Raw genomic sequence first — 288,358 nt, forward strand, 5'->3', positions numbered from 1 at the left:
TTTTACTTAGGTTTTATTAAAATGGTGTATTTTTGCCAACCTTTAGCAAACTGCAGATTTTTATGTAAGTGCTGACTTAAAGATTGTCGATTAAAAATGATCAATTTACTATTTTGTCATGTTTATGATCGTCAAATCATTTTCAGGGTCCACCTTATTTAGATTTGATGTTTTTTTCTGTGTTGCCATACACTACAAAAACAAACAAGACTCTGGAAGACCTCACCTTTTAAAACATCAACCATATGAAACATTACAACAGTTTTATAGGATATTGCTTTTGGTCTAGCCCTTAAAATACAGCCTTTAATGTGAAGGAGTAATATCTGGTGGTGGAGGCGGTAAAGGACACTGACACAGACTAGACGATCTCATAAATGCATTAACTGTGGTGGCCTTCAATCTGGTGACCCCTTCTGTTATCGGCCAATTACATTAACACGTTTCCTTAGGTGGAATCCTGTTTGTTGCAGATGGCAACTTCATGAAGTGTAGAAGAAAAGCATCTCAAATACATCAACTGAAACCCAGACAAGCTGCTACTTGTCTGGATGAAGTTCTGCTGATGCTCATGGCCAATGGCAGCAAATGAAGCCATCAAATCAAAAGTAAAAATGTGCTTGATCCAAAGAAACCTGGGCTTTTGTCCCATTTGGCTTCCGCATCACAAAATGATCCCATTAAAGGTGAGATTAGTGCAACTCACTCACATTACACGATCTAATGTCCAGACTTTGGCTTTGAAGCTGCTCTAAATGACTCAGTTCTCCTGCTCTTTGATTCAGGCTGTGACAGTTCCGCTCCCACGTCATCTGTTGCTGCCGTGACAAGACCCTCGATTCAATTTATAGACTCGTCAATAATTCAGGGTTTGTGAGACGGTGACAACTCCGACCCCGTGGTGAGTGCAGTTCAACCTATAAGTGAACAGACGACAAAAACTGAACTTGAACAGGTGTGAATTACAGTTTAGCCCTTTATCTAATCAAGGGGTCTGTCACTGACGGAGCAGGTGGGGGGGGGGGTGTTATATCCATCCCTCTCTCACGGATACTTCAGCTTGACACCTAAAGCATCTGCAGTGACCTTGGCTGTTGCAGCGGCTGAGCTCATGAACCTTCTTTCTTTCATCACCTAAAAAAAGACAATATAATCGTCCCTGCTTCAGACAGGAAGTCCCACTAAAGAGAAAAACCAGAGGGACGTTTTAGAGGCTTGGCCATGTGTACGGCCACGTGTTCAATACTTTATCTGCTGGTTGCTTCCACATATTTCCCTGCAAATCACATGACTAATATCTAATATTTAAACAAAACCTATGTTTAAGTAGCTACGCCCTGTTGCACCCGAACCCTATGCAGCTAACAACCTGACCTACCCTTGATTTGAAGGTCGCAGCAGCCATGGATAATCATTTCAACTCATTTCTTCTGATGCCAAACGATATCTTGAGATTCCTGAGAAATGAAGCAGAAGTTCACTCTCCTGAATCCTGCCTCCTGAGTGGCTGCGGCTCAGCGAGCGTAACAGAATCACTTTGGTGAGAAACATGAATATATTCTAAAATGAGAAGATTCCAAGTGGGACCTGATTTTTGGGGTTAAGGTTAACAACAAGTGTCTCATGTTTTACATCCACTTCTGCTGTTCCTCAGCTCACTCAAAATTGGTTTTACAGATGTTAAGACCAAAGGAGGAAAGAAAGGTCCAGTTTTAAAGATCAAAAATGTTTTTTTCTGAACTTCTCCAACGTCACATTTTTTAATTGTGTATTCTGACAGAAGTTTTCAGTTAAATCTCCTGCCGTTTGTAGCTTTTTGATTAATGCTGTCTTTTGTTCTCAAAAGACATTTTGATATGACTACGAAAGCTCATTGGGCTTTTCTATTCAGCAGCAGAGCAGCAGACCTCCACGTCCACGCCGGTGTGAAGCAGTCGCGGGCCTGCCAGACGTTTGATTCAGACGGGACTCTGATATCCTTTTGAGGGGTTTTCTGACAAAAGCAATTAAGCTTCCGTTCTGTGAGATTCCAGGAGGATAAGAGCAGCTATGCTAATCGATTATAGGGACGTAAGCATGTGGTGTGTGTGTGTACAAAAACAAGGAAATGCTCATTAATTTCTGAATAATTTATGCAGTGAAAATGCGACTCATTAACTAAAACCCTAAACGCACTCTCATGAACTCCATTTTCTTTGTGCTCTTGTGGGTTTGCAGAATTGGACGCCACTGAGCTTCTGAGAATTCTCCACAGGCGCTTGTGGGAAAACATGTTTTTACTGTGATAGTTAGTTGAATGATTGAGCTGACAAACAGTCGAGGGAAAACACGGTGGAGAGCGATGCCAGGCTTTTTGAAAGAGGACAAGAAAAAAACTCATCACTCCTTTCCAGCCCATTCTTAATGTGAAGCCCGGCACATCAAAGCAATAAAAGGCAGAAATAGATGATAGTCAAGATACAGAGATTAAAAATTATCCTCAGAAGAAGAGGGCACAACTTTTATCTCCAGAGCCACATTTATCACCGCATTTTTCATTAAATATTTGGTCAGGCTGTATAGTTTCCAAAGTAATGTTTGTTTATAATTCTTCGCTCGGTCCAAAATCAAACCCAGTGTATTCTAAACACGAAAACGCCAAATAAAGAAACATTATGTATTGATACTCAGTGGCTATTAATCTCTGAGAAGCCATGAGATGGTTAATGCACACTAACCATCTCATGCATATTCTTAATGCTCTGCTTAGTATTTTCTACCCACGGGCTACTGGTAGACTCCCGGGGAGAGGACGGCCTCAATTCAATTAAAACTGGGAGTTCGCTGACTCCTGATCCAATCAAGCTCTTGGCTCCGGTCCGTGACCATGACGTGAATGATAATGCCACTGAGGACAATCGCAGAGACAGACAGAGACATGGCAAATTGTGACCTGGCAGGAGGAGACTGTGATGGAGATTTATAGCGCTGGAATACATTAAAAGCACATGTCTACGAGTCGTTTCAGCGTGATGGTCAAACGGGAGTAGAGCAATGATGTTTGAACGGTGGAGGGGAAAAGGTTGGGGAGGAGGAAAAAGCTTCGCCCGGCGCTGCTCCGTCAGACTGATGGAGAAAAGAAACGCTACATTAGCTGATGGCAGAAAGAAAAATGTCACTGGAAATTTTTGTATTTATTGTGGAAAAAAACGTTACAGAAATGTATACAGAAAAACAGGGGGAACAAACACAACAGTTAGAGCACAGAGGCAGTGTGATCCATCAATTTATTATATTCTGTCAGGTTATTTGAGGTTTCTCCCTGGGTTCACGTTAGGTCCAGTTTAGAGGTTTGCCATCGTATTATCCGAAGTTGAAGTTTAAAAGTATCATCGACATAACATTGCACTCTTTTAACCCTGTTGGACTCACAATGGACATTTTAAATAAATATATGCAGCAGAACCAGAGAATATAGCAAATATGGACCAAATATCCCCAAAACAAATGTGCACCTGCAGAATGAGAGAAACTCCAACAGGTGTAGTAAGCTTTAAAGCTAAACGTTTATTTTACAGTCTTGGGCTCAAAGTTAGATGTGTGCAGTTAAACTAGTAAAAGGTTTTTGGTTTGAGGACATTAGTGAGATCACCTTGACTCAGGTGTGAGGGTCAAAGATGCCTCGACGTCTTTCTGAACTGACAAACCAATTAAAATTTAAAACTCAAACTATTTGCCCCGGCCACAAAATGGCTTTATTTTTTTTACTTTGCACACAAAACCCAGAGCATCTTTTAACCTTCAAGTCATCTCCTTTCTTTTATGCTCACAACTTCAATGATTATGGGTTGAAACCATTAAGAGTTACCATTCAGGTTACAGGTGGATATGATTGCGGTGTAGTTGTGGGAAACAGTTGTTTTTAAAGTTGCACACATAATACATGTAGTATCTCTATCCTTCGGTTTCGTGTGTGTGGCCACCTCCTGCAGCACGAAGACCCTGAGCCTGTTAATCTGAATTTGTGGGACATTGTCCGTCTCTGCAGCAGATCCCGCCTGCGTTGATGGTCACAGACAGGTCACGTCTCTGGGTGTTGTAATCCAGGTTATCCACATCGGAGGTATTACAGGCTGCTCATTAAATTGACCAACCATGAACTTTGACTTGTTGTGGCATTAAGCTTTCAATTAAGAGCTTTTGTAAAGGTGAAATTATTTAGTATCCGTCGAACTGGATCTCATTAGGTGTAAGAGCCTCTCAGCCTTTTGTGCAAATACAAAGTTACGGTGCCTCATGCACGACCAGTGGTGACATCATTTGACATTTTACCAACTCTTTCTGTAGAGTTTGCTGTGTACAGGCAGTGATTGGCATCATCTGTCTGGGTGGTTCATTTACACTTTGTCAGTTTAGAAGTTGATGAGGCTTGAGCAAAGATGGTTTCTTCAGTAGTTTCACCAATATTTTTGGTTTCCAAGGGAGACAAGTTTACAAACTTTACAAAGAGATTCTGAATCTAAAAACTACAACAAAGATGATTTTAAAAAAGTATTTCAAAACTGTAACAAGAGTTGGGTAAAGATTTGCCTAATTATGGCTGTGGCACCACTTTCAACAAACTTAATTCATAAATTTGAATTAGGTTTATGAACATGAAAATTGAACACTTTGAAATTTTGCCAGATGCCTTTTTTTTTAATTAAGAAATTCATCAAACATTGTTTACACAACAATTGTCTGTGTCCATTAAAATATTTTGAATTTTCCCTGATGGTGAAATTCTGTCAAATCTCAATAACATATCATTTGTAATCCCACTGCAAAGTCTCTACTGTCACATTATTGCAGAAAGACAGAAAACCCCAGAGCTCCTCTTCTTGTCACAAACATCAAATATCGTAAACAACCAAGGGAGAAAATAAAAACCCTCCGACAGCTGCCTTCAGTCCTGCGTCAGCAGCGAGTGCTCCATCTGCTCCCATCAAGTCCAGCGCTGATGACATGGAATGGGTCCCCGGCTCCTCTCTCGCACAAGCAAACTGGCCTTGACCCCGGGGTCGATTTGAATAGCACCTCCTCCTGGCAGGAAGTGTGACACTGTTTGATTTCCTGGAACTCTGTTGATTACTGTTCATCTCCTGAGCTGTGAACGTGCTGGACACGTCTCAGGGAGGGACGGGGTGCGGCGGTCCGAGCTGGACGGGGATGTTGGTCCAGCAATTGGTGATTAACCGTTGGTATTGCTTTCACCTTGTGAGTCTGTGTGTGAGTGGGTGTGTGCGTGTCCTTTTCCCTCTTACCTCGCTCTAAGTGCACACTCTAAACCTGCCTGTTTGGAATGAGCTGTTTTCTCGGCCTGTGGTTGATGCTGGTTGCAGCTTTTCTTTCTGAAACTGTTAAAGTGACCTGCAGTAATTGAGCTGCTGCTAGTAAAAGAAAAAAGAAATAAACGGCTGCTGCACAAAGAGCTTGGTGAAGCTCGACTCGGCACACAAACCCCGAACTGGAGAGTTAGTTGTTGTTGCAGTTGTCGAGATCAACAATGGCTCGTTGATGAGTCCCTGCCGCTGCCACTGCAGAGCCCTGGTTGCCTGTCTATTCAAACTCGACCGTATCATGTGTCCAAATCGCACCAGATTTAACACTGCACTTCCCTGGGTCCATAACAACACACATGACAAGTGTTAAGCAGACGTGATGAAGAGTCCTCGATATATGCGAGTGGCAGGCAGGCAGGTTTCTGGAATTATTAGATGCATTTGGTGCAACGATTTGGTAAATGTATTTGTTGGAGGTCTCAAGTATAGTCAAAGTATAGTGGATCTATTTTAGAGAGATGTGTATCTATTCGTGGTCCACGATGGGGGTTAATACAGCTGAACTTCCCTCAATAGCTTCAGTTATCTGCACCCTTTGTTTCATAATATAATGACTTCATTTTAAACGACTCAAACGCTGGACCCCGATGAAAGTTAAGATTCAAAGAATAAAACATTAATAACCTCAGATTCAAAGTTTCATCTATTTAGGCTAAACAGGCTCATCAGTAATGGATGAGTAGGTTTTTTTTCTTTCTTTCTACTTTCTGCTGTGAGCGTCGGTTCTTCAAATCGCTCTGTTGGAAATCTGCCCTGATGTGACTGCTAATGTCCCCGTTGAAAACACTGTGATCTGACGCTTGCAGATAAAAAACCTACAGTACAGCCACAGGAGAGACGGCTGCATGTCGTATAGATCACAGACGAGTCATCTGTATGCAGCCGGGGAGGTCCGACAAATGATGGTGATTGGCAAACACTCCAGACGGTCCCTTGACGATTAGCCTAGTTGGATAGTGCAAATGTGTTCAGCACCTCATTGAGAAATGATAATGATCTGATGTGCATCAGACGCCCGGGAGAGCGAGGAAGATTGAAGGAACCGACTGAGACGCGCGGACGTGCAACCTTTTTAATGCGGAGCTGGAGCCTCGCGTCGAACAATTACTTTGCAAACATTTGTGAGCACGTTCGCCGTGTGCACACAAACACACACTCTGCACCTGACTGGCGAACAATCAAGCAATTAGTAATTCAGCAATCAGTGATTTCCTGCTTGGTTACTTTCCTCCCATGTGAACATTTCTATCCCAATATGCTTTTTATGAATACAGAAAACGTATTTTGTTCTCTGATTCACTCCCGTACAAAAATGAATTTGATTACCACTGGTGTTTCAGCATATCGGCTTTGATCTGGTGCTTGTTTGAGTATGGCGGAGAGAAATCATGTTAAATTGCCCATTTTGTTTATGAAGCTCTGATGAGATCGACAAAACTTCCTTGAAGAGGGTTTTACGTTTTATCTCGGAGTATTTTTGGAACATGTTCTCATGTCCTTTCTTTCCGTCCTTTAGGCTCTCTGCCAACTAAGGGTCTTAAGTCACATTAGGGACCTTGTCAAACCTTTGCTTGTTCTCTTGAAGCAGCATCAAGATATATATTTTTCTTAATGAAAAGTCTTTAAGCTCCACCAAGGAGGAAGCTTGTCCCTGGATGTTCAAAGGCACCGTGGCGATCTGTAGAACGTCAGTGAAAAGCCGTTTACGGACTGATGCAATCGTTCTCTCTGTGAACCCTGCAGTTGAGTAATAACGTTGCAGTGAGTCACTGATCCCACTGAATCTGGGATAAATCTGGCTTCTCTCCTGAAAAAAAAAGAAACAAGACTCCACCGCCATGTAGAATCTGACAGGTGCCTCCTCCTCCTCTTCTTCTTCTTCCGCTATGATTCATGTTTTCATGTGCGACTTCATTTTCTGACCTCCATTGATCATCAGGTCAGCGTCACAGTTTGCCAGTCATTGGTGTCTGCTCAGTCATTTATTTTTCTTTTCTTTATTATATCTTCAAGGTTTTTACTCACACACACACACACACACACACAAATGATTGTCATGGCAGTTATTTCATTTCGGTGTTGACCTTGAGGCGTTCAGCAGCTGATTAATGTCGAGACAAAAGTAATGAAATACTTTTCCCATTTCCTCTCCCTCTGGGAATGACACAGCCGTTACTCATTCTGGCAACAGCCTGTTGACTTCAGTCAAGTTGGAAAGATGTGATGACACAAAAAACATCCACTCTCTTATTGTGACGTCTGTGCAATGGGTCAATACATGAAAATACAATTCTGCCTCAAGAAATATATACATTTTCAACATGTTTATTTACTTCTTTTTTTTCTGGGAATGAATCCTGTCAATTTATTTGAGGAAATCTGGCGTTTGCTCCATTTTCGTACATGTGTGTTTCAGGATTACGTAGATGCAGGTTCTGTCTTTAAGCTATTTTTACTCGAGGCCTCAGTAACATGCAACATGAATCATCACTGTTTTCTGATTCCAGGGCTTTGTTACAGAAGCTGTTTCTCTCAACAGTCTCAGTCCCTGTTCTAATTCTGTGGAAATTACTGAGAAACTCCAAAACAATGTTGTTGTTTTTCAACAATCAGTAGATCCTTTTTTTAATATGCCGTTTATTGTAGAAAATTTAAAGAAAATCAGGCTAACATATGACTCTATGTTTAAATGGGTGTAGTTTTTTTCATTGGTTTTACAGAATAGTATCATGGAAACACATAATCCTAAAAACATGTAGATCAATTCGTAGAGATGTTCATTAATGATAATAAACACAACATTGTATAGTTGGGCCGGTTGTGGCTCAGGAACTAGAGTCGACCCAACCAGTAGGTCGATGGTTTGATCCTTCAGCCCTTCCAGTCGAATCTAGATACTAGATATATCTAGAAATCTGTACATGTTGGTTGAAATGCAGTTCATTTAAAAAAAAAAAATACATTTTGGATCTTACTAAAAAAGATGAAGTAAGCCATGTCCTATAAAACAAACAGGGACCAAAAACTCTCTTAACTATTTCATCAAAGCAAAGTTGGGTTTGCATCATTCAGAGTTTGTTGTTTGGCTCAAACTCGATTCTGGGCCACAGACCCTCTATCTCCTGGCGAATAAGGACACTACGAATCTCCTCTCACCACCCACTTGCTTTTTTCAGCAGCTCACATGTAGCTGTGAGCAAGCGACAAGTGCTTCATCACGACATTTATTTCCAAAAATGTGAGTACAAAATAAAACACATGCAATGTTATAACAGCAGTGTTTGTGTGTCGGATGCAGCAGTGCGTCATTGGCCCATTCCTTAAGGGAATGGGAGCCTGTAATGGAAGTTTGAGCTTCTGTTAGTTACTGCACAAGTTTTAAGATAATTACATTTGCTGTACATGTAAACCAGCAGACATCCGCACGCTGTTGTTGGATGATCTGACCATCACAGGTGGACATGAGATATAAGAGGTGATTTTGTTGGGATAAATGTGACAGATCACAGGGCTCAAAATACTCTGCTAAGCCAAAAGGCATCTCAAACTGGAATAAAGCAATCAATGGATTCAGCCAAGCTGGGAAAATCCATTCTGTTCCATGGATTTCAATCTGAAATGTCAAGATGTCAATCAATACCGTGAAACTGATCCCCAGCATTTCATAGAGTCGTCCCCAGCCCCGTGATTGGGGATTTGACAATCGAAAATTATGCAGACACGCAACACGGTTGGCGTATGATTTTTATTCATGTGAAATACCATTCCACACACATAGAAGAACATCGGGTGGAGTCAATGAACAGATATCACGTGGTCAATAAACATTTTTGCAAGATCCAAAGACGAGTATCAAAGTACAGTTCAATGGAAATATAACATTCAGTAGACTATCAACAAGTTCATACTGGTATTTTCACCTGTAAAAAGAAAATGAATATTGGTTTGTATATTTTGCTCTGATGACAAACAATAAACCCATGACACATGTATGTTTATGTCTATGCACAAGTGTCTCAAAGAATAAGGCAACAAATCAAATTATGAATCTTTTATTCCGCATGAGAATGTTCCCTCAGTAATGCTCTGATAGAAAACTAATGAGACATTATCATTTGTCAGTAAATATTCTATACCGTCGCGCTCCTTTCACAAAAATATACATCTATGGTAAAGTAATTTTATGCCTAACTATATCTAAACATGGATGAATAATCATGGCGGTGAGTTGTTGTTGTGCGCTGAGGCACATCTTAAAGTGCAAAATGGAAACAAAGGTATTAGTTAATAAATAGAGCTTTCTTTTCTTTTCTTTTTTTAATCGGAGTGTTTTCCCCACAGACTCAACACTTTTGACAAATTGCCCGAGTGCATCACATAATCATTATCCGGCCTGGCTCTGGGCGAAAGGGTAAAGTCTAATTCACGTTGCGGCTCTTGTGCGAGATCCAAGTTTGAGGAGCTGCCAGTAGCCATCCTAAAGGGGGATATTTATGAGATGTGAGTTATTCAGCTCTCTGTATTTCACTGTCTTATTTTTGAAGGCGTTGTGAAGGGCTTTTTTTCTTTTGACTTTTCAAACACAATGCTGCCCTGTCAAAAATTCAAATTTGGCTTTGAGACATCCCCCCCCCACCACCCCCCTCCCTACCTTTCAGGTTAGTTTGAATCCTTTCTCGAGCGTCTCCTAAAATAGTGAGCATAGGTAACTGTGGGATTTCAGATATTTTAATCCTTCAAATGTTTTTTTTATTGTCTCTTATTACTAAGCTTGCTCTTGTTCAGCGGCCCAGTTGTGTTGATTCCCCAAAGCTTTGGTTGAAGTCGCTTCAAATGCACAAAACACATCAATTGTGACAGACCTGACCCAGATGCATGCACAACAATCTAAACTACATCCAAACAAATCTTTTAATGTGGTGCTTCACAGATATTAATGTTTTATTGCAACAGTTTACACGATTTGGCCCCAGTCTTACTTCAATGCAACGGGCAGCTTCTAACACACAGGTTGTCCACTCATCTGTGATCTTCACTGTTTGAACATCAAAGCCAGTGTCTGTTGTATTGCCAAAAACTCCAATTCGAAAAGTGCTATAAAATCTTTTTTGACCTCAACAGTTTGTAGGTCCGTCGGTACTGATGTTTTTGAAGAATCCTGTGATGACTATTTTACATACAGTTATTGCTCTATAGCAACACTTCCAGACGAAAAAGACACAAAAGAACAAAACACAGTCCTGCAGATTTACACCCCCAAACCTAGCTAGATCAGTTTGATGCATATTCTTTAAATGGTCGAGTGGCGAACATCTTGAAGGAGTTTGCTCTTCGGTTGCTGTAAGAGATGATCATCAGGTGCCCCGTGTGAGGCACAACGTCCATGGAGTAGCGATCCGGGAAATAGTTTTCACGAGCATGTACTAAAGCAGCCCTTCTTTTTCATGCAGTAGTATAATTTACTGTTGTTGTGATTGCTGATACCCTGCACCACAAACAATTGCTCACAGTTGTCATAAAGTATTGAGAACAGCTCTGTTACACAGTCATAATGAGTAATACATTGATAAGAACTTTTACAAATGTGTCAAGACGACTGTTTTTAAATCCATGCACTTCATGCATAGATGATGGTCACCCTCCGAGGCCTGCAAAGCCCCCCTGTGGAGACAGAGTTGAGTGTTTACTGCATGTCCAGCCACTTTCCAACCAGTTACCTTCGCATTCAGACCCAAACACCTTCCTCCTGAGAGGTGTTGACCCGCTTCGCCCTGCTCAGCCTGAAGCCCTGCAGCATGTGAATGAATGACACCATCCACACAGTCATGGGCACCTCCTCTGGAAACCTACACCTGCCTGTTTCTTACCACACTGTTGTTATTCCCTAGAGGTTATTTTTTATTTTGAACAATGTTGCACCACATGCACTGCCCCCACACATCGCTGTGCACACCAAACCTTACAAAAATCACTTTCCAGCCTCTGGAATACATTTTCTTCCATGTTCCCCACAATATTTCACAGATTTCTTTCTACTCTTTTATAATTAACCGTATGGTACACTGAAAAATACAAAACTGGACAGTCACTACACTTCTCTCTATAGCTGCCACCATAGTGAATGCAACACTGCTCAAATGCACATAGCTAATGAATACTAAATGCTGTATTACGAAGAGTGATATGTATTGTCAGCTGTAACACACGCCTCTGTCTCTTTATATGTGAGGTCCTGTTGTCCTTGGTATTCCATGAGCTGTTAGCTTGTCTCTGTCACCAAAGACAGATTCCTGCACATGTGGTGTCCTTGGTGCCTCCAGCAGTCATATGTTAGCCTGTTTTACAGCTGGGTGATTGTCCGTAGAATTCTTTTATTTTTTATTTTTCTAGCTTTATCTCTCAGTCATTTATCTGTAAGCCAGCCTTTAGGTGGTGGTCAAGGCTGAAAACGCCACAGCTCCTATTTCATGCCGCTCCGCAGCACCTGATTGGCTGCGATGAGCATGACGCTGATGATGAAAGCGATGGCGAAGGCGCATATCAGGCTCTTGCGCACACAAGTTTGCTTCACTTGCTGCGTCGGGCTGGAACCTGCACAGAGAAACGTTACAAAAAATGTGATGTGAGGGAAAGTGAGAAGGCGAATAATACCTGAAGGTCCATTGAATCAGGAGTTATTTAACGCTTTAAAGATTTCTGATAGTAATTTCCGAATGAAAGAGCTCATCACAGAACCTTACAATTACATGAACACAATTATACGGGATGAACACAGCCAAGAAATCGTTGTTTTCACACCTGTAACTGCATCTAGATTGAAATGTTGATTGGAGTTTTGGAACAACACACAAATGGACTGGCTCCTGACTGGCATATTAAACGACGCTCATCAAACCAGCAGCCCCCTGAGAAAAGGTGCAGCGTACCTGCAGCGTCATCCGAGGAAAGAGCCAAGGCAGTCGGACCGGAGCAAAGTGTATTATTGATTTTCTAGCTGCTTAAAATTAATTCTGCTTTTTGATTTATCTGTCTTTCCTCCAGAGGTAATTGCTGTTCTCAGAGAAAAACACCTCACAAAAGAGTTTCTTGGTGAAAACCACAGATTAGGTTTGTAAAGGCTCCAGCAGTCGTTGAATTTACACTTAAGAAAAATGACCATTTGAACCACGTAAAAGCAAAGAATCCTCAATTGCATCCCTCGGTAAATTCCCCATTAAAGGACGATTACAGCTGTTTTCTAATGAAGATGTATAATTTACTTTATTATAGTGCGGACACTTTTCCACTTCTGCTTCAGTTAGGGATTTCCTGCATTTCAATGGCTCCATGTATCTATCGTGTGCGGGCGGCGCTTGCACTATAGCGCAGTAATTTATAATATCATATATGGAGGCTTTCTGCTTCAGTAAGTTCACAGAGATCAAAGCCATGCAGATCATTTGATTCATTGAAAAATATAAAAATTTAGTTGTGGTGCCCAGAGCCAAGATAAAACTTTATTTGATTAATGCCAGATGCACATCCCTCTCTCTGTCTCCCTTGTTTCCTGTCTATCTTTGCTGTCACAATCAAAAGCAATCAGGGATTTTTGATTTGACAAACGATAAGCAGGGGGAAATGTCCAGTGTTTGTGTGCGATTTAGAAATGCGATTTAAAAATGGATGTGGCCCAAATTTCCCCCTAACAAAGGGGCCTTTAGTGGCAAATATGGCAAACAAGTGGCCCATGTGGTAAATGGTGACTGTGGCTCAAATAGCACTGGCCTGGATCTGGGAAACAGGAGCAGACTACCCAAGTGCCATAATTCCACGTGCTATGTGGGCCAGATTACAGTGTGTAATCTGGGCCGAACCAATTCTTTCAAACCACAACATTAACAGCATAGGTCTGTTATTAAAGGTTCTTCCTTACTGTCTATATCCACCTGGCACTGCCCAGGGTTCTCTATGTGGTTCTCCTCGGTCATGATGATGTTCTCGATGTCTTTCATAGAGAGGTGGTCGCAGAAGGTGTCGTACAGAAGCCTCTTCAGCTCCTCTACCGTCAGCTTCTGCATGTCACACTGGAGATACACACACACATACATGTAATCGGCAGCATGTTGGAAAACTTCATTAAGATATTGCTAATTTGTTTTCTCGCCCACATTTAAAAGTGCTAATAATGAACTACCTCTAATATAATAGCGAAACAGAAGGACGTGTGACATCTGAACAAAATGTGACGGAATTATTTACTAAAATGTAGATTTAAAAGAATTATAGCTAAAATGTAACTTAAGGTTAAAACTAAAACCTATATTTACCATATTATGAAAAATACTCGTGCATTATACAGTGGTGGAACCAAACTATCAGTACTACACTATAAAAACACGACAGTAGCCTTCAGTACGCATGGAGGCTACTGTCTTTGTCGTACTATTATACTGAATGTAATTGGATCATACTGCACATACCTTTTAGTAGTAGTGCCTAAAATAAATCAAATACCTGGTATACAGTAACAAAAAACTATATTTTTTGGAGTAAATGTCCCTGGTTGTATTCCAGCACTGGTATTATGTAAAATTGGAGTCAAATAAAATAAACGTGAATGACTAAGACCGAAAAAACCTAATCCTGGATCGGTGCCTGCTGGTAAAGACTGTTACTCAGAGAGCCGGAGCTGCAGTTCAGCAGAGTGACCGGAGGCTGGGAGTGATCAATCCAGCAGCACATGCTTGATACTACAACTCAGTTATATAATGTTATGTGAAGCTATGCAGCTTCTTCAACGATCCCTCGGGTTTCTTGGCTTTCCCAGCAGGAGGCTCGGGCTGCAGATCTTTTTTTTCCATTCTTTTCCTGCTTCTGACTGACGGCACCGAGAAATCCCATAAATCCCCCCTCGCTTTAACAATCAATTTGGAGCCGGTTTTCTCACAGCTTCTCCAGCTCTGTTATCACGTAACTGCAACAAGGCGGATCTGACACGAGCTCCGTCCCCTTCATTTCCATCCCGGTGTCAAAGCGAGTTGTTGATTCTATCAAGTATGATCTAATAAGGTGTCTGCAAATAAATCCTGGCTGTTTTACATAAAAACTGATGGTGGAGCCACACACAAAGACGTAGAAGTCCGAGTCTCGATGAAGGATACATTTCCTGAGGGAATCCGAACCTCTCCCTTTAAAGACAGTGAATGTAATAATTAATTTTGGTTTTCCTTTAAAGTCGTACAGTGGCAGAGGCTCTGTACTTGGGGGGGTTTTGCTACAGCCTGCGACTCTGCTGTCTGTCTTCTCTCTAATTGGCAGGAAATGAGTGACTGAATAATGAGCACCTTCCAAAAGACGGAGTCAAAGTCGCTGCCGTGGAACTTATCCGGCAACCCAGCTGCCGTCAGCTTCGGGCCCAGGAGAGTGACAAACTCCTCAAAGTCCACCTGGCCGTCGCCTGTAGAAAGGAGGAACAGTTGGTGTTTGTCGTTCACTGCTTTCACGACATACTACACTACACTACACAAATAGAGTCAAGTTTCTATACTATACTGTGATTTGAGATGATATCAATCTGTGGATGTGCCTCACCGTCCATGTCCAGTCTCTGGATGATGACCTCCAGCTCCACCTCGTTTGGCATGTAGCCGAGGGAGCGCATGGCCATCCCCAGCTCCTGCTTTGAGATGAATCCGTTTCCATCACGGTCGAACACTTTGAAGGCCTCGCGGATCTCTGCAGAGGAAACACACAAAGAAACACACACACATGAGCTCAAGTCTTCCAGCAGAGCGGCATATGAGAGCAGGAAACGGTCAACGCACCAAAGACACATTTGCTATGCTGCATCAAGGCTTGAGTCATAGTTATATGTGGGTTGGCAGCTTAGAGAACAGAATCCACCAGTTCAATGAGAAAAAAATGATGTATAATAAATAAAGAGAGCTGATTCTCTCTGGCTACACCTGAAACTTAAATTTCATGGGGATTAATAAAACTTAAAGGCTTTAACTGGACTGAGGAGTTCGACCTTCAGTCAAACCTGTAGCATCAGAAAACTTGACTTTGTGTTATCGCCTTTTATGTTGATTTAAACAAAAATGCTCACAGGACTCTACTTCTCACATCAGTCCAGTGAGATAAGTCTCACATCTGAGCAAAATGTGACAAAGTTTAAACTAAAATGTAGATTCTAAAACATCCTAAACTGTTTTACTACCTCATGTATAATACTAATGCATTATACAGTGGTGGAAGACACATTGAGTCTAATAATTATCAATACCACACCATAAAAATAATCAATTACAAGTTATGATCTGACAAAATCATTCACAAACTTTAGACCAAGGCCTGACATTCAATCAAGATGCAAAAAAGATTCACACACTCATAAACACAGTTCCCTGAATGTGCCTGTTTTTTCTCATCAAGATCCAATAATTATTCCCTGGTGAAAACAATATTAAAGTGAAAAACTAGTTCCTGGATCCGCTTCCTGATCCGGACCCGAACTAAAATCTAATGGATTCTTCCCTGACCAATACTGAATCCAAATTCAGAAAACCTGGTGGAAGGAAGTGTCCTTCCACCAGGTTTTGTAGAAATCAGTTCAGTAGTTTTTACGTAATCCTTCTACAAATAAACCAACCAACAAACATACCAAGAGAAAGGTGAAAAAAAACATATCCTCCTTGGTGGAGGCAATAATCAGCTAGTTCAACCTGTAGTGATGTGTTGTATTTATGAGCTGACAAACCACATGTGTAAAACCATATTCTGCAAAGAAACTGCGTCTGTCAGTTTAACACTGAAATAAAAAATAGGGCAGAACTCTCTGCCTTTTTATATTTTACATTTTATGGGGATGAATCAAACCTATGAAGTCTTATTCACACAGCTGCCAAACTCTGAACAGCTTTAATGCCAAAAATAACCTGCAGAGGAAATGTTCCGAGTGCACATGACAGGAAAGTGTAGCTTTCTGCTGTTTCCTAGATTCCATCAGCCCAGTATATTCTAAGACAAATGATTGACAGTGAAAGCTGAACCCAATATGCACAAGAGGTGACGTAGTGAAAGTAAAATAATGAGTCAACTAGAGAAAACTGACACTGCAGCACAAAAACATCTGCAACAACGTGGTCAAGGTGTGGATTTGTGAAATATTTAGTGAACCTCAGAGTTCTGGATGTTTGTGTCAAGGCTCAGTGGCTCAAGTCAAACTGAAAATGTATTGATCATTGTGTGTGTGTGTGTGTGTGTTAGTATCTGGTAGAAGTGGATCAGCTGCTGCTCTGGTGGTAATTGTTGGTATTTGGTAATTAGTGTGTGAAACAAAACACAAGGTCATCTCTACTAATTCATAATTTTAAGTCCAGAATCTTCCGTCTGCTTTCTGTTATGGAAACTTTACTTTTCTGACATGCAGTATATTGTGTTGTTGTGTATGAATTTAAGACACTTTAATATTTGTGAAGTTTCACGTGTTTATTTTAGTTTTTTATTGATCCTATAGCCAGGAAAAGCCCTTCATCTTTCTTTACAATATTTCTATTGGTTCTGGTTCACATTTTTTATTTGGTTTAAACGGAAATCTCCAAGTCTATTAAATTCTGTCTGTGATTTGTTCTCCCACTACAGTCAGTTTCCACCTGTAGTTGAGCAGGTATTGAATTTTAATTGCTGGTTGATCTGCATGTTACGTTTTCAGTCTATGCTTTGGTCTCATTTCCTTTTCCTGAACCCAGGTTGCATCAGAAAAGGCATCTGGCACAAAAACCTGAGCCACATCAAGATGATGATCTATTGCTGTGGCGACAAGTTTAACAACAACAGAAGACAAACTCGAGAGCCACCGTTCCCAAATAGACAAAACACCATGTTCTATATGAACCCAAAGCTCATCAACAACATGTCACAGTCCTAAACCACACTATTAGAAACACACTTTAACAGTGAGGCTGTGAAGGAAACAGTCAGGCAGGTAATTCCTCAACGCTGCTGCATATTCCGCCCTCATTCTCTGCTTGTTTACTCTTCACGAGGGACCGAATCCCCTCATTTACATGCAGGGGCATCCACCAACCACTCACCTACAATTCTGGAATTGTCACATCCTCGTGTCACACGCCTGATTAGCACACAAACGAGCAGAGCAGCAGGAGAATCTTAAGATGAGGATGATGCAGAGTGTGAATTCTCTGTAAATCATGTCTGTAAATCTCATTTAGACGTTTGCAGGATGTATGGAGAGGAAAACATCAGAGAAGCGAAAAGATACGATTACAGGAGTTTTCAATGAAGAATGAAAACAAAATAAAATGTGATCAGTGATGCAAAATAATGCAAAACATGTCTCTTGACTGAAAATGTTAAAAAAAAAGTTAACATTTCACACAACGGTTTGTAAAGTACTTAAGTGTGTTATTGAACAAACTTTATCGATAACCCCCCAAAAGCTCAGAGTCTTGTAAATGGGAAATGCTGTTGATTTATAGACGTGTCAGAACAAAAACAAACGTCCCCAGTCAGGGTGACAATATGTGACAAATATCTGAGTTGGAAAACAAAACGTGGAATATCAACGATGGCAGGAAACTGTGTGTGTGTGTCAGTCTGGGTTAAACATCCTACAGCAAGGCTTCGGGAAATGTGTTGTCGTAATCAAGTAAACCGAACAGAAACCGTGCCACAGGGACAGAGGTACTTGGCAGTCATGTATTACAGCGGATTACATCTGGCCGTGCAAGTCACTAAACCCAGCCGAGCGGCCGTCGCAGCAGCGGCAGCAGCAGCAGCAGCAGCTACTTTTCACGTGGCTTTTCCCTGCAAAATGTCTGACTGCAGGTTTGGGTTTGAATCGCCGAGGCCCCCTGGAGCCCTGTGCTGTTCTCCTTCCCTGATCTCATTGTTTAGAGAATTACAATACCTCCGTCTCCACCTGAGGTCCCCTGCTCCATCTGTTTACTTTAGGTAGAGGGGGGGGGGCTTTCCACTAGACACTTGAACATGTTGCCACGTCGCAGGAGGCAAACACACTCTCAAATAAGGTGCCAAAACAGTTTCTCCCCCTGAAAGCTTTATTTGTTGTATCAAAGGTCAAGGTGAGCGAAACAGCCCGACTCCTGAGTGGTGCACCGTGTATCTGATGTAGAAATAGAAATGTGAGCAATTTGTCGTGGGAGGATTTTTATACCCTATCATGAACCATTTATAGAATACAAAGGCCTCAGTCCTGAAATAAGATAATTTGCTTATCAACTCCAGTGAGATATGAAACTGTAAAGCTGGGATCTATAAATGTTTTATTGAAAGTGCTTGGCTCTGCTTGGAATCAGGACAGAGCTACTGGAATGAATACATGTCTACGGTAAAACAGACCAAGTAACAGAGGTTGACTAATCATCCCAAAAGAATTCATTTCTCTTTCTGAGATAGATCAACTCTCAAAGAGAAAGCCCTCTATCTTAATTACCCCCTGGAGAGACGACGATAATCTTCCATTTCCACTGTGTGAGCAAATTAACACATATGACCACATAGTAAAAAAAGAGGCGTAATTGGTTCAGAAGCTAAAATCACATTCATGTGATTTAAATCAAATCATAGAAGTAAAACAATGATCAGTGGCCCTTTTCTTTATGACTAATATTTCACACTGTTGGTGAATTCCTCATGTTGTATATAACATACAATGGTTTGACTTGACACAATATATTCTGGGATTTATCATCTCAGGAGCTGCAACTAAGAATTATTTTCATTCTACTCTAACAATAAAATATTGCAGTCACAACTTCCCCGCAGCCCAAGGTGACATTATCCGATCTTTAGTTTAGTCTGAGCCGCACTTCACAACCTGAGAATAATCAGTGAACAATAATAAACACAAATCCTGACATTTCAGAGGCCGAAACCCCAAAAGATGTTTGGCATTTTTCATTGACTAAAGATTTGAATGATTAATGGAGTATCACTGATTACTTGATTGTCACAATAGTGATATTTTTTTGTGCGAAAACAGTCAGCTTAGTTTAATTCCTTGTTAATATTCTACTGATTTATCTGAGCTGATCTTTACAACCTGACATCTTTACCAACTAAGTTGTGGTGTTAGTTAGGATGAGCCTATGCTCCCCACTCCCGTCGATGCGTGCAGTGGCGTGCAGCAGAAGGCACCGGCGTTGCTACAGCTGCTTGTGCACCTTGACACCTTCCACCTTTTTTAACTCGCCATGTGCGGCATGTCTAGCGCTCCTGGACAAAAAACCCTACTAGTGTTCACAAGCCGGCAGTGGTGCTGCTAGAAGAAACAAGTTGGAGCCAAAACTATTCCTCTTCTTCCTCTTTCTGGCTTTTTCCAGCAACGACGCCTATTGTTTTGGTGAAGACACCAAGTCGAGGTGTTGAGTTGACGTTACAGTAACCAATCCTTCCACCATAACCACAGCTTCAGGAGAAGTTAGGGGGAAGGATCTGTAATGAGGACTCTCCCCATGCAGACCAATGACTAAGAGAGCAACAGGTGAAGGACAGGCTCCCTAGGAAAGGAGAATGTTTCCTCTTTCACTCCCTCTCATCACCCTGAACGTCTGTTCTATGTAACTTTGGTGAGAAGGTTCGATCTCCTGTGAGAAGAACTGCCTGAGAGTCACAGCTTCAACTGTCAGAATCAGGTCCAACGAGTTGAAGAGTAAAGCTGAAGATCAGTTGAAAACCAGAGTTTATCTCCAATATTCAGCAGGAAACTTAAAATATGAAGAATTCAAAGCAGAGTTTGGTGGATTTGTTACAGCAGCAGCTCTTCTGGTTCAGGAAGCCGGGGATCATGGGTAATATCCACCGTTCAGTTGTGTTAAAGTTCATTGAGTGCAGTCAAAACATTAATAGAATTAGTTTTTTTCTTTTCATGAAAATTCAATATCGCTCGGACATGGAGCCAAACAGGATTAATCACCACATGTGGCTGCAGAGGGCGCTGTTGCTCAGTAAAAATGACATGGTGTTGCTTTAAGGCAGACCACTATCACCTTGGCCTGTTGAAGTTTAATGATGCTGTGGTCTTGGAAGAAAACTAATCTGTGAACATTTTACTGACACATTCAGAGTCAACATAATTGTAACTTTCCCATTAATGTAAATTAATTAAATTAAATTTCTTGATAAAACAAAAAATGATCCAGTAGCAATTATTTTCCTTCAAAACATCTTTACTGTTGCATGTTAGTGCTAGTTATTTAAACATGATTTCTGAAAGACTGTGTTTTCAAATAGATTGAGCTGAAAATAAATGACCTTCTAGTTGATTTAAAGCAGCGCCACCACTTTCAATTTCAATATCATTTTACTTTTACACCTTATTAATACACACATGAATTTTTTTTTTTAGATAGAGAAGTTGCTGTTGTTGCGTTGTACACTCGTTCTCCGGGACCTCAGCTCCTCACAGGAGGTGTGAATATTTTTGCTGAAAGTGGTATAACACTGGAATGTGCTATTTGCTTTGAAGTTAGCGAGGTGCTTGTTGGCCTTCAAAGATGCGACGCCACGCGCTCCCATGTGGTTCGCTCCGACAGAGGATGAAAAAGCCCAAGTTGGGATCGCGAGCTGCAAGAGACAAACATCTAACGCCGAACCCCCACAAGAGAAAGGTGCGGTGTACTCTCGCTGCATCGCTCTCTGCCGCACTGATATCAATGAGCTGCACTGGCTTAACGTCTGTGAAGACAACGGCAGGAATCACTTGGAAACGGATGTGATTCATGCAGACAAACACTTTGATATGTGACGGAGGTAAAAACATCAATGACGAGGAGCATGACATCCACCTTCTCTTTGCTATGAGTCTGCGGAAGATACAGCCCCCAAGTGAACACAGCTTTAATCTTTGTTTTATGCGAGAAGCAAAAGAAAACAGATTACATGGGAAATATTTCCGTGGATATTTGAGGCACGCTCGGAGCAAAGCTTTACCCCTTTTTCATGCTAAATTTAGCATCAGGCAAAGGTTTTTGCTAATTACACGCAGAACGGGCTAACTCTGGGGCTTTTTTTGCGATGGGGAAGTGTCCGTGAATATAATCCAGGCCCTGTTCTCTCAGCCAGAGATCCTCCTCGCCTCAGTGAGACCTGCATCTGCTTGGGGCTGCGTTGGATCGGTAATTGCAGCACTCCCACTCTTTATGTAAGACCTTATCAGTGTGAGGAACAACACAGCTCCGCTCTGCGTCTGTGTATGTGTGCGTGTGAATGTGTGTGAACCTTAGGCGACTATTTTTAAACAACCCTAGCAACATTAATCCATCTTTAGCTGGATTGGGCCAACTTGGGACCACAGAAGATTTAAATATTACCATAACGGGTTTCTAACAAGGCTCTGGGGTATTAATCGGGGTATATGGCAGAGTCTAAGGAGTCTGGGTCTTTAGGAAAAATCCCTCGTCTGGGTTTGGATAGAAACTCCCTCCCTGCTCTTTGAATCTCAGCGATTTAACCTCTCAAATTCAGCGGCGACAAAACCACAAGGAGGGACTGAAAAAGGTTGAGGTGCTTTATCCTCCTCACCAACGTCATCCCCTCCATTGGACCTTGAATGATTAAAGTCAGTGTAATTTCAGCCCTTTTCTCACCTTCTTTTGTTTTTCTATTCCTGCAGAAAAGGGGGATTTATCGATTCCGGCCTCAATATCTTTTCACTCCCTCTCGTATTTCCAAAGCCTCGAGTTTTCGTACCAAGCTGAGCTGGAGCCAATATCCACAAAGAGACAAAGCCGTGAGAAGAACCTCAAACAAAGGTCAGGGGAAAACGATCCGAAGCAGCCGCTGTGCAACAGCTCCCCCCCCCCCCACACACACACACTACGTCATCGCTTCGCCACGCACTCACTTACGGATGCAATTTTTCTGAGGCGGGATTTTGTTATTGTCTAATGTAGACTTTGAGGTATTGCTCATCAAAGGGAGGAAATATTACACGGGAGAGAAAAGCACTTCACCTTCCAGAACTCATCTCAGTTCATTTCACAGGTAATACACTCTGCTGGATCCACTCCTTCGTGGCAATCGATCATAATGGAAATAAATGACTTAACTTCATCCGACCCGACAGCCATAATCACAGCACTTCATGATATTCCTCGCTAATCCGCACCACATGTTTTCCAACAAAAACCCAATTTGGCCGGGTGGGCTGTCAGGGACCAGATTACAGCAGCTGATTAACTGGAGGTGTATGCAGCACTCTGTCTAATATGAGACTGTGACTGGTCACTGGGTTAAAGATTGTCTTAAAATATCAGCTTCTTTGCAGTTTCATGTAATAAAGTGATTTGAAGTAAAGAAATAAACGACTTGCTTCATTTTTAAGTTTGTGTTGAAGGATTAAATTGTGAATTTGGCTGTTGAATTTTGGCAGCGAGACGAAGATTAATAACACACATCATTAATTTGTGCAGAGTAAATTACCTGGAGAGCCCGACTGTGAAAAACTGAAATGTTAAAGTGTCAAATCGCCCTGAAATGACACATGACCAATCAGCCCAGCATGTCAGACTTTACACAGAGGTTTTTTGTATGTATTAAACATAGACTGTACATAAAGATGGACGACATGACAGCTCCCCAAAAAGTTGAGCCAGGATTTGCTGTTTTCCTCTTTCCAGTATTGATGCTATAAGCGAACAACCTGCCGACTAAATCCCCCAAGAACTCCACATTTTTAATCCCTTCCCGAGGCAGTTTCACTTCACTGATCCAACCTGTGGCTCGCCAGCTGCGGTGCCGGGTCACTCCACCCTCTGAGAAATGGCTCGTTTCATGCTCACATCTTTATCACCATCTATGTCAAGTAAGAGCTTTTTTTTTCATATGCCGCTCGTCTCATCCAGGCCGGGTAATACAAGCCAGAGAGCCATTTGCAGATCCATCCCTGCCCGTGCCTGTCTGTCTGGCAGATTGTGCGCGGTGACTCTCCATCATTTACGTGACGGGAAGCGACGGCGAGACGCACAAAGCGAGATTCATCATTCTCGGCCCTGATTGCGTACAGCGGGGACCGAAAGTCTGAGACCCGCTTTCCCATTAAGGAGAAGGATGCGAGCAGGATGCTTTTCGTGGGATTCAAGTTAATCTTCCTGTCCTGTATTTACTTTCTCACCCAGGTTTGTGTTGTGTTATTTTGCTACAGATCCACCACCTTCCCTTTCCCCTCGCACTGTACCTCACCTTCCTGTGATGGAGTGTGTTATCAGGTAGATTCTCACAAATCAAACATCACCAACGTCAAATTCTGACAACGGACTCTAAACATGACACAGGCTTTTAACTTTGGAGCAATTTAACAATTAGAGCAGTCGGCGCTGTTGATGCCGCCACGTCTTTTCTTCTTTGTTGATCACCATCAAAAGCCGTCTGGGTTCTAAACGGATGTTTCCCACACTTGTAACGATGTCAAAAGGATTTAAAAGAAGACAGGAAGTGGAGATTTGTGATGTGTTGGCATGCAGTGGGGGAAAAAAACAGCTTCTAGCTCGATTGTCTTTTTCAGAGAGAGAATCCTTAGTTGTTTTATTTCTGTCAACACGCTTCGAGGGCTCTTATCTTTGAAAGGCGAAACAAACAGTTTGTTCAGGGGATTTATTTGGGGGTAAATCAAGGTGTTTCTTTCAATAGGAAACCATAATTGGTCTAATTTCCTGGGAGAGAGCCTTCCTCTCAATAGCTGAAGTGAGCAGGGGAGATAAATATGTGTTTTGGTAAATGCATCGAGATCATTTGCACGTGTCATACTCCTGAAAATGAGCCAGCACATCCGCTGCCATCATGATTGGTCACTTTTTGTTATGTGTTGTTGTCCAAATCTTCCCTGAGCAGCTTACGTTTTTTAAAAATGGTCTCAGTTGACCCCTTGGAAGTACGCCCCCGCTACGCCCACGCATTCTGCACCAGCGATACGTTGTGTGCATAATTTCTGTCTTTGCCAGGCAGATGCCGATGTCTTTAAATATCTTCATTTGTATTCATGTAAGTATTTCCAAAGGAGTGGAAGTCAACCCTCCACCTCAGGGCAAAGAAATGAGTCAATGTTTCTCTGCCGCAGCTACAGTGGGAGTCGTGCAGAAACATCAAGATCGGCTCACAGGCGATTTATGCCATCAGGAACACAGGGATGTCAGTGGGGTTTTTGTGTTCTTATTTAATGCGCTGCTGTCAGTCAAATAAAAATCTGCAAAGACCCCAAAAACTGCTGAGGGAACAACTGACGAAAATGTCGGAAAAATAAGTCCCAGTAGCGTGTTCAACTTTTACTACTGAAAGCAAACTGCTCTGAAAGAAAACGACAAGTCTGAGCTTCTAATGAAAAGAGTGCGTGTTTGTGACTCAGGGAGACACACGAGAAAGAAAACAACCCAATTAGTGGGGTCCACAAGCAAATGGCAGCAACTTTCACAGTTTCATTCTCTGCAGTGAATATTTTACCAATTTGAGTTCACTTTACCGAAAAGACTTCACATCCAACTCAAACTCGTCTCTGCGACAAATCAAACTAAACTCTTATCGAGACGGAACAACCTCAGTTTAGGGAAAAGAATTTGTTAATGTAGACTTGAAGGCTGCGTTAAATGATCTAAGCACAGATACTCAGAGTTCCCTATGGTGAACTGGTTTCAGAATCTGCAGTGTTGTTAAAAAAATCGATTTATGATTGTGAATCTGGATCGCCCCCTGGTGGCTAGCTGCGGTAAAGGTCATAAACTCTGTCCCCTCCATGTTAGTAGATGGAACATATGGACCTAATCAAAAAGTCAAAGTACACGTCAAAAGGTCAGTTTCTGTCATTTTATGTAGTTCTTATTCCAATGTTTGTTCAAGTACTTATTGTAAGTACTGACTTTGGGTAAGTTGGGTTTTGACTCGTTATTTGATGCTATGAAAACGGGATGAATATAATGACTGACAGCTGAGACTGACTCGCGGTTTGTCGAGTGTGTGTATCGTCGGGACCTCGACTGCACGATCACTACTTCACGGACTCTGGCGTCACCAGTGCAAGATGGCAGCCCCCGTGTCCAGGATATTTTGGCTTCGTTTTTTGTAGAGTGGCAGAAAGTGGAGACGCTTCATCCGTCTTTATTTACAATCTAATCACCAACGTGGAAAACGTAACGACGAGGACTGATCAGCTCGTGTTTCCACTGTCGCTCTGTATCAATGAAAGAAGCTTCTAGGCCTCAGTGACTCTGTTCCCTTTATTCCAATTCCGCTTCCTGTTTTGTTACATCTCAGCTTCCTGTCTCTTGAGGGAGGGGGGGGTGACAGTCCAATCTGTGTTTGATCCCGAGACAAGGAAAGCCACGGAACAAATGCAGAGGGAACTTAGTCGTCTGCAGTGATTCTGATCAGTGCAGACAGTTGCTCTACGAGTGTAAAATCCTCCTCTGGAGATTCTGTCTTTGCTGCGGCACCTGTGGCAGTTTTGACTCTGGCTTCACTTTCATGTGTCTGTGGCAGCGATGAAGACGAGGCTTCCTGCACCGAACCAATCACATGGATGAAGTCGAGGTGGGAAAACACGTGTCGTTAAACATGCTTATGGATATATATTGTATAACTGTAATTTTAGTGACGCCTGTGAATGGTTTTTAGTTATAAAACTGTCCTGGCTGCCTTTCTCTCCCTTTAGATGTCTGCCAGTAAAAACAGCTTTAATTTGTGCTGTCAATTTACTTGCAAAAAGATTAAGTAGCATATTGACTGAGATTTCAACACAGTATTTACCACTGAGTTAATTGAGTCTTCTGCAGCTTTTGTAATAAATTTTCAGGTTTTTACACATAAAATTCAGCCGTTTGAAAACAGTCTCTTTTTATAGCAGCTTGCTCGTGTTTTTCAAATGGATTAATTTACCTTAATGTCAGTGTTTTCTGACTAGTTATGAATAAATTCTGTTTTCACACTTGGTTCTAAATGAATAAATGTGTTTTTTAGGTTTTTTAGGACAAATCTCAGGAGGAATAACCAATTCTACAATTGAATTAATCCCCTGAAGCTTTTATTTATCTACAAATTGACTGAAGGAAGCAATGGAAATGTGAATGATTCTATTTGTAAACATTTGTATCATTTATTGCCTCCATGATGGTGGGAGGAGGTTTTATGAACCAGGGAAGAAGCTCTTATTTTCTATTATACAAATTTTGGGGGGTTGGCATCTGGATCCAAGTAAAGATCTGGATCTATAGTGGATTTAAATGTGGGTTTCATTTGGGTGTTTTCTTCAGCTGCTGAAGTTGTGCACTGGTCACTAACTTGTCAGAAAGATGCAGACACTCTGCTCCAGTCCTGTGGTTTTGCTTGTGCCTACAGAAAACTGCTGGCGTCTGTTTACATGAGCCTCACTCAGGGACCTGTTACAAATACTTTAAGCTCAGCCCTGGGACTATTTTGAAGCTGCTTACAAATAGGACTGTTGTTGGGCAGTGTGGAAATGGGCTACCCACTTAATTCCACCTGGAGAGATATTGACACTGTGTGTGTGTGTGTGTTTTAGTGGTGGAGGAGGTCTAAACTATATTGAGCTCCTGTAATATGACCAACTGTTCTTCCCTCCCTCTTGTGTGGGAGGGGAAATGGAGAATATGGACTCCTATTCAATTTATGCTCACATCATCGTACATTAAGGTACTTGCTACCACCCCCCACCTACTACCACACATACACACACCTGCACACACACGTGCACACAAAGGCTTATCCAGCATCAGAAAAATAGGATTTTCTTCCAATTATAGCTTTGACAGCCTTGTGGTTCACAAAGTATGGTGCCATTGGTCCATTCCCTGAGGTGTCCACGCCAGTAATTGAAAACCACGTCCTTGGCTATGTGTGCCAATGGGGCTCCAGCTTCCTGTCCTCATACAAGCCCCCGCACACACACACACGTATACACTAATGTGCAATTTGGTTTTGTGACAAAGGCCTGTCTCCCTGGCAGCAGAGCTGATGCATGTGACACTCCAGACTTCCAGTTCTCATCCGTCTCTCAAGAGACGATGACAAGACGTGGAGTCTGTCGCTCGAGCTGCAGCGCGTCTCTCATCAACGTTTATGAAACGTCACAGCTTTTCAAATATGACTGACAGAACCTCCAGATTGCGTGAATGCGTATTATAATTTCCAGCTTATCGACCTTTGCAGCATCTGCAGGACTTAAAGTAACATTAATCCCTCTGTTTGCTGTAAATTCACCTCCTCGACCTTTGTGGTCGTACAGCAGCAACTCTTGCATATTTCAAAATAAGAATAATCATCACGAAATCGAGCAATCTTTGTTTCATCTTTTTTATTCTTCAGCCCTTATTTTGAAGCCTAAATTTGAAGTGGTATCTCTGTCTATTGCTGCATCACCAGATGAAGGTGAACCATGAAGGTATTGCCATTATATTATATCTTCTATATGTTTTATATATATATACTAGACTTCTTTCAGTATGTCATCCTGTTAAAGGGTTATAAAACTGTAATAGATCTATTAAGGAGTTCAGATGATATTGGTGTGTGAAAACTATGGCCGACACCAGCTGATGTCTCTAAAACAAACAAGAAATAACAGCGAACAAGTTTAAATTCACCTTTTTGGCATCTCTACTTCAATCTATTCTGTATCAAGCTTATAAAACAATGTTTAGTACAATGGACCAGGTGCTTTAAAGGCTCAGTGTGTAGGATTTAGTGACATCTAGTGGTGAAGGTGCTTATTGTAGTACCCCTCAAGTAAGTGTTTGTTTTGTCCATTCATGGCTACCGTAGAAACATGGTGGTGCAACATGGCGGCCTCCATAGAGGAAGAACCGCTCCCGTTATGAAAACACAACAATGTACACATTCAAGTCATAATACACAAATAAAACATTAGTATGATAATATTTGTTATATTACATGTTTGTCAACGATTCCCTTTAAACTGAATCTTACACATTTTACGTTTAAAGGATCTAGAAAGAAAATCAGAGCACAAATCCAAAATAAAAGTCCAATAAAATGGTAAATATGCCAAATGCAACATGTTGCTTGGAAGGAGAACGTCGCAGCTGTTCACTTGTTGCACTGCTCATCGTCTCTGAGCTGCTGAAAATACACAGAAGACAGCAGGTTTGTTTGCAGATGCGACAATGTGAGGTTTGAACGTCTGAATCTTGCCTTTAAAGTATTTATTCAGTCACTTTCGATGCTTTTCAACAGACCAATCAGCCCTGTCGTGTATTTGTGAGTCCAATCTCGTGCTTTCAGGCAGGAAAAGGTTGTGAATCTCTTGCTTGACAAGGACGACGACAGCAGCATTCGACCTCCTCTGTGACTCTGCCTTTCAAAGCTGCCTCTTTCGCAACCTGCGAGTCGTCCCTCACACGGGATCACTGCTCTGCTGCGGCTGAAAAGCCTCTGTCGCCGCTGTTAGCCGTGCATGACTGTGCTCCCCTGCTCCCCTGCTCTCCTGCTCTCCGCACAACACAACTTATCGCTTCTCCGGTCAAACTGACATTTATACGTGGAGCTGTAAAGCCCAGATGGCTCATGTTGAGAGCGACTGCAGCAAGAGAGTGCAAGTTGACTCGAGTAGTTAAAGTCAAAATTAAGTGTTGTCTGTTTATTGCACCCAAAGTGGACTGTGGATTTAAGTGGGAGGCTGAAGATTGAAACAGAGATTCCTCATGTCTCAACAACCTAAAGGCTTCCTCCGGCAATGAGTGACACCTCTGGTTCTTCCTGTGCAAAATAACGATGGGGTAGTGCAGAAATATTTGGTGCAAAAACATATTTCTGTCATGCAGTTTCTTTTTACACTGCAAATCATGTTGACAGGGAAGAGAACCGACTGATGCAAGGCCATGACAGAGGTATGGCATCATGCAAAGATCACTTTTGGCATTGTTGACACTTCTCTTTTATCGCAGGCTCAGTTCGTTGAGAGAAGAAAAAAGGGCAGAGCCGTATATAATGCAGGAGGCACATTGACACTCATTTGGCTTCTATTCTCGTCATTTCTGGATGTTTTTTTTTTAGCTGTGTGTGTTTTCTTTTCTTTGAACATCTTTTCAAAGGCAAAACCAATTCATGTTCAGCCCAAACCTCTTTGCATATGACACAAAGAAGCGCGTGTGGCTGTGTAATCTCAACTCGACTCCGGGTTCAGTTCATTCATTCCAGATTTCTCCCTGGGATTCTCTGCACCAGCACCCACTGACAGATCCCTCACAAGACCCAGCTTGTCTGCAATTTACACCTGTTGGTCGGAGCCTCATCGGGAAATGCAACACTTTTAAAGACACGTGTGCATCCGAGATAATCTCTCTGACTCTGACTCGGAAGAATTCAGATCTATCAGAACGCTGCAGATTAATAAGGACGGGAGATAAATACAAACAAATAATTCAGCAGGGACGCATCAGCCACTTTTCAGTGTCACCACACTGACAACATGACAACAATGCAAGAACCTAATGTCATCACGCACGCCGTGGGACTTGGAGCAATGTCCCAGGGGCTGCTGGGTGATAATGTGCATATGTCACAGGTTCACATTACAAAAGGGCTGCAGGCGTGAATATTCTCAGGATACTGGAAAAGGAAACAAACTGCTCAGAATAGTTGTCCTGTGTCATGGTTGTTGAGGAGGGGGTGATAGGCTACTTCATTTGGTATCAGCTGTGACTGCAGAGCTGTGGATGTGTATGATGCGGAGAGAAGAAAACATTTAACATGCATATTGTTTGAATAATTTAGCAGCTGTAGTTTTCACAGCTTCCCTTGAAAATATGTAGAAATAATATGGAATATCAAACTCTGTGAAATCCGACTTTCCATGATTCACATTTCCAACCAGGAGCTTCTACTTCTTCTCAGGCACAATGTTTCATCATCTCTGGGAGCAACACTTTATGGCAGAGAAGCTGCAGAGATGTTTTTTTCTTATCTTTCCCAACCAGCTCCAGAACTGAGAAGAGATGTGTGACCCTCTGACTCAGCTGCAAATCTATATCTCCAATCGATGAAACCCAATTAAACAAGTTATCTGATCTTTGAGTAACACAGGTAACAAAGTGGCTGATTATTTTTTGCAGATTCTGTCTCACATTGTAAGATGAGGAAAACATTAGGGGATGGAAAATCAATGAGGAACCACAAGCCAATTAAAAAAAAATCTCTGTGCGCTGTCCAAGGTGCTGAATGAGCTCCACCACAGCCACACACACAGAATGAGACAAAACAACCAGATCCTGTGTTGATCTGTGGCTGTGAACACACTCAGGTGAACACGAGCAGGTATCATCCTCCTCATCATCATCATCTTCATCATCATTATCATCATCTCACCTTCAACTTCGTCTTCGGGCAGGTTCACCGGCTGGCTGTACAGCATGTCCGGGATGGTGCAGATCCCCCGGTACATCAGCGTGGAGGTGACTGGATGCATCGGCATGGCTGCGACCTTTGGCTGCCACCTGCGCCCTCGACATGCAGAGGTGCCCACGGAGAGGATCCCAACTTCCCCCCACGATCACCGAGGGACCCGCAGCGCGTCAGTGGGTGATGGGGGCGAGCAGTGGATTCCGCAGCGTGTCCGCCGAAACCTCGCTTTGGGTTCAATGAATGAAAAAATAATAAAAATGCAGGCGGTGTCTTACCTCATTGCAGTTTCATTATTTGCGTGGAAAAGAAACAAATAACACTCAAGTCGCTGGAGAGAGAAACTACTTCGGAGCGAGACAATGCGCACACGCTCCACATCTGAGGCAGAGCGCAGGTGAGTTGAGTCTCAACTGAGAACCGATCGATCGATGGGGGGGGGATAAATTAGCAGGTGATCAATCAATCCACCGGGAGTTTGTGTTTCTAGTCAATTCGTGGGTCCACTTGTTGGACACGCGCTTCTCTCCGCCCGACGCACTCCGTCCTCCTCACGGTCCAGACGCCTTCATGTAATCCACAGGAACGACAACGGTGTGAATGAACCGAAAAATGTAAACGTGTGTCTCTCCGGTGCGCGCACAGGTGGCAGGTGAGCGCGCGTCCGGACCGCGTCGCGATCCAGTTGTTCCGTCCGTCCCAGTGTTTTGTGAAAGGAGGCTGCACCGTGCGCGCATCAGATATGTAGTCAGTCTCCTCTCGCCCCCCCACTGTCTCTCTCATATATATATCCACACACACTCACACACACACACACACCCTCCCCTCTGTGTGTGTGTCCCTCTCACCCTGAGCATTATGGTAAGTGTGATTGATGATCATGTGTATTGTATCTGAACCGTTGGTTTCCTGCCTCCCCACTGAAGTTATAAGACAATATTACAGCCATTTGCCTGAATGAGGATCCATAAGGTTGATGATCAGACACTTATTACGCGTCTTGCTGTAAAACTGCATGAACACTGATGGGACCGAATAGACTGAGGCTCCAGGACACGATAGCAGGAAGTATTTTATAGTTTGTGAAAGAGGAAAAACAAATAAGAGAAGAAAATGAGTTGAAATCTCTCCGGAGCTTTCTCTCTCTCTCCCTGTTTCATTATTTCCAGTTTAGCTGCAGGATTGGTGCAGAGTAAACCCAGTGACATTAACTGTTGTTTGGCTTCTCGGTTCCCCCTTTTCTAATCAGTTCCCTGATTGGATCCCACCTTTTGGCAGGAGCCTGCACATCAGGTGTTTCTCTCCTCCTTTCTTTCCTTTTTAAATCAATATACACATTCGACTTTTTAGGGCCCTGGGGTGAGATTTTGGTTTCAGAAGCCCCGAGTTTCTTCCATGATTTTTAAAATGCTCCTGCAGTTATTGGACCACAAACTGCAGTAATGACCTTGCTATATATTGGTGTATGACAGGTTTTGGGAGATGTTATATATTAATGCAAAGTGGTTATGGAAATGTTTAAAAGTCAATTTCGTGGCTCCACAGTCACCCTTGGATTGTATGTGATTGTTTAAAGTCTCACAGGATCTATTGGATATTAAATATGTAGAAAAGTATGAGGTGAAAGGAATGTGAATGGACTTATTTGGAATTTGGGAGGTTCGTGCAGCCTGAAAGTTCTTAATATCAATCACAGCGCAAAAAATAGGACATCAACACTAAGTGGAAAAAAACGTATTCAACCAAAATAGACCTAAATCATAAAAATGTCCTCTACTTGGATTTTCTTGTTAACCTATTCGCCACAGCCCGGCTCCGATTATAAATAATGTGTGAATGGTTTTATATCCCTCCTAGAAAAACTCCTCCAAACTTCCACCCTCATTGCTCACTGAGACGCAGCATTGACTGAGTCCGCACTTTGAAACGTCCACTGTGCTGGCTGGCATTTCCCAATGCTCGACGGACCGAAACTTCAGTCTGACAGTATCAGCAGTGTCCGGCAACCGCTGGCTGGACACAAAGGGCACCGCTAACTCTGTATCCTGGGGTAACGTGTGGTGCCTTGTTTTTATTTTTACAAAACCAGCCAAACCTAAAGCTCTCTCGACGGGAGGAAACTTTGAAGGTCAGACCTCTTTCCAAATCCAATAGGTTCAGTGTTTGGACTTCAGTGCATCACAGGGGCCCCTTTGTCCCTGAAAATGTTCAATGATTGTCCCCTGCTAGGTTACAGGCCTGAGGTCTGTCAGGTTGTTGTTATACACCTTCAGTGAGTGTGAGGAGGGCAGCTGCTGGAACTAGACGTCCAATGACCCCTCCACCCCAGAGACGGCTCGGACTTCAGTCAGGTCACCCAAAGCTGCAAATGATCTGATGTTTAAATGAGATCCACCATTAAATTAAATATGTACATATATAGGTCTTTATATATATTTATGGATGCTTATTAGAGTTGTATTTTAATTATTGAAAATGGCAGTAAAATAAGAGTAATAAACACAACAACAAAAATCACGTCTTCATTTTGTTCTCACCCTCATTTGAAGCCTTAATGGCCTCGTTAGCGCAGCAGGTGCGAGTCTGAAGCCGACATTTGTACACGTGTGAATTCCAGAAGAGCAAAAAAATGACCGACGATTTACTGCAAAACAGCCGAATGTTCCAAGTGTTCGGAAGCCAAATGATTCAACTGTGGATTCAAGAGTCCAATATTTCCCTCATTAAGGCCTGGATTCTGCTTCACCCTGCGGCAGTTTGGCGGAACAGTTTCTTCGCCTTCATCTGCTCGCGAGCTCCTCTTTACCAAGTTGCCACCATGAGACGAAAACTCATTATGTGTTCGAGTTCTTTCAGTTTCTGAATAATCACTAAAAACCAACTTGTGCATCATTTATTATCGGCGGAGAAGCGAGAGAGCGGCTGCAGAATGAATCAACTGGATCATAATGTAAGAGATTTCAAATAAAAGTGGAGTTTCGTTGATAAACAGGAAGCGAAGTCCAAGATGACGAGAAGACCTGTCATCCAAACTTTAGCCTTTTAACATGAGTAACATGTTAACATGATGGATGATGTTCTTACCTCCACAAAGGAGGTTATGTTCATTTGTTTGTCAGCAGGATTACGTAAAAACGACTGGACGGTAAACTGAGTGGAAGGATGGGACACAGGCAGAGAAATAACCCATTCAAAATTGGGGGTAGACGTGAACAAGAGACATTTACTGGTTTCCCAGAGAATAGTTAATGGATCTAGAGGAAATCTAGTAGATGTTAGAAAGTGGACTGAATTACTTCATAGATCTATAGAACATGGATTAATTTTAAACAAAGAGTCAAACATGTCCTTCATGAGTCAGTGCAGATTAAAATAAAGTACAAAAGGAGAGTGGATGTTGGATATGTACCTGGACAGTACAAACTAACAGTTATATGACAATATGACAGTTAACTTATTACTTATGTGATCAATGCTGTAAAGTTAGTTTGAATCAAATTAGGGGACAGGCCTGTACCTTTGGTTTCTAATGACAACTTGTCTTGAAGTGCAAACAATAGTCAGAAAAACATTAAACTCGTCACCCAGTTAATTCTTTTGTCCGTCCCCATTCACTCCTCCTCAGATAAAAAAAGTCTTGACGAGAGAGGAGCCCAATACGTTTGCCCACAAGCTGCCTGATTGAATTGTTGCAGATTAAAGGGAGAGGGAGTGAAAAACTGTGATTTCATGTCAGGCTACCTGCCAGAAGTTATTACTTCTGAGGATTTACCATAAAAATAAATAACAGCGCCCAGGCAGCTGGATGACGAGAAAAACTCACATTTGTAGAATATGTGGACACTTCCTCTTCGGTAAGGAGCCTGTGTAAGACGAGGGCTCGCTGTGATTCTGCCCCTGTGGACAGATCTGTCTGCCCCAGGGAAGCAAACAACCCTTTGCAATCCTGACTGTGGCTATTGGCCAGCGCAGAGAAAAACAAACAAACAGAGAATTGTAGTGAATAACGACTGGAACCCTGAGCCCATTGAGCTGCTCCAGGATTATGAGCATGGAGCCGGAGAGAGCTGCAGACTGAGAGGTTCTGGTTGGAGGAAAAAAGAAACAAAGACAGATGTGGTCATTTCACAAAGCCCTGAACTGACTCACGACATCAGAGCTCTGCATTACAACCAGTTAATGTCGTTAGGTGATGCATTTACCGAATGCCTGCACCACAAAATGCAAAAAGTCTGACTAAGCTCTACACCGGATCACTACGGCATCCCTCAAGTCCCACTACATGTCAGTTCCTCGGTTTGGGGGAATTGGCGTCATCCCTCTTTTCATATTAAGCCTCTCTCCTCGAACAAACACGACCGGTCTGGTGCTGCCATTCTTAAAAAGTTTCTGGCTGCAGGAAGAGGAGTTCCAGTCTATGAAGGGAATTATAAACCAGCCAGTGGGCGCCTGCGCTGAATCTGCCTGTGAATGAGGCTGCAGGATCAACATAAGCCGCACTGCAGCCGCAAACATGTATTCCCCAGGTGTTCTGGCTTGTGTTTATCTCCACGATGCGCCCTCCTCCCTTCCCTGCCTCCTCTCCTTGCTGGGCAGCCGGACCCCATCAATGCCTTTTCAGAGGATGTCGGTGCCTGTTTGAAGTGCTGCTTTGCTATTTGGGGAGCTTCCGCCGGGAGGAGGTGTAGGAGGAAAAAAGATTGGATTTGGAAGCAAAAAAAAAAAATGAAAGTCTTTATTGTGAAAGAAACAAAACAGCAACCTCTGGTGGAAAATGGAAGCAGACTGGTTCCTCCCTGTTGTGACAAGCTCTTGATTCTAACACACACACACACACACACAAATCATGCACTTCTTCGCAGGGGTTGAAACTTTGAGGGTATTTGAGGTAGGGAAGGAAAAAGAGAGCATGGAGTCTTGTGAGGTTGAACCAGGGAGAATATTTTATGCCATCTACTATATCTTGATATTAATGTCGGGATCTATTTTACACATCCATCGGTTTATGCTTAAATTTGCACCAAAGATGAACGACCCCTTATTTATTGAAAGTGAATAATGAATCTTTACAAAATAGAATATTTGCAGGTCGTTAATCCGGTGATTGTTCTCCGTTAGAAATGTGTTTAACAGTTCAGGCACAGTCATGAGCCCGTGTTCATTTGACAGGTTTGACTTGTGATTAAGGTCAATAACAGTCTCCAGATTCAACAGGAAGCAGGAAGGACAGAAAGAAATCTGACAGAATGAGCATCAGGCAAAACAAAATCACACAAACACTGGATGAAAATAGAAAAACAGAGCAGTCAAAGGAGCTCGGTGAATTCTGTACGTCACAGTTTACTTCTGTTCCCGACATTCAGCTTCAATTCAACACGTACCACGGTCTTTGTGTTGGGAAGCAGGAAGTAAAGGATTTCACAGGTCCGAGTCCTGACAGTGACTTAAAATATACTTTTTATGAGCTGTAACTCTGGAATCTTTCCCTAAACATTAACCTGTGTCCACAACAGGAAGTTGTCCATTGTTCCAGGAACCAGGTCAGAGTTTCTTAAACTTAATCTGCTTCACTGAAGAAACCATTCTTCTGAATTAGCTGGTCAAATACTGGTCAAAAAAACAAAAAACACTGCCACCCACTAACCTCTGGCTTTCTTCTGCAATGGGAATGGAGTCAAACGGCATTCACTCCGGTCCCGGGTCAAATGACTCTCAGCTCTGGCACTAATGGAAACACGAGTGAACACATGCCGATTTGGCACGACAGCGAGGTGAGAGAGCGCCTCAGTCGTCGGCGTGTTTGTGACATTGAACATGATGCTGTGGGGATTTAAAGCTCCTCTATACTGGAAATGGCAAAGGAGTCAATCGCCTTTTTAGCATGTTTACAAGTGCCTCGGAGGTTTTAGGGGTAAGTAAATGTGAAAAATAGCCGTATTCCCCACTGTGTAAAGCTGGGGGTGTTTCATGCAGCCTCTGTTTGGTTCAGTCCGACCACGAGTCCGGTTTCACAGCTTCGACACCAGCAACACTGAGAAAAATGGGTCAGACTCTGTTTTTACCAACAGGCAGGGGCAGCCCTTTGGAAAACAATCAATGTGGCTGGAAGGTTCAGTGATTGTAAGATTACATGTCGATGCCCGTTTGGCAGGTTCGAGTGTTATCACGTATCATGACGTCTGGGGAAGATGGATTTGTCGAACAAATGCGTACAGATAGAAAGCAAACTGTAGTGTGTATATATATATATGATGCAGTAACTGGCAAACCACTGATGATGCATCCTAGTTTTTATATACCAGGGGAGAGGCCATGTTAACGCTCCAGTGCGTCATTGAGCCATGATTTCAGGTCCAGACAAAAATAAATCCTGAACACAAAAATGAGTTTAACGCTCTAACCGCACAATTAACTGTAGAGGGTGTAAGTTGGTCAGACGTGCAATAATCACTGTATAAAGTGTGATTCAAGTGGGCGTCCATTCTATTTACAATTTACGAAAGTATCACTGTGCATTAATCACCCAGACGTCCAGCCGTGAAAACCAGGAACCTGGAGCTGACGGCCCGTGCAGGGTAATCTCCAGCCTGTTTGTGAAACTTAATGCTCCATTAAGAGTTCATCGGTCAGATTTAAATGATTCCGACGCCCGTTATTCTCCGCGGAGCTGAGACCACTTCCTGTTGTAACACAAGAGACAGAATCTTTTCACATTCAGCCCCCAGCTTCTGCCCTGAGATGTCAGACTGACCGCGTTTGCCAGAGGCGTAAAAAAAACTCGGTGAGAAACGCTCAGGAGAAAAATCCCTGGCAGAGTTCTTCGCCCTAAGCTCCGAGTCTGAGGGAGATCTGATGAGCACAAGCACACGGCGCTTCTTCCAGAATGTTAATGCCGTCGCTCCGAAACATCAAAGTTGTGGAAAGTAAGGTACGAACGCTGCGTCATGTTTACCTCCTGAGCGAGCCGCCGAGTGTTTACACACCTTTTTCTGCAGGAACCGCTTCGACACCGACAAGAAATGCCTGAGTCTCTTCTCCCCCTCGTGACCCAGAAATGAAAGACAACACTGGAGGCAGCGAGGAGAGAAACCACGAGGGACTTTCGTTTTTGATAAAAAGTCAAGCAGACTTCAAGTTCAGTCGGAGTGAGGTGACATCTCATTACATAACTGTGACACTGGTGGGAAAGTGTCTTTGTTGTCTACTTTGTGTTCCTGACGGCAGAAAGTCTCCCAGTGGACGTGCTTAAAAACGAAAATGCAGGCTTTTCCTTCAGGGTCCTGGTGTTTGTCATCACAGCACATTCACACCCGATTGAAGCTCCATTTTAAACATTGACATCCACGTCGACCTGTGGATGAAAAAGTCGAACAATTTTGCTCCGATTTCTAAATAAATCTCTTTATTATTCCCCAAAATCCTCTGGGACACATCCTGGACCTACAAATTCATGCTTCCTCAAACTTTCCCAAAGTGTTGCAAGTATCATTCAGCTATTGAATCACCTCCTCGAGACTCTCCTCGAAATGGAAATGGGTTAGGAGAAAAATGCAAACGTCTCCCTGGTTAAAATCAATTATTCACAGTCATCTCCAGGGATGTGCAGGCTCCGGCAGTATCCTAAGATGATTCCAACTGTGTGTGTGTGTGTAAAGCATAATGTGAATAACATTCCGGATGAGGAGAATATTCGGGTAAATGCTCCCCGCTGCCGCGGCCGTTTCCTCCTTGGCTGAACCCCGCTGAGAGAATGGGCCTCTTAGACTGGTCTGCTGGAGCAGATAGGGAGAGATTACAGTGTCTCTCCACCGCGGAGAAGTTGTGAATGTTTTATTAAGAAAGGCTGCACTGCTCCTCTGCAACCTCCAGTGTGTGTGTGCGTGTGTGTTTGTGTGTGTGTGTGTGTGTGTGTGTGTGCGTGCGTGCGTGCGTGCGTGCGTGTGTTTGCGTGCTCCCTCATCTGTTCACCTCCAAATTTATAGTTTATGACTAAATTCTGCATGTGACAAACACCCTGTCGGTAGAGGAGGAGGTTAAAGTCTGTGTGATTAATACACATGTTGTATTAAGGGTTTTACTTTAAAAGCTAATGTCACTCAGGTAGACTTGTAGTAGAATGAGCTGTGACAATATGACCAGTAGCTCATCATGGATATAAAATAATCAAAACTTAGAGTTCAGAGAAATCTGACACCCCAGTGTTTACTTTACCCACGTGACTGGTTGGATTATAAATTGAGGATCTGCAAAAGTTTGCCGTCTGATTTGTATTGTAAATGCAATAAATACATAGTTTGTACCATGCAGTTTGTTTGATTTGTAGTCTGTACTTTTATATGTTGTAGTTTACCTTGAAAATATTTTAATTATAATAAATAACTAAGTTGTTTCGTAAACAGATTTTATGTTTTTTCTGTGGTTTTGGGTCTAAAATGTCGATATGCAAAGTAAAAGTGAAAAGATCAATTGTCAGGTCATATATTTAATATTGTGCTTGGAAAAAGATTTGAAACATTGGCAGAGAAAACATTATTTCAAAATAATAAAAAATGAGCCAAGATTTAAAGGCTTAAATTATCTTGTCATTATTTTCAGATAACCACATTTACTTATAAACACTGTAACGTTATGTAACATGACAGAAAATAAGGAGAATCATAAAAGGTCCCCTTCAATAATAACCTCCCTCAATCTGCTCCCCTCACTCTGAGCCTCGCTGTCTCTATTTACAGTGTAAACCTGAGGTTGATCACAACAGTCAATGAGGTCTGACACTCACACTCTCTCACTTGTATTTGTTGGCTGTCAACAGCTCTTCTCCACTTCACACACTCCCGAATACCAAACGAGGTTCCGGCTTCCTGTGTCGGTATGTTAACGGTACATTACTAAATTGCTGTGTGACCGAGGAATAAATCTGAGGAAGAGCGGCGATTCCACGAGTTTCCTCTTTATCAGCCTTTTCCTCTCGTATGCTCCCCCTTCCCACATGGGTCTGCTCCATGAGGTGGAAGCACCAGACTGTGACCGAAGAAATGGAAAAGAAATAGTGGTTGATATGAATTATATATATAGATGAATATATTATATTATATTTACATGCAGTCCAACTTCTCAGTTTTGTCCGTCTCGTTATGAAACAGCAGGAATCTTGTGCATTGACGTTTTTACGCCATTCATTTTGAAATGTCATTTTACTCTCATTTCTCTCTTTGTGATTTTCATTATTTATTTAATTTAAACATCCGACTAATTAAAATGTTTAAATGTCATTTATTTCCAGCTTCTATAAATTGATTTGTGCACCTGCGGCTGTGAGAAATGTAAATATTGGAACGCGTTTAATTGAAAATGGATAAATTCTTCCTCTTTATGGTCTTAATTGGTCTAATTCGCTTTCAGACCTGCACTAATGACATGTACAGGATTCTCTGGGGAGTCCTGCACTGCAGCAGGCACATAGAAAGAGATTATTCTTTAAAATGTAAATGAGAAAACACACCTCATTTAACATCTTTCAAACCCAGGAAGGCATGAGTAATAATCCTCGCCTCCAACTGTCAAGAGCTTACTCTTATTCCAGCGATTTTCTATTATTAACATTCCGGAATTAGCTTTGTCCAATCGAAGTTGCACCGACGGAGACGTGTGCAGGTGAAATCACTGAGCACTGGTTTGTGGGGTCGCATCCTGTCAGAGGTGCTGTCAGAGGAAAACAGCTGGTGTCAGTCTGCGTTTCCCCGACAGCAGTGAAGAAGAACGTGGAGCCTTAGTCGTGGGTGGATGGACCCGGGGGGGGGGGGATGCTGCAGCGAGGTGTGACGGACAGACCGGTGTGGTGCCCCTCATTCCTGCTCCATTTTCAGGCAGCTCCCTCGTGCAGAAACACCCGCTGCTGATGGATGGACTTGTAACAAAGCAGTAATTCTGCGGAGCCACTCAATGGCTCCTGTCCATCAACCTGGATCCCTGTTATTTCCCCCCACTCCAAACTTTCCATCAGCAAACAGCCGTGTTTGTCCTGCAGGTAACAGCCCGTGGTCGATGCTCCCCCGCCGTCGAAGACTCCATTTCCCCGTGACACCATGACGACGTGTCTGCAGCCAAGAATCCTCGCAGATGGACCCAGTGTTATTTCCCCTTCCAGTCAAGCTGTGTTGGATGGTGACACGTTATATAACTGCGACACTGTAAAAAGCTCCACAGTCATTTGTTACATCAATGTCAAGATATCAGAGGCAAGGATGTTTCCCTGCCTGCATCAGGGAGGCTGCTGAATTAATCACATGAAACGAGGGCTGAGATATGGACACAAACTAACTTGCATAAAACGTGTTGAAAGAAAAATGTTGTTTCAGTACGGTGAAAAGAAAATGAATTTCTCCAGAGAAATAGATGAAGGATCAAAATCAACTTCACGCATCTCATTTTGACATTTTGAAAATTCCCGATCTGATCTGGGGCACGAGGTGAGGATGAGAAGAACACCCTGTTAGTCTAGGATGACAAAAGTGACATGTTGCAAAAGTGACACGTTGAAGATGTTCAGTCACTTGGAGTTTTGATGATGGCAGCAGCGTTTGCACAACTACAGACTTTGTAAAGTCAACAGCTATGAAGTCAAAGTCAAGTTGATGTTGGCTGATGACGTCGAGAATAAAACCACCAGGAGAAGAAGAATGTTTTTGGCAACTGGTGACAATCTGCATTCAGAGAGCAGAATGTATTGAGACAACACATCAAACACACAACGTAAACACAACGTATGCACAGAGCAGAGAGAAGTAAAAACAGCAACAGGTTGGAACTCGGCTGCAACATATGCAACAGTGACTTGCTTGACACATGAAACTCATGCACATTTCTTTATTTTTAATAACTAAATTGACCATAGCTGTGCATATTATAACATGTAATCAAAGGAAGATCATGTTTTTATTACTACAACCTGGAGAGTTCAATTGTTTTACAGTGATTTCTGATAGAGAAAGAACGTGTCTTTTGTACCTTCAAGCAAAAACACCAATGCAGTTGTTTTTATGCTGTGATGCCAAATACAGGTTTAAACTGGAATGTCACTGAGCAGAGCCAACGCCCCCCCACATTTCCTTTGGATTCAAGTTGCTGCAAATTGCTCACACTCAAAGATAGCAATCATTACCCTCTGATTTCATGATTTCATTCTTGGGTCGTGTCCGATCCCTTCACAGAATATCAGGGAAATCGGTTGAGTAGTTTTTTTGCGTAATCCTGCTCAACACCTACAATGTACCTTCAGAAGTACAAGACACGTCGAGGTCAATGTTTCTTGGGCATTAATAAAGATGTTTGATTGATTGAAACCTTGGACTAACCTTCTTCAAAATATCATAACAATCTATCAATCTTTATTTATTTATAAAACACCTGCAGGTTTGAGCAGTGTAAACTGCTTCACATGATAATGAGACATAAGAAAAAACATAGCAAAGCAAAGAAAGAAACATTTTACACAATTAAAAACTATTTCAGACTAATACATGCAGTAAAATGTAGATGAAAAAATAAAGTAATGAATAAATAGAATTTTTTTAAATAAATCACAATAAATAAAGGTAAGAGTGGTGAAAGGAATACAAACTAAATCTATCTATTTATCTTTGTTCATATCAATGATAAAAATGCACATTTTGTACTTTATCTTACACATTGTATACACACACACATTTGAGAACACACAAACTCGTCTTCTTCGAGGTGGATTAAGAGACTGGGGGGGGGTGAAGGGTCCTCCTGACCACAGAGCCTTATCTGCAGCAGCTTTACAGCAGCTGCGATGAGCCGGACAGATAACGGAGCAGCAACAGAGCCAGAGTCAGCAAGGTCAGCAGAAGACTGACGGACAGTCACGTCCGCCAAAGACAATCGGACGATCTGTCTCTGAAGAGTCCACAACTATCAAAGTCCTAGTCTAACTTTTTTCCTGTACAGTGTTTGACACCGATTATCAATGCACCCTACATGAGTGCAGTTCTGCTCTTAGCAGCAGGATGGATGTTTAACAGAGCAGGTCAGAGGAGCAGGCCGAGGAACCTGCTCTCGACTTCAGAAGAAAAACTGTGAATACACATATTAACAGAGATGTTCGACAGATACACACACTGCTACACACACACTGCCTCTCTCCTCTGGTGCTCTGCTGGCGGAGCTGCACGGCTCTAATAACCCAGCTCTGATTGTGACCATCGGACCAGAACTATTACACGGGCCGCATACCAATACGTTGCACTCGCTGGCTGAACGGTGAGCGTTCAACAAAACGACTCATAAATCATTTAGCTTTATCGGCAGCTGATTTTTTTTTAAAGTCATTGTTACACAAAGAAAAATTGTCCCCAGCATTTGATTTTCAGCAGCATCTGTGATTTATTGTTTGCTTTACCGACGGCGGAGACTCGAGCCGTCAGTCAGAGCCTCACAGGAGGAAGGAAGAAGTTCTGAGGCGGCCCCTCGGTGCGCTCGCTCTCCTGCCGCTGCCCGCCTGTGTAATGCTGTCAAATGGGAAGCGGACTGTCAGGGGGTAATTTATTTCTGCCTGTCGGGGAATATCAAACCGTGTGCGAGGAGCCTTCATTCGCTCTCCCCTCCTCCCCTCCCCCCACTCTATACTGTCTGAAATGGGATGCCCTCTCCATCCCCGAGTACAGATTAGGGATTCCATTGCTGCGGGATTCAGGTAGCTGATAAAGCCTGGATACTAAAGACTATTAAAGTTTTTTAATGCAGCTTTGCATCTACAGTAGCTTCCCATTAAAGCAGAGGGGGTAAGAGGTTTTTCCTATACGTCCACATGGGAAACTGCTTAATATGAACTGACAGTTTTAGATTTGAATCCTTGTTATGTCGAGCACGTATGCATGTGTATGTGTTTGATGTCTTTCATTGTTGTGGTCACACATCAGTTTTAATCCCTTGTCAGTTTCTACTGCGTTTACTTATTTGTTTATTTGATTTATCCGCCTTGTTTTATCTCTGTAATAACCTTTAATATTGTTTATTCCTTATCTGCCTTAGCGCCGCTGTTATTCCGTCCCTGCCTTTATTTAATCTGTTGTGTTGCATTGTAAAGCTCTTTGTCACATTTCTTCTGAAAAGTGGTGGCCTGTGGGTTGTGGGATAGATTAATATATTTTATATTCAAATGGTGTTTTAAAAAAATGGTTTCCAAGAACTGAATCATTTGAACTTGAAAAACCTGAGGCAAGAAAAGGTTTTACATTTTGTGGCAAAAATCCCTTTGTGAGATAGAAAGTGGTTTAAGTTCCACTATCAATGTCTTTTTACAAAACTGACAGCAAGTGTTGTCAAAGGGGGTCACTTCGGTAATGAGCCCAAGTTACCCCCCCGACAGCAGTGTTACAGACGCATCACTACATACTGGCCCCAAGGCTGTTTAAGTTTTAAAGTCCACAAGTGTTTTACTCAGTCTTACTAATCTTATCATTCTCTTTTCTAAGCAGAAAAGGTGTTTGCTAGTTGACAGATAAAGTTTTGCTATAAGCTGAAGTTGAACATCTCAGAAATATTCATATCAGCAGCTGTCAGGAACAAAAAAAATGAGAAGAACAACTGCTAATGTTGTAATTTACCTTGTTTAGTCACATCATCATCATCATCATCATCATCATCATCATCATCATCATCATCATCATCACCTGATACCAGACATCTGACCCCCTGCAAAAGGACGGTTCAAGCTGTTGTTAGGATTAAAATGAAATGAGTAACACTACAAGTAAGTAAACGTGCGTACTACTGTTCATGCCAACATGCTTCTATTCGTTTCCCTGCAACAACAAATAAAACTGAAACTTGGTTTTCACTCAACAACATTTGATCACAATCCTGACTCTGGCTGCTGCACTAAAACGTGGACGCTGTCAATGTTGCAGCTGTGGATGAAGTCATGTTAATAGTCTGTCCAGGAAAAACCCCACTGGCCCCCGACCGTGTTAACATAGGCCCTTCATCCTGCAGTCAAGTCAATTCTCCCTCTGACAAGTCACTTGACAACTATGGTTATGGAAAGACAGAATGAGCCGGTCATGCCTAAGTGATCTTGATTGATTTCGGATCCAGCCTTCAGTCAATGTTTCAGTGCTGGCGTCAGTGCCCACATGAGGCCGCGCTGTCAATCACAGCCGGAGACAAGGCCTCGGCTAGGTTTGGTGCCGCAAATCAATGCGACATCACCGACTGCCATCACGGGGGTAAATGAAGCCTTTGTGTGGAAGTGAATGAGACGGAAGGAAAATCTTTGTGATATCTTTCTGTCTCGAGTCGACAGTGACGACACCGACAGAAGCAAATACACATTTTAATATCGAAGGAGGAAAAGGAGCCAGCTGTGGAGATTGAGACGTATTTTATTTCAGTGACAAAGCCCGAACATGCATCATAAAATAAAAGACACACGCTGCACAATCATCTCTTCAAATTGTGACTATTACTTGAACTTATACATCAATGACATATTTACCAGCTGCAGTAAAATGCTGGTATAAACTTTATTGAGATTTAAAGAGATAAACAGAACAGACTGGGCTGATAATTAAAAAAACTAGAGCTCTATATTTCAGTAAGTCTTTGTTTTCATTGATCTAAGCTTCACGCATGGATTGGCAGAATTAACGACATGGAAGTTTCCGGTGAACTTATTAAAAGCTGCAGATGAGTAGGACTGGTCCGAGGTTTATAAAGACCCACTACGCACAGATGAGACCACTTCTGCAAATTACTAGGTTATATAAAGTGATGATGACGATGAATCTGTAACACAAACTATTAGATTTGAAAGCAGGTAAAAGTTTCCTCCCACACAAACCATACGGATGTGAGCACAGTGAGATGCATCCTCCTCCTCATGAGCTGATCCACTACAACTTAAAAGCAGCAGTCAAGTCAAGAGAGTCTTGTATAAAATGAAATGTAGCTTTTATCTAGCTACAGTATAACACATAAAATCATCTGTAAAATCTTCAGAATTAATTGAACTCCAACTGGCAACTTGTGGACAAACTCTCAACTTGGAGATATGAGCTTGTTTTAGCTGAGCACAGTTTCTAAAGCATGTGTAGCAGGGATACAGATGAGGACCACAACGACAACAGGATGAGAAAAGACACACATTTCCCCAGATGTGTGAAGGCTATGAAATGAGATTACCTCTGACGGACGAGGCATAACTGTCCAACCAAACCATCTGCCGGTGAGACGTAATCCTCTGTGAAACAAAATGTCCCTCCTGTCACAAACTATCTCTGGCATCTCTGGAGAGCGATGCACATCATGTTCTCGTAAAAGCTTTTCAAAACTTTGCTTTGATCTAGAATGACGTCTTTTCAATATGGTCCGAGCCGGCTGTTTTTACACAACACGTACAAACCGAAAGCTTGGATGCAGCCGTTCATTACATTCACACCGATCTTTCTTTTTCAGTGGAGCGTTCGCCAGCTGGATCAGGTCCACGCTCAGTCGGGAAAACGAGAAAGACGCCACTTCCAAACTCATTATGATTGGACAGCTGTTCCGGCGGGGACTCTCCAAAATCAACAATCACTTCCTGGGCAGTCGCTCATGGCTCATGAGTCTCGTCACGGCGCCAAAGACACTCTGGTGCTGCCGCTCTACGTTTTTAACACGTCTCAATTTGGCCCGGTGCCGTAGAACCTGACTGCTACAGCCACACATATCGAGCTGACACCTCTTACCACTGTTTTATGGCTATGACAGTCGCGGGGAAGGGAAAAGTCTCTGCAGCAAACTTGAACTGATGAGATTCTCAGCACGTGGTCCTGCAAACTAGAGCAGTTAGAGTTTGATTCCCTGGGGCCACTTCTGCTGAAATGAATGCACTTGACCACCTATCCACCAAATGGCACCTTTCATATTCTACTGAGAGTTAGCAGCCTCATGTTTATTCTATCACGTTGCTTTGGCATGTCATGAATCAACTAGCATTCCTTGACAAGTAAATCTCATTAGGGGTATATTTGTTTGTCTCTGTGTGTGTGTGTGTGTGTGTGTGTGTGTGTGTGTGTGTGTGTGTGTGTGTGTGAGGGTCGATGTTATTCATGTTGTGGGGACCTAAAACTGATTATACACTGACATTGTGGGGACTTATGGGGACATAAAGGTAAGTCCCCATAAATCATTAATTTATATAAATGAAAATATAACATAAACAATGTGAGGGCCTGTTTTTAATTAGGTTTGGTTTAAGGTTAGGGTTATGCATGTAGGAGTTATGGTACATGAATGTGTGTGTGTGTGTGAGTGTGTGTGTGTATGTGCGTGAGTGAGAGTAATGAGAAAGTCAGGGGAGGATGAAGAGCAGCAGGACTGAGTTTCATCCCGGCAGATGTTCAACATCTCAGCTGTCTAGTCCAACCACAGCACGGCCTTATGGGTAATGCCCAGGTGTGTGACGGGCTCTCTGGGGACACGCGTGTGGGAGAAAGTGTGCAGAGATGTCCAGCTCCTGTCTGGAGCTGATTTACAGCCCAGCCGGTGCAGGGGAAGAGGAGCTGATGTCAGGGCAGACACCCTTATTAGAGGGAGTCGTGATGCAGTGTCTGCGTGTTAATGACTTCAGGATTGCACTCTCATTTGTTTGTGTTGACGTGGCGCTGCTCGGGGGGAAGAGCAGTCCTCCTTGGAAGAGAGCGTGTTGAAGTGTCCTTGAGCAAGACACTGAACACCTCACTGCTCTGACTGTCCATGTATATGTGAATGGGTGAATAAGACGTCAACTTTGAGTCGTTGACGGATTAGAGAGAATTAAATAAATGCGGTAAAGTCAGCATGTTTATCTTTACATGCAGAGGCTGCTAAATGAAACAATAATTTCCAGTGATGCTTCACAGTGAGAACGACAGAGAATGGGTCAGAAATGTTTTTTAAAAGCTGAAACATTAGGCATCGCCGTCCTTTTTGCAGCCACAATCACAATTCACCTGCCAAACTGATTTAATTGTACTGACAGCAGGTGTGCACGGTGCTTCCCAGGTCTCCACAGGTTTAATTTGAGAAAGAAAACGACAAAGGAGCCACTGGTTGTATCCACCACTGAGGTAGGGAGTCAGCTCCGAGGCAGTTTTATTCATTCCTGTTCATTTTCAATTACTTCCTAATCAGTGCCTGCTGGGCAGTGGTTTTAACTCTTCAAAACAACGAGCAATGGGAAATAAAAGACTTGCCTGTTCAGATTTTGCTGCTCTACACAATCCAAGTGGACTAATGATACAGGACAAATAAATATTGGTTCTATGGTGTGAAGATGTATAATTTTTAATTATCTCTATTCTACATTCAGGAACCAGTATATACAGTGAAATTGGCAGCGGTCAAACCTGGAGTTGCAATATGCTTTAAACACTAAATTGAAAAAGCTTAGTGAATATAAAGTTCTTTTATTTTGAAAACACTAATGAATTTTTGTGTGTTAATATTTGTTTTTCTAAATGTGGCCTTACAGGAAGCCAAAGTTCCATCTGAATGTAACATACACACATTTGAATCTTTTCAATTCTCACTTGTGTTTAGTGTCATAATAACTTTTGTCTGTTATATCATCTGAACAGGTCCCTCTCCCTGCCAGCACTAATTATCACTTCCCTCTTTCGATGTAAACATCATAATATGCCATTATGCAAATGCTCAATAATGAATGCCTTTGCCCTGAGCCTCTGTCGGGGACTCAGCGAGGAGATGCCAGCAAATTCATCAGCAGATTCATCAGCAGATTCATCAGCAGATTCATCAGCAGATTCATCAGCAGATTCATCAGCAGATTCATCAGCATGCAGGAGCAGCGTCCGACTTCAGAGGGAGGGAAGTTGTGCTCGCTTTACTACGACCAGCGCTGCTTTATTTACAGGAAGCTGGATCCTTGCTCCTGGCTGCTTTAATGAGGGCATGGTGGGGCAGGTTTGCAACGATTGACATAGAACATCTTTTATAATTTATTTATAACATTTTTAATGCATTTATTGCTCAGTGCTCCACACCACACTGCTATTTGTTAAAGTTTATATCTAAATGAGAGCATCTATTACCTATGATGACAAAATTGTCCGTACTGAAAGTAAACTAATTCCTGCATATTTTTTAAGTTAATACTTTTTACATACACAAGCTTTATTAACCTTAGCTGATTGCAACAGACAATGTTAATAACAGACTTTTCCTATACTTGGAAATCACACAAAAACATTACCAGCCCTGTAACTGGAGGTTTCAAGGAGAGTAACAAAAATACAAATACCTGTGAGCGCGAGAAGAGAATATTGTTTGTCTGACAAGTTGTCTTTTATGGTCAATTTAACATTGAGGAGACGAGCAAATGTCAAAACAACTCTCTGAATTATGTATGTAGTCTTCCACACTTCACTCCCCGTCTCCACCATGTCAAACCACAGCTTATGCTTGTTATTCAAAGCTTTTGTCTGCTTTACGCTATTTGTGATATACGTCTGGGTTTTGAGTTTGCAATCGCAAATGTGTAAGAGGCCAATGTGGGTGCACCAACTCTTCTTCAAACTTACAGGAGTTAAAATGTTTTGTTGCAGGGGCCTTACGCTATGAGTATATTGTTAAATTGGGAATGAATTTTCTGTCTGTCTTTTTAAATTCATATTTGCAATGAACAAAAGTTATATATCTTTATAATCTAGTCTATCGTCACAACTATGTTTGAACCTTTTACCTCATTTGAGTGATCAAACTGACTTTATTCCTCAGGGGGAAATTCCACCTCAGACATTAATTGTTGGACCCTTACATTAAAAGCAATGATAATCTAAACCAGCTCTTCCTCCTACCACAATAAGTGTTCTGACCTTTTGCTCAATACTCAGTTAAGGTACCTTCAGCAGTGAGTATGGTTTGAGTCTTCTCGGCTTTGGCGCAACAAAGTTTGCACATATGGATTCGAGGATTTTCAGCCGTTCTTCTCTGCTCTGTCAGCTTGAATGGGCGTCGTGGATCGACAGCAATTTTCATTGCTCTGCAGAGATATTCAACTTTGGTTCAGGTCAGGTCATCGTCTGGCTGAATCCCTCAAGAACACTCAGAGGTTTTTACTTTGCCACCTCTGTGTTTTCCTGGCGGTGTGTTGAAGTTCAGTGCTGTGTTGCAAGATGAACCTTCTGAAGACTCTTTTGGTCAGTTGGTCTGATCCGTGGTCCGAGGAACCAAACATCCCTGTTATCATGGTTCAGAATAAACTGAAACTGAGTTGTGAAAGTGCCAGAAAATTTGAAACGGACAATTCAAATGTATATATATATATTTTTTAGATATAGTTGTCAGGATATTGTTATGTACCCAGATTTATATTATAAAGGAAGTATAAAGCCAAGTGTCAAATAAGATATAAGCCACATATGAGAAAAGGCAAATAAAAATCACAAATGAGTCTTCCAATATTTTATCGAGCAGAAAACCTCCCTTTTAATAACAGACATTTTTCACTACTACAACTGCTTTTCCTGAATAAAATATGCCACAAATAAGAAAAACAAACTGAAACCGCAAATTATTACATATTTATGCAGCTAAATCATCCTTATTCACGTTCTGTCTCCCCTCAGCCTCGCAGTGACGAACATTTAGAACAGAGTCGGCGTGTTTTTGTCAAACAGAGAGTTTATTTCCCCACTGTACCGCCCTTTGGCTCCTGCAAATATTGGAGGAGCGCCTCAGAAAAGACACTATTTGAGTTGAATGTTAGATCGTGGACGCTTACAATTCCCACACTGACTCACTCGCAAACGCACGTTTGTGTACGTGAACTTGAAGAGGTTGTTTATTTTTTTTCGAGGGGGGGGCTGGCCTCACACCAAACGTAATGGACAGTCTGTGGTAGGTAATAGAATAGTGACTGATAAAATGGCTCTCATCTTCTTCCCTGTTCGTATGTTCTGTTCACTTAAATACACAGCTTGCGGAATGCAGTATCTGCTTCATCTGCTTCGGGGTACTTTCCTTCTCTTACTCACTGTGTGTGTGTGTGTGTGTGTGTGTGTGTGTGTGTGTGTGTGTGTGTGTGTGTGTGTGTGTGTCCTTTATGTCTGGGGATTTGGATGGAAAATCCCCATATCTGACAGAAGAGTCCATTAAGATTCTGCACAACACGCCAGTTGAGGTTTCACTCGAGGGCGGAGGGGGGTATTCTCTCGCTTTAGTCTCTCTCTCTCTACCTCGCTGTTCTCACTCGTATGAGACACACACACTTGCACGTGCACACACACACACACACACACACTCTCGCCAGTCATCTTTTCGTCTCTCTGCTACAGCTTCCCCCCCCACCCAGAGGTGAACCGCGTTGCACCCCTGCCTTCTTTCTCTCCCTCTGCAACACTTTTGTTTCCAGACTCGAGCTGCGACGGTACTGCGGCACAGTCCACTTCGAAAAAAAGTCTGCCCACCTGGAGAGACCCCAGCAATAAAAAATAAAAAAAACCAGCATGACAGCAGTGAGCAGTAAGAATAGAGGAGACTAGACGCAGCTGGAATGGAATATAATACAGACCAGAGTAGATGAGAACGCAAGGATGAATCTCTTTGTCCTTTTTCTGTTTCATATCCAAGAAGGATGGTATCAGTGCATTTCAGAACCTTGTAGTTTTTAGTGGTATGAACAAAATCCAGGGTCCTGGCTATTAAAGTTTATATGTACGTTTATGCATTAATGCAATAACTTCTGTAGAGATTGCAGCTCTAAGGGAATGAAGTCACATTCCCCCTGTTATCCAAGCTTCACTTTGATTTGGTAGCTGGTCTGGTTGCGCTTTTGTTTTAGTGCATGTGTGTGTGTGTACGAGTTTATTTCTTCCCTGTAAGACTCCAGCTCTGATCTACAGTGACGTTAAACTTTGGATGCGCTAATTCTAACGATGCTATCCCAAGCTCACTCGCTGCTCACCACCATGCAGGCTCAGTGACCAAAGAATGGTGTAGGTACACATGTGGAGGTGTAGAGCCTTTCATGCTTCTTGGATGTTCTCATCATGACAGCAGTACATCAGTTCACACAAATGACTGTAGCCCACTTAAAACTGGACGACACTTACAGTCACTGTGCAAAAAGAAGCAGAAATATCCAGGATATGGGCGCTGCCATCTTGCACTGATGACATCATTTGGAGCCAGAGTCTGTGCAATTTGCCGAGCTGCGGTATCAAGGTCTCTGCTGTCAATCACGATGTTTCACCCCATTTTTATAGCATCGAACAACTAATTACAACCAAACTTATCAAAAAATGAACACTTCAACACACATGAGTGATAAGAACTACCCTAAAATGATGAATCATCTTTGGGAAGAACCTATTTCTAGTTTTTAGTTTGACCCATGTTCAATCTGTTAACATGAGGTGTTCGTACTTTCCATTTCCATTTGTTAATCTATATGCAAATAAACACGACCGTCATTTCTGTTTTCAAAGAGCGAACGCATTGTTGTTGTTTTGTTCTGCTATGACGGACGGGTCTATTGTCAATATGTGTGTGTGTGAGAGTGTGCGTGTGTGTGAGAGAGGCAAGAAGGGGCAAATCAATGTGCTGCAGCTGTAGTAGAAAATAAGATTTTCATCACAAGTGAAAAAAAAAACACATAGAAAATCCATATGTGGGGGTCAATGTTGATGTTGTGGTGATCTGCCACAAATAACTGTATGGGATGATGTATGGGGAACACAGATAACTGTAAATATATTCCCATTATAGAACTGCAGCAGAGCGGAGGACAGCAACATCTGTGTACTTTGTCATATTTACTTTTCTAAAAATGATAAATAACGTTTTTGTGTAATGTTTTATCAAAGTATTGGATCTAATTGAAATATTCAATCTTATTTTAGATTTAATATTTAGATGTAACATTACATTATATTACGTTATATTTTTACCGATACAGTAAAAATGAAACACACGTGATTTGTGCCTCCCAGATTTCCTCACCCTCAGTTTCAATGACTCACAGTTTCCACCTTGTTTTCCATGACCTTTAAATGTGCAGCCGACACGACGTCAGAATGGATGTTACCTGCCAGTGACTCACGATCGACACGGAGGTTATTACGTGCGTGTCAGAGTTCTCTCCGATCTGTGCAACACGACCTTAAAGTCGTATCCTGACCTCGACAGTAAGACTGTAACAGCTGTGACAAATCGAAACAGGACACAGACGTCGGGCAGATCAGGTAGAAAATGGCAGTTTACTTTTTGGTCTTCAGACACGTCGGGAACAGGCAGTCAGCAGGCGAACAAGGACATGAGATGGGGTCATTAAAGTTAGCAGAATGTCTTCACTTGTCATTTCAATCTCCAATAAACCTAACCTCAATCTGCATGTGGAGGCCGGAGTACCAGGAGAAAACCTCCAGGGATGGACAGACACGGGGAGAACATGTAAACTCCAACAGAAAGCCAAACCAGGATTCAAACTTAGTTGTAAGGGTGACAGAGCTAACCACCCTACCACCGTGCCGTACAACATGTGTGAATAAACCTAGAAATATTTAGCTGACAAGTAAAAGGGCACAGGGATAGCACTTACCCTCGCCAGGGCTAACATGCTATCTCAACATGTTCATGAAAGTGAAATAAATCATTTCTGTATAGGCCTTTTCATCCAAATTCACTCCAAAATGTCTTTCTTGCATTTTGAGCCACCCTTCCACAAAATGTCATGAAAATTGGTTCAGTTGTTTTTGAGTGATTCTGCTGAGAGACTAACAAAAACAATGAAAGCCTCCCGGGTGGAGATAACAATGATAAAAACTTGCATCTCTGACTTCTGCACAGATAAACACGGCCATGATGAATCATTGACATATCCACCTGACGCAACAAGTAACTGTATAGATTTAAAGTCTCTCTGTGTGATTTAAAATCCAGATGAGACCCTTTTAATTCAAATGTAACCACACACTGTCCCTGCATGTTGCACTCGAGGGACTCGGAGATGTCAATGGAGTCATAAAGCAGCAGAGTGAGGAAGGTGCACAGACGGGGAACGGTCAGGTGGGTCGGGAATGAGGCAGAGGCTGCAGACAAGTCACCGGTCTTGGGAAGGAATGACAGGGTGTGGAATAAGAGAAGATGTTAGAGCAGGCAGGTATGGATAATGGATAATGGATAATGGACAGGGAAACCATCATGACACAGTATGATGGAGCTGGAACAATGAGACCGGCTGAGCTGAACGGAAAAGTTGCCTCCTTGCTTCCTGCTGCATGTTCGTGACATAAACCTGTGCTGCACCATTTAACAGATCTTACCACCGATGATATGTAAAGCGACACATTTTCCAGACTGGCAGAGATTAGAAGAGATAATGGAGGAAACACTTAGAAACATCTCAGATTAATTAGGTGCATAAATAACGTGCACAGGGTGTGACACTTAATTGCCGGTTTTATGGAGGCACACGCAGGTTTTTATGCCACCTTGGTCAACAAGTAATATTTCATGTGGACCCCGAAGGTTCAAAGTGACGCAATCTTGTCTGTAGTTGTGTGTCGGAGGATGCAAACGTCTTTGTTACCAGACGAACTTACTGAGCATTCGTAAAAATAACACATTCCCAAACCACAGGAAGTCCTTCAAACGAAAACTCGTCTCATTGAGTTGTTCTCATCTCGATTCTCCTCATCCTGTAACTCATCCTCCTTATGGATAAATCTGAATTTCACACAGAAATAACCATCACAGACACAACATTCAATACTAATTCATTGAAATCTGATTCTGCTCCTTAAACACGGGGCTATAATTCCAACAATATTTCAATAACTGTCATGCATCAGTAACCTGAGAGAAAAAGTAATTTTTCCCACAAGCCCAACGTGACCTGGATCCCGTTCATTTAAATGTATCACCTGATCATAGAGGCTTATCTCCCTCTCCTTCCATGATGCCGCCTGCGGATGGAAAAAAAGTCTAATCTTCTAGCTTCAGCTTTGTTTTTCTGTCGAGCTCCTCTCTCACACGTCTCAAGCAAACTTGCACGAGAAGCAAATTCACGATCGTAAAGATATTAACGCCATCTCATTATTCTCAGAGGCAAAATCCTTTGATATGCATGTTTCAAGTGGGGCCCATTCCCTTGTTGCGCGAAGTTTCACGAAGAGAGATATTTATGACATTAGAAAAGCAGACAGAGCTCTGTAGGGGGCCCATAATTGCTACTGGTGGGTAATCCTGAGGATAATTTTGTCATTCTAATGTCAAAGGAAATCCACAAGGATATAAATGAGGTCTAGTAGTTTGGATAAATAAACAAGAAGCAGTAACTGAGGTGTCATAGTGAAATGACTTTGGATACAAACGTGTAACTGTCAAATATGTAAATATGCTTTGCCTCTGTGGCCACTTTACTCAATCAGTTCTCAATCGTTAAAAAACAAATTCAGTGGATTTTTATTACCTTCTGAAATAATAAGAGTTTCTGGATCCAATAGCGTGGAAACGTTTGTTAGTGTCTTACATACCAGGTACAAAAACTATTCAAATTTAGTTTAACTTTGGTTGGGTAGATACTTTAAATCAGTGGATTGTTTTAGGACTTTTCTCATTACATTGTGGTACCAACGTAATCACTGGAGAGATTATGTTGAGAGACAACGTTTTTTAGTTTAGTTTTTTAGTTTTTTTTAATTAACTATAGTGCAGTGTCCCCTCTAAACCTGCCTGTCTGGTTTGTTTGGCCTGTGGTGATGCTGGTTGCTGCTTTTCTTTCTGAAACTGTAACGGTGACCTGCAGTAATTGACCTGCTGCAGGACTGAGTCCTCAGAACCCTGGAGCTGCACCACCGCCGCAGCACAAAGAGCCGATCACCTGTTTATCCAAAGTTCAGTGAAGCTCGACTCTACGCAGAACCCAAACTGGAGATTCAGATGTTGTTGCCATTGTCGTGAACGAGCTGTTGTTGTGTTATATTTTGAGCCCCGGCCTCTTTAAGTCTCGAAGTATTGAGCCGATAAGATGAACAGTTCTGTAGATGTACGAGCGACATACAGACAGACAGAGATACCGGGAGTTGGATTCACATCAATGTTTAGGTTTAGGGACCAAAAGCATTTTGGTTGAGGTTCGGGAAAGATTGTGGTTTTGGTTGAATGCAAACAAACATGTTGAGTCTGAAGGGACATGAACATTTTCTAAATTAAACCAGACCATAATGTTCGCCTGACTTCAACCAAGAGAGTCTAAACATAAACATAAAAACATGTAATCAAAGCTTCAGTCACTACAAATGTAATATTTTGTGTCGGAGAAAGATTTAAGCTTCTACAATCCACACATGAGCCAAATGAATACGTTCGATGCAAATAGAGTAATTTATAGTGATGCACCCATAAAGTTATAACCATCCCTGCAGTTACTCTCAGTGTTTTAGGAGATAATGGTCTAGTGACTCACTTGCCACCTGCCTATCATCAATTTCACAGTTTATTGGCTGACATAGTGAAGCACTTGGGCTCCTGAGTTTATTTCCCTCCCGTGAAAAACAATGCAGTGCTTCACCACTGGGGAATTGAGCCGGTAATCAGGATCTAAAGCTTTCAGATAACCGTCCTCTCAAGGACGCCGTGTGTACGCAGGGTGACCTTCAGCATAAAACCAATTACACCTGTAATTAATCATGCTCGTGTGCACAACAGAGAACAAATGACAAGCGGCGATACGGGAGGGAGCCGCTCACCAGACGGCAGCAGATGTGATTTGCTTTAACTGGACACATACATCACGGTGAAAAACAAGAATGAGCTCACCCCCACCCTCTCTGGGCCGCCTGTTAGCAGTCAATGAAAATTTAGGACGCCCCGAGGCCACATCTGTCTCGCAGAGTGTCCACACTCCATTGTCTTCAAACAGAATCGTTAAGCTTTCTGTGCACATCTTCAGGTGCAAAGAGGGTTTGTTTTTTAAAATGATCTGAGGGCTCTCAGCAGTCTGAACCCTCTTTACTAGAGAAACCACGAAAGCCGTTCACATTATGGACAATATTATTCCAACAGATGGTGACAGCTTCTGCTGAGAGTGTCTCAAATGTGTAATTTTGCCCAATTAGGTTTTAAAAATCTGCAAATATTTCCACGTGTGTATTAAGGGAGACATATTCTGCTCATATTCAGGTTTATAGTTTTAATTTGTGTTATTGCTTGCAAAGGTTTACAGGCTACAGAAAACACATCACTGTCCTCAGACTGTCTGTTGCTGCAGCTCCTCTTTTCAGCCTCTGTCTGAAACAGAGATGATTGACGAGGTGTTTTCAGACGCAGTGATTTCTCCCTTTGAGTGTTTAACTTTAAAGAAGTTTTCACAAAAGATAAGAGAAGCTTTATTGCTGCAGGGAAATTCACTCGCAGCAGCAGAGAGTCAGAATCAGAGACAAGAGAACCTGTGGAAGTACATAAAACTAAAATAGGAGGGTATAAGAATATAGAAAATTGATTTCCTTATGGGCCAACAGCTGAAGAGTGAAATAGACTTGAACACATCTTGATTCCCATTTGATTTAATAACATGTTTTTGTCCCTTTCCCTGTGTGTGTTTGTGTATCCACCCAAGAAACACACAATCTGTGAAACCAGTCATGCGGCGTTTCACGTGCAACAGCTTCTTGTGTGGGGAGTGAAGTGTGGAAGGTCACAGAAGGACACGTCGAGCCTGGAGACGTCTCCGCACAAGTCTTCGAAGTGAGGGATCTCTTCACGAGCACGAGGCTGCACGTTTCAGTGGAGGCTGCGGAAAAAAAGAGGCGGGTTCGGTTGGAGTTATGTAAATCTCCCAGATGGTAATGACTGTGTTTGATCGATGACAGCGACGGAGGATTGTGGAAACAAAGTGATAAGGGTGGGGGGGGTTCATCACTGGAGGATGTCTTTATTGTCACGGCGAGGAGAACATGACACCGAGAGGTTACGTGTGTTTTTTTTCGACGTCTTTCTCAATCTGCTCACGAGGTTATCTCGAGGACATCTGCATAATCATGTAATTACTCCCCCGGATTCACATCACCTACATTAACACGAACATGCAAACACGGGCGTCAACACGGAGGAACTTTGCTCCCTTTCAAAAGAAATAAATAAATAAAAAAGGCCAACTTCACAGACCTTCTGCGAAAACACACGGCTCACTCAGCCGTAAGCGCCCGGCAGCAGGAACTCCTTATAACACACCTCCGGGGTTTTTTCACCACACTCTCTCATTCATTTCACCTTGTTTATTTTTCCGCTAGTTGTGAGGGTAATGGGAACAGGCAGGAAAGCCAATTGTAGACGAACCCAATGAAATTACCAGCAGCAGAACAAGGTGCGCATCGGCTCCCGAGCCGCGCCCGGCCTCGGTATCGATGGCCCCAACAACCAAACTGCCTCCCAATTAAACTCACTCGTGTGTTCAAAAGACAATAAAATGTGAGCTAATGCCGTTTCTTTTTGGCAGACCCACACGGGCCAGAGGGAGGCAGATGGAAGTTTCACCCACAGCACTTCTCTGCTTTCCTTGTCGAGTTTCACCGAAGGGGCTCGGGTGAAATAATTGGCTTTTTGGCAGCTGTGTTGCGAACACTAGGCGTGACTGCGGGAAAGTAATTTCCAGAGGACAGGCGCCTTAAACGTAATTTGCAACGTCTATTAATGATGCAATTAATTTGCAAGAAATTTGTCCTTTTTTTTGTAAATGCAGTTTGTAATGAGCTTTTTGAATCTGCAGCCATTTTTCTTCTTCTTTGTTTGTGAATTGCTTTATTTCTACTCCGCCTCCCTCACACGCTCTGTTTTGTGTTTCTTTAGTAAAACTGTCACGTTTTGTTTGTTGTTATTATCTTCTGAGAAAAATACTCACCAGATTTCCATCTAATGTTTTTGCAAATTGTGTCTTCGGCTCCACATCTACGTGTCGTGATGACAAAAGATCGAAACAAACAAAACATGATTTGCAATTATATCTTGATACTGCCGCAAATGCTGTGTATTTCCCAAACATAACTTATTGCAATGAGCCGTCCTCGCTGACGCGTGCCTCCGAAATGCTGCGAGAAATTAGTGAGATTAGTTTAATTTAGTTTATACAGCCATAAATCACAGCTGCTATGTAAAACAAATACCAAACTCTCGCAACTATAATTGCAAGTGCAAGGAATCATTAAAGTGATTTTTCTAGAGGCATTAAAAGTCCTGTAGCAACGATACACATACTGGTGGGATCTGATGGGGTCTGCCAACTGGTTAGGGACTTCCTGATGTGAGTATCTTGCCCAAGGACACTTTGGCACAAGGGGGGATATCGAACCCTTGACCTTCTGGTTAGCAGACAACCTGCACATCTCCTGAGCCGAGGATCAATCAATCTCATTATCATCAAAGATATATAACGGTATTTTTATTTCCTAGTTTTTTTTTTATTCTATCCAATAATGCACAATACAGCCAATACAAGAAATTTCACAAACTGTAGAAAAATTTGTCTTTTAAGGAATTTATGAGGACAAATGTTTTAAAAATTATAATATTTCCTCCTGCAATCGTATTATCTATTTATTATTATCATTTCCAAATGAATATTTGAACTATGAGCCAGATAAATTAGAGAGATCCACAGTCGCAGGTCTGAAGAAGATTTAAATTCACTCCCTCTCATCATCCACAGGGTTTGGGGGGGGTTTCACTCCCCTCTGCAGAGCGGGAAGAGCCTGGAAGGATTATGCAGTAATTTCCAAGTCATTCAGAAGCAGAGCACAAATATGCAATTGAAAATCCTTCACAGAGCTTATACCACTCCCCCCAGAATCAGGAAATAGACTCAGGTCCTGGCACGGGTGTGGACGAGCTGATTCATATGCTGTGGCGCTGCCCGGCAGTCGGGTCCTTTGGTCGGAAGTGTTTCACTGGATTTCAGGATTAATGAATATGAATCCCGGAGTTCTGTGGTGTTAGAGGAGACGGCTGCACCGCTGAGGTCAGACGGAAAAAACAATGATTTTATTACGATGAATGATTTGGAAGCCTAATTATTTCTCAATGGAATTCTGGTTTTGGTGTGAAACTAACGATGTGATCAAGAATGCGAGCAGAGTTTATTTATGAACCACCTTTCACAGATTCTGTCTCAAAGGGCCTCGCAGTCAGAGTGATAAAATCTAAAAAGACTCAGTTAAAGATAAACCAGAAACACAAGGGATGAGATAAAATAATACACGTTTCCTAAATGTCTGAACAGAACTTTTCAAAACAGAGTGTAGAATACCTGAAGCTTAGTGGGAGACTGTTCCAAAGCTTAGAGGCGACCGACTGGAAAGCTCGATCCCCGAGTCTTAAAGTGTGTCCAAGGTAGAATTGAAAAGTTCTGGGTAAAAGAACTGAGAGTTCGCCTTGAGGTGGTTATACTGCAGAACCTGGACTTGTAGGGCTCTATAGCAACATTTAAAATGGATTCAAGAAGCCAGTGTATAGAGGAGTGTCAGATGGGACCACCAGTTTGTATTAAGAGCGGGATTGTAAAAAAAACAACAGGCTCTCTTCACTCCTTTCTTTTCCACCCACATCTCCTCTCGTCCCCATTTTTCTGTTGTCCTCAAATGTTGAAAAACGCAATGTTAAAATGTTGCACCAAAATACAATGAGTTCTCTCCTGACTCATGTAATTAGAAGGCCACTCGGAGCTAAACCCATCGCTTCTGCTATCATCCTATATCGCCATGGAGAAGAAAGTGGCAAAAAAGATTCACAGATCAACCAGTTTATCCTCATCCCCTCCTCAACATTTCACAGAAATCAAACGAGCACTTTTTAAGTCGTCCGTTAACAGACAGACAAACAATTAAAACATAGGATCAGGAGCTCATTTTGTAATCCTTGGTTCTTACAGGACGTTGAAATCGGCCATGATCCATGTATGGGTAACAGACACGCTGTAAAAGAAGGTATTGGAACTCTAAGAAGCGTTGGAGCTGACAGAATCCCAGCAGACAGCTCTTTGCCCCGGGGTCTGTGTCGTCGGGGGTGGCTGAGGTCACCAGCAGGGTTGCTAGACACTCACACACAAGCCAAGAGGTAAACAGAATCCTGGACAGTCGCCCCTGGCGTCAACTACGCGGCTGGACTTGCGAGCACCTGCTTTCAGAGCTCGGTGGGCGTGAGGTTGAACGGAGCTGCGGTGACGCACGGTATCATCGAGCATCACTTTTCAAAAAAATGTTGTCCGCAGTCCTGCAAATGTGAATGAGGTACACTTTTGATAATGTGCCAGCCGTGCAGTGCCTTCTCGTTATTTGCACAAAATGCACCAGGAGACATGGGAATGGCCCGACGGTGTCGATTAGCCACGAATCTGAGCCTGTGATATGGAATTGTTGATCAGTACAAACGACTGCGCTGGCGTCACCAGGTGCACGAGGCCTTTCAGAGCGGATTCCCCTGGCCTCTGCGTTCGCTGGCATTTCAACACACAACAGCGTCTCCTCCACCTGCTCACACTCTGTCCGCAGACAGGAGGACAATTCAGCAGCAGGTGGCCGAGCACAATTCAGCTACACAGGAGGACGAGGCCCTTTCTCCAGCCAGAAATCAGATAGAGTTGTATTTTTGTACCAGTATTTTGTGGTGTGATAAGTGCTTCAGTACTTCATTTGAGATTTTATGGTAAATTTGAAGAGCCAAGCTACACAAGAATCAAGATACATTCTTTGACTGCACATAAAAACGGACGTGGACCCATATTCTCTTGAATGACCAGTAAAGGGCGACTCCACTGGTTGGGAAAAGAACAGAAGTGCACGACCCCACTTCTCACTTGATTTATAGCGCCATTTAAGATTCTCCTAAGCAGCTCGTGAGCACTGAGAGATGTAAATTCAGTCAATCTTCAATTTCAGGCTCCATTTTGCATTTCAAATATCGCTGGCTTATCCAATTTCTTTGGTCTTTCATGTCTTTCCAATATTAATAGCCGGAGGACCCCTGTATAAACGAACGACCTCCTTATTAATAAAACAACGGTGCTGAACTGAGATGACACTCACTCTCTTCGGGCTTCCTTGAAAGAATGTAAATACGAGCCACGGGGGTTAATGATTTTTTAGAACGTATCATTTTCTTGATTTCCATCATATCGCAGTTATTAGCACTCTGGTGATTCTTAAAGAGCAGCTCGGGGCCTTTGTGGCATTTTGCTGGATCCTGTGTTGTGACGGCCGTGTCAGTGCTGCATTCTGAGCCATTAAGACACAAAGGAACACTTAAAGTGACCATTACTGGCATAGTGCTTTCATTCTACACCTGCTGAAATAGTGTGCACGATGCTGTAGTAAGAGCAATACTCACTAAATCTAGCCTAAAGCCTCTATTCACATTGTTTATACAGTGTTTATAAGAATTCTTTTGTAACTAAATTTGATTTCAATAGTGCAGAATTTGTTGAATCACCTTTATATTGGCCCGTTAAAAAAAAAACTGTATAAATGAGAAGGTACCAAGTGTAAAGTGCAGAGTGTCAGTGGACTTTTGAAATAGATTGTCCAATCAATAAAGTTTGTATATTTCGTTTTAAATCTGTGTGTTACTCTTGGGTTAAAACTGTGCAAGAGTATTTGTGCCACTTCACAGGGTAGAAAAACAACAGAAGACCAACTTCCGCTGCAAGTGCGGAGATGTCTGTTTCATATTAACTGGTAAAAGTTACTTTTTACTGTGGACCAGTTAGCTTTAAACTTTGTCTTTAATATTTAAACTTAAATTTCAGTTAACAAAATCAGCTAGAAGTATATATTGTACATATATAGTACATATATTAGTACATATGCCACCATTATTGTAAACTACCTATACACAGTGTAAACGCAGTAAACTTGTGTACTGTAGCAACAGAAGCTAACAGGGGCCTGGTGTAGCAAACAGGAAATAGCAGTGACCCTCTGTATAGTTGACTGAAATGAAAATATTGTATCGTCTGCATATAGTGTCAGAATATGTTGTACATCCTCTACGACAGATCACACATCAGTGTTCATGCATCCTCAACAGCGAGCGTGTAGACCAGTCACCTCTGGATGAGGTTTTATATAGAAACCACACAGGCTGAATAACAAGGCGTCCTTTGTACTAAGTCAGCGGTGGCAGCGAATAGACGTCCATGCAAATCAACGACGCCCGTGAGATGCAAGGAGATGACAAGCCGGGGAAATGTTACGCTCCCCGAATGCCAACAAATAGGTCACCAAACCACAACCTCTCACAAGGAGGCGAGGAAGTGGGGGTGACGTGATTCATGCTGCAGACACACAGAGAGAAAACAAGGCAGAAAAATACGGGACGGACCGACAACCTCTGCTGAGAAACATCTGCGACAAGTTTCTAATCACGCTGCAGAGACAGATTCACAATGTGTTGTATGTTTTGTTGATGCTAAGTGAGTCACGTGACGATGAGCAGCGGAGAGAGAAGGAGAATCCAGGAGAGACAAACATGACAAGACTGAGGAAGAAGGGGAAGAAAAATGGATTCCTTGCACATGTATGGATTTCATGCAGGGGGAGAAAATGCATTAAGCAGAAACCAAATGTGCCGTTTCACCGCCGGACTAAAAATAGGGACGAGGCGGGAGCACTTCCAGGGCTGACAGTGCTTTGAGTGCTGTTTCTTCAGTTGTTAAGAAACAGAGAAAGAGGGACAGTGTGAGAACAGACGCCTCTGCCAAGTGTGTGCGTTTGGAATCCCTTACGCTCAACCAGGGATGTTGGGACGTCTGCCACCAGGATGTTGGAGGGATCGCAGCTCGGAGAGGAAGAGAAGCACATGAATGAACAATGCAACTGACATCGCTCCCCACAGCAAGACGTCCGTCTGTGCTGCATTCTGCTCCAATCTCTGCCGGTTACATAACATTATATTCCATCCAAATTTCCCCAGAGCAGGAATAATCCAAATCTGGCACACTTGGATTCAGTGCCACTTCCTTTTTTATTATAATTATCATAGTTTTGATTTCACAAAGAAGTAAAACCCAGTATTACGATACAAGGCTGCGCATATTTTATATTTTTCTCTCTCGGGCAATGGATCCAAAACGCCGGTTTGGATAACAATGGTTGTAAATGACACAAAAAGAATAGGATGGATCAGGATTTGGCTTCATAGACAATACTTGTTAGTGGGACATGTTGTTGGTTTTCATGTCTTTTATTTTCTTGTGTTAAAGATAAGAAAAACAAGTGTAGTGGAAACAGGCCGTGAACGTACCGTCACTTTTTAAGGTGGATATGACAAACTTAGCAAACAGTTACACCTTCAGCATTCGGATTCCTCTGAAATGTGTCTATTCTCTCTGTTTTCGGTCTCCACCAACTCTGGGGGGGTTATAAATGACTCTTTAGCTGCCAATGCTCCACCATGTCATCTGACTCTCATCCACCAGAACTGCTGCAAAACATCTACCTGCTGGTTTTGTTGTGTTGAGCTGCAAGAGGCCGTAGAACCACGTCGATACAGAGGCAAGCATTTTTCTCAGTGGTTTTCACATTTCATATTATTGTTAAAAGAAAAAGATCTTGTTTATGGCAGATTTGAGGGATTTGATTCTTGAGCGCATTTGGTAAACATTACAAATTTATTGCACATCGCAGCCTTATTGACATTTGTGGTGTATCAGACATTCTGCACACAAGTCTTGACAGCACCATCATCACAGAGTCGGACTTATTGACCTCATCTTCCTCTGCAATGTGCAAACAAGGGAGGTTGATTCCCCCAGCAGGTCTCTGATGGAATAAACTGTAAGGTTAGATGAGGTACTTTAAACATCGCAGCACACGGAGAGATTCACAGACATTCTGCAGCAAAACAAAAAGATCCTTTATGCAAATATCTTCTCCCCGAGCATCTCTGATCTACAAGATCTACAAAAACCTCAGCAGACCGGCAGGTAGCCAAGGAAGTGGGTCAGTTAAACAGGTGGAGCTGGATGAGCGTTCTTCTTACCATCTAATTAATACCTCCAAGACTTTTCATGGGCTATTTACCATTCTCTCTGCTAGTATTTGGGTTTAAAGCCAGACTGACACAAACAAGCCACCAGTGGCCCGGCAGTCAGACCATTAGCATGACTGGGAGAAAAGGCTGATGTCCCATCTGTCACGCCACCAGACGAGGAGATTGGGATGGAGGCTATGCAAAGAGAAACTCATTTGGAAATAACATGAGAGGAATTGGGAGGTAAAGGTGCAGTGAGCAGCCCCTCGGGGTGTGTGCATGCTGAATGAGGTTTTTGCAATCGAGGAGGAAAATTCAGTTTAATTCAGGACGCCGGCCTTAAATATTCACAAATACCGTTTGGCTCATTAATAATTCACAGCTGACTTCTCATCGTGTGTCTGAAAGTCAAAGAATGATTAACAGTCTCTGCATTGACGGTCCATACAATGCTTTTTGGCTTTATCCTCTGCTGCAGAGGAGGGTGTGAGGAGGGAAACCGGAGGACGACCACCGACTCCCACAGAAGCCCCCGAAGACAGAGAAGAAGAAGAAGAAGATATGAGGAGACATATTACTGAAGATCGATTCGTATATATATCACGATGAGAGACGCTATTTCTCATATTATCATTTATAAATGGACTGAGACAATTAAAACAGAGCTCGTCGTTATCTCAAGGTCACGAGAACATTTATTCACGGCCCCTCATCATGTGCTGTTGAGACAGGCAGCAGCGCTTCTTTCACTCTAACAAGCTGATGTAGTTAAAATACCAAACTCATCCCCCACCCCCCTCCCCCCCTTGCAGGAAACATAATGAACCCAATCATGGTGATTTTCCACAGGTATTTCGCTCAGAGACATCTGCATCCCCGGGTATGAAAGAGGATCCTAATTTGGCCGGAAGGGCCGGGGAGGATTTTGTGATTCTGTGCATGTGTGTGGGAAAGTGAACGTCTGTCAGGAGTGTGGGTGGATGAATTTTGAGAGAAATACAAATAAGCCGGGAACCTGATGCAGCACGGCATCGGCTTCCAAGTTTTGCAAATCCTATCCCCCCCTCCCCGGAGACCCTCTGTGTGGTGGTGGTGGGGAAATGTAATCACACTGAACACACGCGTGAGGGGAGGTGACGCACCATCAAATAAATAGCGTCATGAAGAGAAGCAGAAAGGAGCGATGTCAAGAGGATGGAATATTTTCGTGAATAAAATGCATTCCCACGGGAGCCGGCAGCCTGACGCACCTCACCCCCACACATGGAGGAGAGTGTGGGGGGGGGGATTCACCCCTTTGATTAAGTGTTTCATAATGAAGGAGTCAATGGATCCTCCTGGCAGGACAAATCTGCTCCAGATACCGATAAATGTGCTTATTGCTCACAGATGAGCGGCGGTACAGTGCACACTCGTACATTTAGATGAGGTTTCAAATTTGCCGTCTGTCTGTTCGCAAGCCAAAATCCTAATGTGCTTACACGACGACTAAAAACCCACGTTTTTGACGCCTCGTTCGGATTCTTGTGCAGGAAATGAAAAACCTCACTCCCACATCATATTTCCATGAATGAACATCTGTACATGCAGCTCAGATTACACTGGTTGTGTCCTTGTAGTGGTGATTTTGGTGCTGAGGCAGTCGATTGCCGCACCAGAGCAGATACCTGGAACATCAGGTGTCTTCAGATGCTTGGAGTGCACGAGCATGATCTGGCTTTAGAGTCAGTCAGTCAAGCTGGAGAAGTGAGATCAATGTGTGGCTGTGCAGCATCAACCATCATGGAAGGAAACAGATCTAGTCCAGGCTTTCAGTGTTTTGTCAGCGATGACTCACTGGAGAGGAGCGAGGTCCCGGCAGCACGTGGAGCATATTGAACTACTCTACTTTTCTACAAAGACATTGAAGGTTGCTCGCTGCTGGAGGATACGTTTTTATTTGTCTTGATTACACACACGCACACACACACACACACACACACACACACACACACACACACACACACACACACACACACACACACACACACACACACACACTGTAGTCATTATTTGGATTGTGGATCATAGAGGCAGCTGATCGTGGACTATGATTTCATCGAGACTGCTTCATATAAAATATTCTACCATTACTGACAATTACTCCTCAATCCCTTTGTCATTGCTGCTCCCTTCATCTCTATCATTAGATACGTTTTCTTATGTATAAATACTTTAACCATAGACAATTGTTGTATTTTTAAGAGTTGTTAATACTTTATTTTTGGAATTTGTTTTGAAGAGCCAAGAATTAAATCAAACTGAAAGATCGATTGACCATTCAATGCAGTTATAGGTTTTATTTGTAAATGACGAAATTCTGAACTGAACCAACACGTATATAAAGAGCAAGTGATCAAAATAAATAAAGTCCATTTGGGTCCTGGTTTTAAAAGTAAACTGTAAATATATATATCACATTATTAGTAACAACACACTGTATCTGCTTGAAAGTTTTCGATTGGACGATATATTGCTTTGCTTATTGATCCTGTCTGACGTTGCAGAGAAGATAAGACTGATGTTCCTGCATCTATTGACTTGAACACAGGCTCAGAGACACCAGTGTTGTTAGGGATTATTCTCAGACAGACTAATGAGACGAGGAAGGAGCAAGACGTCCTCACAAAAAAAAGGATTCATTTGCCGTTTCAAAAGTATCTCGTAGTTTTTTCTATCCCTCATCTCTGTACATTTACTTCTAAAACTACATGAGTAGATTTTCAACGACATTTAAGGCCGCGGGTGAGTAACAGTTAAGGTACCTGGTGGTGATAATCCAATGTTTTAAAGCCAGTGTGGCTCCTGACACAAAGACGGCTTATCACAAAGAAGTCACAGAGGATTGTGGACACTATCTCCATACTGTATCTGGAAGAGGTATTTAAGTCCATGCAGCTGAGCTTAGCGATAAGGTTCAGAAGACAAGTGCAGCTTTATCCTTCATATTAGGATGAAACAGGGCAAAGAGGAGGAACAGGGTTGAACGGGGGTGACGCACAGGGCAACCTTTACCGAGAATATTCCCCCGAGGGACAAGCAGGCTGGTGTTGGAGAGAGTGCGTCAGCAGGGAGAAGCAGACAGGTGAGTACGAGTCGTCCAAACAGTCAGTGGATGAATCGTGAACGTGAAGTGAAGGAAACTGGACTGAAGGGAGATTCGTGGTAGAAGGCAAACAAGATCAAATTCACGAGTTAGCTATGATTTTAGCACATTTCAGGTTACGTCCATTTACAAATCTCCTACTGTTCAAATCACTCAACTGAAAATGTCAGACTACAGATAAGTGAAGTCTCCTCCTGTCCTTTATGTTCAGTTTGTCCAAGCACGATAAGCCGGGCGAACACGAATTATCCAGCAGCAGCAACTGAGAGCACATAGAGTTTCATTTATCATCAGGGGAGAATGAATTGTAACATTTACCCAAAGTGCTGTTAAAGAAAACGACTTCAGCGCTGGCATATTTTAAAGAGCGGCATGGTCGGGAGGAGATTAGCTCACAGAGGTATATTTGAGGGAAGCGGTTGATAAGCCCACAGGAAATGGTGAGCCCTTCCATAGCTGCTGCAGATAAAACACACAATAGATGGTTTTAGTCTGTGCGGCTCACAATGTCACGGGAGGACACGGCCGATGTGGAGGAAAAATGCTTCGGTGCAACGAGGTGGGGACGGAGATGGAGCCATGTGGGTGAAAGGTTGGTCAGGAGCTGGTTTGGTAAATTACTACTTACAAAGAGTGGTCGTCCGGGGGCAGGAATAGACATTAGCCTTCGAATGCTGCATTTTAAGACCGATTGCGTCACAGCGGCGAGGCTTGGCCGTCTTTTTACCTTAGAATAAATGCTTCAAAATCATTTTGATGGTACACAAACCTATAGTGGGTAGATTGGCGCCTGCGTCGTTGCCACAGCTCTGCTGGAACGCCTGGTGTCGCCCTATGAAACTCTGCTGTACCCAGCATGCTTGAGGGAAAATGTCACATGGAAAATAACAGTGCTGGAGTTGGCAGCTATAGCTATAAGATGTCCTATATGGTAATGTGTGTGAGTGGTAGATTTCAGGCGTTGCCGAATTTGATGCAATACTATTTAAATTTGTTCCTGTTTGCAAACAGGGGTGAACAATGTGTGTGTGTGTGTGTGTGTGTGTGTGTGTGTGTGTGTGTGTGTGTGTGTGTGTGTGTGAAATGAATGCATATACCAGCAGAAGAGTGACGTAATTGAACTTCTATTTAAATTTGTAATTGAAAGGCAGATTGGCAGTTTAGATTTATTCAGGGGCTTTAATGAAGACACAGTGCCTTTTATAGTGTGAGTCACTTGGGTGTAAAGGTTCCTCCCCCTCGTGCAGTCACATGTAAAATGGCACGGGGAGATTTTATTGGCTACTGTACTAAGCCAATAACACTCTAACTACATCACTCTTTCTAAGCCTGAGTCGTGTCCCTGAATTAAGGCTCAGCCCAGATAACGACACGAGGGTTTTTCCCGCTTCTTGTGTGTTTGTGTGTTCTGTATTCAAGCCCTCGGCAGGTGCTGCTCCCGCTCGGCACTCAACTAAGAACCTTTTTCCAATCTGCTGCGAGACGAGTGTGTTCCTGTGTTCACGCCAGCGTGTGCAGGCGTGACGTCAACTGTGATCCCCTGAGAACGGACAAATGACAACAGATCCTTCCTATCTCGTCCCCTCTCAGTGTTTCAGAGGACAGGGTTGAGGGGGCGGCAGCCGGGAAGGAGATGTGCGTCTGTCATTTTTTTTCCTGATGCCCCTGCAGACCTCCCACCCCCACCCCCTCGAGGGAGGTGGCTCCTGAAGACGTCTTGTCTGTCACAACACAGACAAAGCCAAGGGTGGTCATTCTCCAGCTGAGCCCAGAGGTGACGGAGCCATGGAGAAGCCCCCCACACCACTCTCCAAGTCAGAGAGCTGTCAGTCCCAGGGACCTGAAGTCACCACGGGTAGAGCCTCACATCAAAGGGTTAATGTGGTGACACAAACACACACACACGTAAGCACACAAGCAGACACACAAAGCCCTTGTCACTCAAGCAAACAGGGTATGTGATCTGACACAAGATGGAGGGTGCTTACATAACACTTGATTCGTTTCAAAGGTGTAATTGGATGTCTGTTTGGGTCGGGGTGGGGGGGGGGAAGAGAGGCTCCTGGCACCGGCAGAATCAAAGCTGACATTCATCAAAGTCGGCAAAATAACTAACAGTGTTATTTCTGTACGGGAAAGAAACTCAAATACACACACAGATAACACCTGATATTCATTTATTTTACAGGAGGAACATACACATCTGTCACGTTGTTCACGTAGAAATATGTAACTTCACCACAGGTTGTATTTTAAATACTGCTTCCTCTTCGTGTGATAAATGTAGGCAAAGAAAAAATAAAATGTCTTCAGTTTACAATTCCCAAAAATAAATTGCTTTAAAAAGGGAGCGAGCACATTAATTCAAGAAAGACACATCAGATCAAAATAGATGCAAATTCATGTTTCGCAAAAAAAAGTGGTTTGTTCCACATAATAAAATGAGATCGATGATACATGTGACATAAGCTCACATCTACAAAATAAAATCCCAGTTCCTTCTTCCAGTTCAGATTCTAAGAAACAACAAATGATCGTCTCTTCACTTTTCGAGCGCGGAGCGTAGCTACTCAACTGCTGGAGGCAGCGACAGACATGAGGTTGTTAAGCAAAGACAGAATATCTGATGTATTATACGGAGGAAATCGTTGGCATTTTGAATTAATTGGAATACGATAAATGGTCAGTTTTTAAAGGAAGAAGGAAGTCAAGGAGTATTTATCTGTACATACTGCAATTGGGTCAGAGTCTCAGCCATAGGATCCCTCTCCTGTTCGACTTCATCCCTCCGTGGCTCGTTTTCTGTTTGAATTTCTAAAACCAGCGAATCAGTGAATGTAGGTCAGCCCGTTTGAGCACGATACAATAACCGCTCGACAAATACTGTCTCGTTAGGCCCACAGTGTAACGAGAGCCGCCAAAGATCATATCACACCACTTTTTCTTTTTTGTTCGTTCCCTTTTTCGCATTGTCTTCCTTTTTATTCTCCAACGCTAATAAAACCCTCAGCGGAGTTCACTTCAAAATTTATAGAAGGGAATGTTCTGTATTTCACACACTCGCTGAACACACGTTTAAAAATCCCAGATTTAGTACAAGAAATAATATGCAGGAACATATTCAAGGCAGTGGTCATGTTTTTGTTCATAGTGGTTCTCAGGAAGTAATGAGATATGAGGCCTCGTGGGGTCGTCAGTCATTTGCACTGAGCAGGAATGTAGAAACGAGAGGTTCAAGGCTGTTTGTGCATCCTTCACCTTCACGTCGTTTTAAAGCTCCTCGAAGAAGGCCACTCTGGTCTTGGTGCTCTGTAGTGTCAGCTGTGGAGGAGATAACAAGCCCACAGGGTTTATTCCATCAGGGGTGAAAGTAAACAAGAGGAGAAAAATACTGCAGTGGAGCAACATGTGTAAACAGGAAATCCTTATTGGAAACGAGAGTTAGTGAAATCGTTTCCATCAGCTTTTGCTGCCTGATCCGGCCCTTCCACTCCAACCACTCCCTGTCTGCTCAAACCTTCAACCTGAGAGACCATTAAAACCAGTGTGGATGGTCAACAAGCTGACTGGGTCAAAGCCTGTTAACAGAACTTAGCTTTTAGAATGTCCTGGTTGTCAACAGCCCTTTGGATTGTGTGAATCGGTTGCAGGTTGCTTGTTTTCCCTGATTACAGTCGTGTACAGTGTCAAAAAAAATAACCCTGTCCCAACACCCTTAATCTGAGTATCCACATCCAATTTCCACTGTAATTAAAGTACAGAAGTGATATTAGCAAATACTACTTACGAAGTAAAAGTACTCATTAAACAGAACCACCCCCGTAAGCGTCTAATGATTTTTATATTGAATTATTATTATTATTAGTGATGCATTAAGGTGTAAGAAATATTTAAATGTGCCTCCTCAACCACCAGTTGTGGTAAATTTACTTTAATTAATGATCATGTTTTGTTTGTTAAAGTGTTTTCTGTGTTGTACTTTGCTGTAAACACAAAGTTGAAAGTTAAACCTGCACTTAATAACAACAACGGCCTCAAAGATGCTTGATTTGACTGATGTTCGCGGAGCTTTGATATAAATGTACATTTATTCCTGTTTAATCCAGTCGTGCCTCCGCTGAACATCAGAGTAAATTCCACGAGGCTCCAGAAACAGCACATCCCGCCACAAGCCGTGATCTGAGTGGTTTCCCTTGACTAATCAAAAGACTAAGTGATCATAAGGAGAAGATAATTAGACAGTGTTTGTGCACTTTGCTGTGTTTACTGAGAACATACCCCCAAGGTTACTGTGTTTGTGATAAATCTCTGATGTGACGTGACGGCGTGCGGCGTTGTTGATACATCTTACACCGATTCTAATTTACATCAACTGAAAAGTAGAATCAGCCTCACTCCGGGTTTACAACTGGCTCTGATAGACAAAGAAATCTGTGACTTACTCCGACTCTCTACTCCGGCAGAGATAATGAAAGAGACGGGGGGGGCAGAGCAGGTAGGAGATCGATGCCAGTCAGAGAAGCACCGTTAACTGTTTTTCTCTCCAGGTTCAAATGAGCTGCTGACGGATTAATTCGGGCCACTGGCTGTGCTTTTACCCCCTCAGCAAACTTTACTATCAGCTCATCTAATGCAGCGTAACAGGGGGGGGACTTCAATCAGGAGGGGCAAACTTTCTCTCCTGTCCTCAACGTGAGCAGGGTGAGGGGAATTAGAGCAGCTGCCAAAGTAAATATTATATCAGGGATGAAGGAGGACAGTTAGTGAAATCCAGGTTATTTCTGGGAAGCGTGTATATCAGGGGACTTAAGCAAAATCCAAACAGAAAATTGTGTGGGCGAGGGAAGGATTTGCAGGGTAATGTTTACCAGTCACCTTCTATTGTCCCTGCTGACAGAAAGTATGAGCGGTGTGAGTTCATCTATGACTGTGGCTGTATCCACACTACTCTGGTGTTTTAGAGATGCTGAGACAAAGAAGTTTGGAAAAACTTCTGGCTCTGTTTGAGTTTGAAAACTCCGGGGGGGCAGCGTTTTAATCTGGACGAGCAGAAACTGAGATGTTTGTAAATGACGACGTAGACTTGGTGATTGGGTCTTTTCGGTCAAAACGTAGCCTTCGCTAATTCGTCAGGCTCCCGTCACATGACCTCCCTCTGGAAGAAAACAACTGGCATTTGCTTCGCCGACCAGTGTAGAGCGTGACATGGATGACCAAGGATGAGTGTTACTGACCCTGTTGTCTTTGTCTAAATCTCATTTGTCGCCTAGCTCGTTCTGCGAGTAACAACCACATGCTAACTGTGTCCAGCAGCACGTGCATGCCTTCCTGTTCACACCGGGTGGTCACGTGATATGGGGATGGAAACCGATACAGAGCTAAAACACTTTGGACACAGACTGTTTTAGTTTGAAAACAGCTTTGTGTGCCGCTCTGTTCACCCTCCACATGAAGAGCAACACCGCTAAATTCAACATCCCAGGTATGAACAGTTTGAACGGCACAACAGTGAGCTACTTCCAGAAAACCAATATTTCCGTAAATCGTTAAGCACAAATAGATACAAGCTCCCGATGGTTGAATTCCTTTGACTTCCTGAGACTTTACACAGCATCAGAGCAGTTGTTGTGTTGTGATTCAGTTGTTGAGACTAAGCTCTCCTGACAGGCCCGGGGCCAACGGAGCAGAACCTGCGGCCTGCTGGATGTGCCGAGGCGCTGGCCCATGTTCAGGGCCTGTTCATTAATCATCCAGAGGGCAGAGAGGGAATCTGGACAGGGACGACCTCGCTCCGGGGGGGTGCAGCCGGTCCTGACGCCTCTGGCTCAGAGATCTGTGCTTCATTCCAAATTCGATCTGACCTTCTTATTCCCCCCACCGTGTGTTCCCCCTTCCTCTCATCCTGCGCCCCCCCCCTCTCCGTGACTCTGCCTCTCTTAAAGTCCTCACCCTTTGAACATTTTCGGTCAACCTCAGCCTTTCGAAAAGTTCACATCTCTTTTGGCACGGCAGACTAAGTTTCCTCACTCTCGATTTTCTCCTCCCCTCTTCTCTGCAGTGCCGGGTGCACCCCCACCTCCCCCGCCCATCTCACCCTTTCCCCCTCACTAATCAGATGAATGCCAGGCGCCTCTGGTTCAATTAAACCAACACTTTTAACTTCGCTCCTTCTCCCCTCCTGCATGCTAGAAGTGCCCCCATCCATCCAAATGACTAATCACCATGCAGAAATCAATTAGTGCTCCCTTAACAAGTATATTTTACACTAGGAGACAAAATGGAAGGGGGGGGGGCTTTTTCTTACACAATGTGCTGAAAACAGTTCGAATTCTCAATGGATAATTTTACAGAAATTGGAGAGAGCGTGGGTAGATGGAGGGGAAATTTGTCTAATCTGCCAGTTCATCATAAGACGGGTGGAAATAGAATCCACTTTTTATAACAGTTTTAATTTTGCCTTTGACCAATCAATTAAAAAAATATCCCTCATGCCTCCAGCAAGTTTTACAATTTTTTCCTCTCTGTTAATATTTCTAGTACGTGTTTTCAATCCAAGTCTTTTATCACTTTTATTGATTTTATGACTTTTAAAATCTATTTTGTGGAATTTCATCATCAGCATTTTTATTTGTTTTGTCAATTATTGGCTTATGAACTGTACTAACCAGTATGAAAGGTGCTAGACAAATAAAGTTTGATGGATTGATTGATTGATTGATTGATGAAGACAGAATTGAGAAAAGCCCCAAAAGTTTTGTTCTCAGTGAACATTTGTGCTATATTTGAAAGGATTCTCTTTTTTGCAAGTTCACAGTGACCTTGACCAGCAAATTCTAATCAGATCATTACCAAATTCTCAGGAATTGCCCTGAGGCGTTCCTGAGAGATCGTGTTCTTCATAATGTGACGGACAGATGGGCCGACAACCTGAAAACATAATGTCTCCAGCCACCTGCTGCTGCCGGCACGGAGGCATAAAAAACACTAATTTCCCTCTCAGTTGTTTTTCTATTTCCTTCAATAAACATAAGAGCGGTAATCACTGTGCACTTGTAGAGGTCACGGTGGAGAATGAATAATCGCTGCCCCACCCCCTCCCCCTCTTGCATCATCCAAGAGAAAAACAGAAAAATGAACCCGGGCCCAAGTGGAGACTGTTGTTATTAGCTGATGCTCTGAATCAAATCCCAGCCTTAAAACAAGATGATGGCTGAGACGTGATCCTCTCTCGTGTTGTACGAGAGAGGATTATAATTTGATGGACAGTTTTCCTCAGTAGATGATGTAAAATCAGTTTAAAGACTCCAGTCACACTTCACCAGCTTCGTGTAACTGGAGCTGATCCGACATCTTTTTGACGAGATACAAACTAAGATGAATTAAGGACAAGTTGAGGTGTTGGTCTCTACCTCTTTCACATATCGACATAAACAGACACCGACATTCCCCAAGCTTTTCAAATTTTACAATACTGAATTGTAAAAAATCCCACAAATAGAGTTTCTCTGCTGCACCGACAGTAAGAAGCAGCTTCACTGTGTCTCTGTGGCTTCGTTTGCAGTCCGACTCCCAGGAGGAGGAACTTAAATGCTGCTGGCTGGTTGGTTTTTTTTCAACCTCAGCTCCTGAGTCAGTAATTTTCTTCAAATTTCGGTACTTAAATTCAATTCAAGAGGAGTGAGGACGTGTCCCTGTGAATGAAACACCACACGGCTGCAGTCACTGCAGGTTTGCCTGTAACCAGGAGAAGTTGAGGGACCAGCTGGAAGTGGCATTTCCTGCTGACAGTTGTCTCTTGGGTTCCTCTTCATAACTTTACTTTCAGCGGACATGTCAGACCCCAGCATATGTGAAATGTAAAGATTTCAAGGAAGAGTTGTACAGGATGTTCCCAAAATCTCAGGTTTCAGGTTTGTCGTACCCACGTGTATAGACAGATAGATAGAGATCATTTTTTTGACGGCTGCATCAGACTTTTTAGGAGAATTTGGATTAGATTTGTGGTTGTGTATGGATTTAATAAAATTTCAGGTTTTTATATCGATTTTCCAATGTCACTTTGAGGGGCAGATGTAATCAGATTTCTGTTCTGCGTGGATCAGGCACGACACGTGATTACAATGCGTGTTTTAGAGGATATGAGGGGTTATTTTGCTGCATGTGTGACAGTGTGTATTCATGTGTCTGCCACGCAAGCAGCGTGCTGGTAGCTACCTTTTTAAAGTTGCTCTGCTTGCTCGTCCCCTGCTCTGCGTTCTGGTTGTGGATGATGTCCAGAGGAGTCTCTCTCTCTTTCAGCTTCAGGCTTTCAATCTCCGTCTTCAGCTCGTTCAGCTGCTCCTGCAGGTGCTTGCTCTTCTCCATGTACTCGACCCTTGACACAGACAAGTTGTAGGTTGGGAGATTTAACTTTCTGCTTTTTTTTTTTTAAAGATACACACAAACAGATGAGAAATGTGCCATTTTTCAGGACCAGGTGCTAATTACAAAATGGTATGTAAATGACTCATTACATGGACTGATGGGTCTGTTTATGTCCTGGATGTTGCCATTCTGGAGAACTGGAGAGCTTTGTCGAATTAAAAAGGACAGTTGGTTGTGAAAGACACAAAATAATAGAAGGGGAACACATCAACAAGATTTTTCTGGTCAATTTATTTTCATAGTGAATGGACTGTATTTATTGAGCGTAGCATTTTTCTAGGTTTAATCACCACTCAAAGAGCTTTTACACCCATTCAAATGGGTGTACACCCTTTTCTATCACTCACACATCCAATTTACATAAGAGGACCTGGGGAAATCGAACCTCCAACTTTTCGATTAGTAGACAACCCGCCCTATCTCCTGAGCCACTGCCGCACCTTTTTCTATATCGGCCACTTCAATCCCAGTCTTTCTTTAAGTTTTACGACCAGTTAGTGGACCTGTCGTCTCTCTGCTCACTTGCTAACCTAATTACCTCATTAGATGACAATGAAGACCCAGGTAATTATTCGACTCCACAGCCCGGGTCACACTCGTTTAAACACTTTCCTGTCTGCAATCACTGACACAGCAAGAGGGGGGGGGGAAATAAAATGCGTGAAAGCGGGCAGCGACATCAGTGACAGCTGAAGGTCAATCGCTCACCTGAACTCCTGAATTAAAATGTACATATTTAAACGTTTTCCCAAGTAAAATACAGCACTAAGTTTGAATCTATCTCAAACACATTTTGAGGTAAAGAGATGTTCCTGCTAAACAATTCCCAATTAAAAGGACACAATCAAACCACTGGAATCAGGCTACACCACATAACCAGAAAGTGTCGAATTCAAACTTGCTGATGCCCCCAAAAAATATGATATCAGGCAGCATCAGCGAGGTACCAACGGCGACTCACTTCTCTTTTTCGATCTCCATGGAGAGGCGTTTCATGTCCGTGTCTTTAAAGTCGAAGCTGAGGTTCTCTCTGCTGAAGCTCAGATCGGGAGGCATGCTGTCGCCCGGGTGTCCAGGGGACTAGAGGACGGACGGAGAGATTAGACGGGAGAAACAGATGCAGACACACAGATACACAAAAAATAAAGTGTGAAATTGGAAAGAACAAAGACGAAACTTAATAAAAAATATTAACAAAAGGAAAAGTGAGGGGAAATATTGGAGAGGTTAAAGATAGAAATCAAGAAGAGGAAGAAAGAAAGTAGTAGCATATATCAAGGGAAGTACAGATGTACACCAGTATACCTCTAGGACACATAGATAGAGGGAGCAGTCAGAGGAAGAGAAAGAAAGATGACCAATTTGATGGTCACACACCATGAATTCAGAAATATATTCCCTTAGATCCAGGCCACATGTCTCAAATGTATTGGCCACACAGCACTTGAAAAAGAAATGGACCTGATACACAATATAAATGTAAATCCATTTGTTGGCACGTTAATCTAAACTACACGGAGGATATATCCGACATAAACGCGGTCTGGCAGAGCATGGAGGGCAATCAGAGGCTGACGGAAGTGGGAACAGAGAACATTGTGTACTGGTGTGATCGTGAGTGTGTATGTGTGTTTGTGTAGTTTTCACCAGGGGGCTGATAAGCGTACACTAGAGATCCCGTGGCAATCTGTCTTTAATATGTATGTGCACTAGTGTGTGTGTGTGTGTGTGTGTGTGTGTGGTGTGTGTGTGTGTGTGTGGTGTTTTTGGCTTTTCATTCATAAGCTTGCAGGAGAGTTCTCTATCGATGTCCAGCATCTCAATGTACATCTGTGTGTGTGTGTGTGTGTTCATGTTTGTGAGCAGATGAACATGTAGTGTGTGGGATTTTTGCATGTTGCATGCTCTTGCGTGGGCTGCCTCATGTGCAGCCCGTTCTTATGCAAGTATCTCTTGTTCAGTGTGGATTTTTGTGGCTACAATTGCACGTGTGAGTCTGTGTGTATTTGTGTGACTGTATGTGTTTGTGTATATATATATATATAGTGTGATTTTACCAGTCAAGATAAAACTGTCAAACCTGTACAGCTATGACATATTTTCATACAAGCAGCAGCAGCTCGTACTCCCAATGAGAAAGTGAACAATATTTATAAAACACGACTCCATGTACAGTTCCTCCCAACGGGCACATTGTGTTCATGTACTGCATAATATGTGTAGTATTTGCAATAGTTTATATGCATGTATTTACATGTAAACATATATTGTCTGGGGGTTTTCAACACACATATATATATATATATATATATATATTGTGTAATCTGTAAATCTTGTAGAGCAGCAACGATTAATTGATCAGTCCAAAGATAATTGGTCAGCAACTCTTGATTAATTTGTTAATCAATAAATCAATCAAGTTATTTTCTATCGAAAATGCCAAACATTTAATCATTCCATGTTCTCAAACTTGAGAAATGAGAGTTTTCTTTTTGTTCATCATAATTTTGGGGTTTCACGACCTTTAAAGACGACACCAAGATATTGTGAGCTGCAATTTTCACTGTTTTCAGGTGTTGAAGAGACCAAATTAATTGAGAAAAGAAAATAATTGTTAGTTGCAGCCCTCTCTCCTCATTGGATAAACTGGTAAATAAGCACATTTCTGTAATCAGTTAATATTTGGTTATTTCACTTGATAGAATTTTCATTGATTTAACTGTTCCCATAAACTAATCAGTTAATAGCTCTTGCCGACTTGTTTGTTCTCCAACATTTACATCAGACTTTGTACCAGTGTATGACTTGTGTGAGTCTTCCTGCCTGTTTCATATGTATGTGTGTGTAATGGTTACCGTGTACACAGCCTTGGTGGTAATCTCCAGCAGCTTGTGCTTTGCCCTGCGCTCCGACTCCCTGGCTTCCTGCAGGTCCTGTTTCAGCTGCTCAGCCTCCTTGGCCCTGAGGGACAAACACACACAGACAGATGCAGTTCATACTTTAATTCACCTCGCACTCCCTCAAAGAATCATCTAAATTAAAGCCCAAACGATCGCACGTAATCGACACATCAGCACTCGATGAACCAGGAATGTCACTCTGTTAATACCCAAGTGATCAAATGTATCAGACAATCATTCCTGACTCCATTACAGCGCCAACGAGCCTTTGCACATCTTGGTAAGAATTTTGATATGGCGATGATCATGTTTCTTTTGATTGTGTTCCTGAACACTCAGCAGTTCCTCGTTGATGTGGGGGAGCTCTGTGCCTCGAGGGTTTGAGTGGACCGAGTCATTTACATGTTGAGTGCCACAGGTTTAAATTTCTCTGGTGCTGAAAAGTGCTCATCCAGAAATTGCAGTTACTGGCAAGTGGTTAATGGTGCCCATTTGAAATGATTGCCTAATAAATTGTGGAGTAGGGGCTGTGAAGTGATATTCTATCTATATGTGGTCTTTTATTATGAAAATGACTTCAGCTCTTTTCTACAATGATTGGCAGAGCGCGGATTCTGATTGACGATCACTCATCGAGGCCTAATCTCCTTGTCCAGCTGACATCTAGAGACATTTTTTAAAAAAAGCATTTGATTTGAACAACTCAGGGAAGAACAAAAGTGAAAATAACAAACTTTCTTTTTCAAAAAACAAATCAAAAAGTCAGTGACAGCACAGTGGAGCTTCAGTGTGCAGTGAAAGAAACCGTTAGATAGGGTCTCCTACCTTCGATCGATACCACTGCTAACAATTAACTAACAAGAATTAACCTCTGTGCCTCAGACCTAAGGGGGAGGGCAGCTGAACAAAAGATCCCCCCCCCCCCCTCTTTGTGCAGCTGTAAGCGCTTGATTACCTGCTTTTCAGCTGCAGCGCAAGAACAAAGCCTTTGAAATGAAATGATTTGAAATAAGTTAGAAGTTCTCATTCTTTGATCAGTTTAAATGCGGCTGCGCTTCCGTGGCTCGGAGCATATCGACCGACTCCTGAGCTGCAGAGCAAACTGTGGTGCAGCTGCATGTTTGTGCATCTTGACATCGAACACTTCAGCAGCTCATAAACATGAGCTCACGAGATGAGGAAGTTATTTGTTGTATTTAACTGTTCCTCTAAAAACAACTTACTCTGTTTGAGGAGATTTGTATTTCAAATTTCAAAAAGTGTCTTGAAAAGTAAGAAAGATGTAAAAACAGAAGTGTGTGTGTGTGTGTGTGTGTGTGTGTGTGTGTGTGTGTCTGTGTGTGTGTGTGTGTGTAATGGATCCATAGAGAGAGATAGTGATAAACAAAGGCACTTAGTGGCCAAAGCTAAACAGATGTATATTGACTGCAGCACACATGGCTGTACTCTCAACATTCATCCTCCCGCTCCTCCTTCCTACGCTCCCCACCTCCTCTCCGACTCCTCAGCCATCTTGAGAGCCAGCATCTCCGCCTCCAGCATCTTCTGCTCCATGAGCCGGCGCTCCTCCTGACCGCGGATGGCACTGACTTTGATGCGCTGCATCTCTGTCACAGCCTCGGCAGCTTTCTGGGCCAGCAGCTTGGCCTCCTCCTCCGCGATCTGGGCCTTTTCAGCCAGCAGGTCGGCCGTCTGCTCCGAGCGCAGCTGGAGAGGAGCAGGGAGAAGGGGAGAAACACAAAAAGGTGAGACAAGCGACAAGAAAAGGGGAAGATTTGGGTTGAAGCTAACCAATCCAGTCTTACCAGGGCATCGTTGGCCATGTGAGCCTCATCCTGCAGCTGCATCAGTCTCCTCTCCAGCTCGTCCCTGGCTCTCTCTGCCTCCTCCCGCAGCTGCTTCTCCCTTTGCAGACGCTGCCTCTCCACCTGAGCAACACAGACAGGTGGCAAATGAAAACATGATTTATTGGGAAAGTACATGGAAAGTTAAAACCTTTGCAATCGACATGTTCAACCCTATCCCCACTGTTTCTCTGTTATCAGTACCTGTTTTCTGGCCCTCTCCTCTCTGGCCTGGGCCCTCATCTGCTGCACTTCAAGCGAGTCTACCCGTCGCCGGCGCATAAACAGGTCATGGTTCCCTATACACAGCTGAAGGATCTGCACACGAGAAACAAATAACAAGAATGTTTCCAAAAGCATTTGGCCACTGGACATCATCAAAAAACAGCTTTTACAGTTTCAGCTGAACTCACCAATTTGTTGACTCTCAGCCGTGAAGAGTTGAACTTGAAAACATTGGTCTTTTTGTCCAGAGGTTTGATGGTAAACTAAACAATGAGAAGACAAGTAAAATAAAAACGAGGTCAGGAACGCATCACAGGGCCAACATACACACGCTCACATTCACACCTATGGACAATTTACAGTCTCCAATGAACCTAATCTGCATATCTTTGACTCTTGGATCTCCCACCTCCTTGTCGCTGTAGGAGATGTTGCGGATCTCATTCCAGGGGAAGGAGCACTTGGGCGTCAGCCTGTTGTCCGGCTCGTAGATGTGCAGGCCCAGGGCGTCCACTCCCAGGAGGAGATCTGTTCCCTTTTTATTCTAAACCACATCCGCGGAGCACACAAAGGGCACTAGTGAGACGTTTTCAGACCAAACTTCCAGCCAACAGTTATCTGTTCTTGTGTTTGACAGAGGTGGCCTTACCGTGACTCTACCTGCGAGCTGAGCTTGAACAATGCCAGATGCGGTGTGTATACACGCCGTCTGGGCTTGTTTACTTGGAACAGTAGTGCTACAGTGAATCACTAAGGCTGAGGTTGACTTGGTGGTATTTTAAAATGTCTTGGCCTTTTAGAGAATGCCTCGATCAAGGCCAGCGTCACCTCCAGTGAATTTCTGTTTGTTAAGAGTTATTACTTTGTTTCTGTTATGACTCACCTGGAAAAAAATCCAGTGTCCAACAGAAAACATTGATAAAAAAAACAAAAAAAACACTAATTTGTTCATAAATTGCGAGAGATTCAAAACGAAAGATCAATTTAAAACAGGAGAGTGAGGGATGTGCCCCCCCCCCCGCCAATCCTTCATATTAGCTCACTTTGTAAAGATACAGCAAAACACTATTGACTCACCCTGATTAAAAAGTAATTGACGCCATACATGTCCAGGTCCTGAGCTATTTTTAAATACTCCATCTCGGCTTCATCCCTGGTTCAAAGACAGACAGAGAGAGAGAGGAAGAGATTGAGAGGGAGCCAAGGGAATTGAGAGGAGGAGGGAAGGAGGGAGGAAGGGAGGAAGGGAGGAGGTGCAGAAGAGGAGAGAAAAGGGAGATCAGACCTTGTTTCCTCTGATTTTGTGTGTAGCATCTGTCATGTTGTTGTGATCTCTGAAAAATGCCACACAGCTGAAAACATGAGCACAGTACTGACACAAAACACAACTATAAGTCTCTAATAGGATTTAGAGGTTATGCTTGATGGAAAAGACGACTTATTAAGATGCCTCAGAGTCTTTAAATACTGCGATAGAGAAAACAAATCCCTTAAAACTATTTCTTCCTCTCTCTCCCTCTCCCTCTCTCTCTCTGTAGCCTTGTTGGCAGATCTGTATTTTCAGGGTCAACTCAGAAAAAAAAATTAAATACATTAGCATACTTTGATGGCTGAGGAGAAATCAGGGCATCCTGGTTCCTAAACTTTTAATAAGTGCCTGTTTGATATGGGTGGTAGAAAAATTGATGATTCAAGCTTCATCAAAGTTTAAACAGGCAGGAGAGTGTTATGCCAAGTAAACAAATCTTAACTGGGTTGGACACCAAGTAGATTCTGAGGGTCGGGGGAAATTTAAATAAAAGTGAAAACCAATAGAGCTGTGTCCTATAAAAAGAAGAACATGCAGAGAAGGAGGAACAGTGCATTGAATGTCTTTCAAATAACTTTGAAGTTGTGCTGTGATCATGTTTGTATAAATTAAATTCCACAATAATATAGATCAAAATACAGATGAAACAAAACTTTTAACTGTAGGATGTCACCTGGAGCTGGATATTAAACCTGAATACTAATTTGACTACTGCTTTAAAAAAAACAGCTCCTAATGTCACGGCAGATTTGCAATTGTGTCTTTGACTAGATTGTTCCTGATTGGAGTCAAAATGTATTTCTATTTCATTTCCACAAAAGTCTTAGACGTTCAAACAAAGTTAAACACTTTTTTGTATTGTGGAAAATCCGTTAATGGAAAGAATTAAGAGTCTATAGACGAGCCTGTGGCTTTGGAATGCTGTACTTACACACATCAGCGTAATATCACAATAACAACGCTAATGCCAAGTTGAAATTTCACTGCACTGTGCAATTTCAGTATCTTCTATTTGCAATAACATTTTCAACAAAGTTACTACAATTCATTCTGAGGGAGAAACAGAAAATGTCTGCAGACAATTTCATGTCAACCCATTCAAGGATTGTGGAGATATATTTCAGTCTGGACCAAACATTCTTGGAGCCATGCAAGCATCGATAAAATCAAGTTTGTATTTGTCAAAGAAAAGTATCTCAAAAAAGATCAAATTGATTTGTAATTGATGCCAAACTCAGTTTATTCAGTAACACAACAGTGTCGGCATTAGGCCAGTGACCTCTCTCCTCCCGCTACACTACATGACATGCTAAACAATTAAAATGCTGAAGGTGTGAGGACCACCATCTGCGTTTCTTCTGCTGGGGTTGAAAAGGATTATTGATCAGCACCAGTGACTCAATTATTACTTTTTTTTTCAAAGTGCTGAGGCTTCTGTCTTTTCAACTTCAATTTCCAGCACAAAACACTCCACCCACGGGGGTTTTAAGAGACTTCACATCCCTCACACTTACTCTCAACCCACTTTTAACTTTGTTCAGCTCAACGGTGGAACACAGTGCAACGACAGAACCACAGATTTTCATTCACGTGTCATTTCTGTAGCCCTCTTCATGACGTTATGTTTGCTGCACATGAATCAAATAATCAAAGTCTCCCCTATGAATATAAATACAGTTAATTGATAGGATGTAAGCTGTGCCATTCGGTGCTGTGGAGTTCACATAGTCAGAGGTACATTTTGAAAAAGTTTTATGCTGTTCATTAATTCACCTTCAAATAACTTTCCCACAGACACAACTTGCATGTCTCTTTGCATCTCACTGCCAAAAGTGGACTGTGGTTTTGCATAAAACATTTCCTGCGGAACCGACTTTTAAACACACACTACGTGAACTCCAAACTCAAGATTGTGCTGATGACGGCGGAATTTCAGTGGTGCAGTTCAGTGCAGCAGTTCTTACCTTGTCCTGCCCCTGTGCTCCGCATAGCACGCTGTGATCCTCTCCTCCCACATTTCTGCAGTCATCTGGTACAAGTTAATCACCTGAAATGGAAAGAGACAGACATAAATATCCATTAATGCAGGCGGAAAATACAGTAGCTGCTGCAATGCTGCATACTGTATCCTACTGCAGGTGTAGGCCTGGGTGGGGAGACCAAGGTGTAAACATCATTCATGAATAATAATTAATAATAATAATAATAAGTAAAACCCAACTGTCACTCACTCTCTTTGGCAGAAGTTCCTCCTCAGCCAGGAAGCCGGGTTTGTGAACATTGGGCTCGTAGTCTCCGTACTGTGAAATAAAAATGGAGCAAAAGTGCCAAAAGGATTAAAAATCACTCCAAACGAATCACCACTATCCACCTTCCCACCAAAAACCGCCCAGACTACGTGTCCCCCGGGAGCCGTTCATAAGACAGCAGCAGTGAGGGAAGTGTCTCTCAGTGAACGAATGGCCGCTGCTCTGCCATCAGGCCATTAAACGTGCACCGCACACCCAGTGGCCCAGTTGTTGCGAGACAGTATAAATGACGCTATTAGAAATATCTCTGAGAGAACGGAGACGGATCGCTTATCATCTGAGGGCCGGGGCACAAATTATATCACCCATGTTTGAAGAGCGATTTGAATGGATTGGGCATGACTGAGTGGCTGCGGGGAAATTCCTCTCTCAGCTACTGCAAAACTGGAGGAAGAATATGAATTAAACATGTAGCTACAGTTTATGACTGTAGATTTATGCAAGTAGGTTAACACGGACATTTACCTGCTCCTCTGCATTGGTACATGTTTTAATCACAATCAAATCTAGTTGTTTCTTTCCTTTGTGATTTGTTCAGTTGGTTCATTTTATTGTTAAAGTCAGAGGAGGTGATCGAAGATAGAGCCTGACAGACAGGTGGCTGATAAAAACCAGCTGATATGAGCCTTTCACAGACATACATATGTTTGCCACTATGCTCTGATATGGAAATTCCTATTTTGCAGAATAAACAACGCAGAAAAGATGTGTTTTACGTTTTACGGTTGTGTTTGTGTTCTTAATTCTTCGTTATTCATTATCGAGTTCATGGTTAAACCGTAAAATGCCAGTGCGCCGGTGGAGAATCTGTAGAAAGAAAGACACTCTCTTTATTTTTGAGTCTGATGCCAAAGTCGGACGTCATCACGCAGACGAGCCTTCTGCTGGTGCTCAGGTGTTTTTGAAGTCAAATTTAATTGCTGTGTCATCTTCAATTGGACGACTACCTGGAGGAGCAGAAAATATTTCAAACATACAGAGTGAAAGGACCAACACCAAAACCCAAGGATTCTAATGCTTCATGACACGAAGTTTGATAGAAAAAACATCATTAAGTCCTTAAATGTTTTTATGGTGGACTTTTTGCACAGTGGCTCATTTGCACAGAATAAATTAGACACCCTGGACCATTTCTGTGGCTCTAACTAATATTTATATTGTGTTTATAGTGGTTCTTTTATGGGATTTGATTTGATTTTCCTTTTCTTTTTGTGCACACAAGTCTGAAAACAGTACTGAACAGGGCTGGATTTAATAAGCTCGACACAGACTGGAAACCCTGGAACTGGTGCAGTGGCCAACGTAGTGGAGAGGCAAAGGGGCATTTAATTAGATCTTTTCTCTTCAGTTTCCATCCGCGCAGCTTTAACTCCCTCATTTCCTCACCTGTTTGTTGGTAACTGCTATATAATTGATCATATATTTATATATATATATATACCGGGGGGGGGGGTATAACTCAGGGAGACAGGGTGACATTTTGACAGTGACGCTGCCTTCAGAAGCTTTCTGCTTACAGACCATTCTTCCAATTATTTTATAAGCCAGCCCAAACTCACAGCAACATTCGATCCTCTGAAGACAGCTATGTGTCAATATTTTCACTTAACATCATCACCAGCAGCACAACAGTGACCACCCCCCCCCTAATGGATTTATTCTGCTCGATAAATCCGCTTTTCTAAATCTAGGAAATGCATTTTCTCACACTCTCCAGGCACTTTGAGGAAAAATCCATTTTGCAGCACAATACTGAGAAATACAGGTTTTCTCATATCAAGCCATAAAATACAAAGCAATGAAAGGCTTTTGTGTTACGTAGATTAAAATGGGACTTTTTCTTAGTAGCACTGGTGAGGCTTCTCCCACAGAAGTTTAACACAATGACTCCCATCAGTGTCATTTACGCCTGTTTGTTTAATCCTCCTCACTTGGTTGGACAAAGATCCCGGTGGTGGAGAAGCTGAGGGAGTTCACCTCACTTTACCGAATCATTCTCTGCACCACAGTGACTCCCTCTGCATTTTTTTTTTCCAGAGCAGAGCAACTGTCTCTCGAAACTCCCCATCGAAGCCTCCTTGCAGCACGGCACCCGCTCAGAATACAAAGCAGGAGGTCGTGAAAAACCTCTGCAGAGGCTGAGCAGTTAGGATTATACACACAACACACACACACACACACACACACACACACACACACACACACACACACACACACACACACACACACACACACACACACACACACACACTGAAAAGTTACTGTGGTTCTTATATCTCATGATTTAGAACATTGGAGTGGTTTAAAGAAAAGGTAGAAACCAACATATCACCTGTAACTAACTGTGAATAGGACAATAGCATTAACATGCAAGTAAGCTGTGCCAGGTGTGTTCAAATTCCAAAAAGTAAATTCAGAAAATTGGATTATTTCTCTTCTCCTTACAGTCACCAGATGTCAGCCTGAACATTTAGACAGTGTTAGGGAGAAAAGCTCCATGAGGATTATGTTCAATTAATGACAACGAGGAAATAAAGTCTTTATCTTAGCAGGAAAAAACTTGTATTAAAAGACAGAGTACATGTTCAAACACACATTTCTCCATAATTTCCATTATCCCCTCGATTCACGCGCTCTCTGTAACTCATAGAAGATAATGGTAGCTTTTATTGCTCCCTACTGTATCTGTTGTGAATCATATGACAATCAACAACGTGTGCAACTGTCCGCACCTGAATCTGAACATCCCGTAGCTATGATTCACATTGTAGAAGAAAAATAAATCCCTTTTAGACATTAAAAGTCAAATTGAGAATACGCCTTTACTCTCTCCACGCTGCTATCTTTAGGCCGGCATAATAATGATTAAAGATGAGTCAGGATGCCGAAGTAGATCCCACTGTGGGATACACTCCACATCACAGGCTGCAGTGTAGTTCTGCACAATAACAAGTCCTGATGAGAAAAGGAGAAAGGAGCAATCTGCCAAAAACCTCTCAGCAGCTGCACTGCTAAACAAGAACCTGTCTTCTCTTTACAATTCCAATTTACGCACACTGGCTCTAATCAAAGTGGACTGACGGCTGATTAAATGAAAACAGATTGTGGCCACATATTATTTTCTTGCTGTTTCCAGATCGACGGGACTGACAGCAAGTCTCAAGCTGATTTGCTGATTTTGCTTGATCCACGTAGTCTCCTTTATCCCGGGCCTGTAAATTGGCATGGGAGAGGCGAGTCTCTGAGGGCACCAGGCCAAATCTTTGAGGTAGCGCGCCCGGTCTCACTAGACCCTGTCTGCCTGTCAGAAAAGTTGCACCTCGCTCACTCTCAGTATCTTTTTCTTGAGGATTTCAGAGAGATGGGATCCTTCAACCAAAACGACTGAGATCGCTGAAGGTTTATTAAGGGAACCTCTTCCTGTGGAGAGATTTGTATACACACCACATGTGGTTCGATCCTCGCCCAATAAACCGATGGACATGTTTATTCACTTCCTGTCCATTCAGGACGATGCAGTTTATAGTGCTCATAAAGTATGCATAACAAAATGCTAAATAATGAAAACACAAATGCGACAAATTGAAAGATAAGTGAAAAGAGCATTAAAGGAAATCAAACAATATTGATTAAATAATACAATTGTAGCACAAATATCATAAACACACATTTGGTAAAAGCCAGTGTAAAAAGGTCAGTTTGGAGCCGGGCTGCACGATATGACATAAAATCTTTATCTGAATGAACTGTCACATTTAGTTTCCCTGCATAGATCCCATTTACAATTCTCTGCCTCCACTTTGCTCACATCAGCCTCCAGGCCTGCCCACAAATCTGAACCATTACTGTGAGCAGTCACCTAAGGGGGTTGTTCTGATCGGACGTGTGAACTAACTTAACGTCAGCTGGTGTGGACTAGAGCATGTGTTGATATTCAGGGTTGGATTCGTGCTGGATTTCACCAGAGTAGGATCCTTTCGGACCGATACTGGCAAATCCTCTGTCCCTCTAAAAGTCTGTAAATAATCTGTACTGTCATTCTTTCATTTCCCATAGAAGATATTTGTTAATTCTTTGTTTTTCTTATTTTGGGTTTGTCTATTCTGGGCTCGAATGTCACATCAGATTCTAGCATTTGTTGTCTCCTCTGTTTAAGCTATGCATCTATAAAAAAAAATTAAAATTAAATTACTAGCAGAGATACATGCAGCCAGCTTCAGAACCATGGACAGCCCTGTGTAGGTGCCACACTGTTAAAATAACTTAAACTGTTTCTAAGTGTTTCCCGCTGCTGGTATAATTATGAGTTATAATTGTGGAGGCTGATTATTAAAGTAATCTTCAATGCTTTGTTTGTGATGACTGTTTACTTTTAACAACAAGCACTCGGGTTGTCACCAGTGCTCCAGGCACCGTGGATTTTCCGTGACTTTCTCTCCCCAGACCTGCTGGAGCAGCACCATCTATGTGTTCCCCAGCACGTCCTGACTTTCAAAATAAAGTAGTTTACCAGAACAGTCATGCTCTATCTAAGAAGACTCTAAAATACCCAACCTCCTTCACTTGGAGCAGCCACTTAATGTCTGAACCTCAGAATAAATAGATGAAAGCAGAGATGCAATCCTGAGGCCACTATCCTGACACTCTGCACCACTTGCAGCTCTTCAGCAGCTACTGGATCCTCAAGTTAATTAAATGAGATTGTGATATTTTATTAAGCTGTGATTTTCTACCTGCAGATCTGCTAAGTGCCTGCTCTGATGGGTCGCTGCTGCTTTGGCAGAGCTGCTTGTTCTGCATTTTAAAAACAGTTAAAAGTTAAAAGGCTACTTCCTGAGCACCCAGACTCCTGGTTTGTTTGTTTAGCACAAACATTTCCTGCAAGGCCCTGAAGCACTTTGGGAAACACAGAGAAATTTAAAAAATCAATACCAAGTGTATACGGTGAAGGTGTAATGTCTTCTGGTTCTTATCAGGACTCAGACGGCAGGTTTCTATATTAATTCTGCCTGAGGTTACACTAGTCAAACCCATAGGTGACAAAAACATGCAGTCTGTGCTGTTATATAGCAATGTGACATTTTTCAGATAACGAACAACTTCAATTTCAAAGTGGCCCACGAGCTAATCACGATTTTTGTTTTTACATAGTCTTCTACAGCCGCATGAAGTGTAGTTAATTAATTCAGTAGATGATGGTTCCAGATGGGCCAATATATTCTCTCAGTCAGTTCACACTGATTTGATGACCCACTTTGTCAGATACTGAAAAACTGCTGCGTCTTCACAGCTTTTCTTTAGAGCTGTAGTGAGTCACAACTTTTACCATCTCGGACCAGTAATTCAAAGATGCTGCCATTTGTTCACACAAATTTCAAAGGATGCATAAAAAGTTAAATGTTACCCAGACAGACAGATGGATGGATGGATGGATGTGAGGATCTCGTTTGAGTAAAAACTGAAATTCCAGTAAAAGCACGAACCTTGGCGTGGACAGCGTAGGACGCCAGGAGAACGGAGGCCTCGGGCGGACAGTGAATCTCCTCCTCCAGGATCCTCCTCTTTACCTGAGGAGACGCCAAATTTAATTAGCTTTGAGACACAACCAATTTTGTTATGCATGCAACCACCTGAAAAACAAAGCCCTCTTCATTCCGCCTAACACAAAAATCCATTCAGGATTAACCATGCAGCTAATGAATGTTCTCTGCCATTTAGTTGTTTGTTGAATTATAGAAGCTTTTCACTGTTAAATGTTGAAGCAGCATGGAAGACATTTACAGAAAGGCTGGGACTAATACCTGCATTATAAATCAGGAGAGGAAGTTTATGTCTTTATTTTAGTTTAAATATTACTCCTCCTTTTGTGTTGATTTTCACGAGAGGAACACAACGACTCCTGACTCAGACACAATGAAAACAGTCTTGATACCTCAGAGTGTGACTTTCTGACACAACTTCTGACATCCACGACTCTATTCCCTTAATTCTAATCTGTGAGTGTCACATGCAGCTGAAACACTGTGTTCAGGAGTGTTCAGGAGTCACAAAAGGAGTTTTTATGCGCCGCACACCAGGTAAATAAACATGCAGGTACCACAGCTACACAACACTGGCACTAGCTCAATTCAGAGAGGACTGGAAGGAGGACAAACTGTGCCAAATAAATTTTGTACGAGTTAAGTATCACACCCACATGGGGACCTATTAGAAACTAAGCCAGGAACTATGTACCTCAGCCAACAGTACTGCATATGATCTTAAAGCTGCTCCAGGAATATGGGCTTGCTAGTCAGCAGAGCACAATGACGTGACAGAGAGTCGGAGAAAAGCTCCAGATGATACTGTAAGGAGAACCGCCCGTTCTTACAAGAACTGTTATTCCTAAGCCCCCAGGATTTCTGACTTTATGTTTGTTTTGTTCTCCAATTTATATCTTAAGGAAAGAATGGCTCATGTTTACAGGGGATGCCTTCACTGTCATGGATCACTGTAATAATATGTTTTCCTATTAAGGGTGGAAATCCCCTTTAACAAGCTCCTTCCAGATTAAAGTGCCACTTCTCGCTGGGCGTCACATCCCGAGCTCCGTCACCTGTCAAACTAATTGAATCCCAAACTTGTGTAGCTACATGTATAGAGCACAGAGCTGGATTGTAAGGTTGCTCAATTAAAACTGTGCAGAGCTGTAGGTAGTGTGTGGATTGTTTGGTTGTTATCAGAATCTTGCCTTCAAGGTTACACGGGGCAAACACGCTTCTGCTGTAGTTATGCAAGTGAGCAATTTAATGCTTCAAGCCTTATCATTTGCAAAGCCAGTCATGCTGTCTTCTCGTGTTTCGAACTAACACAGGTGTGAAGCCAGAGGTGACAGCCCCTCAATCGGGGGGTGAGCGCTAAGTGGCTGAGCTGCAATCTGGTTGTTTACAAATGACACCATGTTGTTGCAAAGATTGCAGGTCCAGAAAAGTGTCTGTCAGTGTGTGAGGCGCGTGTGTGTGTGTAACAGGGTCAGTGATCATTTCTGATAAGCACTAATCCTGCTGTCGTGCCTGTGACACTATCTGAATGAAGGCCTGCTCCCGACATCATGGGAATTAATGACAGCAAAGTTATAAGGAGACGGGCGAAGCGAGGCGCTGCACATTTGTTTTCTTCGCCCCTTGTAGCTGTGAATGGATTTAACTGTTGAGTAATTTGTCAGCTGTAGTCGTTTTTTTAAGGACGGTTTCCCTCTGAAATAAATAAATTGCTCCGACTGCCTCTAAACAGATTAATGACACGGATACACCAGTTTTGAGAAGGCATGTGCCGCTATCCAAAATCCAACACCAATGCTCTGCTGTCTGAAGCCACAGCACAATGGGGTGAGTGTGAAGGGAGTGATATGGAAGACGAGGATCCCATGGAGAATATGTCATTAACTGGGCCAATAACTAAGCCCCTTAAAGCCTAATTGGTAATTGATAAATGTGGCTGGTAGTACTGGGCGACGGGAGCCCGGTTACAAATCTCATCTCTTGTGAGCAGAACGGTGTTGCAGGCTCCGCGGGAATTCCCCTGGAGAGTATTAAGTGGAGAGAAAGGGCAGCGGTAATATGTCGCACATTGATTCCACGCGGCTGCACACAATCGGACGGGGACAGAAAGTGAGGAAAGTGTAAGTCGGGGAGTGTGGACGCGTGCCCCCTGTTGGGACCGAGTCCGAACAGTAACGAAGCCACAGATACAAGAGCGTAAGCCAAATCCCCGGTGGGCAAGGGTGAAATGGAAAATGTGAAAATGGCCGAGCTCATGGGGGCTCGTGTTTTTATAAACTTATTTTCTAAAGTATTTATTTTCTAACTAATTAAGATCACACTCGCTTCTAAGGGTGTTTTCTTTTAAAGCCTCAAACACAGCAGACCCTCCAGGAAGATTACTATCAAAGAAAAAGAGATTTTTTTTGAAGTGTCTGCCCACTAGCCAGACAGTAATCCACAGCTTCCTCTGGGAGGCTCGGTGGATTTTAGGGTTAGCTGTACGCCCGTGGCAATTTCAATTTAGAGAGCAATAGAGAAAGAAGGGATGCTGTCGGTCAACGTACGGGTTAAGTCTACAAAGAACCTTCTTGTGGACTGATGAAGTGAAACAGATAGGAAGACGACAAGTAGTCACTTTTGATTTGATTCACCGACAAAAGAAGAATATAAAACTCTTCAATATGACCAGAATGAGAAAACAGGATGTGTGTACTATGTATAGTTACTTGTAAGAAGAAGAGATGCTGTGTAATATCTTGCACGAGCTCCTCCTCGGCATTTTCAGGGTAAAACTTTGCCAGGAAGTGGAGGGTAATCGGTTCCTCCTTTGGCACCTCCTGATCCAGAACCTGCGACGGTGAACCAAAACAAGCGTTAAGGGAAATCCATTTCCTTTTCATGGCTGCTACACCTACTGAATATCAACGACGGTTACATGGCTCAGGGCTGTTAACAAAACCAGTGTGATATTAGAATCACTTACCCTCTTTTCCATCTTCAGCCAAGCAACGGTGTCCTTGATGTTGTACTGGAGCCCAAAGAACCATGTCTCCCTCAGCCCCAGAGCTCGGCATACCATGTCGAAAAGGTCTTTTCCTTTCCACTTGGACTGAAATGTGCAAACGTTTTAGTCTCGGGACAGTAACTCAACGAACATACAAACGAAATTTCAGTCTGTTAGAGCAAAGTTTTGACAGTAAAATTCACATCATGCACCGACTTCCCCTGATGTTTTAAAATTTTCAAGAGGACAGAAACACATCATTCTTTTATAAGGTTGAAGATTGAAAACCCATTCATAAGATGCAACGTGTACTGAATCCAGACATCCCAGCATTTCTATCATTACCTCGGTCTCTGGTTCAAAGCTACGAGCAAAACATGGTCTCTACGAGGCAGCCATATGAGGCCCACATATCCAATTTAGAAAGCTTTCATCTGCAGCCTCGGAGATAAATCAGGGTACAAGCTACTGTCAGGAGTATTCACGGTTGGCGTGGGAAAAACGTTTGAAACTATGAGAAGTGTCGGCTCCACAATGCGGCAGCAGGGTTTGCAGCTGGGGCCAATCGAAAAAGTCCCACGCAGGGCAGAATGAATATTTGGTCTATATGAGCTACACCTTTTTTTTATAAATGCTATTTACAAAAACCCATAATTGATCAAATTATCACCCCGGGACAGAAAATAGAAACCCAAAACTAGCATCACGCTGCTCTTTGTAATTACAAACCGCACACTTCGGCGGGGTTCCTCCCTTTTTAAGTACAGAGACGGTGCCTGCAAGTCATTTTGATGGCTTTCCGCTCTGGTATATAATCAACCAAGTCATATACTCATCCAGGGACACAGATATAGGCAGAATATTCTGTATAAGGCACAAACATGACATGATGCTCATGTTAACACTGTAGGGGAAGTGATGCACACTTTCCTTTGCAGCATTTCGCCAAAGTCTTACACTGCATTGGGCTTCGCCACTGAATAATCTTCCTGATTCCATTGCTGCATACAACAGAGATAAATTATCAGAGATATGCAGAAGCTGCAGAGCACAGTTCAAAGTCACTTGCTGCCACCTAGTGTTGAAAAGAGAAACTCATATATCTTCATATGATACAAACTTTGTACTAAGGTTGGGAAATAAAACAATATCAATATTTAGTGCAATATCATTTACAGAAGATATTAAGTTAAGAGAAGTGTAAAAAATAAACAATGGACAGTATATACGAAGAGGGATGAATGGGAAATTAATACACTGACTCTAGTGTGTGTAATAGTAGTAACCAGGTTATATGTACATATGTATATTTGAGTGTTATTTACATTATACAGAATATGTATGTAAGAGTTTACATGTTAAAGACATTGTTTAGATGGTGAATGTGTGTATGTTACTGTGTGACTTATTAACTGTTTGGTAAAGTGTAGTTTAAAACCACAACCTTAACTCAGGAGCAAAAAACCTGAACAAAACAATAATGTGACATTTATCGTGATGACTAATGACATCGACTGATGTGAATATGTTTATCTACATCATTTACAATTGCAATAGAATAACGGGTACTTGTACTTGGTGCTGTGTTTACATGCATGTACTTTCTTTACAGTATGTCTGCTTGGATTAATATCTATCTATCTATCTATCTATCTATCTATCTATCTATCTATCTATCTATCTATCTATTTATCTCATTTACAGTTGCAATAGAAGAACAAGTGTGTGTGTGTGTGTACTTGTTGTTGCATTTACATGCACTATATATACTTTCTTTAAAGTATAGTAGCTTTGCTTAATATCCACTTATCTATCTACATCACTTGCAGTTTTAATAGAACAGGTGTGTACTCTGTGTTGTGTCTAGACTATAAATGTGGTATTTGGATGAATAGAGGTAGAATAAACCTCGGTTGCAGGACAGATCCTCACCTCGCAGCTGAACTCCATGTCTGACTCCATGGTGCAGATCCTCACGTTGAAGTTCCTGCTCTGTTTCCTCAGCAGCGAGTTGAATCCCAACTTGGCAGCCAAGGCACTCGCCATGACGACGACCCGTGCAGGTGTCTCCCAGGGACTCACACTCCTGCAGGCTGCACTTTACAGAGAAGTCATCTGATGGAGGCAGCAGCAGATCAACACCTCATAACTTGATGCTGGTAAACTTCTATTACACGTTTACCTTTCGCACATATTACTGGTTTGTTAATGTCTTACTCGCTTCACGTGCTTTTAAAGTAGTTTCTTTTGTGAAGTTCACTCAGGAAACTGTTTACAAAAGAGCTAATGATTCAACCAGACTTGCTGCTAACGCTAAAGCTAAATAAAAAAAACAAGTTAGCTAACTTTGTTTCCTGTCCACTGTTGGCTTTTGTCTTTCGCTGCAGTCGTTCTCATCTATACTGTGAAAAACTTCAGCGCTTCCGTGAAGTTATAAATCCAGCAGGTTCCCTGTGTGTGTGGGGGGGAGGGGGTGAAGACACTTTGGTTGTAGCATCGCATCGCCACAGGTTCTGGAGTGAAGCTAACTGCTAGCACTCATCTGCTAGCTAGGTTAGCCCCACAGGCAATGCTGCGTTCATGTGCCGTCCGGGAGTGTGTAATAACAGTGTAGCAACTAGTGAAATACTCTTTCAAGTTCAAAAGCTCATGATAAAAAAGTTTGATCAGATTTAATGTGTTTCAATAGCCTGGGTTGTGAGGCCTTAATAACAAAGATTTACCTGCAGTTTCTCTCTTGCATTTTGTCAGGATATTAGATACTTAAATAAATAAAAATACCAACAATATTCAGTAATTAATTTACTTAAAGGTGCAATATTAGGTTTACAGCTGTCATTGTTTGTTGGTTAATCTATTAGTGACATGACAGAAAATAATCAGCGAGTATTTCGAAAGTTAGTTAATTGTTTTAGGCATCGTTAAAGGAAAACAGGGTTTGACTTTGCAAAAGTTGCTGCTTCTCATTTGAGTGGATTACACACTTTATAACTTTGATCACATACTTCATACATTTATGTTCTGGACTGTTGGTAACAGAAAACAACAAAAACATGTATGTCACCTTGGACCTTTAAGGCATTGTGATGCTGTTGTTTTGTCACTATATAATAATAAAAGGTCCATATGAAAATGAAATAAAATAAATCAGTTTCAAAATGCAGCACAAAAATATTGATTACAACAGCTATCATAGGCTACACAGTGATTTAAAAACCATCCAGACTTCTGTTCCACTGTTTACAAAAGCAATGTTTATTATGATCATGTTTTTTTTTTTGGTAATTTAATTGAAACATAAAATTATGCATTTTCCCAATTTATCAAATGTTGGAGACATTGTCCATCGGCAAGCACAACAACAACACTAATAATAATAATGATTGGTTGCGCCACTAATTAATTAACAAAATGAATTACTATTAACTATTATATAAGGTTTTCAGCTCTTTGTAAAACCACACTTTAATTCTTCAAAATATTCTGGACAGGAAGTGACAGAGAAAAACATTTTAATGAATTTTCCAGCGAAGTCCAGTAAAGTTAAAGTATTCTTTCACTGCTATAACAATCTACAGCGCACCCTGCTTCATAAATTCCATGTATTGTATTTTTATTAACAAATAAAACAGAATCTATACAGTTTTAGTTTTGTATTGTATTTGACATGGTACCGTTCACCCTGTGTTAACTAGCATAATGACAAATAAAACTCGAAACTCGAAACTTGAAAATCCAACTTTCCGCGGTACCTGAAAGCAGCAACCCGTCCCCCTTTTTTCCCTCTGCCCAAATCAACCAATCACGGACCGCCTCACGCCGCACACCCCGCCTCTGGCCCGGCCCCCTGCGCCATAAGGGGGCGGGGCCGGCACAATGAGGTAATCGGGGGGTAAACAGAAAAGATGGCGACGTCTGTAGCCGGAGACGCGCAGCAGAGCCTCAATGGGATTATCTCCGAGCCCCGCGACAAGAAGCTCACCGACCTGCCGAGCGAGCTGCTGGAGCACATCCTCTGCTTCCCCGTCCTGCAGCACGGGGACATCTGCAACGTGTCCTGCTGCTGCAAGCGGCTGCACGACGTCTGCCACGGGAGGGGGACGGTCTGGGGACACCAGTACAAACTCAGGTGCTCGTGATCGTGTCGTGCTCGTCCCCCTCTCCCGGTTCCTGCTCGTGTGTGTGTGTTGTGTGTCAATTCCACTTTCACCCGGGAGTCGGACATGTGTGGTTTGTTGTGTGTGTGTGGGGTGGGGGTTGTTTCCCCTGCGAGCTCCCAGGCAGCTGTCAGCCATTGACGTGCTGCTGCTCATGCACCAAATCCAACCAGGGCCAGTGTGGAGCTGCAGGCTGGTAGTGGGTGAAGCGTGGGGGGAGCTTCGACAAATCCCAGTTTGAACCCAGTTTGACACCAGAAAGACAGAGAAGGGAAACTGCGTGACCTTGGATGCAGGAGATTACAGCTCCGGCCAGAAAGCTGAGCCCTCCTCCTGCCTCACTTGGCTCCACGCTGCTGTCCTCAAGAGAAATGTGCAATATCCAAGATTCAGGACTTCATTGCAACACAAGTCAGTTGTTTAGACATTTCCTCAGTTTGCCCACGAGGAGACATTGATACGCATAACACCCCCCACACCCCATTAAAAAAACACAACATACATCTGTGGCTGTGAAATACAGAAGAAATACAGGATAAACTCAAATACAGTAAAAACTAGTGCAAATAGAATAGGTGCTTTAAAAACACACTAAAATACAAGTAAACTATTGCTTTGTAAAGTGCTGATGCAGGATTGAGGATCCATTTGGTGATTTGATGATGTCATGTGTAACATCCCATATTACTTACTCATCTTGTCCTTTCTACTTACTGCCACTTGTGTTGAGTAGTAGTTTCCCTTTCACGTATCTTATTCTCAAATCTATTGTTATTTACTACCAGGCACTGGCTCTGAATTACTGGGTATAAACTTTATATTTCCATTTTTATTTGCATAGAATAAGCGTATTTTCCCTTATATTTTCCAACTGTATTCTATTATATAGCTAAACACCTAAACCCAAGTCTACAGCATTTAACAGACAAGTCTTGTTCTGCTTGAGGCCACAGGCTGCTGAAATGATTCTGTGTCCCCAGAGTTACTGACACACCAGTTTTACTGCCTCTGTCAACAGATGGCCGCGGCTGCAGAGGTTTTACCGTCAGAACGAGTGCTGCGACTGGCTCCGAGAGTACAAAACACGCCATCGAGTGGGAATACAGATCAGACGGACGGTGGAATCCATCTCGAAGAGATTCTTTACAGAAGTCGTAAGTAATTTATGATCTAGAATGGCTCTGAGTAGAGTGTTTACCTCCGCCAAGGCCCTACAGGCCCCGAATGAAACCACATTTATATTCACTGGATCCAGATCTTTATTTGGATCTGCACCAACTTGCACACACTCATAATTATCAGTCCCCTAAACATGCCTGATTAAAAGTGTTGCAATAGCCCAATCTATCTAGAAAATAAATCTGGATCAGCATCATAATTTAATGGGTTCTTCTGTGGGTCATACATTGGCCCCTCCTCTAAATTTCATGGAAGTCAATTAGGAAGAATAGTACTCAGTAGAACGCATACTTCTTCCAAACAGCTCCCTTAAATCCAAGCAAGCTGCTCCAAATTACACACAGAGATATCGCTCCTCTTAACATGTCAGATTGTTTTCATTGAGATCCATAAATGATTCCCTGGGAAATTGGTGAAATAGTCAAAATATCTCTCAGTGAAAATAAAAATCCCGGCCAAATTGTAATGGGTCCTTTCTTGGCCCCTGTCCCATCCTTTAACCAAGTTCCCTGAAAATCCATTCAGATGTTTTCACATAATCTTGATAAGCAAACAGACGTACAGGGGCTGAATCACAGCCTCCTTGGTGGAGGTAATCAGAAATACATCATTATTATCATGCTGTTCCATCAGACGATGTTTCAGATGCACCATTTGATTAAAACATACATGATGATGTTACGTGTCTCTGTGGATATGCTGGCATGTTGTTGATGTGACCACATGTTGGTGCAAATAAACCGTGAGCTTTTCCATTTTCCAAACTAACCCAGAGATCTGTAACTCAGCCTTGCGTTGGCCAGGTGCTCGGAGACAGCTTTGCAGAGATTGAGTCGCTCGGGATGCCAGAGCACTTTTGTGAAGACGAGCTCCTCTTCATACTCAACTCTGACAAGAGGTGAGAGCCACACTGAGCCCAACACACAACACAACACACATCACACCATACACACACAGACACTGCATTTTAGCATCATTAATGGACTTGGGTGTTGATCTCCTGTTAATCCTCCCTGAGACCTTCCTCCGTGACTATGAAAGCTGTTGTGTTGCACACGCTTGTCCTCAGACCTTGAATGTGTGTTTCTGCTGCTCTCTGCCCTTCATCAGAAAAAGCTTGACTTTGAAGTACTATGCAAAGAAAATCCTTTACTTCCTGAGACAGCAGAACATCCTGAGGAGTCTGAAGACGTTTCTGGAGCGGCCTGTGGAGCAGCAGTCGGCTGTAGAAGGTGAGAAATCATAAGCTGCTTTCAGACATGCACCGAACTCCGGATATCCTCTTTAAATTATCCAGAGGGGCTGTCTGTGAGAACACAAACCTCCATGTCAGTTCCTCCTGACATTTTCCAGAGTATTTCCTGCCAGCCCCCTTAGTAAGAAATCTGGAGAATCTCTGAGTGAGTCCATGTGAGAATACAGCAGAATCATGTCCGGGAAATTCACAGAGAGTGAGTTGGTGTGTTGACGTTTTTAACACGAGAAACCTGCAAAAGTGATAGAACAACATTTTAAAAATACAGAGAAAGAGAAAGAAAGAGCAGCCATACACGTACAAGACGTCAACTTTGAAAGACGACGAGATTCGAGGGATTATTCGAGAAGTTATACGTCATGTCCTTCCTCCTGCTGCTCCACCCAGACTCCTCCCCTCACCTTAATACTCCAGGAACTTTCCAGTTGTTGTTAACCTGCTGCATATTCTCATTGGATTTGTATCTTTGTCTCTGTGCATTAAGCAGCTTTACCTCATGCCTCCCCTCTCTGCTCCTCTCCTACCCCTCTAGGTGCTGTACTGGTGGATCAGTATTGTAACCCGCTGGCCGAGGTAACACTGGAGAGCATATCAGCCCAGGTGGACGAGATCGCAGAGAAAGTGAAGAAGATGCTGAGAATCAAGAACCCGTCTCACCCCAGCCTGCGAATCGCTCAAGGTGGGCACTTAAAAGTAGGATTGAAAAGATGTTGCGTCGATACAAGTCACGTAAAACTTGAGCCTCCACTTTCGCTGCGTAAATGTGATGTGCACAAGATCCATATTTCCCTCTCAGCCAAAGTCTAATGAAGTTCAATCTCTCGTGTGTGTTGTAGGTGACTGTTTGGTCGTAGAAGATTCTGACCTCCAGCGGCAGGTGGTGTCTGCCTTAAACTCCGTCTTGTATGAGCAACTTCAATACAAAGGCAACGAGTTCGACTACTACAACCCCCTCAACTCTTACATCCACCAGGTACCTGGTTGTCTGCTTTAAGTCACAAGCTTTTATTTTTTTGAATAATTTTCTTTTTAAATATTTCACTCAACTGACTAAACCTTCTTGGGTTAAATTCAGGTGCTAGTACGCCACACAGGAATCCCCATAAGCCTCTCTGTCCTCTACATGACTCTGTCCCGGAAGTTGGGTGTTCAGGTGGAACCGGTCAACTTTCCAAATCACTTCCTGCTGCGCTGGTGCCAAAAACCAAGAGGGTACAGTTTGACCTTAATATCTCTAAAAAGTCTAAAAGTTATTTTATAGTTTCAGTCATCTCATATCAGTTGGACCTGTTTGTGAAGAGCGTCTGGTAAATACATGTATTACACTGTTTTCCTGCAGGAGTGAGGACATCTACGACTTTGTCTACATCGATGCCTTCGGTAAAGGCAAGCAGTTGACAGCCAAGGAGTGCGAGTACCTCATCGGCCACCAGGTGACGGCAGACTACTACAGTGCCATCAGCACCACGGAGGTGCTGCTCAGGATGGTGGGAAACCTGCTCAACATCGGCAAGAGAGGGTGAGAGAAACCGAACAGCTGACTCCTGAATCTCCTCCGCTGGAGACATGAGGGGGGCTGAGGGAGGCATGACAGATAGTCAGTATATGTAGGATGATGATTATGGATTATTCACACATAAGAACAACTTATTCCTTAACTAAAACTATTTGATCTTTATCCCGTCATCTCACAAGACTAGAGAGCAAACACTTCAAAACTGAATTTATAATTAGTGTGCATTTAATTGGCTGCTTTTAATAAACCAATGCATTCTCCTGGTCGAATAACGTCACCTGCACTACGGTGTTTCTTTCAGCGAGGGCAACGAGAAATCCTACCAGCTGCTGAGAGACTCTCTGGACCTCTACCTCACTATCAACCCAGATAACGTGCAGTACCTGCTGCTGCAGGCGCGTCTCTACTTCCATCTGGGCATCTGGCCAGAAAAGGTCACTACACACAACCTGGAATCTGATTTTCTCCGTGACAGTGTTGTTAAAATCTATTATTGTGCTCTTGTAAAGTAGTCGCACAGTAGGTCACAGCTCTCAGCTGATAACAGTCCATTAATGTTTGTCCTTCATCCCAGGTGCTCGACATCCTGCAGCACATCCAGGCGTTGGACCCGTCCCAGCACGGGGCAGTGGGTTACCTGGTGCAACACACGCTGGAGCACATCCAGCACAAGAAACACCCCGTGAGCCCTGAGGTGAAGAGACGCAGCGCTGAGGAGCACCTGGAGGTCCAGTACTCAGTCGGCCTGATCATGAAACACAAGAGGTGGGCTCAGAGTAACATGTGGAGCAGCGATGCTCCTCCTCCTCTCTCTGTGGTCTTTTTATATATGAGATCATTCAAGCATCTTTCCCACCTCCTCCACCAGGTCGGGTTACAACTGTGTGATTTACGGCTGGGACCCCAAATGCACCATGAGTCAGGAGTGGATCACAACCATGAGGGTCCACCAGCTGTCCAACGGTGCCAACCAGCCCTTCTACAACGTCCTGGTGCAGGATGGGACATGCCGCTACGCAGCGCAGGGTATGGATTCTATACATCCAGGGATCAGTGCACAAAATCCTCTTTCATTTATTTTGCCTCAACTGTAAAAAATAGAACAAACTGATGTGTTTTTTACAAAATAAGCCAGTTCAATTGGAAAACGTCAAGTTCTCATAAATCTATACACAGAATGTTACACAGGCGTATCAAGACGATCTATTCCAGCTGCATGTGGGACAGATAAATCATCCACATACACTCGTGAAGCTGTAAAGCTGCTGTGTTGGACTTAATAGAAATGTCAACTGCAGGTCCCCCCCCTAAAGTGACAGGATTTATTAGAGCCGGACTAATTTATGGCTTATCAGATAAATATCGACCAATATGAGCCTTACACGGGCACTAGTATCAGTTTTTATGTCTGTAGATATAAGAAATGTTATTTTGCAGAATAAAAATGCCAAAAAGATGCACATTTATGTTTATTTTCTGAATTGGAGTTCTTTATATTTGGTTGTATTTAAGTTTTTGTTTAAGTTTAAGGTAAAATGTAGTTATTTATGGTTTATAAAGTATAAAAATACCAAACGTCAATTACATTTCTTTGTCGTAAGGGTGTGATAACAACATTTTAGGAATCATTGCCTATATTTTAAACATATATACATCAGCCAAAATATCGGTATTGACATCAGCCGACAAAAATCTATAGTGTTTGGGCTTTAGTGGTTATTAGATTGTGCAGCTTTCTGAACTTACAACTAACTTTAATGCTTGATAATATCATATTAATAATAATAATGAGAAGTTCATGCTGTGTATGTTGACACGGACCAGAATGTCCTATTGCTGCATTAATAAGATTGAACATTAATGCAAAGCTGCACTCTTGGTTTGAGGGAAGCTCCTCAGTCGTGCTGCATGTGCGACTTGTAGGTTTTCCCCACTGAGCAGAGCTGCTCTGGAACAGGCTGACTCATGCTGGATGTTCCCCTGTGCTCACCTGCTCACTCTGCTGATCACTCTGCTGACTCCGCTCTTACGCAGCTTCCCTTGTTTGTTCGTGTTATCTTTGCTCTCGCCACCACCTCAACATCCACCTGCAGGCTTTGTTCTCCACGGACCCTGAGGGGGGATTTGTATTGATCGATTCCCGGCTGCTCAGTCGGCCTCACAGGAAGTGGAAATAAAATGAATTTTTGATAAGCTTAAAATGTTGAAGTGTCAGTTGAACCTAGTTTTTTATGTATATAAGTCATTGTTTTTTCATTCATCAACAGTCTAGGTTACCTTAATTGAGTATGTATGATCTCTTATCAGTTTGTCTTCTCTGTTCTTTAGAAAACCTGGAGCCCCACTCAGCCCCCCTGGAGATCGGCCACCCGGAGGTGGGCCGCTATTTCTCCGAGTTCGCCGACACCCACTACGTTGCCAACGAGGAGCTGCAGACACGATACCCAGAGGACATGAGTGAAACCCTGGGCTCAGTGCAGGAGCTCTACCACAGACCGACGCCTGGCTCTGAGAACCAGGAGCCGGCCGCTGCCTCAGACCAAAACAACCACCAAGCCATGTCCATGTAGCAGAGCAGCTGTGACCCACATGGTGCTGACCCAGGCTGAGCCACCACTGGTCCCCCGGGCTCAATTTACTATCCATTTAGTTGTTGCTCAATTGCACAGACTCAAGGAAAAGAGCATATGTAATAGATGTGGAAACAATTCATAAATGTGGTTTTTGTATCGCGGACGGGCTCCTGTCGAGGACTGGACAGATATTCTCAACATATCCGAATCTGGGAAAAGATCCAAAAAGTCTGGAAAAGTCGTTGTTAAATATTGTTAATATTTCTGCTTCAATACTCGTCTCTGAAAGCTACAGTATATGTGTTGTGAAAACAAAGGCGTTGTTGACGAGTTCCATTTCTCACAACCCAAAAAACATCAATATCTTAAAATCCAGTTTTGGATAAAGAGTTTGGAAACTCGTCTCAGCCGCCCGCTTGAAGGATTAAAGAAAATGGGTTTGACGTCAACACCTAAGTGGATGTGTAAATTCAGGATGGGTGTCCAGGTGCTGTAAATCTACCTTTACCTAAAAACCACGGAATGCGCCTTTACCCAGAGAGCTCCTCCAGAACCCCCCTTTCTCCCTGCATCCAGCACCAGTCAAACAAGCCCCCCCCAGCGCAGAGCCTAAACCCACCAGTTACAGTGCCACAGAAAATAATATTATCAAGAAAAAGACTTTGTAAATTGACCTTTACTTTTTATTCCCTGTATTTTACTCAAGTTTGACGCACTTACAGAAAAGTTTAACTTTCTCATTTCTAGAGTAAAGTTTTTCTTTCTTTTTTTTGTTTGTTTGTTTTTTCTCCTGTATATTTACAAGTAATAGGCTTCGTGTCGAGTCTCATCTCTGTGGTGTGAGCTTGCGAAACAAAAGAGGAACCAAATAAAGACTCTCCTGTCTTAGAATAAGAGCCATGAGGAAATGAGCGAAAAAAATAAAAAGCATTTCAACTTTTACTTTCTCCTCTCTGGTTTGTTTCACCGAGCTGGAATCAATATTGTTCTTTACCTGTAATGCGCAATAAAGCAGGTTGTTTGCAGCAGGAGGAGGAGGAGGAGGAGGAAGCCACGCGGGACTTCTGTCCACAGGCTGTGTGGGTTTAGGACCTTGAGGACGCCAGATGTTTCCAGGAGCTGCACACTTCAGTTGCACTGTCCCGCCGATAGCAGCGCGATAAAGCAGGGGGAGCAGAGGAAAGTTGAGCCAGTCGAGCTGGATCGTTGTGCGTCCTGACGCACCGGCGGAGCAGCGACGATGGGAGCTTCACACACGCACACTGAGCCCATCGAGTTCCAGGACCTGATAGACAAAACTGGATGTAAGTAGGTGAAGACCCCCCTACGAGTAAAACCCACTTTATCTTGCTTTTACTTTGCTAAGTGTGTGTGCGTGTGTGCGTGTGATTGAGAGTGTGAGTGTGTGTGTGAGAGAGAGAGGTGTTTCTGTTCAATCGAACCGCGTCCGTGCGTAAAAAGTGTTGGCCACAGATGAAATCAAGGAAATGAACACGTTCAACGAGACAAGTGGAAACCTGATCACGAGCAGCAGCTCGTGATCCGAGTTCTCTTTACCAGTTTAACATTCAGATAATGACTCAACTTCACATCAGTAAACAAATGAAGTTATTTCTTAAATAAAACGCACAAGCAATCTGACGTTCTGCTTTGATTTTACTTCTGCATTTTCAGTTTCAATGATAGTTAACAGACAGTAAAACATAATCTGGCTTTATGGTTTTATCTGACTTCATGGATTAAGATTAATTGAATGGAAGCGTTTATTTAGCCAAAGAGCAACACGTAAAAACAGTTAAAAAGGAGAAGGATGTAGATGTTTCTGCAGGATGTTGATGCAGAAGCATGAAAACCCTCAGAGATGAAGTTTGGACCTCAGACCGAGCTCAACTTTATTGAAACTGAACATTTGAGACTTTGAACCTTTCTTTATTGCCTTTGTTTCCTCAGGGTGGAGCTTTGACCCTGTTTTTATCTCTGGGCTCAAGTGAAGGAGATAAATATCTATATAGATTTATTTGTTCTCCACTTTGACGATAACTAGAACAGTGACCGTTCTAAACCTTATTCACTTGTCCTTTGTTGAGGCTCTGGAGCTTCAGAATTATTCCTCGTCTTTAGTCCGTCCTCCTCAAACTGAAACAACACACTGTCCCTTTCATCCTTTGTTGTGCAGAGCTTTTTTATCAACGGTCTATGGTTCAGAGTGAAGTTAGAAAACTTTGCGTTCATCCTACCAGGTTTATCTGCAGTGAAGATTTGTTTGTCAATGTTTTTTCATAAAACAAAAGCCGAGTTTTGCTTTATTACTGTTCATGTGTGGTTTATATATGAGTTTAAATGATTTCTAACCCTAACCCAAGCGACACAATCTTCACACCAAACTCGACACTGCACTTTCTCGGGCAAATTTACAATACACATGCACGCGTGAGGAGGGTTAGAAGAACATCCAGATGGATGTTTGTAGATAATAATTATTAACACTTTTCAAAGCATGAGATGGATCTTAAGCTGCTTAAACATTGAACCGAACAATAGGAGCTTAAGAACCGATCATGAGGAAATGCTACTTTGGGACTGACAGGCTCACACTTGTCGCAGCGACCACAGATTCGTCATTGTTTTTGTATTTGCTGCAATAGTTGCGCACTTTATTGAGATCTACCTGTATCTTTTGATCTGTGCACATGTAATCGTGACACCTCCCATTCCAACCAGCAGACTTGTTTCTGCACGAGGCTGCAATCGGTCTAAGTGCACGTTCTTCACCCAGCACTCAGCAGCTACACTTGCTACTGCAAACATCTATTTAATAGCTTCTGTAAAAAAAAAAAATCAGGCCGAGGCAGAGCACGGTGTTTCAGTGTGTGGCCACGAGCGAGTTAATGATTCAGGGAAGCCTTTTGAAAAGGTATAAAAAGCAATATCAGTGCTGCACAGTGTGTTTGCTTTGTCATTAGAGTGATAGAGCAGCTGCACCTGAACGCAGCGGCCCCGGGATCGAATCCAGTCTGTGCCGCTTGCTGCTTGTTATCCCTCCTGTGTCTATGTACACTGAGAAAAGAAGAATAAATCATCTGTTTATTGCTGTTCGATTGCATGTGGAGTGACGGGTGACTCATTGTCATTCATTAGTGTTGTTTGTGTTTCTTCTCAGTTTCAGCGGAGCAGATCAAAAACCTCCAGAAACGCTTCCTGCAGCTGAGTGGAAACGAAGAGACAATAAGGTAAAATGGAAAGATCACAAAGTGAATAGCTTCCCCTGGTCAGCTGCGCGTGGTTCTGATGGAAACTATTCGGCCTCAGCCACAAAGGATGAAATACTACCTGCGTGGCTGTGGTGTTGAATTGTGGGTATTCCTGGTATCTGGCAGAGACGCAAACAAGCAGCACATGGTGAAAACAAGCAGGCACACTGGACAAATACAGTATGTGGATGCACCAGCCACACGGAGCTGACATGTCCTGTACACACACACACACACACACACACACACACACACACACACACACACACACACACACACACATATGCTGGTATGGTGATGAATCACTCCCCTCCCTTTAAAAAGAAGCAGATCACATGTTGCAGACAGCAGGTATTTTCTCCTCACAGTTTACCTTCAGACTGAGATCCTGTCACTTCCCATAAATAACGTTCAGTGTTATTTAAATGTGCAGGAACCGGCTGACTCTGTTCTGCAGTGTGTGTTTTACGATAATGGATCTTGTCTTGTCGCACTGCAGTCGAGAAAACCTGGACAGCATACCGGCCCTCGCCAACAATCCAATCAAAAGGGAAATCATCGGCGCATTCTTCGATAAAAGGTGGGTCACGTCAAATTATAGCATAGAGTAATAACTATTGTCCTAAATTAATATTATTATCATTATTACTAATAAGATTGAACATTAATTCAAAAGTCCAACACTTTTAACTCAACACCCTGTTATACAGCTGTATGCAAATGTTTGGACTAATCCCATATTTTGATTTTTGAAGTGATAAGAAGTAAAGATGGATAAAATGAAGTAAGATCTGTCAATAATGAATAATATCTTGAAATATCACTAGAGCACAAACCTCCTTCACATTTAAATTCACTAGATCCTGATATTTAGATCCCTAAATATGCCAGAATATTTTTTTCCATAAAGACCCATGAAATAATCTCTGAGAAATCAACGAAAGCAAAATAAATTCCTGGATCTTCACCAACATTATTTGAGCCTTTCTTGTATTATTGGTTCAGTAGGGTATATTTTTCACAATCCTGCTAACAAACAAACAAATGCGGACGAAAACATAAGTTAATAAACTTTATTTGTGAATTACTTCTCTTAACAAACTGACAAAACGCTTCACAAAAGGATGAAACCAACAATAAGATAAACAGTAAAAGTCTGATATAAAAGACTTGATCAAAGGTTAGTTTCTCTGAGCAATGACTGCCTGCAGCCTCTATAGTAAATATAAAAAAACTGTCCCCAGCCTTTATCATGTCATCAGTATGATGGAGGAATTTCTTCCTGGTTCTTAAATACAACCTGTAAAAGTTGATGATTCCTGGACTGTGAACTTAATATATAACAGTTTGACATTTTTAGAAATATGCTTGTTGGTTCTTCTGAGGAGCCTGAGATGAGAATATTGATATCACAAAATAAAATGTATTGTGAATGAGAAGGTTGTTATCTTATAAACACCGGAGGAAACCATGAGCTGTTCCTTTGTGCTTCGGTTTCTCTTTTACCGCTTCTTCTAATCTTTGTGATAAGATGGACAAAGGAGTGGTTCTGTTCCTTTATGCTGAATATCTGCAGTGACTCAGCTTCACTGTTACAGAATTGGATCAGATTTAAACGGAGGGTTTGATGATTACGACGGTTTCATCAAGCTCTAGAATGTTTAGTGCTTTATTTCCGTTTGTTTAGTTGAATAAAGTCGAACATCGCTCAGCAGAAAATACCTTTAATGCGCCGAGATGGCGGATAATGTTGGTTTCAGTCTCCATCCTGAGGAACTGTGCAGCAGTTAGTGAAAACAAAATGAGTGATTCATCCATTAACTGAAGGAAACAACACAAGGAATTTTATTGCTGTGCACAGACACTTGTTTGACATTTTAAATCCAGCAGTTTCCTCATGCTTTGGAAAGACGAGGCGAACAACATGGACTGTCCATTAAAAGCACAGGTTATTTAAACAGCGGTAACTTAATGGAACCAAATATAAATATACATCAGTAACAGCCTTAACAGAAAGGGACCTAATGCAAAAATAACTTATAAGTTAACTTATTTGTATCTTTTCTTTTGGTTCAGATTTTAGAAAAGAGGGTGTGAGAGCAACCACAGAATCAAACTATAGAAACAACCCCACACATGATTGTCTAGATCTCATTGAAATATATAAGGAAGTGGTTTGATGATCTAGATTATTTTATTGAGTCAGAAACAGTGAAAAATAAAGATCAGTGCCTTTATTAAAAGTTATTAAAAATAATCCTCGATCCGCCCCTTAAACAGTGTTCGCCCCAGAATGTGCTGCGTCACCAAGCTGCTGATATCAGCTCAGTAGATTTTATGTAATGACAGATGAAAACATAACCTCTGTAGCAGAGGTAATAATAATCGAAGTTTCACATTTTCCAGATTTTTCAACAGACAAAAATGTTCAAAAAAACTGAAAATGCAGAATAACAGAAACTGGTCTGTTAGGAAGGTATTAAAGTTGGTGTAGACCTTCAAAACAACATAATGGTTGAACTGTAAACTGTGATTTCTCCCCTATGGGACCAGGAACCAGCATGACAGCGAGGTGGGTTCCTTCCAGGAGATTGGCTTCGAGCAGTTCCTCATGGTCATGTCTCACTTCCGCCCTCCGACCCTGAAGACCACGGTGGAGGAGAAGGAAGCCTTGAGAAAGGAGAAGCTTCGCTGTAAGTACCTTCCCTCTATTTTTAATAACAGTTCTACGAGTGCAGCTGTCTGGGACCTTCATGTGTGGCTCGGTTTCCAAATGCCGAGAAGAAAAGTGCAGCGCCGATCGTAGATAACAAACCAGCGATGTGGATCTCTTATTTCAGGAGTGTGTCCATGCATAGCTGCATGTGTGGGCACCGGATTCCTCGCTGCCCGACGGGTATCCCACTGGAGAGGCGTGTTGGTATTCACGGCTCGACCGGGCACGTGGCCAGAGCGAGTAGAGCAGGAACAACTTGATTCTGTTCCAACATATCTTTTATAACCTCACACTATTTTGTTTTTTTCCATCTTTGCCAGGAGTCATTGTAGTTTAATCTGTTTCTCCTCAACATGCCTTGTGTGGTTTGTGACTTTTTTCTTCATCATGCTCTCTCCTGGTATGAAACGAGGTGGTCACACTGTTGGTACAGTTTCCTTTTGGCATAAAAACCCCAAAACACAAAGGTTTTGATTCAGGAGAATCCACAAGCGTCACTGTCACGGCCACTAAAGCTGCTGTCAGACATGCACTGAACTCCGGAGAACCTCTGGACCTTCTCCGGAGGGATGTGAGAACGCAGATGTCAGAGCCCCGAGTTAAAAACACCAGAGGAGGTCTGGAGGAGTGGAAAACTCGTGTGTCTCAGTTGTCTCTTGTTGTGTCACAATATTTATTTCCCTTCATATTTTTAATAGATTTTAATGTATTTTGGTGAAACCATCAGTTCTCTGCTCTCATGGTGATGAGCTCATTTGACATTAAGATGAACATTTGATGGAGGAACGCTGCACAGTGAAAATGTCATTAGAAGTTGCCTCAGGAAACAATATTGCTGTTTATTTCGTTGTCACATCACAAGACTTCAAGACATGAAGTTTTGCCACAGGCCTGAATCTTGTAAATGTCACTGTAAGTTAAAGCAGAACCATTTTAAAGGTGCTTCTTTCATGTGAGTGTTTACAGCAACATTCTCTCTTCTTATCGCTGCATCTTCAGAAACTTTCCTCTCATCACAGATTCCTCAGATCCTGGGATTAGATGATGGAAATCTGCTTTCAGACCTTGAACTAAATATGTTTTCCCCGTCTTTCTTCCCAGTTCTGTTCAACATGCACGACACAGACAACGACGGCACCATCACCCTGGATGAGTACAGGAAGGTGAGACCACTTTAAAACACTTTGACTGAGGTCAATGAGTCGTGTGCAGAAGACTGGGAAGATGTCTCTGCAAATGATAGAATTACAATCTAAACCTTAAATTCATCATATGATAAGTGACGTCATGAAGGAGTGAGAACATTTCCCAGGTATCTCTGACATCATGATGTCATAACTATTGAAGTTGTGTCGTAAACTTTTACAATCAATAAGATTAGATACCACAGCTTGTTTAGATTCACCAATCATTTGTCATTATATGGTATTAATCCCATCACGATGAGAGAAACACTTTCAATTGCAACTTAAGTGAAGTTTTGGAAGAAAGCTGGTGAGCAAACATGAATTCAATTTGATCCACATCACACTTTCATGTCATACTTTACCTTTTTCAAATGCCTCCTACAACATGCAGGTCTGTACGGTGCTCAATGCACTGCAGCTTAAGAAACAAACACAAATACACGCAACACAAGCAAATACACAAACGTGCTGCAAGGGAAGTGTCTCCAGGAGCTGATCTGCAGCACCTTTGTTTTGTTTTGACTTTCACACTGATGCGTTTGCAGTTTTTGAGCTGATAACATTATTCACGGTGGAGCTGTTGTGGACAAAACTACATGTTTTTTCCTAATCATAAGCTTCAGGTTGTCCAGCAGCTACAGATCAACACATGTGTAATAGAGCGAATGGAGCCGTGTGTCTACACCCTGTGAACAGGTGTAATTACAGACCAGAGCAAAATATCTGTGTGGGTGGATCATCAAGGTGCAGTGCTGCTGCTGCTGCTGTTGTTGTTGATGTTCTGGTTATTCTAGTAGTTAGTTTGAAAAACAATTATAAGTTGACTAGATTCAAATGAAACGCTCTCGCCCTACTTTTTGTGTAGCATGGGAATAACACAAGAAATATGTATCAGGGATAAAGTAAGTTAGTGAAGAATTATGTCAATGTTTAGTTTAAACAGAGAGAAACTCATAAACAACATATTAACACAATAAAAAATATATAAAACTGATGCTGTTCAAACCTCAGTGAGGATTTAAAGCCTGTTGACGTTTTAATCCGAGGTCGTCGAGGAACTGCTGTCGAAGAGCGGCGCCATCGAGCTGGAGACCGCCAAGGCCATAGCCGATGCTGCCATGTTGGAGGTGGCGAGCATCAACGTGCCGCACATGGTACGTGACCTTAACCACAACTGAACCGTTAACTTTGAATTCTCACTCTCAAATATCATTAATATGTCCTTTAATCATTTCAGGCCCCAGACGACTTTTATGAAGGAATTACATTTGAGCATTTTGAACAGGTTTGAACTTTTCTTCGTCTTCATCATCAACCAAATCAAACTGAATCTGACTCTTAATTTGTCACTTACTGATGAAACCGTTTCCCCGTCTCCCCTCAGATACTCAAAGGCCTTGAGATGGAGACCAGGATGCACATTCGCTTCCTGGATGTAGACACCACAACGATGCGCTGTGGGAGGTCGACGTCTTGAAGGAGTCGCTCTCTCGTAAAGACAGATGTTTATGCTGCTGCTGTTTTTAGCAGAATCTCCTTAAACGGAATGAAGCCAAATACTTTTTGATATATTTTGGGACGGTGAGGGAATAATCAGACTTTTTTCTTTTTATAGTGATTATATAAAAGAATGTCCTGGTCTGCTGCTGATGCAGTTTGACTAGAGGGACATAGTTGAAGTCAAAGGACATTTTTACTTCCCCAGCTCACGTTTAAGCCCGAGTGATTCAGTTGAATATAATCCAACGTTCAAACATTCGGACCCTGTCACGTATCTTCACTTCTTCTGTCGCGCTCCACTTCTCTTCTATCAGGTTTCACACTAACACTCTACCTCTCTGTGCTCTCTCCTGCTGTTCTGTAAATCTGTGACAAGAATGTAAGTGAAGGATTCTTCAGTCAGAACGTTCCCATGTTGGGTGAAGTCACTTGTGCCCAGCGGCTGCTCTGGTTTCCATCTTATTATGTCGAACATCCAAAAACCTGAGATTCAACAAATCATTCCTCTGCAGCTCCAGAATAGTTTGACGTTTCCTGTATCTGTTCCTCTGAGACTCTGTAACACTTATCTTACTACAAAATAAATGTCAGACTTGTGATAAAAGAAATGCACGTGTAAGAGCTTTTTGTTGTGAAACTTTGACACATTATTTAACCAAAATGAGGTACAAATATAACTTTTTTTTGTATTTATGTTGCACAGCGACATTGATTAAAATCCACTGAGCCAAACATCATTTAAAAAATATATTTTCACTAATGATTACTGAGGTTGTGATCATGTGCAGCAATCAAGTAAAGAATTCCTATGCAACAGTTAATAAACACATTAGCACATATTACAAAGCTTGATTTGACCACGACGCTAAAAGGAAAGTCATAAAATTAAAGGACCCAGTCTGCAGAATGACAAAATGATAAAATGTGAAGCTGTCTGTTCTCTGTTCAGTCCCTCACTGAGTCACGGTTTGGGAAGCTGCATGTCAGTGTGATGGATGGGAGCCGGACAGTCGGTCGTACGGCATCGCCAGACCGATGTTGTAGTTGTAGCCGTCGGATTCGTTGTAGTCGGACCTGCAGATGGGCAGGATGTGGTCCTGGGACAGCGCGTCCTCGGAGAAGTCAAAGTGGCAGATGACTCCCCGGTGTCTAAAGCATGACAGAAAGAAAAAACATGAACACCTTATTTCACTTTGATTTACCTGGCTGTGGAAGAGGGGGCGTTCCAGACGAGCTGCTAGGGCGTATATTATGCAAATGTGGGGCTTTGTGATATCATGTGACTTCACGATGGTGCTGAAGTATTGAATCACTGACAAGGTGTTTCAGGAGCGTCAGTGTTTTCTGTGGGGGAGGGGAGCTCCTTTTACCACAGACTGTGGGCATCTTAACTTTGCAGAACTTTTACAAACACAACAAACCTATAAAACAAACTAGAGGAAAGCTCACTAACCTCTAAAGCTGATTAAAACACTATACAGCCTTTGTTTGATTTTATAGAAGAAGAGTGTGGGAGTGAGATCAGTGACCTGCGGTGAGCTGTGAGGTCATCGTCGGTGATGCAGGCCCCCCGCGGTGACTTGTCGTCTGGGATGTTGGCTGTTACCAGGGTGCTCGTGTTGAAGCGTACATGCCTGACAGGATGCCTGCAGGATGCAAAACAACACAATCAGGACACACACATCCATCACATCACTGCTTTTTTCACCGGTGGACTTCTTACACACTAATAATAATAATAAACTGTATTTATATAGCACTTTTTTAAAGCAATATAAAACTTTCTGCGTCTACACAATATTCCAAAATTCCTTTTTTGATTATAGGATCATGTGGTTGTGGTAATAAATTCCAACTGTGACCTACATGAAAGCTGTGTTTCTTAACATGAATCACTTTTGCGACGCCATAAAATAAACAAATCATTCACCTGAGACTATTTTAATTGGGGCAATAAAAGACAATAAGACAGAAACAGTCACAGAAGCCGATCTGTTAGATCAGACATCTTTTCTCTCCTCTCACCTGTTGTGCGTCTCCCACAGCTTCGCTCCCATCCTCAGCTCCCACACACACGCCAGTCCCTCGCCGCCGCCACTCACGATCTTCCAGTCGTCTGCCTGCACCGACGTCACGCCCAGGTGGTGGGCGTACAGGGACGCCACGGAGGAGTCGCCGGCTCGCAGGTCAAAGACCCTCACCCTGAAACACGGCACAGGACAACACGTGTTTTCTTATTTTTGTGTTCTAGATGTTGTCACTGGCAGCTTTTTGATGATAACATGATAATTTAACACTAAGTGGTTTTCAGAGTGATTCACACTGAAGACAACAGATGAATAAGAAGTGAAGTGAGGACAATAGTATCAGTCATCTCCAGTGAAGCGTGGTCATTTTGGGTTTCACTTCCTGCCAACAGAGGCGGAGATCTCATACCAAGACTGCACTAGAGAGGACAGTTTGTCAAAGAGTGCATTCATGTACAGACAAAAGGACACTATTCTTACTTTGAGAAGGAAGCAGCACGAGAACTTTTCAACATCCAGCCGAGAGCCCGAAGACAAATAAAGGCTGAAGCAGATGTGTCACTGAAGACTGTAGTTCCTGCTCTATTTACCCTGGACTGTACCAAAGTAACACATCATTTCTCTGAGCTAACTTTACAAAAACACACACAATAAACTTGTACAAATATGAACAAGATATAAAGTATGGCACCAAAGACTATATCTTTGTTGATTCATTTTGATTTAATGTAATTTTGTCTATAAGTAGTTTAGTAAATATTCAGATTTAGATATTTGTTTCTCATCCTTTACGTGAAACACTTCATAACTTGTGCTTTTAGATGCTTTAAATGCTATTCTATGATTACTCTGATTACTTTATTTTTATCAGTTATTGAGTCATACGTAATTGTGTTAGTATTTATTATATAAAATGCAATGAGAGCAGGGGTTTTTTTCTCGTTGGGTTCCATGAGCAACACGAGCCCAGGGGAGCTTGAGCTCCATCTGTTGTCATTGTGGCTTTATTGCAGCAGAGAGGATCCAGGACATGACTCTATCCAGGATCAACCCTCTTCCAAGACCTCATTACCATAATCCAATTCACTCCGGGGACTCACACAGATTTCATTTCCTCCTCCAATTAAAAAAAAAGAAGAAGAATCACAGTTAAATGGCTAAATGGGCACCGTGGACTTGTTGTGTGCAGTTTGTGTGTTTAGTGGCTTTACGTGACGGAGGCGCACATTTCAACAATGAGGACTGAACATTTCTGGCAGACCCAGTGGAACCATTAATCTAATGCTGGAGGCCACTGGGTCATCGGTGAGCTGTCCGTAGCCAGACTCCTCTTCATTACTCAGAAGATCTGCGTGATAAGAGAAGAGTGGAAGACGCTCGTCTAACTCCTGAACAGTTTCCTGCAGACGGACGAGACGTTTATCATCATACACAGAGGATTATGTTTGAGAATCGCTGTTTGTCTCTCTGTGTCGTAATAGACTGTCAGTCTGTCCAGGACGAACCCGCCTCTCGCACAATGTCAGCTGGGATTGGCTCCAGCCCCCGACCCTCAAAGGATTGGAGGGATAAGATAGGATGGATGGATGTTTGATGCAAAAGTGTGATTCGCTGAATCCACTCTTCCACTCAAACAGATCACCTTCAAAATGATTCCACATCTCGGATGTGGAAATGAACAATGACAGCTTTGTCCGAACTGTGTTTCAGGTTTCATGCTCGGCAGACACTTCAGTTACATCCACCTGTATCCTGCAATCTACGATCTGGACAAGACCAAGTCAAGAATGAACCAAATTCAACGACAGATGAAGAACACTACAGCCCGCCTGACAATGTTGAAGATTAAAAAAGATCTGATACATCAACATCTGGATGCTTCCTTCTACATTCACATTCTTGTAACTGCAGCTTTCAACCAGCAGGGGATGTCGTCAGGTGGTGTCCAACCTTCGTCTGGCATTTTAAAGTTGTATTGAGACATGTGAACAGCAAAAAGTCAGTCAGGCTCTAGAAAAAACTCCTCAATCTTTAAGACAGAACTGGACAAATTATAATGTTGACCCTTGAGGGCAGTAAATGAAATATAAACACACATCTTTCCCGTCCGTGCGGGTCTGGCCTTGTTCCAGCCGTTATCAGGACCCGTCGCTTGCTCCCAGGAGCTCAACACAAAAAAACAACAGAGGGACAAAACTCATTTGGACAAAAAGAAGGGCTGTATTAGACTCTGGCCTGAAGCCACAGTGTTGGACGGCCAAGCTCGCCCACTGTCCCTCAGTATCAGCGATTTCCATTTGTCCTCGACTGTGCTCTGCATCAGCCAGGGCCAAAGTGGAAGAGCCAAGCTGGGGGGTGTGTGTGTGTGTGTGTGTGTGTGTGTGTGTGTGTGTGTGTGTCTCTCTGAACAAAGCTACACATCTCTCAGAAAGAAAGCAACAAAAAAAAACAACACAAAAGCATAAAGCAGTTGGACAAAGACTCAACCGATGCTCTGGCCAGAAAACAACCATTTGAATTCTTCATTCAAATGCTGCCGTTCAATTATTTCTTCTAGAATCAAAACAATGTCGAACATTTTTCTTTTGGCGTCACAGAGCATCTTTAACCAAGCATTGTTTTGTCTTCGCATTGGTTGCTAAGTAAAAAGAGAAGGGGAAAAAAACCCAGAAACTAAACAAAATAATGTGGTCTGTCTTTCGTCCTTTACGCCAACTACTTAACAGCCAGATGGATTCGGTGTTGAATAGACACAGCGGGGGCGGCTTTGGACGAGGACGTGCCAGGGATTTTTTCCTCTCCTGCCAGCTCATGCACTGCCGCTCCCGCTAACAAGGGCAGAATAGATGAGAATGGGTCCTTTATGCGTCTTCTCCTCATCTGGAGAGGCAGGTTAGCGATGTGGCAAGTGCGTGCACACGCGCATGGACACGCGTGTGTTGTCGGATTTGATCGAGATGGACAGATTTTCTTCTTCTAAAGCATTCCAGGTAACAAAGGCAACATTTTCCATTCAAGAGCAAAACGCAGCACATCTGAGTATTTCAATGCCTCCTCTCTTTCCTTTTGCACCGAGTTATTCAAAGCTTTGTCTTCCAAGGCAACACCGACGGAGACGTGTGAATAATGCACCAAAGCCTTTACTTCTCACACATTTTCAAAACACCTGTTTTTACGCTGCAAGTAGCCGCAGCTTCCCGCTTCAGGTGTCACTGTGAGAAAACTATTACCATCTTAAGTTCCTGGCTCAGATTCAGCCATTCGTGATGTGTATTATCGTTATTGTGAGATTCAGCCCGTGTGCACGATCGACGTGTTTTGTCCATCTGTGTCTGAAAGCGTCTTTACCTCCTGTCCTTGTTTCCACACACCAGCAGGTGAGGAGCGGAGTCCCTCAGGTTGATGCAGGTGAAGTCTCCCGGCGAGCTGCCGACGCACCCGGCGGATTTGCCCGTCTCCAGGCTGTAGATGTGGATCTGAGACGAGAGAACACACGTGAAAAGAGAATTAATAAGTCTTTCTTGGCCCTTGTCCCATCCTTCCACCAAGTTATGTGTAAAAAAGTTCTGTAGCTTTTGCGAAATCATGCTGACGAACAAACAAACCAAATTAACTAAATTAAGGTTTCTGTTGATGTTGATTCATCACTGCAAAGGAACTGAATATAAACAAACTAGAACGACGCTCAGGAGAGCTCACACCTCCGCTAAGGCTGGTTTAGTATGATTTTTCATAATCCTGGTTGAAATACAAACCAACAAACAGGAACAACCTAATTGACAAAGGCCATAATCACTTTAACTTTATAACTCTTTATACTTTCTCTGCCCTAAATTTAAAGATCATGATCATTTGTCAGACCTGGACATAAAAACCCTCAAATTAAAGCTGAAAGCTAGAAGTTTGACATTATGGCACTAAACAAATCTCCTGCTCAGTGTTGTAATATATTTCAGATAATATCCCTTAAATCCTTTTTTTTCCATTTTAAATTACAGCTGCTCACTTTAGCATCAGGTCCATCATCTGCTAAATGCTGGATCACATCAGAAGCAACCGGCCACAGCAGTGGTTTAGAATATCATCTTGGATTAAATCAGACAGATGGAAACTCACTCAAACTCCAGTTCAAATCAGTTGAAACTCTAGTTTCCACCTGAACAAAATTCCTACCTGCTTATTCTTTGTAGCTGCACAATACGACACTGAGATAGAAGTGATGACACTGGATACAAGCCAATGATAAATCATTAAACACTCTAATATAACTACCTGCAGTGATGCCTTGCCAGTTAATTAAATGCACAGCAACACTTAAACATTTAAGCTTCAGTGAGGAGGGGGTTCAGCAGAAGGGCAAACTTCAGCTGCAGTCAGAGGTGCACATCAGCGCCTGTGGCTCCACGGCTGCACACAAACTTTCTTCTCCGCAAGTTACAATGATGTCATCTGGAGCCGGCCTAATTGGTCAATTAGCGGCTGGTGTTTTCTCATCCAAACGAGACAGAGCAAACAGGATGGCCGCCAGGCAAAAAAAAAAAATCGTCTTTGAATAATTAAAACCATAAAGAAATTGAAGGGAGGGAGGGAGGGAGAAGGTGGGAGACAGAAAGTGAGAGAGTGAGAGATAAAGACATGTGAAGGAAGAGGAAAGACGAGGCATGATGTCAGCCTTGAGGAGCTGCCAGCAGTTTTTATGTGTCCCTGATTTGGGCCAAGCGGAGCTTTAATTGTGTACCACCCTGGGGCAAAGCCCAAATCACACCGGACTTTGAAATGACAGCTTGATAGGATTTGGACAACGGAGGAGAAGTGGACGGGGGGGGGGACGGAGGTTCAGGCTGCCGTTGTCAATGAATCATTATTTCTTATTAAATATCTGCCCACTTTGCCGACTAAAACGAATTAACGTCACTGAGGGAATCAAAAGATTTGTTTTGTTGTAATATTGGCTGCAGCAGAATATTTTTGATGAAGAATCATCACGAGCGTCACCGTAGAGGAGTCGTTACGTTAATGCATTCGCTGGAGGCCCAGAGAGGCTTCCAGACAAAGGGAACTCTAATGGTGGCTTGTGCCGGGATGTTAATGGAATTACTCTCTTTGCTGTTTAAAGATGAAATGTTTGGCAATTACTGCAGCGCTCGGAAGGAAAGTCTTTCATGCTGCCGATGCCTGAGCACATTTGGCAAAAGAGTCGAATTTGACTTGGCTATTAATCAGGGTTTCTGCAGGTTTAAGTAAAATTTACGACAGATATGAAGGGATATCGGATATATCGTTACAAACTAACTAAAAGACCTAGTACATCATGTTTTAACATATTTAAGACTTTTTAAGGCCTAAAATTCTGACTTTTTAACCCTATAATTCATCCCAAATGTCATATCAATGACCAGGAATGGAAAAACAAAGTTAGCCATTGTGGGCCAACCAACAGAGGAACTCGCCGGTGAAACTAACGAACGGTTTGAGGTAAAACCTGCAGACTGTTTGCTCTCCAAGGCACAAACACCCACGTCTAAGCAAACACGGAGTCAGAGCAACATTTGGTTCAGAGACCATGTGGACAAACAGAGATTATTACCACATTGGGCCAAACGCACAACAACAGGCAGGTTTGTGGCGTCATGTCATTTGGTTTTTTTGCAGCTCATCTCAAAGGACTGAGAAGTGAGTATTTAGGACCCTCTTTTTCTCGGCCGCTCATCTGGAAACTCTGGATGTAACTGTTTGTATATAGAATCAAATTACAGTCTATTAACCCTTATATCCCGACATCCACCTGTAGACTCCGAGTTCATCATAATATCCTCACACACCATCTCTGCTGTGCTACTGACATTAGTCTGTCCAGACATACAGCTGCAGTGTAGCACATATTCATATACTGTACATCCAACCATTCATCCATCATGCAGCCCTCTGTGGCAGATCCACTACAGCGCACGGACAGTTTGACAGTGGAGACGCCAGCTCGTGCTGAATGGCCAGACACGAGCTGGGTGGATGCCTGGGCGCTGCCGGTCCACTGGCAAAGAACGAGGCGAGTAGTAATGAGGATCTGGAGACTGGCTTCAACCACACACACACACAAACAGACAGACACACACACACACACACACACTCTCTCTCTCTCTCTCTGCTTTTACAAAACAAAGCTGCAGCAGAATCAGCGAGAACCAACGAGTCTGAGTCAAGTTAAAACACGACAATGTGGTCGAGTTCATCCGAGTCAAAATGCTGGAAAGGAAAATAAATCACTTCATATGAGAAGAGGAAAGGTGTGAGATGATGTCACCTTCCTACATTCTGACAGATTTTAATGAAGCATATGTTTTCTTACTAAAGGATGCGTAGAAAAAAAATGTCTGGCATCGCCGTTCACTTCTCGTGTTTAGAGAAAGAAATTGCTGTTTGAAGTGTGACAAGAGTGACAGACAGGTTCATTAAATCTGTAAAATATATTAATTAGTAAGAGACACATGCTAATCTCATATCATTGATATGAGAGTTTGGGCTCACGTCACCATGGAAACAATAAAGTTTTAAAGAAACTGAATCTACAATGCAACGTATATTTATAATTCTTTAATACAGTGGACTAGAAAATGTGTGTCAGCTCCAATGTGGGAATTCAGTAATTTAGAGAGTCCACATGTTTGAGGACTGGATGAGCAGCTGCTGCCATAAAACTTGTAAAAAAATAAAACTTCAATCCTTGGGATGAAAGTTTAACTGAGGAATAACTAATGAGTATTTTCATTACTATTAAATCTTTTCATTATCTTTAATCCATTTATCTCTTTTTCATCTATAAAATGTCAGAATTTCCAGTTTCTATTGTCTAAGGTGACATCATCAGCATTCATTAATAATCAATATGTGGTTTAATATCACAGAAAGGTTAGGTCTCAAATAAGAGAACCTGGTATAAAAAATGGACTGAACATTTTTACTTGATTATTGAATTATTCATATTATACCAAATATTAAATCAAAGAATAGTTTGAGTAATACATTTACATCTGCATATGAAGCACAGTAAAACAATATTGCAGGTATAATTTTACTTGACTAACTTAATATTTCTCACTTGAAAAATGGTTTTATTTACGTATTTATTTATTTAGCTTCATCTTGTTACAAAGGTGATTACACTGAGATCTTTGTTATGTGAAGCCTTGATATCTCTCAGTGCTACGCTCCCCTCTGGCCACCGTGTGGTGCTTTGGATCTGCGTTTGCTGCAGCAGAATTCATTTTTCAATACGAGTGATGTCACCACAGCAGCTTTGCCGAAGACCTGTCAATCAAAAACACAGATCGCTGCTCGACACAAAAAGGCCACATGGGTGCAAACCTCTCCAGTCGCTGCACCAACTGTAAACTGAGGAACACATGGTGTAAGAGGAAAATATCCTCGGATACGTTTTGACGCAGCTGATTTCGGCATTTTAACATTAACAACAAATAACTTGACGAAGAGTAATAAGTTCGACGTATTTGCTTCACGATCCCAACAGAACCGTCTGTCTCAGGGCTCCTTGTTCTTTCTATGTAAAGCCTCAAGAGTCAATTAGGTGCACAGGGTCCTTGGAAACACAACATTATTAGAAACAAACAGATGCAGCTCAGGGAACGAGACTTTATTAAAGGACACTTCAAGGTTGTAGTAATTAGGAGCAGGGCCCAAGGTGAACCTGTTGCTATTTAAACCCCCCCGCAGGTACATCACAGTCATTTCTAATGGGAGCCCAGGGGGGTCTAAGGGGGCACGGAGTAATAGTGACTGCCAAGAGACACAGTTTACATTTAAACAGATGACGTGTTTTTAAGAAACTATCTTTGTTTGTGCAAAATTCAAATCAGATGAAACTTTTAATGAAACTAAATGAAAAGTTCTCTCTGTGTTTAGTTTGCTCTAAAGACGCCTTGATACAGCTCCATCACTTCCATTAACACACAAACACTAGATTATTACTTCATAATATGAGAGTGCTGTTCACAATGAAGCAGATAATCATCGTCACACTGTTTGAACCAGAGGCAGCTTTTAGTTCAATTAACACTAGAATGACGCTGCAAGTTCCTTTTTATAAAGAAACACACATTTGTTTTCCGCCTCCTGTAAAACTCAGTACATCTGTGTTCTCGTCTTATTCTTTAGGGGTCAGCTGACATTGGGAGGGGGGGGTACAGCATGTCCATCACAGCGCCACCACACAGGGACACACTCACACCTACAGTCAGTTTAGAGTCACCGATTAACCTCCATCTGTCTGTGGACTGTGGGAGGAAGCAGGAGAAAACCCACACAGACACAGGGAGAACATGCAAACTCCTCCTCACAGAAAGAACTCGGGCGAACAAGGATTTGAACCATTAACCTTCCTGCTGTGAAGTGACAGTGCGAACCACTGCACCACCATGCCGGCTCGCTGGATATTTATTATATTTATAATAGTTTATATTTGTTAATATAATACTAACAAGTGTCGAACGTATTGAATTTGTGTGATTGCTACTAACCATGAGAATCTGAGAATATGTTTTATGTGCTTTTTAGCAACATTTGATGAAAGAAACTGTATATTTCAAATTTATAAAACAATTTCAGTATTTATTGACTACATAACATTTTAGCTTGGGTTGTACATATTATGGAATCATGAAGAATTTGAAGATAACATCAAAATAAGCAAAAAGACCATTGTAGGCAGTGGCAGACTATTTCTGTTGCAGAGTTTAAAATAGTTAAAATCTTGTAGCACATTGTGCAACAACAAGCAATCAATCAATATCTCCCTGTTTCCACACACTGAACTTACCTTGTTGCCTCCGTCGTGCATTGTCCAGCCTGCGCGCTTCACCCCGAGAGCAACATGGGAGTCGGAGGCATCCAGGCACGTGACAGGATGTCCATAGACCGAGTGGAGCGTCCGCGGCTTTTCGTCTCGTGGGTCGAGCAGGTGAACAGTGTCTCCTGCTGCCAGAGCCGCCAGCGGGCTCTGATGAACCCGGCCTGGCACCATGACCAGGTTCTCTACCTGCCACACACACACACAGTGGACAAACAGTTTACATCTATCATGCTGCAGTAACACGTAAAGAGCTCTCATACAACAATTTAACTCAGTTTCCCTCTTTTTATGCATATGTGGCGTGATCAGAAATAAAGTCAAATATCTATTATACATATTTTCAGTTTCCAACCCTTATCAAATATTTGTTTAATTTTTACAATGAACAGTAAATGCCACTGTTTTCACAATTTCCACAATCCCAAGGGGACATCTTTCAATTTTTTGTCCAAATATCAGAGTAACCTCCAAAAATATTTCATTTACTGTTAAAGAAATATGTTTTTTTTTTAACCAGACAAGCTATAACAAGTCAGCTCTGGTCAAATAAATATTGAATCATTTTAACATTCCCACATCATCCTTCCAGAAACTTTAAAGCCACAATGGAACCAGTCAAGGTTGTCGAATGCTTCCTTCATTATTTCTCACATAAACCGAGACATTTTCAAACGAAAGTCACAAGAAGAAAATGTGTGAATCACAACCTATTAATTAAAACAATAACACATCAGTATGGATTTATTCAGTCGCATGAGGAATTCATCTGTGCGACTCACAGTGTTCGGGAGCCGAGTCTGGCAGATTGTCCTCCAGTAGCCGCGATCGTCTGCGCAGTCGAGCCGAACATCAGGCCCGGCCGCGGAGCCCAGGACGGGGCTGTCGGGGCTCAGGGCCAGAGCCTGGATCCTTCCTGGGCTCTGGTAGTGGTGGATGGGCTCCCCGCCTGTCTCCGTGCTCCACAGGTCCACACAGCCTGAACCGAGCACAGTGGAATACATTTTAGACCTTTTCTGTTAAAAGGTAATAGCGTTGTATTTTCTGATTTGTTGTGATTTGCACTTCAGGGCCACTGTTCACTTGTGATTGTGATGTCTTTCTACACACACACACACACACCCACCATCTTCATAAGCCGCAGCAGCCACGGTGCTGTTGACTTGGACGTGAAGAACATGAGGTCTGGGCTCCGTGTTCGCTGACAGGCTGTTGGGCTTCAGGTACGAGGCGTTAGAGTCCCAGTGCAGCGTGTCCCACAGCCGCACGTCACCTGACGTGTACCTGAGAAACACACAAGAAACACTGAGTCACACTCAACACATCCTCTCAGCACTGAATCATTTCCCCTCTCGCACATTCCGCCTCTACTCACTTAGACTTCTTTTTTTGCATTTGAGAAGATTTAACCTTTAAATTCTGTATAATACATATATTTTAACAGATTTTCTGAACTGGTGTCAATTAATTTTATCTTATATACATTAAGCACAAGGTTACACAACTTTTTAACTCACATACTGGCAGTATTTGTCAAACTTTACACACAACACTCGCTCTGGAAAACTGTGATGAGCATTTTCTGACATTTAAGAGACGAAGCAAATAATCGATGAATAATTAGCAATAAATAATCAGATTAGTAATAATGAAAGTACTTAGATAGATAGATAGATAAAGCTTAAAACAACTGAGCCTTTCAAAGGCCTTTCATCGCTTCCTCTACTTCCTGTAGCATGAACTTAAAGTTTCTGTTTCTTTGAGCAGAACGTTCAAACTTCAGTAAATGTTCCATAGAACGAGACCTTTCTGAGCCTGGAGGCAACAGATTTCTTTCAAAGTCCAACCACTGATCCACAGTGTGAAGAGCAGAGGTCAACAGAGGTCGCCCAGCTCCTCAGTTACACAGACAGAAGTTACTGTGCTATCGTTTTATTGATTATAAAATACTGCACGAAGTCAGAAGTCAAGTTTGATCCAGCTTCAGTTCTTCTACACGCTACACTGTGACCTTCTGCTGTTCTCGAACACCCTCACTTCACTTCATCTCGTGTTGGCGTCTTTATCTCGCATCCACAAGTAACAACAGAGTCACCCCGTGGCCCCCCCGACGGGTTCCTGTTCCAGTCTGTTCTCGACCGACCCCCCCCCGCCCCCCTCCCCTCCCCTCGCCTCCTTCGCTCTAAACCAGAGTCAATGAGCTCTCGCTGTGGGAGACGACAAACTGCCGGCGTTACCACCTCCACAGATACCATCATGTCTGAGCAAGTATCCGCCTCGCAGCCAGAGCGTGTGACACAGTGACAGAGTGTGTGACAGAGGGTGTACATGTGGGCGCCTGTATGTGCATGTGTGTGTGTGCGTGTGCGTGTGCGTGTGCGTGTGATTGGCATCTCAGAATCCGGCAGGAAGTAAACAATAGGATTACACACTTTCACTTAATTAGTGCATCACCTCAATGCCAATTATCCACAGGATGATGATGCTGAATCCAAGAAATGTGTCAAAACTTTCACGTGCAAATAAAACATGCACGAATAAAAGCAAACTTTGTGCAACTTCTTATAATTAATTAATGAGTTAATGACTGATCGTCTCCTGTTGCCTCTTAAATGCCAAATCTCATTCTACCGATTTTATAACAAGATTTTCTGAACACAATCGAATCATTCTTGATTAACTGCTATTGATTCTTTTCTCGTTAAACAGATTCCACTACCTTCACTGAGATAAATGACCCTTAAAGTAAAAAATAATGGGAAAAGTATTGATGTTGTGAATTTGTTAATAGCTACGACATAAAGAAAGGAACTTAAAAGCACATTTAGCAAAGTGGGTTTCTTATTTTGTGCGTAGACTGTTTTGGTACAGTGTGTACAATTGTCCAATGAGACGCAGCAAAGACTGATGGGAATCTAATCACATGACTCCCTGGAGATGAGGCCCGTCTCCTGGTGGGCCGTCTGTTGGGCTCCTGAGGGCCACGCACAATCTATCACTGTCTCCGCTCGCAGGTTTGGTTTAGTTTAGCTGCTGTTCGTACAGTCTTCCCTCAAATTACTACAGCCATTAGTAGAAGGGGAAAAAAATACACAAACCGTGACTTCATGCATAAACAGCTGAAACCGGAATCACAAAATGAAATAAATCTGATCGGCAATGACTCAAACTGATTATTTTATCAGTTTAAATGTGACATATGGAACAGTCATTAAACTGAAGATTTATAGACTCTGGTTATTTACATGCTTAGATTTATATGACTTAATAAAGAGTGACTAACGAGGCAGATGAATTCAGAGTACATGAGCAGATGATGTCAGAAGTGACCTGTGCATTTTTTTATAATTCCATAAAAACTCACCCGGCAAAGACAAAGTTGTCACAGGAGCTGACGTCACACAGCACCTTGCCCAGCTCGAACTGCAACTGGCTGATAGATCCCACTCGATTCTACACAAGAAATATATGATAATATAGGAATTCGAACACATCACTGTTTTGTCACCTGTGTGCAGAAGTATTTGATATATTAAAATCCCTATGTGACTGCTGCTTATTGTACAAAACAATAAAGAGCCACACATTACAGTCAAACAGCATGGAGCTCAATGTACTGTAAACGTGTGATGTGAGGTAAACTGTGCACTAATTGTCCCAGACATACATCTGGATTCGTGTTGTATTTGGGTAATGAAGTGGCAGATTCACTGGAGTAGAAGACCTCGAGCCCACCTTCCAGTTGGAGCGCACGGTTTTGGCCGAGTTCCTGCAGTCTCGCAGTGTGCTCTTCCAGCAGGGGGAGTCGGACACGCTGGCGTCCTGATGATAGCCCTCCCCCGTGCACATCTTGAACCACAGAACGCCGTCCTCTGCAAGGACTCGCCATGCCCTGCTCACCTGGGAGGAGATTTGGGCAGAGGGACAGGGGATTGAGTCAGCATACATTACATTCTTGCATCACTTAATTGGTTCGTGCTTAACGAGAACGGCCAGCTGCCAAATGGATTCCGTGCACCTCGCGCTGTGGATCGGCTGCACGAAATTTAATTTACTAATCTATACCAAATTAAGTCACATACGGTTTTTAAGACGCCCTAAGCAATCCTGCATAATTGGGAAAGTGCAAGTTTACAGAAATTTAAAGACTTCACTAGAACCCTGAGACATGACATCAGAAAGTTGCACAAATTGTAATGAGTTTACAGAATCGAAGGGACAACGTTTAGTATGAGGATTTGGTATAAAGCAGTTGCTTTACAACTGCCTGTCTGCAGATTGTTGCATCTGTTCAACACTTTCATCAGAATGTTATCAAGCAAAAAATAGGGTGCCTGACAACCTTATGGAGTTTTTCATTTAGTGTGAGACTCGTGCCCTTCAGTTGCAGACACTTCTTTCTATAATTTTTTTTAAAGTTTAGGCCCTCTACACCAATCCACAGTCTCGGCTGAATGCTCCTTCTCTGCCAGGGCTCCTGCTCGGTGGAACAATCTCCCTGAGGACAAACCTCCTTATCCTGTTTTCAAATCTCTCTTAAAGACACATTTTTACAGATATGCTTTTTCAGCTCTTGTGGTTTGTGTGGTCTGTGTTAAACTTTATTCATACAGCACCTTTCAAAACTGTGTACAGTTAGACAAGAAATTCTGCTTTCTTATGAGTATCGTATTAGAGGAAAACTTTCAAAAATAATGGCGTGAAGAATCCAGGTCCAGACCCTCAAAGTGGTTTGAAAAATGTTAAAGGCCTTTATTTAAATGGCTTGAAGCATTAAAATACACCAACGTGTATCGGCTCATGCTTTCATCAGGGTGTAGACAAAAAGAAACAAAGATGATAATAGATATATTATTGCTTTCCATGAGCACCAGTGGTTTGAGGGACACCAGCAGCTCTCCTGCCACCTCTCTCTTTATTATTATTAGTATTATTATTATTGTTATTATAGCAGCTTACCTGTGCACATCGGCCCAGCTCAGTACAGTTCAGATACTGGAAGATCTTTGAAGCTAACTCATACGGCAACTCGATATCAAAGAAGGGAATGTCATCGACTTCATTCTGCAAAGGAAAAGAAATCCAACGTACTCAGCAGATACTGGTCAACCGTCATCATCATCTTCATCACCTCACTATTATCATCATCCCCATCACCATCATCCTCACTATCATTGTAATCTTCATCATACCGATCACAATCATCACCATCATCCTCATTATCAATATCATCACCAATATCATCATCAATATCATCCCCATCACCCTCACTATCATCTTCATCCTCATCAATATCATCCATAACTCATCATCATCATCTTCATCGTACCAGGTCCTGAATGAGTTGATCCACCAGCTCTTTCTTCACTTTCCTCTGAGGCTGCTGTTGTTGTTTCGGGGCCGAGCCGCAGACACCGGTCCTGCTGTGAAACTGTCTCTTCCTCCGTGTCCTCTCCTCCTGGATCCTGTGCAGCAGAGGACCGGTCCTCCCGTCCAGCAGACTCCGAGCAATGGACACATACTCCGGCTGCTCCTCTGTCTCTGCCGCCGCTTCTCCTCCTCCTCCAGCCGTGCACCCTTCATCCTCGGTGCAGCCGTCTTCCTCCGGACTACAGGCCTTGTTGAGGTTTTTCAAATCTTCAAAATACCTGTTTTTCGAGTCCCTGTGTCCTGACTGACCTGGGACAACACCAACAGGTCGCTGCTCCCCTGTTTTACTCGTTAGCTCTTGTCTCCAACTCTCCCTGAACTCAGCAAGTTCGTCCCCGGCCATGTCCTTCATTCCTCGTCAACAAAACATAACGTCAGTTTGATATAAATCGTTAAAACGTGATTTATTAGCCACAAATAAAAGATTAAAGAAAACTGAAGCTCGGCCCTGTCGCCAAAACAACAGATGTCCGTCTCTATAAACAGTCCGTGGAGCGACAGAGTGCTGCCGAATTAAAGTTCCGCTCCGTTTTTTATTCCGCAGTTTTATTATAGGCTGGACACACACCGTGTTTTGTGGTGATTTCTATGAATATAAATGAAGATATTTATTTGTTTCATGCAGATGTGTGTATGTGGAGTCATGTTGGAAAATAATAAATAAATAAATGAGACAAAGAGAAGAGACAATGTCCCCGCTCATAACAAAAGACCCAGATCAGAGCAGATCCAACAGTTAACCGTCGCGTGTCTCTTTTGGGAAAAGATGATGTAAACCCCACATCACGTGACTCTGTAATGAATAATACAGGAGGGAGAGGGACAGAGAGAGAGAGAGAGGGAGAGAAAGGGAGAGAAAGGGAGAGAAAGGGGGGAATAGAAACCCAGTTGAGGTTTGATGAGAGAGGAGAAGGAGGCTCGTTCAGACTGATATTCTGAGAGAGAGACAGAGGAGACAGGATGTGCTGGCTGCCCATAGACCAGCCGCTGCTGCTGCCCGGGGACTGCACCTGCAGCGGCCGCACACCGACGCCCTGCTCGCTGGCGCAGCTGCTGGCGTCGCGCCTGCGGAGGATCGGGGACCAGCTGGAGAAGGGAAGGGCGGCCGGCGGCTGCGGGGACAGTGCCGGGGACAGAGCCGGGGACAGAGCCCGGGCGGAGGGGCTGGATGTGTCCGGGCGCGGCCACCTGAGGAGCTTCCTGCGCACGGCCCTGCACCTGACCGTGCTCGTGCTGCTGGTCGCGAGGAGACACCTGTAGAGCGCGAGGCGGCGACAGCAGCAACAGGTGAGTTCAGGCTGTCAGGTCATGACTCATAGTAATAATAATAATAATATTAATAAAGTGTTTATTTAATCATTTTGGCTGTATGAGGTTAATTTAATACTAAAGTGTAGGATATAGATAAATCGAGGGGAATTTGTCAACTATATAAAAAGTCATCCGTGTTTTTTTCAGGTTTGTTGTGTAAGTTGAGGAAACCTGATTTTCTAGGTTATTGGATAAACTGCATGAAATGTGTAATAATAATAAAATAACTCCAAAAATAGTTGCTCTGACATTTAGCACTTTGTGGTTTGGATTTTTTGAAGCTAATGTACTTACATGGTTCTTGCTGTTCTGGGTTTGTACCCTCATGGTTGGCGTCAGCAAAATTATATGAAATGTAATGTGTAGTTTAATAAAAGAGTGATTTATATGTTACTAAAAGTTATAAAATACTGTATGTTCATACAACAGTAGTATGACTCATCAGGGAGAAAACACTGTGAATGAAACACACTTAAATTCAAAATAATGTGAACAACAGGTACATTTGAAATTGGGTTATTTACCCTGTTTTGGCAAATGGTGTAATTGTTTCCAATTCACAATTATCATAACTAATCATAATCCATCTACTGTTGACAAAAAAAATTGTCCCTCAAAAACATGTAACATGCAGCACTTTGATGCTTGGCAACTTAAATAAAAAACTTCATGTCATAATAACGTCAATTATGCAGATAAACTGCAGACAAACTAAGTTTTTAATAGGTTAAATTCACATTTAATGGAATAGTAAATGTTTTCCTCCACCACTCACCTGTTTTGTCCTCACTTTGCTTTTATTACTTTATCTTAAAATACCTTATATGTGCATCTGTTTATAACCGTAATGTTGTTATTGTGGTCAGGTTTCTGTTGGAAGTATATTTTGCATCCTTTTGGTTGAAAGGATGAAAACATTTATTGAAAGATGCTATTTATCCTGTGATACACACTATAAGAGGAATAAGAAGCTGATGTTTGTTCACACCATTAAAAACGTTTCTTAGATGCTTTATGTCAATTAATGTATATTATATATTATATCTCATATAGATGGTGCCTTTAGGACCATGCACGAGGAGCGGGCTCACACCATTTGCACTAAAAGCAAAGGGCTGCAGGAGGATGCCGTCCAGGAAGATGTGCGCAGTGAATGACACACTGTCGGAGGAGGAAGAGGAGGATGAAGCAGGGTCCAATGATTCAGTGTCCGACACGGAGCATCACGTGTCACGCAGACTTACTCAGGTCCACTGTGGATGTGCACTAAGAGTCTCACAGGGAGCTGACACGCTGAAGCCCTGCAGTCAGTCAGAGAGCTGCGCGTCCTGCCCCCTGCGCCTCTCTCCCATTCTGTCATCCTGCAGGTTACGAAACAGTGATGTAATCCTCCCCTGGTAGAGTGGAGGGAAAAGCTTACTAATAGGACTGCCTCCCACAGCGGGAGTGCATTCATCACAAAAGGGTTTGAACTGATTCAAGTGTATCTACAGCTAAAATTAGTGCAATCCTGAAAATAAACTGCACTGAAATAGACCCGAGCCTCTTCATGCACTGTACCTTCTACATAAGCTATACTGTAAGTGCAAGTGTAGATAATATGAGAGGATGAATGTTTCTATGGGTGTTTTCTACAGTGTTTACATGATGTTTACACATGTTCTTATTCTTTAGCGTTCTCTGTTGGGGGCAGTGTTAAGTGGCTTTTCTATGATAAAGGACCTGTGCATTGGAAGCTTTACTGTTGATGCTGTCTGTGATTTCCTGGAAATAAGCTTTCTCTGATATAACGTGTAATGTCTTTTATAAAGTGTGTGTTATTTATACTTCTTGAATATTTCATATGGATTTTTAAGTAGTCAAAGATAATAAAAGTCTTTCTGAAATAAAGTTCTCTGCTGGTGTCGTTACAGTTGGATAAGAAGTGGGCTGGACACAGTGAGCTAAAGTGCTTTAATTCAAAACATGTTCACATTATTCTAAAGGAAATTACTCATGTTAAGAATATCCACAGATGAAATGAAGTTTCACACGTGAACTCCCACTAAGTGAATAAGTGAACATTATTGGAAATTATAATTGTTCATTATCTGCACCAAGTACAATGAACTGTTGATTAGGATATTTAAAAAAAAAAATCACACACCACCTTATGTTCATTACTCAATATCTAAATAACCTTGTGGAACAAATGTTTGATGTTGTTTTCTACTTGCAATCTTTTGTGAGACATTTCCCTTTTATTCAAATAAATATCGCTGACATTTAAATTATATACCAAACAAAAATTATATTAAAAAAGAAAGTTATACAGGCACGATATATACACGACAAAATCAAAAAGAATAACAACAAATCTGTGATTGCTGTGATTATTTACATTATCGCCACACAAATCAACTCTTTTAGCATGTTTAAAATGTAAAATAAATGTACAGGGGCTAAATCAACATGTACACATAAATGGGACTAATGCCACAACAGCACAGCTTTGTTAACGCACGTGGCTCCTACCAGCAGCTTCATGTGACGCTCAACTCGCCTCCACGATCAAAACCACCACAAGCAGTGTGTGTTACTGCAATTGTGCTAAAACCTGATTTTAAGAATTACCAAAACAGAGAAACACGACACACCATCTTCTTCGTTGTGTCACGGCACAGTTGCGTCTTTGCGGGAGCACATCCATCACGCGGTCACGGCTCAGTATATCTGGAAGTGAGCCGAGGTGGTGCCGTCCTTCCAGCATCGCATGGTCTCGATGACGGTGGAGCGGCACAGCGGACACGTTCTCTCCCGGTCGAACCACAGGCACAGGCACTCCTCACAGAACACGTGCTGCACAAACAACATAATGGCTCTCTCTAAAAATCAGTAGTTAACGATTTGGCACAAAATATAGATTGTTACAGACTCAGTAGATGATACTAGAGCCCGGCTCATTTATTGTTTGGATGCTAAATATTCAAAAAACTTATCAGTATCAGCGTTTATGTTTGCCGATATAAAAGTTGCTCTTGCACAGAATAAACAAAGAATTTCTTTCTAAGTTTTATATATTTGGTTGTATTTTATTTACAGTTATTTATAATAAAGTTGTTGATGTTTAAACTGTGAAATATCAAGCTTCACACATTTCTCTGCCATAAGAGTTTTGTAACTACACCTTAGGAATCATTGTATATGTACTTCAGCGTGTCAGTGCACCATGATATTACTGTAAGATGTGGTTACAGGTGCACATCACAGAGGTTAGAGTAAAAACATTCAACCAGAGAGAACAGTAAACACAATCTTTCAGCCTATGTTCTTTAAAAATTTCAGTTTTAATCTTGTTTCTAATTCTTCACCTTGCTCTAATCAGTTTAACCAACTCTTTACCTGACAGAGAAGGGCGATGGGATCTCTGAAATCAGCCTGACAAATGGCGCAGACGTCCCCCGCCTCGCTGCACTGCTGATTGCCGGCCCTCACTCCATAACTCTGGATGAATAAACAACAACTTTAAGAATCAAACATTTATTAAAACCTTCAATGAAAATTGTGCACATCTTTGTTTGTGTGTCCTCAAATGTGGAATAGCTAAAACGAGCTCTGACCTGGGAGCTGCAAAGCACAGCCCCGGCTTTACATATGGCTGATACACGTCCACAGATGTCAAAGGACTGGAAAACAAAGAGGACAAAGTTAGATCAAAATTTAAAGAGTTAAAACAACTGCACAAAATGTTGCATAGATCCATCCAATAGCTGCTGGGACTCCTGAAAACCACAAATATTAACCTCGTGGAGGTGCTATATGATAAATAAGGAGAATAGTAGAAATCAGCATGAATTCAACCTCTGGAGACCATGAAAATCTGTAAGAAATTTAATGGCAATCCACAGGAAAGTTGTAAATTTTCCGTATTTTTTTTATTTGCATTAAGCCTGTATTGATAGACAGAGTTAAGTGTGAAAGAGTGAGATGGAAGTGGGGAAGACATGCAGCCGAGGGCCGAGTCAGAACCGAACCTGTGGACGCTCCAGACGACTCAAGTCTCCTAACGTCACCTGCTCAACCAGGTTAGCTAACAAACCACCGGATGGTTGCTCAGATATTTCAGTCTGGAGCAAAAGTGTCCGACAGCTCCAAGATACTTAAACTACAGCAATCACAATGTTATTAATGCGGATGTATACATACTGATACATATTGAGATAACAATAATATGGCCTGATCTCGGAAGACACCAAAGTGCAGCACCTCAGCACGCACACAAACACAGACACACCCCCATTCAGCTGATCATCAACCACTACATCCGCTGAATCACTGGTGTATTAAAAAAAGCCCGAACTGCAGTTGTGAACACACGTTTTAAAACATATGACAGTGTGTAAATATAAATGACTGTTGCATCCTTCAGAGATTCATTCATCCAAGTTCCACTGAAACAGTTTCACTATATCTGCCGCCCACACAATGGTGTGACTGACTCAAAACTAACTCATGGGCCTAAACGAACTTTCAGGTTCCTCTTTGATGAGTGACTTTGCTGTGACCTCAATGTGGGTTTCCTGTCTTCTTCAATCTTCCATAGATCCCTCAGCTGAGGTGAGGTGACCATACTTATCAATGTGCGTCACTTTTGACACATCACAACTTCCTGTGTGCAAAACCCAGCCCCAAGTTATTTTTAATTTATTGGAATGACCTAAGGTACTGTAATGTTAGAACTAATAGTTTACTCAGTAGCTTTCACTGTATCTATTGTCTTGGGAAACTCAGTTCATATGTTCCACAGCGAGACAACAACTAAACTGAATGAAGATATTCATAGATGTTGGTCACCAGAGGACGATTCCGAATGATTCTTCTGAACTCCTCACTGTCATGTAGCTCCACTCTCCATTCTGGTTTCTCCTTTTCCGTTCTCTCAACTCAAACCTTTACTCCAACAGTTGTCAGAGAAAGTCTTACTCTGACTTCTGCCATTCTTGCCATGTTTCTGGTGAGATAATTGTGCCTACATTGTTCTGTGATTACCTTGCAGAGGCTGTAGATGATGATGAGCGTGGCTCCCAGGAAGTAGCTGTTAGACGGGTCTTCTCCCATAATGTACTTGTACCACAGCTGGATGGGCACCAGCGCCCTGAACAGCTGGCTCAGGTCCTCGATCAGCAGGTAGAACTTACCCTGGATAAACACACACAATTAGAAACTAGAATAGCTGCTGAGGCCCCTTTAGAAGCGTTAATCAAACTGTGTGTCCATGTGCAGATGGCAGTTATGTGAATGTGCCAACTTAATATTTTACTATTTGGAAAGGCAGTGTTTTTGAAGGAGAAACTACAAAACCGAAAGGAACTGGACCCAAGTTTCAAATAAATAAAAATATATAAACAACGTGTTCTTTCTCTGATCCACTCACTGAGAGTCCGAGAAGCAGAAAGAGCTGAACAGCTTCGGGGTACTCTTCTATCTAGTCAAGAGCAGTGCAGTATTAAAAGCTTAAAACAGCACGCCTCCAGCCCAAACATGGCGGCTGTCCAGAGCTCCACAGTTTCACAGCGGTACAGGCAATTTCCCCACTCTGCAAGGGAAACTGGCAGCGGCTCTTTCCACCTGCTACCCAGCGCCCACATTAAACCCAGCCCTACGGGGGCCTCACTGGCTGCCTTTAAAGGACCTCCCCTCCCATCCATAATCACAGAGAAGAAATCAACTTCTCGCTAAGACCCGCACTGCCGCAAAGTGCGCTAAGTGATTTGGGACGCTGAAAAAAAACCCCAGAGGGCGACCGAAATTAAGGCAAACTTGATTCCCCGTTGGTCTCGTGGCATCCCAGCTTGCATAATGACTTCCTGGATGGCAGCTGACAAAGATTGATGACTGTGGGTAAAGAACCACGGGCAGCCAGGTTGGTAGGCGAGGAAGACCTCCGCTCATGGCTAATTCATCTTCCTTATTGTCCCCTCGGCCTCGTATCCCACAGTGCCCATCACGCCCACGCAAAAACAGTCAAATCTGAAGCTTGGACACGAGCCAGGGAGTCTGAGTAAGCTGCACTTCAGGCCGTGTCTGAGTGGTTTCCTACTTATTTGGTTTCATTACTTTGTCTGATCGCTTAATCTCCTCCACCACAGCACAATAACACAACTTTACATTTTCATCTTTACTTTGGGGCTGGGTGGGGGATGTAATTGAGTTTTTAAAATGTTAGCTCCAATTTCCATATCCTGATCAACACAGAAATCACTTGTTAATCCATCTTTTCCTTTTCTGCTCAGGTGTCTACAACCATTTTTGCAAACAGTCTATGTTTGAGGCCAATAGAACAGACAAAGTACAAAATCACCACAAATTAAAAGAAAGAACTTCCAGCCATGAAAATTTAAATTCAGCAATGAATATTCTTACACACGTAATTAATAAGATTAAAAAACAAACAGTAAATACAAGCCTAAGAGGTCATGGAACTTCTGTGTGTGTGTGGCTGTGTTGCGCAGACTCGTGCTGACTGCAGACGTAGGATCATTAGTGTATCACTCGTTGGATGCACTAATGAAGAAGACAGGTTTATTATGACTGATTGTGACTTCATCGAGTTCAGAAGAGACTCTCTGAAATGAAATCTGAGACTTCCTAAAACTCAACATGTGTCCTATGGAAGCTATCAAATCCTCTTTGTGTGTATAGCATATATAGCGTGTGTGTGTGTGTGTGCGTGTGTGTGTGTGTGTGTGTGTGTGTGTGTGTGTGTGTGTGTGTGTGTGTGTGTGTGTGTGTGTGTGTGTGTGTAGGGTACAGGTAATGGTCGAGCTCCGGGGAGGGATGACCTCACCCCTGCAACCCTCTCGAGGGCGAATGAGCTCAGTTGCTGGCTGCCGTGGTTCTGACAGGCCTGTAGGTCTGTTTATCAGTGGAAAATTTAATCCTAATACTTTGTAACCCGTCACTCGACAAACACACAAACACACACACCAGGGCTGTATCTGTATGGAAGTCTAAATGCATGCGTGTGTGTGTGCGCGTGTGTGTGTGTGTTTCCAGACACAATCTGTTGCCTCGGGCCAGAACAATGCACACAGACATGCACAAGCTCACCTAAGGAGGGACCATTTAAAACCTTATGAATACAAAACAGTTTCACACTGTGACCCTTCAGCACTTTCTTCACTCTGCGGAGCATTTCATCATGGCTGAGCAAATTTCCTTTTTCGTAAATTATGAACAAAGTTTCACAACTTCGACTGTGAACTTTTCTGTGACCGAGTTAATGTTTAGCCTGAAAAACAACATCTATGGCAGTCAAAATTGCATTTTAAAGGGGCAATCCACAGATTTTTATCTTAGATTATTATACTTTTATTAATTACTATGTTTATAACAACCTATTTTCTGTGGATGTGCTCAGGGTCAGAGGGATGAATGAGGATTTCTTACCCTGGATTTGAACGCCAGGAGAATCTTGGGCAAAAAGAGGACGAAGCATTTCAGGCCGATGGTGAAATACTTCAGGACAAAGTCAGTGATGCCCACAGCCCAAATCAGGTCGAAGAAGTCAAAGCTGCTGAGGTTGGGCTTGGAAAATATAAGGCTGGAAGAGAGAATATTGGAGAATATTGGAGAATCTGTTGTTTTCACTCAGGATGGTTGAACGACCAACAACAGCAAAACAAATGTTAAACATGAAGTGAAAAACTAAAAACAATGAAATTAAACACAAAATACTCACAGGACAAGACCAAACAAGAAGAGAAAGACTCCCTAAAGGAAATGGAAGTAAAAACAAAATGACTTGCACAACAGAGAATGAACGGAAAAACCTAATTAAGTTGAATCAATCCAAATCATAAGATGGCAGGGAAAGAAAAACAAAGCGACAATAAAAGACACACTTGTATTTTGGCTTGTACCTGTTGTGCAGCTCCTCGTGACTGAATGTGTAGTAGATATAGAATATATTCCCTGAAAGGAACATTAAGATCCAAAGAGCAACAATAACAGAACGTTCCTCCTGGTAAAACAAAACAGACTCATTATAATAATGGATTACTTTGAATTTAAAATTGCAATTAAATGCTATTTTTTGCAAGACTGTCTGGTGCATTACACTAGAGAGCAGCACAGCTAAATAAAATATGTACAAGGTAAGAAACTGATGAATTAAGGGGAAGGCAAATCAAACCTTAACATATTTATGACGTATACTGGGGATCATTTTACGCAGAATATCCACTAATATTATGTTGTGGTCATGTTAACACAAAACCATCAGACTATGGGAGGAAAGACTTCCCGTGTCGAGGGGGAAATGTGTATATTGTTGCTATAAACAAAGTATTAACACAACTTTTCAGATGCATTCCTTTTTCAGCCAATTACCAGGTTCGCCTCAAAGATATTTAATGTCGACGATTGATCGTAAGATGGGAATTTTGTGATTTTATCCCTCTGTGTTTGTAAATTACAACTGTTGCAGTATATGTCATAGATCCTGCCTCCTCCATGTTAGTGTAGGGGACACGGTCAATGTACTCGTCAAATGAAACTATGGCATTGTAGGTAGTTCTTATCGCTACAACATGGACTCATCGTCAGGGTCAGTATCAGCACAAGTCTTGTCAACGTTGAAAAAATATCAGTTATAGCAGTTACAATATTGTATTTCTCTTTTACCCGTAATGACACTTGGTGCCTGAATGTGGAGTTGGCATAAGCGAATGTACTGGCCATCCCCACGCACACAGCGATACCTGCAGAGGAGAGAAGCAACATCATCACTAAACCAGACCTAGTGAGTTGTAAGTGGTGCACAACTAGACACTGGTAGTAGCACTAGTATCTGCTCTACAGGCTGGTGTACCGAGCTTATGCTGAAAGCAGACTTTAGCCAGCAGAATCAGGATGAAGGGGAAACCCCTCTGCAGCCAGGTGACCACTGCCTTCAGCTCGGACAGGGCCGGGGCCGGCGTGGACGGGTCCTCCTGGCCCTCCTCCCTGGAGCCATGCCTCTCCGAGCCGGCCGACGTGGCGGCCTGCTGGAGCAGAGAGGACGTCCTGTGCTGCAGCGCCTGGTGGTGGAAGTGGTGATGGTGGTGGTGATGGTGGTGCTGCGGCGGGCGAGAGAGAAAGGATCCCCCCTCAGAGCGGTGGGGGCCCCCTTCTTCTCTGGATGATGCGGTCATCTGGATAAAAACTTCAGGGGGAGAGCCCAGGACTAAGCCGGCTGCCTGGAACTGGGCGGAGGAGACAGAACCGGAGGGGACACCCACAAGGCCGGAGAAGATTTGCTGGGGGGAGGAGACTGAGTCGGGCTTCAGGCAGTCGAAGACGCCTCCCTCATCAAGGCTGCTCTCGGATCCTAGAGTTTGGCTTCGGCTCCTGAATGGGGAGAATAAAGATGGATGCCAAAAAAATTATTAGTCTGGAAGATTTAGAGATTTTCTCCCATTCAGCCACAATGGTGTTTGATAGAGTTGAGGTCAGGTTCTTTAGCTCCAAACTGGGAAAACATTTCTTTTGGAAGGGAACTCAATTACACAACCTTTATCCTTATCTTTTTTTATTGCAGCCTTGTAGTATTCCCATTTTCATTGAATGTAGTTTTTCTATTGTTATTTCTTACAACATTTTTCCCTTGTGATGCTCCGTCGATTGTGAATTTCCTCAATGGATGATCAATACAGGTCTTATCGTATCCTATCGTATCTTATCTTGACTTATCATATCTTATCTTATCCTATTCTCCTATATTATATTATCTTATCCTATCTATTCTATCTTATCTTATCCTGTCTTATCTATCTCTACCTACGATATTATTTCCCTCCTATCCTGCTATATTATATTATCTTATCCTATCCTATTCTATCTTATCTTATCCTGTCTTATCCTATCCTCCTACCCTATCGTATATTATCGTATATTACCTTATCTATAGTATCCTATATTATCTTATCCTATTCTCCTATCCTATCCTATATTATCTTATCTTATCCTATCCCTAACTTATCTTATCCTCCTATCCTATATTATCTCATCTTATCTTATCCTATAGTATCTTATCTTATCCCTGGTGAAGCCCATGAGAAACGCCTCAGACTGTGAATGTAGGACAGAAGCTTCACACATGACACTAACTCTCTAGTATAAAACCCGCTGGAGGAGAATGAGCAGCTGCCCTGTGAGGATCCAGCTGACCCACCTTTCAGAGGGCATGCCATCCGTGTTGCTGCTGTGTCTCCTCTGCATGGCCCGGCGCTCATCCCCGCATGGTGCAGCCCTGAAGACACACATCACCGATAACACAATATGTTATTCACGCGTGTGTGTGTGTGTTTTCTTGCGTTAATCTGTAAAGACGTGTTTTAATGTTTTACCTGAATCGGTTTCGTGAATCGCTCCTTGTCTCTCCTCATCGTTAAAACAAGCTGCCTTGTCTGCAGCCGGACACTTCCTGTATGACGTCACCGCGGTGCGCGGTATCCGACCAATCAGCGGCCCCAATCCCGCCGAACCACTTCCGCGTTGGGAGTGTGTTTTGCTGGCTCTTCGCTGCCTGAACGTCACAGGCGCTGGAAACCGGACTTTTAATTTTTTTCCCTGTAAACGACACGAAAACGCGTCACTGGACTTCGTTGCAGCTTATTTGTCTTGTTTTAAAAATAGCAGCGTTTAGCTTCTAATGCTAACGGCAGCTAGCTAGCAGTTCCAACTAAGCAGGCTTTTTGTGATGTTAGCTTAGCCGCTGAGACGTGTTTACCACAGCTGAGTGACCCAGCCTGCACCATGGGTTAGCTAGCACGGCTGTGTGGATGCTGTCCGGACACAACCCCTCTGGTTAGCTGTCAGATTGAAGCTAACTAGCCCCCTGGAGGTTGGATGCTCGGCGCCGTCACCATCTCCGCAACCAAGCCATGCTATGATGATGGTGCTGCGGCGGCTACTGAGGAAGCGCTGGGTGCTGGGGGTCGTCTTCGGACTGTCGCTCATCTACTTCCTCACCAGCACACTCAAACAGGTAGAGAAGCCCCCCGCCACCGCACCTCCTGCACCAGCTGGTGATGGAGGTGGAGGAGGTGCTCGGTACATGGGATGTGTAGCCAGAGAGAGTGCAAGGGATCCTGGAGCTGCACAACTTTCTCAATCCTCTAAGATATTGCAAAAAAAACATGTCACAGTGAATATGCATTATATATTTATATATTGCACGTGTGTCAGAGGGGAGAGGGCCTTGAATCTGATGTTCATCACCACATAAAGCAAATTGTTCTCACTCCTGAGTAATCCTTATGGCACAATATTAAAACTCATGAGATCCATTGTTATTTGGATCTGCACAATTTCACACCCCTGTAAATATCATTCTCTGAAAACACATCTGATTTTCTTTTTCATTGTTAAAGAAGGTGATACAAATTCTTGGATCTGCCCCCTGATCTCCTCCCTGACCCTCGATACATCCCTCAACCAAGTTTCACTGAGTTATCCTGCCAACAAAATACAAACACAGACAAAAACATAACCTCCTTGGCGAAAGTATAAACAATTGAATTGGTCACATTTAGTTATATAATGACCTCTAGAAGGTTTGGTCTTTGGTTTTTGAGTTGTTGCTGATTTATCATTACTTATCTGAAGTGGCATCACATCACTAACTCAACTCACTAACTGCATGGTTTGGCACATGCAAAGTACCAATGTATTACTCTGTTGTTGGGCTCTGGATAAATGCTGAGGTGGTAATGAACCTTTAAGAAGCAGTGGCCATTTTTATATTCTGCTCTTCCAGAACCTTTTGTCTTTGCTCCACATTGTTTTATGTCTGCACTTTAAATTGTGTTTTCATGACCTCTCACGACCTCCCTGTGTGAATTTGTGCAGGAGGAAAGAACCATACGGGACCGCACTCTCTTAGAGGTCCGAGACTCAGACCATCGCATCCCCTGGAAGGTCCGATTCAACCTGGGCAACAGCAGCCGACAGATCACTCAGTGCAGGAACTCCATCCAGGGCAAGACACTGCTCACAGACGAACTTGGTGAGTAATCCAGCTCTCTACCATCAAATGTTTTGTTCCCTTTGATCAACGCACATGCTTATCTGTGGTAATGTTTTTCAGGTTACGTCTGCGAGAGAATAGACTTGCTGGTTAACGGCTGCTGCAACGTCATTGCACCCAGCTCCAGGCAGTTCATTTGTAAAAGCTGCCTGGCCAACGGCTGCTGTAGCATCTACGAGTATTGCGTGTCGTGTTGTCTGCAGCCTGATAAGGTATCTGATCTGTCACATTAAGGATGTTCAGGGGCTTGGTTTTGTTACTGCAATCAGACACAGATCAATTTTGCAAGACTTCAGGGTTTATACATCTTAAAATGATGATCTGTAAATTCAAGAAGTTGAATCTTGTTTTGAAAAAGAAAAAAAACTAATTGAACACATGCTCCGTCTCTTATCTCCTACAGCAACCTCTGCTCGAGCACTTCCTGAATCGAGCAGCTGAAGGGTTCCAGAATCTCTTCACTGCTGTGGAGGATCATTTCGAGCTCTGCCTGGCCAAGTGTAGAACGTCTTCACAAGTATGTGATGAGACAGAAAGATTTAAAAAGTCATCAGGGATGAAGATGTTTCTCCCACAGATAATCAACCATATGTCTCACTTATCTGTCAATGAACAGAGTCACTATTTTGCTCATATATTATCCATTAATGTACTTTTCACAAGCTGCCGTAGTAATATAGAAGAGTAGCTATAAAGAAAGAAATTAATGTATTTAATTCAAAAGTATGACTCCTGCAGTCGAGTATTATAATTTCAATTCATGATTAAATTCTCTGGGGATTAAAATATCTGTTCACATTTATTCTTCTGAGGCTTTGATTGTTCTTCCCAGTATTCAATATTAACTTCTTATAAAATTCTGAATATTAACTTTTTCAAAATCCCCTGTTATTTTCGATGAGAGCATTATTCCAAAATCTGTGTTTTATTGTTTCTGGAGTTGATTGAATGTTTTATTTAAATTTCTTCTCGGTTTGCTTTTCAAAAATCAACCACCTATAAATATTCAAACGTATGCTGTTTAATAATGTCCATCTGCATTGTAACAAACAAACTTAAATGTAAGAAATAGTTTTAACGTTTGTTTCTCTCGTGCAGAGTGTTCAACATGAGAACACCTACAGAAACCCTCAAGCAAAGTACTGCTACGGAGAGAGTCCTCCAGAGCTTCTCCCCGTATGAGCATCTCCTCCAGAGTGAAGGACTTACAGGAACAGCAGTGGGCCCATGAAGCCTCCTGGTTGGACGCCTAAGGCTGTTTGGAGCAGAGACTCTCTACACATGAACTGCTGTCTTGGATAATTTTGCATCATAGTGGCAAAGGAAGGACAGAAGACATCCGAGACCAGCTTCGGGAAAAAAAAAATGGACAAATTCTATATGTGATTTGATTATTTACACTTCATAAGTGCATAGAATGCTTCATACATTCATCCGTGATGATCATCAGGTTGTAATAGCAGGCAGCTCATCCATCAGGACTAGCTTCAAACCAGTTCACTTCATCAAGTCTTCATTTTTAAACTGGGAACATTTAACAGCTGTTTTAATGTTTCGTTGAATATTTTCAAACAGCAGAGAATGTGTCGTTAGGTCTGTGTATAGTGCATGCATATGGAACGGCTATTTAATAAAAGTGACTGTGAAATAAAATCACTTAGGATAATAGTTGGGCTTTTTATGACATAAATTCATAATTTCTTAAAATGTTGCCCCGATGTGAAGGGCAGTTTGACACTGGGGTCGTTTGTAGTTTATCACATGGACTATATAAATATGGACGACACATATCTACTTCCTCGTACTATCCAGAAATTAAGCCAAAAAATATCCTGGATACGGGAGCTGGAGTCTGCACAGTAGCGATTGGGGGACGGTCGAGGTCCCGCCTATGCATGTGCTCAACCAATCACACATTGGTCTCGGCTGTCAATCATTACGTTTTACCGTTTTTAAAGCATCACATGACTAATTGAAACCAAACTTAGCAGAAAAAATAAAAACTTGATCAAATATCAGTCTGAGAAAAATTTGACGTGTACTTTGACATTTTAGTTTGGTCCATGTCCCATCTACTAACATGGGGGAGTCACGACCTATACTGCAGCCAGCCACCAGGAGGTGATCAAGACACTTTGGCTTCACTGTGGGAGCTGTCATGTCGTCCGTCTTTATACACATTCTATGGTTTAGCAAAGGCCACAAGAAAATCATGAATTTTAAGGTTTGTTCAAGAAGTTTATGGCTGAAATTTTGTTGAAGAAAACGTCAATCACCAATAATTTCTGTTTCTCCGCCAAAATGAGCAAACTTTAATTATATTAATATTAATGGTGAAATTCAGGTACAATAGTAAAAGTTAAAATAGATAACTGGAACAATTTCAATCAGTCACAATCGTCTGAAAGAAATTTAAGGAACATAAAAAATGATGTTTTCCAAAGTGTTTAACATTTCAAGAACTTTGTGTTTCAGCAATAAAGATTAATTTGAGGCTCGTACAGAACAAAACATGAGAACTTCTAACAGAACATTAATCGATCACTTCATTTTGACGAGCACCAGACTCACATTAATCTCTGTTGCGGAGCTGCTGTTCTCCTGCATTGTTCTGACGAGCCTCTGACAGACGTATCTGCCTTTGCTCTGCACTGTCCATCTGTCCTCGGATTTCACTGTGCAACACGGTGACTGGAGTCCAAACCCGCAGCTCTCTGAAGGTGATTCTTCTGAGCTTCTCCCTCCACCTCAGGCGCTGTGGCCCCCTCACAGGGGAGAGATGGCCACAGCTAAACAATTAATCATCGGCGAAGGCTGAGAAAACAAACTGTCGTAATTAGGAAATGTATCAGAGCCCCCATCTCATTTGGCAAGTTGATTAATTACCGTCACACGGGAGCCGCGTCAATCCTTACAAAGTTTTAATTGAACAAATCTGTTTCTGAGGTATTCAGGGAAATTCACTTACTTGGCAAAAATTAGACGAGAAGATTGATACCATTCTTTTCAGCGACAGCTAGCAGCCAATTTGATGAGCTTTCCATATTGGAAATAATGAAACTGCAAACCTCAACCTCTCTCAAACTGTCCTTTCAAACACAATCAGTAAATAACGATCATTTGATGAACTGCATCAGCCACATTAAAGAGTTACCCTTTGCATTTGCACTGAATTCAAGGTTAAAAATCTACCAACACACATGTCAACACTTTACTTTTAAGACAAACTAGAATGGAACTGAATTATGCCCTGGGAAATTATTGGAAAAATCACAATGTTTAAGAAATTCCTGGATCCACATCAAAATGTAATGGGTTATTTTTGGGTCCAGGTCATATCCCTCCATCGAATTTCATTGAAATCTGTTGTGTGGCTTTTGCGTCATCCTGCTGTTATATATATATATATATATATATATATATATATATATATATATATATATCTCCAAATGCACACAGACTGTATTTATGTCAAATAAGTGTGTACAAGTCATTTAAGTCTTTTAAAGTCAAAGAAAAGCATTATCTGTAACAACATCTGCAGCACAAACTGATTTTAGTTGTTAGTTACAGGATGAATCTGTATTTATGATACTCTGCCTGAGTAACTTTTATGTTTATTTGTCTTTATTTGTTTATTTGACCTTTGACATGTGGAACCAGTGCTCCGGCCACTTCAGGGAGTTCCTGGCTGACTTCAACAGAGTGCGACTCCACCGCTTCCTCTCAAACACACGCGTGGACAAGGCCCGGAGGAGCAGTCCCCTCCGAGGATGTGCTCCGAGATGCAGGAGAATAATTAGATCAGAGGACATGTGCAAACAAAGTTTTTTATTCAGTAACAAAAATATTAATGACAAAGTCAAATTCATGTTTCAAGACTTCAGGTTTTATACATCTGTAAACTCAAAAAGGTGAAACGTATGATGAGCTCAACGGAAAAAAAAAGATGTCAAACCACACAAAATAATATTTCTTGGTAGATGCTGCAATTACAACTTATTTTTTTGTTTGGTTTCCTTTCTGATAAATTATTAAATAAAAAACTGAAATACATAAACACTTGAATTAAATAAAAATAGATATAAATATAAATAAATAAAAACGGCATAGAATCAGCCTTCAAATAATAACAATAACAATAATCCTCATAATAATAATCAGAATAATGACATCAGCCTTTTTTTTTAGAAAATAATGACATATTCAAGATATAAATATAAAGATCTAATCTAGATCTCATTCCAATAAATGTAAATTTGATTCACATAAATTCATATTTTAAACCAGAGGTCTTCAACAAGGGGTCCACGACCCCTAGGGGGTCCGCGGAGGTACTGCAGGGGGGTCGCGAAATTTTTGGTTGATTAGACAATTTTTTATTTTTTTATAAAACACAATTTTATACAATATATACAGTAGGGGGTCCCTGCTCCATCTCTCCATCAGTTTGGGGGTCCTTGGCCTGAAAAACGTTGAAGACCCATGTTTTAAACAAATAAATATTTGACTTGGATTCGGGGCTTTAACACCAACATGTGACCTCTGGTAAGAGTTGGATTTTATCTTGGCTCAATTTGATGGCAGAGCAAAATGAAGGAGGAAATCTTTGGAAAATTTGGTCCAGTTGTGAATTCACAGTTTCAGTGTACGTAACTTTACTATCGCAGGTGTTGGGAAAGTGGGTTTCTTCAGAGTAAACTGTAAAATGTGTGGTGTGACCGTTTAACCTTCTGCTGGACACACATGCTGTCCATCTCCTCCAGTAGCTGCAGCACGTGTTTTTCCCAGTCCCTCAGTCTGACAATGACAAGCCATCCATACTCCTTTTTAGCATAAGTGTGACCAGTGGGGGAGTTCGGCGGGGCCGGCGTTGGTGGCAAAGGCATGTCAGGAAAGAAATCTGTGAGAAGGAGCTTTACTTTAGACAAATGGTGTGAGAGTCGGCCCTTGACCCGCGACAGGTGCCCGGCAACAGGTTCTTTGTTTCCCCATAATTGTAAGTGATGCTGCGCAACGTTTAAAATGTGCCACTGAAAGAGCCTGTTCTTGACATAGACGTCCTGCAGCTTCTCAAAAACGTTGACCCCGGACACGGTGGAGTCAGGAACATCATCTGTGCTGGAATTAGACCTGGGTCCATGAAATTTTATCTGAAAGAAAGAAAAGATCTTATATGATTTCATGGAGTTGTAAGTTGGTGATTGCAAAATGCAAATAAGAGTAAAAAAGAAGGAATTGTAGTTTCAGAAAATAAAATGCATTTATTTACATCTGATGTGGAATTCAAGTGTAAAGGAAATCATTTGAATCAACAATATAATAATTCAAATTTAAAGACAAGAAAATCAATTCTATTTTCCTTCTTAGTCTATTTTACAGATTCTCTTTCAGATGAAAATACGTTTTTGTATCAAGCATTTTGCAGCTGAAAGAGATGTTTTTTTTGTTGAAGTCTATTTAAAACTACAAGATTAATTAATTTGTACAAAACGTCTTTGATATTTTTGAGAACTAGTCGTGCACAGAATGGAACCGGATTGTTGTTTCTGTCATGATTGACTCAGCTCATTCGTTTGTTCTGCTGCACTAAAAACAAAAGCACCAACGGCTCCTCTGCTGTATCTGTGTTGAAGTAGCTGCTCGATAAGTGTTTGCGACAGTATTTAAATGTACTTGCTGTTTCCATGGTTACCACAGTTGTCGCCAAATCAACCAGGTCTGACTTTAAAAGTTTAGTGCGGTTTTAAACTGACTTCCTGAGTAGAAAGATATGAGGTGAAGCTTCGTTTTTACAAAAGCAGATTAGGTCATTTTTTTCAATAATCGATCAAAGGAAGCAGTGGAGGAAGGAGTTCAAAGAAAAATATCTTTAAGATCATTTTGTCAGATAACAAATCAACAGCTGTGCAAGATCAGAAATAAAATACCTGGTGCAAAATGTCCCCACAACTCAAAAATATACAAAATACAGGAGATATGTAATCTGTAGATATATGACACTTACATAGTGATTCAGTAGGTCCTTCGCTTGATGAAGCAACAGCTTTGAGAGAAGCTTGGTGTTGTTTAAGTCGTTGCAGTCGTTGTGAGCTGGAGCAGAAAAAACAGGCCTCCACTGCAACTCCAGGATCATGTAGACGAGAACTGAACAAAGATAAAGAGGATACGTGAGACTCGAGTGTAACACAGAATATGAGGTAAAAAAATGCATCTTTAAAAGCACATTGATACTATCTGAAAAATACTGCGACTTACAGAACTACTATGTGATTGATTTATTTTTGATGATGCTCCAAGTAAGGAAGGAAGAACCCTGATTATTGATCTCAAACTCTGGACCAGTTTCAGTTTAAAATCATATTTTGAATCTTAATCTAAAGAGATTGAGAAACTCGCAAGTGGTAACAAGGCACATTTGAAGAGTTGTTGGAGGATAGTAAAGCAAAATACACTGACGTTGTGGAAAAAGTGGTTATTTAAATTTTCAGATTTTCCTGTCATCTTTGCCTTTTCCCTGTAAATTAGTGGATATTGTTTTTTAACTAGTTTATTACAGGTATTACAAGTATTCAGACTCAAGGTGTCAGTCCCCCTGCAGCATTTACCTTAAGAATTAACAAACCAAATTAAAGATGCAAGTGGTTGTAGAAATATAACGAAAGAACAAAACAAACCAAAGACAGAAATAAAAGGAAATGGAGATTTATAGATACTGTTTCCTCGGCAAACGATTAAAAGGAAATAAAAGCTGTTTAAATCATCAGATCAGTGTTAAAACAATGTTTAGTCAGTTGTCAAATAAAAGTAAAACAGGAAACATAAACAATACGTATTAAATGCAGTTCAAAATGGAAATCCTTCAACATCAATATTTTCACAAAAGTATTTCCTTGGTCAAGACTATTTCCTGCAGGTAGTTTAAAGTGCATGTTACAAGACAACATTTTAATTGTGGGGGAGAACTCAATCAAAATTTATAGATCTGCAGATTCAAAAAAAAATACACACGTGTGAATAAAAGCTTGCATGCAACATGATTCAAGTAGAAAATAAAATGTGAAAGGTTATTCTAACAGGACATTTAAACTAAACTATCTAATATTAAATTGTGTCATTAAATACATTAGATAACAATATACTTATTGCAAATCATAAAGATATTTACCACAGTGTCTCAGAACTTCCCGGACTTTAAAATCCATAGCGACGACTGGAGCAGATTCACTTAGCAAACCAAATGCAAAGTGACACACAACATATTTTCACCTGTAAACTGGCCTTTATATACGATCATATGCACGGTCATCTGCACCCACCCATTACAAAAAGTTTCCATTTACAGTTCAGCTCACTCATCACTCATGTTATGACAGAGGTGACATCACCGCCTCATGTGCTCCTTGGATACCAGGACTCAGAATCATCAAACAAATAAATAATTCAAATAAAAAATATCAATACTTTTAACAATACAACGTTACACTCTAGTCTGTTTGGTATCTTTGAATCAAATATGATTAATTCACTGTTTGGGATTTTGGTAACGTTTAGATTTTTCTTTTTGAATTATAAAAAAAAAAAAGTGAAAATGGGAAAGTTTAATTCTTTCATATATTAATGGAAAAGTTCAAATAAAACACTCACAACCGTGATTATATATCAATTTCCACTTGTTCAGTGAAAATAAGACTTTAGACGTCAGGGCACAAATCCTCCCCCGAAGGTTCCAGCTTTATCGTCAGCAAGTTTCCACCGACACCCACAATGTGTTTGAGTACAAAGCCCCTCCTCTTCCGATAAAGTTTATGTTAACACAGATAAATGCTGAAAAGTCGACATTTCTTTTCTTACCTCTTACATAGAAGCTTGGTGCACCGGTGTGCCGCAAGTTTCTGTTCTGGGTCCCATTTTCTTTTCCTTGTAAAAGCTTCCTCTTCAGATCAAATCAACAGTTTAAAAGGTGCATCTCTTTTATATGCAGATGATATTAAAATACCTTTAATTTTAACCATCAGAATATCAACAAAGAGCCGGTTTGTGACCTGTGACCTTTGCCCGTAGAGGCCGATCACTAATTTGTACCCCATTGTTTCTCTAAGCCTTTAAGGCTCTTCAAATCAAATCGTCATCAAATCGTCATCTTCAAATTACTGTATATACTTGACTCATGCATGATTAAAGTCAGATCTGCCAATCTTGAAATAATCACTATTTGTTGGAACATGCATTTGTGCTATGACCCTGAATTTATTCCTTAAAAATGTTAAAAAACTAACAATTTCATGCCAAGAGGCCAACAAAGGTATTTCGAATATTCTTTATTGAACGAAGCAGCACAAAAATTACAAATGTTTACAGAATACTTTTACTTCAAAATGTACAAAATGTAGTTGTACCAAAGAAAACGTCTACGTGATACTAGCTAAACTAAAAGTTTATTGTGCAAATAACAAAAGAAATAAGACATAGTGTTATTGACCTCGGGTACTGCTATAGTTAAGAAATGCTGACCTCCTGAAAAACAAAATACTGACCACGTCTCCTGTTAGACTGCATTGAGTCGTTTTAATATCGTAGAACTACCTGCACATTCTTCTCAGACCAACACGATCAAATAATAAAACGATCAGTTTTCCTTTGCATGAAAACAACTGCCTCGTATTTCACGCTGTTTTGCAAAATTGCACCTATTATGAAGGCGTTGGATTAAAAAAGAAAAAGGGTTGCTCAGACACATGGCGTTATGATTATACAAATTACTGGAAGACTACAATTGTTTGTTTATAGCACTGGTCAAATGTGTGTGAGTATATTCTGCAGTAATGTAACCACACGGTCCATGAGATCTCAGCGCCTGCATTAGAGAATGAGTCTTTCATACGAGCCCCTTTATCCGACTTTGTGCTTGTGAGTTTGAATGTGCAGGTGTGTGTGTGTGTGTGTGTGTGTGTGTGTGTGTGTGTGTGTGTGTGTGTGTGTTGTGGAGTGATTGTGCATGTGTGAGCGTGTGGGCCCCCCGTCGACTCAGTGCATCCAGCCTCGGAAAGGTAAAGACAGGAGGCCGCACAGGCAGACCCAACGCGCACGCCACGAAGAAGCGGTGCTTCTGGTGTTCGTAAGTTCGTGGGTGTTAATACTGCCGGAGATGCAGCGCTAGTCTAGGCACAGAGTTAACCCCCCCGCCCCCCCGTTCCTGCTGCTCTGCCGCCCCACTACCACTGATGTGGGAGAGTGAGAGGGTGGGTATGGGTGGGGGTGGGGTCTTAAATGGGACTTCAGAGATCAGCTGGCGGCTGGTTCCTTCCTCTGATGCTGCAGCATGTCCGTCACACTCACTATGTCCTCCTCAGGGACCTGGGACAAAAAGAGTGAAAGAAGAGTGAAAGCGGTAACAGCTTTGTTAGCAGAATAAACTTTAAACTTTAAACACTGACTACGCTCACGTGGACGACATTATTCTGACTATTGAGCCTAATCAGAGTAAGACATTATTTCGATTATCGTGTTCGCATCATCTGACGTTATTCCACCAGTTTTGAAACCTCAACCTGAAATTGTTTAATGTGGCATTTTGGGTGTTTGCACTCTAATTTTGCAAAAGCTACAACTTATTTTTATTTTTCTTGTTTACACCCAGAACAAACTGTCACATGTCGATGTCACAATATGCTGAAAACTCCAGTAGGAAAAGGTCAGAAGACTCCACGTGTGTTTATTTGATTATTGCTCATTCACAGATCGGCCTTATTTGGGTTATGGTAAACGAAAAATGCGGTTCACATATATGACACAACAAAACCATTATTTACGGATGTTTCCAAATCTTCCGCCTTTAGTTTTTCTCATGAAATTCAATGGGGCCAGGAACTCCCCTCAGAATATAAGGAGGATACAATGATTCAGACTGATTCAACGTTAACTACTTCTGTCTTGTGACTACTCCATCCACAGCGTTCTGAATGACTTCCATCCGCTTCGTTCTTCCTCTTTACAGACATTTGGATGATTTTTTAAAACAAATTCAGACATTAGCCTAAAAAAGAATAAAAGACAATCCCAACGTATAAACTTCAATCATCTCAAGGCTCTTCACAAAGTAAGGGTTGACACTTATTATAGAGTAAAACCCGTTCAGTGGAGATTCCGGGTTGACGCTCATCTGCCTCGACCGGTTGGATTGAAGGGGAAAGAAATAGAAGGAAGAGGAAGAGACCACCCATAATATCTATGTCCAATAGATCTGTGCTATTGCCACTGATTCACTGATTACTTTCAGTACCAGGCAGCTGTGATGCAAAGCGTTTCTCAGAAGTGAATAAGCGGAAGTTTGTGATGTCACTTTGTTTAAATTTCCTCGAATGGGGCTTCATACCCCTAAATGACCCTTCATAGATGTTGAATGCACTCAATGTAAGTCGCTTTGGATAAAAGCGTCTGCCAAATGACATGTAATGTAATATTGTTAGGACTAATAATGTTGGTTGTTAAAAACAGATCCAGGACTAATTGTAGAATTACAGGAACAAATGTAGAACTACATGACACTAAACAAGTGGAATGACTTTCTGCGGCTATGACACTTTGTGGTTGCATCAAGTGAGTTGCACACTTGTTTCCAAAGCACGCGCAACATTTAACACATGTTATAATTCAGCGATGACGGTCACTCGCTGGCAAAGGTTCCTTTATAGTCAATCTAATGAAAATTTGTTTTGTGTAAACGCTGCAGGAACAAAACAAAGGCCAGTATTAACATATACGTATTACTGATGATTTACACATCACGCCTCCACATCGCTGATGTAAGTGGAAATTCTCTGATTGAATCTGTTATTCTCTGCAATAAGTTTCTGTGTAAAAGGAATACGACGGAAAGAAATACGACCGAGATGAACTCTTCTTGGTAATTTTCAAGTGTGGTGAGGAGACCATGAAACAACTCTAGTATAGAGTTAACCTCAAGATTAAACTCACCACATTGTTCACATTCTTGAACCACAGGTTCGAGATTAAAGGCAGAAAATGAGAAGTATTTATTAGGCTGCATCATAAAATTCTCACTCATCATCATGTATAAAAATCAATTTGTGAACAATATATTATAAATGGAATCTCCTCCATAAATATAATATACTGCATGAGTCTTTAAATACAAATACTACTTTAAACAATAAATTAACCTTCAAAATTCAAATAATCATGTTTGAGGCAAAGAATGAGATCAGATGATCAACATGTTGTTTTTTTTTAAACTTTCGATCTTCTGTTATCTTTCTATCTGGTGCCGTGTCTGCAGGAGCTGGGCCACACACACTGAAGGCGATAACAAGGATGCTTCTCAGAACGCTCGCTTGTTATCTGTCTCCATCTCCCACAGGAAGAGACCGCGCCGAACCGTATGTCTTTAAGTATCTGAGCCGAGTGTGATACATGTTTGAGTCAGTTTAAATTTTTTTGACCTTTGTGAACTAGGCAGTAATGACTGTGAAGATGTCGGACTCACCAGCGCGTGGTCGAAGCTGAAGGTGCTGATGTAATAGGCGGAAATGTCGCTGTCTGCGAGAGGCTGAGATATCTGGGCGACGATACCGCACTCATCTAGAAAACACAGGAGAAATATCACGTAGGAATTTGACCACATGATAACATCAGGGTTCCCGTCTTCCAGGAGCCCTCCCTGACATATCAGGACAGACATCGGTCACATCCTCATCACAGTTCTAGAGTCTAGACTGGAAACGAGAAGGCTGAGTTTAAACTTCTGTTACTGTGCAAACTGACATTATAGATTGTTTCATCGAGCACGTCAAAACGATTTAGTTTTAGTTTGTTTAATAATAAATATGCACAGTTTATGCATGCACCACATTAAGTTTACATGGGCAATATATGTAAGCAGCTAAAATACAGTTTAAAATTGTTTCAATTTCTGGAAAAGCACGATCTAGATTTTTCCATGTTTTCCAGGATGCGTGGGAATGACCATATATGACTATTAAGTTTCTAGAAAACCTGTCGTCTGGAGCAAGAATGTGAATTAATCTCAGTATGTGAAAAACACAAGAAGTTACACTTTTGTTGGTCCCATTCAAATAGTTTCAAACCACTTACATGTACATACGTTTTCAATCACAAATCTACACATTAAAGGGGACATGTCATGCAAATTCCACTTTGTTAGTGCTTCTATACGTTAATGTGGGTATCTGACATGTCTACCAACCCAAAAAACACTCACGCGTTTTGTTATGGTTCCTCTAAGTCAGAAACGTCATGCTTGAGTGACTCGAATGAGCTTCCTGTGTATTGTGTCATAACAATGCACTGGAAGTCTCCCTACATGGCCTTGGCTCACCCCCCACCTCATCCCCCCCTGCCCCCCCACACTGCGTTACGCGGGTTTACACCGGACGCGGAAGCGCCACGGGACGAGCATTTCTCCGCGCTGGTCAGCCCGCGATTCTGCTTTCTCCGCTTGTTGTTGTACCCGTTGAATGTCGGGGTTCGGGGGTAAATGATGGTCTTCATAGCCCCCCCCCCCACCTCTCTTTCTCTCTCTGTCTGTCTGCTTGTGTGCTTGTAGTGGATGGGCAGAGGGGGACATTTAATTATGTGATTGGGAAAATTAAAACTCCAGGACAACAGAAGGCGAATACAAAGTATGGGATGCATATTTGATAATTTATATCATATAAAATATGTAATTTATATCGTTTAAAATCATGGGGGGAGAGGGGGAGGGGGGAGCTGGCTCATTAGCATTTAAAGGAACAGGCACTCAAAACAGGTCACTCTGTGGAGGGCTGTTTTATACAGGGTAAAAAGGAGCTGTTTGAAATGATCCTTGTGGTATTTTGACCAAAGTATGTTACAGACATTTCATTAAGACCCCAAGGAACCATATCAACTTGTGGTAAAATGGGCATGCTATGTCCCCTTTACATAAATCACAAAAAATATATAACTAAGACATAACACATTTGCATCAACATTAAGGCTAAAAAACTATGAAAATAATTACACCTGCAATCACAACGATTTTTATATTCTAAGAAATATTTTAGTGTTTCTTAGTAAACTGAGGATTTAACATTTCACACAGTCACATGATATAAAAGATTTCCAAGATACGATTACTGTGAATCTGCTCTGACACCACGAGAGATAATCATTTTCTATGTGACCGAGATAAGTATTTCCAGAAGCAGGGGTGGGACTGTTGTTGTGTGACTGACATCTATAGTCCTCTATAGGGGACGTAGAATAAAACTCCTAACACGTGTGGAGGTATGTGAAACGAGGAGGCCTTACCGAAGCCGAGCGGCTGTCCACCGATACGCACCATCCTCCACAGCTCCCCGGAGGAGCTGGTGAAGAGAAGGTCCGCGGGAAACCTAGAACACAGGAAATCAAGCTCTGACGTCTTACGAAGCAAAACATTCATTTCTATATGCAGCTCCACTGTTTTTAATTTCAATAAAGCACAATTTGGGATTCCTCACTGTCTCTGAGCCTCGGTGTCCATCACCAGTGAGATGTAGCCGTCGATGAGGGAGAAGGAGAAGAACTTGATGCAGTCTAAGTCCTGGTTGGGAGACGAGTGCGTGTCCTCTTTAGGGCTGAAGAGGAGGAAGCACATTCAGCAGCATTCGTTTAATCATATTAACTTCCTTTCAAAACAAAGTTACAAGGGGCTTTACAAGTTAAAAATGAAAAAATTTAAGGCAAAGCAAGTTAAAAAGCAATTTGAAGATCAGACAAGTTACAGAAGAGAAAAATCAAGATAATAAAACAAAAATGAAAATAGAAGAGCAGACCTATAAAAATGTGTTTTTAAGAGAAATGACAAAAATAAAAGACAGAAGCCATTTATAGTAAAATAACATATGAAGTCATTTACACGTGAAAATGATTTTCAAGATCCAGAGGAAAAACCGTGCGTTTTAAAGGGAACAGAAGGTTTAACTTTAAGAGCACAAATCACAAAGATGCATTTATGTTTTACTTTACTGACATTATTCAAATGCAAAGTAGTTTCATGTGTTAAATATATAGAATATACAGCAGGATCCAAAAGTCTGAGACCTTGGATTTCACTGTTTATTATCAGTTTATGTTAAAATCTCAAATCTCAAAATCTCAAAAGTCCTGCATAAGCGTCATTTTAAATGTTACTCTCATCGTGATCAAGGTCTGATTAACTTCTATATAAATCTTAGAAATAAAGAATAGCTGCATATGAAAATGTTCCTCTGTGTAAACAATACGTTTATTTTGTGCGTCTCATATCAAACTTCTCAAACATCAAGTCCGATCACATTAAACCGACTCTGTCACCATTGAGGTGCGACATCAAGCCATTGAGCTGATGTGGACTTTGCATCATGTGCTGCCACCTTGTGTTTCCCACAGGTCGCACAGTGACGTGAGCGAGCTGCACCTCACCTGCTGGAGTAGAAGAGCACGTCGATGAGCGTGGTGGCGATGGACGGCAGCGTGTCCGGGTCCAGGGACATGACACAGAAGTGGTTCTGGGGGATCAGCACCGGATGAACAGTGGGCAGGATCGCTGGGAGGAGGGAGACGAGGACGGTACTGGTTTATACACACAGCTTTTCACAGGGAACAATAAAACACCAATGTACATATGATTAAAACTCATTTTTCTTATATTTTTGAGTGATTGAATTAAAATTTCTAAAAATGTAAAAATGCATTTCTTAATGCAGGTGATATTTTCTGCATTTCTGTCCAAAATACATGTGTTTTTAAAAAAAAATCTGTTTATCTGACTTCACCCACAGGTTTATAAACATATAAAACAAAATGTGCACATGCTTTACCAACCCAAGGTGCCACGCCCACACTACCCACCCAGCTACACCCAGAATAAGGAAAACAAAATACAGTCAGCACAGAATCTACCGAAATGAGCAGAAATTCATAGAAAAGGAGCGAAAAGGGAAGAGCAGAAGTTATTTATGTTTTCCAGGAAGTGTCTCTTTGTCTTGCTCAAGGTTTTAAAGGTTGAGCTTTCACAGAGAATCGACAGGACATCAGAGTTGTGAGAACCAGGATGATGTGGGAGCGTTTTAGTTATGACTGTGAGTGGGTTTGGATCGATGACCGTGTTGCAAGTAAAGAGTTTTAAACAACTTCCCTTGAAGAAAACAGTCGTTCAATGTAAGTTCCCTTAGGATAAAAGCAGTGAGGTCCCACCCTGTCGTCATTGTTTCACTATAGAACCATATGATGTGAAGTTTGTTTAAAGTCTATCACGGCTTTGTTCAGCACAGCAGGTGTCCGTGCACAACAGGTTCCTCTGGTTATAAAGACATATGATCGCTGTGCAATGATCCACAGGCCGGATACACAGGTTGGTTCATTTTGAATAACGCTGGTGGGTTCATGTTAAAAATGGTAAAATGTTGAAATGTAATTCTATCTCTTGAAAGTGGATTTTCAACTTTTCCTGCAGAATTTTAGACCCGGTAACGTTAGCGATCGCTTTCCACGATCAGCCCTGAGTTCTGCGTGTATCTTGTGCATGAGTGTGAGGATATGAACGTGCACGTGGGTATCCAGCGGAGGCAGGGAAAACATGGATATATACCGGGATAGATATGATAACAATGGATTTAAAACTAGAACCACTCAGTAGAGTCTCTCCCTTTAGATTAAATCTAACTGCACCGAATTTCACAAACTCATAGACGTCAGTTTCCTAAATATGTTGAATTCTTTTCATCAAGATTCATGAATTATTCCCTTGGAATTTGGTGAAAATGTCAAAAAACACCCTCACAATGGGAAAGAATGTGACATTTGTTGGAACCTCTCAGTGTGTTCAAAATAACCCTGAATGTAAAAATTAAGTTTGTGAGTTTACAAGAAAAACTCCACAGCACCTCTATGATTTTACATTTCCTGTCATGGTGCCATAAAGAAGCAGTTTCCACTTCTCCCAGCCGTGTTGCAGTGGAGAGCTACCGGCTGCTGGGACGTGTGCATACTGATATGCATTTGGTCCGGTTGCCGCGTTAGACCTTTTCTCGCTATTCGTTTCACACAGACTACAGAACAATGGAGGCTTCAAATAACCCCGTGAGGCACAAAACTGTGGCACGGCTGCCAAGTGGGAAAATAATAACCATGAGGAAGCGCCACTGTTCTCGGAGCTCGCACACAGGCCGGGCTCCACTGTAACGGCCCCTTTTTGAAGCCGAGTCATTGTTAGTGTCCGTGGCTTGATTACAGAGGCTGAGCGGCGGAACCCTGCTGCGTGTTTCACAGGCTGAAAGCAGTCGAGCTGCACAGCTGATCACACACTGTGGATTTTGCATTTAGAGCTCTTTTAATGGGTTTTAATCCCAGTGTGCAGTTGGAAGGAATTTGATTTGAAAGGTGAGACAAGGCTAGTTTATATGTAGAGCACATGCCAACAGCAGAATGAGATCTGAAAGGCATCGTGACGAATTGGAAAAGCGACATTAGACAATACAACAAAAATTTTGAATTTATTTTTAAATTTAGTAATATTTTATCAAAACATTTAACATTTTAATTTAACATTACATAAACAAATACAAATACAAATGGCAGTGACAAACACGAATGTTTTAATTTGAAAGAAATACGATTTGCAGCCAACCTGCAAATTTGAGCTTCAGAAATGTTATTCTGACGTATAAATAATAAAATAAGTATTTACAGTGAGTTGGTCAAGAAACAGTTTTTCTGTGTGAGGTCATATTTAAGCTCAGCTGCAACAATACATAAGTTACTCCTTCAGTTTCAGAGAAAAAGTGATGATCACTCATGTGTCTGTGACAAGTTTTAATTTCACTTCCTGTGTGATGAGGAGCCTCTTTACACTTTGTACAAACAACCTGAGGGGGGTGCTAAAGGACTCTAAACGGCAACCTGAGAGGAGCCGGGGCAGGAAAACACACACTCATACCCTGGTGGCCACTCAGCAGAGCACACAGCTTCACCAAGGCCCAACAAGAGGATCCTGTCTCGCTATGTTACAGAAAGGGATGAGAAAAGTCCTGTGTCCGTCCTTTTTACCGGATCCACGCAGAGATTACAGTCATTTGTTCAGTTGCTTTAACTTCACAACTCTGGTAATGCAAACACGATAAATGGTACATTCCTTAACATAAATTATCTTTTTTCTATTTTATGTGAGTTGTGAGTTAATGTTACATCCTAATGCAGCTTCTGAAACAAACGTCCAAGTGACTTTTGTTTGTCCTTTTGTGGAAATTCATTCAGCCGGTTTAGCATAATCCTGCTCAGGGGTGAGAACATAACCTCCTCGGTGGAGGTAATAACCGGGTCGTGACCTCTACCTTCTTTGCCGTTCTTCTGGAGGCAGCCGGAAACGTCCTGGCAGTGCACCGGCTCCGACTCTCCTCCCAACTCCCTGTAGATGTTGAACTCCTCCTCCAGAGTGCTGACGACGACAGACAGGTCCTTCTCTCGCACCTACACAATATAGATGGGAAGTGTAAATATTGATAGGAAAACGTACACACACACACACACACCTTGATCCACCAGCTGCTCAGGGTCAGTACACAGTATTAACAGGATACTTCAGCTCCACCGACATGTCGACCATTCATGTACTTGCTGACACCAACGTCTGTCGGGCCGTTATCTATTTTTTCGCCAACTTAACACTTTCACATTTAATACATCAACCAGCTTTTCAGTGACCTCAGCTCAGTGGACCACATGTACACGGAGCTCACCAGGATGAAGTCGGTCTGATACGTGGACAGCATGAAGACCGAGACGTGCTGCTGGGCCAGAGGGGCGATGACCGACTTGGCGATCTTGGTCACGCCGACAGCCTGTGAGCTGCTGGAGGCGTTACCGTTGGAGACCACGTTGAGCGGCAGCCAGATGGAGCCTTCTACCTTGAGGTGCTCCGAGGGCTGAAGCTCTGAGTGGGAAGGAAGAAAGACGGGGAAAGGTTGTGGGTACACGTTGTAAAGATTTATGCTAATGTACAAGGGTGAACATGCACAGTCACAGAAACACAAACTAGAAAACATAGAGTTTATATAATGAGGAGATTTAACTGGCAGGGAAGGGTAAGAATAAGTGATGCATTGTGGGAAATGCAGGATGAGGTGTTTTTCGAACCTGACTTATAGCAGCGAGGGGAAAAAGTCAGGATATCGATCATTTCCTTCAATTTTGCCAAATTTATTTTACATTTTACAATCCCCTATCTTTACATCAGTGCAATACAGAAATGCTAAATATAAAAACAACTTAACAATGGTGCAACTGCCACACTAAGACCAAATCAGATATTCCCATGAGGAGGAGCAAACTCTGCAGGTGCAAAACTTCCTAAATTGTGAGTCTGGTTGATACAGTTTGTTGAGCATGTTTAAAACAGTTTAAACATTGATACACCTCTGCATCTACTGGACTGTCCTTTCTCATAAATGTTGTGACTCTCTCTGAGGCGTCTACGTTTTATTTTATTGGTAGTTTCTCCTCACCCTGGTCGACGGTTCAGGGCAGAGGATGTTGCACCTTGTACAGATTGTTGAGCCCTATGAGGCTAAATGTGATTTATGAATATGTATATATATATATATATATCAAAGAAAATGTGATTGATTGAGGAGGATGGCTACATAGGCTTCTTGACAACATTAATGAAAAGTCTTTGAAATCAGCATTACAGACGCTGCTAGTATCATCTTTATGTTCTATGTGAGTGTACAAAGCCAAACAAACACAAACTGTAGCTCTAAAAAACAACTAACTTTCTTCTACATTCAGATTAAAAGGAAGTGAAGAGTAATATCAGTCACAAGCAGAAACAGAACCACCGAGGATGTGACAGACGATGATCTATAGAGGGGGGGCGTTGCTCTACTAACATTTATATAAGAACGACAATAATTTAGTAGCTTCAGAGTTAAAGCCCTCATTATAATTTATATATTATCAAATGTGCATTTTATATTCATGAAGGTGCAAATTTGTTGTCTGCTGAACGTTAAGTACAAACTTCCTCTCCCCCACCTCCCGTTACTTCCTTCACCACAGAGACCTCAAACGACTCTGCTATTTATACCACCTAGCCACGGTATACGATCACGCTCCGGAGCCTACACCAGTGTGACCTGAAACCAGTGCCCTCATTTGCTCCCAGTAAGGTAGTGAGGAGGGTTTAAAGTTCAGACAGGGCGATCCCTCAGACGAGGCTGTAAAATCCTGAGTGTCTGAGCCAAAAGAAACATCAGGATGTTTCACTCTTCTTCCTGAGATGAGACCGAAACTGAAGCTGCCAACAACCTGGGGAACAGGTGTCTGTCCAGGAAGTGAACAGGGAATTGGAAGAATGAGAAGCTGTGAGAAACCTTTGATTGAGTCTGATTTAGATTCTAAAGTGATTCTGCTGACTTCAATGTGTGTTTTGAGCTGTAAACTAAATGATATGTATAAATTCTTGGGTTGAACATGGCTAACAACGCCACCTAGTGTTGTAGACCTCTTGAACCTCTCAGGGTGAACACTCACCAACTTTGGTTTGGGACATCTGTGCGTCATGACCACTTGTGAAAGGTGGAAGCTAGAAAGCTGCTCTCATTTTCAAATCTATGCTGAAACTAAAACCCTAAACCATCACATCATCTACCATTCGGAGACGTCCCCCATCCTGTCCTGCTCCTCCACGTTCCCAGACACGGCTGCTTCAGCACCGACCGCCTCTGCCAACGGTTTAAACTCGGTACCACCGTGCTCTTGGCCATTAGAAAACTCAGGAGGGGAGAAGCCTGTGTTTGCTGCGACCGGAGCCATCGCCAAGATAGACAACCTATATATCTTAGCTTTAGTAAGCCTATTTGTAGAGAGAGACGCTTCAGTTAAAACTTAGCGGTGAAGTTACACATAAAAAAACAGATCAAACTTCTGAACACTGACTGGATGAGGGGAACTTTCCTTTGATCTTGAATATGCATCTTCCAACCTCCAGAGACGACTGAAAGTGTCCTGGTCAGGGTTTCATTAGGATTCAGCTAACTGGAAACATTTCATGTTTTCAAAATGTTGTCTCCCTCCTGCAGTGAACACTCTATTTTCTCTTTCTTCGCTCCCCTTCAAAGGCTCACTGTTCTGGTTGGCGTACTTTGTCACAGCCCCTTGTGGCTGCGCTACACCAGCTTCCACCTCTTAAAATAGGCACTCGGTTACAAGGAGGCCGAGGAGGACAGAGGGAGAAGCAGGGCACCCCGAGGCAACATGTGCCTTTACAACTACATCTGTGTAAGAAGGACCAGATATAATGGCTGGATGAGGAGTGGATGGGACTTTAACTTGTACACAGAAAGTTATAATGTTCACGAGAGGGTAACAAGCAGTCGGGCACATTCTAGAGGTCAATTATCTACGGTGGCCCAGAGGGTCAAAACACAATCACGTTTCACAAAACACAACAGGAAGATAATCCCTTGTGATGTCACTTTTTGAAGCAGGGTTTGTGAAATGCTCTTGTGTTTCTTGGGTTTTTAATTTGTAAACAGTTCTCCAGATTGTAGAAACTGTTTTACAAATGAAGACAGGAACGTATCACAATTAACCAAAGTGATGAAAATCCCTCAGCTCTACCTTCAAAGAAAATTAAAACATTTGATTCAAAATTAATTGAAGGAAAATTTGAAACGATTGGATGCATAGATTTAAGAAATTACTTGATTGATTAGCTAAAAATATATATATGATTACCCATCAAACCAATCTCCGACCCGCTGAAAAGGTTGTGTGTTTTTGTGTGTTGACCGTAGACTGTGAATAAAAATGGATGATGCAACTCTTCTTCTTCCCAACAATCTGGAAATGAAGCCCAAATTTTACCCAGATACGAACGTCGCCATCTTGTGCCTCTGAGCCAATTTTCTAGCATCAAAAAACGAATTAAGACCAAAGTTATCAGAAAAATGTGCACTTGAAAAAAAGCATCTGTGTGATAAGAACTACGTAAAATTACAGAAAGCATCTTCTAGTAAAACGTATATTTGTTGTGCACTCTTGAGTTTGGTCTTTATACACCGTCCATGGTGTTGACTTGCAGAATAACTACGAGTGTTTTTTACGCTTGTGTGTCCACAAACATGCACTAATGCACATGCATGTCTCGCTAAAATGTTTTATCAGAGCAGCTTCACCTTTGTTTCCCAAAGAAAACACTTCACCTCTGATAAGTCGGAAGCAGATACTCAAAAAGGGAAGTTGGAAGTGAGGAAAATCATCACTATGTATTTGTGAAACCATTTAAAAGTTACTTTTAGCTCTACTTCATTTAACCTCACAAAACATAATTTCCTCACGCAGCTTTTTTCCCCCTTCATTTCATGGTTGTCTACACCCATCCTACCACGCGAGGGGGGCGAGGAAGGAAGGAAGTAACATTGCAGCGGTGAAACAACAGAATATTGTGGCTCAACACAAAACTACACACGAGTTCATGACCATGTTTTGAGTATGTTGCATGTTCATACAGAGAAAAGGTTGTGTTGTTGGAACGCTGGAGGACCGACTCAAAACTGGTAAAAACAGATTGTGTGCAATTGTTGAGCCGACTCCAAGGACTGAGTGTTTGGGATAAAAAAACCTTTTGCCTTGTTAAAAAAGCACTCAAGCTTTTATACTTCAGTTAAGAGACAAGTGGAAAAGGTCAAATTGATGCAACGCACGACTCTCAAACTCCACGCCTCGCTTTTTAATGCAGGCTTTTCAATATCAAACAGATATCGTTTAATTTCTGGTCTCATTTATGTTTGTGCAAAATATTACAGTTCATATACTGCTTGTAATATAGCTACCAAACATGATACTATACATTTTAGTATATGGTTCAGTATGGGACTGGGGTGGGAGTGACTCTGTGGATGTGCCTGCTCAAGGGCGTTTTACCTTTGAATCCTTCCTCGTCAAGGACGACTGTGTAGTTCTCTGGCGTCTCTGTCAGGCTGAAAAACTTGCATCTGAAACAGAGGGAGGAAGAACAGATGGAGAGAGGCATGCGGTTGGAAGTTGATAGAACATGAAGGCAGGAGATAAGGAGGAGGGGAAGAGGAAGGGGAGAGAGAGAGAGAGAGAGTGGAAGACTGGTGTCATTCATTGTGTGTAAATGCATCAAGTTCATAACTTTCTGAAACATCTCTGCACCGGAACCACTGAGATCTGCAAAGCTTCAAGTCGTCCGTTTGTCCACAATCTTATGCAATCTGCTTCTAGAATCTAGCCATTAGGGTTAAAGTCTTTGAAAAGTCTTTGCTGTTATTCCAACTGGTGCAGTGTTAAAAGTGTACAAAGTAAATACAGGAAAGAAAACAGCAGATGATATAAAGTTGTTGTTGTTGTTTGAGCCGCTCTCCTTTAAATCCCTTGATTACAATTTACTTTGCCTCTTCTCTCCAGTTGGGTGTTTGTGTCTTCGTTGGGCTCGGGGCCAAAAGCTGCTTTCAAAGGCCTCTGCTTGGTCCGGCTACAGTGCTCGGTTCTTTTGAATGTGGCCTTTGTGAAATGTTCAAAAAAACAGAAAACGCAGGGGTGCAGGGGGAATAAACTGGGCAGTGAGATGCACATTTTCCTGGATTACATCTGATTGTAAGGCCAATATACTCCGTTTCTGGACTGGAGACATTTTGCTTGTTCCACTTCCATATGTTTGGTATAAAAGTAAAAACAGAAACCGGAGCAGAGCTAAATATTGTGTTACTCAGGAGATGGACCGGCCCTTAAGCTTCTTGGACTGTCCGAGTTATCATGCTGCTAATGACAAACTCAAGCTACAGATTAAACCTTCCAGAAATCTGACAGAACACACAGCCATTGAGTTTGTACTGCTTTTATTTTTTGCTAAAGATAAACGATTGCTAATTCCTTTGTGGGTGTCTTCTCTTTGTTTTCCCTTGAATCCCTGAAAAGGAAGTGGTACATATTCCGGTTTTCTTAAAAAAAAAACACCTCTCTGGAGTTACACCTTCCTCTTCCCTCTGCTTATCAGTCAGCTGGGGTTATTACAGCAGAAGCCTGAGTGAGACGGCAAAACTGCAGAGTCAGCAAAAAGTAAATCCCTTCCATGAGACGGGACAATCGCGCCACAGAGAGCCAGACAACACTGTAACTCTAACTACCAGCTGTGTTGGCAAGCTCGGCCGGCCCATTGTGTTATAATACCCCCCTCATTTCCTGTGGACCCTTCACCTTCCCCTGGTTGCAGTTTCCTGCAGGTGGTGAATGGCGAGCATCTACGCCACGAGTGGGGGGTGTTTTTTTGGAGGAGGCAGCAAAGGTTCTTATATTGCACCTGCAAGGCAGCTCAAACCGGTTGAGTGCTGTCGAGAAACCGGGAAAATTCATCCGTGAGATGACTTGTTTTCTGCATAACGGGGAAATTCATTTACCTAACAATGTTTACTTCTATTTACAATTACTGTTCAACCCTCTTCTTCATCAGCCTGTGGACGGTTGCTTTTACCCACAATCAGTACGAGACAAAAGGCTTCTTATGATATCAAGAGGAAGAGAAAACTTTGACACCTCTTGTTGAAGAAATGCAAAAGGTAGTTTCCTCCCATTTACATCAAAAACTGAATCTGCTCAACTATACATTTTGACATGTGTGCCCCGCCTCCTGCCCAATGTCCATTGAGAGGGGGTGCTGGGATAGGCTCCACCCCCCCGCGACCCTTAAGGATAAGCAGTATAAATGATGGATGGATGGTTTTGTCAAATAAATGCATATGGAAGTTTGAAGGTCTGGGAACCCATCCCCAAAACAAAGCTTTCTGCCCTCACCCTTGAATCTACGCTCGTCTCCACATCAACAAATAAAGGAAAACCAGACCAGTGGAGGACACAGTGTCTAAGGGTTGGGTTAAGTTTATTATGCACATTATAGTTAATCATTATCAATCATCATAATTTATCATGTCATCAATTAGACTTGCTGATAAGCTTTCAGATTCCACTTTTCTGAGGTCAGAAATCTGAAGACGCGTCTTTAGGCCGTGGAAAACAATTATTAACTGACTGACTCAACATGTTTGTGCAGCACTCAACAAAACAAGCTCCCTTCCACTGAAGCATGAAGGAACATGACGAAGAGGAGACAGAAAACAACCGAGAGGAGACGAGGAAGCAACAGGTCGCCAGGGGAAGATGAAAACCCAGCACACAACAGTCTGGACTTTGATCCGGTGGCTGCACAGAGCGCCGGGCGGTAACGGAGGTGAGGGAGTGAGGGCTGACGGTGGAGAGCGACTGTTTGCAATGATGCACCAGCTGAGAAAACATGATAAGAGCGGAGCAAACTGATGTTGAAGTGCGTGTGGGGCCTCGAGCTATCAGCCAATCGTCAGCGGCCGACCGAGCTGCCTTCACCACTTCCTACTAACACACAGCGTTCTCATGGGCTCCACTTTTTTATAGAACAAAGGGAAAGTTTTTCTTCTTGAAATCGCTGCTTGTTATTAGAGGGTGGGGGAGAGAGGGGAGGGAGGGAGGGAGCAGCCTTGTGTACATGAGGGGACCGAGAGCCCCAACCTTGACTGATCCCTGAAGCAGACAAGTGGAAAACTCCCCGCTGCGCTTCTGGATCAGCTGAGGCATTGTTCCGAGCCATGCTCTCGTTAGTGAGCTGCCCAGAGAGAAGAGAGCAGGACTGTGTGGAGCCTGCAGGGCTGCAGCCACACCACAGCCACACCGATATACTGTGCGCATACTGGGGTTTAAATACTACCACACCCACAGACTCCAAACAACAACACTTGACAATACACGACTCCAGGTCCCTGCTCCAGGATTCATTCACATCTCGGGGTATTTCATAGAATCTAACAATATGGAGCAGATACCTAAGTGCACACACTTTTGCAAGAGTGCATGAAGATACACACACACATCTCCACACTCACTTATTAACCTTGTGCTGAGACGTCTTCCAGGTTTCGTGGAAATCCTTTGATTTTGTGTAATGTTGAGACAAACCAACAGACAGGGACAAAACCAGGAACTTCTTGGCAGAGATAATGAAAAAGAATCCTCACTTTTGCTGATTTTTCTCAAATATCTTCACACTGTTTGACGATTTGTCTCCTGAATAACTACAAGCACGGCTGAGCTTCACAGATTAACACTGGAGCTGATAGTACGCAGGCTGTGCCTCATCAATAAGAAGTAATTTCCAGTCGAGACAAAGATGTTGGATGTTAAATATACAGTGAACTGTGGAATCAGTGCTCATTTTCATAACGTGCAATAGTCAGGTGGCTGTGGCCCAGGAGGTAGAGAGGGTCGTCCTCTAACCACAGTGGTGTGATCCCCAGCTCTTCCAAATCCCAAATGGCCCCCGACGGCTGTGCTGATGAGTGTGTAACGGCAAACGTGCTGTGTGAATGTGTGTGAATGGGTGAACACTACTTTATACAGTAAAGTGCAATATAAATACAGTCCATTGCATATTAAAATCAAAGATGATGTCTGTATACCTCGGAAAATTAAAAGTAAACACGTTGAAAAGAAAAGGAGAAACATTTACGTACATGCATTTATACTAAAAAGAAATAAAGCTGCATGTAGGAGCGGGAACAGAAGTCAGTTAAGGTGGTGTAAGAACTATTGGAGGAAAATCTGCATGTTTACTGAGGAAAGTCCTGTCTCCTCGAAGCGGCTCCCCCCTTAACACTCTGCTCACGACTGCTCTCACATCACTTTGAGAGCGGAGCTGTTCTCTAATGAATGGCAGGGGCCGGAGAGAGGGAGGCCGCCAACTGAGGCAACCAGGCCTGTGTCTGTTTTCCTTTGCTCTGTGGTTGTTTTGAGTTGCCGCTCTGCATCGGCCATTAAAAAGAAAAAAAACCCTGCTTCAGAAAAAAGAACAGGAAAAACCAGGCAAAACGCATCCACACAACCACAACGATGACATAACTCCGAAGTGTGCACAACAACACAGACGAGCTGCTAATCCGAGCCTCGGCATGCTTTTGCTTTTTCTGGTTCACTGGGAGCTCACTTCGTTGTTTTTTTCCCAACCAGACACTGAATGATTTAAAGAGTTTAAAATTAAAGTGTTGACTCGTGCTTTTGAAAACACAACACTGACTGTGAACCTGTGCTGATGCAACTCGAAGGCTAGTTATACAGTGACTAGTTGTTTCCTTAGTACAGAAGTTTACGAGGGAGTCATCGTGACACAGTGACATGTCATGACCTACTGGAAGAGACGTGAGATTTAAATGGGAAGATATCGACAAGAAGTGTTTTCCAGCGTCACCATCCCATCATGCATCATGTTTACCGAGAGAACGGTTGATTAAAGGGCCGAGCCGCACAAAGAGGATGCTCAGGACGAAGCAAATCCTTGAGGACGGTGTCATATCTGGCATCACAAGAGCGACGAGAGGAGGGAAATCTCCCGCTGACGTTCGCCTTCTTTTTAAACTCGACCGCTGTCCCGTATCACGACCGGCAGCTTGAGGACAGATGTGGAGCTCATCTTCAAGCCGTGCACATGTGGGGCAACCACAGAGAAAACAAACACTTGCATAACAATGGGAGGAAATCCAGGGATTAACTGAAAACTGGTGCTGGTGACAAACACGAGATCCGGACGACATGCACTCTGGTTCAAGGAGGTCAAGGGTCACGGCTGTGCCTGCAGAAACAGGATTCCCACCAAAATACAGGCTGTGTCTCGATCCAGGGGCCGCATCCTTCGGAGGAGCCGCTCTATCCTTCATCGGCCGTGTAGAAATTCTACGATCTGCTCTTCTTATTGCATCATCAGCTTGTCCCGCCCTTACAGCCATCGCCTAGCAACAGGGCTACGGACGAAAAAGTTCTTTGGTTGATTTAAAGCGTATTTTTAGCATGTGTACCGTTAGCTGTTCGGCTGAGTACCTAAATTCTTCTGACGCTTTTGCCTCTTTGAAAAACAGTAGGTCGCAGAGGCGCAATGAATCATGGGATATGTTGGTCCGGTAAGGATCCACCTGGTGGAGCCTCTGTAGTTCTGGGGTGGAAGGACACAATTTGACCTTATTTTGAGAAACCTTCGAATCGGGACAGACAAGTCGCGCCACTGTGACGCAACCGGTCTTGAAACGCAGCCTCCGAAGGACGCGGCCCCCGAAGTGAGACCCAGCTACATCGGAGGGTCCCTACAGTAGCATGCATCAAAGGCCATTCAATAAATGAGGTCTTAGTTTTCGTGCAAACAGGGATAGGACACAATAACGCATGCGGTCCTATCTCCACAGTTAGAACACATCCTTCAGGTTGATGGTTGATGTGCAGTTTTGATGTGCAGTTTTCCCAACATGACATGATGTGTCACAAACTAACTTGTGCAAGGGAGTGATTCCCTGGAAGCCTCATGCATTGCAGTGCATCATCCGTGGAGGCAGAGCAGGGACATGCACAGGCAAATATCTGAGGAAAGGCTCAGTCACCCAATGAATGGAGAGGCTCTGCAGGTTATCTCAAATATCCGGACTGGATTACACACACACACACTCACACACACAGACAGACACACACACACACACACACACACACAAACACACACAGACACACACACACACACTCTCTCTCTCACTCTCTCTCTGGACCAGTCTTCTTACCGTGTCCTGTTCCGGAGGAAGATCAGCTTTATGAGCGGGTGTGTGAAATTCACCAGCCCGTTCTTGGATATGCTGGTGACCCGGAGTCTGTGGTCCAAGATGTGCAGATCCATGTTGTCGGTGGGGGAGCGGTGCAGTGTGTGTGTGTGTGCGTGCGCGTGCGTGTGTGTGTGTGTGAGAGAAAACGCCTCCTATCTGTCTGGTAGCATCCAGATGTTGAACTCGGGCCTGATGTTGACGGATTCAACCTCCAGGTTCCGCTGAGCTCGAGTCAGAGACGAAAAACAGACTCAGGCTCCTTCCACTACTGTATATTCAAATGCAGGACACGCCCCCCTCCTCTTAAAGCTGCAGGAGCCCGTCACGTGTTTCAGAATAAAAGGTTTAATGATTAAAGGAGCGTGTTACATTCACTGGAGAAACGAATGTACTGTTTCTTCTGAATCGATGAGAAGTTATTTCTGTTTTTGTGAGGTTAAAACCAGGTGCCGTTTGTTTTAATGAAGTAGATAATTGAGAAAAACAAATCTGACGGTTTTAGAGGAAAACAAAAATTCTGCTTTTCTGAGGGGGAAAATATGGAGTTTTTTTTTTAATACATTAGATAATAAAAATAAAATAAATATCTGCTGAATTAATGAGAATTTCTTTCAGTTTTTACTAGACACAAAAATCTTCACTTCATGAGAAAAAAATCTGCTGTTTTTCTGAATTAACAGGAATTTGTGTCTGTTATTGTGTTTGTTTTTTTTATGAATGTGATGATTTTCTGTTTTCTTCTGGAAATCAATGAGACTTTTTGTTTTCACGAGGTAAAAAAAAGGTCAGCTGTTTTTCTAAATTGATGAGATCATTTTCTGTTTTCATGAGAAAAAAGTGAATGCAATATGCTTTCATGCATTTCAATCCTGACCTTTTCCATTATTTTACACACTTAACACTTTGTGTTCATTCCACAGGCCTATAGTCCTCACCTCCACACTGCCAATTCACCTCACAACACTGGTGAAGGCTCTTCTCCGTCTTATCATTCCAGGTCACATTTAAAGCTCAGGCCCTTCTCCAGACTGATCTTGGTCTAATGTAATTGAAATGTTTGTGGGAGCAACAACTGGTTTTCGTCCCCTCTGTCCAGTACCTGGTGCTCATCAGGTTTGGATGTGCTTTCGTATAGTTTCATCCTTACTTCTTATGCATGTGCAAAGCCAGCTTCTTACAGAAGTAGTTTGAAAGGTTTGTTGGAGAATTTCACCGGCCTGCACAGACAGCGATCGGGCATCATCACCAAACATCAGACGCTGAGCTAGTTGATGCTCTTATGTCTGAATGGAAGGAAACCTCTGCTGACTGGTTCCAAAACCTGCTGGGAAGCCTTCACAGAAAGGTTTCCAGGTGTCCACGTTCCCAGAAACAAAATAATCAGGTTGGAATAATAGATGTGTGTATAATGCCTTTCCTTCATCTTCCTTCTTCTGCTCTTACACCATGTTTTAAAATCAATCAGAGCAATATACACTTTCTTGTTCTTTATCTATTGTCTTCTTTTTCCTGGTCTTTTTGTTTTCAATTCAATCACATCTCAGTAATTATTTTAACAGCTGTAATGTCTCTTCCTTATAAATGGAAAACATCTTTAGTGCTTTGGTCATTTCGTTGTTTTAATGATTTGCTCAGAAGGATGTCAGGCTGTAACTATTGAAAATGTTCAAAAAGATATGAAAAGTTATGTTACTATCACACGTTGCCTCGAAAACCTGACTGACTACAACTCCCAAGATGCAGTTTCCCTGTTCAAACTTTGTAGTGCAACACTGGTGACATATTTTACAACACAGCTTTATGTATTGGACAGCTTTTATTTTGAAAACACTGGTCAAAGTAAACATGTGCCCCTCATCACACCTTTGTTTATTGTAATCATTACAATGATCATATATATTATTGATTGAGGTAGTAGACAAGCTTTATTTGATTAAATATTAGATTCACAGTAGTGAAGCTCGGTGTTATTCTTTGGCTACAGACATAAAAAAAAAGTTGGGATTATTTTTTCACAGTGAAAAACAAATAAACTCTCATCAGTCATGATTAAAACAAAAAGCAGCATCTCAGGCTTGATAATCATAATGTCAATTTATCTCATTAGCGCAGTATTACGTCGGCAATGTCCTTTAGTATTTCACAGATTCAGTTTGTCAAAGCTTGTTCCACAGACTTGACCTAAACACAAAAACACAATCAGTAAGACCAGGATCATTCCATGTTGCTCTGGCAGTCGGTGAATGAGTGGTGGCCATTCGGTTGTTTGTCTCTGTCTCACTGTAATGGTGAACTCTTGGTGGGAATCATTATTCTTGACTCCATGCTTCTGATCAAAGGCACTGAGGACGGACAGACAGAGACAGACAGAGACAGACATGTTAGAGTTAAAAACGTGTCTCTGTTAAAACAACACAGACATACTGGACGTTTCTATTTCTATTCCACATTTCCTTGCTCTATATGCATCCCTACCTGTGTAATACACATTTGCATCCCATCCCTCCTTCAGCCACGCAGAGTTTCTCGTCTCCTCCCGGGATTGGAGGCTTTCATAAGCTGTAAACAAGAAAACGTTATCAAACCACAACATCACTGCATGTGTATCAGTCTAATGAAACACTGGAAAATAATCGTATTAACTTAATTAAACTCAGTGAGTAGAGCCAAAGAAGATGTAATTCTAAATAATGCAATGTTTTTCATTTGGCCTGAGCTGTGTCGTGGGCACAATATTGTAACTTTAAGTCCTTTCAAGCTTAAGAACTTTTTATCTTGTTATTTTAACAATACTAAACATCAAACACCTATAAAATGGTGGTAAATAAATGCATGTAACTTAATTTAAACAGGTTAGTTTCTTATCATTATCTCCACTTCCTTCAGTTGTACATAAATTGAACACCTTGTGAAACAGTCTAAATATATAAACACTCCCTTTATCTACCTGTCTTGTGTCATTTCTTCCTTGTAAAGCACTTAGTAACACTTTGAGAAAAGTATTAAATAGTTTCCTCTTATTATTAACAACGTGTGACCTTCTGTGAACCTGTTTTAATTCATTAAATCAACCTAAATGTTCACAGTAGATTTGTGTTCGCTCACCCCACAAGTGATGAACAACATACAGGTCACCGATCTGTGAGAAGAAGCCGCCCACTGCCTCACTGTTCTCCTGTCGGTAATTAATGGCCCTCGCCCTGTAGAGATGATCATTACCTCAAATACTTAATGCTTCATTGGGAAAGAAAGTTAAGACAGTTGATATGATTTATAGTTTAAAGTTTTAAATTAAGCGTGTTGAGTCTTACCAGTGGTTGCCCCATTCGATCATGGTTCCTGGCTGAAACACACGTGAAGAGTTCAAACATTAACATCGTGTTGGAAGTCTTGCAAAATATTAGAATTGAAAAGATATGAAAATGGTTTTATGGCACTTCACACAATATCTAAGCTCAACAAACTAAACCTTTTGAGTTTTTATGACAACTGAAGCTACTACAGGTTCTCTGTCATGTCTGGAAGGGGAGGGTGAAGTGAGGGGTGTTCAGCTGCAACATGCAACTTCACCACTAGATGTCACTGAATTCTACACAGTGAACCATATTTAACTGAAAGTGTACAATCTGCCAAAGGGGCAGGCGTCCACGTGGAGTGTCACCTCAGTAGGCTCCAGACATTCAAGCTGTTTTAAAAGCAAATGTGAACCTTTTCAAGACAATATCAATAATACTGGTTCATATGGTTCTCGTGAGCGTTTACATATCTGAAGTACATGTAGATCATTCACTCTTTATTTGTGACGTAGGTGTGGATACCTTGAGTTGATATGTTCGCATTTCATAGATGTTCGGTCCTGGTCTGGGCAGAGGTTCGTTCCAAAAGCTGAACTCCAGGAGAAGCTGGTTTCGCCTTGAAATCAACATTTTCGCCCTCTCTTTGCGAAATTCTAAATACTCCTGAAGAGAGACGATGAAATAAATATTTACTGTACAGTACTTTTCTACTGTGACAGTTCTGTAAAGATAAAACTCAAATCAGTTCAAGGTGGACTTTAAATACTGCTTATGTAACAAACCTTGTTGTTTTTCAACTTCTCCAGACATTCAGTCAAGGCTGGGTAACCTCCCTTGTATCGCCACAGATGCACTACACAAAAAGAACAGCAGATGTCACTGTAGGACTGTGTGGGGACTGATGCCACCCACACAGCCAAGAGAAGCAGGACCTCCACCACCATGTGTGATCACTTTGTCACTGGATACACTTCAGACAGTATTACACACTGTAAACATTCATATGAAGAAGGAGAGGTGATGGACGACAGTCATATGGTTGTGTGTGTGTGTCTGCATTTTTCTGTGACACTGCAGCCACTCAACAGACGTGTGCGAGGCCTTAAACCAAACAATACAGATAGGAAATAAGAAAACAGGATTTTTCATAAACTCTCTGTCCTGCTTTCTGTCACACTGCTGCTCACCAGCTTGATCCTGTTCTCCGTACCAGGTATTCCAGCTTCCCACCACCTCACATGGGTAGTCCTGGTCCTGATGGAGCCTGTTTTGCACCTCAGCCCTAGAGTCAGCATAAAATAAGTAAATACAAACTCTTCACTCACACACAAACACAGATTCCCTGAATGTGGGTAATCATATACTGTCACTTCACCATCATGACCAACTAGAGGGCACTCAGACAGCAGAAACACTACGATTATCCAACCCTCTATTACACCCAAAGACATTATTCTAATTTCCTTTATTTTATGCTAAATTAATCTTATGATTCTGCAAGAATCCCATTACGATGGAATAAAGACTATCTTGTTAACTGGGGAAACCCTAAACTTGTGTCTTCAATTAAATAGAATTAGCTGGTACTTGGATAAAAAAATATATATAACCATAACCTAATTATAGAAAACATAGGCTATATACTAGATCGTTTTAAAGAGAGTAACCAAATAATAAAAAAAATATTGAACACAACTTTGTTGGATTGATTGATTTGATTGGTTGTGGTAATGCAGAGAATCTTTTAAAAGAAGTGAACACACTTACTCTAGACTGTTGTACGCTTCCATGCACTCTGGCTTGATATTGTGAACTAAAAAAAAAAGGAAGAGACCCAGACTTTGGTGGGTTTTTTTTAAATACAAGCAACAATCAAATTCTTCAACAAAGTAATTTCACACTCCAATTCAGCAAAGACTTCTATATACAAAAACGATTTGCTTTCAATAGGTTATAGGCTACGGCTGATAGAGAGTTCAAATTGAAATCCCCACATGGTGTGACGTACGCCGCGAGAAACATCAAAGCTCAGGGAGAGTGATAGATTCCTCTAAGAGACACAGACACAGTTAGAACCAAAGACTGGAAAGAAAACCAGACAAAAAGGTTCTGATGTCGCTTATAATTCTTTGCCAACTTGAAACCTCACGCTTGTTTAACTTGTTGCTGCCTATTTGAGATGCATAAAGTCATAAAGGCCAGTTTTGATTGAATTTATTTATTTAGCCTTTTTCCGCAGAGACACATGGATAATAGATGGTTGAGATTTTAAGCAGAATCCATTTCATTACAATAGAGCTGCTCTCAGACATGCACTGGGTATTCTCCTGGAATTATCCGGAGGGGCTGTATGTGAGAGCGCTCACGTAACATCGGTTGCTCCCGACGTTCTCCGAGAGAATTTTAGAGTTTATCCTGACGGGCCCGTCATATGAAAAAGAGGAGCCATACACGTAAAAGACGCAGGAGAAGATTCAAGAGCTTTTGTTGAGAAACGCCAACCTGATGTCAACGTGATGTCAACAAGAACTTGTGATTTCTGCAGAGGAATATTTACTTTATGTCCTGCCTCCGGTATGTTAACGGATTCCCTGCTGCGACCTCATGCTTAAAAAGAAAATCAACCTTCACTTTGTAAGTATGTTAGAAAGTCTTGTGCCTACATTGAATTTTGTAAAGGTTGCTGGTCTCCCTCTTTGACAGCAGGTTGGAGTGGGCATCTTTCCTGGCATCGACTTTGTGCACAAATAAGGAACGAAACCAGCCTTTGTCGCTGTTCTCTGAAAACCTCCTACACAGGAACGAGATGAAAGAAAGTTTCACAAAGGCTCCAAGCAACAACAGCAGAACAGCAGAGAAGTTGTCGATGGGAAAAAAGAAAAACTTAAAAGGAACATGAAGATGTGCATGACATATGGACTAAAAGATAGTCATGCTAATATGCTTTGATATTAAAAAAACATGCATACTGTATGAGTGAGTGGGCTGAGTGTGGTAGCTTGAGTCTTTGGCATTCAATTTCCTTTCACCCACTCTGGAGCGAATAAAAGGGGAATATCATCCACTTTATCAGCTACTGTTACAATCTAACAGGCTCCACTCAGTAAATGAACACGACTGTCACTCTCTCTAAGTCACAGAGCGGAAAAATAAAGATATGAATCAGGGAGTGTGTGTTCAGAGCTCTGCCAAAAAAAAAAAACATCCTGAAGAAGGCAACAGTGGCATTAAAGCAAAAAGGGGCCAGAAATACTCAAAAAGTTACATAGAGCTCGTCGTTTTAAATTTTGAGGGTAAAAATGGGAAAAGAAATTAAACTGTCGCCCTTTAAATTTAGTGATAAAAGCTTAAAAATTAAAAGCAAAATTGGACAAATAAACGTTTCAATAAAATCAAGAGGAAAAGCTGCTTCACTATTGATATGCGCTTTTGAACGGAGCTCCCACACTCAGCTGGAAATCAAATCCAAGGACATTTCATTGACTTGATAATATTTGAAACCAAGTCCACATTAAAGGAGAACAGTTGGAATGGGCCCACTCGTGGATTAGGGAGCTGTACATTACGCATATGTCCACCCTCATGTAGGACTTTCAAGGCCGTCTGTTAATTCACAAATGCTTCCTAAGCTTTTTATTTTATTATCCTGAAATAGACAAACTTTCAAGGTCAGTGGGACGTCTTTTGTTATTAATAACCTCATGGGCCACTGGCTTTAATTGGGATCTATAATTAGAAATGAATTTCCCATGGCACCCTCACCTAAAAACAACAACAACAACTAAGTAAAAAAAAAAAAAACTTAATTCAATCAGCCACAGAGGAAAGACACACAATGCAGAGGCACAGATAAGTTAACATGATGAAGCTGTAGTCCATGTTTGGTTTAGTGTAGCTTTAGAGAACAAAGTTCAGAGGTCCTGTCAATGATTAGAGCTGGTTTGGGAAAACACACCGAGTTAAATAAATGTTTGGAATTTCTGAAACCTTTCTGCATTTAATAATTAATAAAGGGACATTTCATAGTTTTTAAATCATACTTAAACCACATTAGAGCAGGTCCTGGTCAAAAACCACTATACCCAGACTTGTCAAACTGGTCTCAATTATCACAGAGAAGCTAAACATGCTTTAAAGCACAAGTTATGATTATTGAAAATGCCAAAAAGGGACATTTCACTGCATTTTTCACACTTAAACCACATCAGACCAGGTCCAGATTCAACAGCCACTGTATCCAGACTTGTCACATCTAAACCAGATTAACCCACAGATGCTAAATATGCTTTAAACCACAGTTTGTGATTTGGGAAGTGAAAATGCACAAAAAAAAGGGACATTGCGCTGCATTTTTTTACACTTTAGACAAAAAACACTATATCCAAACTTGTCAAATCTGGACTAAATAAATCAGTAACAGTTAAATCTTAAAATATAAGATTATTTGGTTTCCATTAACTGTCGAATCAGCTGAAACGAATCGGAGGCTTAACTTCAGAATCGTGGCTAGATAAGAAAGTTTTGTTTTGAAGTAAAGTTAGCTAGCTTAGCGGTTAGCAAACAGACAAGTCTTGTTTCACTATGTTTCAGTTTGGATGTTTACTTGCAGCAGCTACCTGAAGCTAACTGAAGCTAACTGACGCTAACTGGCTGATCAGTACTGACATGTCTTAAATCTACTGACAGCGACTCACTCGAGGCAGCTTCCGTGTTGTGCACCACTTCCGGGTTCGAATAAAAACTACCGTTAGCTACGAACCGTCTCACCTGCTCGCCTGCTTCACGGAGCCCCTGAACCACATCTGTCCCCTGAGGCACACGGCAGAAGACGCTGCCGCCATGTTCCACGCTCCAGAGACACTGGGACACTGGGACACCTGGACACGCTCCCACTCGGTCCTCTGGTTAATGTTTACCTCCGGTCACCGGCGGCCTGGCGAGTTTAATCCGGTTTAATCGCGCTCACGAGCGGATTCACGCGACGTTCACCCGCCGGAGGTTTTAAAAACACACGTGACTCGGTGACGCAGGACGTTTAGTCGATCAGACCCGATTAGTCGAGCGTGTCTGATCCAAGATAATTATTATTATTATGATCATTATTATTATTAATATTTTTGTTGTTATTTTACATTTATAATGTATTGATAATACTGTCTTCTTCTCAGACTGTTTTGTTCCATTTAAATTGTATTTCTTTAAACCTATTTTGTAAATATATATTTATTTTGTATGTATATTTATGATACATTTTACGACCATCATGTCATGTGGTGTGTACATCCTCTGAACTACCTGTATTTAACAAAGAGTTAAGTCACAAAGGTAGTACAACCAGAAGTGAGAATGACTCATTTCAAATAGTCAAACTAAATTAATTAATGTATTAATTCAATTGATAAATTATTACTCTAATTATCTTCACAGATTTTATGTACAACTTACTGTTTTATTATTTTACAACCATTTAATGTTGTTTGTAGGCTAATATCTTAGATAAATATTCAAATTATTACAAAGTTTTCAACCACCATGTTATGTAGTTTGAATACATATCTCTTCAATAAATACCCAATGGAGACATAGCTAAAAAACCTGTATACAATAGTTTACTGAGAATTCAGTCAAAGGTAAAGTAATATAATAATCATAATAATAATAATAACTTTATTTGTAAAGCACCTATCTAACAGGGTTACAAAGTGCTTCACACAGAAGTCCATGGCAAAATGAAGAATCGATTGTAATAAAAGATTTTCTGTTCAGTCCAATTTAAGCCAAATCATAACATAATAAGGTCAAGACCTTAAGTTTATAGAGAAACTCAACAGTTCCCACAAGTAGAATAACCAGAATTTAGTACTCAAAGATTAAAACTAAATTACCGAATTTATTAACGGAATTATTATGATAATATTTAAGTATAATTTTACAGCAGGTCAGTTGCTTGACTGTTTGTTTGTTTTAAACTAATGAATAAAACGTCAGCCTTCAGAAAAAGATAATAGAGAAAAAATGTGTTAAGTATCTCGACACAGAATTAAAAACAGTTGTCTGGCTAATTTCTGCATCTCTGTATTTAAAGATACTATACAGGCCAAAAGAAGTATAATTGTGATATTACCAGGTGTTTTTTTTAATAAATAATATGAAATATAATGGTGTGTATGTTTTTGTGGGAGGAATACATCACCAAATCACAGCTTACTTTATCTAACAGTGTTTTGACTCGTCTTGCTGCTGCAAACAGGTCTCTTATCTAATAGCGGCACTTTCTTTCAGAGCTGGTTCCTCTATTAGACGAGTCATGCAGTACTTAAATCCTTTTTGTGCAACCCACTTTCAGTTCTTCTCATACACAATGCAGTGCTCTCTGATCCTCTCCATCATTCTACCCACTGGCATTATATAACATCCAATCCGATCGTACCTAAAAGGATTCAAACTCAATACCTGTATTATATGCACATGTTCAATGGCTCTCACAACACCATATTTCAAGTAGCGGCACAAAAGGTGTGTGTGCACTGATTCTTTTAGAGAATAAACAAACCTCTGAATTAACTATATTTTCATCAGATTGGGTATTTAACATGTTTAATTTATGCTAAATACATTTTTACTCAGATGTTTTTAATATGATGTCCTCACAGGCACCCATCCTCCGGTTCATGTGTTGAGGAAAACGTCCACAGGGCTTTGACAAGACGTCTTCCATCTTCGCTGGCATTAAAAGTGTCGCGATTACCGTTACACTTCTCAAGCTTTTGCTGTTCCGAACGTGCCAATTCTGCCCCCATGGCTTATTGTAAGCGCAGGGAGAATTTCTTTCACTTTTGCATGCAACTCTTCAAAATCCTTGTTCACGATGATGCTCTAGAAAGAGAAGAAAGAAAGTTTGTCTCCTGCAAAACAGAGAGGATTTGAAGAGATGTGTTTTCTGTAAAGGTGAAACATGTTGAATGTGACTTACTGCAAAGTCTAAAGCTTCCATGGCTGAATCTTTGTTTTCCAGCACAGACTTGAGGATCCCATAGCAACCAGCGTTCTGGATGGGGTTCCTACTCATCTGGCCAAAGATAAAGATGAGAAATGTGAGAATATGGAATAATGCCACACATAAAGAAGGTATTTACTGTGTCTCTGGTTAGTACAGGTAATAAAATATGTTGTTAATGTGACAATGGGTTTGAAAAGTGGATCACCATTCCTTGTACTAACTTAAAATAACTATTCTGGCCTGTCTCTTTCCAGTGGTGAAAAAAATCCACCAAACTGCATCTGTGAAACTTTTTAACTACTTAACACATTATATCAGTTATTTTTTAACAGTTGTAACAGTTCGCGACAATTGATTTCACTTCAAATGCTCAGATCGTCCTGCTCGTAATAATTTTTGTTCCTCTTGTGTGTGCAATCAAACAACCGAACTCCAATTCAAACTCATGTGAGCTCACATCGATATCAAATTCTCAGGCTGTGACTCTCTCACTCTTTTTTTTTTTCCGTCGGTTGAGACGAGCCCCTGAGAAGCTCGGGTGCCGACATTAAAACAAAGTACAGTGATCCATTTATTCATCCGCTGATGCCACCCTTTGCTTCCCGAAGCTCAAACCAATCTCTTTTCAACAGCTTACATTCAGGGACTTGATTGTCTTGTTTACTTTGAGGCCGGCGGCGAGGCGGACGGCTCCTTCAGGGGGTATTCTGTTGTTACTGTGGCGACAAACAAATACAGGACAGAAAACAATAGGAAGAAAAGGTGTGTTGGAGTGTGAGGGAAGCAATCACGATGTGCTGTGTTTTTAAAGGGTATTGTTCATCCATGAGGCGGTTTGGCTTTGAGAGAATCTGTGTTTTTAGATTTATTGACATCACCAGGAGTCAAATAAAGAATGTTTATGGAGGAGGTTATGTTTTCATCCTTGTCCATCTCTTAGATGGTTTTATTTTTTGTATGTTTACCGATAGAGCTGCTTTCAGACAAGCACCGAGAGCCTCAGGACTTTGTTCCGACTGACTGAGCGTCGGAAGAACGTTCATAATTTTTTGTTGATTACGCTTCTAACATGCGACAGGTGCAAAAATGAAAAAAGGAGGCAGTGCCATCCACGAAGAAGATGCCGACGAAGATGTCAAAAGAGCTTTTGGTGATAAGGGAGCAGCAGAATTAATACATTACATCCTGCAGAGATTTCTGCACTGTTTGAAACTGTCTGGGCAGAGAATCTCCTGCTGTGTTGTTCATGTGTGAGAAGCAAACTCTGCAGCAGGTCTGGGCCCAATTCTCCAGGCATCCTACGGAGATCTTGTCTGAAGACGGCTTATGATTACGCAAAAAACTACTGAATGGATTTCCATAAAACTTGTTCAAAGGGAGGGGCATGGGCGTGGAAAGAACCCATTAAAGTTTGGGGTGAATCCGGATAAATCCAGGAATATTTCATCACCTAATGCGAGATATGGCGCATTTCGATTTTTACGAGTTTATGCAATTTCGTGCGGATCCAAATAATATCAAAATCTGGCCGATTTAAATGTGGTTATAGGATTTTTTTCAGCTGCTGTATGGTGAGAAATCGCTCTTCAAACCTGTAACTGCCTCCAAATTATAGGTGAGAGGAAATCAAGGAAATCAACTGTATCGTTATGTCCAAGGGGACTGTGGGTCTCTGGTGGAGGTACCTGCTCTGCTGAGTGCTGTTCTAGTCAGTAATAGTTTTGCTTTAATACCAAACAAGGTAAAACATTTCATTTGCACTCATTTATCCTTGAACGTTCTGAACTGAAGTTGCAGCCTCTGCCCCCTTATTGACTCAGTTACTGTACAATGATCTGATTATCACATACCTCACATCCAACTCCTCCAAAACGTTGTTCTCCTTCAGAGCCTGCCCCAGAGCAACAGCTCCTTCTTTACCGAAGCCATTAAACGACAGATCCACTGCTCGAAGTGAAATGTTCCCCTAAGAAAAGAGAAGATGGGAGATGTTTGTCCTTTTTTTTAAAAAGCAGTTACGAGAACAACTTGAACACTTTCTCCAACAAGATAAACCGAAGACGCACCTTCATTTAAAATGAGTGAGCAGTGTAAATCCTGAGGTAATGAGGCTCTCAGGAGCTGAATCGATCAAACCTGTCAGTGCAGCTCAGGGATTAGTGTCCCCCTGACCACCCTGGTCATTAAGAAATGGGAAAAGGGAAAAAGAAGGAGGATGCTGCACTTTTCTGTCTTTTCTGCTGTGAGAGACTTGATGAATATAAAACCAGAGGGCTGTTTCACACAGTAGAGCGAGCGAGTTAAAGCCAGGTTATCATAAAACATCCTCTATTAGTGACTATCAGGCTGAATTATACTGAATCACATCATTTACCCTGATAAACACATTCTGTTTATCCTTCAAAACAGAATATGTCATGATCCTGTTTCTACAGGTTGCACGGTTTGTCCTAAAACTAGGTTTGTGGACTATCTATCTTCCTTTAAATACTTAGATTCAGCTCTATTCAGCAATGATGGGATGAATTTGACAATTGGCCCCAAGCTCACTATCAGTGTTCTGGTTTTTATTACTCTTTTTATTACTATTATTATTATTTGTATTATTGTTGATTGGTTAGTTTTGTTTGTGGGCAGGATTACACAAACACTACACAACAGATTTTTACTAAACTTGGTGGAAGAAGGGGACAAGGGCCAAGTGGGCAGGTCCATGAAATTTTATATCACTTACTTTAACACTTTAACAAAATATTAGCCATATTGAGAGGACTGATATCTATGAGTTTGTGCAATTAGGTGCAGCTTGATTGAATTTGTGACTATTGGGACTTTGCGGAGGTGGCATTTTTATTTCAGTAGGATTTAGTAATTTTACTTTTAGTATGACTGGAGGCTCAGTTTTAGTACAAGACGATTAAGAGTCACATATGGATAATGGAAATGTTTAGTTTCCTCAAAAGTTCAGTTTACAGAAACTGTTTCTGAATGTTTCTCAACCATGTTTCTGATTCCAAAACAACAAAAAGAGTCCTGATGTGATCCGTCACTGTATCACCTGTAGATCTTCTTTTAGTCCTGCACAAGTTCAAAAACCAATAAAGTGTTCGAACACTGATTTCAAGGTGGATTACCCCGAGGCCGTCGGCCAACATCACAGCTCCTCTGCCTCGAATGCTGTTCCAGGCCAGACTGATCGATCTCAACCCCGTGTTCTCTGACAGAGCTTCTCCCAGGATCTGTCCTGCAGGAAAGAAATAAAGAAAACTTACTGACAGTATGAGACAAAGGAAAAAGGTCAGATTTAAACATTTTGACGATTTACAAAAACTAGATTGTCTAATTTGCTCAAAATAGCAATTATTTAAAACTGTATGAATTATTGCTTATTAAGGAGGTTATGTTTTCACCCCTGTCATGTTGTTTGTTGGTTGGTTGGTTGATTTGATTGTTAAACAAGATTATAAAAAAACTACAGGAGAGATTACCACAAAACTTGGTGGAAGGATGTGGCATCGAAAAGGGAAGAATCCAGTCAATTTTCTTTTCTTTAACATTGCCAGATGGGGTGTTTTTGATATTTTCACCAATTTCCCAGGGAATAGTTCATGGATCTTGATCAAAAAGAAATCAGGCATATTTAGAGGAATGATATGAGTGTGTGCAATTTGGTGCAGTTTGATTGTAATCAAATTGTTGGCTGAGGTAGCTCCACTGCAAGTATTATTATATATTTTATATATTTAAAATATTTCATTGGTAGGAAAGCATCATCAGAAGTACTTTTTAAAACCCATGACTCAAACGCCCACGTGTGTCCTCTTTGAGCCATTTATCATATCTGCAGTGAGATTGTGGGATTGTGTGTTCCGCGGTAAGTGAGGACGGTAAGAGTCAGAGATCCCAAAGAGAAAGATTCCTGTCATCATCTCGCCCACTTTATCACAGGGATAAGAAAGTGCACAGCCCTCCGCGGCGTGTAATCATAGAAAAAGACCCTCACTGAGCTTGGCTGAAAAAAGCAATAACACCAAACCCTGAGCGTCAAAGTGTGTGAGAGCTGTACTTCCTCTCGCGGAACTCCTATATGGAAGAGTGCGCTCGAAACGCACGAGGATGTACTTTGATATTTCAGCAGGAGGAGAAATCTGAATTGAATATGTGGGGGGATGAATAACATCCGCACACACGCACGGCAATTAGACGTGGAGGTGTCCCCTTTCCCACGGAGAGATTTATTTTCAATCAGCCACATCAGATGCTCAGTGCCTCCTGCTCGGCCGTTCTTCCACAAGGAGCCTGTCACAAAGCTCATCCCATGATAATTGAAAGAGGTTTTAATGAAGGCAAAATGTGCTTGACCTTTGAATGCCACAGTCTGCCGCCGCCTGCTGTCCTGCGCCTGCTCGCAGATAAGGCTGCGTAATTACAGCAAAGTCTCACTGGTTAGATGAGGATGGTTTTCTAAAAAAAATGTCTTAGTCCAAATTAGTATCTTTGTATAGCCACAGGAAACAGAACTCATTTTAAACGGTCATTACTGATGAAGAACAAACACCTGAACTGGATTTAGAGGCCGAGACTGAGAAAGTAATTAATATGACAATGCAAATGTTTCAGTAGCATCTTCTGCATATGACAGTACTTTTACTTTTAATACTTTTAAGTATATTTAAAAGCAACTACTTACTTACTTAAAAAAGTTAATGTGGAACTTTTACTTTTATTTTCATCTTTTCTATTTGTTTATTGTCTCTTTATTATTGTACTTTGACAGAAGTGAAATGTTTGAGTACTTCCTCCACCGCTGATTCAAAGAACTTTGAGTTTTGATGGAAGTAATTGGACGAGCTCTGCCCAAAGAAAACTGAACTCACTAACACCTCATTGCAATTAACCGTTTTTACACAGAACGTCTCGGTCCTGAAACTGTCTGGTGCTGCCGATAGAAAATATGTATCTGCAGTGTAAATCTTTAATATCCATGTAATAAAAAAATCAGACCTGGGTACGGTTTCAGTCTGGGAAAGGCTTGGCAGAAAACAGGAGACCTTTACCTTTATGTGTAACTAATTGCTGCCGTACCTGCCTGCTCCCTCAGAGCGTTGTGGCTCATGTCGAGGTGCTGCAGCTTGGCGTTGGTGACGAGGGCCGGGCCGAGGAATTCAGCGGCGCGGTCTGTGAAGTGGTTTCCTGAAAGGTTGAGCCGCACCAGGGTGCTGTTCTCCTTTAGCATGCCGGCTATGGCTCTGGCCCCGTCATCCCCAAGATTGTTGTTGGATAGGTCCACCTCTGGGATCGACACGACAGAGACACAGGTCAAAGGTCGGGCATGGAAAAGGGCCACTGAGAAAAATCAATGTAAGTCAGGAAAAGCAGATGTATTTTCCATCATAAAAACAATTCAACAACAAAAAATATGAGTTATTAATGTTTTTTAGCCATATTCAGCCCATAGATGTAGATTTCTTTCATAAATTTGTGGTGGATGTGATTTTAAAACCAGCATTAATGTCTTTCATCAAAGAACAGTCATGTGATTTAGTTAAAGGATTGAAAATATGTTTTACTGTATTACATAAAGAGGTGTCCTGACTTCTTCTACGACAGTGACATCTGGTAGCTAAGAGTTTGAGAAACATCCAATAATATTCCCATCCTTCTCTTCAATTTAAAGTTCAGCCTCAACAAAAAGGCTTTGAAAGTTGTTGGACATAATTCAATGTCCCCGGGGAGGAAGTAGAGACAAGTTCATTTTAAATCTGAAGCAGCTCAAAAGGAGGATGTTTCGCTGTTTAACAGCAAAACCTTTGGAATTTTCCAGGGTCACACAGTTCCTGTCATTTCCAGCCACACGCCGGGAGCACGACTCTGCAGCAAAGTCAACATGTCCGTCGTTCTTTTGTCCAGACTGAAATACCTCATCAGCTGCTGAATGCAAGGCTCTCAGAGGTATTTTACCAGCTGCTTGGCTTTGATTTCTGCATTGTTACTGAATGATTCTTTTAAAACCACCATAACAAAGACACCGACTTTACATGCAATGACCGTAATGATGTATCATCTCAAACCTTTTTAAGAGTTTTCTTTTATTACCTCGGCCACAGAGGTTATGTTTTTATCAGTGTCTTTTCATTGGTTTCCTTTTTCGCAGGATTATACAAAAAACTATTGCATGTGTTCCATAAGATTTTGGAGCTGATAAATGGGAGGATCCATTATTTATCTTCATTTATTTAACATGGGGAGATTGGGTGTTGGCCTTGGCAGGGGTACGGTACGCGATCTCTGAGCACCGTATAGTTTCATGGCTGTTTATGAAACTATATTTATCTTTAAGCACGATTTCACAAAATCTGCTGAATAGATTTTATTGAAACTTGAACGGTTGGGGAATGGGTCAAGAAAAAAGACCCTGTTAACTTTCGGAGCAGATTCAATAAAGGGGGTGGATGCAGGAGTTTTATTTCATTTTCTTTAACATGGCGAAATAGGCCGTCCTTCGATATTTCTGTGAATTTCTCAGGAAATAATCTGACATATTAGGGGAATGATATCTATGGGATGAGTGAACCCTCACACTGGATTGGACGAATTGGCCTGGGGGGTGTGGTTCCCATCCTTCTGGTGTCAGACCTCCAGTCTCCAGCTCTCCAATCAGGACCGACAGACATTAAGACCCCTTAATGGCTTGTAGTTCTTTATATTGTCCTTCACTACGTGCCTTGTTGTGTAACAGTCCTCCTTTAATCAATAACTTAGATTTTTTTACCAAAACCACAAAGAATTACGTTGCCTCTCTTACCCCTGACAAGCTGGACACAGCCCTACATGTCACGATGAATAAATCATTTCAGTTTTCAGACCACATCTTTTTATTCTTCTATATTCTATGTGTAGGATTGTGTAGCCTTGGCTGAGCTGCACAGAGTTCAATCCCAGTGCTAATGCGTTATACTGTGCATTCATAATAACCCTGAAAGTTGAATTGTGGTGCAGGACAAAGGATGTTAAAAATACAAGAGCCTGCGTGAGTCACAGGAGTCGTCCTCCGATCCCACTTGCAGGTTCCTGAACTGCACACATGACTGACATTCAGCAAATAAAAAGAGGGACCCCAGATGTTTAACCGTGTGCAGTGGCATATAATTGAGGTGAGAGTGGCGTACGAGTGGGAGTGCAGGCAACACCTTTTTCTTAGAGAAAGGTGAGACACGATGGGGGGAAAGGGAAGAGATGATGTGTGCATGCTTCATCGCCCAGTAAAAACCACCTGTAATGTAACAATTTTCCTTTAACATCTCTGCTATGGCAGCTCCGCCCAGTCCTTCCATCCAATTATCTCGCAGGTTCAGTCTCAGTATTGAAGTGTTGGTTACCAGGGGAACCGCCAGTGCTTTGGCGCCCTGCAAACACACAAGCAAACCCCCACGTCAAAGTGAAATTCTTCTGTTTGTTCGCAGCAGTGTACTTTTTCCTTTATCTGTGCTGCATTTAAAAGCTGTGCTGATGCAGGTGGGCAGCGGGAGGGAGAGAGAGAGAGAGAGAGAGAGAGAGAGAGAGAGAGAGAGAGAGAGAGAGAGAGAGTATTAAACCTGCGTGAGACAAATGAGGCAGAAGGCGGCTGTGTGGAGGCGTGGGTCAGGAATGAAACTCGCGGAACATGAAAATTATAGTTTCCAGCTCAGCTAATGAGAAAGTTGAGTGGATGAACCCTTACGTTAACTGGATCTTGACAAAAAAAAGAAAGGGAGAGCAGGAACAAACCTATCTGAGGACAACGTGTTTCAATGCACGTGGAGAATCGGTCTGAAAGATCTGACAAACCTTCATCTGCATTGAATAAATAAACTTTTACAGCAGCACCAGTTCAATTACTTCTGCTCTGTGTGATTGGCAGGTGAAGACGTATTTAAAATCCTATTTAATCCATCTGAAGGATATTAAGACAGAACCTGGGAAGTGGCTTGTTGACGAATGGATTTACTTTTTACATCTTTAATTTACGACGTTATGGAAAAGTGGAAGCCTGTGTAAATGTCAAAGTGTGTTGCCAATGACTCCAGGCAATGGATTTACACATGACAATGACTGTACCCTTCTCTCAGGCAGAGATGTTCGACTACAGAGCAATTTAACATTGATTAATCATTGATTAAGTCATTAGAATCTAATTGTTATTGACTTGGGTGGAAGCTATAGAGCATTGAGCTGTTAAACACGACTAGATGTCTTAAAATTAGTTTTGTGTTTTTAACTTAAATGCATAGTTCATTGATTTTCTTCCTTCAGGGTCTAAACTCATATAAAGACCACATTTCCTCCCTATATCCAGAGATGAAGCCAAAATATTCTGTACACGAACGCTGCCTGTAAGACAGAATCTGCCCGGTGGTGATCAGGACATCAAGATCCCACTGAAATACATGTTTAACCAATCATGAGTCTCCGGCTGAGCTGTCAATCATGATGCCCTGTTTTATAGCATCAAATTCTTTCTATTTATGTAGATATGAACACATGAACATACATCAATGTGCTAAGAGCTGAAATGACAGAAACCGTCTGTGAGAAAATATACTTTGACTTTTTAGTTTGCTCCATGTCCCATCCTCTAACGTGGAGGAGGCAGAATTTATGACCTGTACTGTAGCCAGCCACCAGGAGGCAATGGAGGCGCTTTGGCTTCACCTTTACGGAGCATTCATGTTGTCCATCTTTACTCAATGATCTCAACCATTTTAAATATGTCTTTGTGTGACTGTTTATATCTGTGCATGAGAATTAGAACACACAGACTCATTAGAAACAAATAATTGGGTTTAGAGGTGAAAGAGATTTGCTGCCATTAAGGATACAGAACAATACCTCTCTCTCTTTGAGGAGGTGAAGGACTCTCCACATGAACGTGCTCTGCTGAGATCTACAGTATATGATGGGTGATATGTAAAGTGCTCTGCAGACATATGTACATGCATGATCTGTTTCCGAGGGAAAGGGCTGGAAACTCCTTGAAGCGCAGCTGCGTTGCACTTAACACAGTGCAGCCCGGACGTATTCATGATCAGTGCCGTCCCCCGGAGGAGAATGTGACTTTGAATTAATGAGTCACTCACTGAACAAAGGTCTGAGCTGATGTGAAATAGCGTTGGAGTCTAATCTCATCCAGCACATCTACATGTGTAGCTTTTGCTCAGACTCACATGGACCTTTTATTAGCATGTGGGACGGTGTGTGAGCACATTTCCTCACGCGACTTCAAGCATTTGTGGCTGTTTGACAAGAAGTTCTGTTCGGGTACGTTTCCCCTGTTGAAACGGATCTGATGAGAGACACAGGAACAGCTTGTAGGACATCTGAGGCAGAGACATTCAGCTGATGTATGACGCTCTTCAGTTTTATTAGTTTCCTCTACGACTCCGCTGGTGAAACTGAAACGCTCTTAATCACCTTATAGGTCGGCGACAACTTCAGATTTCTTGGCCACTTGGGGGCAGTGCACACAAAGTGAAAACCAGAAACTCTCAAACAAGGATGGACGACATTACAGCTAAATCCTAAAAGTGAAGCCAAATCACCTGGTTTGCCCCCTGGTGGCTGGCTACAGGATAGGTCATTAACCCCACCTCCTCTACGTTAGTAAACGGGACATGGACCAAATTAATATAAACTCAAAGTCAAATAAATGATTCTCAAAAATGTCATTTTAGATATTGTTTTTGTTTTCCAAAGTTTTAAAAAATTTGCTATTCGATGCAAAAACGATTGACGGCTGAGACAGATTCGCGATTGATGTAAATGTTCTGCACATAATTTTTTATTTGGCATATTTTTTGTACAATGGGAGCAAGTTGAGACACGTTGTCCATCTGTCTTTAAATATATGCTTAATAAATAAATCATTCTTTTGCACTCACAGTTTCTATATACATTGTTCGTTAATATTCAAATAAAACAAATTTTCTTACTGCATTGAAAGAAAAAAACTTTCCATGCACCTGGATTCCAAATGATTAAATTAAGAAAACAGAATAATAACAGAAAATAAAGTTTGGATAAAAACTTTCCCTGCTCTCCCTGAAAAAGTTCAACAAATACCAACAATACAAAACCTTCCCCCAATTCCAACCCCTCCCCTCCTGAACATAGTTTCTAACTTCTGATGAAAATACCTGAGCCCCGAGGCCACGATGCATCATGTTCAGCTCGCTATCTTTCACGTGTCGCAGGAAGTAAGAGGCGGGCACCACCTGCAACATTTCACATGCCTCCATGTAGCGCGCCTGCCCCGAGGGGTCGTACGCCTCCTTACCTGCAACACAAATGAAGATAATAGCTGCGGTGTCTGTCTGAATCGTTCGCCATCAATACCTCTTTGAAAAAGCAGAGATGTGGCCTTTCTGTGTTTTCCTGCGGGAGGGGGGGGGACCTTCTGAGTGTGATATTGAAAAAGTCCCTGGTGGCTGCTCTCGCCCTGCCAGGGGTGCTCATTCACACCAGATGGGTTTTCACTGGTGGTGAAAAGGAAGCCCGACACAAAGACGGAGATGATTTCATTAAGATGCAGAACAGGGCTCCACATGTGTGGGCGGGCGAGTGTAGGAGTTTCTATTTGTTTTTTTCTTTTCCTTTTCAGAAGTCGTTTAGCGATGGAGAGGAAGGAGAGAGAGAGGGAGACGCTCAGCAGATTGGGGTTGACTTTGCCTTATCAATGCAAGCTCTGATCAAGATCAAATTAAAACATTTTAGGCTATAGTACAGAATATAATTTCAAAGTCAATATGAAGATGGAATTATTAATTTCAAACATGGCTCATAACACAGCCATTTCCCTCGTTATTTAAAAGGAGGAACATCAGACCCTTTATCACAAAATCTAATATCTCACCCACTCAAATTTATCTTTTTTAATCTCAAAATCAACTTCCTCTATACCTCCGAGCTCCAAATCTGTGTCGTAGTCCTCATCAGAGATCACAGACTCTTCTCCTCCCAGCTCCTCGTCCTCCTCGTCTTCCTCTTCACCCTCTTGTTCACCTCTGTCTTGATCATTCCCATCGAGGCTCGAGGGTCCGTCCTCCGGCCCACGCACGCCGACCTCTGTCCAGCTCGCTCTCGGCTGGATGGGGGCAATGAGAAATATCATGATTCTGCAGCGTCTGCAGGCGGAATGAGGAGACTGGACGGATTCGCTAAGTAAAAGTGATGCCTACACTCAATGTGGATGAACTTCTGTCCTTCTAGTCTCTTCCCACCTCCCTTTAACCTCTTGAACCAGAGTTTTCTCCTCATCTCTTCCCCCACGTTCATTATTTCCAGGACTTTACTTAGAAAACCCATCAGTATTTATTAAATGTTGCCTCTGAGCATTGCTGCATGCCTTCACCTGCCTGATATCTACTGTCGTTGCTTTGCCGACTTGGCTGCTCGGCCGTCTTCCTACCTCCCCCAGCTGCAGCTTCTCACTTTCTGCTCCTGCGTCATCGTCTTCCAGCACAGAAGGCATCGCCGTCTCCTCAGCCAACTTCTTCCCATTAACCATGACTTCAACGCAAACAGTGATATTAACACTGAGAAAAGATAAATCTATTTTAAATCCTTTGTGTAGAAATCACTTCCTCATTTCGGTCTTGTTTTGGATCCATCCTGCTGGTGAGAGTGAAATCACTGCGGTGCATTTGTCCGAGAGTTCATGTTCATGCAACAGGAGAGTCAAACTGTTTGGGCTAATTAGAAAGGCCGCTGCCTCGCTGCCGGACGGCCAGTCCACCAATCGGAGTCTCTGTTTGAAGTTTGAGCAGCTTGCTTTGTTGACAGGTTGCCGTGGCACTGAGAGACGCCTCAGATACTCTGAGCCATGACGACCGGCAGGCGGGGGGGGGACGAGGGGGGAAGCGTGTCTTGTTTTTCAGTTTGAAAAAAGCAGCTCTTTAACAACATCTAAATCTGACCTTCCAAATAACGAAAAGGTCCCACTGCCAGAATATAAACCGCCTTTCTTATAAGCGAGACAAAAAAAAAGCAAAGGAAGCAACTGTGTTGACATATTCTGTAAATGTTTCTCTTTATTTCGTAAGTAAATGAAAAGTCCTTGCAGTTGATGCATTAAAATGGAATACCCTCGATCAATTACACAACAAAGGTCATTATAGCAGAGGCTGATTGGATCAGAGTTGTTCGTAGCAGCAGCGATATGCAAACACAGAGAAAGAAAATCCCCTCCAGAAAGTTTTTTTTATTTTTTTTTAAGCATCCAAAGCCCTGTGGGAAAAGGCCAGACCTCACGATCCAGTCTCGCTGACTGACACAGTGCTGGTTAACAGACAGAGCTTTTTAAATATGAACCGGAGACAGAAGATCACCATGCATGTATTTAATGCTGCTGTTTTTATCCCCATACCTAAAGGATATGAGAGACACCATATGGAATAGGCCTTTTTTTTTTTGTTCTTTTTAAATCAAGCAGAATCATAGTGCTCATTTACATAATCAAAATACATTCTTAGAAAAGATCGAAGTGGTACTCTTTATATTTTATACTTTGTCTTTGAATATATATATATATTTATATATAGAAGCTATATATAGAAGCTATATTCTTGTATCAATTGTTTTCTTGTTGCACATTTTACATCACAGACATTTTCTCATTCCAATTAAAGGAAATCTGTTAAAAACAAATACAGAGGAGACATTCATCCAGAGTGAACGACAGTGGGGACAATGGGAATCGCCCGTTTTCTCTGGGCAGTTAAAATAATTGATTCAGACCAAATAAAACAAAACAAACGTTTTCTCAGCAGCTGTTCGAGACGTTTTGGAAATCACACTGAAATCCATGAATCATGATGACGGCTATATTTAAACCGCATCAGAGACAAAAGGGAGGGAATAAATAAGTCCGAGAAGATGACAGGAAAAGTCGCAGGTCGCTGTCGAGTGGGTCGATAAACGATGTCGCCGCTGCACAAATATATTCAAAATTACAACTGTGACTCATTGGAAAGCAGCAAATGACCCGAGCGGCCGCCTCTTGTCTTTGAATCAAAACAAAACAAAACTTCACAATAGGACTGAACTGCTGAGATCAAAAAACGAAAAAAGCCATGTGGGCAGTTTCCTGTCACCAAAACACCATCTGTAAGATTTCATTTTCAGACTCGAACACGGCAACACACTCATGCTGGTTTCAAAAAATCCGACCAGTGTGACGAGTTAGCAGACGACAGAGCAGAGTAACCATGTAAAAACACACACCTGAGCACATGCACGTTTCCACCCACTCGAATAGAGACACACACACTTACAGAGATTGATATGACACACACACACACACACATATACAGACGTACACACACACATGCTGATGCTACTGAGCGGGTGTCAGGTCACAGTGAGAGAGAGGCATGAGACAATAAGAGAGTGAACGTGGTGCATGTAGGCAGAAGCAGAGAGTGAATGTAAGGCAAGAGGCAGAAGAGTCATGATGCCGACAAACGAAAGTTTTAAAATCCGGTGAGCACAGGGCGGAGTTGACAGCTGCCACATGTGATCTGGGCAGCACGGTGTGAGGAAACAGAACTTTTACTTTCCCGTAACAAAAGAGGTTCGCTGCCGACCAGAAAAAAAATTGGCATTTGCTGTTTTTGCTGAGAGGAAGGTGAGGATCGATACCACGACCATGTTCGTACGGGAGATGTGACGCTACAGCCTGCAGCTAATCAGCTTAGCTTAGCATTTGAAACAACAGCTTCCTATACCAGCACATCTAAAGCATATATATATATATATATATATATAACATGTTTGTTTGTTTTGTTTAATCTGCATAATAAAACTAAACTATGAAATAGCAAGTTGCATTTTAGGACAGGGTTATTTTTAAATGTATTGTCTGGGAGCTGCGACTTCCTGCTTCCAGTCCAAAAAAAGCCTGACACATAAAACCACAACATGGAACTTTGGTTTTTGTGCAACTTGTGGTCTGAACGCCTGCTAACCCACCGCTGGCTGTATCTTCATATCTACCGTACGGACATGAGAGGGGCAGGCTATCGATTTCCTCATCCAGCGCTCAGCAATAAGGAGAAAGAGAAGACTTTATAATATCGGTATAATATGTTGAATAAGGATCTATAGTTAAATAAAACCTGAGAGCCCTAAAGAAGTGTTTTGGAGTTGATCAACAACACATAGCGACACATGGTAGCTTTGATTTCTTGCTGCTGTCCACTGGGACACATGGGATTATGATGTTATGAGAGAAAGGACAGGCCACCAATAAGAGAGCTGCCGCGGAGGCTGATGCGTTTTCACTGGACAGCGGAGAAGAGCTAGAGAATACGTTTGTTAACACCGGCCAAAGAGTTTGTGTTTTAATCGCGGTTCGTTTTTGTTGTTTGTCTGTTATTAGATTCTGCAAAAACTACGGAACCAATTTCCAGGACATTTTGCCGATGGGTGGAACACGACTCAAGGAAGAACACATTACATTTTGTAGCAGGGCCGGAAAAACAGACGTATCAAGGACTTTCTTTTCACTTTCTGTTAACACTGCGATATGCGACTTTTAGCCTTGGCGGAGGTATTCGCTCCACGGATGTGCTATTCATCATTTGCGGTGACCTGTCAATCCACATCGTTCACGATTCTACATTGTTCTGAATCTGCAGCCTTTGATGTAAAAAAAACAAACAGCACAACAGCCCAAATATCTTTGATCAGCCCTGATTCTTCATAAATCAATGAAATCAACTTCAATCACCCGCAATTCCTGTTCCTGTAATCGATGCCACACATTACCTTGCAAATATAAAACCTCGATAAAATCCTTTTCACTGTAACAATAACAACAGAGTATATTATATTTGTTGAGTATATTCTTGTCTTGGTCATGCATTCACAATGAGGCAGGTCATTACAATAGGTTCACACGTTATGAAATCAAAAATGATCAATTTATAATTTTTGGAAGAATCATCGACAAGCAAAACAGATTCTCAGAGAACAACTTGCTACAGACGAAATCGCAAAGAGCCCAACAGAAACATTAAAGTGGTATATAAAAAAAGACAGAAAGAAAGAAACACTTTTTTTTTTTTTACAGTACAAAAATTGGCACAGTATTCTTCAACCAGCGTTGCTGCATCCTCCGGACTGGTTGTTGTCGGAAAGCCCCCCCGATTCATAGACTTACAAGCAGAAAACCCTGAGAAGTGAAAAGACAGAAGGAGAGACAGACAGACAGAGAGACAGAGAGACAGAGAGCAACGGAGACATAGAAATAGAGATGTTACAGTCATTACTCATCCAACATGCAGGGGCTTTGACGGCCAAATGTGAAATTCAAGTGACAATCCACACAGGAACCATCGTCTGTGATGCATTATGTTGGTACTTAATGAGCCATAGTGGCTATGTAGGGCCCTTGTTTTGCTCTCATGGCAAGAGTATATGAAGTGTTTAATCTTGAAAATGCACAAATAACGACAGAAATGGAACAGAGCCACTCGCTCTCGCTCTAATCCTGTTAGTTTAAAGGCCCTTCTCTCCGCGGGTTTCTATGGTTACCCACTCTGTTTTCATCTGAAACTATGGGGTGACAACACGCCGGCGTCACCAACAACTGCAGGTTGCGGATTGGAGTTGGACCAGAGCCGCTCTGGTAATCTCGCTGGTTGGGATGAATCTCAACCTGCCGGTGCCAAAACATTTCTCTTTTTGTGAGATATGAGATAACCAGCTGGTAAATGTGAGCGGGGAAGAAGGATCTATGATGGAAAGATGAATAATAAGATCCTGCACAGTTCAGTGGTGTTGCAGCCAAGACGAGAAGTGAATGATCCTGGTTTAATGTGTAAACAATAGACATTGTCATGCTTCCTAAGATCCACTGGAGAAGAGAAGATGTGTGAATGAAGGGAGGAATAAATGAATGTTCTGTATTTTTCTGGTTTCATTCAGAGCATGTGGAGCTATTTTTAGAAATGATGAGTCATGACTCTAAATCTGTAAATTAATCTAAATGAAGGAGAAATTAGCAAAAGGCTCATGCAGCGACTGAGAAGAACAAATTTACCAAAGTTTCAAAAGAGATATATGATGCATTTTTGTTTTTTCTTTCTTCTGGTGTGTTTAATAGGTTTGTTGTGTTTGTAAAAGTTCTGCAACGTAAGTCAAAGTAAAGGGAAAACACTTCTCCTGATGACAGCAGTCCGATACTTCCGCGGTATCATGACGTCACGAGCCTAGCGTCTAGTCTGTCAGGTAAGAGAGAGCTGACATTTCCTACACGCGCCTGAAGTAGTTGACCAATCACAACAGATTGGGCCAAGTGGCCAATGAGAGCAGGAGGGAGGGGATCTTAAAGATACAGGAGCTAAAACCAAGTGTTTGAGACAGAGGCTGAAAAGAGGAGCTGCAGCAATGGACAGTTTGAGGAAAGTGATGTGTTTTTCTGAACATTAGAGCGTGAACCTTTTAGAGTTACAGCACAAATTGAAATGATTAACACGGATATGAGCAGAATACGTCTCTTTTCATGTTTGTCTCGCTAAGTGTGAGGAACATCTACTCTTTTCAGTGAGTGTCAGAGTCGGAGCTGCTTTCAGACATGTCAGCCTTGCAGCTCTGAATATGTCTAGACATCATCCACAGGAGCTGCATGTGTGAAAGCAAGTGTTGAACTGAACTGGACATTAAACTGACTTAACCCTGCAAGATCCTGAGGCCGAGACAAACGGACATTAGGCAGAAGGCAAATACAACGCAATCAATCTGCATTTAAAAGCATTAGTGCTTAACACTGGAAATGAAAGAAATCCACTTACTCATCTGGGTCTTTTTTGCTCTCCTCGATGTAGGCGATGGACTCGGAGCGAAGCCGGTTGGTGACCTCATAGGTGCGCAGGGTGACACCAAAGATGTCCTCGTGGTAGCGACTCTCATCCTGGTAACAGAACGATGAAGGGAGAGAGAGACATGTCTTTTAAAGTAGAAGTTTTTCTTTATTATCTTGAGTCACATCAGTAATTTGCTCTGACACAAACTGGCCTTTTGGAACAGGATTCAATTTGTCCAGTGCTCCGCAGCAGCAACAAGGCACCTTCATAAATCCTCCCTCTGAATGAGGTCTTAGCTTCTTGGCTTTTAGCTCACTCACCACAATACATCACAATACTCTGCAAAACATTGTCTGTGTCCAAATTTTTTATGATCTTTCTGTTAATTAATTTCATCCTTTTTTAACAGCATTGTCTTTGTTTTTAACTTCTTTTAATATATTTAGCTAATATTATGCTTTTATCCTAAGTCTTATTATTATTATGATATGATGATGATGATGATGATGATGATTATTATTATGTAGACTATGAAGGGATGAGAGGATGCAGATTATCAAACTGCGTTCCTCAACGGCAAACTGCAAAGGTGGAGTTCACCTTTCATTCATGTTTTTCATCCTGGATTCAAACCAACACCCTCCCTTTCCTGACACCACTGAGCGATTTAATGGTGGTGTAATGATTTCCTCTCTCTCTTACCCGGAGCTTGCTGATGAAGAAGCCGGCGTCCTCCAGGCTCATGTTGCCCTGCTGCTTGATGACTTGCTGGATGGTCTTGAGAACATCTCCGGCCATCGTAACATCCCCGCACACGTAGATGTGTCCTCCCTCCTCCTTCAGGCACTGGTACAGCGTCTCCGACAGCTGCTCGCGCAGTACATCCTGTACGTATTTCTGACAGAGGCAGAGGAGGAGACACGAGTGTGAGTAGAGTAGAAAGAGAACCAGTCAGATGGGAAGCTGAGTACAAGGAAGAAGCCGCTCAAACCGTAAACTGGAAGACTGTTGTGAGCAGGGAATAATTATGTATGAGTGTGAAAATGTATGCGTCTTTTAATCAATGCTAACAAGAGCACAATCAAACAAAACATCAGAAGATCCAAAGAAAAAAGAAAATGTTAAAAGATAAAAAGTGTTACCTGAACAGCTAGAGTTAAAAGTGGTGAAATGGAAACACATGATTTGAAGTGCACTCCAGAATATAACCACAGCTGTGATTTTATTTCAAACCCACACAGAAGCACAAAGAGAGTTGTGACAAGCTGACTCATCCGTGGTAACGGACGGTTTGGTGTCTGTACCTTTGGTTTGCCGGGTTCTCTGGAATAGGCCGAGTAGAGCTCCTTGAACACCTCCTTGTTCTTGGCCTGGACCGTCTCCTCCTTGTAGATGTGGTCCATCTCCGACTGCCGACAACCGAACACCAGGATCATGGGGCACGATTCAATCCCTGAAAGAAAACAGGCAGAGTTGATTCAAGATGCAGAAATAATGGTCTACTCTGACAGGGACTTGATTTTTTCTCATTATTCAAAGGTGTGAATAAGTGAAATCAGTCTGTTCTAGATAATCACATAATCAGCCGTCAAATTCTGTCTGCAGGTTCTCGTGTTTCAGTGAAAATCCACTGTGAGCTAGTGATAAACATCTCTAAGTAATTAAGTAATTTAAAAGAAGAACCAACCTTTGTGTTCACGGTCGTACAGTCTTTTTTGCCAGAAGCTTCTGAACGGGGCGATGCCTGTTCCTGGACCCACCAGGATACAAGGTGCTTGGTTGTCTTTGGGAAGTCGGAAAGATGGTGCACTGAAAAAAACAACAGAAGAAACACACAAAAAAATTAGGCAACAACACTTTTAAATGTCTTTAAAATGACAAAAGAGCCTGTGAAACATCTTCATTTGTAGTTAGAGGAGAATGTTGATACCACTTTCATGTCTCTATGCTAAATTTGAATCTACTGTTAGCCTGGGTCTGTACAAAGGTAACAATATCTGCCCATCAGCACTTCTGAAGCTCACTGATCTCCACATTTATCTCCTTTTGTTTGGTGTAAAAACAAGGGCCGGACTATTTCTTGATCTGGACCAGTTGCCTAGCAACCGGTGAAGGCTGGACTACAACATCGAGAAGCAAAAGTTGTGCATCGATTCAGGGGCTGCGTCCTTGTGAGGCTGCATTTGAAGACTGATTGCGTCGAGACCGTCCCATTTCGAAGGCTCCTCCAAATGCACAGTTCTCTATAAAACTTTCTCGTAGTGTCCGACTGGAGCTCTGTTGCTAGGCGACAGCAGGAAGGGCAGGACAAGACGGTGATGCAATGTGTTACCTGTGGAAAGAGCCTGGCAAGCTCCTCCCTCTGTTTCCAGTTTTCATGCTAAGCTAAGTTAGCTACCGACTTGTGGTAGCTCCACGTTCTTGTCCAACTCTCGGCGAGACAGCGAATTAGAATCACGTCCCCAAATGTCAAACATTCCACAATACTGATTCACGTAAGATACAAAAAAACAACAACCCTGACACTTACCCTCGGACAAAACACGGCACCATCTCCCCCTTCTCTATCCTGTTGAGCCACGATGAACACACTCCATGGTGGACGGGCCCCTCTCCATCTGAAAGGGACAATTACTCAATCAACACTTCACCTTTCCTCCTCCCCTCTGCCTCCCACTCTCTTTAAGTGCACAAACTGACACAGGAAGCATGCGTAACCCAAACATGTTATCCGAGGCTCGGGGCAATTTCATAACCCTCTCTCTCTAAAAGGGAAATTACAGTAATTCAGCTTTTACAATCATGGGAGCATGTCGGCCGTAGTGTGCATTTCATGTGAGAGAGAAAATAATAGTGAGCAGAGGGGAGAGTGGATGTGAATTGCAAAGGGTGGCGACACAACGACCTTGTAATATACTGAAGTAGTAACATTAACACCTGTGTAGTTAACTCACTTTACACACGGTCACACAGATTAGTGGAGCTACACCCTTTCCTCTCAATTTGTGTTTGTATCTCTAAATAGAATCTGTGTCTGAGATGCAGAATCTTCCCGAGGTGTTTCTAAATCCAAACTCTTTGTAATTGCAGTCGTGGTCCAGCTGCTGTATTAAGCAGACCGGATTTCCAAGATAACTTCCAATCTATTTCCTCTGAGCCGTCCCTGGGTGAGGCTGAGTCATTTGCAACAACCTTGAAAAGATCCACAGAATCGGGCCTTTTATCCGCGACATAAACTCACCCACAGCGAAATATATGGATAAACAGAATGTGCACTTTTTTCCCAGTAATAACCAGCTTAATACTGTTCGGTGGGAACCGCAGGGTGTGATTACGTTTTTTAATTTTCCTGAAATGTCAAGAACATCATCGTATGAAATGCCAGAAATAAAAGGGACAGATTTCAGACCCTCAAAAGCCTAATAAGAGACAGAAAAGGCCGTAACACCCGCGGCTACGCCTACGCCGGTTTTAAAATCCTCCGAGGGATGCGTGGCTAATGCTCAACAGCGCTGTGGGTGAGAAGGAGCCCCAGATGAGCAGTAGGTCCGTACCTCTGGCCCGATAAGAGACCACAGCGACGGTGAGGTGGATCTCCCCTGGGTGCAGCTCTGGAGAGGAGCTGATGGAGTAGTAGCGAGGCTGCAGCAGGGGCAGCTGGGTGAGCAGCAGGGTGGAGGGCATCTGGATAGAGGGGAACTCCTCCAGCACCTCCACCAGGGTCGGATTGTTGTACCACTTCCACTCCTCGTACTCCTGCAAGCCCTGGGATGTTGGGGGGGACAGAAAAGGAAGAGTGGATATTTATCGGTGAGTTTTCTTCTCCTAATTAAGAAAGCAAAGTAAGTGCCGCAGCGAGGGGAGAGCACGGAGGAGGGTTTCCTCTTTTAGATCTGTAAACATTTCTGACTCAGGAGCAGGAGGCCGCCACAGGCAGAGCCATTCACCGCTCACCGTCCAACTGTTTTTAGTTTGTCATCGCTGACATTTGGATGGGATGAATTTAGAGAACTGCCACCAGGCTTTCAAAATTCTTTGTTCTCAAGCTGCTAATTAGTGACACGGTGCCCATTGAGACGCCCAGTGTGGACTCGTGCTGGATCAAAAGCACAGTTTGAAGGACCCGACGATTAAAGTACTTTAGGGGACTTGTTTTTTTTTTAACCGATATAAACATACAGGGTTGTGGGACTATTCAGGAGTTCAGGTCTGATTAGTGTGTTTGAGTAATCTACAATATTTCCAGGAATTTCTGTCCGTCTGTGGTTCACATTTCTGGAGAACTGCTCATATTATCGTCTTTAAACTTGGCATGTGTATTGTTAAGGGAAGAAGGAAGTGCAGTGTTGGATTTGGTGCTATTTGGACACGTGATATGTTCAATAACTATAACCAGCGCTCCGTGGCAGTGGCGGTGGTGCAGCCTCCCGGTTCTGCAGCCGGTCTTTTCAGGAAGGAAGCTGCAACCAGAATTACCACAGGCTGATTTAACAGCCCATTCCAAACAGACAGTGCACTAGTTTAATACATTTGTAAAATATTTTTCTGTCAATTCCTTTTTGTGTTGTTGAACAGAGAACACAATAATAAAACTGACACGACAACTTGACTCGTTTCTCTAACGTTGGTTATTTTGCTTGTCTGAATCTAATGACATAGAAAGAGAATGAGAAACTCTGTTAGTCCTGAAATGCTCCAGAGACAGAGCACATACAAAAATAAAAATGATCTGCGGCGCTGTACTATTTCCTTTTCTGAATTCAGAACTCTTGCATCGTTTCCTCTCGCTTTGGTGACAATGATTCGATGTATGAGCGTATGAGTCACTGCTTGGCCTCAGCCAGCCTTTCTCCACACATTGACAAAAATGGAGAGTGAATTGTGGGAGGCACTGCACGGGGGGGGGATGGCTCTGGGTAAGAAAGATCAACGGCTTTAATTTGGCGCCAGCTCACTCCTACTGTATGTATTTCCATCAGCGCAAGGTGCATCCAACCAGACGCAGGAAACCATCTTCCAGCAAACATGTGGAGTGTGTTGTTGAGCCTTAAACACATGGTGACTTTTTATAGAGTCTCAGAATAAAAGAGTGAAGAAAATGTCTGCACAGGTTTGGCTTTCAACTGGGAAAAAAGAGGTAGAGTATTTTTGGATAAAGCCTACGCACACACTGTACATCGCGAATCCCTCATGTGTCTGGAACCAGGCGACGAGCTCAGTGCAGCAGCAGCAGCTCGATAATCCTAAAGGTCAGTGATAACGATAAGGCTGAAAAATGTTCTAAATGAATTTACCTTACTGAGGACCTCCAGTTTCTTCTTCTGTTTGTCGTTGGTCGCCAGAGCGGCGAACTGCTGCAGCAGCACAGGGCTCGGTGGGGTGGTGATGTCCAGGAAGTACTGGAAGACGTGGTAGATGGTGCAGGGAGGGATACGAGTCTCGTTGGTCCAGTTGCTGATTACACCTGCAGAGAAACCACATTGAAATTCACTGGATCCAGATTTTAATTGAATTGACACCAAATTGCACACGCTCGTACATTTTGTTTCATCGAGATTCTATCAGACTCCCAGCGAAATCTGTGAAAATGTCAAAGAACGTCCTATTTTGGATTGATAATGTTGCGTGAGATATGGTGACCTGGTCATAGGGCACCAGATATGTGCCAACTCATTGAGTTCTTTCTTGGCCCATGTTTCATCCTTCCACTAAGTTTTGAGGGAAATCCGTTCGGTAGGTTTTGCGTAATCTTGCTAACAAAACAAGGAAACAAATGAATGAATAGGGGTGAAAAACATATGAACAGATGTAAAATAAGCTCTCAGATAAATATCACCCAAATCTACAGATCCTTTGTTTTGTTTTCTTATCTGCAGACTCTGACTGAAACAAAACCAAGAGTGTTGCCTTTTTGTCTGTGGAATGTGTTGATTATTTTACAACATGTTTTCCACAACAATGCCACATGAATCGCTGTGTTTAAACTACACCTGCTACATTAGCTCACAGCCCGTTTTGCCAAATTTGCACCGTGCAAGCTGTGCTCTGGATCACGAGAGCGTTTCCTCTCCTGCTCACACTAAACCAATCCAAACAAACTCTATACTTGTCACCCGGGCATGAGCATGCGAGAGCCCCGCACGGCTCACAAACGTCTTTTGCGATTTTGTGTGAAACACGACGATTGACACCATTTTGCAATCTGCGTGTAAACAGTGAGTGTAAATCACTTTTGGGAATCAGGCCTGTGAATCAAGAGGGAGAAGCTGCGCGGGGGCCAAACTGAATTCTCTTGTCCAGTGTGAACGGTTTTCATTTTGTGTTTTACGTTTAAAGAAAGCAAGACAAAGAAGAACAGACATGTTTAAGATTCATTTTCACTGTGTTTAAGAGACACCTTGTTTTACAGTCACAGTGAAAATAGCACTTGTGTTGCATAGTGTCACCTCAACTGCCAATAAGCGGCTTTACTGAACGATTTCTGGGCTTAGATACCCCCCCATGGTGCGACTTCATGCTGCCTGTCGAGGCGAGAGGGACTGTTTCTTATTCATGTTTGGATTTTAACATCCGGCTCCGATTTTGAGCCGCAGCTCTCGCGGTTTGCACGGCTGTAGCGCGACGTTTGCAAATGGCATCGCTCACCTAGAGCCGTGTTCCTCTCCTCCAGGAACTCCACTTTGATAATCTGATTGACAGGCGGAGCGTCCTCCAGTTTGTCGATGAGAGCGGTAACCAGGTCCTCGTGGTTGCCAGGGAAGATGCCCAGATGGTCGCCGGGATGGTAGCTCAGGCTGTCGTGGTTGTTTGTGTGGAGCCGCACGAATATGGTGGAGCGACTGCAAAAAGAGATCAGAGGTAGAGGGAACAACGGTGCAGCGTTTTTCAGTCTGTTCCGTAAAGCACAGTAAACAAAATGACGCCAGCGGAATCTTTATTTCACAGATTATACCAAAAGAGATGTGACAAGTAATATTCCTGCGTTTCACGTTTGAGTAAATACTTACTTGGATTTGGAACTTTGTAGGTTTTCAGATTCCAGCATCTTTGCTCCATAGACCTTCTTCTTGTGAATGCTGTGTAAAGCTGTTGGCAGACAGGAGCAACATGGCATCACATGCATGACATTTACACTGTGATTTAGAAACTGGTCGACAATAATCTGTTTATCCACAGACCTAATCTTGTTTTTATGAAAGGAACCAGGTGAATATCATGGATGTGTCGCTTAGAAGCATCGAGTAGAAGACAGAAACTCTGTGTGGCTTTAGAGGGCGTTACATGGTTGATCTATATATTGGCAAACAACACTTGGTAATCCGGATATCGCCGGAAGGTTGTTAGTTAACCACCAATACCCTATTTATATGTGAGTGCCTAATAAGGCTCCTTCTTCAAGATACTCTGCACATTTTACATTGGCCTGTTATTGTGACTAGTCCAATATTTATAATAGGCATCTTTTGATATGTCAAGTGTTCACTAATATGGATTTTAATGAATTCTAGAGAAATTAACCTTTTGTTTGAAATTAGGAAATCTTACATCTTTTACTTCAATTCAAAAGTGCTGTAATTACCAAATAAAAATTCAGGCAAATCTGGACAAAGACCTGGGTCAACATTTTGGACCAAGATTAACAGGAAAGACAACAGAGCCCTAATCTCCAGGTGATGTAATGGAGGAGCCACTGGTCTTGATCAATAAGCCACTGGTCTTGATCAATAAGCCCCCCCCCCCCTTCAGATATATCACGGCCATTTAGTCCTGCAGCTCTCATTAGCCCTTATGCCCCTTTAATATCAGTTCATTACTCAGTTCCCACGGGATCTTCATTTACCGTCTGTGATCACCGGGGCCTCGACCATGTACGTCATGCGGAACTTGCTCTTCTTCCAGCTGCGGTCGTTGCTGATCAAGGAGTCGTTGGCCTTTTCGATGTTCACGTCATCGCCGACGCAGAACACGTCACAGGCAGCCTGGACAAGTAACGACCACGGACAAGAACACGTATATTAGTCCCTCGCACCTGAAACAGCAGCTGCGTTTCAGACAGGAATAGGAAAGGGTTTGGAAAATGATCTCCAGGGTAACATGTTACCCTGGTGTTTGGAGTCATTTTAAAGCACAAGAGGAATTTCAGATTTTTTCTTATGTTGTTGTGGGTTTACAGTAAAAATACCAAACCAGTATGATGGAGAAAATGCACTAATCCTAGCCCAGAGGGTCTTTGCTCGAGAAACCGACCTTAAAAACCTTCTTGGCCCAGGTTCTGAACGACTCCTCCTGACCACACAGCTCATCTCCTTCTCCCATGCGTAGGATGCGCTCCCCCCCCAGCTCCTCAAACAGCGTGTCCACAGCGTGGGCAAAGGCGCAGAAGTGTGGGTAGGCCCTGGAGCCAAGGCCAAACACTGAGAACCTAAACACAAACACACACGAAGACAGAGATAGACAGGCAGGTGGTGTTTAAAAAGAAAAACACAAACACACACGTTCGCAAAACAGAAACTTGCCCTTTCCTTCCTCCTCGGGAAAGTTCCAAACAGTTGAAAACAGCTGACGATTTATGAATGCCTGGTTTTATAGATGTAAACATGAGGAGAGAGCGCTCTTCTGAGAACAGACAAGTCATCCTCCTCCTGCTGCTTCGCTGTGAAACAGTCGGCCCACATCACTTTCAAGTCTGAGGCTCCTCTTCTTTATCAGATCAGCAAACTGTCCGGCGCAATAAGATTTATCATCGCAGGCAAATAAACGCACTCTGTCAAAGAGTCTGTGCTCAGAGAGGTTCACTGAACACAATTTAAATCTACAGGGATTATGTTGTCAAACATGTCGGCACGATAAGAAAAACTACACTTTAAATAATCTTTCATATCACTGTGTTTGTCAGAAGAAATTAAGAATAAAGAATAAATTGACATATACAATTGCTAATTGACTTTCCTTTGGTGGTGACTCTGTACTTCAAAATAACAAAATACTACTACAAATTATATACTTACTATAATAATAATAGTCGAATAGTGACTGAAAACAACGATTTTGTTTGCAGCTTAAAAAAAACATCTACGACTTGAATAGCATTTATTCACTAGATCTGGATTTTTATATTAATCTTCACCAAATCGCACACAGTCATAAATATTATTCCCATAAATATGTCTGACTTTTCTCACCAAGATCCATGAAAACACAGACAGATGAAAACACAACCTTGGCAGAGGTAAACATCATCTCAGTTTAAAACATGACAATCTTGACATGTCCTGTAATTACTCTGACATCTAAACCACATATCACGAGAGCATTCTTTGAGACGAGTACAAACAAGAGTCCTCATGACTATTTGATTTGATCTGGTTTTGTGTACCTGACATTAGCCAGAGGCCCGGTGCTCTCAAAGTTGATTTTAGTCTCTGGCTCGTCACTGGAGGACTTGCGTGTGTCAGAGTATGAGGAGACGCTGTTGAAACGGACCTTGTAGCTCCTGGAGGAAAAAGACATGAGATGAACGGTTGCAGAACTCGAGGGGGAACAAAAAAGAATAAACAACAAACAGAGACGTATACAAACACAGACTGAGCGACTGAACCCACTTCCTGTCTTCTGTGTTGGATGTTGGGTGACGCATCTCCATTAAGGCACCTGCAAATTTCTAAAGCAGCAAAAGAACAAGTGTTAGAAATCCGTGCATCGGTCCTGTGTTCACTAAACACACGTGTTAAACACAACATAGATAAACACACCTCTCCATTTTCTGGTGGGTCACCGTTGCCGAACGTGCTGGTCACCACCAACACCAGCGTCTCGTGCTCCAGGTCGACCACATCGTACTCATCCATCGACGTGACCTGCGGAGAGAAAGGAGATGGCGGCGAGTGAATCTCGTCCTCCACTTCCACGCCACAGTCTTTATCTCGCTCTCAGACCGGAGACACACATTCCACGCGACAGATGACTTGAGCATGTAACTCAGGGCTGAACACACAGCCGTTGGCAGAGGACGAGGTTGTAATGACCACTCTGTCCTCGCCTCTAACGAGATGATAATGTGCTGCTGCCACACAATGAGCATCCATGATGCATACCACTCAACAAGATGGTGTTTGTCTGCCACGGGGGCTGCGCTCGCGCTTCACATGCACACACAACCGAAGGCGTGAAGGAGAAAAACAGGCTTTAGCCCCGCGACAACAAAGATTTGCCCCCCGGGCGCTCGCATCTGCCCTGCGATCCATCTACACACACCCACTCGCGGTGACACACATCCACACACTTGCATGCATGAATCTCTCCTCTGTGGGGAAAATAGGATATGACCTGGAGGAAAAAGCACAACAGTGTGTGATAGCGAGCAGCATGTTTTGCTTTTCTCTTTTTTCCCTGAACAGATTTGCACACCCAGGGGTGCTGCAGGATCTTGTCTTAAACTACTGCACCGCTCGACGCTTCGGTGGTTAAATCTTGCCTCTGACCCGCAGCACTTTTACTTCACCAGAGGAGATGTGAGAAAAGAAACACTGTCTCCTTCTACCCTCTCATCACATGTGCTCAGGTGGCATCTGCGTGGCTTCCTCAGCTGGATGAGGAGGTGGTGCAGCGGTGATGGGGGGTGTATAGGTACGATATAGGAATGATGTCTTTGAATTCCTCCTTTTTTCATTTACATGTTCTTGCAGTGACAGCTCTCGGGTGTGAGGTGATGCAAGGCGGGAGCAAGCGTACCTTTGCGTCAAACGCGTGCTTGAAGATTTCACAGAGAGTTTTGGCGTAGTCTTGCGATTTGCCCGTCTCTGTCGCAAACAGGATGGTGGCTTTCACCCGCTTGGCCATGGCCTGGCCCATGAGCTTGGCCGAAAACTTCACAGCCCTGCAGACGGGAAAAAGACAAGAGGGGAAACCGTAAAAGATACAGGACGAGTAAAACGCATCATTCAAGGACTGTACGGTTTTTGATACGAGCCACTGAAACGAACAATGCATGTTATCGTGGTTCTCTTCACCGTGCAGCCGACATTAAGGTAGCGGATGGGTGACAATTGTGATTACCTAGTTTGTCATCTCCTCCAGGCCAATTATATAAATAGAGAAGCACACGTGCATACGGAGACAAAACCCTGACAAAGCTCTGATTACTCCCCGAGGGGTTGATTGGATGAAGTTCACCAGCTTCCTTCCCAAGCGCTGAACTTTTGTCAGGGGAGTGATTACTTGTTTGGCCCTAAATGATCTTACACACATTCTACAGCATATTATCTTTGACATTTAGGACCGAAGAAGAAGAAGAAGAAGAAGAAGAAACCAAATCCCCAAACAAAACAGAAGACGTGTGTGTGTGTGTGTGTGTGTGTGTGTGTGTGTGTGTGTGTGTGTGTGTGTGTGTGTGTGTGTGTGTGTGTGTGTGTGTGTGTGTTCACACTCACTTGGCGAGCTTCTTGAATCCAATGGCTCTTTTCTTTGTGGGAGTCCCGTTGACACCTTTCCACACGTGGGTATTCCACGGATCAGCCTGAGAAAGAAAAACAGGGTTCAGACGTTTTCTTTGCTTCGGTTTAAAATCAATTTTCAAGACACGGAGATATCGTCTGTGTCTCCCAGTGTTTACTTGGTAGAGTGGAGCCTAAATTCACTTTCTTTTAACGCTGCTCCTCTTCCTCTTTTCCAGGTAATGATTTCCAACTTTAATTTCCCTTTAATGACTTCCTTTATTTAGCTGAGCAGCCAAGTAATTTGTAAACACGAGTGCATGTCTATATTCGTGGTGATGCCCTCTACCGAACACACAACACCCCATGAATTGCATTATGGTCCAGTGGAGCTGATTCCAGCGGAGGCAGTTCTACCTCTGTGGTGAATTTGTTCAGAGGGAAAAGGTGAAGCTATAAACACAGTCAGTGCTCAGGATTTTTTATTGTATAGCCCATGGCAGATTCCTGGTCTGTTTTCTGAGTGATATACTATATAAAGAAAGGCTCCGTCTGTTCTCCAGAGTTCGATCAGTTCAGCTTAATGACAGGTGAAACGTTGAGGGGCGTCGCGACAGGGTGCGCAAAGCAGGCATTACCCTGGCGCCGATACGGTATGTACAGGAGACTGCAACAACAACATGGTCGGAACCCAGAAAAGACCCCAAGTCGCTAACTTTCTGCCAAAGTGTCTTTTAGAGGTGACTAAAACGTGTAAAAGTTAGTGTCAGATCTATCTGGGAAGGTTTTCTGGGTTCAGCATCTTTTAGAATTGATTATGAGGTTCTTTTAATTACTTAAGATACATAATAGTCTGACTTCTCTGTATGTTGTAGATCTTTTTTCACTGCACAACCCTGCTTGCACCTTGACATCCTCTGACAGGGGCCTTTTAACTACTCCAGGTTCTCGGTTGAAGGATAAAGGGGACAGAGCTTTTGAAATAAGACCCAATGAAATATAACATAGTCAGTAGATCCCTTTGAATCTGGGGGATTTGCTTCCTCGACGGGCCCCTACGGTCCCCTTCGCCCCAAGGCCCCCGAAGTTCCTTGTACAGTACATAACAGTGGAGTGAGACTGAGAATCTCACATCGTCTCACCTGGTACTCGAAGGAGGGGGTGAGGCGGTAGTTGAGCATTTCTTGGTGGAAAACCGGTGTGATGCTTCCCGACATGGGAGGCACGATCCACACCCAGTCGCCGGGACAACCACCTCGCACCCGGTACTCGTTCTCCATGTGCTTCATGAAGGACTCAGTCGCCGAGTGATGGTCCACTATGGTCACTTTGCAGGTCTAAAATAAAGCAGAAGAGATTGTTAGTTGTCATGACAAAATATCTGTTTTACTTTTACATAGAGGATATGAATGTAGAGATGAACGCACCTGGAAGCTGTAGAGAACAGCAATGTTGATCTCCACCAGCGCCTGGTCCTTCCACAGAGAGGAAGTCTTCCTGGTGTCTAAGGCCATCTTGTTAGCAACCTCCTGTTGGAGATATAAAGAAACATGAATACGACTGACGTGAAAGTCGGTGTGAACATTGTGCTGTACATTAGCTGCTCATGCCCATTGAATATCATGGGTATTCTAACTCAATCTTCTGTCTGAGGTTCAAGTGAGTTTAACGCATTCAGCAGATGCTAAATAAAAATAAGTTGGAAACATTGTTTCTAAATGTTCGTCAACATCTGGAAAGAAAATATCATAAAAGTAATGATGCCTTCAATGTTTTTTTTTTATCCTCAATGACTAAAATTAAAGGTCGAGAGCAGCTTTTCTATATTTTCTTATTCACCAAATAATGCAAATTACTGCACAGAACAAAACTAAAGAATAATGCACAAGCCATCTTCATCAAAGACTGCACGCACACTTCCGATGTAAGAATAATCCTCTGAATTCGCCACCCGTGTGCCCTGAAGTGGACGAACTGGACAATCTTGGTCTTTATCTCAGGCGTTAGGATGAGAAACTGTCTCTGAGACATTAAAAAGCAGCAGATTGTCTGATCAATCTAATCATATGCCAAATGTTATCCTCTAAAAGAATCTAACACACAAAGTACAGAAAAGTAACGCACATACTTTGGATCAACATCCCTCCGTGTAATTTGTATCAAGAGAGTTTGCAACAGACAATTGCTGCTAATCAGCTTTCTCCTCAGTGTGCACAGTACCGCTGTATCCTGATTGGGTCATTTGGTAACACAGCACATGCTCCTCCCTGCACAAGGCTCAATCTGTGCCTCACTCCGACAGATCATGACTCCGTATTTTGGCACGGCACTCTACCTCCAGCATGTTGTAGCGTGAGCTGTCGCAGAAATCCCTCACGCCGATCTCCGTGCCCATGTACCACCCGCTGAAGGGGCAGCAGGTGAACTCCAGGCCGCCGATCTCCAGCAGCATGTTGGACACCGCCGGGAGGCTGTACCACTTCAGGTCCAAGTCTTTGAACCACTCGTACCTGAGCAGAGAAACGGTCCATATTGAAATTGGGTCTGGTAAAAGTCCAACACCTGCAATATGCACAGCCAGTCTTTACGCGCACAGGTACTTACCCCCCGGGACACACATCATAAAAAAGGAGTGCAGCCAAAACACACATTAACACAAAACCAAATCCCACTCTTTACAGCTTTTCATTGCTGGACAGCAGGCGGCACCTCGGTCCGCCTCACACCACTCACTCCTCGCGTCCTCTAGGGGAACTGTTGACACTGCTTTCAGTGCATTATTTGCAGAGCTGGATCTAATCTCGTGTAATGATGAGATGCTCGTAGTGATCGCGGCCCGTGCCAAGCTGCTGCCAGAGCTTAGGGCCAGCTGATGCAGGGTATGGAGCAGAGAGATGCCAGTTTTTTGGGGTGGGGGGGAGGGGGGAGTATGGCAGGGAGATCAGTGTGTCAAGGGATTGGGAAATGCTTTCAACGTAGCGTGTAGTGACGCTGTGGTATCTCTGTGTGCATCTGTGTCTGCATGTCTGAAAGCAAGTCTAGCCATAATACCCAATTCTTTATTGTGATTATGGGTATTAGACGCAGCAGCTTAATGCTTCCACTCTCAAGGGCGTAACAGCTTTTAGACAGAAACTGCTATTGAGAGAAGTTCTGTTAAACATAAACGCACTCGGATAAAAAGGGAGGATGATTGAAAACACACTAACAAGTCCCATGCTTACCACAGAACTGGTGTAGGAACAGTTGGAATGTGAGTATAACCCAATCAGACATCTCGCTAAAAAGTATCCCATTGTTTGAGAAGGGTTGTTCAGAGATGTATGAGTGGGTGGATGTCTTTTTGTGCAGTCCCCTCTGTTCTTTGTTTCTGCAGAACTCTTTACATCTTATGCTCAGGAGGGAAGCCGTAACTCACTTTGGGTGTGTAATCGGCACCTCCAGGACGAGGTCTTCAGGGAGCTCGAACAGCTCAGGGTCATTTCCACTGGCCTGCAGCAGGAGGGGCAGGACGTCGAAACGACCTTTCGGAGCTTTCCACCCCAGCTGCATGCAGATCTAGAGACCAGAGCAAACATCTGAGCTGAGTACAAACAGGGTTTGTTTTCTTCCTGTGTTACGTTCTGCTGCTCCTCTCGTGTACCTCGGTAAATTCAACGTTAGCAGGGTCTCCCACGATGAGTCCATCAGGCTGTTTATAGCCTGCGTAACGAATCAGCTGACTGTTCCACACTCGAAAGTCGTGTTTGCAATCTGTCCTCGCAGGAAATATGGTGATGGCCGACCTGCAAGAGAAGAAAAAATGTTTAATCGAGCTTCGTTACATTTGAACCCGATTACTAGTCTTGGTTTTGGTCTCATATCTTGAAAAACGCTGAGATTAGTGTTAGATAAACTGTGCTCCAGTATTATCTTAGGTTAACACCACGTTCATCCTGCCAACCCGAGCATTATATAGTATATATGGATTGTTAAGTATGATTATCAACAGATGGTTGGAATTGTGCATGTAATCCATAACATAAGCTATTTAACCGTGTTCTGTCAAAGGCCTGAGCTTCGCTACCTTTGGCCGCTTCTACATCTCGGTGGTGTTTTAAAGCCACGACCGGGTAAAAGTGTTAATGCTGCTAAGCTGTAAGTCGCTGAGGGGTTAGTGCAGCTGCTGTGAATCTGGGCCAGTTGTGCCTGCAGCCAACATCTGGAGGAAACAGTTCCTCAGCTTGGCTTGCAGGTTGCTGTTAGTGGTGACACCAGTCATCATCGTCTCTATACTCAGACTAAATGTCCAGCAAATGACAGTGTCTTTTATGGGTTGCCAGGTTGTCAAAATCCTGTATAAGAGTTGTTGTATTGTAGTGAAAATAATCTGTTTATTAGCATCTTATTAATGCTTACAAGTGCAAATGAGAAAACTATGATCAAACATGTTTAACTTATATTATAATTAGAGAAATGATAAAAAAACCTGCAACTAGGATTTTTTACAACCTGGCAACCCAACATTTACTCTGATTATTCACTTTGAACTGATTATTATATATATTATATTATATAACATCATCACAAACTTTTACATTATCCTTCAGCTTCACTACTTAGAAAACCGCTGACTTTCAGTCGTCTTGCATCACATTCGGAATCATCTCTGCAATATTGACAGGTGATTTCAGATAAACAAAAAAATATCCCAGACTATTGCAACATATTGCAATTACACAACTTGTTCGTATATATGTCTGTGTTTATTTATGTCAACGCGAGCCTGGGCCAGGATGTTGTGCTGCCTCTTATCAACATCTGTATACGAGCTGTCCCTCCGAAGGCCAGGCCGAGCGTAGTAATGAGTCAGAAGCTATCCATCATCCCAGAAGTAAATATGAGATGTCACATGTGATTAGGAACTTGGCAGAAAGCAAGCGAGAGCCGCGCAGGTCTGACAAATGACTGCTTGTTAGCAAGGTCTGCCGCCGCGCCAACAGGGCAGCGATTGGCGCCGAGACGCTGACAGATAGACAGGGAGCAGATAGTGTCAGATGCAGCGTTAAGAGACAGAGCGCTCACTGACAGATGGGACTGCGGGTCAAGTCAGGGTAGTCGGGGATGGAGAGGGGGTGATAAGATACACGGAGGAACAGATGGGCGGAGGACTGAGTGGAGGAACAGACAGAGTTGAACAAAACCGACGAAAAGACGACAAAAGGAAACAAGGGCTGCAGAGTTAAACAACGTCTTGTTGCCTCTTACCTCAGGTTGCCTTTGTTGGTGGCGTACTTGATGTGGTTGCAGATGTAGTTGTACATTCCGTGAGCCGTTGTGCAGTCTCGAGCATCGAAAACCTGGAAAGCAAATGTGATTTTAATGTGCAAGCAGGTACAAGATAGTTTTGCTTTTCACTATTTCTTTGAATACCTTGAATGTTGTACAAAAGCAGAAATATTAGTTAAAGGAATAAACTATTTTTGAACCTCCTTTATTGTCTCAATATGTTCTGTTCTCAAGCATCTACTGATAACTTGTTCTTGTTAAACTGGATTTTACGCTATGAAAACTGCAATATAAATAAAGTTCATTATTATTATTAACGGTAGTAACCACATTAAATGTCCATTTGTAAAAAGCAGCATGGAAACAGTTTCTAGCCCTAAACCGTGATTGCAGTAACACTGCACCTGTAGCTTGGACCATTGAATCCTCCCAACACATCGGGCTGCGTTCCTCCACGCATGCTTGGCTCCATAGATCAGCTCAGTGTCTTTTAGCTGATATGTTCCCGAAGCGGCAATCTCCTTGGTGACCTCCTCCAGTCTGTCCACGTGGGCCTTAGAGCCATTCCTGTGAACCAGGACACCAGGACAGGTGAGTCAGAGAACACAACAACATGTACCTACCTATAAGTTGTTATACAAACTGTATGTTGGCACCGTGATGGCAAAAGTATAAAATCGATTGAGACCTGTGCACCTTTCTATGGCTGATGATGACAGTGGCGATCTGTTATTGGCACAGAGTATGGACAGGTTGGAAACAGTCATATCAACGTTATGAGTTCTGTGTTTTAAAAGTCAAAGTGTTGAGCCTAAGGAAGGAATAACAAAATAATCCTTTCACAGTATGGATACACTGCTGCAGGCCGTGCTTGCCTTTTGATGGAGGTGTAGTACTGATCGATGAAGTCTGTGGCCAGCGGAAGAAGCTCCTCTGGGGATCGGACCTCGTCTGGTTTGCGGGTGTGCGTGTTGGGTATCATCACGGAGCCGATGCACACGTTCTCGGTGCAGATCGGCATCTGACAAGACAAACAAGACGACGGATGAGGGGGGATTTCCTGGGGATGAATTCTGCAGCACCGAGATACGATCGAAGATCCAGGTGACGTTGGAACACGATTCTCTGGTGGTACGTCTGCAAATATCCACAAAATCTGCTTCCCAGCATGAGTAACACTAACAGAATCCCACTGCCTGATTAAATACGCACAAGTAAGAGCTGCTAACCATCCTTTTAATTCACAAAAAGAACAGAACTGTCACATTCACCTCTTTTTCTATTCATTTTAATCTAACCGGCTGAGTATTGGCTCGGCTGGATTTTAAACAGACACAGGAAATTCTTGATTCATACTTTATTAGATTGAAAGAGAAACAAAAGCTTTTTCCAAATCACATTTGTTTCTGTGCTCATCTTTTAACTTCAGCTGATAATCAGCTGAAGCTACTCTCAGGGGAAAGATGTGCTTACATGCTATAGCATCCTGATTGTCTGCTGTGAAAAAGGTCTATATCTTTGCTAAACAACCCAAATAAAAACCTAATTAAACGCTGCTCTGAAGCCATTAAAGATGAATTTTCCATATGGATAAACATACTTTTCCCAGGACACAACACACAAAAGTGCCAATATGAAATAAACTATAAAAGAAACTGTTTAGTTTATTTATTTAGAAACATTTTCAAGTGTGTCAACTCCATTTGTATGACCATACAGGCGCCACTGGATGTCAATAAGGGTTTTGAAAAAACAAGTTCTGACCTCTGAACTCAAAAGATCGTCGCTGTTTTACAATCTCTTTCATGATATATGCTCACACATGGCCGGCCCCGAATATTTAGTGAATGAGTAAGTGGGTGAGTCACGGATTGGTTTCCTTCAGGAAGGGAGAAAAGAGCGAGGAGGAAATTTGCTCATAGCTGCGAGCGACCTTGTGTGGTCAGTTTAATATGATTAGAGTTGAAGTCAGCTGTCACTTTGGCTCGCCGCAAATGCCTCCACCGGCTCAGATTGAATGAGTGAGCGAGAGCCGACGACAGCGACGATAGCGGAGGCGTGCAGTCCGAGAGGAAATTTGACAATGACCCCGGCGTTGCTAAAATTGGCTCGTTACACTGAACCACCCACTTGCACTGTCCAAATAAACAGCGTGAACAGGCAGTCAAAATAAACTTCCCTTCGTGTGTCCTCTCCAACAACCCCCCCCCCCCCAAAAGAGACAAAACAGCTGGTGAACAAGACTAATCACGGTCACAACAAAGGAAAACGTGCACAAGAAAACAAAGATTAAAGATAAACACATGATTTAAAGTATGAAAATAAGAAGAGAGAGCAACAGAGATGAGACGGAAAAAAAACAAGAGGTGACGGAGTAAAAAAGGGGGGAAATGGATGAGGAGAGTGTTAAAAATAAAACAAAGGAATCACTCGTGCTCCAGCACTTCCGCTCATCACACTGCTCCGGGCATTCATGCCATCCAGCTGTCCTTTTTACGGAAAGACGGATCATCCTCCAACGTAGCAGCGTCTGTGATATATAATAAATCTGAAGATGCTATTACAGGCCATTCATTGGGATGCACACGACCGCCTGTCCGATAAGTCACCGAGGTAATTAGGCTGCTGTTTGCCGTTCCCCGAATGGCTGCGGCGTTTTCGGGGGTGAATGCTTAAACAGCGGGGCTCACCTTTGCTCGGCAGACTGGCTTACTAACTAGAGGAGGGAACTTTGGCTGCATAGTAAAATGGAGAAAGAAATGGACGGACGGAGCTGATGGATGAAGGGGGATGATCACAGAAACATTTTACTTTGTTTACTTCTGCGTGAGGAGTTTTGGATTCTAAATGCCCTCACGTTTAGCTTTTAAGTCCCCATGAGGAAATCCACAAAACTAATTCTAAAAGAGTCACAAAGTCCACACATGGAGGCAGTCAAGGTGAATAGTGGGTCATTGGTTTCTTTCAACCAGGACCACGATTTTTCACTAATCGCATATTTAACAATTGAGTTTACGATCCTAAACTAATCTTAACTTTAAGCCAAATAGAACAGAAGCTACAGTTTTTTTCGAGGATTGATTTCTGTGCTTGGGATGTGATTTAAATATGGTGTTTACATGCATGTGACAAACGTATGTGTCACATGCAAAACAGTGAAAAATATGTCATGCATGGAGAAACGCATGCTCCCACGCATTCCCCATCAAGACGGAGGGCATGAGCAGAATAACCCAACCAGGAAGTAATCAGGTTGAATCTTTAACACAGAGAGCTGCAGGTTTTTCTCTTGATTGGTTTATGAAAATGTTTAAACTTATCCTTCAAAACTTGTTAAAGATGCTTCTCTTTCAATGCATCACTATCGAGCTAAGAATGCAACAAGATAATCCACCGAACAAGGAAGAGATTCTTTCTTTTTGCTGTTTTCTGTTTTCTTTACCTTCCTTCACACCCTTTTCTCCCGCTAAAGACCAATGAGCTGGATCCCAAACAGTTCAGACATGAGCTCTGTGACGTGTGAAGAGACAGTGAGGAACAGAAGAGACACTGCACGCTGAGCCATTATTCTTCAATCTACTTGACTTGTAAATGACGTGTTGGTAAGTCCGCAGGCTAAATGTTTGCTCAGTCAGCTGTAGCCGCTGTTCATCGGGGCCGTTAAGATGCTGTTAAATGCACAGATATCTGTCACCGTCGTGGGCGGACCTTCTCTACGGAAGCTTTGCATGTCACTGCGGAGACTTGTTCGAATGTGTCATCGCGTTAGCTTGAGATTCATGTACGACCGATAAAAGCGTCACGTTGACTCTTTGTTATATTTCCATAGATTAACCAGGTCAAACTCTGTGCAGCTCTTTGTATTTGTAGAATCACTTTGAGGAAAATTAAGGTACAGGTTTAATTTGTTTCTATCCTGATTGCATTTGAATCACAAAATGCATTATATCATATGCAAAGTAGGTGAATATTATATTCAAAACACCTTTTAATTTAAAGCACAGACTCACGTTCCGAAATCATTATTTTAAAATATGATTATCGAACAACGATATGAATTTTGAGTAACGATTGACCATTCAAATAGATTCAATTCATTATACTAAATCTCCTTGTGCTTTTGAATGTTGGTTAATTCTGATAATGGACTTTACAAAGTTGTATTTATGAAAATCTAATTTCACCTCATTTTATCGGACACCTTAAATCGCACTGCATTACAATAAGCATCTGGTGTTTTACCAGCGTCAGGGCACAAGGAAACCAAAGAACTTCACAGCCTTCATTTAGATTCAACACTAGAAACTCAGGCTGTAACAGAATGACTTTAAATCAAGTCCTTGCCAGGACAACAGATGTAAATGCTGCAGCGGACGGCTTTGTTCAATCTTGAATTAGACTCATTTCCATTTGCGTTACCTTGCTGGAGCTGTGGTGGAGCACGTCGCTGTAGACGGTGCCAGTCTCCCAGTTCTTGATCTTGAGGAATCGGGGGCATTTGGAGGGACTGCCGTTCTGCAGGGTCTTAGTCGGTGAGGCGCTGCCCTGTTCCGGAGGCTGGAAAGGACACACAGACATATCTGCATGAAACATTTCTGAATGCATTATATCTGCCTTATGCATTCTGACCTCAAAGAGACATTCGGTGCAATCTGGGTGAGATGTTAATGACTCAGAGTCATACTGAGATAAGGTGAAAAGTGGTACGGCCCTCCCATCAACGGTAGTGAATTTTATTGCACTTGTTTGACATTGATTGGCAGGTTGATGACAGAAATATCATGGAGGCCTTTTGACAGGATTCTTAGACTCACACCCTTTTTCACGGAATCCCTTTCATTCTCTCTTGCTCTCACATTTCTGGTTTAGTTCCCACACCGTGATGAAGGCAATCAGCCCTTAACAGCAGGTGAATGACAAGCTAACTCCTGGCTCACTGCGTTTCCCAATATTGTCGCTGTTGACTGATGAATGCCTGCAATTTAACCCACAAAGCCAACTGTATGTGCTCCTATAGAAAGGCACAGAGTGATTGCCAAAGATCAAGTGCAATCAATCTGAAACCTTGCACGGCAGCGTTAATGACAGGGGGACATGATCTTCCTTCCTTGCAGGAGGATGAATACCACCATTGTCACACAGGTTGAGTCTCATTGTCATTTCGTGTCCCCTCGAACAGCAGAGGGAAATTAGGAGATTTGAATTGACTTTGACTTTGCACACACACGGAGAGTAAAGAGCTCAGTTCCCGTGTGTGTTCCTGCTCAAACTGCAATAATCTCAGACACGACAAACTGTCACCGCCGAGGCCGGAGACAGGAGATGAAGATCGTTGTACCGTAAAGTGACTCTCAGCCGAACGGACACAGAGAGTCAGATGCACAGGATTCAGGCCTGTTGGCGTAAGAGACGCGGAGCAGTTGTGTGTTTTTTTAATATTCAGCTTGTCGTTCACTGACCGGAAGCTATAGCTTTGGCATTTACATTTTTAAAAAGTAATTTCTATTAAGGCTACATGCAGGTTTCAGAGCAACACATTTATATCAACAACCCGTCAATGTCAGTTCATGTCTTTTAGCCTATGTACCGATTTTTAAATGTCGTGTCATGATGGAGGAACATTTTTATGCCTAGAAGACATTTCTTGAATGTGAGATCAGCTAATGAATGACCACAAAAATTACATTGCAGGTACAAATTATGGGCACGAGAGTCAGTGAGATAAAAAGCAGCAATTATGTGTCAATTAACCAGTTTGCTTAACGAGAATGAAACGTTGCGTTACAGTTTGTGGACAGGATGTTTCCCAGAAAATGAAGCTGTCACGTTTGGTTGTAATTAATACTGAGAGGATGAGTGATGAATAACTAAGTCATCAAGTAGCTGCTCCTAAAAGGCCTCGTTGACAGAGATTAGGATATGGAATTTAGGAAGTCGAAAAAAAAAGCACATTTTAAGGTACTTGTTTAGCTTTTCCAAAACCAAAGAAAAGGACAAAAGTGTGAAACCCTAAAAGCTAAAGAGAAACATTCACTAACTAATTATTTAATATGTTCGATTCCCACATCCTCTGTTTATCCCCTATGGTTAAAATCTTGAAATACGAACATTGATCTTCTTTCTTTAAAGTCTATGGTAGCAATTAGCTGGTGTTAGCTCAATTAGCTCGCTTGCCACATTTATCAATCCAATCGTAAGAATCAACAGAAGTCTGCTACGAATGATTGACTACATCTAACGTGTGTGAGAAGAAGTAAGAAATAAAAAAAAAAAACATATTTACAAACAATATCTATTTTAATGGTAAATCTTCTCCCAGGTTCTGCGTATTCCCTCAGTAACATATAACTAATCGTACGAATCCCATCACGCGCCAATCACAGGGCCTCCGTGTCAATAAGGTGTAGATGTGACAGATGGGAGCAGCCATGGAGCTTCACATTAAGATAATTGGAGCTAATCCGATAACAGATAATTACACTGCGGAGTGTGATCACCACAGTCTCTCTGGTAAATGCAGTTAAGCACTCAAAGTTTCCCCATTTACCCATAAATTAAAAACTCCTCACGAGAAAAGGAGATGATGTGTGTGCAAGACAGGGGGGGGGGGAAGAGAAGAAACTCGCCACTGAGCGTTTGAGAGATGAAAATACACGTTAGACGTTAAATATTCACATTTGCTTTAGTCATGTTTTTTAAGACAGGTTAATTTATGGTTTTAACAATTGATTCGGTGATGATTAGGCCACAGCATGTTAAGTAAGGAGGCCCGGAGGCACAGTCTCCGCTTTTAATGGCTCATCAAAAGGTTTGGTCTCCAGAAGTCGCTCGCTGGTGGGGTTTGACAGAACATTCTGCCACCTATCCTTTCTTAACAGGCTTATTAAACATTAAATTATGCAGGAGCAGAAGCTCAAGCTGGAGGCACAAGGACAATCCTTCACCGACGTGAGGAAACTCATTTGCAGGCCGTCGACGTGTCACTTTAAATCCTCGTATTTAACGGTTGGAGAAATTTGTCTGAATTTCCTGAAACAATTTTTTACACGTGCTTTTGTATGAATTTAATTGAGTCTATTGAATTTACACTTAGCGATGAGGCATCAACGTCATCGGTGTCTAGCCGAACGCCCGCGGGGGGGGAACTTCCTGCTGCATGAGTCAGTACATATGCGTATACTGGACACACACATACACTGATTTTACATCTCAAACACACCTTCTTCCAGGAAAAGGCACAAGGCTTCTTACCATATCGTACACACACGTCCTCTCCAGCTATCCCTCCCCCCCCCCGTTCTTTTCCAGCACACTCTCACACACATGTTTTCACAAGCATGCACATTAACACTCTCATCTCCGCAGGTCTGAGGGGCCGGATCATTTCAAGAGGGGCCGCATTTGACGACGAGAGATGGATCGAGCAGCTGCATGCATTCATTAGGCCTCCTGGAATCGCTTCGCCCCATCCGGTCCCATTGATGGGGACGGGAGCGACGTCACGAATGCGGACCGTGTGCAGATTACGACACTCAGACCTGTGACCAGACCCTTCTGTGTAGAAGCCATAAGCCGGATTTAATGCCGCGCCAGCTTGCCACCGGAAGGATTTAATGCCAAGGTGATGGGATCTCAAGCAAAGGCTTTATTACTTTGTGCAAAGAAGCAACATGGGTGTGCGTGCTCAGTTTCTGAAAGCGTGGAATGGGCCAATAGTGTGGATTAATGTGTAGGGCTAAAGAGCCAGACAGGCAACAGCAGTCATGGATGCACATGCATTACACAGCTAGAGATCTACTGAGCAAACGCCTGCGTCGCAAAACACACACAAACAAAAGGGGCGACAGATCTTTGAGCTTCTCATCGAGCACAGGCTCATTCTTTAACATGATCTTTTTCTCATTTGCATTTGTTTCACTTTACCTTGTCAGTGCCAGTGTTGTTGAACACCACCGGCATGTTTTCCAGCATTCTGTCGTTATCTGACGCCAGCTGGGGAGATGTGCCATTTCCCACGCCAAGGTCCCTAGAAGTCAGAAAACAGTTTTCTGTCAGGTGTGTGAGCCTGCACCTGCGTCACTGCAATATCCCGGCCAGACCATGCATACATGCACACTAATGCAAACAGACAGAGATGGATCGTGAACACATTACTCAGTTCTTCATCATTTGCAAACTGATAAATCCCTGACCGGCCTCACTTGTGCCCACATAGGTGTATTTTCTGTGCTGGACTCAGCGGGTGGGCGGACAGAGCTCGGCTGTCGTCAGGCTTCTCCTGTGTTAAATTATCAGCACCTGTTGCAGAGGCACAACTTTCTCCTATGTGGGTCAGCTCCAGCTATTTTTCACCACAGCGTTCGTCCAACTTTTTGAAAAAATAAGTTTATACCCCTGCTGCCTTCAAATGAGACTTATGTCAGTGTGGCTGTGGCTCGGGGGGGGTCAGCCTCTAACCTGAAGGACGGCAGATCAAAGCCAGTCTTTCCCATTCTTTGGTCATCAAGCCTGGAAAATCACACTTTGGAATTTTGTTCTATCTCTAAATTCACAACCTGTGTCTTGTTTTTTGACAATTGCATTTTTTAAAGATATTTTCTTGCTTTGATTTTCTTTATTGTGAGCCCAAAATTAGGAGAAGACACACGGCATAGACTTCCGAGGCCTCAAACCGCCGTATGTTGGGTGGAGACTATGGAAGTTAGTTTTTTTGTAAAAATATTGATATTTCTTATATTAATATTGCTGTCATTATGAATCTGTTTCCCTGCCTGCTAGCTTGCAAAGTTCTCAGCCTCTGTGGCCTGTAAATGCAGGCGGCAACGTTAATATCAGCTTCAAAGTTGCCGTTGCCTGGCAGCAGTGTTCTCACAACTTCCCACGTCGTAACCATGAGCTCACAAGTTCCAATTTGTGAAACTCAAAAAAAAACAAAATACCCCTTGCGAGTGAAAAGTTATTGCAAAAGCCATATTGACGTTACGTTTTTTGTGATTTCAAACACTTTTGTTGCTTCGATTCTCACATTACAGATTTCTATCTCACTTAGGCTAAAGGGGGGGGGGGCGTCCCTCTGCTGCCGATGTGGCATAAACTCATCGGCGTGATTTCAAGATTGCATTCATCCAATTCAAAACGCCCACACACACATCGCCTTCTACTGCCTTTCACACTACCCTCCCTGAACACACACACTCATGCACACATATTTACTGGTGAGCACGTGTCCATGCCAATCGTAAATCCTTACGTCCCTTCTCCCTGTCACACTCCATCTCTCCCTTGCCACAGTTTGTAAAAGCATATTCGTCCACACAAATCGGGGGAGGTGGAGTTCAAATGAGCAGAAACGACGGCAGAAGTTTTTTCATTCGTCATTGGCCTCGACTCTGCTCTGAAAACAAGCCATCGGTTATAATGAGCCATTCTATTCCAGCCAAATTGTATCAAGAAATAATTTGAGAGATGTTATTGCACAGATGTACCTGGAAAAATACACAAAATACAGATATCATCGTATATTCTCGTCACGATCACAGAATAGAAAATACAGTTATCTGACTCCTTCCTGCCGCATTTTTTTTGATTATTCACAAGGTTTCAAACTCCATTTCTGTGCAGGCAGGTGGTCGTATTAAGAAAAGTCATTTTCACCAGACTTCACTGTTCCTACTTTTTAATCTTAGCCCATGCGTCATTAGAAAGCAGTGAATCACTCAGAGTCCTTATGAAAGAGATGAGGATGTGCCGGAGTGGTCAAGAATGAGATATCGATTCAGAGAGAGTCAATCTGATTTCAATCGGTCGTGGGAGCACAATGGCAGATAACCGAGATGCCAATATCAACAGTGCACTGTGCGTTAAGACAGAGATGGAGTATCGGCTCAGACCGAGCGGCCTCATGAAGAACTTCTGCAGAACGAACACTTCGAAGAAAACGAAGAAAATCAATCTTTCTTTGAATAGAAATTCAAGGCGATGTGTAAAATGTACATAATAACACTGCTGCAGCAGATCTTCAGAAACAAGAAGAGAAGATTTACTCTCTTTAAAAGCGAATAACAAATAGGTGTATTACAAGCTTTGCGTTGCAGTGGGATCTAATATGTCACTGATGATTCTCCTGAAGGAAATGCACCTGTCTTTCAGGGACAATATCTGAACTGCAGCAAAACGTCCTCAATTAAATGGAGATTACGAGGAAGTTTTGAATCTTTAACATTAAATATCGAAACTTTCTGTGGTAAATAAAATGAGACAATGCAGGACGTTTAATTTAAAGTATGGAAAACTGTTCAGAGGCGATTGTATTATTTGTTTAAGGACGTTTATAAGAAGCTAGTGTTTCTCTGCACTGTTGCAGAGAGCTCACTATATGTTGGGTTTCTCTCTGTTATGGTCTTGGCGTGTGACCTTACGATGTAAAGTGATAATAATGCACATTATACTAATAGAATATAATTGAATATAGAGCCTGTAGCACACGAAGCAGTTATTCCAGCTGCTGAAATGGTCGTGACGAATGTTGTGAGCAATGTCATCATAACTGACAGTAATTACTTGGCTCAGGGTACTTACTTGCACACTGAGTCATATTAGGTGAATGCGAGCCTGAATGAGAGTGTGTAGCAATAAGTGCAACACAGCTGGGTGGCTGAGTTTAAGGACTGTGGCACAATCAGAGAACCAGAAAACAACCACCTTCTTGAAGAGTCCTTCACCCCCGCTCGCTCTAATTCTTACCAGAAACAAGCACGGAGACACTTTGGCTCAGGGATCAATAAGGTGGTATCACATCACAAATTACCAGGCCACTTGAATCTCGGCGTCCCGTCTCCCTGCATTCCTCTGGCCCTCGCCATTGATCTCCTTTTTGCTGTTCCTGATGAGGCGCAGCACCGGTTCGATCTCCTTCAGCAGCTCGTTGTTCTCCTCCATCCCGTTGCACAGGAGACCCCCGCGGCCCCCGTCCCTCATCAGCAGGGGGTCCTGGGCCTGTATGCCTCCCCTCTGCAGGAAGGACTGGTTGATGGACGGAGAGGACAGGTTCTCTATGGCCCTGAGCTGGGGCTCCTTGTTGACCTGCTGCTGCTGCCCGGGGCTGAACGGACTGAGAGGGGAGCAGTGCTCGTAGGACTTTGAGGCCGGGAAGGCGGGGCGCGTGACCCTCACCGTGCGCTGGCGGCCTTCTCCACACAGGGTGGTCTCCAGGTGGGTGGTGAAGCCCTCAGGCCCGCGGAGGATGAGCACGGCGTGGCTCTCGGGCGACACATTCTTCAGCGTCTCCAGGGCCCGCTCGTAGGAGAGGTCCACCAGGGGCTTGTTGTTGACGGCCAGGACGATGTCGCCCACCTGCACCAGGCCGCACTCCTCCGCCGCGCCGCCCCGGATGAGGTCTGACACGATGACAGGCGGCTTGGACACCCTCTGCTTCACCAGGAAACCCAGACCGCCGATCTTCCTCTTGAAGAGGCGCACTGAGATGATGTTGGGCTGCAGCTGGCACACTGTGGGCTCAGACTCCTGCATGTTGCCTGCGTGAGATTGTTTGGCGTGCGTGCGCGCGTGTGTGCTTCTCCGTGAGTGTACGTGCGCTCTCAGGGATGTTTCTGAAAAGCAACAGAGAGAGAAAGAGGAGGGGGAAACAGAAGTTCTATTAGTTTCAGGGGCAATTACTTTGTCTGCATGATTTCCAGTGTGTCCAAGACGGTTTGTAAGTCGTTAAAGCAGAGTGTTTTCAGAAGGTAATATCTCACAGATCATTAAGTCCTGTTGAGCCACAGAAACAAGAATAACCTCGTGGACATAAAAAATCTATTATCCGACTAATCAGACAAACGTGCGCCTGTGTGATTCTCATTCCAGTGTAAAGTCGCGTTTTAAAAAGGCAAATATTGTCTCAGCTACACGAAACCAGCAGGTTCTTGTCCTGTGATCTTTTACATTTCAGGGGTAAATATTGGACTTTTTAATCAGCAGAATCTAATTAACATCAATGAGGTGATTATTTCACCCATGTCCGTTTTGTTGGTTGTTTGTGGGTCAGGGAAAAATCCAGAAAATCTCTGTGCAGATCCGGATCAGAGGGCGCATTCCAACATTAGTTAGAACGTTTTTCAACATTTCAACAGTTTCTTGATCTTGATGATATGAATTGTGTAACAATTTGGTGCAGATGCAAAAAACAAATCCAGATCTAGTGAATATAAATGTGGATTGTTGGACCTTGGCTGACGAATGAGCTCGACTGAGTGACACTGACTCTAAAGCTTCAAATATCCAACATTATAAACTCAGGTTCAACTCGGTTAACTGCTCATATCTGTCTCTATCTCAATGGCTCATGCTCAATCCATTTCATTCTGCTCAGTGTATTTATTCTGTGTAGATTGTATATATTATTCATATTTTTATATCTTCTTTTACTTATACTGCATGTTTACTTATTATTACTGTGGCAATGCTCCTTGCCACGGGGCGCTCCCACACACAGCCAGAGACGGAAGTGTTGCTTCTAAACATTCTTTATTAATCAATAAACATAAATTCAAACTACAAACTTAAAGCAGACTGGCTTTGCAGCTCAGTCCGGGCGTCTCTCCAGTGTCTCTGTCTCTCCAGTGTCTCCGAGTCTCTGAGTTCTGAGTCTCTGAGTTCTGAGTCTCTGAGTTCTGAGTCTCTGAGTTCCGAGTCCCTCCTTGAGGCAGCGCAGACAGTACTTTTAAGCACGAGGACCAATCAGCTAACAGCTGTCACCTGCGCTGATTGATCCTCTATGAGCAGGTGAGGGTGCTCTCCCAGCCCCCCCACCTCCACAATGACTTTTACTGCTTTGACTCTTGAGGGTCTAAAGGATTATCTCATCTTATCTTATCTTATCTTATCTTATCTCATCTTCTGTTAAAATGTTAATTAATGATAGTGATCCAGTACTTTAGCCTAATGCCATCGACAGAACCTGTTCTAAATATGTTACCTTAAAAACAACGTAGTATTTTATCATGGTGACATTAGTAAGTAATGGATTTTTCCTCCGACCCTGCAAAGACAAGGACAAGTGAAATATTGGGTTTTGTTTTCCTCCATTTGCAGCCAGCTCTGGTTGGAATGGTCGGTCTGCTTGTGCGACAGCAACCTTTGAAATCTCCAGCTCCATTCGTGTTGCGTACAGACACAAAGGTTCGTTATGGAGCTGACACTGTGACAATTGCCAGGAATGTGTCATTTCAAATTCCATGACTTCGCAGCCTCTTCAACCCCTACAGGCAAATACATATTTACATGTGCTTTTTTGCGTAATCATGACAACTGAACTTTTGAGGAAAGAAGAAAACAAGGCCGATCCCTCCGCTCCTTTAGGTCCTATTGTTTCACTCTGTGCACCATCGTCTCTGCACTAGAAATTAACTTTAGGAAGAAGAAGACGCTCTCCTCCCACGTCGCTCAGACGCTGCACTAATACCTTTTTACTCCATTTGATGCAAAGCAACAATAAATGAGCGAGTTGTTATCTAGAAATCTCTGCATCTGGCAGCGTGGGTGGTCTACGCACCATGTTAAAAAAGAAAAAGATGTGAAGCAGCACCGTGCGCGTGCTCGCAGTCGGTATAGGAGGACAAGCACGCGCTCTATAACGGGGAGAATTCACCACCAAGGTCAGCGCTCTGCCTTTACAGCAGCCTGTGGTCGCTGCTGCTCTCACTCTCCTGCTCGTTGCTGCTCCTTTGCAACAGTTCAGTGGTTTGTTTACTCTTCACCACGGTCAGAAATCACAGGGAGGCTCGTGGAACATGTGAAAGTGACTTATTCAAGAGAACAGTGTGAGAGAGAGACTATAATGAGACGTAAATGTTCCTTTTTAATCTCCCCGGCTACGATACGTTGCATGAGAGTGAGTCAGGTCAGTGGGACTGAACTGAGCTGCCCTGGAGCACAGGAATCACTTAAACACGCCCTTCAATCCTCACTCTCTGAAGCTGCAGCATAGTTAAGAAATTATCAATGACGGATGTGAATATTGATGAGAATATGCCCGGAACACGGAGATTTTTTATTCTTTGAGAATGCTGCTCTTACTGGTTTGGGTCAGATGAGTCTCTTTTATATTTTTATGAATATCAATGATCAGTGAGCTAAAGCAAGCATAGTTTAATCCTCATGAATCATTATGGATTCCTACATTTAAAAATGATCTGTTGTTCAAATAATGTCATGATTCAGAGTTATTTACTTCTAACCACTTAATATATATCTCATCTGAAGGGGCCCCCCATGTGTTAGGGGCCACCTGGGGGCCAGGTAATATTATTTCAACTGGTAATATCATAAGAATCATCGGTGTAACCTGCACTTAATTTCAATTTAAATGCATAATGTATATACGGTTTTAGGCGATAATGAGGGAGAAACAGCATTTTTGGGCTTCAACTGACAGGTTGCTTTAGTCGTGCATTCAATAAATGTCTGATATCATCATCATCATCATCATCATCATCATGCAACAGCTACAAAACAAAGCCAGTTGGAGGTCAGATTTGTGTTTTGAAGTTCAAACACAACAGATAAGCAGCTGCAGAATTACTGCTTTGCCACTGAGACACATGCAGTTACCCAATAATCAGACAGCAAGATATATTTACATCAAAATGCAAAAGAAAAAACACAGTGGCACTGTTTCAATTTAATTTCTGACCACGTCTACTCATAAAGATTATTCAAGATTTAACAGAACACGCAGGGATCATTAGAATGTGAAGCCCAGTTTGGTTCCATTTTGCTCTGCTCTCCTCACAGGCGTCAGTGCAATCGGCAGAAAACGCACAAGATGTTCCCATCGAGAAGGAAACGAACGCATTTCTCCCAGAGCAACAAGTTCTGGAGACACTTTGTTTGGGAACAATTGCAATAAAAACAAATCATCAGTGAGGCCACAGGTTCACTTCAGGGATGCTCCCTCCATCCCTCCATCCCTCCATCCCTCCATCCCTCTGCTCCAGCTCCTCTCCTCATCCTCATCCTCCAGCGGAACGCGCAGCTTGATTCCCCCACACAAACACAACAACTACGATGAGGAGGAACTCACCCCCCTGAGAAGCAGGTCGCTGTCTCCACGACCTGCTGCCGTGAACTTGGGATAAAACTCCGTCTCCTGCTCCTCGGCGGCGGCTGCACGGCTCTCGCTCTCATCCACAGAGGGAGGAAGAAACCAAAACGTCTCCAAGTCGCAGCGACGCGCTCTGCCTCTCTGGAGACGAGGCACGCTTGTGCCGTTGCGCGCACCGGGGCGCCGTATAAATACAGAGCAACGGGGGCCACTGTGACGAGCTGGGGGAGCCGTGCGCGGGCATTCAGATGAACTGGAGGTGGGTTTAGTTATGTCGGTATATCGTCATCACTCAGCATGCAGCGCGCCCGGCTCTGCGCGCATCATCCCCACACACACACACACACACACACACACACACACACACACTCTCTCTCCTCAGCCCTGGGGGGAGGCAGAGGAGGAGAAGGTGTGTCAGCGCCTCAGCACAGAGGTTTTTCTCCCGGTCGTGATCTTTCTTGAACTTGCAGTAAAGTCGGATTAATGAGGGGATAAAGATCTGAGCACGGGTCTGCAACTGAGAGACAGACAAAGACAATGCAGGGGGCATAGGTTTTTATTGACAACGCAAAGAAAGACCCTTTCACTTGTTTTTAGAAAACCATCTTTGAACAGAAGAATGAATTTCCCTGCTGAGACCCAGAATAAGCTCAACACAAATAGAATCAAAAAGCCCTTTTTAAAACAAAAGACCTGTTATCTCCTCGGTTTAACCTTCAGTTTACTCAAGGATCTCACTGAGATTCAAATGCACCTCTGACTTTTTGGAGTAAATTCAACTTCTTTTTTTACTGTGAATGCTTCTATCATATTAGTGTAATAGTATTGTTACTCTCTCAATCCATTGTTGCACTATTCCCGATTGCAGTACTCTCATCCACTATGTGTCTTTTGACTGCATACTATGTTGTACTGTGATTTGAGTACTTAATATGGTACGTACTTATATGTTCTGTCTTGCATACTTATACTGTGTGTTCTGTCTACTTATATTTCCTGTACATATATGGAAGAATTAAGAATAAAGTGGACTTTGAAAAGACCAAACCACAGGTAAAAACACTTTATTAATAAAATAAATAACAATTAGAACAGTCACATGATGAGGTAACTTTAAATATAAAAGGGAAAATTAATAGAAAGTTAAAGAAGCAAGTCATGTTAATATTTAGGAGAAACAAGTTTAAATCAGCGCAGACTCAGTTTAAAACAACTGAACAAACCTTTGAAGTTTTGACTAGTTTATTGCAAATAAAGAGATATAACTATTTACAATACATAGTGTGTAGAGAGTAGATATGTCAGTAGTGTGTGTGTGTGTGTGTGTGTGTGTGTGTGTGTGTGTGTGTGTGTGTGTGTGTGTGTGTGTGTGTGTGTGTGTGTGTGTGTGTGTGTGTGTGTGTGTAGGAGGACAACAGCTGATCCAAAGCAGAGAGGAAGGACAATTTCAGAATTTTAATTCAATATGATTTTATCTCCAGGTACAGGTAGCCTCACGATATTATGAGAAACATCGTCACACAAACACGGTGCGTCAGAACACTTTCAGCACAATAGTATTGAATAATATATCAGACATTAGCCATAGTTTACTATGTGATCTCATTTATTCTAAAGCTCAATGCAAAACGATGATTCTCTGTTCAATTCAATTTGATTTGAAAAGCACCAAATCACAATATATATATCATTTCAACGCACTTTGGTAAAGAGACCTTAAGAAATTACAGGAAAATCCAACAGTGAGAACGCACTTTAATAACTTTGTTGATGAAGAAAAAAAACTCCCTTTGACTCAGAGAAACTTCTGGCAAAACCAGCTGGTGCTCAATTTGTGTGTGTGTGTGTTTTCAGGGAAACTGGTATTATCAGATCATATCTCGGTGCCAGAAAAGACACTCCCCTGTCCTGTAACATCCACTCCCTCTCAGATCTCCCTATGATACTTTAGAAAGTACTTTACTTTTCTTTTTTTTTTTACTTTGTTTGTCTCCTCTCGCTTGTTGCTTATCGGACGAGGCGCTGAACCCGTGTTCAGCCGACTCAAACAGAAACGCTGACCTGTGTCAGAGGAGGTGAACATCGGTAGCAGCCGTGGTTATTGATGCAAGCTACTTATAAAACATTAAAAAACAAATGATAATTAGGTCCATAAAGATCCTTGTTGTATTTTTTCAACTTTTTAATCTAATTAAAAAGACAAAACCTCCCAATTGGCTTCATAATCAGTGTTTTATTCAATATATATTTCCTACTTTTTCTCTTTATCATAATATCACCTGTATGTTGCTTTTTGTGATATCATGTAATTGATCCTCCTGAGTATAAAATATAATAATTTGTGCTTATTTACAAAATAATCAGTTTGAGGATCCGCTGACGAATATTCAATATTATTACATTAAGATCATAATAATCTAAGACTGCCGGTGCAAAGCAAACAACAAATATTATTTGGACCAGCGCAGTTTTAGTCGTTCAGCCTGTTCCCGACATGTTGTATTAATAGTCATTTGCGCTCACCATGAAAACAATCTGTAAAGGTGGACTTGAGATATGAAACTCAAGAGGCCAAAAACCTGCTTTGTGACCTTTTGACTGAATTCGGATTAAGTTAATCCATGTGTCCAAGTGACCATTTTAAATCATTTTGAAAGGATCCCCTGAAGGTGTTGCCGGGGTCGTCAGAGTTGAGGTGTGCAGGTGAACCCAAAAAATGCAGGAGCGAGATAAGATAACAAAAAGGGGAACGAACAGAAAACAAAGACAGAAAAACACTAGGAAACAAGAAGATGCTGAAAACAAGAAAGTAAACTGCTGCTTGGTGCAGATATTTGTGAATGTGCGAAGTCTCCCTGCACGTGTCTCCTCCGCAGGTTGTTAGATTCGGAGCCCGGTTGCACAAATGCATCGAGATACAACCTGAGAGACAGTTCAAATCCTCCATCAGCTGACTCCCAGTGTGTCCACATGCAGACGTAACAGTTCCTGGATGTCGCTCTCATGCACGTACACACAGACGAGTAGCAGAAAAAAAGAAGATTTCGCTGAATCCACTTTATTAGGGACGTATCTTTGGAAACACACACACACACACACACACACACACACACACACACACACACACACACACACACACACACACACACGCACAAACACACATTCCACGGTCGGCCATGTCATTATGTCAATCACTTCCTGCTTGAGTGCTACCATCTGCCCTCTCATAAAGCCACACACCATGAGGATCACTGTGCAAAGCCCCTGCTTAGCCCCGTGACGTCACACGTGGCTGCGAGTTAAGACTCCCTGGTTGAAATCACATCGGCTTCTTTTTCATGCATCTTCCCTTTGTCTTATTTGACCATTTATTGCACATGGGAGCAAAGAAACAGTGCATGTGAGTGCATGTGAGTGCATGTGTGTGCTTTTGTGGCCACACGACATGTTTTGTTGGCACGACTGTATTTTTTATGCCTGCCAAACATGCGTGACAATTATTTCCTCGTCACATGTTATCCATAACTCATATGTGAGGTATTTAATTATGGGTGCCGCCTAGCAGCACCCATAATCAACATACCTTTGGATGGATGATAAAAACAAATGTGTTGGGTCAGGTTAAACCCTGAGAAACAAATACACACAGTGAATGAATAAAACAGAACTTCTTTTATTGTCTAGTTCAACTTCATAACTGTACAATAACACAAATAAATACATATTAATACACAACAATAACTTCCTTTTTAAGCTTGAAACTGAAGTTTACAGCTCAACGATTCACTAGAAACAGTTCTTGTCAGTGGCAGTGCAGCATAACTGCTGTTTTCGAGCGGTAAAGAAAAATTGAATTCCAAGAAAAAGAAACTTTAAAAACGTGGTATCAGATTGGTAAGTAGACGTTTTGTACTCGCCCGGCATTTTCTGCAGTATTGGAGGCATTTTCGATGCTGATGCTGGACCATCTCTAATAGACAGTTGTAAATATAATTCTGTTTCCATGATTTTGAAATATTATATTATTATTATTGTAAAAATAGTTTTTGTTTAATCTGGGAAAAGGAAACTACTATATTGAACTTTTCGGGGGGGAATTTGTCCTCTTGTTTTATTTCCCTCTCCTCTTGTCTTCACTTTTCTCCTCCTCGTGCTTCTCCTTCTTCTCCTCACGCTTTTTCTTCCACTCATTTTACATTCTGTGCAACTTCTCCCCCCTTCGAGATGTTAATGTCTCAGTTATTGGTTTTCATCTACTTTTCCATTATCTTTACGACGTCTCTTTCTCTTTTCTGTCCGTCACTACGAAAAAAGGACTAAGGCAGAACTTTAGATGACGGCAGTTTAAGGACGGGAAACACAGGAATAGAAGGACGTGTCTGCCGCTCCAGTCAGTTTTGCATCTGTCATTCTGAGATGCACGACCACTCCTCCGCTTGTAAATGTAATAGAAATCATGACTTTATTCAATTTTTTTCCCCAGACTTGCCAGGTTCACTGCTCGAGGCTGATGTACCTCACTCTCTCCATCCTTCACTTCTGCATGTGTTATCAGTGATAGATTGCATTACAAGCCAAAAGAGACTGGAAGGACAGATGGCTTCTTTGATGTACAGTATATCTGCTTTTTTAACCAATCCCGTCATTTAGCTTTGAGCTGCTTCCCCCAAAAAAACACACGCTGCAGGGTTTGGTCAGGAATAGCTCAAAGAGTTTTAGCAACTAATGCACCACTTCCAGTTCACGTGCATCAATCTGGCCGGAGCAGTCGCTCTAAAACGAGTTTGGAAATGAAGGGGAAGATTTTGACCCCGATTTCCGAGACGCACGACAATTTTAGACTCGGCCTGAGTTTCCGCTTTGTCGTGTGTTGTCAGGGTAACGGCAGGGTCGTCATGCAGTGGAGCGAGGAGAGATCAGATGCTCCAGAAAGTAAAAGCATCAAACTTTGACTTCTTCTTTGACAAAAGCCAGACTGATCAGGAGATGAGGATGTAATTCTGAGCCTCTGATAGAATATTTGTCCTGAAAAGTGTAGGTTTGAATCTAACTATTCCATTATGGAATAATGTTGTGTCTATATTTTAGTTGTTTTCCTTCTTTCTTTCTTTCGAGCAGTAGCACACACACACTCATCTTAGTGGCATTGGTCTCTTCATTTTATTTTAGAGTGCAACTGGAAGATGACAAAAATAGAACAAGAACATGAAGTGTTATTAATTATTATTATTATTATTATTATAATTTAAAGACATTATATACAGTATAAGTGTCATATTAACATTTAGTTTCATTTTGTGTGTAAGTCTGTGTTTGACATTGATTTGAACCTTTGTGCTTTTGTTTGTATTTTTTTGTGAACATGTAAAAATAAGTGTGACGTGGGTGTATTATCATTATTATTGATAAAATATTATATAATATACATAATATAAAAGTGGCTCCAGATGAACAGTGGAAATATCCTGAATTCCTAAAAAGGTTGTTGCATGAAACTGCAAATTTTAAACTTTAAAACTAAAAGGCTTTCTTTGTTCATACATTTAATCAGTGCTTTATGTTCCACGGGTTATTATTGGACACCAGCTGTGGTACATGCAAGCTGCTAAAAGGAGCATTTTCAGGCAGATACGTCTCTTCTCCGAGCACAGGCCGAAACTATTCTGCTCCAAAAACTAATCCATCAAACCTGACACTCATGTTCCCCGAGGCTCCACTTCGAACAGGAGCGCTGTAAAAGCTCACTTTACACACGCCTGACATGATGGGCAGGTATGATGGTGAGGTTATTGAATACCAATACAGACTTACCTTCGGGTGTGTTCATGAAATTCCATTTGCATGATGTCCTCATCAAATTCAAAATCATGTGCATGAATTTAAGGTGTCAAATATTATATTATTGAGCATTTTCCAACTAATTAACGGTTAATTCCCAGAAAAACTCTTTTGTGCAGGTCTCACCAAGATTCACCTCCCAGAGAGCTAAGAGGAATCCAGCTCTCACAGAGGATTTGAAATGTATTTTCTCCTCAGCGTGAGGGTTAGAAGTTTTCCCTGCTCGAGAATTTAAAATGAAGTGAGCAACGCAGGCGAACTGGTGATAAAAAAAAACGAGGAGGACCGAATAGATGCACGGCCGAGCCGGCAGTTTCTACGATGTGGAGAGAGAGTGTGTGTTGCTTTTGATGTGACCCCAAACACAACATCAGGGTGGGTTTCCCATGTTGCTCCTGGGTGAAATTGAAAATCTGTGAAGACCAGTGAGGCCGGTGAGAGCGAAGGAGCGCAGCCGGGGGGGATTTCATGCAAAAATCTCTCACTTGAAAAGAAAACGCCCACTCTTTGTTGGCACTGAGGTCGTCTTTCAACGGACAAATTGAGCTCAGCTAAAAAGGGTCAAAGCTGCACAGCCAAAGACTGAGGACAGAAAAGAGCCAAGGGCAACGCTGCACATGTAAATGTGCCGTTTGCACTCTGTCAAGGTCACGTGCAAAATCATGAAGGAGCCAGATGAGCTCCAGTTGGTTTCTTGTTCCTGAGCCTCACAACAGACTGGCGAGGACGATAAGAGTCGCCCGGGTGGTGTCAGCCCCAAAGTGCTCGTGGGTGGAAGGAGTTTTCAGTGTGTGAGATGTGGGACGTCGTCTTTTATCCAAAACCATATCAGGCTTTGTTCTCCTCCTCTTGACATTTCTGAAGATTTTTATTATGTGAGTCCAAAGCTGGAGCAAAATTTCCAGAATCTCAAACAACCAACTTTCCGTGTTTTACAACCGTTTCATTTTTAAATTTAGATTCCTGAAGCATTGTGCTCCACAAACTTCCTCCGTGTATGGGTCCACACCACAGAGTGTTGATTTAACTCTTTCTGGAGAGTTAGTACCGTAACACTAGCGTAACTATATAGGTGTTACCCCAATATGAACTCTCATAGGTGTATAGATTGTTCTTCTTAATTACTAAAATAAAATAAAGTTCTCTGAAATAAAGAGGCCACGTTTGGTTAAAACATATTTATCTTTGAAACATTCACCACATTGACATTTTAAAACATGTTTTAAAACATACAACAAATGGTAAGTAAATGAGGAACCTACTTTCTTTTAACAATATGTTATGATATTGAAGACTCTTTTCTGGCACCTGGTTATTGTTTGTAATGGTGAGGCAGCCACCCACTAGCCACCCTAACCAGTGGCACCAGTGGCACCATTTGAAGACTAACGGCTATTAAAGAAATTGTCCGAAGCTAAGTAATGTTAATTTAAGCTAATGCTAACCAAGCAGTTTCAGTAGTGCCGCCGGTGCAGGCTGTGCAAGGGAGCCAACCTGAGACAGTCCGGCACATACCAGCAGTGGGAAGGATTCAGGTGTGGCTTACGTGGAGCGCCATCATCAAGTGGCTGGCACAGTGTACAGGAAGATACGAGTGAGCGGCTGGAGGTCCGAAGGTGGAAATGGAAGACAACTCCAAAGGTGGGTGGTGTCGAGTACACAGCTGTTGAATATGATATGAACTGTTCTTCCGCCGCAGAATTCCCCTTCGGATGAAAACTTAAAGCCACACTTAGAATAATGGCTGTTTGTTTTTGGAGAAATAATTTATTCGCAGTGAGATTTTAGCCTCGTTAACCTTCCACCTGACCTAACATTGAGCGGGTCACATGTTTCCCAACCCCCATGACACAGGTGTGATTCCATCAGTGATGAGCAGGGTAACCACCCTTCACACACACCTGTCGTCTGTCACCTGTCGTGGTAAGAAAACCACATTAACGCTGGCTCCTTTCTCTTCAAGTGTGCCGGTAAACAATGAGCTGTTTGACCTGTCAAAAGAAAAGAAAATAAAATCTACTTGATAGATCATAAAATTTAATTTCAATGTAAGAGTTTCGTCATCCAATAAACCTTGGGCGTTGACCCTTTCAACATGACGGTAAGCTATCTGCTAAGAATACAAATATGTCTCCCAATGACGGTTGTGACAGTGAACTAACAACATTTTTTCACGCCAGGTGTCGAAACTGTGCCAAGAATTGTACATCAACAAGAATGGATGCCAACTTCCTCTTTAGATTTCCACTAAAGGAACAAGGAACAAGGAACCTTTCTCGAGAGATGTGTTACAAGGAGCCTTTGTTCAACTGAAAATCCCCGCGGAGCCCTTCAAAGTGTTTCGCAACAAACTCAAAAGCAATAGTCTGAGCAAAGACTGTGAAATCCTCCGGCCGTTTGAAATCGCCGGACATGATGAAAGTTTATGAAGGAAGCCGTCTCCCACTGTGGCCTCTGACGACTGCTGAGATCAAGGTGCTCACCTGCTCTTGAGCCTCCTTTTAAAACGGTCCTCCTGAGGTTCGCGGGCCGTGATGACCAGATGCGTTACAATCCACACGAGGCCACTTTCTCCTGTTAGACATTAGGAACTTAACTGCATTAAATGCTGGAATGACTCCCCCGCCCGCCCCCCCGAATTCAAATGAAACACAACAATGGGTTCCATGGGAGTGGCAAAACAATTTCAAATTCATAATCTATCGGTTGGCAAACGAGCCCGTTGGTGCAATCGATCTGTGGAACTTTAAATTAGTTTTTTTTTTTTCGACAACTTCATCCAAACGAGCGCGGGTACGAATTCTGTTTTTGCTGTGCGATGAGAGTCTTTAGAGAATTAATGTGGTCATAGCAGACGAATATAATGGCTCCTGCAAACTTTTAACAAATATTTCTGCGGGAAAGCAACAACAAAAGCAAATTACTGGGATGATGTGAACGGGTTAATGCCCATCATCCAGTGAATGCTTCACATTATCATCATACTTTGCATGTCACGTCTTGATGGCTGGCACTGGGCTGCTCCCCATTTTTAAACGAGGATGATGCTGTTTGTTTTTACTGGAGTAAAATAATCCTGTGATTTTTCTGTATCGGTGGTTTCCAGCCCCGACGTCCTGCTGGATTTCACTGGAACCGTCTCATCAAGGATTGATGTGCACAAGGTGAAACGCAAGGTGAATCCAAATAAGTGCTAATAACTGTCATTAACTGTAATGAAGTGTGTGGTAGGACAGAAAACCAGTGGGAACGAGGAGGCTGGATTAGGAGCTGCTGGTTTCTCTCTTTTATCTGCTCTTTGAATTTCTAAAGCTCAGTTAAACCAAAACAAAAACACTTTCAACAACTAACAATTGTGTTTGATCATATAGAGAAAAACACCACACATTTTATCAGCAACAAAAAACTACAACTGCCTCAATCTCCTCAACTGGTTTTCATCGGATGTTGCAGAGGAGAGTTTCAGTGCTTACGAGTCCATTAATATTGCTTTTGAAATCCGCTGCTCCAACACACTGAAGCCACTGATATGTTTCTAGATCCAATCATCATTTAGATCCCAAGATGTTGAATCAATAGTTTCTATTTCAAAATGTACGTCAGTTTAATTGGTGATGAAATGTCCACAGAAGACATGAAAAGAGACAAAGAGTGATAGAAAGAGTAAAAGTGTAATTACATGAATTCAACAAGGTCGCTGCCTTCAGCTTTCACACACCCGAAGCTTTTTTTCTTCAGCTAACGAAGCAGATGATATTATTCTTTAGATAAAAGATCTTCTTCCCTGACGCATATCCTCTGCAGATCACTCACAATGCACGGATCTATAAAGTGCTCTTCCACTCTTCCACGTGTTCTTCATTCTGTATTTCTATTCTCCAGGAGAAAACCAGATGAAAGGCTTTCACTACAGAAACTGAACCTCCACATCATTTTCAGTCGGAGCCATCGGCTGCCGGTGATCAGAGGCAAATGGATGTTTACTTATGTAAAATTAAGACGAGGCAGAAACAATTTCATTTTATGTCCGGTGATTTGCATCCTCTCTCCGAGGACTGAAATTCCACCGACTGCATCCAGCAGCGAGGTTTATGAGCCAAGACGCATCTCCAGCCGACACGGTTAGTGCCATTCACGTAATTGTGATGACTGCATTTCCTGTCCGGACTCCAGCGTCGCACCGAGGCGGCAGCACATCACACTGACTGCGATCCAGCAGAAACCCTCTTTCTGGAGAAAGGGAAAAGCACTGAAAACGGCACAGTGGTGCAGCGGTTATCACTGTCGCCTCACAGCAAGAAGGTTCTGAGTTCGATTATAAATAAAGATGGTCAACATGACAGCTCCCACAGAGTGAAGCCAAATCATCTGGATCTCACTCAACCTCCTCTATGTTAATGTATGGGACATGGATCAAACTAAAAAGTCAAATGTTTTTCTTCCAGGAAGGTTTCTGTCATTTTAGGAAGTGTCCACGAGATGATTGACGGATGAGACCATCTTTTGATTGGTTGAGGGCACGTATCGGTGGGACCTCCATCCCTCGATCGCTACTGTGCAGACTCTGGCTCCAAAGCACGTCAGAAGATGGTGACGCCTGTATCCGGGAGTGATTTAGCTTCATTACAACGGTACAACTGGAGGAAGTGGAGACGTATTGTCTGTGTTTGACCAGAGTCTCTCTGTGTGGCGGTCGCTTGTTCTCCTCCGTCTCTGCGTGGGTTTTCTCACTCCAGCTTCCTCCCCCAGTCCAGAGACGTGCAGGTTTCATTAACGGTAAATTGTAAATGGACTCTATTTACATCTTGCTTGTTTTGTTTTTTATTGACTATACTATATGCAGCATAGTGGACGAGGACTATCAGGGGTAAGGACACTTCGGCATGTGGACTGGAGGAGCCGGGGATTGAACCACCGACCTGTCAATAAATCTTTTTATTCAATTTGATTTATTGATCCAATATTTTACATACTCGCGTTCTCATAATTACCCCTAACCCTATTTTTTTATCTCTGGTTTTACCTTATTTCATTTTTATCCTTTCTCACGTCTTTTAGTATTTCATTGTTTTAACCTTCATTCTATTCACATCTCTTCATCATGTTATCTGCTGGTGCTTCCTCGTTTCATATTGATTTGATTTGGGACAGAGTTTCCTCGGTTCTTGTGTATATTGTTTTGCTCTTTAGGTTGGTGGGGGTGGGTGGAGGAGTGGGGTTTTGTCTTTATTACTTTTTATTCTGGTTCTCTTTGCGTGTATGAAAAGTGCAACACAAATAAAGTCTGACAGATAATGGATGGATTTTGAAATTGCCAACTGAACAGGTGATTTAAGCTCTCAGTACCATCCCTGAAATTACTGCCACGAGCAGGAATAGAACATCACCATATAAGTTCAGTTGGTCAATATCAAGAGAATAATAAATTAGCTTTTGAATTTAATGTCAAGGAAACATTAGATGCATTAATAGCAACATTAATGATGTCTCGGGGCAAAATGTGAGTCAGGCTGTTTGCTCTTTTTTTAAAAACAGCAATCTGGTCTCGGCACAGACACAAAGACGTAAAACATGGAGTCTGTGGACGAGGGTGAACATTTCTTCTTCTACTGATAAACTACAGCGGTGGTTGGCCACAGGATTAAATCGAGGCTACCAGATGAGCTGGATCACAGAGCTTTTACTTTGAAAACTTGTGAACTTGGGTCTGAAGATTGTTCCGATTGCCTCATAAACCCCTGAAATAGCCGACATGCAATGTTTAAAAGAATATCACCAGCTGAATAAATCATTTAAACGTATACATTAACCACAAATGTGAACAGTAATAAACAATGTTCTGTTTCATTTAAAAAAAAAAACATTGACTATAAAATCTTGCAGATAAACCAGGTAGGATGAACACAACATTTTCTAAATTCAATAAGAAGCGTCACTGCACTAGTTTGGATAAAAACAAACAAACGACACGTATCACTCAAAGTTTTTTATTGACAAGTTTTCTTCTTTTCTGGACAGTAGAACAAACCCAAATGTTGCACAAAAAACACAAACTTTATATCAAGGCCTGCAAATTGTAATTCGTCGACATTCAGTTGAACGGCAGAAACTAAATCATTTCTGGAAGGGTAGAAAACTTTTTTTATAAACTTTACTGTACAAATTATACAAATGAAGATCCATTACAAGCTTCAATGACAGATATGCTCTTTCGAGTAAGGACAGCATCACGTGTTGCTTTTGATAATATCACGATGGATGATGATGATGACGTTGAAGGTGGGATTTGTCAAAGTCAAACTCAGGGACCTGGATGGGGAGAAGATGCAGCAAAGCATTTTTGGGTAGAAAATGACAACAACGAATGAGGCAAAACGATATGAAATGGTTTTACAGAGGGATGAGCCCTGGACAGCGCACGGTGTCGGTTCAGAGGATGATTCAGAGCAACATGACTGTGAATCAAAAAAACGTAGACCAGCCGTGAGCAGCTGTCGTCAAAAGAAAAAGAGGTTATACTGTATGTTTGGGCTAATCTGCTCGTAGCGAACAGGAAAAGCTGCTTGTATTTGACATCATTCTGTACATTCTCAAGTTTGATTTGATGACATTTGAGATAGAGTCACCTTTTACAAGTTTTCCGAGCAAAACATGGAACAAATAAATCGTGACAGAACTGCTGTGAGAAGCCCTTTCACTGTGCTCCCTTGTATAACAGTCAAACTGAGCAGGATTTCACGGTGTTTCTTTCTGACAAATGGAACAAAAGACCTCCCCGCGCTCCGAGCTGAATTTCTGGAGGAGTCGTTTTTGGAAAATACCAGCTTTTTCTCCGCTGATTTCCTGCAGAGACTTTCACATCTACCTTGTTTGGTCTGGACCTTTGGACCTTTCAGTTTAGATCAAAACAAAATAACAGTTGTTAAAGGTTCCTGAGACCAACAGACCAAGGTTTAGTCACACCAAAAGAGGTGGTCTCGTTCCGAATCAAGCTGAACCATGGTTTTGTTTGTTTCTAGTGTGAAAACAGGATTTCAGACCACTAACAGGAAGTTGAGACAGCATTAAACAATAGAAGCAAATCGCAGGTTTTGATGTTTGAATGAAGAGGCGTTCGTTTGGTGCATTGGAGCTAGTGTTAAGTTTTACATCTGAAGTTGTTGATTCTGGTGCGAGAAACCATAATGAAGTTTCTTTCAGACATGCACTGAAAGATAATATCAAAAGTGAGACCAGCAGGAGAGTATCTGGAGGATTCACCACGAGCCAGTGGGTGTGTTGATGGTGTTTCTATCACGCAGCGGAAGCAAAATAAATGAAAACAATACAAATATCTCCGGTTGACAAAGCGAGTTGGTTTAGTCTCGATAGGATTTCTGTGATGTTGCGAACGTGTGTACGAGGAGAATCTCCCGCTGTTTAAGACCCAGGAGTTCACGTCTTAAAGCGGCAACAACATAAACAGAACGGAAAAGGAACGAGCAGAACACTTGGAAGTCAAACGCTCGCCTGACATCAAACCAATCGATGTCAAGTATTGATTGATGACAACAGGACGTACGTTTGTCAAACAAAACTCTTTAGTCTGCTCCTTGAATTACAATGTGAAACCACAACTAACCAGATCAGATGGGAACAAAGATCCTTGAACCTTGATGGAGACTTTCAGGTGTGAAAACAACCTTGCATGAGAAAATTTAACATGAGAGTCACATCAGTCGCCCACAAATTTCTGGCATTAAAAGATCAAAGGCTTTGGGAAAAGTCACGTCGTTCTCTCCGGCCTGTCGGCGTTCGTCATCGCCGCTGTCGGCAATCAACCGTGAAATACTCCCAGCAGGAAAATAAACACCTCTTTCTATCGTCTCATCTGCGTGGGTCCACGTGCGGATGACTGTGCGGCTCTGTACTTGTATCACCTGTGAATATTTTGTAGAGCTGGAGAGGATTGGGCGAATGGGGGAACTGCAGACGAGTGCAGCCTTTCTTCTCATCTGAATTATGTGTTTTTTTCCCCATTATTATTACTCCTCTTTTTGAAGTCCTGACACTGTGTTTGATCTCGACAGAGGCATTTTAGCCAAGTGCACGTAATAAGGTTAGGATGAATGGCAGAGAAATAGGTGTGCACTCATTAAGGAAGCTTCGTCGACTAAATCAAAGTGTTGGAGAGGACTTTTAAAACTTTCAATTTAGTTTAATTTATATTTGAGATGTGTGCTGTCTTGCTTTCCTTCAAATCACAACATGCATATCAGAAATAAAAAGGAAAATAATATAAAATAACACCAATTCAGGTTCACCAGCTAAAACTAACGTTGTCGGATTAAACAGCCCTGAAATAAATCCTCCCTCCGCGAAGGTTCTAATGTTCAGTTTTGTTGATACTGTCTCAGAGGAGTTTATTCAACTGTGTGACATTGATCGCAGCCTACGAGCCCAATATTGAAACAATATTATCTGTGAATGTGTAACTGTGTCTTAATCCTTGTGTGAGTAATCAGATTTGTGAATGTGCACAGGAATCTGCAAATGTGGATTCAGAATCTGTATGTGTGCGTAATTAGATTTGTAAGATCTGAAATACACATTTGCAGATTCCTGTACACATTTAAAAAACATAGAGATATAGTTACACAACTCTTTACGAATACTCACAAATACTATTGCTGCAATACAGGCCCCATAGTGGGCTAAATATCGCAAACACCTCTCTAGTGGTAGGTAGTGGGTAGAGTTGTTGTTTTAGAGCATCTGTAAATACCAAATACTCACATATCGTACATTCTTAGCTAATTAACGCTACAGCTATTATTGTTTTACGGTATTATGCTTTTGGGTTAGCTGTGTTCATCAGTTTGTCTCTCAGCAGGATTACGCATTAAAAAGATTTCCATAACATTTTGAGGAGGGGTGGGACGTGACCCAAAGAGGAACCCATTACATTTTTAAATGGATCTGGATAAACGGACAGATATTTTAACACTGGAGAGATGGAGGGACGCCTCCAGCATACAGAGGTTCGAGTCCTCCTGCCGTGGCCTCGGGTTTGGTACCGACCTTGGTTCTTCTCCCACTGGAACAATATTGTAAAAATGGTTCTACACTTTCCTCTGCGCTGTACTGGTGTCCAGAAACTTTTAAAAACACATCAATGAGCCGCAGCTTTGCACTTGGGTGACATTATTTTTTTTAATTCCCATTAACATTGATGTTTGTATTGACTCATCCCCACAGTGCCGAGAATTATCCACAACACAATTTACGCTGCTTGAGTAACAGTTGGTTCAGGAAGATGTTAAGCCTTAAAAAGGAAACGATTAAATAAATAAGATTAGTGTGTTTGGTAGGAGCCAGTGGTCGGGATTAACACAATGTTTGTTTCAATCTTTTCAGGGAATTTGTCCACAATCAGAAACGGAAAGAATATCTTCAGTTTTATCCTTTAATGCCAGAAACACATGTGAAGAGCGACAGTTGTTTTTCTGCTGCAGGTTTAAAAAGAAAACAGTGGGAGTCTGCGGAGCTGCAGGCAGAGCACGCAACTCAAACATCTCCTCTGTTTGTGTTGCGTGCTCTGCCTGCAGCTTTTATACAAAGGGCCTGTTTTAAAGCAGAGTCACCTTTTACTTTATTTACCTTTACCTCTGTTTATTCCAAATGAGAAGCTCGGGGATATTCAGAAAGTCGTGCGACGGTTTTAAAGCTGAGCGGTGGCAGGACAGGGTTTGAAATAAACCCAAATAATAATCGCGTTATTAACGGGAGCTGTCATAGTCTGAGACCACGTCGATGCTGTAATCAAACACTTACTTAGCTCACTTTATCGGTAATGAATGCATGATTGTGCGCACATTAGGAGTCGCCATTGTATCAAATGGACGCAAGACATACCCGAGCACGTCTAATCTCCGCTGTCCGAGCTTCGGCATGATCCAGTGGGTTTTATATTTACCAAAGGTAAAGCGAGGACGTGCTGAATCACATGTAGTGATTGTGGATGTTTATTCGACCGCGGCAGACGAATCATAAGAGTGACTCTCAGGCTGCGTCTGGAGCCCATCGTGAAATTCAGCGACGCCTCAAGAGCTCTCGTCAGAGATGTTTAATAATCTGCCTTGATTAGGAAATCAGACGTTATTGGAGGACGTCTCTCCAGAATAAACCAAAACATGATTTAAATAAACTTAAAAGTTGAAGGTGTATTTTGTTTTTTTCGACGCCCTAAAAATGTTAAATGCAAACTCAGAACTGTTGAGGGCAGTAAATCGATTTAAACAGCACTTTAATTGGTTATTTAACCTTTTGTATTGAACCATATGTCTTCTTTGTTCTAATTGCACAGCCTTGATGTCATTAGACACCGACTTGTGTGGGGGAAGAATCTGAATAACCAGTTCACTGACTCCCACAAATGCTCACAAACGAATATTCTGTCCAATTATTGGTATTTTAAGTGACTGTCATTCATTTGCTAGGACAGCGTGCACGACTGTGATGCAAGAACGTCTGTGGTCAACTGGAGATTTCAATATTTTAGAAGCAAATTCCCCAGAGAGGAAAAGAAAGAACTCTACTTTCATTCCACGGGATGCAAATATCAATAGAAATAGTTTAACACTGCAGGTATTTCCATTTTTCATCGCTCACTGAGAAGAGATTAATTTGTCAGTCTAGACAAATGGGAGAGCTGATTTCTAAGTTAGCAGACCATGTAATAGAATCAATTAAATCTGAGATTTTCTATTTGGGAAGTTTGATTCGCTCCAACTCCATTCGCTGCCTCGCCATCGTTTTTCCCCACAAGTGATGAGTCAAGTTGCTCGAGCTTAAAGATGAGGAACTTTGTTCTGACTTGAAAGTAGATGTGAGATAAAAAAAAAGCTTTGTTTCAGTTTTAAAGATGGAGATTCATATCTTTGTTTTCTCGAAAAGAAGCTGGTTCAAAACCCCAGGGATCATCGGGGGGACACAAAAATAAAGAGTCACTTCTTCCTTAATAATCGCTGCCGCTGATGAGATGCCCTCGAACAAGGCACTTAACCTACTGACTTGCACAGATGCAGCTGTTCAGTGGCCACCAGTCGTGATCATGTGCTGGCAGCTTGCAGATGTGAAAGTCTGTGCAGCTGAATGTAAGACGGTGTTCAGCATCCACACATTGTTCAAACTGTTGAGTTGTGTCAATACTGCCTTTTTGAAATGATGTTAAGATACTGACTTTGTTTTCCTGGTTTGTGAACATGTGATGGTTTTGAGTGAATGAAACTGTGTTTGTGGTATAATATCATAGTTTTTAGGAGACTTCCATGTTGTGGTGTTGGACTATTTTTGGTTACAGGCACAAATAATAGCAAGAATAAAAACATTGGTGCCGTAGCAAATAATATGTAGCTGATAGAAATACACATTTTGAAGCACAGTGGTCTCTGCAGGTTTCCCATCCAACATAAACTTTGAAACTTAACGTCCAAATTTGTTGGAGTTGGCGATAAACTAAAAGGTTAATGTTGATAAACTGCTGAAATATTAAAAACATTAACTCGACGGTTGATATTGTAAATACAGAATTTAAACCGTAGGTCATTTAGCTTGAATCCTTATAAGCTTGCGGTGCCGTCAGAGGATGGCGACCAGACGTACTGACTGTGTTGATCTCGGAATGACTCCTTTGCATAACTTGTACACTCCAGATGTCGTCATTAACAGACGTGTGGTGTGCGCTGTTGTGACAATGTGTCTTCGGGGGCTACAAGGCTGAGAATGACATGTTGCACACTCATGGTATCAAAGAACACGTTTTGCGGGCTGGAGATGAGTTTGCAGCACGGCATGAATGGTAGCGTGTGTGTGGCGCTGAAAATTCCTCAACAGAAAAAAGACAAGGGTGTCATTTTGGGGAAGGGCTTCAGGCATAGAGTGGAGATAGAAAGGCCTCTCTGTTTGAAAGTCTGCGGCGTGTTCGGTCGCCCACTCTGGCAACGTGGGCCACCACTGACCGCTAAAGGGTCCAATCAGGCATTAGGGGGAAACTTGTGTGTGTGTGTGTGTGTGTGTGTGTGTGTGTGTGTGTGTGTGTGTGTGTGTGTGTGTGTGTGTGTGTGTGTGTGTATGTGCGTGTGTCAGAGCTGGAGCGGAGGAGCAGGAAAGGCGAAGGTTGTGGAAGCAAGATGGGGCAATAGAGGAAGGTGGGTGGGTAGGTGGGAGGGTGGTAGGGCAGATGTGAGCAGAGCTGAGGACGAGCTTCATGCAAAGACATGGTCCCATCGATGGCTCCGTTACAGCCTAGAGCGGGAAGGGGGAGGGAAGGAAAACAGAGACATCATTAAATTTGAAGCCATCTTAACACACACAAACAAACACACACAGACACACACACAGTCCTGCAGGACAACACACTGTTAACAGACACTGAACAAAGCAGAGCACATGAAATCTAATTTAAAACACATCCCAAAATTGTGTTCGTTTAATTTTGCAGCAGTGAGGAGACAAACTGGTCTGGAAATAAATGCATGAAAATGTTCTGCACCTTGAGTGGAAAATGACTCGTTTCTCCATTTCATCAAAAGAGAAAATATTCTACTCCAGCGTCATAACAGCTGGAAACATGCAAACTAAACTGGATGAGTTTCAAGGACAAATGCACTTGAATGAAGTTAAAGCTCTTTGGCGGAGTTTGTGTTTCCAACAGAGACAATGTTACACAAGCAGGTTTAATGGTGAGCGAGCTAACGGCTAACTGAAGCTGAAACCTCAGTCAGAAGAGAGAATATGTGAAGGAGCCACTAGGACAGGAAAAAATCAAATTATTGCACAGAGCATTTTACTGATATGGCACAAAACATTGACAGACACTGAGAGCTCTTATCTGTGGTCTTCGAGATAGGATATCGCTCAACTAGCGGTTTTTTTGTGCATATATTGCAGAGTTTGATACAAGCGAGGAATCTATGTCTTTGCAAGACACTTCAGATTGTGGTTCACTTTTAATGCCATTTTATCGAGTTTGAAAGAATACCAAAAAAATGATATGCCTGTCCCTTGACAGTGTGTCACATGCGACTGTTATCTCATTGGTTGTGCTTCAAAAGGCCAACTGGGTCAAAGTTTAAATATATTTAACTTTGAGCACAGCGCTCGGCGGCACTTTTGGTTGGATGCCACCGTTCTGCCCATAGGAAAACAATGGCAGAGTCAGTGCAGAGCAGATTTACAGAGGACAAGACCAGGCAACTAATTATTTATATAGCACAGATATGAGTATTTTTAATCTTATCATTTGATTCTCTGTTACAACACAAATAAGCATATTTCCAAAAAATGTAGAACTGTTCCTTTAGACCTGACCCTTTCTAAGCTTGTGCTTTGGGGAAGATTTGATATTATAGCCTAAACTTTTCAGGGCCTGTCAGGTTATATCTAAAAAAATGAATGAACTGTCCTGCTGTCTAAAAACCTGCAGCACTATCGCAATAATTACACACAGTGATCATCAAAAAATCACGAATCCTCGAATGACTTTGACGAAGGAAAGGGACATGGGCTAAATATAGTCCAAGTTCAAATTCAAGATCTAAAAAATTATTCATAGTATTCATCAACACATGCTGTGGAGATGTGAAATACAAACTTTGCATCCAGGAAAAACCACAATGGGTCTAAATGAGTCTGAGTGCCAGTGTCGCTGCACATTATCTGGCAGATGGGCCGGCGCGGGGCCTGCTAGAGGGCAGGACAGGGTCACAGCGGCCATCCCCCATTATGTAAGATTTATTTCGAGGACGTACAGTTCAAACCAGTGTGGGTTTGAGAAGCTGTTGTCAGACAGTCGACCACTCTCAGGCTCTTGAGCACCATGTGGAATCACCACCGCAGAAATCTACCCCCCCACCCCCCCGATACGTCAGACCGGCTGCTTGTAACTCTTCCCTTCAGACAATTCCACCTGATTTGATAGCCGCAGTATTTCAAGCATTGGTGTTAAATTTATTTGCTCACGGAATCGGGCCAACAGCTGCGTGGGATTTATTGCGATGCACATACAGGTGTTGCCAGCGTGTTTCTTAGCCTCAAGGCCCTAACAAGCGTTTCCTCACTGGCACGGCTTTGGGCTCATTGAAGCTGAACCTTCACGTCGCGCCCCCCCCCTTATATGGCAAATCTATCCCTGCTCATCTTTATCTTTCTGCCTTCCAAAAAACCTGCACTAATGAGATACATCCCTGGCATAATAAGCCACGTGGGTGTCTTTAAATGAATAAAGAGAAGCCCACAGTCCTGTGAGGCTATGTGGCCCAGCTACTCCCGCTGCTCCAAATTGGCTAATTTCAAAGACGAATACAGTGCGTGTTTCTCTGGACCTTCATCATGTTTGTGAGGTGAACACTGAAGCGATCTAATTAGCCTCCTTAATCCAACCACAGTCCTGCAAAAGGGCAGAACTAGCATGTGATGATTGAAGCAGGATTGTATTCACATGCACGGTGTAATGATCAGAATTTGTCTGGTGTCTCTGTAACAACCTCAACTCGCCTACAGCCATACATGACTTAGTGGTTTCATACATTTCCCAAAACACCTCATTAGAGTTCAGAAGAAGAACTTGTTTGCACTAACCCATAGCATCAAATAACCAATTAAAACCAAACTTACAGCAACAATTAACATTTTGGACGTACATCAGTGTGATAGGAACTACCCAAAATAGTATTCAATAGTTTGGCTCAACCTACACTGCAGCCAGCAACCGGGGGTCATGTCGTCCATCTTTATAAAGAGTCCATTGGGTTTACTCGGGAAGTTGATTAAAGTCTGACAAGGATTGCCTTGCGACCATTTTGTCCTAGTGGCCAAGTGCAGTAGTGCAATACAAATTCCTCATATAAAAAGCAATGTGACACTCAATAGTTACCATCTTGACTATATAGTGATTACAGTTTTTTTTTACTTGTGATAACGTTGGCAAAAGAGGGGACACATCAACAGACGATAGATATTTAAGCTTGAGACAAATGTGGTCAAATGTTGTTATTTTCATCGCGGCCGTGTTTTCTTTGAGATGAGACGATCCTGTCGCCCCACGCCAATTAGTACGTTGTGAACAAAGTGTACTACATGTGGGCCGAAGCGTACAAATCCAATTTGAGGCAAAGCTAATGTGACGTTTGCTGGACAGTGACCCCTGTGGCCACAAGAGGTAATTACAGGAGAGCACATTCCACAAAATTTCCATTGTCCAAACGTTTCTTCAGTCATGTGACCACAGGTAACAATGAAGATGTCAGCGTTCATAGATGAAGTCTAATCACCGACATTGTTGTTTCTCGATTGTTTCCTTTATAACCAGCTCACACACAACAATCAAAAAAATGAATTAAATTAATAAAATAGAAAATGGTGACTGGAAATAAAACATCATGAAGAGATCAAAGGGTTTCAACTGAAAGGTCACATGCCAACATCAAGACAAACAAACAAATATTTTCTGAATGACTGATTTTTTTTTAGGCAATCCGCATCTTTCTGTTTAAATTTTCTTTATATTCTTTCTTTCTTTCCTATTTTAAACTGATCTGCTTTTAGAAAATCCTCGAGTGTTTTGTTGTTTCCTCATCATTTCTCCTCACAACCCCCCACTGAAACTATAAATACTTAAATGATCTCTGCACAGTTCAAGTACATGAGCATGTGTCTGTGACGCTGTCATTTCCGTGGGATTAGTTTGGGAGTTATGCTTCCAGTGCTCATTGACAACATAATTGAACCTGTACCTAAATTCTATGTACCCGTTTTAATTATCCCTTATTGTTTTCATTTTTATTCTCTACATTAGCATGTCCTGTAACAAGAAACGTGCCGAACCGTGTGAAGTTTTAACAAGAAACTCGACAGAAACCAAACATTCATGCTCTGATGGGCTCCAGTCTCCATGAGATTGGGTCATGTGGATTTGTTACGCTCCAGTGGCCGAGGCTGGACTTCAGAGGTGGAGGTAGAGGAGGAGGAGGAGGAGGAGGAAGAGGACTGCGCAGGTAGAGCTCTTATCAATCTGTCTATTTATTTATGGTTTCATATTTTTCTGCTCCGTGCCCTCAATAACTCTCTGTCTTCAACCAGTGAGTCAGGCCTGACATTGTGTGCCACACACACACAAACAATGACCGTCATCGGTATGTTCGCTCCTTCACTGAGGACTAAACAAATACAAGAGGATCACATCAGATCTCAGGGTTTTATCTGTTTGGACAGATTTCACTGAAAGTAATTCCTCCCTGTTGCCTCTGATCTAATTAAGCCCATTACTCTTTCTATATTACTTGTGTATTTCACATCATTTATTAAAAACTTCAATTATGAGCCTGTATAAGAGCCAAAGGGGGGGAGTGTTATGTCAGGGCACATATTTCATCTTTAACAAAGGTTCAGACATTCATACTGTAAATTAATTAAAGGGATTTACTGTAAGGAGGTTGAAGCTGAGGCTGAATTGGTGAACCACTGCTACACTCAGTCCATGGATGTGATGGAAACAGGTTCTCTCATAGGAAGCATAAACCATTAAACCTCATTTAGAGACGTCTCGACCTCAACACAACAATCTCACTAGTAGAACTTAATGTGGTGAGTCTCATCATCTTTATTGTGAAGCCTATTTTCACAAGGTGTTATTATTATTATGGCAATCCAGTTATATATACTGATAGTAAAGATATAAAGATTCCTATGCTTATGGAAACTATTGTATCTTTTTAGGTCACTGTTTCAGCTGCAGATTGCCTGCTTGTATATCTGCTTGCTGCATAAGCAACAATGGTAAATGTTATATGTATATATGTGTATGGATGTATTTTTTTTACTTGTGATTTAAATGAACTTACTTGAGTTTAGGGTCAATTAAAGTCATAAAGAAAAGCACTGTCCTAAATACAGTATATACAATATATACCTAATAAACATGGTGAAAACATGTGATACTGTTTGGAATCTTTAACTCAAATCAAAATGGAATATAAATATTTTATACAGCCCGTTTTAGTATTTAGCTTTAAAATCCCCAAACTGTAAAGTACTTGACAAGTGATCATAAATGATTAAAACAACTATTAAGGTGGACGGCGCTGACTCACCGCCACAGGAAGTTGTGTTAAAAAGTCCAACCAAAGTAAAATATGGAGAAGGGGTTGACTAAGATAAAAGATGACATAAAGGAAACAGAAAACGTCCAAAATGAAAACATCTTTTTATTGTCATACACTTTGTAAATGATGAGTGCAAATAAAAGAGCTTGTGATTAAAATCTACTCATCACGAAGCCATGGACCATAAGGCATCATTAAATACAAGCGTCTGGTGGCTATCAATCTACAATACAAGGACGAAAAAATCAAGGGGGAAAGAAACGACACAGCATCGACGATAATGCAATATAGAAGTAAAATGGAGGGAAAGAAATTTAAATGAACCGAAAAAACAAAAACACAACACAATTTGTACATTCAAAAGAAAGAAGTCAAAAGATTTCACAAGGAATATTGGTTTTTACGGCAATTGACGATAAAACATACTCTACAATCTGTTATATACACTTGGCACTAATGTTTGGATCTTTGATTGTTGTCCAGTCAGGGTGTAATCTCTAGCATGTGCACAGGTCTTTTTCTTTTTTTTATTTAAATGCTAACGTCTAATCATTTATATAGTCTATAAATATACTGAAACAATCCCAAAGAAAGATGTTTGAAAAGTTTTGCAAAGCCTGACGTAAAACCTCTTTAGGTATTGAGATCAAACTGCTCAATGGACAACAGTTCATCAGAAAAATGCTCACATACTATATATATATATATATATATATATATATATATATAGTGTCGAAGGAGTATTTCTTTTTCATAACAATAATCAATCTTTGATAGTCCATCTCATGCACTTGAAAGTTGTAAACAGTACAAATATAAATGATCCACTTACAATATTTGAATCCCAGCAATTCCAAAATAGACAAACAGACTCCAAAAAACAGCAGCAGATTGTTTGTATGCATTTTCCAACACTGGCAGATGTGTAAAGAATGACGTGGGAATGGCTATTTAACATGACTGGATTGTCTCCGTGTATTTGACGAGGCTCGGGAGAATCAAAAGCAGTTTACAGCTCAAATGACGCCACGACTTCGAATTCACGATGATACGACTCCGATTTGTTATATCTCTAAAATGTACATTTAAAATATATTATGATTATACAGCGTGAAGTAGAAAAATGGCCTGGGGTGGTCGTCCTGATATGTCTTTTTCTGATATGTTAAAGGGACAGTTCGGCCAGATTTAAGTTACGTACTTGTTTCTTTTTTACTTTATAATCCAAGAAGTCATTTCAATCTTTAGGTTTGCTCAAATGAAAACTTTAAATCAAGTAAATCCTACGGAAACCTTTTTAGCAGTGTTGCAGTCAAGAGTAGCCTCGTCAATGGCAACTGTTTATAAAGATGGATGAAGTCCCCCAAAAAAGGCTAATAATCTCTCTTGCCCCCTGGTGGCTGGCTTTAGTATAGTTCATCAATTCTGCATCCTCCAGGTTAGTTGATGGGACAGGTGCCAAAAAAAGTCAAATTACACATTAAATAATTTTTACCAAAGTTGGTTTCGTCATTTTAGGTAGTTCTCGACAAACTGACATATTTAAGTTCTCATTTTCCAGTAAATTTTGTTTTATTTCGTTTTTTGATGCGATAAAATCAGGATGAAACGTCATGATTGACAGCTGAGACTATTACCGGGAACTCGTAAACCTTAAAATGACGTCAAAAGTGCACGATGTCCTGCAATCATAATCAAAATATATTATCCCCATTTGCATACAATGAGAGGAAAGTCAAATTATGTTCCATCTTTATATGGAGAATGAAAATCTTTCCAAAAATGTGGTTAAGTGCCCCTTGAGGCATATTTAGTGACAGAATTTAATAAACTTTGACTTGACTCAGAATGGTTGATACGATCAAAGAAATTAAGAATCGCAATAAGTTACCTTTGAAGTTTCATCCAGACAACCTGTGTTTGCCTTAAAGTAAGAATAAGTAACTTAAGAGATGCAAAAATGGCATTGGCTTAATTAAAAGTTGAATTTATTATCGATAAAATGAAACCCGGCTCGATTCAGTTGCCTAAAGAGATTTTACTGCTTCAGTCTAATTTAGCCTACAAAGACTGTAGCTTACGGTGGCTAATGTTAGCTTCTGCTAGCAAGTTTTAGATTAACACTGCGACTGATGTTACTGAACCGTTTCTTAGTTTGTGATTCTAAACATGTGCCTTTGTAAAATCTTATAACCGTCTCTTGAAACTCTGCAGAGTCTTGTGTTAGTTACCTCCACCCCTGTTCTTTCAGTTAGATTTGAATGGCTGCCTTTAAAATTCACTTTGCCGTCAGTCTGAACAAACCATTACACGGCTTATTTCTCAATTAATAAATCAAGTAATTAATCACAGATAGGACATTTCATTTTGATAGCTAGAAATTATTTGGAAGAGTAAAATTGTTCCGACAATTCGTCAATCTTTATAAAAAAATGTTTTAACTAATTAAAGTGTGTTTTAATTCAAAGTGACTACAACACTGCTTTTAGGAAACACCAGAAACATTTGAACTTGCCAAAAGCAAACCCAAAAGTTTACTTTGACTTCTCAGAGTTCTCTTTGCCTTCTTAAAGGTCATGTGCTCTCCCTTGACGCGTCTTAACAGTCACATCTTCACTGAAGTAGGATTTAAAAAAACCTGCACAGATCTAAATCATTTCAATCCTCAGATCCAGGATCTTTAATCCATTTCAAACTATTAAAACTAATATTTTTCATATACTACGCAGAAAACTATTCACTAGTCATTTTCAGTACGGATTAGAGTCTACAAAGTTCATATGGATTTACTGCACTGATTTCCATCAGCATCTATTAGATTCTCTATCCATCAATAGCTATTTAAAGCAAATCATATACATGTATTTCTGGGGAGGTGGGAGGGGCTCAGTGACAGCAATTCATGGAGGGTAATTAGTTCCGCAAGTTGACGAGATACATTTCAAGTGTCAGCAATTTGACAGAACAGCGTCGAGTGAGGGAAGTCCTGGTCTGACCAGCGGTTTCTCCCACACACACCCCCCCCACCCACCCCCGCCCAAAGGCTTGATATTGTTCAAACGTCTCGCTTATGTTCACAGGCAATTTTCAAAGCTGATCAGAGAACAGTCTCCCATCAAAGAATCGTGCCGACGCGTCCCTGCAGCAACAGGGACGCTGGCGTGTTCACATTCAAATGGTTCGGTGTAAATAAGAGGACATCGTAAGTAAGTCAAATAAATCTTCTTGAGACAAACCTGGGGACAGACATCCACACATGAGGCCATGAGGTAACAAGGACAGAATGGTCTACACAGTTGACACACATAAGAAATGGCAGAACAATGCAATGGAAATATACAATGTGATGTGCAACGGTTACATTCATTCAAAAACAAAAGAAAGACATGAGGGTGGGGGATCAGAAATCTACATTTGTTCTCAAACGTGTTTGAATAAGTCCGAGATGATGATGATGATGAACAGTTGAAGGTTACAAGGGAGATACATCCAGGAAATAAATCAAATATTATGAAGGGAACAAGTCACTGGTAAAAGACAGAAAAGATAAAGGAAAGATCTCCAGTATGGTTCAAATCAAACCAAAGGAAGTATGAGTCCCGGCTGCTTCGAGTGAACCGGACAGTCAACTTATCTGTACACACACATGCCAACATTCCATGAAAATACACACAGCACGGGCAGTTTTCATCACTGGGCTGGCTTTTGGATTCAGTGCATTCTTTAAGGAGGTGGGCTATTTATGTAGAGTAATGGCGGCTGACTTTTAAAAGTTGCTGATTGTTTGCTTTTGTTGTTGTTTTAGTTTTTTTTTCATTGTGTCCCTATAACTCATTTGACATACTCAGCTGACTTCCAGAAGTGCCCTGGGTGGGAAAGGCGGCGGTTCCGTTTTGGCAACTTTTCCAGTAAATCTACCAGCTTGGAGAAGCTGGGCCGCTCGTCCTGCTTGAACGCCCAGGAGAGGAGCAGGATGTCCTGGAGAGACACAGAGATGCGAGGAAACTGAGTTATCAAACATCGAATTTCATCCTTTCTATAATCTGCAGCCACAAAATAAATGACATAAATGGTCAAATTCACTTACATCAGTATCACAGGTTTGGTTATTTTCACTGCATTCACATTGGTTAACAAACAGAACTAGTAATTACTGGTTAAAATTGTGTTTTTGACAATACATTGTTTTCTGAATGAGACGCACACGTTTAGTTTACAATGTTTTATATATTTTAGTTGTATTATTTCAGTTTTCTTTGCCTTTGAGTCGCCATGTGTCAGCTGCATCAGTCTGTCTTCCTGGTTTGGCTAAAAGAGGGTGGAGCCTGATTAAATAAGGAGGCAGGAAATGGACAAGACCAAGTGCTGCATCAGCGTGGGGGGGTGTTTTTATTTTAACAAGTTTTACATTTCATCTATTTAGTTTTTCCCCTATAATTTCCAAATGGTCTGATCAGGTAGCTCATATGTTTCCCCTTTGTGTCGTTTGTGTTGAAGTCTTGTTTTATTTATTTATTTTTGAGTAGAGTTCTGTTTGTTGACCTCTTTTAATTCAGTCATCCACTTTATTTTTCTACTATTTATTTTATTTATCTACTTTAGTAAGCTTTTTATTTTTTTCAATTTTGTATTTTGATATTTTTGGGTGAAATAAATCTATGCTAAATTGTCATTTGACCGCTTGGTCCCTGGCATATATGTTTATATATATTAAAGGAAATTAATATTTACCGAATAAACTTGCAAATAGCATTTCATGGATTTACTTCCTGAAAGTGGGCATTTTCTAAAAAGATGAACTTTAAAGATTTCAGGTAATAAAGTGATGTGAGGTGAGATGGATAAGAAGTAAACACCTGAAGTCAGTTGTTGTAGTTTGGCTTGGTCACCGACACAGTCAGTACTCACAGCAGCAGTTCACACACACACAGCTCACAGAAACCTGTGGCTAAACTAAAAGGTTGGAAATGTGTCTGCTGAGCATTGGGCTCTGCTGCCTGTAGTGAGTCATCTCAGAATCAGCACGAGGTTGGTGGAGAAATGTTTGCTCACAGTGGCTCGAGACCGGCACAGTTTACCAGCCACTTAGAGACTGAGCACACGGAATTAGCAGGTAAAGCTCCTGATTGGTTCAGATGGAGGCTGCTGGGGGAGTTTCAAGGAGAAAGCGAAGAGAGGAGAGGGGTGGAGGAGTTTCATCAAGGTGAAGTGAAGACAACCGAGGACTCAGACCTCATACATATAAGACAGGGAAGGCCAATACCACCAAGGGAGAGGACTTTAAAATCCCTCTAGAGATCCAAATTACCTCAGTCCTTCAGGTTTTTAATCAATTTCACACTATTAAAGAAAATAGTTTCATACCCTACACAGAAAACTAATGACGTGCTCAGTACTTTGTCCCTGATTAGAATCTACACTGCTTATCGATTTAATCACTGCACGGACTAAACTGTTGCAAGCTTTAGATTTTTATCAGCATCTATTATATTCTGTATCTATCAATAGCTATTTAAAGTAAATTCTATACATTAAAGGTGAACTGAAGACAACCTTGGACTCATACCTCATACATATGACAGGATAATACCACCAAGGGAGAAGACCTTGAAAAACACTGGTTTAGAAAAATAACTCAGACCTGACACTTATAAGCACGTATATATATGTAAGCAATATATAAGCACAGAATATCATAGATATCATAGGGACTGAAATTAACAAATATATTTAAATTCTTGAATCAAAGCAAAGCAAAATATAGGTTGTTGCACATTGTAAACACCAGGGTAATTGCGATTGATGATCAAAATGTAATTATACGCCTTCCTCTATATTCCTGCGCTATCCCCAGATTGCCTGTATTATTTTATCAGAGTTTATTGAAAATGTTGGCGCGAAATTGGTAAAAAATGTTGAAAAACGTGTGAATTGTAACTTACTGATATTTCCTTCCCCATGCCAGTTTGGGCGAGGTTGGGCTTCATCCCGCTGCCGATCTGCCATATGATCACCTCCGCTGGCTGACTCTTGTAAGGCCACTCACGTGCGTGTAACTCGTACCAGATGGTGCTGGGAGGACAGAGGAAGAGAGCGAGTGTGAGAGAAAAACACCACTGTCTTTAAAACGCACTTCGCGGAGGGTTCACATCCCGGCCAGTGCTAACGCTAACAGGCCCGAATCTCAGTCACAACAAATGTAAAAAAGATCAAACTAAATGGTTTTGTTCACTTCTCGGTTGTAGGCGAGGCTTCTGCACGAGTGGATCTGTGCAGAAACGTCCTTTTTCGAGGATGAACGTTGCCTTGAGCACCAAGTTTTTTAAGAAATGTCACCCAGACATTAAAGAAACAACACATTCTTAATTACTGCTCATGCAAAATTACCATACCCACACTCCCTGTGCAGATAAGTGGTTGTTTTCATTCTCCTCCAGCACGTCAGGTTTGAGTGGTATAAAAATAGCTCTTTGCCAGTAGAAGGGGAAAAAACATGACGGCTGATTGTTGATGAATATGTAAAACGGCCTCGGGGGTCACCTCTAGGTAACGCAAGTTCTAACAGAGCAGCTGGACATTGCTCGCCAGCACTGCACTCTTCCCTTTGAAATGATATAGTGATGAAACCTCCATATGGGCGACCATCTGAAAATGCAATTGTGTTAGGAGGCAACAGAGCAGGGTCCACGCCCACAAAGGAATCAGTAATGGCAGCGGAGGAAGGACTGGAGCCACTGGGGTTTTTAATCAACTTAGGACAAATATAAAATTGGACTTTAAATGAGGAGAGGGAGGACACCTCGGATTCGGAGGAATCTATATTCAATAACTAACGGAGCTGGGAAAACGATTTGGGTCAAAAGGTGTCAAATCTCGTGTATTTTTGACAAAAGAAAGACAAAATCATGATTATTTCAAACTTCATATACCAGAACTTCCCGTGCAGCTTAGAAACACCTTTACCTCGGAGCCCAGATGTCAAACCTTCCATTGGACTGAGCTCCATCGGAGGAAACCACTTCATTTATAAATCCGTCTCCTCTACTCTTCGATTCACTCCCACTGTGTAATCAGATAGTTGACGTCTCCTGGCTCCTCATCATTCACACGTTTCTCCCTCTTCCTACAATTTTCTAATCAGTTTAATATTCCAGAGTGTATCTTGGTTTGTGTTGTTCGATCAACTTAGATCACAAACCTCCTGTCGCAGCCCCATGGGAGGAACTTATCAGTGAGGTCTTTGTCTACCTCAGTGTGTGTCTCCAGTGTGTGTTGCAGCTGTCAATACTTATTTGTGCCTCCATCACAATCAAGGCTCGATTCATAAAGGACATGTGCTGAGTCAGGGGAGCTTGGATAATGTGGGATTTTACCTGGAATCAAGTAGGATTTTGGGGTTTGTAAATCCTTTTGGCAAACACTCACCCAAAAGCAAAGACATCTGACTGTTTGGAGAAGGGAAGCTTGTCTTCTTCTGTGTCCGGAGAGAGCTGCTGGATGATTTCCGGGGCCAGGTGACACAGCCAGCCGTTGGGGATCCTCAGCTTGTCCTCTCTCCGGCTGCAGAAACATGTAAAGACAGAGACAGAAACGACAGAAACGTGTAAAGGTTCATTGATCCACTCCATCACACAGCCAAGACACTGAAAGTAGTGGGTGAATAAAAGGTGCCTCATAACGACAGTCTTACAAGATCATTTCATGTCACGACTGCAAGATCGATGAGGTCTCATAAAGTGTAAACCTGTATAATATCAGTTTTAGTGTGTGTCAGAATGAAAGTCTGCTGAATTGTAATACTACCTGGAAATGAACCCTCGAACATACACCAGTGTAATAAGTACTATACACAAAAAGATCGAAACCTTCTTTGAGAAAAGATTAGTTCGATCCATTTCCCATCGGCTAACGTGGAGGAGGCAGGGTTGATATGTATGATGTTTCTGCTTTACTTTTGGAGAGTACTTGGACTTTGATGAAGAGTACTGGCGTAACAACCCAAAATATACCCCCTCCCCAGACTATACCCGGGTTTAAAGTAGGCTAGCCTGTTTTATACCCCGGGTATAAACTGGAGTAGCCCAGAATATACCCAGGTTATAAAACAGGCTCGGCTATTTCATACCCTCCTAGGCCAGATGCTCCAGATGTAGATACGAAGATAACGAAAACATGAATTTTAGTGATTTTACACATATAAAAACATACGCTAACCTGGATTATATACTAATGTCATCTGGGTTTCATTAAATAAAAATCCTTAAATAAAATTTGAACTAAATGAAAGCTGCAACATCAACAATAAGCTCATTGATTCCATCACTAAAACACATTTAGTTTGGCTTTACACAAAATGACTGGAAACAGCTCTGTGCTGATGTAAACACATCCACCTCCTGGAAGCTCTAACACACACAACAACATTTTATTACCAGGTACAGAAATAGAAACGTAAACGTGACCAGTTGGTTTAACTGGGAATTACGTGTTGTGTTTATTTTCTGGGAAACAGCAGCTGGGTCTTGTTGTTGCACTGATGCTGCAACCAGCTAAACCTGATTACGGAGCCTTAGTGATGTGGTAAAGCTGATGTTTGACCTAGTGACACGGCCAGGCTAGCTGCTTCCCCCTGTTTACAGTGTTTATGCTAAGCTACGCTAATTAACTCCTGGCTCTAGCTTTATAGTTAACTTATCGCTCTTATTATCTACGTCTCAGCAAAAGAGCAACTCAGACTATTTCTCATAGAATAAAACAACTGTTGACACTGTACGTTTTAAAACACTATTCAAATATCTTAAAGAACCATTAAATAAATTGTGTATTATTTTTGTGGTAATGTTTTTCTCTTGAACTGGAGCTGGACCATATGGCCAAAAGTTAATATACGTCAATATATTATGTGTTTTACCTACTGACTGTAAACACATTAAATCAATATAGATTGCACTTTTGTTATATAGATTAAATTTGTTTTATTGCTCAGTTTTCATTTAATCTTAATTTAAATCGTCTCATTGCGATTTTTAATCTCTTTGTCAAGAGACATTCACAATCAGCAAATAAATAAAAGCATCACAACTAGTACTTAATTAAAACAACTACAAGAATCATGAGAAACACCAGATAACAAAGATTTAAAATCACCAGGGGGAACGTAAGACTTCCGCTGGAGGACAGATTGCAGCTCGTTCCATTTAAAAGGTGCAGAATGACTGATTAATAATAGAATGATTTGTAAACTATAAGAATAATTAGGTTAAATAATGTGCATGAGGGGAAATATCAGTGTAAATATAACCCTGCTGCTCTGAAGGACTGGCTGCAGATGTTGTGGGTGTTTTCAGACGGCTCACTGTGCAGCTCTCTGGTCTGTGACTGAAAATCTCTCTCTACCTCTGGACGCTTGATTAAAAGTCTGTGTGAGGTCGAGGTTGAGCGGATACAACATGTGATCACTGGTGGCCTCAGCCACGACACGGAGCATCACAGAAAATACACTTTATTTCTCGGTGGAGCGAGAGCCACTTTACAGTGTTTTGATTGTTACCACTGATTCACTGTATTCTTTGTGTGATATTTCTATTTATGCGCTTTGCTGTCAGCTTTATTCGGCCTCCACTGAATTTCACTGCTCGTCGTTGACCTGGTTCATGTTCTCGAGTGGAGAAGTGGTCGTTTCTGATGGACAAAAGAGGAGCAGAGCACTTTTCACAGAATTTTCACCGATGTAAGTTAAAGAAGGTGTAAATTAGGCATTAATACTGAAAACAAAAACTTTGTATTCTTATTTTTTACCACAAATCAGAGCACTTCAGCTCTATACCTCCTAGCCCATAATCCACATTGAGTCTGTTCAAACAGATGATGTCACTGCCTGCTGATGCTCTGATTGTTTCCAAGAGCAAACAGTGAACTTAAGGAACAGTTACAACAGCTGGCGAAGGTAAATAAGCAGAGATTCAAACTGTGAGGCTCAACATTGTATTCTAGTCCACAAGGCTACAAAGCAGATATCCAGTGAATATAGCTTTTTTTAATTAAGCTTAGCTCTGTTTGTTTATTATAATCACAGACATAAAATGGGGCGGCATGGTGGTGCAGCACTGTCACCCCACAGCATGCAGGTTCTGGGTTTGAATCCCGGTTTGGTCTGGGGGTTAGTGTGTGGAGCTCTATGTGGATTTTCTCCGTCTAAAGACTTGAAGATTTAAGATTAGGTTCATTGGAGACTTCTCGCCCACTGTCCGCTGGGATTGGCTCTAGTCCATCCCATACTACCCTTACACGATAAGCGGTTTAGATAATTGATGGATTGGTAGACTAATAAGAATAAACTGGTGTGACAGGTGTCTAAGGGTTTGATATATATCCTTTTCACATTAAAATTGGTCCTACAGATGGTAGAGTTTGAATTTCAGACTGTTTTTCTGGTGTCTTACCTTCAATGTCACGAACACAGGGTTGGTAAACTTCAGAGAGCAGCATGGACGCCACTGCCTAGTTACTTTTACTTCTGTCAACAATGACTGAATGATTCTGAAGAACTGCTTTAATGGAAATGGTTGGATGTGATGTCTGTGATGTGAATCATAACATTGTGCCCCAAAAAATATTGCATATTCACTCGTCAAATTATGAGCTGGAGCAGTAATAACGACTCATTTGACCCAGGATTGAAGACCAATAAAGCCTTTTTCCTTAAAATACAGACGTTAGGGGCTGTCAGTTGACTCCAGCTGACAAAAGGTGCTCCTGTCTCCCATGTTTATTGAACATAATTACCTGCCAGCCTGCAGAACCCCAGATATGGTGAAGAGTCCGAAGTCGGTGATGACGACTTTGCCGTTGTCGTAGAACACGTTCTTGGACTTCATGTCTTTGTGTAAGATCCCCTTAGCGTGGAGGTAGCCCATCCCCTGCACACAAAGAGAGATGTGAGTGCTCTGCACCACGACGGAGCGCCGCCGACGTCCTCCGCAGAATCAGCGCTGAGTTGTTTTACCTTCACCATCTCTTGTGCGATCTGTCGGGTCTTGTTAACATCCAGCACAACCTTGGCATCCCGCACCACCGAGTAAAGAGTCCTGCCTTTACACAAGCTGAGAGAGGGAAGGGAAGAAACACAGGATCAAATATTAAACGACTGTTCTGACCTCAGAACACTTCAAATACAGGTTTTTGCACATTTCAATCACATAAACCAGCTGATGAAAACATGGTGATCAATCATCATTACTAATCTCTTAATGTGTGTAATGGTTTTCGCATTTCCCACAGTTGTCAAAGTAACAGGTGGTGATGGTAAAAGCCTGGAAAATTAAATATTGTGCAGCGACAAATTGAGCTTAGATTTGTTGCTTAACGCTTTGATTTTGTTTTCAAACACTGTTTTTAAATATCAGGGGACACAAGACACCTTTTATCTTGTCCGTTCACACATTACCCGACACTGCAGGGTAATCGGAGCGATTTCAGGTTGGAGGCTGATCTGAACCGATTATCTGACCAAATTAAACTGTAGTGTGACGGGTTCACAGACATTATCTTAATAAATACATCTGAGCTTCCCTGATTTCATAACGTAAATATGATTCAAAATTGTCGAGGCACGTGAAGTATGAGGGGATAGCGATTCGGCAAGTGAGCAGAAATCCACAATAGCCGATGAGAGCTGGCTGGCTGACTAGGAGGCAAACGGTATAAGAGCTTGTTTAATGTGTCCCGGTGTTTCCCCCATGTTTGTTTTTACTCTGAGGTGCCATTTAATAATGCAAGTTGAGTTCCCAAGGCTCTGGAATCCCCACTCGGAAACAATTTCATGTGTAGTCCTGCGTCTTTTAACTCGAGATGTGGTTAGAAGATAATATGTCATCGTTCTGAACTGAGACACCGGGCCCTCTCTGTGCCAGGGCCAAGCTGTTAAACTGCGGTTCATGAAGATGGTGTCATATTTCTGGAGGGGTGCCATCACCACGGTGTATTAATAGACCGCTCAACAGGCCTCCCCCCCCGCCCCTTGCCTCACAGCTGACGCCCTCAACCCTGGCTGTGCCACACAGGTGACCAACAAAGGACCTGCAGCCAACACCTCATGAATATTCATCACCAACAACCGCCTGACAGCCAGCGCATTTTCAGCAGCTCTCTTCCCTCTGGGTCTTCTCGACGAAAGGAAATGCAGCTGGTGCTTCAGTGTCACTTCACTTGAAAGGTAACAAACTTCTGATGACAACAGTTACTCAGATTAAAAAAAGAGAGTGGCAGCATTTCATGGAAATACGCAGCAAGGAAAACCCCAGCCTCGCCTTCTGGATCCAAAATCTTTAACCAATCTTGGATGTGAACTGAGATCCAACATTTCCTCCACAAAAGAAGCAATTTCCTCCCAAGTCCCTGTGGTTCTTTCTTCAGAGTAGACTCAGTTTCAATTCAATTCAATTTCATTTCATTTTCTATAGCGCATAATCATAACATGCATTATCTCAAGGCACTTTACATGCGAAGGTCAAGATCTTAGAATTATAGAGAAACCCAACAGTTCCCCCAATGAGCAGCACTTTGGCGACTGTGGAGAGAAAATTACTCGCTCATTAATTCAATATGTTTCCTTCACAATCTTTTCAAAGTCCTGATTCTTGTGATAATGTGGAGCTGTAATAAAACACAACTTCAGATTCTCCATAGTCCTTATTTTAATGCAGCCTGATCCTCTGATATTCACCCTGTAAAATGACACAAAGCCTTCAAATGATTTATTCTGGTAAAATTACCACTTAACTCTTGAAAAATTGTTTTTCTTCTACATGGCCCTAATACTCCATCAGAGAAATCCAGCATATAACAAACACCTCCGTTAGGTTTTATTGTTACATGTTTGACTTCCAGTGTTTCACCTCCCCTCTCGTGTTAATGTGTCGTACATGAAGAGGAGTTCTGGTCGGTAACAAAGCCATCTGTTGCACTGACATTTGCATTATTGGCATTAATCAGCTGCGAGGATTTCTGAGAAGCAGCGAGCTCCCCTGCACTCGAGATATTAACTGCAATCAAGCAGTGCAACAAATCAGTCAATCACTCAAGTCAGTTATTCAAAACGTATTTACCACCACTGTGAATGCGATTGGAACGGAGAACATTTTCCCTTTGTCTCCTGAAGCATTTTTAAAGCCGTAAATTCAGCACAGAACATCCTTCTTTCTTTCTTTCTTTCTTTCTTTACAGAGAATGAAAATTAATTTCTTTCTAAGTGAAAACAAAAGAGAGGAAACAAAAGGGGAAAATTATTATTTTACTCCGCTCTTTGTTCGCAGCCTGTGCAGACGACACAGGGAGGGTGGCAAGTATCCAAACAATTTTTCTTTTTGAACATTATTTGTTGCCGCAATTAATTAAACGAGAGACGGTCTTTAACCAGAACACAGCCCCCGCTACCTTGTTATAACTGAGGAAAATACTTGCTGCAAGAAATCTGAACACTAATCCATGGAATAATTAAAGTTGTTCGCCAAGTGAGAGGATTCAGTCCCTCCGACCCTCTACGCTCGTATTATCTGCCACCATAGACTGCGCTGTCGAGATAGATACCCCATCACTACGAGGTGTGGGCGGCTCCTCCATTCAGCAGCAGCAGCAGCAGCAGCAGGCTGTTCTAATGATAACCTCTGCATGCTTCGTTGTCAGCCGCTCTAAACTCATTGGGCAGATCTGTGGCTGATTGAAAATGACTCCCGTGGGACGAGGACTGGCTGCGGAGGCCGAGCAGCTGCCACAGAGAAACCACTCAGGGTTCAGCAACTGACTAAACCACAGATTCAACATCGGAAGAAAGGCTTGTTATGGTCAAACAATGAACACAGGACAATACGACCATCTTTTCCTCCTTAAATTTGGAGGATGTCGCACCTTGTTAGGCCCCGTGAGACAAATTGTGATTTGGGAATATGGGCTATGCAAATACAATTTGATTGATTGGTTGATTGATGATTGATTGAATATCAAATACCAAATACCAAATTTCTTTTACACTTGTAAAACCAGACCCTCAAAGGCTAAGTGGTATGGATGGATAGATGGGTGGATGGATGGATGGAGGAGTGGAAGGATGGACACATGGATAGATGGATGGGTGGAAGGATGGGTGGAAGGATGGATGGGTGGAAGGATGGGTGGGTGGATGGTTGGACGGTTGAATGGGTGGAAGGATGGATGAGTGGATGGATGGACGAGTGGAAGGATGGGTGGATGAGTGGAAGGATGGTTGAGTGGATGGATGGATAGATGGATGGATGGAGGAGTGGATGAATGGATGGATCTGTAGAAAAGTACCTTGTACATCTTTATCCTTACCTGGTGATGATGGCCAGATGTGGTGGACTCATGCACGCCCCCATGAACAGCACCACATTCTCGTGGCGCGTGTTGCGGTACGCCATCACCTCGCGCTTGAAGGCCTTGAGCTGGTCCTCGTTGTCGCGCTCGATGTCGATCAGGCGGATAGCCACCTCGCCGTGCCAGCGACCGTGGAAAACCTTGCCGAAGCGCCCCTTGCCGATCATCTCCCCGATCTCCAGCTGCTCGAATGGGATGTCCCACTCCTGCAGGAAGATGCTGGTCTGGCTAGCCTTGCGTGGGAAGTTGCGAGCTGACAGGAGCGACAGGTTCATCTCCTCGAACTCGTCACCGGAGTCCTCGTCGTTACCTTCCTCATTCTGCGTCAAGACAAATTGTACTTATACAACACAAAGAGATGGTGTAAACTAAGTATTCCACTAGAGGCTCAGTTATGCTTAATATAAGGTACAGAAACGGTTTGGAGTTTGCATTCACTTTGTCCGGATTTGTGCACGTCTTCTGAAGCTTGTGGTTCTGCATGAAACAAACGAAACGGAGCAGTACCACTGGAAAACGTTGGGGGGCAGTGTAGTTAATAGTTAGCGAGACAATCATAGGAAAGGAGGAAGACATTTTTTACAATGGTGGAACTTTCTGGAAGAGACTTTTTGAATTGGTAAGAAACGACATCTATATGATGAGACCTCAACGTGTCTGTTGTCAGTTGCTGTGTTTTGCTTGACATCCACGTAAAAGATGCACGGAAGTGAGTGGGCAGTGACGGTTACATCCAAATAACGTATCTTCTTCTCTACACAAGGCTGTTTGAAAGAGACTTAAGATAATAAATGCTTATATCCCCCAAAAAAGCCATTCAGCAGTTAGTGGATTAAAACCTCCTCCAAACTAGGCAGCATTCATAAAGGTAAGAAAAGCCTTGTGGTTTCAATCCACTGCTGCTGTTTACAGTACATTCACTATCTGTGTCTTTATTCCTGAACTTTACTTGACCTCCGAAGTTGCAAGGAAGTTAAGTCATAGGAACAACTTTGTTTCCAAGATATACACACACCATAATTTAATGGATTAATTAATAAACATGTAATCAGTTAATTGTCATAAAAAACCTCTGGCATAAAAGCATAAAAACCCGCTCGTGTGTTACCTCGTTCTTAATTTCTGTCGAGCTCAGTGCATTGGAAACACCGACTGCTAGTTAGGCCATTACCAACATAAATAGAGAGTTATGAAAAGGGGAAGCAGCCAGAGGGGGAAAACTGGCAGATTTATTCTGATTTGATTTTAAATATGATGAAAATGACCTATTCAGAGATGCCTGCTGGATTGTTATTCAAAGCAATATGCATCCCATTTTCTCTAAATATATCATTGTTACAGGAACAGCGATGACGATCAGTGAAGCTGCGTCTCCTTCTCGCTGCTTTTGACGCATAACTTACCTGGAGGCTCCTCAAAGAGCTGAGCCAAATTATGTTAAACGAGGGAACAATGCAAATGTCTGTGACATGTGACGCTGAAAGCTGCATTTTGTCTTCATTGGGATTCGTGAGTAATTTCATACAGAGATTACTGACTAAAGAATTGTAGGGAAGTAAAACGATGCAGGAAACGAACACCTCACATTCCACAGCAGCACAAAGGGTCAGAAATCAAAGGACTCACGTCTGATGTAGGTTCAACCTCGATTTGGAGTAAAGGGTTCCCCTCGATCCTGGAAGCAAGAAGAAAAATGATAACTGAAGTAAATCTCTTTCTTACTGATGAACCTAAATTGCCTGTGTTTAATTAGCTGGTTAGCTTTGTCACTGGCCCATAATGAATCCTGGTTGGCCCGAGAAGGATCCGCCCATTGGACCCGTCGTTCCTTGGGAATGGGAGATCGCGTTTCCCTCCCTTGAGCATCGAGTCTCGGTGCTACCCAGTTTTAGTTTCTGTTAATGTTCCCGGTGTTGCCTCGTGTTTTGGTGTAGTTAGCATATTTGCCCCAGAACGCCGAGTTCTTGCCTATTTCGTTGCCACAGTTTTCAGGTTGGATTTCCTGAAAGTCTGTTCTACTATCAAATATTGCTTTCTGCACAACCCCCCTTGTCGGACGTCTGCACTTTGGGTCCTTTAACCTTCAACCCAACTCCAACTGTTTCTGCTTTCTTACCAAGGCCCCTGATCTGCTGAACTCGAAAGTCTCGAAAGATTTTTTTGTAGCGGCCTTTTCAGTAGGTTGAATACATGTACGTCTCCTCGTTCCACCTAATTGAACTAATGACCCATTGATTGCACGAGTGTCTGATATATTCAAGTGACCTGAAACCTTGAATCTGTGAGCACCACTGGAAACTGGCGCTGAACTGTCTGCCATGGATTTTTCTCATACTTCTTGTGCACCACAGCATGTTTACACAATGCAATGCAAAAGCTGCAAAGAAAGATATATTGATTTAAGCTGCGTGGTAAGTTTTTTTGGAGGCTATGAGCGAGTCTTCTTTTAAACAAGAGGCATTCTGTTGATGCTCCATCTATTTGTTGTGAGGAAGGTTCTTTACAGGGGAGATTTCAATGACTACAAAATGAGACATTTTCACCCTTTTACATTTTATATCATAACACACACACAAATATTCCCATGTGAAACAGGAGATAAATTTGAATAAACGTCCCAGTACTTTATCTTCCCGTCTTAATTTTTACTTACAATCAATCTTAGGTATCTTGTTGTTCTTTAGTTTCTGAAAAATGTTCAAATCAATTTTTAAATTCGAGACCACACTGGAAATAATTACTGGACCAGAGCCGTTTACCCAGTCACCACCTGCAGTGGCCCACATGTGGGGAAAAGCACATTATATCAAGGTGATTTGACCGAAGTGAATAAAGTGTGAACAGGACGAAATGTAAGAAAGGCCATTCCTAATTGCTGGTGGCATTTTCTGACCCTAATTTATAATTTCACATTCATATTATGAAGTCTCAAGTGAATTCGCGCCCTGAGTCCCTATTAGTTTCTGACCCTGGAATGTACACTGTCACCTACACTGTGGGCGCCGATGACACGACACAAAGGGAACCTGCTTTCCCTCCGCAGCCCGTCCTCCTCCGTCCATATAACTGGCTGTGTGACCTCTCGCCACCTTCCTGTGGTATATTAACACCGGCTCTCAAAGCACTCCTGGACTCTGGGCCAAGACCACAGGTGAGGCAGCTTCTAAAATAATGTGTGATTCCTGCGGCGCCAAGGGTCTCTACCGCCGGTTCGATCTGCGCTCTAATGAGGGGATCCTGCCGGGTGCTGGGGGTGTGAGGCAGGCTATCATTAACCCTGGGACGAGGCCATTAAGACCAGAGAGATCTAACAGCTGCCAGAGCAAAGGAGGTGTGGGAGAGGAGGGACAATAGCATTAATTAAATCAGAAGAATATGGGTCTCAATGCCTCGTGAAAAGGTGAAGAATGAGAGATCGTGGGGATGTGAAGAGAAGAAATTATGAGAGGTGCAGAAATAGTAATGAGCAGACAGCCTCGTATATTCTCACAGATTTCTGTTACCTGCACTAATATGCCTGCGTTGATCAGGACTAAACTGGGGTTTATCTCCTCAGCTCTTGAGGTAAATAATGTGACGCTGTTTCTGAGTCATCCCAGTGGAGAAATTCATATTCCACCCGACCCCCCCGGCAGGGAGGCTGGATCGCAGAATGATCTACTGTAAAGACCAGAACAACTGCAACACCTTCACGACTCTGCAGAACTTACTGTAACGACGTTAGACCTCAAGAAAACATTTTTCTAAAGAGACGAGCAAACATGCTTGACGACAAAATTATTTTTTCATGGCGAACTGTGCAGATCTTACAAACCCATTTGACTGCGAGGGGCTGGCAGATTTCAGTCTTTGTGAAATGACTGGTTGTTTTCTCCACCAGCCCAATTACATAGATGTTCTCTCTATAGATGAATGTATAGATACAAGGTTGTGTTGTGTGCCCATGCAGCTCATTCACAATCTGGCACAGTGGGAACGCCAGAGACGCAATCTTTTCTCCTGTAAAGAAAAAACATATCCTTCACGCATTTGTGTGCGAAACTGGCAGATGAGCTTTACAAACATCGTAACCATTATGGTAATGAATGCAACAGTAACCATCTGACAAACCCTTTTCTAGTCCAACACAAATGGAGCCCACTGTGACGTGCATGTACCATTATTTGTTATCATACTTTCTTCTGATTCTTATTATTTCCAGACATTGCTTCCCATTCTTTATCTCAAAGCTGGCAGCTGCCACAGAAATGTGGTGTGAAGACATCAAGTACAGCTTCTTCTATTTTTTAAAAATTTAATCCACGAACATGTGCAGCCCCATGTCCTGTACCTCGACGCAAGACCTTTGGAAGACTGTGTTGATATTTCGAAAATAAAATTAACTGTGGCCATATTTGCTATTGATTAAACCATTAGAATCCATGGGTAGGATCCAGATTTCATCACAATTGACCGTGCGCTTGTAGAATCAGGTTCTCTCGCCCTGTTTCTTGTGATAGATTGAGATCCTGATCTAATTAACATCTGGGTCGAAAGGCATCTCATCATTCCTCCTCCTCTTCCGGTTGCTTTAACGCGGCCACTGGCTTCCTCAAAGAGCCACTGGAAATCCAGTTGGCATCCCAAGTGTAGCATGAACGAAAGGCCATGCTGACATTAGTCTCTGAGTATTCGTCATGTCGGCCCTCGCACTGAAATTGTCACCCAAATATCTGCTCCAATAAATCTGACTTGGCCTCTGACCAGCGGCCACAGAGAGAAAGAGAGGAGGAGGAGGAGGAGGAGAAGAGGGAGCATGCAGATGAGAGGAAGACGACGGAAAGAAGAGATGGGCCTGATGAAGATCAGAAGGACTGTTTTCTTTTAAAATGCAGTCATGCGGTTTCATTGAATTCCTCGGGTAATGAGATTCTGCTCACCCGGGTTCAGACAGGACGGGGTGCAGGATGACCTGCGGTGCTCTGCTGGGAGGAGCCTCCGGAGCAACATCTGCAAACAGTCACAAAATATCGATGAATTAGGATTTAAATCCTCAACATTGTTTGTATTGCTGTCAGTGGTTTTAAAAAAAGAAGTGGAAGGTATCCTCTGTAAGTGGGACAGATTTATCTCAGGCTGGATTTATAGTTCGGCATTAAATGTTTATGGTGTGGTTAAAGAATAGTAACTCCCTACGGCTGCTGCAGAGATACAGAGTCAGAGTGGTCAGCTTGGGCTGCTTTTGTTTTCACACATAAGCTTCTGATACCAGTGGAGACTTTTCATTCAGTTCCCATATAAAGTATACAGCTGAATGTGTGTAATGTCCCCAACATTCAAAAGGAAAAATAAGGCATCATGTTTTAATGGTTGAAGACACTAATTCAAGTTTACTGATTATCACAATACAGCATTTTTCTAAATGGTAAACACTGGTTAAATTTTTGCTATTGCTATTATGTATCAATATAATAGCAATAGTAAAATAGTACAGATAGTACAAATAATACAAAAGTATTATAGTAGTATAATAGGAGAATACTACAATCGTTTAGGTATTATAGTATAATAATAATGTCTGGTCCCTTCATGATAGAAGAAGCTTTGAGATAGAAAGTGTCGTCTTCTTCTTTTCAGTAAACAGTGAGACATCTGTACTGTGAACCCTCGGTTCACCGCTTTCATCAGGCTCTGACGTTATGAAAGAAATGACTTAAGTCTGGTGACTGCACAGAACTAACTCTCTGTTTAATAATGTGAAGGTAAACCTCAGGTACTGTGAAGGTAAACCACCGATGGAAAACGTAATTAAAGCAAGATACAGACGGCAGCAGGATAAACACTGAACAATAAATAAAACCCAAGCTGTTGAGTCGGGATTCCCTTAAACCAGCTTTAACAACTTCTACAAACTTCCAGGATTGTGTTGTCTGAAACGTTGATTTTGGAGATGCTGATGAAGAAGTCTAATACCTAATAAACAACAGTTCAACAGTTGAAAGTCGATCATGAAGGACCTACTGCACCATCATATAATGGAAAAAAGAGAAAGTTGGATTTTCCTTATACTCTCAGGATGCTCCTCTGTTCAACATGTAAGATGGAGCAGGGTCGGCCGTTGCTCTGTATTCACCTCTGAAAGACATCGGAGGATTCCTCGCCACGCTTGCCGCCTGCGTTGGCACAGTCCGACAATTTCTACCACAAAGTGGGAGCCACAGAAATCGTTCCCTTTGTGGCACGGTGCATTAGTCGCTGGCACCATCGCCTCACAGCAAGGAGGACCTGTTTCTGTTTTTTCTTTGTGGGGCCTGATTGGATGTGTGCATGGATTTACTCCAAAGACCAGCGAGCCAGGAGGATTTCAGGCTCTGAATGATCCAGGGGTGTGAATCTGAGCCGGTCGTCCACTGTGTAACTATGTCTGTGATCCCTGTGACAACCTGTACAGCTTATTCTGGCTTTCTAACAAAAAGCTTGGATATGCTGGAGTCCCTTGTGACACAGAAAGCAAACACTTGGTCAAATCACACTGGAATCGCCCCCTGGAGCTGTATGGATTTTTATTAATTTACTTTTTCCAAACCAAATTTACAGTCAATTTTATTTGACGAGAAAGTGACATTAGTTCCACTTAAGAGCGTAATGGCTTTAGATTGATGGGAGCAACAGTAAGTGGTAATGATTGACTGTGTTGTTATGCGGCTTATAAAAGGCAGCTGATTACATATAAGTGGAAGAAAGTATAACAGCACCGGTGGCTGCATTAGTCAGAACCAGGGAACCGCCGTGTGCACGGATTCCCAAAAAAACCCGTCTGCGCACATCTCGACAACACTTCACCTCACACCCCCCCAGGTCGTCTGAGCCGTAATAACCTGCCAAACGAGCGGAGGCTGGGTGGCACCAGTGTGGACAAAGGCAAAGGCTTTGACAAGTCATTAGGAGCCCGGATGAGGAGAGCAATGAGTGGGTGTAGGGGCCAAGAGTCTTAAAGATGAGACGAGATGAGGAGATGAAAATCACCATCCACATCAAAAGAACCCTTCCTCCCTCCTCCTCCTCCTCACTCATCCTGGGCTAGCAGCAGTGCATCATGGGTAGGGGTAATGATCAGTTACGAGGGACGTACCTGGAAAGATGAACTGTTGTTTGTATTTGAAGTAACTGGAGGCTGCGGAAAAAAGAGACAAATCAGATCCTAAGACCCAGTTCTACTGCACAGCACAAATTAGAAATCTCAGAAATCCTGTTTATTCACATGTAGGTTGCACATATACAGTTCTACATAAAGTTGCTAAAGGTTTTTTAGCCTTGGTAGCTGTATGGCTCAAAGAACAGCAAAGCCAGTGCAAAACAACATCTGGATCGTCATTATATGAAATGGCCCAAACTCAATCCACCTATTTCCTCTCGTGCCACCATTGGGTCGACTGTTAACATTGCTTTGGATTTGGGACGTTATCTATGTTGTGTTGTTTTGTTCAATAGTTTTTTGGGCTAAATTTGTAATAAGTCACAATGAATTAGTTATAATTAGTTGCTCTTTACACTGCAACACTGGAAACAAACAATTATCAGTGAGTCACTTCTAAAACCGAAGAAAACGTTGCACAATCAAAGGTCAAATTTGTTTATATTAATGCTCTCGTAAAATGTGAGTCATGAAGGGTTAATTGCTTCCTCGGTGACAAACACGTCGATAAAGACGGACCAAACGAAAAAGTCAAAATACGTCACAGAAGTCAAAGATTGGTTTGTTCTGATGTTTGTCCAAGTGTTCGTCCAAGTATCACAAAAAATGTTTGTGATAAGTTTTAATTAGTTATTTGATGTTAAAAATTAGGTAAAAGATCATGATTGACAACTGAGACTGACTCGTGATTGGTCGCACCGGTGCAGACTCTCAATACAACCGAGGTCAGTGGCACAAGATGGCTGCGCCCGCATCCAAGATATTTGGGCTTCATTTTTTGTACAGTGGGAGGAAGTGGAGGAGTACGCTGTCCGTCTTTATCTACAGTCATTGGTCAGAACTCTCTCATACCTGTCAAGTTGAACTGTTTCTGTTGCCGTGCCGACTGCGGGGAGGGGTGTAGGGGCGAGGGGGGCGTGGCACTGCTGGGCAGGGGCGGAGCTGGAGAGGACGGGGTGGAGGAGGTGGTGGATGAGGGATTGCTGCTGGAGTCCGGCTGGTACGGGACTGGGATGTGATCCTGACAAGACACAGGAAACAGAGGGTCAACGAAAAAGCCTTACTTAAAATTTCAATATTCTGGATATTGAAAGTTTTAAGATGAAACTCTTCTTCATTGTTCTCTGCATCTCAGTGAATTATACCACGTATCTAAATTGATTTTCTACCTTCCAGGCAGCACTTGGTTACATTCATTTCAAATTGAAACTCTCCTGACAGAGGTAATTCATCACAATGTGCAATATGCTGCCTTTACTTTCCTGACAAAGATGTGTTATCACTGTTTAAGTGTCTCCAAACTATCCTGAGTGGTGCATTCAAAGAAGCTCCAACATGAGGGGAAATACGTTTGGCTAATTGAATTAGGAAAAACTACTTTAAATTCATATCCTCCTCACATTTGTGCATATTCCAACTGTTCAATTAAAGCGATCGCATCTCACCAAGAAGGCTAATCTATCAGGGTTTTGCTGGAAGAATATTAAATAGTCCTTTGCGCTGTCTATGTCACCTCCACCTCCACCAGGGTCCAATCCAGTTTCTCAATAATCCTGCTCCAGGATCTGTTCAGGTTTCAAACTGAAGACGCAACGTCTCTGTTACCAAACTCGTTTATTTTTTTTACATCTACAACATCATCCACTGTCTAGACTCTGAGATTTCATTTCATTTCTAATAATGGCTTAATTTAATGGTTTCAGAACAGGTTCTACTCAACCGAAGTCTGCTTGAGTGCCACTTTTTTCAGTAACAACTCCTAAATTATCACTTTTTTTCAATACGTCTCTCCAGATTGAGCCGACTCTGCTGAAAAGCATTACATTAATTACAGTTGGAAAATGTAATCCGACAGACTGAAAGTAAGCAGAACCTGGTGGGAAAAAAAACAACTTGTACTGTGAAACCTCCGATGACAGAGCGTTCTTGAATGCAACAACAGATTTAACTGCAACGTGATGATAATGTAACTGACAGAACATAAAAGACGGAAGAAACTTTTCAGTGTGATGGATTACGTTCCTCGAGCAAGTTTATACGTCTGCGCTGGATGTGACGCGAACTCAGCGGCTTCCTGGAAGGAGGGAAATCAATCTAAAGATTCAGGCTACGCTTTGAAAAACGATCTGAAAAAAAAATGCAAAGTATATACAATTTATAATGAATGAAGTAAAAATCTGTGTACAACCAACTCTACAAATTAACGTTATAATAACAGCTGATAGTGATAGTATTACTATCTTTTACTGGTCAATGTGTGACTCCGAATGAAACCAGTCAAAGACAATTCTATGTATCTTCTGTGTATTAACAAGGGTTGGCGACAGAATTGTCTTCTACTAAAATATGTCTCCATTCAACAATAACATTGGTTATTGGACATACATTGCACACAAGGGAAAGTTTTAGTGTCACTGGAACTTCCAAGATTTCGATGCCCTCTAAAGATTTGCACAAATGCCCGAAGAAAACCTTTAGTGTCGTGCGAAGTTATTTATTATTCCGACCTTCCCATGGGAACAAATACAAACCCATATCTAAACTATCAAACTCAGCATTTCCACCGTCTGTAATCATATAGACTGAAACTATAAACAAGGAAGACAAAGGATGTGAATGTTGTGCATTTGAAGTGGTCTCACATTACAGGTTCACTTTCTTTCCATCATAGCATTAACAGCAGTTGTCAGATGTGCCGGCAGCAACACAATAAAGAAATCCATCTGTGTAAACATCAACACAGCTGAAGACTTTTATATATTTTCAATGATCTACCGGGAGAATGTCCTCCTGTAAAGAATGACCCCATAAGGTGTCTGTACGAGGAGGTTGGACGACGGGTTAGACGGAATTTCAAACGGCTAATTTCCCATTTCCAAAAAACCACAATTCGTTTTGTTTCTGACATCGGTGACTTAAGGCTCTAATACCAACAGTTCATGGGACTTACAGGAGATCTAGTCCTTCCAATTCTAATTCTCTAAACAGGGAGACAGGGAAAGAACAGTGGTGTCAAGCTGTGTGTTCACGTGCTGAAAACAGGTCAACTGGACTTGGTTGAGTTTCTTGAAGACGTTTCACCTCTCATCCAAGAGGCTTCTTCACTTCTAACTTCCAGGTATTAAACTCTGAGGGTCGTTAGGAGTCTTTGAGGTGATCTGAGTTGAAGGTTATTGTGATTGTGCCCTTAAGTTGTATTAGATGTGTTGACAAAATACAAACCCTCATTTCTGAAAACGCAAACTCAGCATTTCCACCTTGATGGTTTTGAACCGAGTTAACGAGCCTGAAACTGTAAACAAAGGATCTGCTTACCAGAAGAAAAGACAGTGGTGTGTTTGTATTGGTCTCACATTACAGGTTCACTTTCTTTCCTGACACGCAGGATTTCCATCGTCTTGAGTATTGACAGCAAACTTGTTTATTTCCTCTCAACAGGAGCAGCAGTTGTTAGATGAAAACATTGTGTGAGAAAAAAAAAATCCATCCGTGTAAACATCAACATTGCTGAAGATATTTCCGTATGGTTTCACGATCCCCTGGGAGTGACTGGATGACTCACAACCATTTTCCAGGGCTCCCAAAACGGAAAGGAATGTGATATGTAGGACAGGTTGTTACACACACTTCATTTCCTTCCACTTACCTTGTTGATTCTGTTGGTTTTGGGGAGCGTCTGACTGATGTGCAGGTCCGTGTACCTGAGCGGGTTGTTGATGTCACATGGCACTGATTCTGTCCGTACCAGACGAGCTACTTCGGAACAGAACCACAGGGGAACAATTAAAACACACAAGACAATACTCACCTAATAGCTTTAGTAAAATGGAAAGAAACTTATTATCAGGGTCTGCTTCTAACGTGAAAAATGAACAAAATGCCCTTTCTTGAACAACTTCCATTTGTTATCGCATACAGACACTGCTAAAATAATTCCTTAAAGCAAACTGTCTTTTAGAAATTGTCACTCTTGCTTACTAACGTAGGATAGAAGAAGTTTAATCAGTGTTCTTTACCTTGAGTCGTTCCTTGGGGATCTTATTAGGGGGAGAGGGGGAAGGGGGGCAGAGAAAGGACAAAAGAATCTCAATTCTGATAGCAGATAATGGATTTTTTTTCTTCAGCGCATGACGTAATCACATTTGTCAAACCTAAGTGGCTTCATTAATCAGCAGATATAACTTTTTATCTGCTACAACCAGCAGAAGCTTTCACTCTTTTAAAATTGGGAAATAACAGGAAAAAAGTATCTTCAGCAGCTCTCGGGACTCAAATGTATTAAAATATATGAATAATCATGAGGACAGAAAGCCGCCGGGGTTCAAAATCAGGAAATCTAGTTGTGTTCCTGATTAAAACATCCACAAACAAACCAGAACAAGTTATTTAAACAGTAATCAGTTAGGCTGCTCATAATATTCAGTTAAAAAGTCACTACTACACTTCTTTAGTGGTCAACAGCAAACTACTGTTGTACATGTAAACAGGTCAACTTTGGAATAACTGGGAGATCAGCATGCATTCAAATCAATGGAAACACAATTTACTTTCGCTTTCAAATCATTCCATCCAAGACGGTACTAAACATTGAACTGTTGAAGTACTGTATGTGGTATTACTGCAATGTATACTATTTTTGTCTTTCTCAAGAAAATTGAAAAAACTACATGGCTTTCAGAAGAATCTTAACATTTTACCATTTAAGGAATATGGGAAAGCTTTGAGTGGAAGGTTGCATGAAGAAAAATACCTTTGAGAGATTCTCGTCCGCCTCGCTGTATGATCAGTAAATGGCAAGGTGGGGCTTCTTTGGTGCATTTGTTGTGGCACTTCAGCCTGATTGCAAAGAAAAACACAGGAAATGGATTCAGTGTTTGTCTAGTTGCAGATCTACGCAGGAATTACTGCACCAGTTTGCACCAAATGTCTGATGGACAGATGAGGCAGAGACCAGGTAGGAACCCATTCAATTTGGGTTAGGGATATAAATATAGAAATTTTAAAAAATGTTGAAACCGACAAAAGATGCCAATTAGTACTTTACTCAAGTGGGATGAGAACTAAATGGTTCATGAATGTTTCGCCTTGAAAAACTAATAATAACAACAGATCTCCTTAAATACTTGTAAGAAGGCACGAATAACTAAAGACTTAAAAAAAGGCTTAATAACTTACTTGCAGTTTTTACATTTCAGTCCAAACAACATTCCCTTTCCACACACTATGCAGGTCTGGGACATCCAATACTTTGTGGAAAACCTGCAGGCAGAAGAAGAGCGAGTGAGATAAGGACATTTTTTTAAAAGTCAGAACATGGCTTTCAGCTTGTTGCACATCTGTGGGACACATAGCTGTGGGTTAAAGGAACACTTGCTTCTGCAGAAGGCCTCGCATTCCCAGCGTAACCTTTCTGTGAGGATGACAGACGCCTGAAGACGCTGCCTCAGAGAAAGTATTCACCCGCCCAATCTCCCCACACCTGCTGATTTGATTTGGACCCACTTCATTTTCATTTCTCCAGCAACCCTGTGCAAATGAACATCTCTGACGGTCGCTTAGCAGCGCAGCACTGAGGCCGCGGGGTTTACATCGCTGCAACAATCAGTCGTAGTTAGAGGAGCTCAGAGGCCTCCACCAATCTCACACAGTCCCACACAGTCACTTGTCAATCTAACAAATCCACAACGGGCTTTGCAGCAACAGCAATTCCCTGCACATACACGCCGAGCGGTTAAAGTGCATATGCGACCATTGGCTGTATTTACTGATGCTGCGGCTGCGTGCTGGCAGTGCGGCTGGCTGCTAATGGCAGATGACTAATGCAGTTTGACAGATTTCAAATCTCTTTATTAGGCTCCTCCTTCAGCTCAATTGACGGCCGCAGCTCCACCCGACCCCTGATGGAGTTCTTTGTGGATTCCGCTGTCAAATACGAACAGTGACGTGACATCAAGGGCAGATTCTGCATCAGGAAATGCAGGGAAAACGGTCCGACAGCCACAGAGGTGCAACGTGCGCCAGCTACGCAAATGCACTTCTCCTGAGAGGCAAACAATGCGATCAAGGGCACACGTTTGAAATATGCAAATTGGAGACGGTCAGATATAATAATGGCGTTTCTCTTAAAATCAGTACTAATCTTCAAATAAAAGCTCTATAAATTACATTTGTGCTCAGTTTGGCTGCGTGTGATGAGGCTCAGAGCTTCTCCCTGCACCTCCGTGACTCTCAGCTGCACAACACCCACGTTCTGGAGGCTGTTGAGATCCCACAACTACCGGGCTATTGTTTTACTTTTTTGATCAGTAGCATTTAGAGTCAAGCAGGGTGAGAGAGGACGAGAGAGACAGACAAAGACAGAAAGGGAGATGAGTTATGCAAGAGGCTCTTTTTTAATTGCACGGGAACTCTATCACATATGTATGAGTGTATGCACATAAAAAACACACACCTACACACTTTGCTTGAGGCCTACCTGTGTTTTATTGAGTTTCCCAGATCTCTTCGGGGAATCTGTGGGGACCAGCGAGGCACTGAGAGAGTGTCTGGAGAGGAGGAAACAGGACAGAGTCAAGGATGTGCTGTTTTTCATTTATGTATTTTCTATAAATGGTCAAACTGCATCAACGTCTTTCAGAACTGAACTGCATTATTTAGCACATATGTGATTTCAGAGAGTGAACTGAAGATGCAGCATTAAAACTGGCATTTTCCTGTCAGACTCAGTCGGTCAGTCATGACTCACAGTCACTGTACACGGGATGTTGTTGTTCAAGATAAATAGGTTGTTTAGGGTTAGGAAAACAAATCATGCTTCAGGTTAAATGATAATAACGCTTCCTGTCTGACGCACGATACACATATTCATATGTATATAAACAATGACTGACATGTATTTAAAGGAAGTGCAGTATAATGACAACTCAGCCTCCAGCGCATCTACATCAGGCAACAGCAAAGACTATACAGCAAACATGAAATGAAAGGCAGATCTGTCCAGTGACACAATGTTAAAATCCACGAATTGTTTGCATGTATACACACATATATGTTATGTGTGACCAGGGGTGGAGGACCTTTAGCCTCTGGGACGTATATGACGCATGAGACAATTTGACCTGTCCCACAAGACAATACAAAATAAAAGGCAACTATAGGCAAATATAATAAAAATAACACAAAGCAGTAACATTTCCTTCAGGGTGGTTCCTTCTGTCTGTTTGCCTGCAGGTCACAGGGAAGGAAACACATGAGGCTGTTGCATGTCATCGCTGACAGGCATCATGTAAAAGACAAAACCAGTGAACCTAATCCATGAGGATACAGTCAGTGATGAAAAAGGCAAATCTCAAGCAAGTCAGCTGGAGACACCAGTGGGTGAGTTGCAAGGATAAATGTGCTTGGACAAAGTAAATGCTCTTCGGTGTCTGTGTGCAGCTTTCACCAGGCGAACAGTCTGACAGGAGATGTGCAGGGGAGGTTTGTGGTGAGGGAGCTAAAAAGAAGCTGAAACATTTATCAGAAGGGGAATTTTTTGAGTTTGACGACTCTGCAAGAAGCTAATACACCTAAATAAGCTGCTGAGTTTGCAAAACTCCTTCAGGTATTCGGTTGAAAGGTTTCAGGACACGAAAAGTAAACAAAAGGAACTGAAAATACCTGTTAAGTGGTTTAATGTGGAACCAGCTGATGTGCCTGACGATGAAATCATTGAGCTATGAGACAACAACGATCTCCCTCTGCTAAATTTCTAGAACGGTCTGTGTGCTGTGATTCAAAACTCTTTAAAAAAGACCTCCAAACGTCTGTTCATGACTGACTGACCCAGAAACCACCTGATAGGAGCATCATCATCACTACCATCTGACATCAGAAGGAAAAGGAGAAGCAGTTTCAGATATCGCGTTACGGGTCAGAGTGACTCGACTGTAAGTATTCAGTAAATGAATATGGCCCCCAAAGGATGTCATGACAATTTATATGAGCCCTTGATAGGAACCCCCCCGTTGAATGACGAGGCTACTTTTGCGCTACCGGTATTCCATTGTGAGCAACACTAGCTTTAAAATGTTTTCACAACAAAAGCATTTCGCTCATCCCATTAGTGCTCACATCTGCCACCTCGGCGAACTCGGTGAGCATAGCAGCCTACGCAGCATCGCTGGGTGTGATGAACTAGCATTGAGAAGATAGTGAATTGTTATGATACGCTGTTTGACAATAATGGTGGAAAATGTTGACAAAATCATACGTCGTTCAGGAAAGTGCTTCATACAAACATATTTTTGCTTTTAGTGTTTCGTGTCAGTTTCTGCCCGAAACCCACATCGCCCCATTTCTGTTCTGTTCTGTTGCACAGTTTAGAAATGAAGGAGAACACTCAAGCAAAACAAAACATAAAACCAGTAAACGTATAGGGTATCAACATCATTTTCACCATAAGGTCACCACACTGACACGTTGTGAAATGTTGCTTAATACTCCACAGATTCAGGGTTGCACTGCTATGAGGTTTTAAGTTTGAAGAGCAGTATTATCGACAGTTTTGTCTTTTTTATTCCATGCTTTTATTCTTCCTTGTCAAAAACCCACATTATCCACAAGGCAATTTGACCACAGGTAGTTTAATTTACACCTTTTCTTTTTTCAAACTAGCACCCATAGCAAATAATCTAGTGACTTTTTGGACAAATGAGTGAAATGCATGTGCGTCTATAGTTAAAGGATAAACTAGAAACAAACTTTCTTGCCAGCTCCTGCTTTGAATGGAGAGTTTGTTTTCAGAAAACTGCCCAGTCAACAAATAAGCAGCTTTGAATTGATTAAAAAAATAAAAAAATGAAGAGAAAAGGAAATGATACAAATACGAGAGAAGTTGGAGCTGAAAAGTCTTGAATCATGTGTTATAATTCTATGCAGTTATTCATGAGTTTTATGTTACTTTTAAGCTGAATATGAATTCCTGCACTATAAGAGCTGGGAAAGTGAGTGAGCTTGTGAGTGAAGGGGGATGAAAAATAAATGAGGGAATTGTGAGGATAAAGTAAACAACCAAATCATCGCAAGAAATTCTCTCCTAAATGCATCGAACTCCGGAGGCTTCACTTCAATTAGGCTGAGAGAAGAAAAGATATCCAGGCCGGTTTCAGTCGCAGAGAAAACAATATTGCCAAAAGAATAACTTCGTCAATTTTCATATTTATGGACGCTTTATGAATTCTCTATTTCAAAGAAAATGAAAAAGACTTTAAGATTCATTGTTTAGAACAGCAGATGAAAGATGAAAATGTTTTTAAGAGTCTGGTGGTAGAAATATTGACTGATTGGTTGATTTTAACCTGGGGCGGGTCAACAGGAAATGGCAATGATGATTCTTCCTCACTGCCACATTCTGATGATAATTCTCACTGGCCTACACAAGCTGTCATGCTTTCACTAAACGCCAATGCGACCAAATATCTCTACTGAAGGTGCATCTTCACCCCCCCGCAGGTGTGATGCTGCTCTGAACAGATCTACAGCAGTTTTGGCAGCTTTAAATTAAACGTATCCAAATAAACAGGGCAACAGATGCAATGAGGTAGTAAAGTGGCCAATCAGCCTTGGAGGAGGCAATTCAATCCCTCATAGACTTTCATGACTCCATCTTTTAAACAATGATTCATATAGACGCTCTCAGTTCTAACAGCAGATAAAGATAAAGACAGCTTTGCATGACTCAAGTTCTTCCTCTGGTTGAAGGCCTCGCTCGCTCTTATTGGATGATTTCGAGGCAGCTAGTAATCGTCAGTCATTGTCAGCTCTAATCTCATGGCCCTGGTGCCACACAGCGTTTCCTGGTTCCTGAAACCCCCTTCCTCCTCCTCCAGTCTCTCCAGAGGCTTGGTGTCTTCTCCCTGCACTCCGATGCATTGCTCAATTACACTCAATCAACCTGATAACTCAATAAAGAGGGGGAACTGACATCATCTGCTTCTTGTCGGCCTTGTTGGCGACTGGCAGATGATTGGAGTTGTCAGCGGCGTGGTCAGGACTGTTCATCATCGTGTGTGTGTGTGTGTGTGTGTGTGTGTGCTGTTGACGTCGCTGTCTGTCTTCAATGACAACAGATGATTCTGACATCTTCTCTTTCATGAAAATAATTGCTCAGAGAACGGTGCGTATTAATCAGAACAAACCTCAGACGTGCTGCAGATTTAGTATTTGTGAGCATGTTTTTCGTGACAGGGTCTTGAATTTGTGCCTTTGCTGTAAAGAGGATCCTTCGGGGGTCAGGTCAGGAGTTGTTTAGTCAAATAATGTCTAAGATTTTGATTCCAACTGCACTTCTGTTACTATGGTATCTACAGTTAAGACTAAAATCTTAACTATTCTAACTTTAAAGTGTTTGGATCATGTTGGAATGGAGTTTTAAATAATAGTCCTCTAATAGTCCCCAGGTGTGATGGCCTAACAAAACACAAGGTAATCATTTTTATTTTGATGATGCCATGATATTCCATGGCACGGGGGAGTGGGAGAGTTTTAATGCACACGCACAACTAACTTCCCATGACAAAGCAGAAATAAAAAGTCATAGAAAAAAACTGCATTCCAGAGGTTCTACCACCATTTCATTAACCGACAAACAGAAACCAAACTGAGTGTGTATGCTCACAAACACACACACACACACACACTTCATGTGCAAAGTATCTTATTTTGTGTTGGTTTGTTGTTTTTGCATCAAGTGTCTATGCGACTGGAAGTTCATCACGTGTGTGTGTGTGTGTGTGTGTGTGTGTGTGTGTGTGTGTGTGTGTGTGTGTGTGAGACAGATGAGTCCGCGGGAGCTGAGAAACCCCAAGGCGCCAGACAACAGTGTCCTACTCCATCTTCTCTGATTGGCTTCAGCTTAATTAAGCCTGGGCCTTGCTTCACCCTCCTCCACCAGCCGGTCACATGACACTCAGCAGACCAGGAGGTTAAGCGTGTGCATGTTGTTGTGCACGCATGTGTGTTTTTGTGTTGGTTTAAAGGAGAAATGCATCCGCTGTCTGTGCGCAGGTTAAACATAGGGGTCATGTGTGAAACGATAAGATAGACAACTCAAGTCTTGGAGCCTATTTAGAGCTGAATGCAGTTCATTTGAAGTTAGACTGAGATGCCTCTGCCAGTGAGTGACAGAGAACTAAACACTGCTATTCCCCATGGACGAGGAATTTGTAGTCAACACAAGATGCAAACAACATAAGCACAGTCACTATCAGGGCTGCACAATTAATCCTGATCTCAATCCACAGTTATATGCAATGTCATTTCTAATTGACAACGATTCTGCAGAATTTGAATTATGACGGTGTTAACACACAGTAGAAGAAAACCAAAGGTGAAATCAAGCCAGTGAGAGAAATGTTTTTGCCAGTTGGAACTCCCTTTAAAAAACAACAACAATCTCAGCTGAAAGGTTTGAGGATCAACATCAAAACCTTGTAAAATACCGTTTATTTACCATTAACACAAACAGAAACGTCACCACAAAGTACAACCACACAAAGCTGTGGAGGCGAAGGAAACGTATAAACACGTATATAAACTAATACACATTCCATGAACAAAAAAAAAGAGCAGGAAGAAGAAAAATCTAATATCAAACCTGCCTATTTCATTTAAAAACATAACGTAAATACAGATTGTGATCTCAATTCTAAGCAACAAAATCTAGAATCAAATTTTATCCAGAATCGTGTCTCCCAGGATATTATGTCATCTCACCCTCATATACACTCATTATTTTCAGAATCATCAAGGTCCTGCAGCAGTTTGTTGCAGTTTGGATGAAGCCTTTAACCAAAGATTGCTTTTATGCAATCAACTACCAATGTGTCATCGAGACGTAATCAATAGCTTGAGACTAGGAAAACAAATCAATAGACGACATAAGAACTTGGTTTGAATATGAAACCGAAGCCTGTTTCACAAAATGAAAGCCTGACATATACGTAGTGTGGACTGGGCTGAGCAGCAGTAAAGTGAAAAAGGGACTGTAAAAGATGTGTGTGGGCGTCTGCTGCACAATGTGCTGCACTATAGCACATGAGTGTTACATGACAGACGTGGAACAGGTGCCGAACCCTCGTGGCCCCGGATCCTGAAGTGGTTTCATGAGACTCTCCACAAGGTGAAAGTCGCACATCTGAACAAGTATTTGTTTGCAACGGCTGCAAAAAAGCAAGAAGTAAGAAAAGGACGGAAGTACACGACAAGGTTTTTATTTTTTTTGTCTCTGTGTGAGGAGCGAAAAAAAAAATACTCCTGCGATGAACAGGAGACAAAGCCAGGTTCCACAGTTGCTATGACAACAGTTACACGCCGATCAGCCTTTTTTTGCAGAATATTGTGCTGTCATCTTTGACGAGCAGGAACACACACACACACACACACACACACACACACACACACGTTTACAAATAACTCTCAGAAAACCCTTGTGATGAATTTACAATCGCTATCACAGCACTGGAAAAATAGCAATTACCTTGGGTGAAACAAGTATCTCTGCGAGGCCTCATAGATAGTTGGCCTTTTAGGAACTAACAAGTTCTTAAGTGTGCCAGTGAGACAGAGGGAGGAGGGACGAGAACAGACGATGCCCTGAGGCCTCGGGGCTCCGTAGACACTTCCTCAGTTTGAGACACGACGGAGGCCAACCTGACACCACACGAGGCTTTCAGGTGACGTTACCCATCGTCTGGCAGCGAGAGCGAAGATCCATTGTTGGGAGAAATAATCGTTTGAGTAAATAAAGAAGTGAAAACTGATGAGACTGTCTTCTACAAGTTTTTCTTGTCTCTTCTCAAATCGAACAAACAACTTGATGAAGATGATTTAGTGTTGCTGACAGATGGGAAGTTTAAACAAGCAGCAAACAATGAACATTTTAAACTTCTGGTGCTTTTAAAATGCAACACCTCAGGCTAATAGGCTGTAAAAGCAGTTTGTTTGAATTGGCTGCAAGTAAAAGTGCAAAGTTTCCACAGAGACTAAAATCAAATTAAAGCCACTCTTCCTGAAATATTGAGAGAGAATGCGACAAGTCTGAGTGGGTTGCTCTGAACATTCTACACAACTTGTCTTGCCAGCCCCCTACTGACATCTGGAAAACGTCCGAATAAGCCCCTGTGAATACAACAGGGAAATATCCAGGAATTTCACAGCAAACAAGTGGGCGTGTTGATGTTTCTAGACCAAAAAAACAAATACTAACATCTCAGGATGAAAAAGAGGAGCCATACACGTATGAGATACTGAAGAAGACGTCAACTCGGAAAGTCCACGAGATTCGAGAGATTTTGGTGAAACGAACCGACGCCAATGTTCCTGTTGTTGCGAACGCGTCGGACTCAGACCATCTCCTGCTCTGATCCTCACACACGAAAGACAAACTGTCGGACCCCAATTTTCATGACTGAACATGGCTTAATTGTTTCTGGCAGCAAAGTTCACACTGGGACCGGGCGTCTTTTCACTGCAGATGCAGCGGATGTGCAGGATATTCCCACAGACTCCTGACGTGTGACAGTGTTTAACTCCTGGTAACATGGTGACTATTCAGCAGTTCAACTTGTCTGTTGACTCACATCCATGAGCTCCTCTGCAGGGTTTCATTAGTTCCAACGAGACAAGATCTTTGCACCAGAAATAGAGTCAATTATCCAACTGAAAAACAGTTCTCTTCACTGGTGACCTGATTCTTTATAGAAGAATAAGAAATCGTCACACATGTTTGAACAGTCCAGGCTGTTACATCACATAAAACTGGCTTTGTCCAAATACACAACAAAACATCAGATCATTAAAACAGAAAATCTATCACATTATGGAAATAAAGACTTATAAACAACATGAATTTATTACAGTTATATTATTGGTCATAATGAGTTTTTACTTGTAATGAGTAAAGTCCAGCAGGTAATTAAAAGCAGTGTCAGATCATTAATCACTGTTAGTGATCATGAAAGATGCTCACATAATATTACCCATGTTAATAAATCTTTAAAACAAATGCTGCCTCATTTTAAGTATCACCTATAATTGGGTTCTGACTATGCTTATATGTAAAGATGTATATAACCATGCCTCCTCCATGTTAGCAGATGGGACACTGACTGTCATTTGAGGTTGTTATTACAGTCCTAGGTAGATGAAGCTCCATTTTTTTTACCTCACCCAGATCAAAATTGTTTTTGTTGCCATTCTTCGTTTTTCAATTCTCAAAGGGAGCTTCGCTGTGGTATTACATTCGGTTGCTAGGAGATCTGTGACACGGGTGCAAGATACACGAGAGTGGATGACGTCATCGGAACACGTGAGATAAACACTGCAAGTCGTGCACCGAGCGTGTGAAGAACTTTTGGGCCATTTATAGCCGCAAGCACACACTCACACACTCCCACACTCTCTCTACCTTCCTCTCCCTCTCCATTACACACACACACACACATATAAGTTCTGCAGCAGGTGTGTGTGTGTGTTGTTTGAGTCGCGGCGCTGGTGCTGGACCTCCAAGTGGACACGATGCATCATCACAGGCTGAGGTGTCTGTTCCACCTGTGTGAGCTCAAACAGCCAAAGGCAACAGAGGAGGCCTGTCTGTGGAAAATGTCCCTCTGTGGCCACCGTAACTTTTCACAGTGGACTTATCACTGATAACGCCCAACTAATGTTTTAGA

General features: G+C 42.2%; 13 protein-coding genes and 1 long non-coding RNA gene across 20 annotated transcripts in view; 4 read left to right on the plus strand and 10 right to left on the minus strand.

Moving 5' to 3' along the window:
- Nucleotides 1-9,091: 9,091 nt before the first annotated feature.
- On the minus strand, nucleotides 9,092-31,526 carry LOC124852348 (calcium-binding protein 7). Of its 2 annotated transcripts, none has more exons than XM_047341087.1 (5): nucleotides 30,711-31,526; nucleotides 14,931-15,074; nucleotides 14,684-14,796; nucleotides 13,273-13,423; nucleotides 9,092-11,021 (listed from the first exon to the last, which is right to left on the minus strand). In XM_047341087.1, exons 1-5 carry the CDS (start codon nucleotides 30,814-30,816, stop codon nucleotides 10,978-10,980), a joined length of 558 nt encoding a protein of 185 aa, XP_047197043.1. In that variant the 5' UTR covers nucleotides 30,817-31,526; the 3' UTR covers nucleotides 9,092-10,977. The 2 variants fall into 2 exon arrangements, with proteins under 2 accessions (XP_047197043.1, XP_047197042.1); XM_047341086.1 differs by having other exon boundaries at nucleotides 9,092-11,951.
- A 38,545-nt stretch (nucleotides 31,527-70,071) lies between these two features.
- nf2a (NF2, moesin-ezrin-radixin like (MERLIN) tumor suppressor a) lies at nucleotides 70,072-95,929 on the minus strand. 2 transcript variants are annotated; one of them, XM_047341506.1, is made up of 17 exons: nucleotides 95,666-95,929; nucleotides 95,381-95,563; nucleotides 93,428-93,553; nucleotides 93,171-93,293; nucleotides 90,406-90,489; nucleotides 84,845-84,913; nucleotides 84,578-84,660; nucleotides 82,382-82,457; nucleotides 81,714-81,848; nucleotides 81,493-81,567; nucleotides 81,284-81,397; nucleotides 81,041-81,163; nucleotides 80,725-80,942; nucleotides 79,191-79,296; nucleotides 77,297-77,415; nucleotides 76,126-76,285; nucleotides 70,072-71,232 (listed from the first exon to the last, which is right to left on the minus strand). In XM_047341506.1, the coding sequence occupies exons 2-17, from the start codon at nucleotides 95,492-95,494 to the stop codon at nucleotides 71,182-71,184; spliced, it is 1,776 nt and encodes a 591-aa protein (XP_047197462.1). In that variant the 5' UTR covers nucleotides 95,495-95,563; nucleotides 95,666-95,929; the 3' UTR covers nucleotides 70,072-71,181. The 2 variants fall into 2 exon arrangements, with proteins under 2 accessions (XP_047197462.1, XP_047197463.1); XM_047341507.1 differs by having other exon boundaries at nucleotides 95,795-95,928.
- A 1,424-nt stretch (nucleotides 95,930-97,353) lies between these two features.
- On the plus strand, nucleotides 97,354-105,068 carry fbxo21 (F-box protein 21). Of its 3 annotated transcripts, none has more exons than XM_047341503.1 (12): nucleotides 97,354-97,577; nucleotides 98,624-98,759; nucleotides 99,558-99,682; nucleotides 99,895-100,016; nucleotides 100,572-100,718; nucleotides 100,876-101,012; nucleotides 101,115-101,251; nucleotides 101,379-101,558; nucleotides 101,857-101,989; nucleotides 102,130-102,320; nucleotides 102,424-102,581; nucleotides 103,884-105,068. In XM_047341503.1, exons 1-12 carry the CDS (start codon nucleotides 97,354-97,356, stop codon nucleotides 104,123-104,125), a joined length of 1,932 nt encoding a protein of 643 aa, XP_047197459.1. In that variant the 3' UTR covers nucleotides 104,126-105,068. The 3 variants fall into 3 exon arrangements, with proteins under 3 accessions (XP_047197459.1, XP_047197460.1, XP_047197461.1); XM_047341504.1 differs by having other exon boundaries at nucleotides 99,573-99,682; XM_047341505.1 differs by having other exon boundaries at nucleotides 99,588-99,682.
- Nucleotides 105,069-105,295: 227 nt separating this feature from the next.
- tesca (tescalcin a) lies at nucleotides 105,296-113,390 on the plus strand. Its single transcript, XM_047341509.1, has 8 exons — nucleotides 105,296-105,432; nucleotides 107,289-107,358; nucleotides 107,879-107,959; nucleotides 109,933-110,072; nucleotides 111,197-111,258; nucleotides 112,329-112,436; nucleotides 112,520-112,567; nucleotides 112,667-113,390. Exons 1-8 carry the CDS (start codon nucleotides 105,369-105,371, stop codon nucleotides 112,757-112,759), a joined length of 666 nt encoding a protein of 221 aa, XP_047197465.1. The 5' UTR covers nucleotides 105,296-105,368; the 3' UTR covers nucleotides 112,760-113,390.
- Nucleotides 113,391-113,443: 53 nt separating this feature from the next.
- Nucleotides 113,444-129,596, minus strand: fbxw8 (F-box and WD repeat domain containing 8). Its single transcript, XM_047341502.1, has 11 exons — nucleotides 128,999-129,596; nucleotides 128,629-128,733; nucleotides 127,405-127,569; nucleotides 127,034-127,122; nucleotides 124,796-124,953; nucleotides 124,452-124,648; nucleotides 123,640-123,858; nucleotides 118,158-118,285; nucleotides 114,808-114,984; nucleotides 114,312-114,428; nucleotides 113,444-113,931 (listed from the first exon to the last, which is right to left on the minus strand). The coding sequence occupies exons 1-11, from the start codon at nucleotides 129,449-129,451 to the stop codon at nucleotides 113,766-113,768; spliced, it is 1,974 nt and encodes a 657-aa protein (XP_047197458.1). The 5' UTR covers nucleotides 129,452-129,596; the 3' UTR covers nucleotides 113,444-113,765.
- A 98-nt stretch (nucleotides 129,597-129,694) lies between these two features.
- On the plus strand, nucleotides 129,695-132,300 carry LOC124852502. The gene is made up of 2 exons (XR_007032981.1): nucleotides 129,695-130,386; nucleotides 131,464-132,300. It is a non-coding gene; the product is annotated as an uncharacterized LOC124852502 (long non-coding RNA).
- A 48-nt stretch (nucleotides 132,301-132,348) lies between these two features.
- On the minus strand, nucleotides 132,349-140,928 carry rnft2 (ring finger protein, transmembrane 2). Its single transcript, XM_047341508.1, has 10 exons — nucleotides 140,778-140,928; nucleotides 140,603-140,680; nucleotides 139,262-139,779; nucleotides 139,075-139,151; nucleotides 138,312-138,412; nucleotides 137,839-137,992; nucleotides 135,439-135,588; nucleotides 134,010-134,075; nucleotides 133,792-133,893; nucleotides 132,349-133,248 (listed from the first exon to the last, which is right to left on the minus strand). The coding sequence occupies exons 2-10, from the start codon at nucleotides 140,647-140,649 to the stop codon at nucleotides 133,114-133,116; spliced, it is 1,350 nt and encodes a 449-aa protein (XP_047197464.1). The 5' UTR covers nucleotides 140,650-140,680; nucleotides 140,778-140,928; the 3' UTR covers nucleotides 132,349-133,113.
- Nucleotides 140,929-141,285: 357 nt separating this feature from the next.
- Nucleotides 141,286-144,115, plus strand: spring1 (SREBF pathway regulator in golgi 1). Its single transcript, XM_047341510.1, has 5 exons — nucleotides 141,286-141,418; nucleotides 142,282-142,438; nucleotides 142,520-142,671; nucleotides 142,863-142,976; nucleotides 143,558-144,115. Exons 1-5 carry the CDS (start codon nucleotides 141,320-141,322, stop codon nucleotides 143,639-143,641), a joined length of 606 nt encoding a protein of 201 aa, XP_047197466.1. The 5' UTR covers nucleotides 141,286-141,319; the 3' UTR covers nucleotides 143,642-144,115.
- A 2,748-nt stretch (nucleotides 144,116-146,863) lies between these two features.
- LOC124852425 lies at nucleotides 146,864-150,035 on the minus strand. 2 transcript variants are annotated; one of them, XM_047341383.1, is made up of 3 exons: nucleotides 149,628-150,035; nucleotides 148,467-148,606; nucleotides 146,864-147,612 (listed from the first exon to the last, which is right to left on the minus strand). In XM_047341383.1, exons 1-3 carry the CDS (start codon nucleotides 149,662-149,664, stop codon nucleotides 147,151-147,153), a joined length of 639 nt encoding a protein of 212 aa, XP_047197339.1. In that variant the 5' UTR covers nucleotides 149,665-150,035; the 3' UTR covers nucleotides 146,864-147,150. The 2 variants fall into 2 exon arrangements, with proteins under 2 accessions (XP_047197339.1, XP_047197338.1); XM_047341382.1 differs by lacking the exon at nucleotides 149,628-150,035 and having other exon boundaries at nucleotides 148,467-149,568.
- A 728-nt stretch (nucleotides 150,036-150,763) lies between these two features.
- castor1 (cytosolic arginine sensor for mTORC1 subunit 1) lies at nucleotides 150,764-170,442 on the minus strand. Its single transcript, XM_047341408.1, has 9 exons — nucleotides 170,125-170,442; nucleotides 164,411-164,481; nucleotides 160,222-160,415; nucleotides 159,817-159,952; nucleotides 156,908-157,031; nucleotides 155,965-156,081; nucleotides 155,774-155,856; nucleotides 153,966-154,060; nucleotides 150,764-151,816 (listed from the first exon to the last, which is right to left on the minus strand). The coding sequence occupies exons 1-9, from the start codon at nucleotides 170,235-170,237 to the stop codon at nucleotides 151,745-151,747; spliced, it is 1,005 nt and encodes a 334-aa protein (XP_047197364.1). The 5' UTR covers nucleotides 170,238-170,442; the 3' UTR covers nucleotides 150,764-151,744.
- A 1,522-nt stretch (nucleotides 170,443-171,964) lies between these two features.
- On the minus strand, nucleotides 171,965-178,470 carry nipsnap1 (nipsnap homolog 1 (C. elegans)). Its single transcript, XM_047341501.1, has 10 exons — nucleotides 178,227-178,470; nucleotides 176,123-176,250; nucleotides 175,227-175,272; nucleotides 174,647-174,741; nucleotides 174,242-174,312; nucleotides 173,982-174,122; nucleotides 173,475-173,506; nucleotides 173,269-173,363; nucleotides 172,639-172,722; nucleotides 171,965-172,505 (listed from the first exon to the last, which is right to left on the minus strand). Exons 1-10 carry the CDS (start codon nucleotides 178,298-178,300, stop codon nucleotides 172,441-172,443), a joined length of 831 nt encoding a protein of 276 aa, XP_047197457.1. The 5' UTR covers nucleotides 178,301-178,470; the 3' UTR covers nucleotides 171,965-172,440.
- Nucleotides 178,471-180,039: 1,569 nt separating this feature from the next.
- lrrc74b (leucine rich repeat containing 74B) lies at nucleotides 180,040-192,265 on the minus strand. Its single transcript, XM_047341347.1, has 10 exons — nucleotides 191,903-192,265; nucleotides 191,395-191,578; nucleotides 190,632-190,771; nucleotides 187,733-187,865; nucleotides 185,545-185,751; nucleotides 183,594-183,703; nucleotides 182,310-182,425; nucleotides 181,097-181,175; nucleotides 180,433-180,528; nucleotides 180,040-180,335 (listed from the first exon to the last, which is right to left on the minus strand). The coding sequence occupies exons 1-10, from the start codon at nucleotides 191,999-192,001 to the stop codon at nucleotides 180,219-180,221; spliced, it is 1,281 nt and encodes a 426-aa protein (XP_047197303.1). The 5' UTR covers nucleotides 192,002-192,265; the 3' UTR covers nucleotides 180,040-180,218.
- A 229-nt stretch (nucleotides 192,266-192,494) lies between these two features.
- On the minus strand, nucleotides 192,495-229,249 carry nos1 (nitric oxide synthase 1 (neuronal)). Of its 2 annotated transcripts, XM_047341345.1 has the most exons (30): nucleotides 229,083-229,249; nucleotides 224,808-225,609; nucleotides 221,924-222,026; nucleotides 218,420-218,557; nucleotides 214,876-215,021; nucleotides 214,697-214,726; nucleotides 214,405-214,567; nucleotides 213,980-214,071; nucleotides 212,376-212,517; nucleotides 212,151-212,290; nucleotides 211,068-211,242; nucleotides 210,160-210,261; nucleotides 209,875-210,069; nucleotides 208,730-208,815; nucleotides 208,032-208,176; nucleotides 207,053-207,157; nucleotides 206,903-206,961; nucleotides 206,677-206,793; nucleotides 205,548-205,722; nucleotides 205,141-205,279; nucleotides 204,308-204,386; nucleotides 203,946-204,139; nucleotides 202,595-202,764; nucleotides 200,855-201,065; nucleotides 199,831-199,918; nucleotides 198,988-199,109; nucleotides 198,605-198,753; nucleotides 198,003-198,197; nucleotides 197,289-197,407; nucleotides 192,495-195,667 (listed from the first exon to the last, which is right to left on the minus strand). In XM_047341345.1, exons 2-30 carry the CDS (start codon nucleotides 225,527-225,529, stop codon nucleotides 195,652-195,654), a joined length of 4,317 nt encoding a protein of 1,438 aa, XP_047197301.1. In that variant the 5' UTR covers nucleotides 225,530-225,609; nucleotides 229,083-229,249; the 3' UTR covers nucleotides 192,495-195,651. The 2 variants fall into 2 exon arrangements, with proteins under 2 accessions (XP_047197301.1, XP_047197302.1); XM_047341346.1 differs by lacking the exon at nucleotides 214,697-214,726.
- Nucleotides 229,250-255,131: 25,882 nt separating this feature from the next.
- ksr2 (kinase suppressor of ras 2) overlaps nucleotides 255,132-288,358 on the minus strand; it is an 81,677-nt gene continuing 48,450 nt past the window's right edge. Inside the window, 15 exon segments of the mRNA XM_047341070.1 lie at nucleotides 255,132-256,060; nucleotides 258,025-258,154; nucleotides 259,508-259,642; nucleotides 262,868-263,001; nucleotides 263,088-263,184; nucleotides 266,432-266,793; nucleotides 268,100-268,148; nucleotides 271,393-271,462; nucleotides 273,585-273,626; nucleotides 274,500-274,668; nucleotides 277,294-277,403; nucleotides 277,664-277,684; nucleotides 278,398-278,483; nucleotides 278,823-278,906; nucleotides 280,123-280,192. Coding sequence (XP_047197026.1) covers nucleotides 255,914-256,060; nucleotides 258,025-258,154; nucleotides 259,508-259,642; nucleotides 262,868-263,001; nucleotides 263,088-263,184; nucleotides 266,432-266,793; nucleotides 268,100-268,148; nucleotides 271,393-271,462; nucleotides 273,585-273,626; nucleotides 274,500-274,668; nucleotides 277,294-277,403; nucleotides 277,664-277,684; nucleotides 278,398-278,483; nucleotides 278,823-278,906; nucleotides 280,123-280,192 — 1,706 coding nt within the window. The 3' untranslated portion in view covers nucleotides 255,132-255,913.

This window comes from Hippoglossus stenolepis, chromosome 9 (genome assembly GCF_022539355.2).
Source record: "Hippoglossus stenolepis isolate QCI-W04-F060 chromosome 9, HSTE1.2, whole genome shotgun sequence".
NCBI classification, from domain to species: domain Eukaryota; kingdom Metazoa; phylum Chordata; class Actinopteri; order Pleuronectiformes; family Pleuronectidae; genus Hippoglossus; species Hippoglossus stenolepis.

Bases quoted from the DNA above. Each gene is read 5' to 3' on its own strand.
- castor1 (XM_047341408.1), bottom strand. From the start codon at position 170,237: ATGGATCTGCACATCTTGGACCACAGACTCCGGGTCACCAGCATATCC. The intron at 157,032-159,816 runs GTAGAGGTCACG...CCCTCCTCCCAG, and splicing joins CCAGAAGAACGGCAAAGAAG to CGATCCTGCCCACTGTTCAT. The intron at 151,817-153,965 runs GTGAGTCCGACA...TTTTTGTCCCAG, and splicing joins TCAGCTTCGACCACGCGCTG to GTCCCTGAGGAGGACATAGT.
- nos1 (XM_047341345.1), bottom strand. From the start codon at position 225,529: ATGCAGGAGTCTGAGCCCACAGTGTGCCAGCTGCAGCCCAACATCATC. The intron at 214,568-214,696 runs GTGCACAGGTCT...CCTGGTTCACAG, and splicing joins TCATCATCAGCCATAGAAAG to GAATGGCTCTAAGGCCCACG. The intron at 205,723-206,676 runs GTACACAAAACC...GTTTGTGTTTAG, and splicing joins GGGCCTCTGGCTAATGTCAG to GTTCTCAGTGTTTGGCCTTG.
- tesca (XM_047341509.1), top strand. From the start codon at position 105,369: ATGGGAGCTTCACACACGCACACTGAGCCCATCGAGTTCCAGGACCTG. The intron at 110,073-111,196 runs GTAAGTACCTTC...CTTTCTTCCCAG, and splicing joins GAGAAAGGAGAAGCTTCGCT to TTCTGTTCAACATGCACGAC. The intron at 112,437-112,519 runs GTACGTGACCTT...TAATCATTTCAG, and splicing joins GCATCAACGTGCCGCACATG to GCCCCAGACGACTTTTATGA.
- nipsnap1 (XM_047341501.1), bottom strand. From the start codon at position 178,300: ATGGCGGCAGCGTCTTCTGCCGTGTGCCTCAGGGGACAGATGTGGTTC. The intron at 176,251-178,226 runs GTGAGACGGTTC...GTTCCTGTGTAG, and splicing joins TCCGTGAAGCAGGCGAGCAG to GAGGTTTTCAGAGAACAGCG. The intron at 174,313-174,646 runs GTGAGCAGCAGT...CTTTTTGTGTAG, and splicing joins CGGAGAACAGGATCAAGCTG to TGCATCTGTGGCGATACAAG.
- fbxw8 (XM_047341502.1), bottom strand. From the start codon at position 129,451: ATGAAGGACATGGCCGGGGACGAACTTGCTGAGTTCAGGGAGAGTTGG. The intron at 124,649-124,795 runs GTGGGTGTGTGT...TGCTCGGTTCAG, and splicing joins TGCTGCGGCTTATGAAGATG to GCTGTGTGGACCTGTGGAGC. The intron at 113,932-114,311 runs GTCACTGATCTC...GTCATGCTTTAG, and splicing joins GACCTCACAGCTCACCGCAG to ACACCGGGGAGTCATCTGCC.
- LOC124852425 (XM_047341382.1), bottom strand. From the start codon at position 148,673: ATGCATTTTTTTACCTCATATTCTGTGTTACACTCGAGTCTCACGTAT. The intron at 147,613-148,466 runs GTAAGTGTCATA...TCTTTCTTTCAG, and splicing joins AGGACCTACTGAATCACTAT to ATAAAATTTCATGGACCCAG.
- spring1 (XM_047341510.1), top strand. From the start codon at position 141,320: ATGATGATGGTGCTGCGGCGGCTACTGAGGAAGCGCTGGGTGCTGGGG. The intron at 141,419-142,281 runs GTAGAGAAGCCC...GAATTTGTGCAG, and splicing joins TCACCAGCACACTCAAACAG to GAGGAAAGAACCATACGGGA. The intron at 142,439-142,519 runs GTGAGTAATCCA...AATGTTTTTCAG, and splicing joins ACTGCTCACAGACGAACTTG to GTTACGTCTGCGAGAGAATA.
- fbxo21 (XM_047341503.1), top strand. From the start codon at position 97,354: ATGGCGACGTCTGTAGCCGGAGACGCGCAGCAGAGCCTCAATGGGATT. The intron at 101,559-101,856 runs GTGAGAGAAACC...TGTTTCTTTCAG, and splicing joins CTCAACATCGGCAAGAGAGG to CGAGGGCAACGAGAAATCCT. The intron at 101,990-102,129 runs GTCACTACACAC...CCTTCATCCCAG, and splicing joins TGGGCATCTGGCCAGAAAAG to GTGCTCGACATCCTGCAGCA.
- LOC124852348 (XM_047341086.1), bottom strand. From the start codon at position 30,816: ATGCCGATGCATCCAGTCACCTCCACGCTGATGTACCGGGGGATCTGC. The intron at 15,075-30,710 runs GTGAGATGATGA...TTTCCTCTGCAG, and splicing joins GCCCGAAGACGAAGTTGAAG to AGATCCGCGAGGCCTTCAAA. The intron at 11,952-13,272 runs GTAAGGAAGAAC...TTCTCTGTGCAG, and splicing joins GTGCCAGGTGGATATAGACA to GTTCCAGCCCGACGCAGCAA.
- rnft2 (XM_047341508.1), bottom strand. From the start codon at position 140,649: ATGCAGAGGAGACACAGCAGCAACACGGATGGCATGCCCTCTGAAAG. The intron at 139,780-140,602 runs GTGGGTCAGCTG...CTCCCCATTCAG, and splicing joins GATGGCATGCCCTCTGAAAG to GAGCCGAAGCCAAACTCTAG. The intron at 134,076-135,438 runs GTAATCACAGAA...TTTGTTTTCCAG, and splicing joins TCATCTACAGCCTCTGCAAG to TCCTTTGACATCTGTGGACG.
- nf2a (XM_047341506.1), bottom strand. From the start codon at position 95,494: ATGGCGAGTGCCTTGGCTGCCAAGTTGGGATTCAACTCGCTGCTGAGG. The intron at 84,661-84,844 runs GTGAGTGACAGT...TTTCCATTTCAG, and splicing joins AGGAACTTCTGCCAAAGAGA to GTGATTAACTTGTACCAGAT. The intron at 76,286-77,296 runs GTGAGTCGCCGT...GTCTGTGTCAAG, and splicing joins ATGGAGATCGAAAAAGAGAA to GGTCGAGTACATGGAGAAGA.
- lrrc74b (XM_047341347.1), bottom strand. From the start codon at position 192,001: ATGGTTAATGGGAAGAAGTTGGCTGAGGAGACGGCGATGCCTTCTGTG. The intron at 183,704-185,544 runs GTACGGCAGCAA...TCTTTCCTGCAG, and splicing joins CGCTCTGAGGGAGCAGGCAG to GACAGATCCTGGGAGAAGCT. The intron at 181,176-182,309 runs GTATGTGATAAT...TTGTCGCCACAG, and splicing joins TTGGAGGAGTTGGATGTGAG to TAACAACAGAATACCCCCTG.